The 234,692-nt window shown below is 38.6% G+C and overlaps 8 protein-coding genes across 9 annotated transcripts; 3 read left to right on the top strand and 5 right to left on the bottom strand.

Moving 5' to 3' along the window:
• Positions 1-17,686: 17,686 nt before the first annotated feature.
• Positions 17,687-28,776, top strand: nars2 (asparaginyl-tRNA synthetase 2, mitochondrial). The gene is made up of 14 exons (XM_036563236.1): positions 17,687-18,001; positions 18,107-18,216; positions 18,358-18,478; positions 19,594-19,734; positions 19,821-19,901; positions 22,061-22,164; positions 25,563-25,695; positions 26,105-26,203; positions 26,282-26,319; positions 26,671-26,737; positions 26,940-27,077; positions 27,552-27,649; positions 28,206-28,232; positions 28,329-28,776. Exons 1-14 carry the CDS (start codon positions 17,852-17,854, stop codon positions 28,471-28,473), a joined length of 1,452 nt encoding a protein of 483 aa, XP_036419129.1. The 5' UTR covers positions 17,687-17,851; the 3' UTR covers positions 28,474-28,776.
• Positions 28,777-29,121: 345 nt separating this feature from the next.
• On the top strand, positions 29,122-93,260 carry gab2 (GRB2-associated binding protein 2). 2 transcript variants are annotated; one of them, XM_036563232.1, is made up of 10 exons: positions 29,122-30,634; positions 64,649-64,949; positions 80,215-80,446; positions 85,666-86,231; positions 88,258-88,355; positions 88,496-88,781; positions 88,976-89,066; positions 89,417-89,519; positions 90,077-90,196; positions 90,420-93,260. In XM_036563232.1, the coding sequence occupies exons 1-10, from the start codon at positions 30,563-30,565 to the stop codon at positions 90,561-90,563; spliced, it is 2,013 nt and encodes a 670-aa protein (XP_036419125.1). In that variant the 5' UTR covers positions 29,122-30,562; the 3' UTR covers positions 90,564-93,260. The 2 variants fall into 2 exon arrangements, with proteins under 2 accessions (XP_036419125.1, XP_036419119.1); XM_036563226.1 differs by having other exon boundaries at positions 29,124-30,634; positions 90,074-90,196.
• A 4,427-nt stretch (positions 93,261-97,687) lies between these two features.
• On the top strand, positions 97,688-160,980 carry zmp:0000001236 (mastermind-like protein 2). The gene is made up of 5 exons (XM_036563216.1): positions 97,688-98,095; positions 145,821-147,059; positions 157,571-157,726; positions 157,950-158,055; positions 158,809-160,980. Exons 1-5 carry the CDS (start codon positions 97,688-97,690, stop codon positions 159,636-159,638), a joined length of 2,739 nt encoding a protein of 912 aa, XP_036419109.1. The 3' UTR covers positions 159,639-160,980.
• A 971-nt stretch (positions 160,981-161,951) lies between these two features.
• mindy4b (MINDY family member 4B) lies at positions 161,952-174,976 on the bottom strand. Its single transcript, XM_036555675.1, has 13 exons — positions 174,895-174,976; positions 169,927-170,033; positions 169,820-169,847; positions 168,448-168,624; positions 168,053-168,172; positions 165,206-165,303; positions 164,959-165,124; positions 164,749-164,814; positions 164,527-164,597; positions 163,773-163,845; positions 162,632-162,808; positions 162,330-162,510; positions 161,952-162,094 (listed from the first exon to the last, which is right to left on the bottom strand). Exons 2-13 carry the CDS (start codon positions 170,031-170,033, stop codon positions 161,952-161,954), a joined length of 1,407 nt encoding a protein of 468 aa, XP_036411568.1. The 5' UTR covers positions 174,895-174,976.
• A 2,526-nt stretch (positions 174,977-177,502) lies between these two features.
• On the bottom strand, positions 177,503-182,762 carry clrn1 (clarin 1). Its single transcript, XM_036555668.1, has 3 exons — positions 182,510-182,762; positions 180,221-180,400; positions 177,503-177,768 (listed from the first exon to the last, which is right to left on the bottom strand). The coding sequence occupies exons 1-3, from the start codon at positions 182,760-182,762 to the stop codon at positions 177,503-177,505; spliced, it is 699 nt and encodes a 232-aa protein (XP_036411561.1).
• Positions 182,763-194,056: 11,294 nt separating this feature from the next.
• Positions 194,057-203,303, bottom strand: gpr171 (G protein-coupled receptor 171). Its single transcript, XM_036555660.1, has 2 exons — positions 202,774-203,303; positions 194,057-196,137 (listed from the first exon to the last, which is right to left on the bottom strand). The coding sequence occupies exon 2, from the start codon at positions 195,909-195,911 to the stop codon at positions 194,862-194,864; it is 1,050 nt and encodes a 349-aa protein (XP_036411553.1). The 5' UTR covers positions 195,912-196,137; positions 202,774-203,303; the 3' UTR covers positions 194,057-194,861.
• A 789-nt stretch (positions 203,304-204,092) lies between these two features.
• Positions 204,093-210,078, bottom strand: LOC118827789 (P2Y purinoceptor 14-like). The gene is made up of 3 exons (XM_036599264.1): positions 209,984-210,078; positions 206,768-207,175; positions 204,093-205,054 (listed from the first exon to the last, which is right to left on the bottom strand). The coding sequence occupies exons 2-3, from the start codon at positions 207,169-207,171 to the stop codon at positions 204,364-204,366; spliced, it is 1,095 nt and encodes a 364-aa protein (XP_036455157.1). The 5' UTR covers positions 207,172-207,175; positions 209,984-210,078; the 3' UTR covers positions 204,093-204,363.
• A 7,689-nt stretch (positions 210,079-217,767) lies between these two features.
• Positions 217,768-225,302, bottom strand: LOC118827780 (P2Y purinoceptor 14). The gene is made up of 2 exons (XM_036599253.1): positions 224,916-225,302; positions 217,768-219,424 (listed from the first exon to the last, which is right to left on the bottom strand). The coding sequence occupies exons 1-2, from the start codon at positions 224,932-224,934 to the stop codon at positions 218,373-218,375; spliced, it is 1,071 nt and encodes a 356-aa protein (XP_036455146.1). The 5' UTR covers positions 224,935-225,302; the 3' UTR covers positions 217,768-218,372.
• Between the last annotated feature and the right edge of the window lie 9,390 nt (positions 225,303-234,692).

The following is a 234,692-nucleotide window of genomic DNA, read 5'->3' as shown; positions in this document are numbered from 1 at the left end:
TAATGTTATGCCTGAACGGTGTGTGTGTGTGTATATATATATATATATATATATATATATATATATATATATATATATACACACACAATATATACTTGTTAATACTTGTGGCCTGTACTTGTAATTTATAGAGAGGTTATTCAGAAGTATATAACTAATAGTACCTTAATAACTAAGCAGTTCACTTTTAGTATAGTTTACAGTAGGAGTTGCACAGACTAGTCTTGTTGACTGCTTGGCGATGGCACTTTAAGCTTGATGTTGACCAGTCGCTGACTGCGTGATTAGAACAATAACAACATGGAAGCCTCAGAGAAGACAGCAGGTGAGGAGCTTGGTGATTTCGGGGTGTGTATCTCCAGTTTGACTTCGTCACAGATTTTTAAAGTCGCTTTTGTGAAACATTCCCTTCTCTGTGGTTTATTCATAACATCATCAGTGGTTAATTGACGAGGACTCGACTTTGTTCACATAACTTTTAAAAAGCTGAAACTGTGCAGCCCATACTGTATTGTATAGTTGCAGTACAAAATAAATCTTAGATGTGAACTAGCTGTGTGCTCAAAGTGCTACTCTTACACCTAAAGTATGCTTAAAAGTATACTTTTATAAAAAAAAAAGTGGGCCAATTTAGTCCCAAGAAGTGTTACACTTACACGTATACTACGAGAACACTGATATTAGTGTACTTACTACATAAAGTATACTTGGTGAATATATTTGAAGTTTGTTTAATGAAATTAACTTTAAGTATAATTTTTTGTGTCTTGGTTGGGTCAAGTGTGGGTCCACCACCCAAATGTATTCAGCCAAAAACAGTTTGTGGTCATTAATGAATATTTAGCACCAACAGATGAGCTACAGTCTAACTGTACACCAGCAGGAGGCCCTTTAAGGAAGGGCTTATGATATAGTGAGAGTATAGTGTAACTCTTTGCTATGGTTGTCTAATGTACTGCATTTGTCAGTCTTAATGCTTGATTATTGTATCTGAAGTATTCCTTACCCACTTGAACTGCTATGACCTGTAGCCTGATAGCAGTATTTAGTGTAATTCTCTCTGAGATGGTGACTCTGGTAACTCTATTTTTAAAGTAATAAAACAAGAGTGCGGTAGTGCTTAGGTCAACCCAGGTCAAGCATAATACTAATTCACCACAATTTGCTGATCTTGATGCGTTGGTACAAAGCTATCTTTAAGGGAGAGGCCCTGCTGGGTCAGGAAACTCAGCCTTCATTTAGTACTGAGATGCTGCTGGCTTTCTGCTTACAGCCACCGTTCACTGTCCACTGATAAAACTTCCCCACTGGAGGAATCTGTAAGGGCTGTGTGTGTGTGTGTGTGCGCGCGTACGTGCATGTGTGTGTGTATGTGTGTGTCATCTTTTGGAGTCATCAAATGATGCTCCCATAGGCAAAGGCAAGTCTTCTCCCAGCGGCACTAAAGTAGTTAATAGCAGGCAGGTGTTCCAAATGACCTGCTTCTCTTCTGCATGCAGAGGGCAAGCTCCTTTTAATGTGAGCCCAACTCAACAAAGCGACGTGTGGAGAAAGTTAGCCCACCTTATTCAAAGTCAGTTTTCTACAAAACAGTAATTACAACCCAGTACCTTTAATGTGAGCTTTGACATTAAGTGGGTTTGGCACCTTATTGTTCACTGAGTAATGAAGTGTTTACAATTAGCTGAAGCTAAGTACACATGATTGAAACGTTCAGGTAGAGCAGTGATAATTGAGAAGTGTTGGAAAGGTAGCTAGCTACAGAATCTAAAGCAGTGTGGCACTAGTCATTAATAATTTTACATGATTATGTATAATATTTAACTACAGGGGAAGTATTTGTGTGCCGGACAGAGAGGCAGTAATGAGATAATTGGCTAATATGCTGTTTTTCACAATATGTGTATAAAATAACTCCAAATTTAAAGGGCATCTTTTTTAAAACCTTCCTGAAATTAAAAAGTTTGATGTACTATATGACACTGTGCAAAGGTCAGAGACCACCCTTCACCCGTTTCCTTTCCAAAACAGACATTAAGTTCATTTTTCAGGAGATGATTCCAAGGAAATTAGATACAAAACTGTCTACTAGCATTAGGAAATTTGAGGGATAAAATGTTAAAAACAGTTTCCAGAGTTTCCAAAACTGGAGTTCAATCATTAAGATAAAAATGGGATGCTTAACAGCCATACTAGATCTGGTAGACCACCAAAACTGACACCATCAGATAACCAGTAAAGCTTTCGTTTTTGGGAGAGAGTAGGGAAAATCCACTCTTGCTTCAGATCGGTCCATCCTTCCACTGTGAGAAGACAGCTCAACACTAGGAGTCTGAAAGGATGTGTAGCCATCAAGAAGCAATTACTGAAAAAGGAGATAGACAAAACAGAGGAAAATTTGCAAACAAAGAAGCTGCTGGTGTTCTCATAATAACAGACTGACCACCCCAGATTCCAGACCCCAATATTACTAAATGTGTGTGGGATTACTTGGATTGTGAGAAGCAGAAAATACAACCAACTTCTAAGACTGAACTTTGGAGGTGAGAAAATATCCCTGCAGATTTCTTTGAGAACGGAAGCTGTAATAAAGGCAAATGGTGGACACACTAAATACTGATAGATTTGATATTACATTTTGTTGTTGTATGATTTTCAGTTACATATGTTTTCCTTTTTTCTGACACTGGAAATGAATAACCTGCACTTTGACTTTTGACTGTATATTAAATAAATGAAAGATGGTCTCTGACTTATGTGCAATTCTTTATAAATATTTTTTTATTGTTTTCAAAACAAACTCTTTACATCCGTACAGCCCACGGAATCTAACTATCCCATGATGAAGTTATAACCACCTGTTTTAACTTCATCATGGTTATGATGTCACAACCATGAAAGCATAATTTCAAATGGCCACCCATTCAGCCTACAGCTGTTTAGTCTGTCCATCTGCAAATTTCAGTCTGAACCTGACTTTAAAGAGCGTTTGGAAAATGGTCATTTTACAATGAATTCTGGTTGCTTTTGATACATGCAATGCAAGTGTGCAAGTGGACTTTGGGGGAAAAATAACATGAGAAAAGTGTAGAATATGGACCCTTTCAAGGAGAAATTCATAACGACTCACGACCACTTTCACTCTACATACTTCAAGCCTACAACCTGTAAAACCACATCTTTTGAAGTCAGGCCTTCTCCTGAGGTTAAGGAAGAACTTGAGGCTGCCTTCCTTTCCTTCCTCCATCTGTTCCCATTTGACTAGTGATTTGAGCTTTGAGAGTTGTGTTGAGAAAACACTGACAAAAAGTGTGTGTTATTAAAATCAGCGAGGGACCGATACCTGCTGAGCCTAATGTCTTATAAAGTCATTCATTCACTGGGGGGGTCGGACGGGCTGGCAGTGTTTTCTCTGTCTGTAAACATAGAAATTGCTCGTAATCAAACACCTGGTCCTCCTGCCCACTCTCAGAGTGATGTCCTGATTCAAGGCTCTGCTTGCATTGAAGCAGCTTAAACAATGGCTTCAGCTCAGACAATGCTGAGGACTCTGAAGAAACAATGCTTAATTTTCTTCATTTTCAACAACAGTAGCTATTGCTTCATGTCTGATGCATGGCTACATTTGTTTTGACACCCCAGACTCTTCGTTCTAGGCTTTCCAGTACTTTCAGAGAATTGTAATAAAACAGAGAACACCAGAAGACAAACAATAAAACAGTACAGAAGCAGACAATACAGCAGAAGACAAGGTAGAGAGGTAATGAGAAGGTTGGATTAGGTTGGTGCTATGTTGTAGGCCAGACAGAAGAGATGGGTTGTGAGATTTGATTTAAAAATGGAGAGAGAATTAGACTGCCGGAACAGAGTTCCAGAGGCAGCAAATCTAGAAAACATTTGAACACCAAAGCTATGAAGGTTGGATAGAGGGATGATTAGTAAAGCAGCTGAGAATGAGTGGAGAGTACAGGTGGGTTTATAGGGAAGAGGAAGATCAGACAGGAAGGAGTGAGGTTGTTAGAGTTTTGTAAGTGAGCAGAGGAATTTTGAGGTGAATGAGGTACTTTACAGGAAGCCACTGGGGATCATGGAGAACAGGCGTGATATGATTATGAGTGTGATTATGAGTGTGAGTGAGAAGATGAGCAGCAGAGTTCTAGATCATCTGAAGCTTGTGAAGGGAGGAAGAGCTAATACTTGTGAAGAGAGAGTTGAAATAGTCCAAATGACTGAAGATGAAAGCACGTACAAAGGATACAGCAAGTGACTGAGTAAGGAATGTTCGAATTTTGGATTAAAAAAAGACATTTTAAAAATAGAGTTCACGTGGGTGTTGAATGAGAGAGTTGGCTCAAGGATGATACCCAGATTTCTCACCTGAGGGGAAAGGGAGACTTGCTCGAACACAGAACACAATTTCTTAAATTCTTCCATTCACTCACTTAGCTTTTTGCTTTTTCGGTAGTTCCATTGGTAAATGCTTGCATACATTACAAAGCTGTTACAACTCCAAACAGAAAACCAAACAGGTAAATAAACTGTACTTATTTGCCAAATAACATATTATAATACTATAACAGACTATATGTGACAACAATCACAAGCCAAATTGAAGTGTTGATGTTTTCATGGAACATGAACGGGTTTATTTTGAGCTGTGTTCGCAGTGCTTTGGTGTTTGTAGAGCATTTCGGGGACCAAATAAACTGGTGTTTCAAACTGTGTGTTTCTGCAGAAAGGTGTATGAAGCGTTTTGAAAACATGAATTTGGCAATGAATTGTGTGTTAATGATTGTAGCCTGGCAGAAAAAGAATAAGACTCAACAGAGTGGAGAACAGCAAAATAACTGGACAAAGCAAAACACTTTGATTCTCTTTACATTTCTCAATCTTTTGTATGTTAAGACAAGTGCATAGAAAGACAGAGAGGTGTAAACTTTTGGACCCGATTTCCAGAGGTCAAATGATTTTATACAATAATAGGGTGAGTTTTCCTGCCTCCATAACAAGGACAGGAGCAGTCACACCTGCTCTCCTGACTCACTGGGCCACCAGCTTCCTTCATGTTCTGCTTACACTCTATAAGTGAGCCTGGGTCTGAATGCTGAAGCTCAGCAGGATGCTTTCTGCTGCTAGCCTCAGCGCTAATCACTGAATCAGTGTCGAAATTGTTACTTAACCGGCCTGGATGTTCAAATCATTGCACCATTGCAAGACAGGCTGTGGGTGTAAATATTATTGGCTCGTGTTGATAAGCTTTAGAGGCACATGCTCTGCGGAACTAAGCCTCCTTGTTTACCCTGCCGCTGGCTATTCATCACAAATCAACAACTGAACGCTGGCAGAAAGCGGATAAGGCTCCTTTAACATGCAGAGGCTCTTGGCTCTTGGAAGAAAGGATGGATGCTAACTTCCAGAAGATGGAGGTGATCCGGCTGCCTGGATGCGGTGGATGTGCTGAGGGTCACAGCTGCGCCTTTGAGACACCCCGCCACATTCCCCGTGACAGGTGCGAACAATGGTAGGGCCCCGAGAAATGTCAACATGGCCGTCAGTGGGAAAGAGTGGCACAGGCCGACATTCACCACCCAGGCTGCCTTCACGCGCTCATTCATATTGACAGCATGGCTAATGCTTTTATTAGAGAAATTGTCCCCCAGGGTATATCTGGTGCCAAGACTAGACACAGTGGAGCAAAAACAGGACAATAGCCACATGCCCGTGTCACTTGGAAGCTGCCATATTTGTAACCACACTACAGGGTGGAGGAAAAAGACAGATATGCCACTATGGCTGATGACTTCATCTCCATTTCGAGAAGACAAATTTTACATTGTAATGTTCCAAGTGTTATTAAAATTCCTTAAAGAGGAATTCTAACAGTTTCTTCTAAACAAAGTCTTTCGGAGTAGTTTGATGTGAAATACTCTGAATAGTTCGCAGCAGTGGTGATGAACCAGATGTTCAAAGTGTCTAATGCCTCCCTCAAAGCTATCACACAAATTGGTTATAAATACATTGCCTGATGCCTGAGACATTGTTTTACAAGAGTTTTGAGATAAGCTTTTGGGTTAAAATGTATTTAATCTATTCATAATAGAGAGGCACATGCAGAGTGTTGTAAGGCAAAATACTATCAAAAGAAGACTGATTTTCTTGGATTTACCACTATTTACCTTTATCAACATTACATATAGTTGCTGTCCAAAAAAAAAAATCTCCATTCTTTGCAATTTTTAGTTTTCTGCGTAATTTGAGCAATGCAACTATCACTTACATTGTGTAAGAAGTTCACAATGTTTGGACCAATAGAAATGCTCCAAAACTGCTTGGAAAAAAATCTCCTTACATTGACTTACATTGTAATTAAAGAAGGTTTTTGCCTTCTTCTGTAAACTTACCATTTTGGAGATACTTGTTTTTCTTTGGACAGCAACAATATAAAAGCTCTGAAATCATGTGTAGGTTCACAGATCATTTTGGATAGCAAATAAAATGGCTATATTTGCGTAGACATTGCAACCCTAGTAGATTTCTCCAAAATGAAGTACCTCACATCAAACCACTCTGAATGATTTTGTTTGAATCTCAATGTCTGGATTTTGCTGCAATTCTCAAAAATACAACTGTTGTCTGTTGTGAAAATGCCTACCTGCTTACATGTCTCCTACAGAGGAGCTACAACAGCCTCTAGTGAGATTTATCTTGGAAGTGGAAGAAACTTTTGCTATGAAGCCAAAAATCACACCTGTGTTTGTTAGCCTGTACATCAGCAACTATGCCAACAGACGTATTTCTTTATCGCTGTTGTATGGATTGCCAATGATTGACATATTTGTGTAATTCATGCTGGATATTGTAATGAAAGTACAATGATGGACAAAATAGATACAAAATTGAGAATGCTGTCAAACTGATAAGGCTGATAGATGTAATGCTGTGGTACAGAATATTACATAACAAGACAAGTAACATTAAATGTTAGTTTTAGAGCAGAATGCCCCGTTTAAAGGCCAGAGCACACCGACTCAACAAACAGCAATAACCCTGAATGTTTGGTTGGTGTGTCATATGTGTATCTGACAGCTGGAAGTCTCCACAGTGTTCCTCTCCCATTTACACAGATTGATTTGGTTTATCAGTTCACTTTTGCTAAACACAACTGCCAACAGTAGATTCAGAATTGTGTTGCTGTCTTAAACTATTTTTTTATATATCTTTTCATTCACATAAATTCAGAAATTGGTATTAATAGGAATTTGTAACAGATGAATTTTGTAAACTACATTTTGCAACCTGAATCATCCTATCTGTGCTCCATCCACAAATGCATTCTTTTGTAGCAACTGTTGCTCAGCTGAACTAGCTGTACAGTACATTTGCAAAATCCCATTCACTGTAAAGACAAATTGTGTACAACTTTGTCAAAATTTGAGGATGTTATTAATTTTAAATAATACTTATTTTGAATAAATGTGTAAAGTCACATTGTTAGGACAGATCAGTTTAGGGGTGGGGATTTTGTGTTCTGTAAGCAAGTTAATATCTCATTTCATTGTCATTTCCAACTTTCCTAGTTTTAATTAACTACAACATAGTCCATCTCAGCAGCATAGCTTTTCAAACTTGAAACCCAACATGTAGTGACACTAAATAATGCTGCAGCAGTCTGATAGGAACAATTCCGGCTCTAATTTTTCATTCATTTAACTGGGATTTTTTCCCATGTCCAGTAAAGCTTGTTTAACCTAGCAACTGTTTTTTTAAAGAACAGTTGGTGGTTCATTGGTAAGTATGTTGTAGAATTTTTTGGTTCTTCACCATGACTCACTTTCACATGATCCCTTTTCTCAAGCAAGCTTCAATGCTGATAACTACAGTGATCTGGATCCATAATACACGTTCACACCAGCATCATCTGCACACTGAAGGAAGATTATAGACACAACAGAGCTACAGAAGCTATTGAGCTGTGTCATTACTGTATTTACGTGTCTATTTTTTGGTTTGTTTGCTTTTGTCAGACCGTGACTGTAATTTATGAAACATTACAACGCAAGGCTATCATAATGTCGTCAAATCAGGCCATTCAAAAATAAAGCAAATGACAGAGCTGAAGTTACTGGCTGCCTGCCTTTATGTTATCAAGGTTTTCTAGCAGTGCCACTGCATTTCCAGGAACTGATTCAGAAAGTGGCCTCAATTTAGCTCATTTGGCTTTAGCTCATTCACCATTTCTCACCTGTACTCTAAACACTGAAGTGTCAGTGCTTTGCACAGGTCTGCTATCTATCTAATACTGCGGTTAATGCTGTTACAATAAAACTAACATGACAGTGCAAACTGTACTGAAAAATCAGACACTTGATATGTCTCTGCAAGTTTCTTGAAAAGTTCTCAAAGTCCAAAAGAATGAACTTTTTCATCTTTTTATTTGAACAAATTTCATATGGACTGAATGAATACCATGTGCAGTCGACCAATTTTGTAAACTGAATATTCTAAACTGAATTTTGTAAACTGAATTTTAAAAAAAACTAAATTACAGAACTTTCTGGCTTAGCTCCGGGTATAGAGGACCCAGGAAAGCAAGCATTTCTTGTATGATATACTGGGGTGGAAGGCCCCCGGGGGGCATTGAACAACCAATAAAGGTCAAATTTGTCCTCTGCAGAGATGTTCGGTTGTCAGGGTTAAAACAAGTCACATGCATTTTTCATAAGCTTGGGCTGCCACGGAGAGCTTGGCAGCAGGCCAAATTGAAAATATATAAAACATAAAGTATTTTCTGCATGAATTAATATTGCCATTAATTATTTTTGACGTCTCCTTTCAGGGATGTAGTTTTCTTGGTGGGTTTCCCGATTTAAGATCAAGAGCGCATTACATCAAAGCTGGGGGATTATACGTGGCATACATCACTACGTTTTACATTTAAGGAGAGACTCAGCGATGTGGCCTACTTACTGCAGTGGCCGGGCACAAAAGCTGGATATTTCTAAAGTTCAGTGCTTCAGTCCGATTAAAATATGACACTATTAATACAGTTAGCATTTTCATATTAGGTTCAGAAGTGGTAGCCTTCTATCACTTCCTATTAAGTTCAGTTTTAATATGGATGAAAATGTATGAGATCACAGCTTTCTATTTTTATTCTGCTGCTGTTTAGTGGGCAGGACAGAGAAGGACTGTTTTAAGTGTTTCTCAATGCGGCAGCGTTACTCTAGAAATGACCTTGAATGTGACCAAATTACTTATTACAAACATACATCATTGCATATGAATATTATTATCTGTAATGGACAGTCAGTCCTTTTGTTGTAGGTCCACCTTGCTAATGTATAGTTAGAGACTATTTTGGTTGATAGACCACTCTCTAAAAGTGACAGTGATTTGTGTAAAACAGCGAAATTGCTGTATCTAATCCAGTCGTACCAACACCAAGTGAACAACTATGCCACCAATACTATGTTAGCATCAGTACTGTGCTGAGAATGATCCACCATCCAAATAATATCTACCCTAACAGGTCAGAAACTTCTGATTTGTGGTCAGAAACCAGAGTGATTAAATACAAATGTTCTGTATTTAAATTAATAAAATAAATATAGAACACCTTTAAAGTGAACATATAAGACATGTGGACCTCATAAAGTCATAAAGGGATATCAAAGTGGATCAAATAGATGAAGAGTGTATATTTTGTGTACTGTAGAATGTATAGAATCAGAGAAACCAGAGACCCAATGGTGAAGATAAAGGAATGATGATCTGATTCTGTGTATATCAGAAATTCTTTTAGACAAGAAAACTAAAAACACTTCCAGACAGCCAACAGAAGCACAAGTGGCCCTGGAGTGAAGTCACTTAGATCAGATTTCTACCCAAAACATTCACACAAACCTACTTTAGTCACATAAAGGATTAAATTAGAAGAAAGAAAGGTTCAGCTTAGGTGAAAACATGCTGAATCACGGAGGCTGAATCACACAGGCTGCTCTTGCTCCCCTCCCTAGTTGTCTCAGATTAGAGTCCCCTTGCAGAGTGCATGCTTTGTTTGTTTTATCCATTGTTGATGCTTAGATATGGAGAGTCATCTTTTGAATGAGGGGGAGTTGGGGTCACAAACACACATGGACATGCATGTGGGCGTAGTCTCGGGAGAGGCCGATTGTTATTTGAGTGTACACGGCTCGACAGCATACGCTGATGATTATACAAGCCAGAGAATGTGTCGAGCGAAACAAGTAATTACGCCCAATCCACATGAAAACAACTGACAGGTCTGATGAAGCCTTCTCTAAACAAAGACACTCAGACACCAGGGACATTACAAACCTGCCTGTGCCTGTGACTAGATTGTTTTAATTATGATAATAATAGTAAGAACCCTATTGTAAAGTGTTTTCTGTAGTATCACAGCTGAGAGAACACTTTTGCATAAATGCTATATCATATAGGTAAAGGTGGGCACAGGCAAATATATAATACAATAAATGATGATATTTGAAGACATTTCCATGATACGCAGCGAATCGTGTAAGGTTGGCGAAAAGGTTGGAACAGACAAGTCATACTTTTTTTTGGGGAGGAGAGATTTTTTTGGCCACCCACTAGCTAGGTCTCCCCAAGAGCTACCAGTCTACCAAGTGCATGGGCTATTGTCCTTGATATGTGTGTGTAGTTATGGAGGGGTGGAGCCAGGGAAGAGCAAGAGCTGAAATTAGCCATTCCAGACAAGGCCAGTCCAAAGAGTCAGAAGACCCAGTGACAGTCGCATATGTTGTCGAATTGCTGCTAATGTGATGTCATTAGATAGCTCAACACGCTTGAAGTAGAATGCTAATGGCCAATTCTACTACGTCAGCTAACAGATATCCAGGTTGGCTAGCACTGCGATGGATGGGAGGGACTTCACCCACCCAACTTGGTAGCATTGTGTGACAGGGAGGCCTAGCTTAGTGGGTCAAATCAGCAATGAATAATTGTGAGTTTAAATTGGGTAAAACTAAAAAAAACAATAATAACAATCCAATAATTGATAGAAAGTGCCGTCCTACCCACCCAGAGAGAGCAAGGCCAATTATGCTGTCTTGGTTTGCACAGAGGGCAACTCAGATGAACTTAGAATCTCCTGATGCTAGGGCTAATGCTTAGATGGTTTTGTCATTAAGAAGCCCCATGTCATATTTTAATAAGGGCTATGAAAAATAATAAGTATGATGATGGAACAAGTGGTAAAAAGATTAATGACATAAGAAAAGAATAATGGACTGACATCCAGTTTGCTACTTGCAGTTTCTGCAGTTAATATACACTGGTTGCTATAGTTTGTCATAATAGCAATAACATATCCTGGCCACCCCTACATATAGGTTTGATATGGTGACCAGTCAAATCCCTGTTTGTGAAAAACAAGCAAAGGATTTTTGAGCATTGTCCACATAACTGAAAAACCAGAATTGGACATTGTTGCCAACATGCCTGTATTACAGTTTCATCACAGTTCAGGCCCTGGTTAGCACATTTCTCTTAGAGACATATGCGCACAGAGGGTAGTTCTCAAAATAAGCCCTTGTGGAGGGCCTAAGCACTGTAATTTATAGTAAGGCTAATTAGTGAGTAGTGGGTCTTGTCTCCATAAACAGAGGTAATTACTCATGAATTTGTGTGGAGATGTCCACTGAGAGAGCAGCTGCTAAACATCTATCAGAGATGAATTAGCCTCTGCACAATGTAAACTTCTCAAACCACGTTTCAACAGCATGTGCCGTCCTATTGTCATTGTACAATAAGTATTTGCATCTGTACTACGATGTAAAATCATGTGTATGTCGCCCTACGGTGCTGCTGAGGCTATGTATCCGCACGTCTCTTTTCATAAGGACTGCATAGTGATGTGTTTTGGGTCTGTCTGAATGATGAATTCCTCAGCTGTTTTTGGACTAACCTTGCTTTTGTTTATCTAGAGGCTGCGTGCTGTCTGATTCTCACCTTCACAGCCAAGTTTCTCACTGCCAAGGGACCAATCTCATGTATGTTAATTAAGGTTTAAGCAGAAGGCTACAATAGTTTGTGAGAACATGATGGTGCTGGAAAAAAAGAGCTGTTACTATGCCGTGGTGTGACAATGTTATGGAAACCTTGTTATGGAAACCTTGCTAATCATCATCATCATCATACATATTGCTTCTGATTTCTGGCAGTAAACAGTTCTAGGGCCATATTTCACATAATTTGTGTATTGCTTTTTTTTGAAAAGAAAAAATATCTTCATATTTTCTATTCAGATGAAAATTGTTTCCATCTAATGAAGGACATGAATCAATTTGGATTTAGTAAGTGCTTCTATGTTACTGCAGGTTTGTACTTAAACACATTTGTGCTATGTGCTATTGAAAAAGCAAAACAGTGCACTGGATGATGCGTTTGTTAAGCTCATCACTAAATTTAAAATTCAGACCTGATTTGTTTGACGTAGTTGGTTCTATACCAAGTCATAAGAAGTCATCCTTTTCAAAACATACAAAAACCTCATTCATAAGGGGATACATGAATTAATTTTATGTAAGCCTAAATGACCATTAGGCCATTGATTTGATATATATATATATATATATATATATATATATATATATATATATATATATATATATATATCACTGAATATTCTGAAAGGTTTTAAAACACTCAATGTAGATTAGAGTCTGGGGGCACTCACATTGCCCTTGGTAAAAGAAATAGTCCACTGTTTTTCTCTAGGTTGTCACAGTTCCTCAGTTCAGCATCTGCCCTCATCTCTCTCTTCCCGAGTCTTGTTTTTCCTCCAGTTGTATATCAACCTAGCTCCACCCACCTGTCATGACCCTCACTTTTGTGTAGTCGGTAATCTCTACCATTAATCATTATCCCATGTTGTTTCATGTCTGTGTATGTATACCTATATGTTTCCTCTGTTTTACTGTTGTGCACCTTCTGGACCTCACGTTTGTACCCCCTTTTATAGTATCCTGTCTGTTTTCTCTGTGGATGGAGCTGATTTTCTGTAGTCTTTGTTGTAGTCTTTGGTTTTCTTTTGTTGTTGTTTTTTTTGTTCAGGTTTCATCCTTACTCTTTTGGTTTCTTTCCGCTGCTTCATACAATCTGTTAAACGTTAACTGTTTTCTTTTTTATTGCTACCATTAATATGCTTTTAACAATTAACATTAACATGTTATTGTTAACATGCCATTGACACTTACATGCTGCTATTAACATGCTATTAACATGAATATGCTGCTAATAACATGCTACTATTAACATGCTTCTATTGACATACTATTAACAGTAACATACCACAATTAACATTCAATTAATGAGGACATGCTATTAATATTAACAAGCTATTTACATGCTGCTACTAATATGCTATAAACATTAACATGCTGTTACATCACCATGCTGCTACTGACATGCTACTATTAACATGCATTAACATGAACATGCCACTATTAACCTACTATTAACAGTAATATGCTACTATTAACATTTTATTAATATGGACATGCTACTTTTAACATGCTATTAATATTAACATGCTGTTAACATTAACATGCTATTATCAACATGCTATAAACATCAACATGCTACTATTAACATGCTATTAATCTGAACAGTTAAAAGAGAGATGAATCTTGCTTTCTCTGATGCTGAAAAGCTTGCAGGGAAAGTGTGGGACATTACAGAGGGAAATCAGTATAATGGGTGGATTGAAGTCCTGCATTCTCTTATCAGTCCTCCACAAACAAAGGGAGGAATTGATATGTGGGTGCTTAGGTGTTGCTGCAAAGATATTGGCTCCTGAAGAATTTGTCTAGCTAAGCTCATGAAACTTTAAGCAATGACAATTCCATAAGATCAATAGTGAGAACAAACTCTGATACCTTTGCTCCATTCTTTTACTTTCCTCTCCACTTGTTCCCACAATTATAGCTGAATCACATTCAAAGCAATTTGTATTAAAATGCGTACACTGAGATTGGGCTGAGGAAAGAGAGAAAAAATATAATAAATGCAAGAAATGTTAATAGAACAAATAATAGCCTTTCGGATCATGTGATGTCACCAGAAGTGAGTAGTAACTAGTTACATTTACTCAGTTTACTCAGTACAGTTTGGTACAGAATTGTACTGGGTATTTTCAAATGCTAATACTTCTACTGAAGTATATTTGTGAGAAGTTTTTTTAATTAAATTTTTACATTTCAATCATTAATATTTAGTTACTAATTGTTACCAACAACATTTTTTGTATATTTTAATTTGTATGTTTATATTGGTGACATCATCTGGACTGCTTTGCAGTTGGTCACTCTGACTTTTGAGGTTTTTCATTGTATATAGACCAAGAAAGCATCAAAAAGAGAAGAACAGAGCCTAACAAGCTTCACTTTCTATGCTGATACATGCTGGATGTTCTGCTGAGGTTCTCAGTATTCAGTACTCGGTCCATTTTTGTCCTAATACTTTTGCTTCTACTTTAATCAATTTTTTCCCAAAGTAACAGTACTACGTCTACTTTTACTCAGTTCAGGCCACTATGCCCACCTCTGGTTCTCATAGTTACCGCTGAATCACATTGATTGCCATTGTAATTATTGGTTGAAAGGCCTAGAGGTTTGGTAGGTATGTACATTATCATGAGAAAATATTCCGTAAGCTCGCTTACAGATATCAGATATCTTGTGTTAAGCGATGCAGCTCATAATGCATTGCAGTGAAAGGTAGATGTCCTTTACCTTTCACAGTAACGCTCCTGATAAACGCTAGTGTCATCTGCATCTTCACCCTTGCATTCATTTTCTGTCCTAAGGCAGCACGAGTGCACCTGATTCGACTGATCAGAAACTGGAATGTGAGCTGATTTATTGACTCAGGTGTGTCAGTGCTGTGTTAGAGTAAAAAATGTGCAGTGCAGAGGCTCTTTCAGCTACAGTCTCACATAGACTCAGTACTTTCAAAATGCATTACTGTAGGCCTGTATGACTTCTGCTTATGCAGCATGTGGTACATATTGTGTATACATTTTCTCGCCCCAAGGAATAATAGTCATCATTGCCACACCATAAAGCTACCATTGTGTTCTGTAAATAGAGGGATAGCCTAGAATACATTAAAACAGCTTCATGTGGAGGATAGCTTGGCATCCCTTGGCGGACCAGATTATACACAAAGCAGCTCGCTTGGAGTTCGGCTAGTTTTTAGACATGGGGTTGAGCTCCCTGAACTCATCTCCTGAAATTACATCACTTTATTGGCCTCATCAGAGCTAAACGAGGCGTGCTGGCCAAAATCGATGCCCCTCCAGAGACGGTGTACTGCAGAGGAATTGATGATAGACCCCATGAATAAAGGGTCAATACATCTTGTATCGCTGGACAGACAGAAGGTGAGGACCCTCCTGAACTAAGAGGAGGGGTCCCGTGGCCCCCGCTGAGCTCGGGTCTTTTAAAACAAGATCCTTGTTTGTGTTGGCTAATCGTGTATTGACTGAGGCAAAGCGACAGAGGCAAATAAGGACGCCCAAAAGCTCTGCCAGACCAAACAAATACATGTACAGCCTAAGGGGTGGTGTGGACAGCAGTGTGGCCTGATATATCTTGCTGGTCATCTGAACACCAGACGTTTTATATAATAAATTGAATACACAGATGCATGACCTCTTTAGTTGGGTCACATAGCATTTATGCAGTCACTGCGTTAGAATGGCTATGTAGGCTACGATGCATCCTTCATTGCTTTGTGAAAACACTCTTCCATGCATGACTGAAGCAGTGGTTAACACTTTATTGATAATAAAGAAAGCTAGAGGGCTAGCTACCAAATCAACACCACGGTAGCTTGTCTACACCAGATTTCAGTCACTATTAGCCATTATTAGGATTAGCCTTAAGTACTCTTTTTAAGTAATGGAACATATGTGGGCTGACAAATGGCAATTATTGCTAAAATGGCTTAATAACAGAATTTGTTATCAGCAAGCATTCCCAAAGCAGTATAACACTGGCATATCTGCTGAAGAAAAAAAGCAGGGATAAATACACTCAAATTACTTGGTGGGAAGAATAACACTGGCGTTGCCAGTGGTGAGACCAAGCCCGTGGAGACACTGTACCTACATTAATAAAACATTCGTAAAGATGCTCCGCTGATAAATAAGTAATTAAATAGATTTGTCTGGTGGCTGATGCAGCAGGGAGCACGGCAAAGCTCGGATGGAGCTACTGCGCCACTCAGTGGCCCCAAATGTAACTGCAAGATCACCTCATTACTCACCATAGCGCGTTTAAAGGCTTGTGTTCCATAAACAACCGTTTATTCAAAGACAAGCTCTAGCTTTTTGTTGATAGATGTATAGGTGGATGCGCTACTCAATCTTTTCCAATAGACTTATAATAGAAATTCACAGGAGGATGAAGGACATGTGGTCGTAGCCAAGTGAAGATGTCACTAGAGCAACACATCCCTGCTTTATGAGGCGACAGTGAGAAATAAGTCTTCGACTGGTGTCTAACAGGAGCCGCTGGACACCCCGTCCAGGGACTCTCACTATAATGCTGCTCTCATCAGATTCAACCCTGAACCCATAATAGTGTGATAAACACACAAAGCATTGTGCTGACTCCAGCAGCTCTGCGCGCTGTTTAGTGTTAACAAATCTCAGCAAGTTTAAACTGGCCAGGGGAAAAATACTTACAGGCTCCTGCGCTCCTGGGTATGCTGGTAGTCATTTAGCCTTTGTGGAAATAAACAAAGGAATACATGGGATAAATAATCTAATCACAATCAAATCAAATTACCTTAGATCAGTGGTGACCAACGCTTCTCCCAGAGATCTACTTTCCTGCAGAGTTTAGTTGCAACCTGCATCTAAAACGCTGCTTCCTTACCTAACAATACTGCACCTGATCAGCCTATCAAGCACTTCTGAAGATGGTAATTAGCTGGGGCAGGTAGCAGGTGATAGGGATACACACTGCAGGAAGGTAGATCACCAGGACCAGGGCTGGTGACCGCTGCCTTATAGCTTATTTACAGTGTGTTATTTATTTATTTATTTATTTGGTATAGATGACGAAGATCCAGCTGCATCCTTTCAGCAAACATCAGCAATTAGGGCAATAGTAAATAACTGGTAAAAGATGAGGAAAAATACTATAAAATAATAATATAATAAATATAAAATAATACAATGTAAAAAACAAATCAATCAAATAATGAAAGTATAGTTAAAAAAATAAGATAGGATAATAAAGACAGAGATTATAAAACATAAAAGTTTATAATAGTTATAAAAATATGTCTTAAGCTGCTTCTTAATATTATGTAATGTGTTTCCTGTCTAATCTCAGTTGGTAAATAGTTTCATTTCGTTTGTATTTATAAGTGGTTGACTACACTTGTACTTTTGGTACATTATACACGCCTGTAGTGCTGCTTCTGAAAGAACGACTTGGTGGATGCAGCATTTAGGCACAGAAAGATAAACTAGATTCCTTCCTTATTTTTATTTAACCACTGCGGTAAACCTTGTCCAGTGACGCGCAACAACCGAATGTCTAATGAACTACATTTCCCATAATTCATAGCTCTCTCGGATAGGCTTGCCCAAAGCACGAGACAACATCCAACCAATAGCAAGGACCTTGAGGAGGAAGTTGCGTTCCATGCAGCATGAAGGTCCTAAAACCCAGAAAAGACATTTCTGGAGTTCTGTTTTGCCTGTAATCCCGACATAATAACAATGACAGCTTTCTGTTCTCAAGACGAGTAGCTGACTCCACTCTCACTGTGCGCTACAACGCTAATAAGCATGTTAACGTTACTCCGGAGAGCTGTTTCTGCATCGCGGCTCTGTCCATGTGCCGCAGGCGGAACACAACACTACTGCAGCTCTGCAAAGAAAATTAGGATCCGAGATGCACTGACCAGGCTGGACACAGGCTCCAGCATCAGAATACAGGTACGGGCAGGTAGACAGGGCTGTGTGGAGCTTTAGTCTTTTCATTAGATCAGCTGATCATTCTGTTTTTTGTAAAAACATGCACTGAATGATGGGTTTCCTCAGGGCTGGGTGCGTTCTGTAAGATCACAGAAGAACCACCTCTTTCTGCATGTGAGTGATGGAAGCTCCTTGCAACCTCTCCAAGTAGTAGCCAACTCAGACCTAAACATCAGGTAATGGTTTTTCCTACATTTTAATTATTATTTTTTTAAACTGGGCATTTCCTATATGTTCTGGTCTACCAGACCCAGTAACCTTTCTTAAGCCCCGAGGTTGAGTTTGATGTATGTATGTATGTGTCTTTCTGTGTTAAGAGGACTTACCTTTGGCTGTGCTGTTGACATTACGGGAAGCTTGGAAAAGAGCCCCAGCCAAAAGCAGAGAGTGGAGTTACAAGCCCAAAATGTTGAAGTGGTTGGGGAGTGCAGTCCTGTGGCAAGTTCCCTGTGTTGATTATTTGGAATGTAGTAACCAGTTTGGGTACTGAACTGTTTAGTCAAGTGAACCCCTATGAAAATATAATATATTATTGTACAGATGGGTGACAAATTGAAGGAAAACCAACAGAAACTGTGTTGGTAAGGTGTTGGGCCACCATCACAGCTTCAGTGTGCCTTAGATTAAAGTCTCTGGAATTGTACTGTAAGGATGGAATGCCATTCTTCCAAAAGATGTTCCCTCAATTGGTGTTTTTGTGGTGGTGGTGGTGGAGAGTGGTGTTGGTCCAAAATTCCAAAGATCTGGTCACTGCAAAGGCCATAGCATATAATTTACATAGTTTTCATACTCATTAAACCATTTAGTGACCCATTTTTCCCTGTGAGTGGGACATTGTCATCCTGGAAGAGACCCCTCTCACAAGGATAGAAATATTTCATCATGGAATATGGGTGATCAGTCAGAATAACTTTGTATTGATTGGCAGGGACCTTTCCATCTAAGAGCACAAGTGGTCCCAGACCATGCCAGCAAAATGTCCCCACAGCATGACAGAGGCAGCTCACCCCTTCATTGTAGTGGTCAAGCCTTCAGGCCTGCGCTGTTCTCTGGGTGTACATATGCATTCATCCACATGTGAAGAACATGGTGAAGGATGACGCATTTGACCATTTCACTTTCTCCATATATTTGTATATCAGTGCCAATGGTTGTTGCACCACTGAACTCTCAAATGTGAATTTGTCTTTTTAATGAAGGATTTGTGCCCTGCAGCCCTACTATAATACCCCTCTTTATGCAGTTGAGAAGTCTTTGTGGCTGAAGCTTTTGTCATCTGTGCCCAAATAATAAACTTTTTTCAAAGTGACTTGGATCTTTTTCTCTTGCCATTTTTATACATGGTAAAATGTTAATTGCTTAGTTTTATCATTTGTCTGGAAGCCTCTGCACTCCTTTTGTTTCACTGCTTATTTGTTCAGTTTTTTCCTCTAGTTTGTCACCTGGCATGACTATATTCTAAAACATAAACAGAATATGTTATATATATTTGCTGTGAGCAACATTCTGATTGCACTAAAAACAGGGAGTAATGCATGCATCTTCCTTTGCAGGACTTCCCTTTTAAGATCAAGGAACGGCATTCCCTGGAGTACATCCGACAGTTTCCTCACCTGAGGTGCCGAACCAATGCTTTCAGTTCCCTTCTTAGGATACGCAGTGAGGCCACTGCTGCCACCCACTCTTATTTTAGGGTAAAGGCACTTTTCAGTGGCTGTAGGTATTCCAGCCTCTGTTACTGTTACTTTTATACTGAATATGTTTATGCTTGTTGTTGCAGGATAATGGTTTTGTGCAAATCCACACACCTATAATTACGTCAAATGACTGTGAAGGAGCAGGAGAGCTCTTCCAGGTTGAAGTAAGTCAATTGCACTACTGCTATGCTGCTGATTTGGTTTGTTCTTAACAGTGTAATGTGAACAAACTGCCCTATATGCCCTATATATACAACATCATAGGAAAATACTTTATTATAAACATACCGATATATACAGTCTTCTGGGTCAACCATGCTGGTGTGTAGTTAGAGATTATAGGCCTGTTGCAGGCCAGTAACATCTTACAGTAATGTAATGGCTTTGTCCTGTAACTGAGTAGTGTAAACATTACAGCGATATGTTTTGCAATTGCAACATTACAGTTACTGAATAAATATGTTCCTCATGTTACATACTTATCTTTAAGAGAGGAATATTAATTATGCACAATTAGTTGAAAACATACAGTTGATGTATTATTATTCGTGTCTGTCATTGGATGCATGTGCTGCCTGTGCATGATTTGGATAATAAATATGAGCAGTGCAGTATGAGAACAGAGGGGAAAAAAACTTTCAGCCGCAGTAAACTCTATGAGCAATCTGTCAAATCATCTAATTATGCTAATATGAAACTAATAGGTGAAAAAAAAAAAAAATTCCTGTGCTTAAGAAGACAGAGAACCAACCTCACCTAAACATGTCAGACTCGATTGTCGTTCAGAGAGCAGCTCTGTATGCTTTACATTTTTAACTTAAATGATCTTATTTTGATTTTTTAACTATTTCTACTTAGTAGTTCTGAAGTGTTCATAGAGCAGCAGCTGTTCATTTTAATCAAACAGAAATGTCTGTGTGGAGGAATGAATATCAGCATTCCAGATTACTCTGATTAGCTAATTCTTTCCAAATAAAGTGCTGAGGGGAACAGTTGAGTTTTCCTTTGTACTTTCCAGTTATACAGATTTATGTCAGCTTTAAAGAGAAATGTCGAAGTAAAGCATTGAGTAATGAGGTTACAGTTTCCAGGAAGTATTGGTATAGTAATCCTATACTACATTTTGAGAGAAGTAATCAGTAATTTTTAATGGCTTACCAGACATTAGTTGTCATGCACATATTGTTAGCAAGGCAATAATATCCAGCCAACCAGCAGTTGTTTAGCCAAAACTGGCAATTGTTTAAAACCTTGAGGGTGGCTGACAAATTGTGCATGTGAATAGATGGGCTACAGTCTGTAATTGTACACATAGTGGACCTATAAGGCAAGTGGGCCTCATAGAGTAGTCAGTGAGTTTAAGTACAAGTGTCTGTTTTGATAATGTTGAATGGTGACTGTTATCGCCATAGCTAAAGAATGATTAGTTATGTAACATATTCTGAAAGTAATCAAATTGTGCACACACTGTAGACATGCCTCTTTCTGAAACCTTAAAAAACAATGATCTGTTCCATAGGTGAGAATGTTATAGTTCCAAATAAGGATGGATGGATAGATAAACAATACCTCAGAAAGGCAGAATATCAGACCAAAGTAGATACTGTCTGGAAAGAATAGTCAGAAAAGTAACCCCTTAAATTCTAAGGAACCATAGACAGTTCCAGACTTCCATTCCACAGTCTCAGATGACACAAAATACATATTAGTAGTTACTAAATAGTTCAAGTATCCCGTGAACAAAAAGTCTTATGTATATATAAGTCTAATTATAATGACCATTCAATTGTAAGAGCAAGATTAACCAGGAGAAGTTATTGTCTATAAACACTAAAACACACACATACACATTCTCTAAACCACTTATCCTTCTGGGTCGCGGTCATTGGGCGGTAGATTTGCCATTTTTAAGCACAACCAATACCCATAAAACAGTGCTTATAAAGTGTCATAATGAACAAAGAATCTGTACCCCTGATTAGAAGAAGAAAGCAATATAATCTGGTCTCAAGATCATCGTGAACAATAGTGATTACTGATGTAGGCCCTGGATGGCTTGTTGGTTCCTTCTATCTGTCCAGCTTGACAGTGATCCTGTTCTTTTTGATGAATGGTCCAATTTCTTTCAACAAATGATTTAGAAGGTGTAGAGCCGCCTTCCTAGCAGCTGCTATGCGGACAGAATGCGGCCCTATTTACTAACGGATATATCTGTTCATGTTTACTGATTCTGCATGTTGCCTGGTGTTTTTCTGATGTTATCTACACCCTTAACTTTTCCATACTCGCTGTAAAATGAACATGTTTTCTGTTCTCTTGGCAGCCTTCAGGCAACGAACACAGCTTGGATAAAGAAAATCCACATTTTTTCTCTGTGCCGGCCTATCTAACTGTCTCAGGGCAGCTGCACCTGGAAGTAATGGCAGGGTAAGGACTGTTAGACTTTAAAGCTTCACAGACCAGCTGAAGACTAGAAAAGACCTTAACAATGAAATGACTTGACATTGTTGGCCATTCAAAGCTGTTGTCCATCATGTTAGTTAAAACTACATGAGTAAGCATATAAGACTAGCATGAATAGCATTTTCTGGAAATTTTTAAAGTCATTTACCAAGGTCACAAGTCAAAATATGCAAAGTTTGCATTTCCAGTATGCCTGAATAGGCTATTACTGTATGCCTAAGATGAACTATTGCAAAACCCATTGCTGTTGCTCTACCTCACCTCGAAATTGTACATATTGCAAAAAAAAAATTCAGTTAGCTTACACCTTAAAAAAAATGGGATTTTTTTTAAAAAGGTTCTTTAGTAAACTCAGTGGTTGTGTATAGAACTGTGACAACTTTAAGAACTATTTTAATGCATAAATGGTTCTTTGCCTGGTTAAATGTTTCTTCCCTATGATAACAACCATATATATCAAATCAAATCACATTTAAAGTCACATCACATTTACACAGGTGAGTGAAAATCTTAGGTACGTAGCCCCCTTGTAGAATTTAAATACAAAAAAAATATATAAGAAGGAAAAAAAGAAGTATATATACACGGACTCTAAATATATACACATACACACAGTATACACTAGTATTGCACTATTCCCAATGTACAGTTGTGCAGTAATAAGTTATGAAATAAAACTTATTGAATGAAATAAAACTATGATATGTACTGTTGTACACATTCAGTATGTGCAGTTAGTGAGTTTGAGGTAAAAAAAATAAATGAGATGCAGGTATAGAATACTGATATAGAAATCTTCCAGATTATACAAGATATGGATAGAAGATGTACAAGATGCCAATCTATATGTGTAAGTATAGATTTGCTGGATTGAAGGTGCAGTAAGATCAGAGTGAGTCTGTTGAGATGTGGATGAGGTGTAGATTGTCCATGGAGATCATCATGATGATGATTCAGAGGTGTACTGACAGGCCTATAGACCGATACACGAGGACTACTGGCTGTTCAGCAGCCTGATGGCCCAGGGGATGAAACTGTCTCGGAACCGACTGGTTCTGGATTTTATGTTTCTGCACCTCCTCCCGCGCGACAGCTGTGAGAACAGACAGTGGCTTGGGTGGGTGGAGTCCTTCACAATCCTCCTGGTCTTCCTCAGGCAGCGGCTGGTGTATAAATCCTGGAGGTTTGGGAAGTTCGGGATATGTTATATGACTGTTTTTGTTGTTTGAAGAACCCTTTAAAAATGGTTTTGTTTAGCACTGAAAATAATTTGGCTATTGTTACAAGTCATAGAACCTTTTATATAGAATGTACTGTATAGAACCCTTTTTGCAAAGACTGAAGCTGCAAGTAAACCTACATACAGTATAATTTCTGTTATATCATTTATTGCTTACATTTTGAGATATTCACAGATAGTTGTACGTGAGGTAAACATACACTCACCCAGCAGTTTATTAGGAGTGCCTCCTTGTTTCTACATTCATTGTCCATTATATCAGCTCCACTTACCATATAGGAGCACTTTGTAGTTCCACAATTACAGACTATAGTTCATCTATTTCTCTGCATACTTTGTTGGCCACCTTTTACCCTGCCCTTCAGTGGTCAGGACCCCCACAGGACCACCGCAGACCAGGTACTATTTGAGTGGTGGATCATTTGCAGCGCTGATGTGTCTGCTCCAGCGCAACACACATTAACATGCCACTGCAACATCAATGTCACTGCAGCGCTAAGAATGATCCATGACCCAACTAATACCTGCTGTGTGGTGGTCCTGTGGGGTCCTGAACATGGGAAAAATAGGGTACAATGGGGCTAAGAACATATTAAGAAAAACAATGGACTACAGTCTGTCATTGTAGAAGTCAAACAGCTATTATTAGGAAATTTTAGGTAAAAGTCAAAAATGTCCTGGGTTGCCTGGTTTCCTAGATGTGACATGGTGTGAGAAACTGGAATGTTGATCAAGATGGAAGATAATTTCCTGGTTTTGTCTTGCCAGGTATCTCAAAAAAGATCGTCCAGGAAGTTATTGTTCTCTGTTTTAGAAAGTATGTAGTGGTTAAGGCTTTTTTTTTTGTTCAGAGACAAACAACTTGATGAAGATGAAACTGTAATTTTAGCCAAAACCTCCCTTTGATTGACATCTAGTACACTGAAAGATACAAAAACTCACACTGCCTGGACAAGGAATTTCAAAATCCCTATTCAGACTAAATCAGAATTGCCCAGGCTATGATTTTCTCTGTGGTTCCTAATGGATGAGAAAAGCTGAACAATAAATAAGTAAAACAGGAAAAATATAGATGCCTTCGAACTTTGGTGTTGGCGAAGACTTTTAAGAGTACCTTGGAAGGTAAGGAAAACAAATGAATGGATCCTAGACCAAGTGAAGCCTCACCACCTCACTTGAGGCCTAGTTAACCAAGTTGGACATATTCGGAGAAGAACAAATTGAAAAAGACCATTGTGCTTGAAAGAGTTGAAGGTAAAAGACAGAGAGGACGAGCAGCTACAAGATGGATAGATACAATCAGAGGAATCTTGAACCAGCCATTCAGAAGCCTAAAAACCCAAACAGAAGACAGGATATTGTAGAGGGACACTATCCATATGGTCGCCAGGAGTCAGAAACGACCTAATGCCGCTTAATATTAATAATAATGATAATAATAGTTCATCAGGGGAACATCTGTAATGAAATTATTACACATTTCCTCAGGGATTAACTGTTGCTTTGGGACATCAATAAAATTACCACAGGACAAGTAAAACCTTGTTTCCAAAAAAGTTATGATGCTGTGCAAAATGTAGATAAAAACAGAATGCAATAATGTGCAAATTATTTAAACCCTGTATTTAATTATAAATAGTATAAAGACAACATATCAAATGTTGAAGCTGAGACTTTTTTTTCTTTTTTGAACAACATATGCCTGTTCTGAATTTGATGCCAGCAACATGTTTCAAAAAAGTATGGAAATGGGCAACAAAAGACTGGGAAAGTTGTGAAATGCTAACATCTGGTGATTAATTGGCAACAGGTCAGCAACATGATTGGGTATAAAAAGTGCATCCTGAGAGGCTGAGTCTTTCAGAAGTAAAGATGATGAGGGGTTCACCACATTGTGAAAGACTGCACGGGCAAATATTGCAAGAATTGCTTCTGGATTAACAATATCACTGAAGAAAATAATCTTTATATTTCATATTTACAACAATAAATACATGTTGTATTTGTGTATTTAAAGTGTATTTATTAACTAAACTCAACAGTAGAGATTTAATAGTTTGCATGCTTTCACTGTTTTCTGTTCTCATTGATTCTGTTCACCTCACTTTGTTGAATATTGTAGAGCTTTTCCGGCTGTCTACACATTTGGCCCAACGTTCCGAGCAGAGAATTCCCAGAGCAGGAGGCACCTGGCTGAGTTTTATATGGTGGAGGCCGAAATCTCCTTCATCGAGTCCCTGGAGGACCTCATGAAGGTCAGCCACTGAGCCTTACTGACCTACTGAATAAACTACACCATTACACGACTTCACTATGATCTTTCTCAACTTTTAAGGAAATATGAAGCATAAAAAGGCTAACAGGGCCTTTTAAAAAAATGGAAAGCTACTTTGAACTAGTTAGCATCTCATTTGCAAAATGCTAACCGCCCTCTATCACCTTTCATCCATTATCAGAAACATTAACTTTTTGTGAAGTATTCCTTTACTGTTATTCATATGAACTGATCACCTGACTTGTTTCCGTTTTATTTTTCTATGGAAGTTTCCTGCAAATACAGACTAAAGCAAATTTACTCTGGTGTCTGTTTGGTTGTTTGCAGTCATCCTGTTTAAATATACAGTGTTGTAAATGTCCTGTGGGTTTGACTGTTCCAATTCTCAGGTCATGGAGGACCTGTTCAAGGCCAGCACAGAGCATCTGCTCTCTCAGTGTGCTGAGGACGTGGGCTTATTTCATAAATTTATCTCACCTGGTCAAAGGGTAAGGCATGACACTCCCTCAACGTGTTCTGGCTTTGAAATATGAGAAATATGATTTAACTTTGTGTCTTATCGGCAGGAAAAAGTGGACCTCATGCTGAAAAGCAGCTTTAATGTGTATGTATAGTTTTTCCTGATCATAATCATATTAATAGTCAGTTATCAGCAAATTGTTAAAGACACCATAATTTGAGGCCCGGTACTAATATTCATGAGCCTGAAGGCTTTGGTTTCCATGCAGTCATGTCAAACATGACATCCTTTCTGTTCTGTAGTGAAGAGTTCATGTCTTTGTGGGCATAAGAAATATTTAAATTACTGTAAAAAATGTGCTTTAAAATGGTTTCAGGATAATAAAATGCAGTATGACAGTTATATGACTGACCAGTGGAATGCAGGAATGCTCTTATTATGAAGTAATACATATTATTTGTTGTTAATCTTGGAAAATTTGTTTGTGTTCTATAGCATTTCTTATACAGAAGCAATTGACATTCTAAGCCGCAATTCAGAGCAATTCACCTTTAAAACAGAGGCAAGTGATTGTACAACAAAACATAAGCTGCTTTGCTTTAGAATGTTCTTCTCAGTGCTCCTGGTATGTCTGACTCTCTCTCTCTCTCTGTCTCTGTCTCTCTCTCTCTCTCTCTCTCTCTCTCTCTCTCTCTCTTTCTCTCTCTTTCTCTTTCTCTCTCTTTCTCTGCCCCACATACTCATCCTCTATTTCTCCCCAGTAGTGGGGCTGTGATCTTCAGACAGAGCATGAGAAATTCCTAGTTAAGCATTGTGGAAATGTTCCAGTTTTTGTGACTGATTATCCATATGACCTGAAGCCTTTTTACGCCAGGGACAACCAGGACCAGCCTCGGCACACGGTAAGAATGAGCATAGAGCCACATTTACTGTGGCTTCTTTGTATTGGGCAACATATGAAGAGTAGAATCTGAACAGAATCTTAAGCTGCAAGCAGTGGTAGAAAACATTTTATGCAGCCAGGTATTGACAGGTTTGGGGAAAAAACACATTTAAGAACTAAAACACTGATTGCAATGCTTGCTTGATTGCATCTGTACCTGATGTAGTCTCAAAAAAATGGAGTGAGCTGAATATCAACAGCAGTGTTTACCATGAGGTGTGAAAAATGCTTTAGTCACAAAGTTCATTTATTTATGAATAAGAATTTGTATGTGAAACCAACTGTATATGAAACATTCTTCTTGATTCCAGTGTTCTCTGAGAGTCTGAGAGGACATAGTTTTTTTTCTCGTAGTCTCTCATAGAGTGTGCCCTCCTTTTTGCTTTGCTTGACTATTTCATTCAGGCCATAATTCTGATGATTTTGTTCTCAGGCTGCTGCTGTAGACCTCTTGGTGCCGGGTGTGGGGGAACTGTGTGGCGGTTCTCTCAGAGAGGAAAGACTAGAGCTATTAAAGACTCGACTAGCACAGTAAGAGAAATGCAGGTTGTTGCGTAGGTTGATGTGGATGTTGAAGTATAGCTCTTTGCCTCCTCAATTTAAAGATGTGTTTGGGTTTGACAGTTTGGGTTTGACAGTGATGGAGAAAATAAGCTATGGCCCTTCTAACAACCAGTTCTCAACCCAGCTGAACACATATAGGAGACATTGGACTCTCATGTAAGACAGTGCCATCTTTAAAACACCAGACACCATCATTAAAACACCAACTATATGAATATCTTTTAAAAGAATGGTGTTCCCTCCCTCCGGTACAGTTCTAAAGACTCATAAAATCTGTGCCATTGTGCATTGAAGCTGTAATGGTGGTTCTGATGGCCCAACAGTTTTTTTCTCTATTTGTCACTTGTCTGTTTGTCATGTTATTATATTTAAATAGTGTAGCCAGATGACAGTAATTAGTCTTTTAAGAGTTTATTTATTGTTTTCCATGTTAGGACTCATGGGAAAACTACTTTACCACTGATCACATCCACCAATTATAATATTTCTCTCTCTACACATTTGTTTTTCCTTCTTTCCTCAGGGCTGGATTGGAGGACACATATGCATGGTAGGGATCATGATGAGGTCAAGTCACATTTCAGAGCTCAGTGTGTCCCAGCTGAACTGAATATGCAGCTAATCACATTGTCTCTCCATTTTTCAGGTACCTGCAGCTGAGGCAGTTCGGTTCAGTCCCTCATGGTGGCTTTGGGATGGGCTTCGAGAGGTACCTGCAGTGCGTTTTAGGAGTCGACAACATCAAAGACACTGTTCCGTTTGCACGCTCTTCACGCTCCTGCCTTTTATGAAGGAGCCTCATATAAAATTATTACACAGTGATGGAATGGATTTGTTATTGTTGTGTATGTCCTGGTAGAGTGACTAATGTGGCCAAATGGTGGGGCGAATCATGTCTTTTGAATAATGGCTTTTTAATGCACAGAAACAGATGGTGAGAGATGGTAAATTATTTCAGATTTCATTAAGAATTTTGTGGGTGTTTATTTTAATGAGAAAATTCTAGCTCCTTGACAAATGTTTCAATATGCAATAAATAGCCTCTCTTGTAAAATTAACTCCGACATAAATAAACAAAATATGCAAAAGTGTGAGCACTGAAACAGCCACAATCTTCAACACAAAGCACATTTCTGAATTCGACAGTGTGCTGTCAAGACAGGCTAAACATTGGCAGATTTCTATATAGATCATTTCAGTTTGCCAAACATAGTGCTTGAAGACCCTTCCTGACAGTTCACTTGAATTAGAGGTCAAGGAAAGATGCATTTAGCTCTGATCTACTGTTTACATATGAACATGCTTATTTAATTACATCTAAAAACATCAAATGTTTTAAAGTAACACCTCTGGTTTGTAAACACTTCAGAAAGTGAACTTCCCAGCACACTGTTCATGTCATTATCAAAGGTGTGGCTCTGTATTTATTTGCAAAGACAGAGGTTAGTTCCTGCCAGTAACTTTGTATTGTCTGGCTTTGGTAATGTGAACAGAACTGCCACATGCAGCCCTTCTAATTAGTGAATTCAGCTACTTTACGCTGCACCCATAGCTGACACAGCATCCAGTTGCACACACCCAGCTTCATCATTTCCATAGAAGAGCACTGCGATTAGACTGGGCCGCTATGGAGCAGCTGCACATGAGTCTGAGGTCACCATGCCCAATACCGAGCGCCAGTAAGAGGGGTAAAAAGCCCCATAAGCATTGTGGAACCGTGTGACTGTGTTCTCTGGAGTGATGAAGCAACATTCAAAACCTTTGGGATGAGTTGGAGTAGCATTTGTGATCCAGAAATGATCATCCAACATCAGTACTTGACCTCACTAATGCTCTTGTGTCTGAATGCAATCAGTTGTTTACAACAGTGCTCCAACATCTAGTGTAAAGTCTTTCCAGAAGAGTAGAGGTGGTTATTACAGCAAAGAGGGAACAAACTTTAACATCCTTGATTTCAGAAGAAACGTGTGAAGAACCTTTGGACAGAGAGTGAAGGAACATACACAGTAGCAAGTATAGTGGACATCAGTGTGTTCATTGTTAATTATTACAGCAAGAAAAACAGAGATTGTTAATAACTTGTCAATAATTTTTCATGCTAAAACCAAGGCATGAGGGTTGATTAAGTGAAGCTGCACTTCTCTACTTGACCACTAGATGGTGGCTTTTTCTAACCAACTGCCCTGTGCTCTGTGCTCACAGTTGGTTATTAGACTGTATACTATGTATTTACCTTCATTTTAATAATGTAAAAATATAAATTCTCACGTGGCTTGCATGGTTATTTTAAAACATGCTATTTTATTTTAAGACATTTGAAACATTCTAAATATAATGTTAACAATGTTTTAACCCAGTAAAGTTCATACAGAGGCATAAATGAGCAGCAGAATTAGTAATACAACACTTCGACACTGCCTTATCAACCACAAAGTCTCTGGGAATGTGCTAATGTGCTCGCAAAACATGAAACATGGTATGAAGGGGAAAAACCAGCGTGCGTTAACTTTTATTCACACCCGTATTCCGACAAACCCCGCCTCTCCGCTTGTGAGTGCGCATTATTAGCCAATTATAGCGCAAGGGGGCCTTGTCGGAATACGGGCGTGAAAGAAAACAAAAATAACGTTTGACTCTGCTTCCCACACACAGTCCAGCTCGAGTGAACCGCGCGTCTGCCGTCTTTGGCTTTCTGAAACGGAGAGTGTCACAGCGACTTTAACGGCAAGTTCAGAGGCCAAATGGCCCTCGGTCCAGTTCGCCTGGCACATTCGGGCCATCACTGAACGAGGCAGCAGATGGCTCTGTCTAAATGGCACTGCATCGTCTGAGGATACTAGTTGTGCCTGTGTGAGCCGTAGCGAGCAGTTGTAGCTGAACATGAGCGGCGGGGAGATCATCTGCCAGGGCTGGCTGAGGAAGTCTCCACCGGAGAAGAAGCTCCGAAGATATGTAAGTTTTTTTTAAACCCACTTTCTTTCGCGTTACCTCACTTTTTACCTCAGTTTCAGTCACCAAAGACTACTAGGTGTGAGAAACGCTTGGTTCAACTTTTCCTGCGCAGCCTCACCCTCTCGTACCCACCTCCAAATCTGCTGTGCGTTCTAGTGTGATTGAGATTAATTGAGGTGCAGAGTGAGGCGGCTGCAGCAGTATGTCAGAAAAGTGTGCTGGGGTTTGAGCAATAGCAGGTGCGCTCTGTTGGCTTCTGCTCTTGCTTTTCGAGCCTATTTTAAAGATCCTTTACCCAACATTGTTCTTAATTCATATTTTTCCCACTGCAGTCCACTTATAATATTTGTGAGCCATCTCCCCTGACCATTTTCTTAAACCATGACCATTCCCTGACCATTTTCTATCTTTCTTAAACTCTTAGAATTGAACAGGCTCTTTTAGTTACTGTGCTTTTAAAATCCATATGTAAATGATCTCTGTTCTGATTGGCTGCCATATAATTGTGCCTCATTTAGAAAGCAGTCTGGGCTGAAACACTCCTAATAACTTCAGCGCTAATGGGCGGGGCTAAACTGCTGTGGCTGAATAGGTGGATAAATGTCGTGTTGTTTTTTGTGACATCATGAAAAATATTAAACATGCTCTGTTTTTAGTTTGTATATATGGACTATATGGACTGGGGAATTAAGGATATGTTTTGAAGTTTTAATAATGTTTATATATGACATCAAATTAACCCCCCACCAGCGCCCACCCCAAGAAAAAAACAAACTGCATCCCTATTTTATGCGCATGGTAATGCTAGCTTTCTGTGTTATTATCTGGATTTAACTGTAGCAGTGCTGAAACTGTATGCACAATGGGGTTTAAAGATGCTATGGAGCCACCGTCTGTCTCCTAATTCTGTTTGGGACAGCTGGCCACACAACTGTTCCTGTTAAGGGAGCAGGGTCTGATCTCGTAATGCTGGTAATGAAGCAGTGAGGTGCTGTGGACCATTTTGCCTTCCCTCCTGCCATGGTGTCTGGACACTGGGGAACAATGCTTTCTGGTTTGCAAGAGGAGATTTTTTTTTTTTGCAAAAGCAAGGAAAGCTTACAGCTCCTGCTCTCATAAATACAGCTGTCCCGATGTTTATCTACAGGGTTACGTTACAGAACCTCTCCATCCTCCTGCCTAACTTTGCCATGATGTCATCGCTCTCTCTCTCTCCATTTCTTTTCTTTCTCTTGCTTGGTTGCATCGGGAAAGCCTGTATCTCCACGTCTTCACACATACTAGGTCATTTCCTCATTGTCTTCCTTATAAAGCTTCCTTGTCTTGTACGGAGCTGCTCAGGAACCGCTCATGTCAAAACAAACAGGCCAGCTGCAGTCAAGAGGAAAGCCATGTTACAGCAGCACAGAGCTAAATGCCAGCGCCGCCGATTCCTCTGACAGCCGTATGAAGCTACAGGCAGTGGAGGTACAGGGCATTCGTAAAAATACAGGACAGCGTTCTCATCCACTTAGCAAAAGACAACAGAGCAGAAAGGCAGACAGCAGACATGGGACAGAGCCTGGCAGCATCAACAACACTAATCGTCCCATCTGAAAATTCCTTCCACTTAAATGGGCTTGGATGGCTAGTGGTGGACAATGCAGGCCATTTAGTGCACAGGATTGCTGTCATCTGACATTGCTGACATCCTAATGTAGAGAGATATTTTAAGCAGCTGTGGACTTCAGCATTCCTGCATTAAGGTGTTGGAATAACAGCCCAAACCTCCAGCCTCTATGTTGCCTGCATTCTTTTTGGTGATATGCGCTATTTTATTGGGCAAATATGTAAGATCACAAGTTTTTCACTATATTCATTTTTTTGAGGTTTGATAAGTTGATGCAGACAAAAAGACAAAAAAATACATTTCAAAACTGTCAAAACTATGAATACAGTGTCTTCTGTTCAGTATTTCACATAATGCGCTGCACGGAATCCAGTAAAACAGGCCTAATTATTTATAGCATGCAGTTGGTCAGTGTTCTTTAAAAGGCCCATATCCAACATTTTTCTGTACTTTATTTTTCTCCTTGACGTCCACTTATAACTTATAACATTTGTATGTGTTTTATTTACAAAAAAAAAGTCACAATTCATTGTTACGTGACCATTTTTCAACCTCTTAATTCCTTAAATTAAACAGGCTGTTTTTTTCTTAATACACTTTTAAGACTGATCTATCCCTGTTGTCCAAAATAAAAATACCTTCATTTGTTGCAATTTTTAGTTTTCTGGATTATTTTGAGCTCAGCAGCTGTCTTTACATTGTGTGAAAATGTCATGATGTTTGGACCAATAGAAATGCTCCAAAATTGCTTTGAAAAAGATCTGTTTACATTAACTTACATCGAAAGTAAAGAATGTTTTTGCCCTCGCCTGCTAAGTTACCATTTTGGAGATACTTGTTTTCCTTTGGACAACGGCTCTCTGTAAATGAGCTCCATTCTGATTGGTTGCCCTGTAATCGGGCCTCTTTTAAAAAGCAGTTCAGGCAGAAACGCTGCCTATAACGTCAGCATGACTGGGTGTAGCTAACTCTAGGTTAAGTAGGTGGATGTATGTAAATGTTTTGATTTTGCAACATTACAAAAACAAGATTAAAAACAGGCTGCTTGTGCAGCTTAAGTCCTATTTGAGCTGGATTAGTTTTACCTGTGGACATGCTGTAATTTTAGTGATTACTGATGAGGTCAGTGATTTTAATCCAGTATAAATGTGCAATGTCAGTACTTTTTATAAGTCTGCCAAGTAAGAATTCCTCAGTGAATTACCTTCTACAATTCACCGAGCTCAGAGCTCCCTCGGTAGCAGCAGTCCTGTTTAAATCAACCTCACAATAATGCGGGTAGTGGAAAACAGCATCTTTGTTTTTCTTTTTTCTTTTTTTTTTGTTTTTGTGACTTGAGCACAAGGTAACAGATAAAATGGTGCTTAATTATTCCTTAGTACTCAAGGTCATGACAAGTTACTAAAATCCACAACATCTTTGAACACCTTTGGAAGGACATTTGTTACACAACTCGTTGTATTTTCACTGTATATGCTTATGCACCGTCTTTTCACATTGCTGCTAATGGGCGTCACTCCACACTGAAACGAGATGTGAAGTCTCCTCCCTCAGCCATTGTCACATTTTGGGTTTTTTGGCTCCATATTTGCCATTTAGCTGCATAATGTGTCGTTACTGTTCCGAAGTATGGCGCCTGTTGCACGGTGCTGACGTAAACATTTACGCGATAATGTTGCAGTCTGAAATATCTGAGGTAATATGGGGAAGTTACCAAGTCCTTCACCTGTTTCTCCAGCATTTACCCTCTCAGTGCTGTTGATTGGTATCAGCAACAATCCTTTTATGTGACTCCAGTTCGAAAACAGGTTGTCCTCTTTACCAATTCAAAGCATGGTTTCTGTGCCAGTCATACATGAAGTAAACACACACTTCTCTGAATTTCAGAAAGTATCACCTGAACCTCAGTCATGCCATGCAAAAGATATGCAAATATTCAGCACAAACACTTTTGTCAGTTAGTGCCCTGTAGCAACAATTGAAAAACGGAGGTATGCATTGTCTTGAGTCGTGAGACTGCTTGTTCACCTTGTTCATAAAAGAACCTTTTCAATTAAAATATGACACTAACAGTCAATGACAGTTGGTGCCAGTTAGCATGTGCTCACTCGCCTCATTTGCACATGGCTCGCGTTTATTGCGTTTATTGCCATTTTAGCCTTTTGCAGTAGAAGCATAAAGTTCCATTTCTCATTTTTGGAACATTGGAAGACAACAGTGTGTCAAGTACATTGTGCCGTTGATGCATTTTTTTTGCTTGTACAATGCTATTGGAAAAACTGATTTGATTAATATGGGGTTGAGATTGCGATAGTGCCCCGCCTCTTTCTTTCCAGCATCATCAGTGATCTGTGGAAACATGAAAATAGATGACTAATCCTGTGGCATCCCACACTTCAGCCTTGTCAGAGGAATTTACTCATCAGTGATGCCTCTGAAGTCATTCCTCACAGATCTGTGACCAGCAGCACCTTCAGTATGGTTTATTAGGAAGAACATGCCATGGTGTCTGGTACACCTCTAGTGACAGTAATTTTGAAAGAAGACATATTTATAGCTGTGTTTTTTATTAAGGCTTAATTCCACAAGCCACTTGCTTAGAAAGATAATCAAAGGAAATTTAATTGTATTTTTCCCCATCACACATATCCATGATATCTGATGCATATGTTTTCCTTTTAGTCTAAATTAGTGTTTCTGTCTAACAAGGTCTTATGATTTTCGAGCACATTCATGCACTGATGCAGTCATTTCACACTGCTGCTGCTCATAGCCGTTTTACATTACTAATCATCATCAAGCATGCGTAACTGCAAAGTGCATGCAGATAATGAATGCAGCTGTTCCCTATTGATGGTCAACATGCACTCTAAAACAGTATCTGTTGATTCCTTCCCTCAAAAGTGCGCTCTGTGAAGCTGTGCCATGGACAGTGCCGCTGCCACAATGACTATAATAAAACCAGAGATCGGAAGTGGAGGGACAGTTCTGGCATTTCCCACAACAGCGGCTCTCCATTTCCTCTTCCTAACGCCATTGTCGCTTTACACCCTGCCCTGTCCAGTGAAAAATCACTTTTTGTTTGGTGGTTGTTGACAAATGTGAACATAAACCACTAAAATTTTTAAAAATGAATGTGGAAAAAAAGCTTAAATTAAGTGAAATTAATGTCAAAAGTGCTATGTAGATGAAGCAAATTGTCGTAGTTTGTTATATGATAATAAACAGCTGCGCTGTTACTCAAAATCTTCTTTCATGGTATTGAAAAGTCATCATACAGTCTCAGCCATTCCCAGTAGGTCTCTATGAGAAGTCTCTAATGTGTTTCTGTACTAACAGGCAGTGAAATTGAGTGTAACCTGAGTACCCAGCAGCACTAGTGTTAGCGGCTGCCGCCCACTCTCCTGGTTCTTCTGCTGACATCACTGCACAAACACGTCTGTTTGCGTAATCCATCGCAGCATTCCAGACTGATCATATCGGGGCAAGGTGAATGCAGTGCATCTTCTTTCTGTTTGTGCTTTCATCTATAAACTCAACCTTCTAAAGTGCTGTATATAAATATGTGTATGTCAAAGTATATTGCTGGGGTTGAGAGTAGAGGTACACCGATATGGGAATGCCGATATCTGGTATTTTTCATGGACATATCTGCTGTTGCTGATACATAAACATTTAAAAAATGCAAAATCAGTCTACATCTAAAGAGATAAGCATTATAATAAAATCTAACATTTATTCCTGTAGAGTTACAACTGCAGTACAATGAAAACAGTGCAGATGTTTTAGCACAGTAGCAATAACAGCTGAGCATTACCTAAAAATGATATGTGACACTTTACCTGAACTCTGCTACGTAACACTTACAAAACCAAATGCCTTAAATACCTGGCAGATGTCCAATGCTGTCATAAACTGTCGTGACAGATGCCTTAAGCTGTCATGACATCATACATTATGTCACATGCTAGCATTTGCTAAGGATACTCTAGTTAGCTGTCAAGACATCAAATATTATGATATGACAATTACTGGTAAGGGTAACATGACACTGTTATATTACAGCACATAATCTCAGGATATCACATCTACAGTCAGACGTTTATGGCATATTTATGTCAGTGTTATGTAGCAGTGTTTAAGTTATCATCGGTTTCTAAAAAATCTTTTCGATGCTATTAATTTTTTTAAAGCAAATATCTGCCAATGCCAGTATGATTCCGATATCATGCGCCCCTAGTTTTGAATCGGAGTGTGGAAGAAGTCGTGTGAGGGTGCCAGGGCTACATGTGTTTAGGTACATGAGATGATGATTTTATTATTGTGACATTATGTGAACAACAATATAGAATTTCCCAAATTGCTAATATTAACTCAATTACAGAACCAAAAAACCTCCCAAACTAATCTGTACTAAGGATGACCTGTCGCGCATATATGCAGCAAATATCATTTGAAGCTAAAAATGTATTCTAAATGTTGTTATTTTGACAGAAAACTAGTTGTACGCTGCACTAGGGCTATTTTTACGAAATTGTGATTTGAAAGAGTGCAATTTTCAAATGCAGGAATTGCAATTTTTATCATATTCTATTTAATTCATAAGTTATAATTGAAGAGATTTAACCTAAATTCAGCATTCAAACCTCAAGCCCAAAAAATGGATTTGCTAATCTTCAAAAAAGACTTGGAGATTAATTTATAGAAAATAATAGATAATTCTAGATGATAATAATAATTGCGGTAGCAATATTCATCAGAAAAATGTTGAGCTTTTTCATTAGGGTGAATGAGATTTTTGCCAGCGTTCTATAAAGGTTGTCCAACCTGACAACAGTTGCTATGAAAGAACACACTTGTGGTTCTGTATATTTATAGATCAGTTGTAGAAAGCCTATAAACAGTTTGGCACCACAGTTTTGCTGCATTGTGCCTGCAGCAGCAAACCTCAGAAAAACAAAGGATCCTGATACATATTGTATAATGTCCTAATATTACATTTTTGTATATATTTGTGTCTGGGTGGGGGTCAGTGAGTTTCTACAGCAAGCTACAGCAGGGCTGTCCGTGGCAGCTGCCGCCTGCGCTCTTGTTTTGCTGAGGGTCGCTGGGAAGGTCTTACCCCTGGAGGTCAACAGTGAACACCTCCCAGTTCCTGCTTTGACAGACAACATTGCGCTAACACAGACGTTTTCCTTGTTCTGCTTCATCAGAGGGGCTGAGGATTTGCTCTGGTTCCTGAGACTACACAGACACAGCCCTGTATAGGAGAGCAGTGCACAAAAATCAAAGCAATTTGATTGAGCTCTTTCATACATTAAAATGCTGCTCAAACTGCTTTACAAAGAACGAGTCTAAGAGAACAATGGAAAATAAAAGAAACAAGGAAAAATAGAAAGGACATTAAAAAACAATCTAAAAGATTAACTAATGTACTACAAGATGATGCTGTTTTGCTTTTTTTAAAATCTTGTAAGGCACATATTATGTTTTATTTATTAGGCTATAAGGAAATAAACTTCCTCAAACGGGCCTCTGACTTGACACAGTTTCCCTCACCCCTCTTCAGCCAGGATATGACAGCAGACATGTTTGATCTTTATATAGCTTGTAGCCTGTCCTTCAGCGTGTCCTGCGGCTGTACCTGTTTGTGTGGCTGGCCGAAGCCGAACTGCAGCGGTAGCAGGCTCCAGACTTCCTGTGGATGGCACTTACAGGAAACACGCTGCCTCAGACTCTTCAGAGGGAGAGGAACGAGCAAAAAAATATGCTCAGGGGTCCTAGCAGTCGTATTTTTTATTCTCGCATTTGTTCATTTTGAAGCTCTGAGCTGAGGGGTCTGTAATTGTAGGAAATGAGCTCCCCATTGATGGTGGCTCTCATGATTTGGAACAGAAAGCTATGGCCTGTTTTGGACTCCCATCATCAAATTCACATTAGGAGAACGGAAACTTGAGTTCAAGACACAGCGTCAGACTCTAATTGAAAATCTCATTTGAATGGTCATTCTTCTTTTTTGTATCAGCGGCTTAAACATGGATACAGGTTGTTGTTGCATGTAAAAAATAACACAAACACAGTATTGCTTTTAGCTGTATTTGTGTTCTAGGGCCTATTTTAGAGACTAATTTACAACTGGGTGGCATTAATTTAACATGTAGGCAAGTCTCCAGAGCATGCTGTCTCCAAATTTGTTAAGTATGCTGACTTATTAGGGACTGACTGAACTATAATAAGTACACCAGGTATTTTATCATGAAGCTCACAGATTTGGAACAAACTGATACAAAAAAAGATTTGTTCCATGTTGTTGCTTTAAATGGCAGGGGGTGAATTTGATTATGTGGAGCAGATGGGTATTTGCTGTTTCACTACATTATGAGCTCATGACACTCATCTTAAGTGGGTCATGACCCGAGATGCCCCCAGCTCTTTGCACACTATATCAAAATCTGTCAGTACCATGGTGGAATCAGGGGAGGATAGTTAAAAGAATGCAGCTCCCAAGTGCTTTCAGCCTTTGTTCAGCCTTCCCCACATTAGCTCCATTTTTGGGTGAATATTTTTTCAAGATGATCATCTGGCCCTATACACGACACAGAGTTTTTCTCCTCAGATAGGGTATCAGTCTTAATCACAGCAGGACTGAGCTATGACGTCACCCTGACAGCTTTTATGCAACCTAAAGCTAAGCAAATATCACATTCATGCATGGGTCTTGGGATCTGAACTCATGCTTCAATGGCTGTTTGTGTCATAAAAGTAGTCCAGTGAGAATACTAGGAAATAGTCCTGGATATTTTGCAAGTCATACCTTTTCATTCTCCCCCAGATTCAGTCTTGTACTCAGTGAACTTCCTGGGAGCTGTGTGTGTCTTAAAAATGGAAAATGCAGTGGCTTAGTGTGTTGAAAAACCTTCTGTTCAAACTCTAAATGTCCTCATCTCGTAACCCTTAAATACATAGCAGTCTGTGACCTCATTTCACCCCCTCTGCCTTACTTTTTCAGACACATGACAAACCAAATATTAAAACAGAACAAAATGCAATACATCTTATTGTTTTTGTTATTGTAAGTAAATGTTTTGACAGTTTTAAGTACTATTCGGATGGGGTTGGTTTTACAACGAGGAGGTGGGGTAATACAATTATCATGGGTGTTTCTTGGTGATTTCAGTCTTGTCCAAATCCAACATGTTAGTTGTTTTTACAAACTACGCACTCCCATGTCAGCAAAGATTCCGGGTGTTTTACCTAGTATAAAATGACCCAAATAATCATTTCCATCTTATATTAATCTCATACGAATTGGTATGTCGGTTAATATTGCATCTTGTGGTAAAGGAGTTTCAGTAATTTTTTGTAAGCCAGTATGTATTGTGCTTCCTCAGGTAACTCATTTAAACATGTAAAATTATAGTAAAGAAAGTCGGATTTTATGTGGTGATGTTGACTATCAATATCCCAACCTACTATCACATTGCCCTCATCATACTCAACAAGACACTTAGGGTAAATTAAATTTAGATTAAATTACATATTTGGACATATTTTCGACTTGTGAGCAGCTGAACATATCACATATGGAACATTTTTGTTGTCACAGCTGTGCATAAATTGAGTAGCTGTTCCCATCTCTGTCTTTTTATACCAAAATTACACATCTCATCCAAATAGTTTATTTACATGGTCATGACAGTTTGTATGCTAGAGTGTGTTAGATAGTGTTAGATATGTGCTGGAATGCAAAAGTTTGGGTGCCCCTGGTAAAACTATATGTTTTGTTGGTTTTCTAAGTAAAATGAAGTTAACATACTCTACAGAGAGCACATTTCTGTACATTTTAATGTACATTGACTGATTGTTTGCTGAATTTAACTATTAGGGGAAAACTTAAAACAAAAATGTGGGCTGTGCAAAAGCAGGGGCACAATTTATATTTTATGTTTTATTTTTTTTCCAATGTGTCAAAAACTCAGCAAATAAATAGAAATTGTGCACTAAAAATTGCAGAGGATGTGTCAACTTATTATCACTTAGAAAATCAACAAAACATTTGACCAGGGTTGTCCATACATTTGCATATGTCTGTATGTATGAATTATGTATGCATGATGACTTCGGATTCATCATTAGTGTGAAAGATAAAGATATTTGTATCTCTCTACAGACAAGTGTAACATTCCTCTGTAATTCTAACCCAGGTGTATTCAGCCTGGTGTCTAGATTTTGTGTGTATAGGCAGCATCTGTATCATCAGATATACACCTTAAAATACTGAATATCTGCTTTGCTCCCAGAAGTCACATATTGGTGCATCCCTAGTATTATTTTATTCGATTTAGATATTCAGGGACAATGCATATTAATAAACTTTTCTGTATTTGTACCAGTTCAGACAATTTAGAGCATAAAGCATTAACAATACATACAACAGTACAAGACAACATGAAATAAAAAAGCACGATATCAGCTGATTGGAGAAACATCCAGGCATCAAACTATCAGCAGTATTTGCTTGTAGAGAAGAAAAGAAAGTCAATCTGATACAATTCTTTAAGAACTTACCTAATCAGAGTTTGAAGGTCTGAAGCATTTACTGCCTTGGAAACGTCCTCACAAATGTCACTATTCACAGTGTTTAGAAATAATTGGTTGATGCTTTGAAGATTGCTTTTATGACAAAACTTCGTATCTCCAAAATAATAACTTTACAAGAGAAGGAAATACTTTACTTTTCATGTAAGTCAATGGAACCAGACATTTTTCCCAAATCATTTTTGGCCATTTCTTTTGGCATATTTTTCATTGCTTGTTTACATAACAAACTATCTTTGTATTGTAGACAAATGCAGTTTGCTACATTTTCTCTAGAATGGACCATTTTTCTTCTAACACTCTGTATGACTTCTGTTACTTCTCAATGAGAATATAGTGTTAAAATTGTGAAAAGTTCATTTTAGGCCACCCATGTAATATGAGTTCTCTAATATTACACAGGCAGGGCATTAAAGTGAATTAGGCAGTTGAGCTAGGAGGTGCCCTGCTATTACCAAAGACCATGCATACTGAGGTCGAGCAGCGTAAGATTTGTCGGCCTGTTTTGACAGCCGAGGGCTCTATTACAGGTGATGTCATCTTGAGCCTATTATATGGTATTGGACAAGCCCAGATGTGTGTGTATGTGTGTGCGTGTGTGTGCGAGCAGGCGCATGCGCGTGAATGCATGCGCAGCAGATGACTGAGGTCACATGGTAGACAGATTGTTAAGCAGGAGGGCCTTGCTTGATTAAAAGTGCTCCATGCTGCTTCTTCATGATGAGAGGCAGAGTCTCCTTGGCTTAGCTCCATCCCTCCCCGAGCCTAACGTCCAAGACAAAGCCCTGTCTTCCTGCAGGCACTTATCACAGGCCAGTGTGAAATATTACCTTCCCAAGCAAATGACTTCAGCCTGATGATAGCTTTAAAAGGGTGTGAACAATTCTAGAGAATGGTTTGCATTTGAGTACAGTTATTATAACCATGAGGAGTTTCTCAGTAATGGAGCAAAGCAGATTATACCAAGAATATTGAGACATGCAAATATATTCTTTGTAATGCTGTTTTCAGTTAAAATGTCCATTTAGTTCAAGTTAATGTTTTCAGCATCAGAAAAAACTGAAAACTGTATTTAACAAATGATTACTCAGAAACCTGAACATCTAAATAGGCCTATAACATCATTTTTTCAGTATTGTGTTCACGTTTTATCTTTATTACAGCTTCCATTCTTCTCATGAGACTTTGAGTTTTTCAGTGAAATCTGCAGGGATATTTTTCCACACCTCTGAAGCTCAGTCATAGAAGTTGGTCTCTGAAGGGTGGTCTCTGATTTTTGAGCAGTGCTGTATATTCCTTCAAACCTGGAACAGTTATTTTCATGTACATGTTATGATTTTGTCACTTGAACGTTGAAAGTAATTCTGGGAGGAGTCTTTTGCTGTCGTATGATGGCACATTAGGCTTGCGCATGTTTCTGAACTAACACAGCACATTAGAAATTGGTGTTGTTTCTCTGTTGCAAGACCTTATTGCCTGTGTATGAGGCAAGGCCATGTTTATTGAGGGCTAGACTTGTATATTTAAGAATTAGGGACCTGTATTATAGCAAACGCAATGTTGTGCTGTATTGAACTCATTTAGATGTATTAAATAATGGTAGTGTCTCCAAGATGTGTGCTTAGTGGCTGATCTGCCCGATCTTAATTTGTGTACGTATCAGCAAATGAAAACACCGCAGGACGAACCTCATGCACTCGAGGGCTGCTGATGGGCTTAAAGTGTTTTTGGTTTCAGTATGAGCTGTCAACAGCACAGCATGCTTTACATTTGTTCTCACAGGACAACATGTCTGAGTCTATTAATGATTACTCAGTTAAACTTGACTATAAAAAAAAATCTCTAGTAATTAGTTGGCAGTTGGTGTAGTTTGTTATTGTTCATTTAAACCTATTTTTATTGTCTGACCTCTGATTACTCAATTAATCATCAAAATAATTGATGGACTACTCGATTAGTAACACAAACAGTAGTGACAGCCCTAATATATAGTGCACCAAAAAAGTGAAGGTAAATGTTATACAGCAGATTTTAATATCACCCCTACTATAAAAAAACAGCAGTTTTGAATGGTGGTGAAATTAGCCTTTAGGACATTATTTCCCAGGTGAAAAGGTATTTAGAAACATCTCTCCTCAGTGTTAGAATTACCTTTCAAGGTTAATTGCAAAACCTGAAACAGTGAAAGTCTTTCTGACCTGTCATGGGAAGGGTTCACTTGTTTCATTACGGTTTAGAGCTTTTCTATAAGACTAAGTCAGCCTGTCTGTTATTTAAATGGTAAAACATTTCCATTTCCAGTATCTTCCACACAATAAAAATGCTGATGTTTAAAAGCAGATGTTCTGAACTTGCTCATGCGTTTGTCATCAGCTGAAGACCCTGCTGAACTTGTGTTTGTAAATCCTCTCCATGTGTGAAGGAGTGAGTGAACATAGGCACCAGATGGAGGAGGCTTGAGGAAAAAACAGGCTTTGTGGTTCAGAATGTTGTGAACACATTTTCAGGGTAATTGAACAGCTTAGCTCTTGTCAAACTTAACAACAGAGAGTGAGTATGTAAAAAGCTCTTACATAGCTAGCAGACCCATAATGTTATTATATAAAGTGGCATGTTGCAATGCTGCTGCTGTTTATGCTCCATGTGAGGGTCTGTTATGACTGTTAAATCTCATAACCCACATTCCATGACAGGCTCATGTAAGGCTTTTAAGAGTACAGGATGTTGAAAGCCATTAGAAGCACATGCGGTGGCTCAGTTTGTAGCTGAAAGCAGTATTGGGTTATTTTAACTCAGAGACAGGTACAAAGCTATGTCAGATGGCTTGGTAATGCTGGTCAAGGCTATATTCTAGGTTACCTGATGAGTCTTGTCTAATGCACTCCTGCAGCGTAACATCATGTTAACTCACTGTTGATTTGTCTTTTAGAGGAATAAATTGTCACTGTCATAGCAAAACCTCATATCTCAGTAATGGAAACATGACAGGACAAGGAAAAATGTTCTTAACTTTAATGTATGTTAATGGAATGTTTTTATTTTTGGACCATTTCTTTTGGTCCATTTGTCATGAATTCTTCAACAGTGTAAAAGGCAACTGCTGTGTTCCTCTGATATGAACAAAATGAGGCTTTGATATGAAAGAGAGAAATTGCTAATCTAGCTAATGTTCATTGAAAACTAGACTAGATCAGCTTTAACGTTATATAAGTAAATCACTCAGACCTTTGAGCATAATGAATGATCTGATTTGAAGTTTCAAACCCAGGTTTCACATGTCACCTGACATCATGTAGGCTAAAGGTATCAGGACTATCAATCAGGACTATGTATATATCTATGTCTATGTATTTAGTGCGAACTGACAGCTCAGTTGGAAGCAAAATCTGTTCAGTTTTACCCCTGGACGTCACATACGTATGTTTTTTTCTGTCCATACACTAGAGCCCCTACAAAAGTATTTACAGAGATTTCAAATTAATCTGTTCTCAAAAGCTAAGTTAATTTGTTCATGTCATTCAGCTGCTGCTGAATTCTACAAAAGTGAAACCTCAGGTGGGATGAGGTAGCTAGCGAAGATTCTTTCTCTGGATAGACAAAGCACTTTTTGTAAGTCGCTCTGGATAAGAGCGTCTGCTAAATGATGTAAATGTAAATGTAAATGTTGAGGGGAAAAAATTAGGTCGTAATGCCAAAATGTGAACAATAAATGTCTCTTTCTTCCTCTTTTTCTCTCACTGTCCTTCTTTCCCAAATGATATTGGCAAATAATAATAATAAATCTTTTAATTTCTGGATGTTCATTTCAATTATTCTCAAGTATAAGACACATGAATAGGATGTGAATCAGCATTATTATGTGTAGAAGCAGCAAAGTTGCAAGTCATTCTGATTGAAGCTGAATCCAATACATGATGATGAAGAAGGTGGATTTTGAACTATTTCCAAACCTTTGCCTCGAACACAAGTTCCAAAAGAACCAAAATGTTTGAGATGCTAGAAACAAGCAAGACAGTCACTGTGTATAAGCTTTCATTCACTGTATTCCTTTACGATCTCCCTATATAAACACTCTTTTGTATAAATGTGTGCGATAGAGAGAAAGAGAGAGAGGGAGAGAGATATTGCTGTTTGATCCCGTCTCCTATCCATCAAATCACTAGCGTGTAAAAAGTCAGAATCAGTGACATTCACTCTCAGTGCCCCACTGATTTCAGTACAGTTTTAGGACAAAAACGCAGCGGCAGCACAGATGGCAGGGCTGCATAGGAAGCGGCACAAAGAGTCGTGATTAACCAAAATGCTGTGCTGTCACTCATAGCACTAGCCTGAGCAGCTTTATGAATGAACGCGAGAGCCCATTCACAGCCATGCTCCTTTTCACTTTACGAAAGTGGCTGCCTACAAAATAGGTCTGATTGGACTGAACTCTCAGCATTTGGCTGCATCATTCCAAACCGCTCATCAAGCCAAGAGAACAAGACTCCGATCCGGTGCATTTAATCCAGGCTTTCACTCACTGTCTGTCTCTCTTCCCTCTCAGAAGATTCACTCTCCATTTATTTTCTTTGCTTTGCCCTCATTGCCCCCCCGCGGTCTGATACAAAAGCCTGTTTCTGAAGGTATTCAGTGCAGTGTGTCGCAGTATGAAGTTAACTCATATTTGGCATACTCCACATGCTGCATAATCCACTATGTATGGCTGGCATGCTTGTAAAACCCCATGATAGCCTCATCATGTGAAGTCAGTTATGTGTGGGAGACACCAGAACATGTGTGTGAGACTGTGTGTGTGTGTGTGTGTGTGTGTGTGTGTGTGTGTGTGTGTGTGTGTGTGTCGGGGGTCTTCATCAAACAAGATTCTGATCTGGTGCAGTTCAAACATTTATATGAATTGTATAAAAGACTAGTCCAGCATGTGACATTGCCATATAGTCATATGCGTGGCTTGTGCATGTTCACGATCTGTGAACATTAGATTAAATCCAACAAAATACCTCTCCCTGCACTAATGTGATGCACTGTTGTAAAATGACAGGCATGCATGGTACAGTTTGGGCAGCAACACAAAACTTAATGTAGCTTTTTAAGCTTTTATTTTCTGACAGAAATCAGATTTTGAATCTGTACAAGGTGTTGAATTAGAGGCGTCTGATGGCCTGTAAGTAACATGCTCTGCATGTGGCGCAATTCAAAAGCTCACAGTGTCCTTCTTGAGGTGTATGACATCAAATTTTATGAAATATTATGGGCTAGCATGCTAATAGTGGGCTAGCATGCTAATGTGAGCATTTTTCAAACATGTTTGCATTCTTGTGTAGAGAGAGATTTTCGATATGTGTGGACGTGAAGATCAAATTATACTGTCTAAATGATCGTATCTTAGACTAGCATTTTTAGCATTTTTTATATAAACATAGTTTCTCTTTCTTTCTCTCTCTCTCTCTCCCTCTCTCTCTCACTCTCTCTCTCGCTCTCTCTGTCTCTTTCTCCCATTTCTGAGAAAATGTGGTTGCCCATTATTGTCTTTGATTTACCCACATTGGCCCCCTGCAGCCTGATACAAAAGCCTGTTTCTGAAGATATTCACTGATATTCACCCCAGCACGTGTGTGTATGTGAGAGTCTGTGTGTGTGTGTACAAGTGTTGGGGGTAGTTAGCACTTTATGTCCTCACGTCAAACAGCACACAGCTGCTGCTCTTCCCAAAGCTCTGTTTTGACTATTGGGGAAGCAGAGGGGTTTAATGGGAGCTGCAGTGGGACTCTAATGCATCCGCCTCAACGAAAACTCTCCATCCTTGCTCCCTCCACCGCTCTGTTTAATCTCTTCTCCTGTTTATTTCCTGAGCTACGTGGGATGGAGCGCTGCCATTACCAACCAGAGCAGCTCTGGATCTTCTCAAGCCAATAGGGGGATTACACATGAGAGCTGTAAAAAGAAGGGATGAAGTCAATTTGTTGGCCCACTGTTTGCCTGAATGATAACATTGCAAGGAGCGTTAATTCATTAAGAAGTATGTGTGTATATTTGTGTGTGTGTGTGTGTGTGTGTGTGTGTGTGTGTGTGTGTGTGTGTGTGTGATATATCTGAATGGGCCGTCCAGTCAGTCATACACAAATATGCTTATGAATATACACACACCATTGTCTAATCGGGGGATATTTCATAAAGCAGTATTTCTCAGTTAGCCAGATAACTTGAGCCCAAAGATGAGGACTGTCCAATGAGAATGTCCCTCAGCTCTTTTCCTATTGGACAGGCTGGACTTTTGGCTTAAGGTATCTAGCTAAACTGAGAAATCCTGCTTTGTGGAATACCCCCCTGGACTGATCTGTAAACTTATTGCCATCATTAGACTATACTCGCTCACACTGAGACAGTGCAGAGTTTATTTTAACCTCCTAATGGCATAAACTCAAGTCACCTATGTAAACACAGATAGATGACACCTGCTCTGCATGCAGGAACCAGCGCAGCAGACGCTGTCTGGACCACTTCTGCACAGCTGTGTGTTTGTGTGTGTGCTTGTATGTGTGAGAGAGGGAGAGAGAGGTCATATGCATCATTAGCTAATGTAGAACTCTATGTCTATGCCATATGTGTATATGTATGTCATGGAAAATATGTGGATCTTAAATGGACTGTGAAAACTATGACTTTTTTTTTTTCAGATTCATATTTTCTGATAGGGAACCAATATTGGCACTATATGCAACGTGATTTACTTCATTACATTCATCCATAAGCCAGAATTAAACTGATTTTTCAAAATCTTAGCAAAATGTTGAAATCTCAGCAGGTTGATTTGTAAACAGAGTCATTCAAAGTGTTTTTTTATGTGAAATGGTGCATTGCAGAGAAACATACCAATTCAGATTTCATTACAGTGGAGGATATACTTTTATGTAAGACATCAGGCAACATATTCGTAACCATTAATGTAATGGCTTTCTGTGAGTTAGCTTTTAGAGCCTAGGTATTCAAATTATGGCCCAGCCCATCCCCCTTTATTTTAAAGTGAAGGAGTTGTAAGGGGTATGGGTGAGGGTTGAAATGAAAAATAGCAGTAAGTTCTTAAAAAATTGTGAAGGGGGCCTCATGGGAAAAAGAATATGTTTTAGGGGCATTAACCACTTTGGACGTCTGGTTCCCATCATCACCACTGTGATTGAATTTTTACTTGGTAAGTTTCTCCAGAACAGCGTATTTTATATCAAACCACTCAGAATTTGTTTACAGCTGAATGACTGAATTTTTCAGAAATATTGAAGGATTGGTCAAATTCCCCTTATAACCTCTAGACCTTTGTTCAGAACAGTGTATAGCTTATTAAAAAACACTCAGGATGCTTTTTATTCTTATGTTATAAACCCTTTTAAAACTTCTTGTTAGCTGGTCTTTCTTTTTTTAATTCTTTAAACACTTTTTATTTACTGATTTAGTTTTTTTCCTCATTCTTCTATCTCATTGGTCAGTCAGTCTATTAGTTTACTTTACATATTAAGAATAGACTCTGTATTCACTCTTGTCTAAGCATATCTGGAGAGTTGCAAGAAAATGTTACGTTTCCTGGTTAACAGAGTTTTGTTTTTGCTTCATAATTTCTTGAGAACAGGAACACTAAAAATAGCCAACCCAAAAGATAATCTACATCTGTTTCTAATCTTTCACAGTTTGGTTGATAGGGAAACCACTGCTGGGAACTGAAGAAACTGCACAGCACTTTAAAGGAGTACTTTAAGAAAAAATGCTAGCATTACTAATAATAAATGAAACCATACAACCAGCAGATTTAAATTTAGCAGTAGTGGCAGTATTGCTGGTTGAGCCACTTACCAGCAAATTCTCTGAATTCTTTTGTTTAATCTGATAATAAAAGTGCAGAAAATCTGTAAAATTAAAGCTGCGCATATATATTTTTTTCTGTCATACTGTGTCATATTGTGCATGAGTTTTCTGAGCAAGCAATTTAGTGACATTTTATTGTGCTCGTTCTCTCTCTCTCTCTCTCTCTCTCTCTCTCTTTCTCTTTCTCTTTCTCTTTCTCCCTCCCCCTCTCTCCTGGAAACTGGGTGATTGTCAGTGAACTCTGCTGCTCCGTATTTTATCTGAGAGATCTGCTCATCAGGGAATTCACAGTCTAATATATAAACATGGGCTCTCATCACTGACACACATTCTATGTGACCACAGATTTGCACATAAAGCTTTTAAAGAGCCCGTATCATGCAAAACCAAATTTTCTTCACTTTTTTGAAGTAAATTAGTTTGATGTAATATGCAAACACTGTTAAAGTTTCAAAACCTACTGTTCACATCCCATTCCATACAGTCTATATAAACAATTCTACCAAATTAGTTTAAATTATTAAAAATAAAAACATTCAGACCTTATTTACAAATATTTACAAGGGTTATGTTTGATCTATTTAAACCAAATGCATAAATTGAGACAGGAATAAGATAAATATATCATTATTTATAGGGTACTTTCTATTGAGAGGTAGCTGTCCCAAACCCTAACCCCTAAATGCATGTAAAAAATAATACATTTGTTTTTTGTATTTTGGTCCATTTTTTAAAGATCTTTTTTGTTCCTTTTAAAGTGAAGTTTCAGATTTTAAGGTGAATATTTGTCTTAATCATGACGTTAATTTTTAAATAAGAGAAATGCTGTCTCATGTTTTCACTACCGAAACACAGTTCTAGTCCATAGGCAGAGCCTTATTTTAGCCCCTGCATTTCAGAACAGGAAGTGAGACTGCATCCTTGTCCCTTATGGCCACATGGTGAGTAGTTAGATCTTATTGTTTTGAAGTAATGTGTCACAAAGTCTGAAAATCAGTGTGGAACATTAAGAATTGTCACTATTGAAACACATATTTTCTGCAATTAAGTAAACTTTTTTGTGTTCTAATTAAAACTATTATGATTTTGTGTGTGTGAACTGTTCAAAGCTATGTTTGCTGTTCATTTACTGTTTTTGAGTTCTGCTCAAATTATCTTAAATTGTCACTATTGAAACAGTTACATTTGGGAAAGTTTCAGTAGTGTTGGGATTGCATTGGTAGTGGCAAAATGAAATGTTCAATCACATATTTTGATAAAGTAAATATTATTATCATATAAGGTCATTCACAACAAAAAGACTGTATTGTAGTCCAAATCTGTTAAAAATCTGAAATGAGTTTTGCACATTACTTGACTTTGCACAAGTTCAGTAGAATGATCCATATATTAAAACCAAGCTGCAACAACAGCCTGATTTGAATTCATTATTTTTTTGATGTCATGAACAAACAAAAGCCACATAAAAAAAATATTATTGGCATAGAAATAAATACATACATGTCGCATTGTCTGTTATTTGAAGACCTGTCAAAATTTAAATAAGGAAGCTGGTACTGCCATAAGAACTGTCTGAGCCAGTTAATGTTTAGATTTATATTTATCAGATGCTTACAGGCAGTGATGGGTACACGCTTGAGCAAAGAGACAGCAGATCAAATGACAATAAGCATGTTTATGATCTAGATTTTAAAAATATAAACTTTATTGTTAAACTGACTGTCCTAAAAATACATACCGGATGTAAATACAAATGTATTAAGTGTAACTGTGTGTGCAAATGCAATAAACCCCCGAAACACAAAGGTGCTAATCTAATGTGAACCTTCCATACGGATTGAACTATGCTGTACCTTCAGTGCACACTTACTCAGCACTAATAATCAGGGGAAATAAGATAGTAGAACTATGTTGCATCAAATCAAGATGCCCTGTATAGGTTATTAAATGAAATAAGCTTAATACAAAGCCAGAGGAAAAATAATTGGACCAACAAGCTCTCTGTGCTTCACCCACCACGTGGACATATGTGTACTTAAACGTTGCACAAACATGAGTGTCCATTGCTGTGTTCTCTCTGTTATATGATCCTATCCTATTTTCTGAGTGCAGTGTTCTTGAAATGGTATAATATTGGATGGTACCCTTCTTAAACTGCCTCTCTGTAATTGTACTGAATGCAGCCCAGCAGCTGTAATGACTGCTCTAAGAGTGAATCCAATGCAGCACCTATGTACAAGTGACAGAAGATGGTAAGAATTTATTATTGTTATTATTATTTTTTTTACATTTTTCTAAAAATGCCATGTCCACAGTTATTCATACCCCTTGAAATTGTCACATTCATTCCTGTATTGTTTCAAATGGTCCTGGTAATTTCTACCATGTTCTAAAGTGTTCTAATTAACTATAAATTGAGAACAGCTGATGTAGTAGATCTCTAGTCAGTAACTAGTCAATTGCAAGTCATGAATGAAACCAAAGAGCTTAGTGATGACCTCCAGTTGCACATTTATTATATTATATCCAAGTGTTTTCAAGTGCCAGTGGCCACAGTGCAAAGCATAATCAAAAAGTACAAGGAGTTCCACCCTGTAAAAAACCTTAAAGGGTGTGGTAGAAAGCCAAAAGTGACCCCTGTGCTGTCAGGAATGGTGGTGCGAGAGGCCAAGAAGAGTCCAAGGATCACCACCAAGGCCATCCTGATGAATCTCAGCAACTCTGGTACAAACATCTCAAGGCAGACCTCAAAAGGCTGGTCTCCATGGATGCCAGCCAAGGAGGACTCCACTTCTCCAAGACATACACAAAGAATTGACCTAGCCTTTGCAGTAGCTCACCTAGACAAGGAAGAAAGCTTTTAGTCATCAATTCTATGATCAAATGAGACAAAAATGGAGTTGTTTGGACACAGGGACATGGCTCTTGTTTGGTGAAAGAAAGGAAAAGCATTCGCCCCAAGAACACAGTCAAGCATGATGGTGGGAATGTGATGCTTTGGGGGTGTTTTTCAGCCAATGGGCCATGCAGCCTTGCCACAGTAAATGGCATCATGGGAAAAGAGTACTAAATTAAGATTCTGGAGGAGAACATCGGGCAGTCTGCAGAAACACTTGACCTTGGGCAGCATTGGACCTTGCAATAGGACAATGATCTAAAACATGCAGCCAAAGTTGTCAAGAAATAGTTAACAGAAAACAACGTCAACATTTTGGAGTGGCCAGCCAGAGTCCAGACCTGACTCCCATCAAGAATCTAAAGACTTGAGTGATGGCAAGGAAGCCTCCTAACCTCAAAGACCTGGAGATTGTCACAAAAGAGGAGTGGAACAAAATCCCATGCAAAAAGCTTGTTAGCAATTACAAGAACCATTTGGTTGCTGCAATGGCAAATAAAGGCTTTGCCATTAATTAGTGAGAAATGATATATTTTGGACATGGCATTTTTGTAGAAATGTATAACCATACAAAGAAATATACATTTTTTTCATTTATATCTCATTTATATTACAGTACTATATCTTACCATCTTTTGTCACTTGTTTAGGTCATTTCCAGCCAGAAGAAACCTATTGGTCAAATAAAAATTCACCGTGAATCAAATTTGGCATGGATATGAATAATTTTGGGCTTAATTGTAGGCATATATATATATATATATATATATGTTTTTTGATACATAAACCCATTATAAGTGGACAAAAATTATATACAAGAAAAATCCATATGGGCCCTGTTCCCTGCAGTGTAGTTGTTACTGGCTAGATACAGTCCAGATCTTGCAGTTACACTGGACATCTTTCACAAATCTTAATTAGAGTTAAAAACAAATTGAGGGATAAAAGTAGATTTAAAACGTTTGTTAAAATTACTAAAAGTTGTTTATATTATTTAAAATTAGGTAAACTGCAGTGAAGTTGGTGGATCGGACACAGTTTGCAAAGTACTGTGGTAACTAAATGAAGAACTCTTGAGATTAAATTTCTTGTAAAGAAGCTCTTGCTGTGACAGATAATAATAACAGCCATGCAGTCACAGTGCCTGTTGTCTGAGTTCTGTTTTGCAGTTTACTAAGCTAACCTGTTGATTGGCATTAATGTTATGTAATCAGTGCACTAGGAGTGTATCTGTCATTCACAATACCATCTCCAGCTAGTTGCCAAGTTCCTCAAGTAGCAAGCTAAGTTGTTACTGGGTAGCTTGTTATTGTATGATACCTTAACTAACTGCCCTGAGGTTGGTAGAAGCAACACAACAGGTCCTGCACAGGTGCTTTATTTACTAGCATGATAATAGTGCATTGAAAACAAGACACACAAGCCAGCTGACCTGTTTATTTCATGCATTTTGTTGGTCAGTTGACTTGTTCCAAAAAGTAGGATGCCCTGCTATTGTTATAACAGACCATGAGGGCCGGGCCACTGCACATAAGCCAAACGCATGGCGGCCAGTGCTAAACGGATGAACCTTGGCTTTACATGGTCATCAGCAGAGGTGGGTAGAGTAGCCTAAACCTGTAAACCTGTAAACATGTTTTTACTGTTGACCTGAGTACCTTTCAAAAAATCAACACAAGCAAGAGTACAAAAGAAGCAGGCCAATAACTACTTTACTGAGCACCCTGTATCACTGCAGTGAAACTTCTTAGCACATCCAGCATCTATTAGCATCGGAACTGAAGTTTGTTAGATGCTATTCTTCTCTTTTTGGAGAATTTTTTGTCTGAAATTGAATGACAAACTTCAAAAGTCAACAGTAAGACTAGTCACAAAGCAGAGGAGACCTTGTCATCATACGATGTCAGGAAATATATATATGCAATATAGGAATTCATAACACACTTCTGCATATTTTAGTACACAATTATTGTTTATTCTCTTGATTAAAATAATACAATAAAACATAAAGTGTGGCCTGTGCAAAAGTTAAGGCACATTTCATATTTTATGTTTTTTTTTTTTTTAGTGTTAAACTCTGCCAATAAATAGCACTAAAAGTAAAAGTTTGCTCTCTATATGTTAACTTATTTTCATTTAGAAAAGCAACAAAACATTTAGTTTGACTGGGGGTGTTCAAAACTTTTGCATACGACTTCCACGTCGGGTCACCAGTGAAAGGTGAAGTCGGCTTTAGATGACTTGCAGTTAAAGTAATACACATCATGAATTAAGTCATGAAGTGATTCAAAATCTGGAGCAAATTCTGAAATTACTTTGGATTTTTGATTGAGTACTCAAACTAGATCAGAAAGAATCATTATGGCCTCGAGGCCAGAGAGAGAGAGAGAGAGAGAATGAGAGAGAAATGTGATACTGTTCAGAACCACTGCTTTTGAGCTGCAGAAGGCCAGCTGCACGGCCTGTAGTTTGTTCTTAGATCATTTAGTCAAACCTTGTCCTCTCATTGTTATCCTGAACCCAAAACCTTAAAACACCCCAGACACTGCAGTGAGGACTAATCTACATACAACAGGCTTTGTTAAAAGACAGAGCTGGTAGATAAATAGGAGGGGTCTGGACACTCAGCTTAACCTCAGCTTGCAATTGTGTTTGCTCAGCTGTATGTGTGTATATGTGTGTTTGTACAAAGCAGGTAGTGTGTGGGGTGGTGGAGTGAGGTGGGGTGAGTACAACCTGAATCATGTTCCTCCCCTTAAGAGTGGTTACGGTGTTCATACACAAGCGCACTGTGAAGACTGTGCCCTTTAAGACACGCTGTTTGGTTAGCATGTTTGCTCAATCTGCATGCAAAAACACGCTGACTGATACCTATCTCTCGCTGCTTACAGTGCACGCCAGTGCTGTTCTCCATTTTTGTTGGAGGCTATAACTGTCATTCATTAATTTATACTAAATGAAGGTGAATGGCGAATGTGTCTTGTTCTTCATTTTTTTAGTTCTAGTTTCTCTGCTACACAAACTTTTCTTAGCGTGTAACAAGGGTCATGCACTAGATAATGCTGCAAAGCTAATCACTCTGTCTGAACAGTAATTGAAGAACAATGAAATCATCCATAATCTAAGAGACATATGAAAGTCATTTGACTGTCTTTCCATTCTTGGAGCACTGTAATGCTTGAACACTTATAGACTAGTTCTGCTGTGACAGAACCTCTAGAATGCATAATTACATCAAACTATCGTGGGGTAAAAAGTAACGTGTGTTATACGTAGTTGAGCAGGTTCAAATAGAATGAGCTTTTAGTCATGTTGCTATGGTAACATGAGAACATCATCTGAGATTTTTGACTTTTTTTTATTCCATGAAAATAACTTTTACTGAATTGGTGTTTGTCGGTTACTGAGTAATGTGTATATGGTCATATGCAAAAGTTTGGGCACCCCTGGTCAAATGACATTGATTTTCTAATTTAAAATAAGTTAACACATCCTCTACAGGGAACACATATCTGCATCATTAAATGCATGATTGCTTGATAAAAGTTATTATCTATATTTTATGTTTTATTATTTCCAATATTGTTAAACTCCGCAAATAAATAGAAACTGTATAGTACAATTTTCAGAAATATGCTGTATATTTATGTTTGTTCCCAGCAGAGGATGTGTTAACTCATTTTTACTTTTTTACATTTACTTACTGAAGGTGTTCAAACTTGTTTGCATATAATTTAAGTCACATATTATTTTATTTGGGTTCTTGGTGGCTGTTTTGAAGCCCCCACACAGCGGGGTTAGTTTTAATGCAGTGTTATAACTAAGCCTCCCAAAGTAAACAATGAAAGATGACCCAATAGTTTTATATATAATTTCATCAAAAATATACTGTCAGGTAAGTAAAATATATTTGCGTTGCATTGTGCTGATATTTGTTCTGCTACTTTGTGGTAAAATATGAATCTAATTTTTTACTTTTTACTAATCAAATTTTTTATGCATATTGTTTGTGTTTAGTTTTTGAAAGCTTAAATGATTCAAACATACTGTATTAAATTATTTTTGCATCATTTTACCTTTGTAGTGATTGTTACAACTAGACACTCGGTCTCAGACTAGCCCCTCATACCTGCTTACAAGGTAAAATGTAACATTTGCACTCATGCTACTTCTGGCTGAATTGTTCTCAACAGTGGGGACTCGACAAAATCTATGTTTTCATTTATAGCAGAGTTGTGTAGGTAGCTTGTATCAAAACATCTTCTTAAAAACTTTTTAAATTATTATACGTTGTGCTTTGCTCCTGCCTAGTAGTAGAAATAACAACTTTCATCTCACCTTTATAGAGATGTCTGCTTGCGATGTTGGCCTACAGTTTGCAGAAGAACTGCTCTGTATTTTTTCCACCTCTCTAGATGCCCTGAAGGAGTTCATCCCGTTGTTTGCAGCTCTTCCATCGTTGTTTGTGTTTTCCAATAATAGGACTCGTGTTGACTTATCAACATAAGAGAGTCAGAAGGCTTTGACCAGAGTAAGAACAACAACGTCTAATTTTAGAAATTGATTCCCTCAAAACAATTTTAGTCTCCTTTGTCTTCACATGGTTTCCTCAACTGAAATAGATGTTGCTGTCATCCATTGTTATTGTTTGTGTGTCAGTTTGGTTTTGTTGCGAGACTTAAACTCTGAACACTTGCAGTCAGTTAGCATTGTGTTCATTAAGTCATGTAATAATAATTGGTCCCCATAAGCTCTTTATTTGGTGTTAGCTATGTTAACAGTTTGAGATAAAGTATTTCTTCAGGAAAATGAACAAAGCAAGGATAAGGAATAGGGATTTGTGAATACGTGCTCCTAACCAGCCGTGAGAATGCATGGTCTTACCTCTTTTAAGCTCATTAGTTTCAGATTTGGCATCAGCTGACAGTTCATCCATTCTTCACATATTGCTCTGAGGAGGAGTGCTTTATCAGAGTCGAAGGCTAGAATTCATGTAATTCAATTTCACAGAGGTTAGCGCTGTCATCCTGAATATTATATCTGTTTAAGGATTATGGATGTCTTCACTGTGGGAGTAAGGTTTTCCTTGGGACTGTAAGATGGATGAGTTTTAAGGAAAGTTATATTTCAAAATGCTGATAACAACTGTGTTTAGTAGAACCTAGAGGGAAATCAGTTAGACGCGCCAGCAAGGAGTAAAAGCTTGTGACTATTAGTGAGGAGCACTGAAGCAGTTTGTTTCTAAAAATGATTATGAGAATTATGTCCTTGGGCTGAACCACTTTGTTTCTAAAAACTGAGGATCATTGTTGTAACAGAATCTATTGTGATGTCAGTTCTTCAAACTTCATCTGCTAAAACACTAACATGGCCAACAGTGAATGACTCACTTGGATCTCATCTGAATAACTGCTAACTGCTCCTTATTAGCCTTTATCCATGAAGATCAAGGGTAGCCTTTAGGCTGAGTTATGTGCTTTAAGACTGCGGAGACAAAGAAAAGAAAAAGAAAAATTCTTTCCTGACTGCCAGCAGCTTACCTCAAAGGAAAAAAATAACACCAATAGACCCTTACATGGGACGTTTCATCTCTCTGGAACACTTTGGAACCCTTTGGAATGCTTTGTCCCTCCGAGCATTGCTACCTTGACAAATGCTGAATGTCCTCTCATCAGGTTTCTTGCCCCCAGTGCCCAGTAACTCCCATGGGCGGCTAGCTAAGCCCAAGGACATGCGGGGGCAGTCAAAGCTCCATTTCAGACCTTTACTTCACTCTTCTCTCTGCCTGGCTGACTTTGATAGATGAATCTGGGGTGAGGAGGAGGATTAGCTTGTTTGTTGTCCGTTTTGTTGATCCAGACCTGGGTCTCCTGAGGGCTTTAGAGTGAGAGTGTGGACAAAGGCAAACACGGAGCTGAGCTCTGAGCTAGCTTGATTGGTCAGTCAAGAACAACACAGCTCCTGACAAATATGCTTATGCAAGAAATTCATAAGAAAGAAATTGTCATCGATGTTGTAGCAAACATAATATTTCTGAGATGTCAACTTTGTAAAAGAAGAAAAAATGCCTTATTGTAACATACCACTGCTGTCAGAACAAAACCTTGTATCTCCAAACTGATTACTTTACAGGAGAAAGAAAAAACATATTTTGCTTTTAATGTAAATCAATGGAACCAGACTTTTTTTCCAAGTCATTCTGGGCCAATTTCTTTGAGCCATTCACCATGAAATTTACATGCAATGTAAAGGGCAACAGATATTTTCAAATTATGTCAAAAACTGAAAAACAAAAATGGAGAGGTTTTGTTCTGACAACAGTGATGTTAATAAGAATTTGTTTAAAGTGAAATTTGTATCATTTCTATTTGTCCAATCATAATTATAGCTAGTCTTCTCAGAATGTTATAAAATATATACACCTACGTTTAGAAAGGTTTTCTTAATTTTTACTATTTTAAATCTATGAAATAACACATTACATCAAACTTCTTCTATTTTGGATTCTTTTACAAATAGCCCTCTTTGCCTTTGCAGTTGTGCACACCATGTCTTCGCAGTTTTACAGCTTCATAAGCAGCCACCTGAAATGCTTTTCCTAAAGGACAACCTTATTGTTACTGAAAACATCTTGTAGGGAAGGAAAATAAAAAATAAACTACATTTAATATAATGTTACATTTTTTTAAAAAATGCTCTGGAAATAATATTGTACACTGGCATCATTTGCAAGTAAGCATAAGCCAGTGGATAAAAGTGTTTAAGATAATATAAACATAAATAAATGAATAATTGTTAATATCTTATAATCTTATATCTTAGACAAACTAAGCGTCCAATGTTGATGACAGCCTGGTGGTGATGGTAGTGGTTTGTGCAGCAGGAATGACCCACAGTGGGTCATGGTAACCTCCCTCCACTGAACTGGGCTCTGCTCCAAGTCTCATTAAGTCATGTTCCAGCAGTGAGACTGCCATACACTATTTGAATGAGAGATGGAATAGTAAAGTGATTGCCTCTTTCCTCTCTCTCGCTCTCTGTTTCATTTCCTTGTTTTACAGTGAAGATCTAGATCAAAGTAAGGCCAGTGATGCGCCTGTCTGCTAAGGCTGTGTGTGTATGTGTTTGTTTGAGGGTCCTATCATGTCTGTGTGTTTGTAGTTTGCACATTGTGGCGGTTAAGAGTGGGAGTGGACGTTAGCGGGAGATGCTTTCCGAGGTGGGGCTTCGGAAGGCGCCGGGCCAGGAAACACAAACAAGGATCCACTACGGATGTGTTTAGACAACAAAGCCTGTCTGTGACTAATCTACTTAGTCTAGTTACTATTACTCAGACATGTATTGTGTGTTGTATTTTGTAGCCTAATATAAGAATGGCAGCACTTTGAGAGCTTAAAGTCCACAACTCATAAGACATTTAACACAATAACAGATTCAGTATTTCTTATCAGAATGAGCTAAATTAGGTCTATGATATGATCATAGTCAAAGTGAGTATGAAACAGCATAGCATTCTCAGTGCTGGTGACATAGAACCACTGCCTTGCTCATTTTGATGTTTTCCCTGCTCTAATATATCAGATTAAACTCATGAATGAATTAACAAGCCCTTCCTGAGTTGAAGCGGGTGTGATAGAGCTGATAGTATACTAAATTATACAGAGCTGTGGTACTCCAGGACCAGAATTGGGAATCACTGATCTAACCTAATTTGAACAGAAACTGAATAATGTTTTGGCCTTATATGCTTTGGACCAATTGTGGACAAGGATTATACTCTTAGGCTAAACTGCCAATGTGCCAATGGGTTTTTTCACCATTATAAATCTCACCTAGTCCAGGTTTAGGCTTAATCTGGGCCTGGGAAACTGACTCAGTATTATAATCCTTTATTGCACAAATCTGTTTCGAATCTTGCAACACACAAAATGATTACAGTAGTATTGTTCATGCGACAGTAATCATGTTTTTTTTTTTATTTGTGTATTTCATTAGGAATGCTATATACTGATTCAAAGCCACAGTGAAGCCAGTCCTAAATCTGAAAGGCTTTTAAGCTTTAACTGCTGTTTAATTACGGAGAGGTATTTTGCTGTCAGTGCTGCTGCAGAGCTAAAGGGAGCAGTGGTGTGGTTTTGTCAGCAGTGATGAACTGTTGCTTCACTCCCCGTCTTCGGGCCATCAGTGGCGTGCGCAGTCTCCGGTAGCTGTCATTTATCAGTCGGGCAGAAAATGAAATGAGAAGCATCTTGGCGGGCTGCTGCAGGAACGCGTAGATGCTATTACTTAGCCTCAGTTCTTCAAGTCTGTCTGTTTGGCAGCAGGTACAGAAGGAAATGCTGGATCCACTGAAAACGGTCCTTCACTTTATCTCCTCAGAATGTTTAAAAGCACTCCTATCTTACTGTTTAGAGGACAGCTGTCTTTAAAGTAATGTTCAGGTTGCACTAAACTGAAAATGTGCTTAATGGAACTGCGGCAATTAGGGGAAAAAAGTAAACCAGGCCTGTAATAGTACAGTCTAAGTTCCATTTAGGAGGTCTGCGATAGCTCACAGTGAATAATCCAGTGCAGTGTTTTGCAGATCGTCTTAAACTGTGTCTGCTGGTGTTTTATTGACTGACCTGATACACACAGTTAGTCACTCTGTCACTCTGAGTCAGAGTGTCACTCTGAAAATGTGGGTCCGTCTGTAACACTACCTTCTCCAAGAGTGGCCAGAATCTCCTAATGTCACCTTTTAATTTCACAAAATATATAGGCACATAACTGTAGATGATGTTCATTGCCCTCTGTTACTAACTTTTCAATCTTCTTTAAATGTTGTAGGAAAGTATATCAGTGCGATCATATTTGCCACATATTGTAAATGCTTGCTCGATATACCTTGTAATTTATTAAAAACACATAGATGAACCATTGATCTAAAGTGAAAAGGCCTGTCACAATGAAGAAACTTTAGCTTGCCATATAAAGAAGTTTTAAGTTTTAATTATACTTTTTGTTAACTGTATGCAACTATTTAAGTACAATCCAAAGGTGGCCAAATTGGCTGATCTTGCTTTTGAGCTGTCAATGCACAGTAGCTTCCAACTAATGACAACAGCTCAAACATTACTTACAGCTGCCCTCCTAACTAGTCTTATAGCACCAAATCAGAAGTGTTGTAGGACCCATGGTGTTTCCTGCTCTCTTATGTGCATTCATTTGCCTCCACCCAACATGTGACGTAAACAAAGGATTGTGAAAGCTAACAGCTTTAGAAAATAATCGTGATCAGCTCAAATAATTGTGATCAGGTGATTGTCAAAATTATGACAGGTCTAGATGTGGATAAAGATGATGTTGACCTGTATTGTTTTTACTAAAATTAATTGTGTCTGTTGGATTATGTGAATGTCTTGATTCATCCATACTCTCTCAGAAACATCTGTGACAGGAAGCTCACGACACAGTAAAACATTTAGCACTTGGTTAGAGGCTCATATGCATATAGCAGCCTGATCTGAGAGATCAGTATTGTGAAGGCTGATATGATGAAACACAAATGATATATTGTGCAGCTCTGTTTGGCTCTTGTTTTGTTCAGTAAGACTGTTAACCCATCTCTGCTGCTCAGAATGGTTTGATAATGGACGTATTGTGACAGCGTGGGCAGGAGAGTGGTGTGAGAACAGCGAATGAAGGGGAGATCAACAGCAGGCTTGAGAAAACACAGGATGTGCAGCGGGATCCGTTTTTCCGCTTCCTGCCGGCCGGACAGTGGGACTGAATGAAGGAAGGGGAAGAGTGTGTGTGTGTGTGTGTGTGTGTGTGTGTGTGTGTGTGTGTGTGTGTGTGGAGGGTTTAGTGGAAAGAGTGTCCTTGGTTCCCTGTTTTGGTGGCGGAGGTGGCTCTGTGTGTGTGTGCGTTGATGGAGTCCGGGGCCTGCAGGATCCTGTGTCAGGAGTGAGTGTGTGTGAGAGAGAAACAAGAGCGAGAGTAGAGAGAGAAAATGACAGAAAGAGAGCAAGAAAGAGAGAGAGACAGGACTGCGAGATGGAATAAGATGATAGTGCAAGAGAAGATGACAGAAAGAGAATGAAGAAAGAAAGAGAGAGCATGTGAGAGAGAAAACGAGAGAGGGAGAGAGACTGAACGGAAGTGGATTGCTGGCGGTGGGCCAGAAAGCTTCTCTCCATCATCTAGCCATCTATCCTTCCCTCCCTCTCCCCCTGCAGAAAACATTCCTCCCTCGCTCAGTGTCAGACACTACTCCCCACACCAAGCATCTCAAACATTCAAATATTTAAGTCTGTAAAAAAGCTTTTTTAACCTCAGGACTCTACGGCCGTTTCTGCTTCCGACAAATGCTGTTAAAGACTAGCTTTGTTATGAAGTTGAAAAAAACGGAGCTGCCCACAAATGTGTTCTTTTGCAGCAAGGTTGGACAGGCTTTACAGAACACTGACAAAAATCCCTTTCAACCTAATGAGAAGTTGTAGCACACAACTATTATTAATTACAAATTAGGCCTGTGGCTAACCGAGTTACAGTAACATTTATTCATTTACATCATGCAAAATCAGGAAAAACACTGTCCTGAATTCAGTTCTTGTATAACCAGGCATCAGGAGAAACTCAGATAAAGCCTCATTGCTCAATTCTGACTTTTTGCTTAAATCCGATCTGACTTAATATTAATTAATTTAATATTTGTGTAGGTCTGTGATTCAAATCTGTCATTAATATGAATAAACCTAATCAATAATGTCATGTGAGTGAACTACGTGCCTCATAAACGTACAAGCAAAACAAGCCTTTATCACATTTTTACATGCTGTTAGAATACATCAGGTGTAGTTTTTTTGTTAGAATGCTGGCAAATTTGTTGTTGTTTTGAACCTGTTTATTTTCATTTAATAGTCATGTTTGGTAGTGTAACATCTAAACTCATACATAAACATATTTATTGATTCGGATTCATTCAATTGAATGGGTTAAATGTTTGTCCAACTTTGCAACAGTTTGACACAAAAGAATGCGTTTGTGGGCGCGGAGCATGGATAGAGCAATTGGTCCTTCATCTCCTTTGTCTTTTAACTGAAGGTTAACAAGTGGGTGTGCCTGATAATTATATTTCTGATAATTATATTTACGGATGTCTTTTCTTCTTGATAGTAAGCTGTTGATTTGTCATGTGTGATTGGTGCATATTTTTATTTACACTAGAACTAATTACCCCCTGCACCCCCCCCCCACACACACACACATACACACACATAACTAGATCTTATCTATTACTACATCAAACATGCGTGTCTGTGTTGCTGAGCTTATGATCACTACAAACATAATCGCATTGGCTCACAGTCAGACTATAACCTCGCAGGTGTGTTTACCAGGGACGCAGTTGCCATGGTGGTGTGTGTGTCTGCGTGTGTGTCTGTGCCTGTACGTCAATTTGTAGTGTGTGTTTACCTCCTCCTCAGCTATATCTGAACAGGAAACAATATGGGGAGTAACACCTGTCTGTGATAAGCCACATGCACTCTGTAACATGCAGACACACACACACACACACACACACTTTTACAGGTTTCCTTAGAACTTAATCTAGGTTTCCATCATTGTGATCTGCACACCAACTGAAGACTTTGTTTTTTGTTTTTTTTTTAACTTCTTCAGCAATGTAATTTCTACCTTTACTAAAAAGCAGCTCCAGTCTGCATTTCTTTTTCACAGAAAGAAAGAAAGGAAAAATCAGACTGTTATAATTTAGCTGTTATCATTATTTTTTAGTTTTCATCATTTTTAATTGTTTTTAAAAGTTGATGATAATAATAAATTCAAAGAATGTAGCGACATCCCCAAAATTATAGCTGTGATCTGTTTTAAATATAAATGAGAATTTCTGTCAGGTGGTTTTAGTGTCCTCTTAATATTAACTAAATACATTTTAGTTTTCAGTTATTGTGTCAATGTTTTGTCATGTTTTACTTCTGACTCATATATAGATGTCTGCAATTTACTTTTTTAAAATACATTTTTAACTTTAACTTGTTTACATTTAACCATAAAAGCTCTTAGTAGTTGCAGTGTCCTGATCCAGTTTTTTGCTCTTGTCAAGTGTCAGCCAATACTAATCTGAGGACCTTAATGTTGAGTATTGGCCCATACAGATCCTTTAAGTACTTAAAGTTTTGGCTGGTAGAGTTCAGAGTACTTTAATGTTATGTATTAGCTGATGGTGATCCAAGTACTTTAATGCTGAGTTCTGGCCAATACCGATCCAAGTACTTTAATGCTGAGTTCTGGCCAATACCGATCCAAGTACTTTAATGTTGTTTTGGCCGATACTGATCCGAGTACTTCAATGTTGAGTATCAGCCGATACTGATCCAAGTATTTAATAGTGAGTTTGGCTGATACAGATCCGAGTACTTTAATGTTGAGTATCAGCCGATACTGATCCAAGTATTTAATAGTGAGTTTGGCTGATACAGATCCGAGTACTTCAATGTTGAGTATCAGCCGATACTGATCCAAGTATTTAATAGTGAGTTTGGCTGATACAGATCCGAGTACTTTAATGTTGCATTTTGGCCAATACCAATCTGATCCAATCTTTGTGTCTTCATAGATATTATGGCTACATAATTTTAGGTAAGACATGCAAGGCTGCCCTCTTGTTTTAAATGCGCTATATCTGCTAAAACCAGAAGTAATATGGCACATCTGGTAAAGCAGAACATTTCCATAATAGTGTCATTTTCAACTGATGGAAACTCACTTAGGATCGCATTTTACACATTCATCTGGTGGTGTTTACATCACCTCTGTCACAGTGGCGTAAGTAGAATACAAAAACAAGAAACAAAAGATCGGAGGTGGATCAAGCTTAACATACTTGTTAACTGATATGTTAAAATATGTCTGGATCATCTCCGATCCCAAACCATCAGATCATATTGGGACGTCCCTACTTTGACATATAGGTTCTGCATAGGAAGTCCTATAAAGGTGGAGTTATTACTATCAGCTATGTTGTCCTCTGATCTGTTGTTTGTGTGTTCCCCAGGCCTGGAAGAAGCGCTGGTTTATCCTCCGCAGTGGACGCATGAGTGGAGACCCAGATGTTCTGGAGTACTACAAGAGTGACCATGCCAAAAAGCCCATTCGCATCATAGATCTGCACTGCTGTGAGCAGGTGGACGCTGGTCTCACCTTCAAACGTAAAGAGTTCCAGGACAGCTTTGTGTTTGATATCAAAACAGCTGAAAGAACCTTCTACCTGGTGGCAGAGACGGAAGAGGAGATGAACCGCTGGGTTCGTTCCATCTGCCAGCTCTGCGGATTCAATCAGTCCGAGGACAACCACGGTAAGAAAAGCTTGTATGTGAATGAGATTTAAACAGACTGACTTGTAGGTTTGTATGAAAGTAGGCCAGTAACTACTTTCAACAGTGTTGGTAACTATATCACAAATGTTAAATGCTGTCTCATGTAAACTGCAATAATCTGTGTTAACTGCATACATTTACTTAAATAGTTCACCTTTAATTTATCATTACATATTTGCTGCGATTGTCAAATTGTTACTGACATGACAAAATCTTCTATGGAAAGGATTTTTTTTTCCTTAGCTTTAATAAAATTAATCTGTACATTCATATGTACATTAATTAATTTATTCCAAATAATTTTAGATGATTTCTATCGGTGCATTTGGAAAATTCCAGTAGATTCTATTAGATAATTTAAACAATTTGTATTGGTACATCATGAAATGTTAATGCAGTATAACTTTGAGGTTTTAATATGATGAGAATTACATGCAGAAATGTAGCTTTCTGTCTATGCAATCTAGTCTTCACCAGTCAGATTCACTAACGATGAAGTCATCACAGCATCCAGTAAGAATACAAGAAGTTTGTGTGTTTTTGTGGACAATGAATGCAAACAATAGATCGTGAACTGTTTTGGGAATAGCTTGGACCACAATATATGTGGAAGGGCATACAATCATGGACATGCCCACATGTGACGTATGTGATAAAATCATTATGCCTTGGGCTGTCAGGATCATGAAATTTTAGCTGGCAATTAATTGTCATATAAATAATTGTGATTAATGATTTGTATTTTTTTGTTCATTGTTTGCATCTACTAATTACAAGCATAAAGTGCCTAAAATTGCCTGATAAGCCACCTCACCTGCTAGCTGTGTTTACTTAATAGCTAACACTGGTTGTACTGTCAAATCAATACTGCGCATACACAAATATCTGCAGTTTCATGACAGTGAAAATATAAGCAAAAAACACACTCATTCTGCCAGCTAACATGCTAAAATCGTTAGAATTAGCTACAAGGCAAACAGATAAACAAACATGTTAGACAATATTTAGATGTTAGCAAGTTATACATTAGTTTTTTTGTTTGTTTTTGTTTTCATGATGTCTCAGTGAATGCCTTTACTTCTTTTTTTTAATTTACATTTGTTTGCCTCAACCCAGTGCACCCAATTCACATTTTGTTTGTTGCAGCATAATATGATTGTGAAATCTAAGGATTGTGGAAAATGCCTGCAGTCAGCTTATATAATTGCGATCATCACAAATAATTGCGATCATGTAATAATTGTGACAGGCCTAGTTATGTCATCATGTTGCTGATTCCAGTATTAGCAGCAAAGCTTTGATAGCAAGTCTGGCGCTTTAGACGAGGAGGAAAAGGTCTAGCAAATCAATCGTACGTATAAAAATTAGAAGAGAGCTTTTTTAGTATGATAAAGAGTAAAAAAGACTGAGTTTGAGGAAAAACATCTTGGAAGAAGACAAAATTGTGTCAGTTTTTTTCTTAAATCAAATGTAACTCAAAATGAGCCATTTGGTTTTTCAAGGTTCAAAATACTATTCTGACCTATAATATTGGTAATAAACAATGTGAAAAAGTGTATTATAATGAGATTTTTGCCTGTACTGCCCATATGCACATATAGCCTCATGATATATAACCCCTGATGGCATATCAGCTCTGCATTAACCTTAGAGCTGGAAGCTGCCTTCTCTGACATGCTTCAGTATGTCCCTGACCCAGAGACCAGAAAGAAGCCATAGTGGCCACTGAGATTTTATACCAAAAAGAAGACAAAACATCAAGCAATGATGTAATATCTCATTGATATGGACTTTTATATGGTCTTTTTTAGTATACTACCTCTAAGGCATGCTCATGATTAATACATGGATGAAGCATAAACTGAACAATGGACTGGAACTGTTATTTTGTGTAAAAAATTTGTTAATTAAAATTCATCCTGAATCTGCAGTGATCAGTTGGCAGTTTGAATAAAAATTAATGCATCATTTCATCATGCATTGGTCTTTTTAACAGACTTTTCTTTTTGGTAATAAGGCATATTTTGATGATAAAGTATATTTTTAGATTACTGAAGCACTGATATGAACAATATGAGGAATACAGGTTTATGTTGATATTTGATGAGTTTAAGTATATGTCCATCATATAAACATATACTGCTAACAGCCAGAACTGGTAAAAAAGAACACTTTCCTTTGATTCTTTCAACAGCAGAAAAGTGAGGGGAATTGTGCTGTTGTTCAGCAGGTCACATCTAATCTATAGATTTGTTGAGATATTAAAATAGTACAAGATTTGCATGTATTGTGGGGGTTAACAGGGACATTCCCTTCGTCCAGAGACCCATGCTAATGTTCTCTCCAAATTGATGCAAAAGTCAGATAGAATACACTGGAAGGCAATATGATATCATGGTTTATTGCATTTATTATTCCCCCCAATGCTTCTCGTCTCTGTTATTTGAGAAAGTTGGGCTGGAACAAGCCTGCTAAATGGATGCAGCATCTGAAAGGTTTATTGATTTCTCTCTCTCTCTTTTGTTTTGTTAAAGAAAGGGAGTGATTGCTGCCCATCATGGCCGGCACAATAGCAGTGCTTATATGGAAGACGGTCTTTAACGCTGCCTCTGGGAGACATAAAGGGAACTTTGTGTTGGAGCACTGTGACAGCTCACATATTTCAGCCTGCACTTTCAGATGCGGAATAAACAGAATGCATCTGAACACAGATCCTGAGTAGTTACTGGACGGTGTTCTCTGTGTTTTAGTATAATATCAATACAGGGCATTTTCTTCATCTTCAGGTAAAGCATAATGAATGAAACACAGTGGAGTGTGTTTATGCTATTGTACAAGATAGGTACTAGATAACTCCATTAACAATATACATTGGTTCTAGGGAAAAGTCTTTTCATAGCATTACTTCATATTTTTTAGCTTGTATGATTTCTCTTTACCGTGCTGTGCTGCTAATTAGCCTATATACACGCTAAGCTAAACAAAGCTTTGATTTCCTCTCATTCATTCTCTGCTAAGTTCGTCTTGTTTTGAGTAATGATGTTTTTTCCAGGATATTAAAAAAATGTTTTCGATTCTTGTGGATGAATTGCTTGTGAAAACCCAAATAATTGAGGCACGAAAGTGCTTCAGTAAGTCCTTTCCCAGACTTTAAGAAAGCCCTGAGTGTTTGTGATGGCAGCTGATAATGTGTGATTTAATACATGTGTAGGATATAGCAAATCCAGATGTTCTGAGAACACACATGCACACGCATCAAAAAATGCCATTGCGTTGCTTCATTTTGCCTTTAAATATGGGGCGTGTGATTTGTACATTTTTGCTGTATTACCTAATGTCATCACTGGGTGGAAATCTGTTGTATGGTTTATGGAATTGCATGCTTTGTACGTGCAAAAGGGTTTTAATGACAGCTGTAACTGGCAGTTTGATCATATAAAATCATACCGTACTGTGCAGTGTCAGGAAATAAATCAGAAAACATATTTAACAGAAAATTACACAGAAGTCTCAAAAACTATATAATATAAATAGCACTGAGTTGAAGGATGGATCTTTTTTTCTGATATGAAGCAAGAGTGGAGCTTGATTTTCACCTCTCTCTCAGAGGTGAAAGCTTTGAGTACTGTTTATCAGATGGTGGCAGTTTTGGTGGTCTACCCCGACTGGGACGGTTGTTATGAGTCCTATTTTCTCTGTTTCTTTTAAAAGTTTTCTGAACTGCTGTTTATTTGCTGTTGAGAGTAGAGCTTGATTTTCTTATTTTCTTTACTTTCTTTTTTTATTTAATGGCTGTTTGGACTGGAAATTAAGTAAATGAAGGGTGCTCTCCAACTTTTGCACAGTAATGCATGCTAAACAATGTTTGACATTGTTTGCAATATTAACCTCTGTAAAGTAGTTACTGCAAAAAGCAGTAAAATAAAAAACACATTATAATTCTAACAAAGCACAGTACTTGAAGTGCACAGAGAGAGTTTCCTCTGAGCATTCAGGCATATCAAAGCATTTACCTGATCTAACATGTTGCACCAAGTGTCCAACAGTTTCATCACTTGAGCTTATCATAGTGGAAGTTCATGTTGTGCAGTTATTTGCAGTTTTGTGGCATTTAAATGACTTGAGTGAGCTCTGTGTGGGTTTTACAGCATTCTGTTACTGAAAGAGCTTCAAGAGGCCATACTCTAGCTTTTTCACCTACTCATACAAACCTGGCCAAATGGCCTCCCCAGGCTAGGCACTGATTCTCTAAGTTGAAGCAGAGTCCTTTTTTTATGAGCCGCAGCCATCACTTTCTCTAGAGAATAAAACACACATAGAGCAGGACTGCAATGTAGATCAGAGCAGCTCTCTACCCTCCCTCTTCAGATGAATGCTGTGGTTGACCTCTCATTTCCCCCAGCTAGTATCAAGTTGTCAACTGTACTGTACAGCATGAAAAATGGGACAGACCAGTTTGCCTCTGAGGGACTTCACTGACAGTCACTCACACGTCTACTTATAAACTGTATGTAGGACATTTATAATAATAAACTATATAAACTGGAAAGCCTTTGAAAGATTTCATTAAAGACTTAAGACATCATATTACATGGTAAAAATGTCTGTAAATGCTTGAGAGTCCAGTAGGAGAACTGATAGTATGTGTTATCCTCATGCAAACAGACATTAATCATTGCTGATTCATTGGTACTTTGGAATTGAGTTAATCGAGTAATGGTGACAGTATTTTACTGTATTTGTTAATGTGTCTCAGAGAAATGATGAGGCCTTCCTCCTGATGTTTTTCCTTTTAGATTCAGGTGAATGTTTACAAATAGCCGTTTACTTCAAATCAAAACTGAAGTGTAACTGTATTGTAATGTCTTGGCAGCCTGATTTTGTCTGTCATACTAAGTAAACAAGGTTTGTTGTTGTCTGGATCCGTACATAGTCAGACATCTGTTGGGAAAACAAACAACAACAACTTACTCAGTAACTCGCTTGGTTTAGATGCACCTGTTTTCAAGGCTTTTGGTGTGGCTCCAGCAACCGTACATAACACTAAAAACATTTGAAAACTTTTGGCCCCACCAGTTGTGCAGCTGTGGGGGGATTCCAGGGATGACAGCGTTAATAGATGATTTTGTTTTTATTTTGAGGGCCTAGACAGTTCAGATGGAGAACAACGCTGTGACTCAAGCACAGTCAAAACAATGATTCACAGCAAAGGTTTTAAAAGTCTAACTGGACACTTAACGGTCTGCTTTTGGCTCCAGGTTTAAAGTGTGAGTTCCTGGTGGAAAGTTTGGGTTCTAGATGTTTTGCTAATAAAAAGTATATTTAATTTACTTCGTTCATGTAAAAAACGATGCACAAATTTTTATCGAGTACATTCAATGCCTTTTCATTTTATTCAGTTCAAGCCCTCTTTATGCATGTTTGCACTCTGCTACACAGTTGCTCTGTAAATGTGTGTTATATGAGGGAGGGGGCTTTTTAGGACTTCATTTTCAGGGGAGGCATGTGTGTTTGTGGTGTGTAATAGAAGCACTGTGGGGGATGGTGTATGGCAGCGGCAGCAGCAGCAGCAGGCTGGTATCGATGCTCTGATCTGTCTGTTAGACTAGCAGTGCAAGGTTAGGCTGCACAAGGAAGGGAGGGGCTGAGCTACTCCTGGGACACACACCAAGGTTATGCAAGGGCAGCCTAGACAAACCCCCCTGTACCCATTTCAAACTCACACACACTCACACAGACGCACACAATCGCAAAGTGCCCTTCACGTCCATCGATTTTTGTTGAAATAACGAGACGCCATGGTGCTGTGGGGTCAAATTGCTGATGCCACTCAGCTGTCTGCCTCGGACTGCTGCTGTTACAACATCCCAGAATACCCACACTCATCACCACAGCAGCACACGCCCTGCAGCATGGGCCAGTAAACATATATTACCTTTTCTTATCTCATGCCCTTTAGAAATACTGCCTTTATTGAAAAATTGAAGCCTTCATAAATGGCAATTTTCAGATGTTTTGGACATTGGTTCTGGCTGCTTTGAGAGTCCCTTTTTCATGCTGTCTTTAGCTTTTTTTTCTACCGTTTTAGTTTGATCTGAGACAAGAAAAAACTGTGGTAACTTTTCTGAGAAATGATCTGCAGTCTAACTGGATCATTTGTTCAAAAATAGGCCCCATAGCCCAGATATCACATTAATGACACAAATGGAATGAAAGGAAAATTGTGCTAATTGATTAGCATAAATCTAGTTCTGATTCTACCACCACAATCCTGGAAGCAAAAACTTCAAGAGGATGATGATGCTTTGTGAACAGTGAAACTAAACAGGCATTATCCAGGATGTAGTGTTGTATTTCATTATCATTACTGATAAATGTACACAGTGAAGGAAAAGGATTGTTTAGATTTTGTTTTTGTTATTTAATGTACTTCAAGTGCGTATATGTTCAATCTCAATTTACACTCATAATGTCTTTTGACTTAAAGTTTACAAATATTGTTATACAATATACAATTTTGATAATATACAAATGGAAAGTTTGTGAAACCAGTAATTTCTGGACAGGTGCACCACAAAAGATTTCCTAACATACTTTCAGACTAATGATAAGGAAAGTAAGAGAGAAGCCAGCAGTCACTCCAGAACAGTTGCAGGATGACCTGAAGTCAGTAAGAACAACAGTTACACAGCAAACAAAAAAGCAGTGAACTGCAATGTAGTCACGTCTGTTCCTACATCCCACTCAGAACGCTAAAATGAAGAACAGAGATGTGCATCTAAAACTTGCACACAAGCCTTTAGATGAATCATATTTCTTTTGGAACAATGTCTGCTGGTCAGAGGAAACAAAAATAAAAGGTTGCATGTATGATTGAACGACCTACAGTGAAGTATGGAGGTGGGAGCATCATGATATGGGGCTAATTCTCTGCAAATGGTACTGGGGCATTGCATATCATTGAAGAAAACATGAATGGAGCGATGTCCCAGGAGATATTAGAGGAGAATTTACCACATTTGCCTGATTTGAAGACAGTTTTCTAAGTGAAATGAGCCAAAATTGAACCACAATACTGCAGAAAGCTAATTACTTTCTACTATAGACTTCTTGAAGCTGAAATGGCTAACAATGGCTTTGCAACGAAGCACTAATATTATTAATTTGTGGTGTGTGAATATTTTCCCTCCCAATCAATTAAAAAAAATAAAATAAACATATGTATATATTATGGATATTTTTTTACTTTTTTGGTCATAGCTATTAGCACAAAGTCAAAAGACATTGTTTGTATATTTGGAGTGGATGCATGCAAGTTTTTTTTAAATAATAAAAGTGTCTGAATACTTGTTTCCCCTTCTCTGTAGATACAGATTATGTATCTGTGAGTAGCATTAAACATTCTATACAATAGCTTGACCCTAAAATGAGGTCTCAGAGCAACACAACACTGCACCCCAGCACCACTGAAAGACAGATTGTTTCAGACAGAAGTTTGCTATTTTCATATAACGTAAGACCTCATATTAGAGTGGACTGGTCTTTTTCATCTATGTGTGCCTGAGCAATCAGATTTGATTTCACGCACCCCCCCATACTCAGGTTTCATCAAACCCAGACCTGACTGCGAATCATCTTGGCTGAAATTGAGACAAGTTTGTAGCCAGTCCCAGTAGACCAGGGATGCCTAACCCTCTCCTGGAAGTGTGCCTTCTGAGGCCTTCAGAGATTAGTTTCAATCCTAATCTAACACAGCTGATTCAGCTAATCAAAGTCTTCAGGATCTGGATATTAAAGCAGGATCTGGATGTCTCATTACTGGCTGGAATGCCCTCCTGCAGAAGAACAGGCCTCCCTTTGCAAGCCATTTAAATGTTCTTCTACAGTGCCTCACTATGCTTTCATTTTTTGTGTCAGCTATTGTTGCTTGTGCCTTTTTCTTTGAGGTCGAATGAATCTGGTTTAATAATATTGTCTTAGTTCAGCTATGAATAGCGTTTTTTGGCTGTTTTTCTGGTGAAATAAGCAAGAAAAAATATGCCTAAATCATCTCAGCAAGGAACCACTACAGTTTTCTAATATAAGAAAGAGAAACACAGGAAGAAAACTGAAGAGCCTTGTTCAAATAATAATGAATAAGAACAAAATAGAATCTCCTTAGATCAGTGGTCACCAACCCTCCTCCTGGAGATCTGCTTCACTGTAGCATTTAGTATCTAACGTGCTGCTCTCTCCCTTACCTAACACTAATGTATTCCATCCAGCCAATCAAGGACTTCTGAAGAAGTCAGTTAGCTGGCGCAGGTGTGACAGATTGTGGTTTGAATTACAGTTCACAGGAAGTTAGATCTCCATGACCAGGGTCGGCAACCACTGCCTTAGATAATATGGTCCTGTTATACTTGTAACATCTGCTTAAGCTCTTATGTACAATAGTCCATTTTATTGTTCAGCTAAGATAATAGACGTATTGGTAAGGTAGCGTTAGGCTGAAGGAAGACTGCTCTCTGCTTTCCCTAGTTATGCTTAGCATGGCTACTCTAGTATGCTTGTGGCTACACTAGGCTGTAATACAGTTCCATTTAGAACTAATAAAGCAGGAGGAAAAATGCTACTTATGCCACTCTAATGTTCTGCTTGTGAAATACACATGGTGTCCATAACATGAGCCATTAGGCTGGACTACATGCTTTTGAGAGCATATCATGAGATCATCAGGGGTGTCCATTTGAAGCCGAGCAGTTTGTAGACTGTGGCTAAACTGTGGCTCAGCCTTATCACGCATTATTGCACTTATTCTTTTCCGGCCCTTCCTTTTCTTCTGAAAAATATGTGCATAATATATTGGTTACTTTTGCGTGAACTGTTATATTATATACACCAATTCCTCATTTCAACGTAACTGGATCCAGCTAAACTTGCTTTCAACTTAGGGATCCTGCTTAACTGGATTTCATCTTATGGCTCACTAGAGTGAGCGTCCCCATATGTTTCAGTCAAACCTGATCTGATTTGGACACATCCCCTCACATTCTCTGAAATTTTGCTTAAAAATATGTGTTCCTATGTGGCTTTAATGTATGGTTCTAAGTAAAAAGCATAATTTTTAACACTTCTGCCATACTAAATTGTTGAGGTGTAAACAAAATAACTGGGAGTGGTTTGATGTGAAATGCTTCTTTCTAGAGAAACTTAAGTCAGAATTGTTCATGGTCCTGGTGATGGGAACCAGATGTCTGAAGTGTTTAAAACTTCTAAAAGCTCCCTCACAGAAAGTTATTCCCTGAAATGGTAATGGTGATGCATCTGAGACACCTAAGACACTGTTGTACTATAGTTTTAGATAAGCTTTTGGGCTAAAATGTATATAGTTTTTTTAATATATTAATGGCAGAGAGGTATAGGCAGGGTGCTGTAAGGCAAGTTAATCCCTAAAGAAAGCCAATTTTTCAGATGTATTAAAATTTCAGCTGTATTTTAAAATTATGAACATTACATATAAAAACTCATTTTGGATAGTAAATAAATTGGCTATATTTGCATTGTTGACATAACAACCCCTGGCTGCTATCACCACCACTGTAAAGAAATCTAAGTAGGTATGTTTCTCTACATTTACAGCATTTAGCAGACACTGCAATGAACCATTTCACATCAGCCCGTTCTGAATGACTGTTTAAATCTTAAACATTAAATTATGCAGACATTTTGAGTTCCCCTTTAACTGATATGGAACCTTTACATTATGTTGAGGTTTATTAAACTTTAAAAAGATTCTGTACACTCATACAACTCATGTTAAAAAAAGAGTTTGTTCTTTGCAGTAGCATGACCTCAGTATTTCCAGCATTTCTATCAGATGCTTTGTAATATACTATCTGGCTATATATTTCTCTCTTCCACACCCTTGGCTGAGGGAGATGATGTACTTTTCCAGGTATTACTCTCACTTTTCCACTGAGAGAATGAAATGCGATCCTCCAATCATCCACAGTGAATTTTCTCTCTCTTTCTCTCTCTCTCTCTCTCCCTCTCTCTCTCCCGCTCTCTCTCCATTGCTCCTCCTTGATTGTGGATGATCAGCTATTTACTGCTTTGCAGTGGTGGCTGCTGTATGCAAAAGCAGCATCTCTGGGGAAACCTGGATATAGGCTGTAGGAGGAGCGCTAACCTCCCCTTCCTTTGGCTACGTTTCCGAACAAATGAAATCAAGCAAAACAGGGCTGATTCATTGGTCCTGACAAAGCGAGGCTTTCTCGCAGATTGATCAGTCCAAGCTGCTGAGGCTAATTGATGTTGCTGTGTGGTCGCAGGCAGTGCTCACATGATGTAGGCTGTGGAGAAGGGCGTTGTGGGTAATGTGATCAGAGGGGCGGCTCCAGGGACATGGCCCTCATCATGCTGTGTCACTCTGCTAATTACTTAGCGTTCAAAACTAGCCTCCTTGACCATCTCAGCTCAGTAGCTTACGCAAATCTGTCGGATTAGTCAGAATGTTGTTTACTCCATTCCAAAAGGCAAGAGTGCTTCAAAAATGGCACCAGTTGTAAATCTGCATAAGATTATAGCTTACCAGCTTGCATTCCTGAAAACGATAAACCTTAAAATGTTTTCATAAAAAACATCTGCAGTTTTAATTTGTTTAAATGCTGTTTTGCATCATTGAGGTGTATTGTTGTAGTAGAGATAAGCAGACCCAAAGGCAGCATAGATGACAACACATTAGGTCATAACACCGCTATTAATGTCATCCTCAGACTAGCCTCCAGAGTATCCTTGGAATGACCAGAAATGTTATTATCTACTGACGTCACTCTCATTAAGGCAAATGGAATCTCCCAACTGCAGGAACGCAAATGCCTTCTGGCATGCCATTTGGGATACACCATTATCTTTGTGCGGGTGTTAGCTGTGGGAGCATGGGGACTCAGGAGACAAAAGCAGTTTGTCCTGTCTGGCTAGAGTCTGCTATGAGAGAGGCTGTAGCCGAAGTCAATTTGTCCGACCCTGAAGGCACTGTTCCATAAGCATTGCCTCGTTTTTTTTTGTTTTTTTTTCCTGAAACTGTTAAGGGAAATTACTTTTAACTAGCCAGCTAGGAAAACTAGCCACAGGAGGAACGACAGTAGGTTCTTTACAAGGTGTTTTGATATCAGTTGTTCTCAAATGAGAGGGGTTTTCCCACAGAAATGTGCTGTTAATAAATATCAGGAGAACGTTAGCACCTGATATCAAATGCTGTGTCCATTCTCTGTTCAGAAGAATCTGTGGTATCTGTACTATTTCTTTTTTTTTCCTCCTTTTCTTTTATGCACACTAATCAGATTTAATCATTAGGTCATTCCATATTCCTATTTTTGTATAAGATATAAATCATATTATCCGCTGTCCTTGTATGACTTTCACAATGTAGAGAGGAAATGAGGTCTTGATAAAAGACCGCCTTATCCCCCTCTCCACACCGGGCCTACTAATTCTGGACTCCTGAGACCCAACAGTCTAATTTTATTAGATGATAGCAGCCTTGCCAGTGAGACAGTAGGTAATGTATCATTGGCCATAATAGGAACATTGCAGCATGGACTCAGCTGCTCTTTGACCTAGCACCTGCATGCGTTACAATACTGGCAAGTTCCAACTATTTAAATACACGGTATTGGAAATTAAATAAGGGTTTTCTTCTGGCAACAACAACTGCATTACTTCCCCCTAAGTAATGTTTAGGTATTTCTATGGTAACTTAAAGAAATTCTAATGAGCCCTGTGTCTCTTCACTTATTATTCTTACTGTTAAAGGAGTAGTTAAAAGTAATTTTGCTAATGAAAGCAAACAGCGACCACTTAGCATTATGCAAAAAACATTGTGTTAACTAGTGGCTACTGGCTTAAATGTACTTGTTAGCTTGTTTGGTGAAACTATTTCTTTACTATATATAGCTTAGCTTTTCTTTTAAATAAGAATTTCACTGAGTTTTAAAATGGTCTGCTTAATTAAATTAGCATAAAAACAAAGTCATTTACATTGTTTTGATAGTTCTAAAGAAACCAAGTCAAAATTGTTCACAGTGGTGGTGACTGGAACCAGACGTCTGAAGTGTTAAATGTTTCTAAAAGCTGCCTCATGGACTTTGTTTTATGATAGTTTTGGACTAAAAATCAAAAGTACATTAAATGGCTATATTTGTGTTGTAGACATCATGAGCCCTGGCTCCTATTACCACAGTGCAAAGAAATCTAAGTTGGTCATTTTCTCTACAATTAACCATTTCACATCAAGCCACTTTGCAAGACTTTGTTCACATGTAACCTATTGAATTATGGAGAATTTTAAACTGTGAAATTCCTTATTAAGACTTCTGTACAGTGCAGGAAACTTTTGCACAGTTCCATCAATCTACAGTCAAATCAGCCATTATTTAGATCAAGTGTTTGCTTTTTTATAAACCATTGGTTTCTCTGCCCTGTACAAATCACTTTACTGTAGTAGGCTTATTGATCACACATCCCATTAGTGTCAATGATGAGCCATCACAGCTGCTCCCTGGGCTGGGTCGCCTCATCGCTGCCATGCCGTGCCTTCTTCTATTTGGACTCAAGACTTTCAAACCTGCATGGTTCTATGGAGTTACATAATTGTTCAGCGACAGTGCCACTGTAATGCTTTGAGGTACTTTCATCTCCATATAGCTTGATGCCAACAGGCTCTGTTAGAAATGTGAAGCCTTACTTGTGTTCAGCCTTACCAGTGTATCTTCTCTCCGGGGTGGGGGAGGAGCATGGTCCCTCAGTAAATCAATACATGTATGACTGTTAGTGGGCCCTGAGCACACAGATCTGGCTGAGTGCATTCACAGGGAGCTCAGAGGCCACTGTGGAAGAGTGCTTGCTTAACTAGCCTTAGCGTATCCTCAGAACAATGGACTAATTGAAGGCTAGTACTGAACCCTTTGACACTGTGGCCTGGGCTGTTGCTCTTGTCCAAGTGGTCAGGAAAAGTGAGGAACATCTCTCTCTCTCTCTATCGCTTTCATTCTCCCTCTGCCTAAGGCAGGGATATGACCTCATTCATCCAACCGCTCCCCTTTCTGAATCATTGTCATGTCCATCACTCAGGCTTAAGCACCTATCACCTTTTCTTGAACATTTTGAATGATCTTCAGCTATTGAGCTATTGTGTCTGATTTTCAGTATTTGTATTTTTTTTAATCCAGCACTTTATAAGCCTTTACACAAGGTTGGCAGCTTGTTTACTCTTATTTTTTCATGACAAATTTGTGTTACAGTTATCGTTTAACCCATGAGCTGGAGTCTGTATAACTCTGCATGTGGCCTAGTCAACTAAGTAATGGTTAGGTACTTCTACAGTATCCATGCACGGTTTCGAAGGGTTGGCCGGAGTGGCTGGTGTCTACCATGAAATCTGATTGACCTCCCTAGATGCCACCACCAAAATTCCTACCACATCATTGGCTTCCACCTCACTGTGGGATGGGTGTTTGCGCCTCTAAGAGGAGAGTTGTTTCACTCTCCGCTGTCCAACCTCTCTCCACTCCTCCACCACTTCCCTGCTCCAATCCCTTGGTGTATATGGAGAACTCAACACAATCATTGAGTAAATCTCTCTAATAATGCAAACGTATAGGCCCCTTGAAGTAATCTAGTACATTTAAGTAATGTTTAAGTATTTCTATGGTAGCTTCAAGGAATTCTTCACAAAAATATGCTATCATGACTAATAGTGAATGAAAACTTGTCCCATTAATTTATTTATAATGATTTAATTTACTGTTCACACTGTTAAAGAAATAGTTTAAAAAAATCTAACATTGCTAAAAGAAATGAAAATGAACAACGACCACATAGAATTATGCAGCTAACCTCATGTCAATAAGTGGCTACCAGATTCTGTTCACTGTTAGCCGTGTTAGCATGTTTGGTCAAGCTATTTCTGACTCTTTATTGATAAACATATTTTAAAAGTTCTCCATAATGTATTTGTTTTGCATGATCTTTACTTGTTCTGATCTTTACGTGCTGATGATTTTCTGATGTATTTGTATTTTTTTGCATCCAGCACTTCACAATCCTTTTTACAAGGCTGGCACCCTGTTTACACTTAATTTAGTAGAAACATGTATTAAATTGATCTGTAAATGTAGTCTATACAACTCTGCATAGACCTATATGAAAAACTCAACAAGGTGCCTGGATGAAATTCTAAGTCTGCCTCCCACTGCAGTCTGTTGAAAAAGATGCAGAAGTATAAGTCTCATAGAGTAACGTAGTAAAGCTACTAGTCCGCCCACATTTTTTCTCTCTCTCTCTCTCTCTCTCTCTCTCTCACTCTCACTCTCACTCTCACTCTCACTCTCTCTCACTCTCACTCACTCTCTCTCTCTCTCTCTCTCTCTCTCTCTCTCTCTCTCTCTCTCTCTCTGCCAAGCTTGTTGAGCATGAGGAGGATGATGGTTGGTGGGAAAAAGGGGTCATATGCACTTCCTGGTTTTTGGCTCTCTGCCCAGTCTATTTTGAGTTCTGTGGCCTGAGATTTGCCTTCGCTCGGCAGACCCATGAAGGAGGAATCAGAGATGTCACCAAGAAACAACTCAAAGCAAAGGCCATGATGTTCACACAGCTCTGTGTTAAGACAGATAGGAAGTAAGCAGCACAACGCAGAGTCTGCGTGATTTTGCGCTCGTAGTTGAAGCGGCACTAAAGAGTGCTGTAAAAATTGACCTTTGACAGGAGACAAAGAGGCCTTAAGACTCCTTCTTTTGTTATCCCACCCCCCCAAAAAGACGGATTGGCCATCTCCAGTGATTGAATTTGGAGCACACACTGAAAGCTATTGAATACGAGCCGTCGACATGGATGTTACAGCTTAAAGTGCTCAATTGAATTTTCCCTGTCCTTTGACTTCATTGATTATAGTGGGAAAAGACAAGTTGGCTGCTGTTCTTCGCCTTTGTTTATGCAGACATGCAAAACAGGGCCGTATCACTTAAGGTTGATAAATACAAAATGGTGAGGTCACTGAAGTGAACAGCCTTCTATAGTGCCCAGGACATCCTGCTTCCTGCTACCTCATGATGTTTGTGATTTGTGATGCTTTTGGTTTTGGATCAACCCACCAATCAAGTCCAGTGACTCCCTCGTAGTGAAAATGAAAGTTACCTGTGAATGACGTTGTTGTGCATTGTCTCAAAGTCCTCCATCTTTTTTGTTTTTTTGTTCCATAATGCAGATGACAGGCCATCCACTACCCACATGTCCCGCTCCATGGCCGGTGACCTTAGCAGCTCTTTGGCTCCTCTGATTGGTGAACGTAAATCTTCTGCGCCCTCCCATTCCAGCCAGCCGATGCTGTTCACCTTCGACATGCCTGTACGCCACTCCCACGGCCCCCTGTCCAACAGCGCCCCCCAGGACTACCTCCTTCTTCACCAGTGCATGAGCCGGAAAAGTGAGAGTGCTCGGTAAGGATTGTGACCTCTGGAGGCACCCATGGTGGGCTTCCTGTGGTCTTCAAACACCCCATCACACTCCATAGGCCATATAGCAGGAGTAGTGTTAGATCTTGCCTGCAATCTGTGTATTTTAAAGGCACTGTGTTCACATCAACTTAATGATGTAATTGTTGGAGACACTTTTTAGACACGTCAACAACAACTTTCTTAGCCCATAAGGGATTTTCATTCTATTATGCATAAACAATGATGATGTAAAAAAAAGCCATTAGAATGCTAAAATATGTTTCTTCGTTATACTGAAACAAAAATACTACATTTAGAGCTTTTGCCTCTAAATTTCATGGCTGCAGAAGACCTTCATTATCCTCTTAGGAAGTGTTTCTTAAAAGCAGAGTTGTTCTTAACTTGAGTAAAATGACACGAGAATCCAAGCGAACATTCCTATTTGACAGTCTTACCTAAACTATCCAAAAGTGTGCAATCCTTCATCATAAATTATGAGGTATATCAAGTGGTGAGCAGACCACTTTAGGGTTCTAAAAGCACAGAATTCTGATATAAAGGAAACTACCAAGATCCACAAATACATGTTCTAATACATATATAATCAGAAGAATAGCTAAAAGAAAGTGCAGTGAACAGAAAGGTTATATAATGCTGTCCATAGGATATGATAACAGCGTTTTATTATTATCAGAGTTTCATCTGTATTTAGTGCATGGACCGTTCCATGCTTAACAGGGTTAGGGTTAGTGAGATACGTGTTCGGCCTGGGTGAGTCAGTACATCATGTGCCCACAGGGATGCAACGTGCTCTCTGACCATGGTGTGGTTTTTGTCACCATATGCAGAGATCTGCGGCAGCCCTACCAAAATACTAAGTACACTAGATTGTGGGAATCAAGTTTATGATTATTTATGACTTCATCTATATGGAAACTAAGCTGCAAAATCAGTGTATTTTGAATTAATTGTTTTGTGATATCACACAAGTCAACACATTTAGGTGTATCTGGCTATTTAGCCAAGAGGAGCTTAGCCCACCCACTCATACTGAAGTTATAAAAAGTGTTTCAGCCTAAATGAAGCACAATAGAGGTAACCAGTCAGAACAAATGTCATTAACATATCAGTCTTATCAATCTTAGCAGTATATCAGTCTGAAAAGCACAAAAATAACCTGTTTAATTCTAAGGGATAAATATACATCAATAGAGCTTGGAAAACGATACTATAAAAATTAACTGTGGAATGTTAGTATAAGAAAAATGTAGGACATGGGCCCCTTAATAACATGAAATTCAAAGACACATAGCTTCAGAAATATCCTGTGCTTACCCCTTTCTATGACTAGTTTTGGTTTATAATAGAATTACATAAGGAAAGACGTTTACCGTGTTTTGTATTCCTAGACAATGAGCCATTCCTTGAAGTGAGCTTTGAAGATTGTGAAAGTCTTTGCCTAGTTGATATGAAACCAGCCCCACCTGCTGCTGTTAACTGAGCACACCTTAGCCCCTTAAGGGTCTGAAGTCATAACCTTGTAGGCCACAACCACACCCATCATTAACCTGTGTGAAAAAAGAACTGGGTTGTGCACAGAAGAAAGCGGGCTATTCGATCTCAGGAGAAGAGACTCGCAAGGGAGAGCCCTGAGAAATGCTCTGCTCAACATTTAGTCATGTATTTTCTTATATAGTGATCTGTACCCGCACTAAAAACTGTGTAAAACATGATTTTCAGTCCCAGAGGGGTGATCACAGCCTCAGCAATTTTGTAGAATGAGCTGAAGAAAAGTTCTTTTACGGAGTTGTTCGGATTTTTCTGCTAGAACTAGCAAGTATTTTGCAGTGGTACTACACAACTACATCAGCAGGTTTTGACCAGTTAACTCCCACTGTTCTGGGTCAGATCTTGCAAAATGCAACCCTTTCAGCCATCCCAGCTGATGCAGGCTTAGATCTCTGTCACCCACTCCCACACATTTTCATCCATATTTCTTACTGATGCATCATCCATCAAGTCAGAATGAGTTTGAAGAGATGATGTCCCATTTATCATGGATTGATAAATGATCTTCAGAGAGCACTGCATGGATCAGAGGTGCATAATGAATAATGTTTGATATATTGATCCATCATTACACTGTGAAGGATTTGCTGACATAGCTGAGTTAGGGCAGGCACTTTTGTGTCAATACAGCAAACTGAAGGCAGAATATGAAAGACACTCTTACTCAGATTATGCTGTTTTGTGAAGATGATCATAATGCGCATAAAAGAATGGTATTGCTGGTTTACAGGAGTTAAAATTCCAGCGCTGAAACATTCCACTAGTCCACTGAGTAGACGTTATGTCATACTTGACGTGTTGGGATATAGATAAAAACTTCAGATTACCTATAAAGATAATGCTTGCGTAGAACATTTTTTCTTAAACAAACTCCTAAGAAAGATTTCTGAACATCCTGGCATAAGCAGTGATGTAGAGTGATGTTTGCAGAGGGATCCACATACAGGATGTGCGCAGCAGCTATCCGTATTTGATCTCATTCATCCTATTGTCTCACATTCTATTTTGAAAACTCCATTAAAAGACATGTCCTATAGACTGCTTAGAAATAAGCACGGTAGTTAAGAGGTATACTTGAAGGGGAATTCCAGCAATTTATCAAAATGTCAGCATAATTTAATTGCTGAGATCTGAAGCAAGTCATAATTAATAAGGTAATTATGCAGAAAATTTGAAAAATCAGTGGAATTCCCCTTTAAGAAAACTATTCAGAAATGCTTTTTTGGTCCTTGTAGTAAAATGATCTCTTTTGTTTGATGCTAAATGACCCTTTCTAATTTTAATTCTTCATAATAGCATTAGCATTTTTGGGTGGCCTGATGCTGTGCATTTGAACTTCCATGCTGAAAAATAAACTGGACCGTATGGTCTTGAGAATACAGCTTGTTAGGCTCATACAAGGGAGTATATGCAAACTGTGCAAGTCAAGTCCCATGGGTGTAGGCACTGCCCATTTTACTGTGGGAAACTTCATGCACCCATTATTCAGCATGGATGCAGGTTTAAACTCATTTTAAACTCTTGCCACTGGCCCACTACATCATGGCCACCATACTGCCTGCCTAATACTGAATGTCATTCTGCCTCTGAATCTGTCTCATTATGTGCTGTTTTCCCTGCTTATGATGAATTGCTCTAAAGACATCATCCATCTCAACTTAGAGTGAATATGAAAGGGAAACACTGCCCCCTGTGGCCATTTAGAATCATTACTTTATAAGGTTTTGAGTACATTCAACTAAGTGTCAGAAGTCATGTGTGTTGTTAGAGTAAGGTTGCAGTTAATTACAGGGTTTGGCACTTCTGGGCATTCTTCAAATAATTATTTCCAGGAAATTGTGTACATATATTGTTTTTTTTTGTTTTTTTTTTTTAATGCAGAACCTGTACAAAGTATGCACTGCCTTCCACAAACACACCCTGTACAGGTGCAGTCTACATTTTAAAATGACTAGATGTAGAGATGGCATGACGCTTTTTTCTTTTTCGATACCAATACAAATATTGAAAACTTAAAGGACCCATGTCATGGACAGGAAAAAAAATCCTCACTTTTTTGAAATAGAGAAGGTTGAAGTAATGTTTGAACATTGTCAAAGTTTCAAAACATACCATTACAGTCCAGAAGTAATTAACCTTTTGACCTACCTGACACAAAAGTCTGCTGCGCACATAGACGTAGATAATATCAGGATCCCATAAAATCCCTGAGAATGGGGAGCCCTCCTGTCAGTTTTTAGCTTTAAGCCAATTATGACATCTTTTTGACTTTGTTTTGTATCTTAGAATCGTGTAAAAACTTTAAATCAGGTTTTTAATCTTATCTGTCATGCAACCCATCATGCAGCAGCTTTTTGGCATATTTGCAGTTTTAGTTTAAAACCAATAAAGTGAAGTGCACAGTGCAAGTCAGTGGGAAGTGCAGAGGTGCCCACGGTATGGGCGTGGCATAAATGTGCTCTGTCTCTATGCATATAAATACATCCACCTATTCAGCCTACAGCAGTTTAGCCCTGCCCATTCTTACTAAAAAAACCTAAGAAGAGTGTTTTTTAAATGAGACATAATACAGGACAGCCAGTCAGAATGGAGGTTGTTTACAACTATCAGTCTTAAAGTAACAAAGAGAGATGAGTTATGACTTATTATATAAAGTCACTTAAATGTCAAGGAAAAAATGTGCGATATAGACCCTTTAAGTATCGGCCAATACAGATACTGATCTCAGTTTTCTTTAGTAAAAACTACTAAGCTTTAACAAGTGTTATTTTTAATTCAAGCTATTCACTTTATGGTTCTGGAAAGTAGGGGTGCTGATGGGGCTGCAGCATTCCCAGATTTGTTTAACTGTGAACTGCTAAAAAGTAATTATTAAAAAACAACCAGGGCATAGTAAAGACCTATGTGTGCTCGTTTTAGTGTAGAGTTTCTAAATCTGCAGTGGCTTTGCAGTGTTTAAATTAACGTTGCATTTTCATTACAGCGAGCCAAATCTTTTCCCTTGCCAACTGCTGGCTGCACTGGGGCTGTGTTGCTCAACATAAGCAGGAAGAAAAATGTATGTTGTAGGCTATTTCTGCACTTCTAAGCAGTCTAATATTATTTTAAATAAAAAAGTATGTTTTGAACACATTTCTTTCTAGCCATTATATCTCTGTTTGGTGTGCATTCAAATTGTTTAATCTCTGTGTGTAGCTTCACTATGGTTGCAACATAATTGTTTACTGCACCATATATCAACGATTTGATTTGTTGCCGGGTTGATGTCAGTTATACGTTTATACTGTTTGTCTTCACATGGTGATGTTCTGTATAAAGCATTTTCTCTCTTAAAATCTAAAATTAGGCTATCATGTATAAACTGCTGTACTAACACTGTACTATCCCACAAGAAAAATACACAGATAACATCACATGCCACAATCTAAATGTGGTAGACGTTTGATAGAGTTTGTCCGATATCAGATCCAACACTTTCTGCTGATATCGGCATAATACCGATACCCATCAGTACCGACATGTCATCTGCAGTTAGATGTCTTTAATCATTCTTTTTGATGAAAAAAAGATAGATTTTCTCTCTTTTTTTATTTTTTCTGTCTTTTTTGTTATCAAAAAAGTATCACTAGATGTACTCTCTGTTTCTCCACCAGGAGTGCCAGCTTCTCCCAGGCCTCACGTGGGAGCCTGCTGGTGGGCAGTGACTCAGCTGTTCAGCGCCTCACTCATGGTCTCTCGCACTGTCTGAATGGGACGGGCGCTCAGCTGCACGGTTCCTACAGTCTGCCCAAACCCAGCAAGCACCAGCAGCTAGGATCTCCCCGGGACGGCTGCTACGTTTTGCCCCGTGGCTACAGCTCAGAGGGGGCTTCTGAGCTGGAATCTGAAGAAGTCTACACCTACAAGACGCCCTGTAATGCCCTGGCCACCTCACACTTCATTGAGCAACGCCCTACAGACAACTATGACCTGCCCACCACACCTGGATCATTCTATCAGATCCCCCGCACGTTCGACAGGAATCACAATGCCTTGACGCCATCCAGTGCAGATTCAACTGGCGGCCCACCACCTAGACCGCCCAAACCCAGCCAAAGCTCAGAGACTCGCTGGGGCAGCCCTCAGTCACTGGGTGGTCAGAATGGAGAAGTGGCCAATGTTTCTGTCATTCCAAGGAGGAACACACTTCCAGCAGTGGAGAACATCAGGCTTCACAGAGGTGCTGAATTCAGGTTTTCAGTAATACAGAAAGGCAGCACTCGTGAGGCCACCTACACGAGCTTTTCTAACCCTAAACTGATGTAAACCTACATAAACTTTTATAAAGGCTCCAACACGTGTCAGTTGCCCTAAAGACTGCTTTTGTCAGTGTTAATGTCATTTCACCTCAGCAAGTTTTACGTCAACTAACACTTGTTGGAATAAACTTTTCTAAATTTCAGTATAGGTTTACATCACTTGTCATAAAAGGCTTATGTGGGTGCCTTGTATCATTACGAATGCTGCCCTTCAGTGAAGTATGACCAGCTTTTCTTATGATTTCATAAACCGCATGTCAGAAAACTTTCCACTGAAGCTCGTCACAGAAATGGTTTCCTTAAATTCAGTGAAAACTATTGATTTTTCTCACTTCATTCCACCCAGCCTCACTAAAGCATTTACTTCTTGTTATCTCAAACTTTCATTGACTGTTGCATTGTTCTGTCATGGTGGTTCTGTTCCTTTTGATTTTCCTCTCTCTTCATCTTTCTCTTTCTCTCTCTCTCTCTCTCTCTCTCTCTCTCTCCTCCCTCCCTCCCTCCCTCCCTCCTCTCTTGAAAGCTTGCATCTGATTTGAAACAAAGAGGCAATCTGGCATGGCCTGCTCTGATCTGCTGGGAGGCTAATGAAATTCAAGCCATGCAGGCAGTCCCAGAGTGGCTCGTTCCGGCCTGATAAGCAGTGAAAAAAACAGATGAGCAGGCTCCATTCTGGGCCTCTATGGTGGCTCTGCGCTCAGTCAGGCCAGGCCAGCATGTCTGGAGTAACAGGAAGTGACCTTTTGACCCTGCTGGCTCAGTCACAGTCCGTTCATGCACCTGTGCTTGGCAGCCATGTTCCCAGAAACGCTAATGTGAAGGCAATGGAGTGTATGATGAAACAGTTGCATGCATTCGTCTGCTCGGAGAACGCTTTAGTCGTTGTTCGGAAATTTATGCAGGAATGAGGGCTCTTTAATATGGCAGTCTAGGAGTCCCTCTCATATTATATGACTTTCTCATGATTATTTTCTTATGAGATTTTTAGTCGTATTGCTAAATACTTGTAAGGGGGGGTTCCCAAACAGCAGTTTGGATACCTGTTGATTTTACAGAGCATGTAATTAAACACATTCTCAAAATCACCTACTGATGCGCTTTAATTTTAATCAGTGTTCCAGTCCACACCGGCTGTGCCAGACGCGCATCTTACATCTGTCAAAATGCAAGCCTGTTTTTTTTTAAATACTTTGCCAGTGAGCCATGAACTCCATAGTGATTCAGTCAAATCACACACTCCCACTTTTTATAGAGTAGTAAATGATATTTAAAATAATAATGTATGTAAATGTGTCTTGTTGGGGTGGTAGTAGCAGAGCAGTTCCTGTACTGTATTAACAATGTGAGAAGGATACTCTACAGCAGTAAAAACTTTGTCACGATAAACCAATCTGCTGCTTGGGTTGTCACGTTCTAAACCTGCTAGAAACTGTGTAGTTAGAAAACAAAAGAAGAAAAACAGCAAAAGTGCTAATATTTCAGTTACATGGAGTCACAGACTGGCCGTTCTCAGAATCACAGTACGTACCTATTTGAGAGGATTCGTCAAACTTGTTGTGGCTCCATGGTATACCAGCCTCTTATCGCAAATTTTGGACAGAGTATTTTTCTTATTATGTGATAATTTAAAGTCCTATACATCATTTCTTTCTGAGGGATTTTTTCTCTTTTTTTTGCCTTAAAGGCCATGTAGTTTGTTGTGTGGCAAGTTAATGCCTAGCATGAAGTTATGATGCGTTCAATTAAACCAGCTATAATTGATTTACTTTTATCATTTTATATATAATAACAAAAACTGTTCTTTCTGAAGGTCTTTCCTATTAAAAAAATAAATAAACACCAATGTAACAAACGAATATTCAATAATTTAAAATTATTCAAGCCAGCCCTGGAAGGATGTTTTTTTTGGTGTAATAATGTTTATTGCTTTTTGTCACCTCCTTTCAGGATCCTCTTTTGAGACCAGCAGTCATCAACGTCCGATCTATTTCAATAACTCTGGTCAGTCAGTAGAGTCTGTCAATGATGGCTTCAGTTCCTACCTGGTAAATCACTTTTTGTTCCTATTTTTACCAGAGCAGACGTACAGTCACAGACCATTTTAATTATATCTTATCTCCAGTGTACACTCCAGTACGGTCTGTTCCTAGTGACATCAGATCCTTTCCTTTCCTTTTTTTGACAGAGAGCGAAAACTCCATTGACCCGCTCAGACAGTGGCAATTCCGATGATAACTATGTACCCATGAACCCTGGGTCCTCGTCCTCTCCCCTCAACGCTGCCCTGGCAGACAGTCCCAAGAACAACTACATTCCCATGAGTCCTGGCCCACACCACTTTGATTTCCCGGGATTCTCTGCCACGCTGCCAACCAGGAAAGGCAGCACGGCATCACTGTGCCACCGCCCAGGCCGACTGAGTGACGTCACACCACCGCCGATCAACCGCAATCTTAAACCCAACAGAAAAGGTGAGGGGAACATTTTGACCATTTCACATGTTCCCTGGTGTCCTTTCCTCTCTTTGCCTTCTGTACTTTATGAGCCATTCTGCATCTGTGCTGTATTTCAATGAAATCCTGACCAGTGTCTTTTTAGGACATAACCAAATCAATGAAATCAAAGTTTCAGCCCTGAAGTTCTTTTTGCTTGTCTTCATCCATAGCAAAGCCAACACCTCTGGACCTGAGGAATAACGGCATCATTGATGAGCTTCCTTTCAAGAGCCCTGTTACCTTGTCCTGGACCAGACCCATGTGAGTTTAAACTTCACCCTCCATTTATATTCAAAGAGTGAGTTTATGTTGATGATAAGTTTTGGAAAAACTTTATATTTTTGCTGATCACAGTCTGAAAATTCATATCAAACACTGATGCAGCGTTTGTGCTAGGAAATGTATGCAAGATGCACCTTTTACAAATCAGCCTATATTTGATTAATTGGCGGAAGTGATACAGTGTGTATTCCTGGAATTAGCAAGAAATCTATACGGAAGATTGCATCAGGCTTTGATGGGTGAATACACCATTCCTGAATGTGTCAGTGAAAAAAAACTGTACAGAAGAAAGTAAATAACTAAGCAGCCATTTATATTTTAATGTGCAGGCCTGTTATGAATTCCATCTCCTCGCAACACTGTCGACCCATCTCCACCCAGAGCATCACCAGCACCGATTCTGCAGACAGCGAGGAGAATTATGTGGCAATGGTGAGCAATCTATAGACTCAATCATGTACTAAATAACCATGCTTAATCATGTCTAATGTTGCTTATAATGAAACAAAAGTAGCAGAGGCCAGTTCATTCTGTGGTCCCCTCAGGACACATTTGCAATGCAAATTTTGATTTCTCTGCAAAAATATCTCTAAGCTGAGAATGCAAGTTTTGGGAATTTCTGCATAAATATTGGTCAAAAGCTTGGTCAGTATTTATCTAGCCCTCTGTCTGACCTCGTATCATTATTTGACAGCATCTTTTTTATCAAAAGCAAACTTCTCTTTACAAAAACAACAAGACTAAAAGTGGTAAGACCAAATGTTCAAATCAGCATTCAGTAACATTAATATTGAGAACTGGCTGAATAGGAATGTGTTTCAAATTAGAATTGTTATTTGTTATTAATAAATGCAGGCAAAAGACTTTATGGAGATAATTTGTGTTTTTATTCCTTTCTTTTCCTAATATGCTGGTCTTTAAACTGTTCTATAGTACCATGAGGTTTTATGTCTTGATTTTGAGTTTTTGCTTGTTTCTGTTTGTAGCAGAACCCAGCATCTACCTCGCCGGCAGTGAGCGGTACCAGCAGCCCTGCTCCTAGGAAATGTGGTAACGTCGATTATCTGGCTCTAGATTTCCAGCCTGGCTCCCCTGGTCCACACAGAAAGGTAGCTCAGACAAAATCTTCCCATCAGAAATAGCATTAAAGAAACTGCAAACTTTATGGCAAAATTAATTTTCTGTTTATTGTGGTCAGTATGCACTTGCACAGTGGTGCTGCTGGGATTTTATTGGTTTGTTGTTTTGATACAGTCAAGTCTGTCAGTCAAAAGCTTCTGTTCTATTGTTGTCACTTACTTCATTTTTAATCTCTTCTCAATATTCCCGCAGCCCTCCACCTCTTCAGCGACGTCAGATGAGAAAGTGGACTACGTCCAAGTGGACAAGGAGAAGACGCAGGCCCTTCAGAACACCATGCAGGAGTGGACGGACGTACGGCAGTCCGGTGAGCCGACCAAAGGCATCAAGTCCTGACAGAATGATAACATGCTAATGTGCTACTGCTGGCAGCAAGGCGACACACACTGCACGTGGGCCTCATCACCTCCTTTCCCAATAGACTGGTGTGCCATGATACTAGAGACAGACTGAGTCAAAGCAGACAGAAGAAACAGCAGAATGTTTCACATGGAATGACCTTACAAGATGGAACCCAAAGCCATAACAAACACTTGGTCTTATGAGGAAAAAAACAGCCATTAATCATCAAAGACTTGCCTTGCCTGAAAACTGGCATCTCTGCGTTATGTGATATGTGATTTCATTTGTGCAAGATAAAAAAAAAGAAAAAGAAAAAGCTGTCTGTGCTGATTGCCTCAACAAAGATGAATCCTAATTAGTGCAGTTGCATGAGAATATTTTTATTTTAGAGTGCAATATGGATCACAAAGATCATTGATTCATGGAAAGTCGTCTTTAGTGTAGTGTCATTACTATTGACAAATGGGCGTTGCAGCAAATTTAAAGAACTGTGTTCTTTTCAGAGTTGAGTGAGTTTACAATGACAACTTGCCAGTCACACTGACTTGCAATCTGACTTGTATCGATTGTGAGGAGGAAGAAAGCTGAATAAGGTTATCACTGGTTCACCAAACATGAGACTCAGCGCAAATGTTAAAACCCATTTGTGTTTAGGGTAAAGAACAAGCTTTTCCATTCATTAAACTACAGCCGAGCATTTTAGCTGAGCTGGGCATCGAGGGGTCTTCATCCATGCAGATGCCCGGTTTTAGCTTAGGTGTGCATGTTTGGTAGGGAAGACTATGAAGAGATTAAAGCTGAAACATTCCCGCTTTACTGATTCAGCAATAAATTGGAATGTTCTTGTCCTTGCCAAAAGGTGTGCTTATGGACAAAATGATCTTTGTCTCTGTATAAAATAGAATACAATATAGAAGAGACAGTTAATATTGAAGTTGTTCTTGAGGACGTGGTGCCCAGATATGCATATTTTCTCGCACCTGAATGGGCCATTTGCTAAACTGGATTCTAGGCTATACTGGTAATCACATGACATTGTGTAAGGAAAGGTCAAATAAGGACTGAATGGAAAACATGCATTAATTTGTCATTAATTACATTTACAGGTGTTCCTAAGTTCTTTTTTGTGACTGTGAGTGCACATGGTTTATTTACCGAATTCTTTCAATAAGATATTTAATGTGGATGTTACAAGTTACAAATGCATTTGTGGTATTTTCATCTTCCAGTCTACTGGTTCCTCCTGCATGGTAACTGTATTGGACCGAAAGTAAAGCCATACTGACCTACTTGTCATTCCAATCAATCACTTTTGGTGCAGCTCCATGTAAACTCTTACATCTAATGCTTTATGTCTAACCAGATTAGTAGGAGGTCAAGACTGCAAGTACCAGTAGCTCACTACTGTTCAAATATCCAAACTAACAAGCATAATTATGAAAGTCTTTAAGAACTAGGCACGATACTTCAGGTTGTTCAGTGTTGAAAATCTATTAAGTTACAGTTAAAATCTGCATATTTACAGCAAAGTTAAAGTCTGGGTCACTTGTCAGGACTTCTGTGCTACATTTCCAAGAGAATACAGAGAGCAGTGCCAATTATATGCCAATTCCTGTATTAGCGATGAATTTGTATTGACATTCTGGCCAAAAATGCTAATGTAGTTCCTGTTTTAACTGCTGTCATAAAATGCCTTGAGCTCAGGCTGGAGCGATTATATGGACAGCTACAATCACATATGACAAATGATATAGAGTGAATTCGAGCTTTTCAATCAGAAAAGAAAAAAAATACTGTCATTTCAGTCAGGTTTAATTTTTTAATGGTAGGCTGGGACCTCCAAAATATACATTTGTATTGCGTTTTAAGAACGGTTAATGTCTTGAGACATTATTTATGCCTTTGAAAAATGCCATGACATGTTCATACTATTCATAGCCATTTTCTATTTATTGTTTTCTAGCTTTTGATTATTGAACACTTCAAGTGAAGGAGGGAGACGGGGCTGATCTACAGTCACTCTGTGGTCCAGGTCCTCCCTTAGCTTGTATATGGATCAGAACCAGTTGTCAATGTGGATTATGGGACTGCCTTTTTTGTTTTTATAACACTTATGTTTTAAACTTCTGGGGATGAATTTCTGTGGTAATGTTGCACTGGCATTTCCCTCGTTGAACTGTGATTCTGCTGAATGGCTAAATGACTGAAATTGGTTGTTTCCATGCCTTTGTCTATGATGAATATGAAATGTAATGTGCTGTCCTAGGAGAGTACTCGTAAGTGAACTGAATATCTGTGTTGTGGTAGAGTGTATGCTGTAGTTTGTTGAAAGATCTGTTGTCTGAAAATGATAGAAAAAACAGTTCAATTTTTCATTTACTGAGTTCACTTTTGAGTAATGTACATTTTGTCTTATTTCTATTACTACTGTAAAGCATTTCTATCCGACTGCTTGTGAATTAATTTATTAATTTATTATGTGTTCACAGGAAGGAAACCTGTAAGAATGACAATTTGTGGCTCTACTAACATTAATTTATGCTATGTGTCTCAATTTTGTGAAGCAATATGCCAAGTAAAGCCAGTAAAATGGTCAAATGTGGTACTTTTGGGATACACAAATACATTTTGTTATTCCGTGATATTATATACTCAAAATGTTGACAAAAATAAACTGCAGTGCAAACACAAGCTTTCAGAGATTATCTTGTGATGGGGAAAATATTATATACTTCATTAGGTCTGCTTTAACTGATGTTGATGGCATCTTCACACTTAATCAGAATGAAATTTAATTGAACATTGTCAATTCCACATTAATTTGAATTTAAAGAGGAATTCCAGCCATTTTTTCACCTTTTGTGCATAATTTAGTCATTGAGATGTAAACAAATTTGTTAAGAATGGTTTGATGTGAAATGGTGCATTGTGGAGAGGCTTACTGGTTCAGATGTCTTTACAGTGGTGGTGATCGGAATGTCACAATGTTAACTACGCAAATATAGCCATTTTATTTACAATCTGAAATGTCCAGTGAACCTATGTGTCTTCTGAGTTTTTATATGTTGATAATGGTAAAATAGAGACAAAAACATGGGAAAGGTTTTCTGCTGGTACTATTTTGCCTTACAATGCCCAGTATGTACTATGGACTTTGAAAAAATACATTTTAAGCATCTTCATGCAACATATTTGTAGGCATTTCATACTGGTTTTCCAGACCTGTGTTATGCCTAATCTTGAAAAGTCAGGGTCAATTTTTGGTGCAGAATTACCACTGGAAATTCTTTTTGTTATAGGCTTAATCTGAGTCTGGGAAACCTGCCCTTCATGTTAAGTTTTCCTCAGATGTCTGGCTCCTATCCCCACCACTGTGAACAATGACTAACTGACTCATTACCCTTCTTGTTAATTGAGCTTTTCACCTCAAATAACTTCTTCAAAGTTAAAATTCTGCATTTTTTTTTTTTTGGAAATCTGTGAAATTCCCCTTTAATGACTTTATTCTAACTTGTTGCATTTGCTAACATTGTGCTGTAAAATAAGATGAGGCATTTAAAATGACAACAAAGATAACCTTGAATTTTAAGATCCCATTTAAGATCTTTCTTTTAAGATCATGTTCAATATTCATTCACTTATTAATTTAAATATGTGTGGGATTACTACAAAAACAATAGAACTGAAGGATTTTTTTTGTTTAAAATCTGGTAACACTTTCGATGTAGAATCTGGTGTAAACACACATTCCTTCTCCACGATGGTGCTGATAGCAGGGGGCCACTCCCTGTCTGAACAAGATCACTGGCACCCCACTGACCTCTTCTGGCAGCCGTGGCCATGACTCAGTCTGTCCTACAAAACATCTCCCTGTTCTCTGACTCAGGCCTTCATCATGTCAACATGTTTTCACTAGAATATGCTTTTGTTCTCTTCTGCCAGTCAGTGCTGACGAAGCTGTTACTCTGTTATGGATATGCTCAGCTGATATTTATTCAAAGCCACAGCCTTAGAAAGTGGTCAAGCAATCTGACCGTGTTTCAGACATAGAGATCAATTGACTATTGATTTCAAATACAATGACTGTATGACTAACAGAGCTCACATCGATGGAATATATTTGGTCTACAGACAGCAAAAGAAAATAGTAAACATTCACATTCTGGCAGGTGTAGAGTAAATGCTGCAGAAGCACATGATGAAAAAAAATCACCCATTTAACTAATAATCCAGAAAACTGATTTTTCAGGCCATTTCAAGTCTTGTCTTTGTTGGAGGTGGAGGTGCATATTATGAAAACTCCTTGTGTTACTCCACAAGCTATTATTTTACTTTACTACAGTTTGACGCATGACCATATTAGAATAAATGTGATTGTACTTCTGCTGATGGAATATGCCGTTGTGACCAGGGTTGGGATGTAACAAAATATGTACTCAGAATGCAGAAATTATGTATCTGTATTCTGTCCAAGTTACGTTTTGTAAAGGCAGTATTGAGAAAACAGTTACTTTTTAGGAGAAAACTTTTAGAACACTTAACCACTAAATTTAAAATAAAAATCTTTAAAAGAAACACAATCACTGCTTGATAAGTAACTGTTTTAATATCAGCACACAGCATGTAATGACGTACTCTAAAGAAGAACTCAAAAATGGCTTCTTTACAAACACTGACGTTCCTTCTAAAGCCTGAACAGACTGATAAATCACTGTGAAGAGTATTAATCTGAGCGTTAGTAAACTCTTCCGAGGGATGACTGAAGTTAGTAGTGGACATATTCTCGGGTGATACTAATAATAATAATAGTCTTTGTTTATACAACACCTTTCATACATTAAAATGTATCTCATGTCCCTTACAGTAGAAATAACAGAGAAAGAAGATTTGAAAATGTAATCAAAAGTAATAGTAAGTAGTAAATTAATCATTAAAAATTAAGGTGCATTAGATCACAGCAAAATAGTAGACAACCACTCAATCTAAAAGGCATAAACAGGGAGGGACAGTACATGTCATGGTACTGGACTTGTGCAGGCATTCTGTGAAAAGTTATATACCTATCATAAACTGAAAATCATACAGTTAATATGTATTGTAAATGTATTCTGAGTATGTATTTTTATGCATTGTAATACCTTAGTGAATACATTTAGCACAGTGTATTCTGTCATCACTAACTTTTTCGAAAGTATTTAGCCCAACTCTGATCACCGTTTTTGCTGCCATTTGGTGTCAGCAGGAGGCGCTGGAGCGCTATAATGGATCTTCATGTTGGTCAGTCACAGCACTTTTGCAGGAAGGAAAAAGTGTATGCCATCAGTTTGGAGGCTGAAGTGTAGGAACATTTATACGAACACTGCTGCTCATGTCAAATCTACGTTCCATCTACGTTAAATTAAACTGAAAACGTGACTTTAGGTGTTAACTTCTCTAACTTCTTTGACCTGGTTTTCTGAGAGGCTGTAAACCAAATTTAGGTTGGTGCTGTGAACTAAAACCAGCTCTGGTCCTGGAGGGCTGGATTAGATTTCTGCACAATTTGGTGATTTTCCTGCTCAGACACACCTGAATTAACCCGTCAGTTAACTGCCAGGTTTAGTTGGAAACATCAGAGCAGGAAATCACCAAACATGCTGGTAATGAGAGACATGTAGCATACCTTCCCACTGGTGGTCTTGTGGTGGTCATGACCACTGATGAATGGAAAAAAGGCCCCCTAAAAATGATGCAGAGAAACAGATGGAGTATAATCTAGTAAGTGGACCTGATAAAATAGACAGTAAGTGCAGATAAAAGTTCTGTCCCTAAAATATATGTGCTCTACGTGTACATATATATATTTTATGTCAGAACAAAACATTATTAGCGTTTTTCATTTTTGTACATAATTTAAAATCGCCCACTGCTGTTTACACTGCATGAAGATTTTATGTTGAATGGACCAATAGAAATGCTCCAAAATTACTTATGCTAAAATCTTGTTACCTTAACTTACACTTAAAGTGAGAAAAGTTTTTGCTTCTCCTGTAAAGTTAGTTTATTTAGAGACATTTGTTTTTTGTTTTGACAGTGGGGGTCCCGGCCAGTGATGAGCCCCTGGCCCATGGATGATGGTGGCTACAAATTATGCAGAGAAACAGATGGGCTACAAACTGTAATTGTAGCAGTAGAAAATTCACCTGTACAGTAGGTGAACTTAATAAAATGGGCAATGAGTGCAGATACAATGTACAAGTGTAATAAAGTGGACATGTTGTTTTACAATCATTTACCTTAGGATTTATACTTTTTTCAAAACTAATGAGGTCTTGGGGGCCAAGTGACCGCACAGAAGAAACAGTGCCTTGGATTTACATGATCTAAGTTTCGTGTTTTGTTCCTGTGCGCCTCCTGACGCGTTTGAGTTGTAAACTGAAAGGCTGTTGTCAGAGTAGCGCTACCGCTTCAGCGCCGCTAGAGGGCACAACGCGACAGCTGACGCCGAACAGCCAGGAATCTGACGCGCTCGCGCCCTCGCTCCAGCTGTCGAGCCCGGATGGACCTGCTCGCGCGAACAAGCAGCCTCCGAGAGAGTGCGAGAGAGTCCCGCGAGCAGCGCGCGCGCAGAGCGGACGGGGAGCGTGCGTTCTCACGCTCGAGCATTTGTCCACTTCAGTTCTTGTTCCTTTTCTGAGTAAATAGAAGAAGACGCACAGCAGCGCGTGCGCGAAAGAGAGAGGAGAGGAGACGCCGGGAGTTTGTGGGGATGCGGAGCTCGTTCTGGATCGGAATGGATTATAACTGGGCTGTGAAGACGCTCGGTAGCTGGTAGCTGCAGTAGTTGGCAGTAGTGACGGGGGCGGGGGGCACCAAACAGCAGAATCAGAATAACATCAGTGGTCCACGCTACTATGGCACTTTTCTGTTGGGACGTAGAGCTGAACAGCCGCCTGCTGCTGTAGTGTTTAAACTTGTGGCTGTTTTTGGTCGCGTTAAACTCCTAACCGCTACAGAAGTGCGAGCGTTTGACTTTGAAAGTCAGTTTTTTGAATTGATCATCCTTCGTGATGGATGCTGGTTGGAGATGTTTTGATGCGGTTTAATGGTGTGCAGAGTTTAGAGCGCTGTTGTTAGAGATGGGTGAGGCGGCTCCGGGTCACGCCGCCGCCAGGCCCGCTGCTTTCCCACTGCTGGGCGCCGGCATGGTGGGCCCCGGGCCGCCCGGAGCTTCGGGCAGGACTGCAGCGTCGGCGGCGGCGGCGGCGGTCCCCCCGCTGCACAGCGCCATAGTGGAGCGGCTGCGCGCGCGCATCGAGCTGTGCCGGCGCCATCACTCCACGTGTGAGCGGCGCTACGAGCGGGGACGCGCGGAGAGCTCGGAGCGCGAGCGGGAGAGCACCCTGCAGCTGCTGAGCCTCGTGCAGCAGGGCGGCACGGCCAGGAGGGGCAAGAGCGGCCGGGCGCTGGACCAGAGCAGGGGCAATAACGAGCACAAGGGGCAAAGCGCAGGAGAGGCGGAGAGCAAAGCCAGCACCAGGATCGCTGTGAGTTTCAATACACACACCGCTGGTTTACAGTGTTGGCCTTATAAACATCTTAGTTTATAGTAGTTTTCCCTGCTCTGTCACACCTGATCTAATTACTCAGCTTATTAACAAGCCCCCTGAGTGGAAGTGGGGTCGTACACTACAGACAAGCACATCACAGCAGTGGGAGACACATCACTGTGCCAGTATGGGTGGACCACTACCCCCCTTTAAAGGGCCCATATCATGAGACACCAACAACTTAGTTTAATTTTCATTTTTAAAGTTTCGAAACATACTGTTATCTCCCAGTCCCTACAATCCATATATGGAAACTGACCTGTTTTGAATTCACTGTTTTTGTGATGTCACAAAATCCAACACATTTCATATATCTGCCTATTCAGCCTACAGCTGATTAGCTCCACCCACTCACACTGAAGTTATAAGAAGTGTTTCGACCAGATTTCTTAATAAATGAGCTCTAGTGTGAGGCAGCCAATCAGAACAGAGCTCATTTACAGTCAATTTTAAAGAACAAAGAGAAGTTGGAAAGTGATTGTCTAAAATAAATCGTAACTGGTACATAAACTTACACGAACGTTATAAGTGGAACTAGAGAGAGAAAACTGAATACAAAGAAAATGTGGAATATGGGCTTTTTAAAAAGTGGTTCTTCAGGTGTTCTTCTGTAAAGGCAGTGGTTGTACATAGAATCATAACTGAAAGAGCCCTTTGAATGTATAAATGGTTCCCTGCCTGGTTAAACGATTCTTTTATATGATGGAAAACTAAGTCTTATGTATAATTTTTTACAGAACCATTTCCATACAGAACTGCTGTTATAAATCATTGAACTTTTTTGATATAGAACGCTATTTCCTAGAAGTGTACCACATGCACCACAGGTCAAAAACTCAAATATTTATTGTATTGAAGAGTTTTTTTTAGGTATGTTTTTCATTCCATTAAATGTTAAACGCTAACTGTCATTATCGACATAACACGATACACCCTACATCTTCACCTGATCCTTCAAAGCCCTCTTCAATGAAAAAGTATTAGCACACTAACAGTGTTTGTTACATTACTCATCAAAATATTGGTAATATTGGTGAGTCATAAATAGGTTAATTCGTAACAGTTGTTCTAATATATCTCTTGAAGTATCCCATAGATTTTAGATAGCAGTGAAGACGTCATTCACTCTTCACACACTGCTAACACTATCCTGGACAAAGTGTAAAGTCTGTTTTTTAGCATATAAGCAGAATCTGTATGAGTAGAGCTCATTCCTGAGCTCAGAAGGTCAGGGCAGGGCTTTGGCTGTGCTTTTGTTTGCTGTTTCTGTATTCCACATACTCCACACCTGTTTGACACCTCTCAAACCAAAAATTCTGTTCTAAGACTAAAATACCAAATTTTCAAAACTGAGCGTTACATTAAACATTCAGCAAATTTTGAATGACAAAACAAGATAGCAGTATAAAATCAAACATGACTCAATGTCTGCTTATTAGACCAATCCGAGAACTGTCTCAGGTGTGGTCCTAATATTCTGCTGAGAATAAGTGAATGACAGCCCTCAATCTAACCTTCCCAGCCTGCTATTTAACTGAAGGAGAACTACATACAAAAGCACAAGTGGTGGGAAATAAGCAGGCAATACATATGCGGGTCATGTTGTGGACTAAACCTAAATTGTTTGACTGGCTAAAAAGGTAAGGTTCTTATTCACTTTACTGCTGGATGTGCATCCAGAGAATGATGCAGTGGTCGATTGGACGAACGAACAGACGACAGGCAGACAGGTGAGATAGTTTGCTAGCTCAATCATACCTAGTAGGTTAGCTTTCGCTTGGTTGTTAGTTTGTTTCTCTGACTCAAACAAAAAGAGGCTGTGGGAGAACACGGTTTTGTTAAAGCTGTGTGGTTAGAACAGCCCACATCAGCCTTTTACCATTGAGGGGTTAAGTACGCATGACATACATGAACATGGTGTACCCCCAAGTGCAAATATTAACCTGCTTTGCAAGAAAACACAGATTTAGGTCCAGCGGCACTGTAAGACATATGCCTTTTGAACTCACCAATCCATTACTGCATTCTAGTCCTCATAAAAGACATAAGCACTGACCTCAGGATGTTCCAGTTCAGAAACCACAAAACTAAAAGGCCTTGTTCTGTGCCATCCATTGTCATTGTCTATTATCAAAGGTTTACCCAACTGCTTTCAAAGCACCTTCTTGAATGATTCTCTGGCCATAAAACTGTTTGAGGCACGCGTCCCTCTGCATACATGTTTACAGCCATTGAATACATTTCCTGGCTGTGTTTACTCAAAGTCAAACAGGCCTTGAAAATGCAGTTATTGGGGGCTGCCCAGTGATTAAGTGCCCTGGGCATCGGGACGATTTTGTTATTTCCTAATTTCAGGGTAGTGACAGATCTGGGAACAGAGGGAGGGGCATATGGAGCATGCTCTCACGAAAGAAGACTGACTGGTGGTTCTGTGAACAGTTGTGTTTACTCATCCAAAACCTGATAAACAGATAGGGCTCAGATAGGAGACATAGAGCAGAAGACACTTTAACTGCATTCAGCAATCCCCTTGGATTAGCCACTGGAAATGATGCCTCGCATGTCTGGCATTTCAGACACATTTGTCTTACAGTGTGGACCTGTAGCAGTTTGGCTGTATAAAGGTTTTTAAGACTTATGATCAAGAATAAAAGCGTTTGTGCTGTCTTAACATGAAAGTGAGTAGTTAGTGCTCCTGTAAAACATGATATCTTGCTATGGAATGTTTAGAAGATTGCAAAATGACTGGCTTTAATTAAGCTCAACATGGCAAGCATGAAAATAATATGAGGAAGGAGGAAATGCCTAAGTGTTTGGTGGCGTTTCTTGGCTTTGGAGTCGTATGAGAGAAAGCTGGAACTTGGCCAGACCCTGGATAAACTCTCCAGTGGTGTGAAGCAATCAGTCCAGGTCCTGAGAGGCTACCCTCAGCCCAAGCCCAGAACCAAGCTCAGGATCTCTGAGTGGATCCCAAGAATGCTCTCAAGGCTGACTTTCATCTCAACATGGAATAACATTAGTCTTAAATGGAGCACCATTCTGGCTTGGAAGAATGCCAGACTTTCTATTCTTTAAGTAACCAAGAGCAGAGGATCCTCTATCGCTGTGTTGGTGTGGTGACTGAAGTTCATTTTTCCTCTTCTCCAAGAAACACGTCAGTTGCTTGCAAAGAACCATACAGCATCTCAAATTCCTCCCTTTATTGCACCTTCTAGAGCTTCTCCTCTAAACATACTCACTTTAAAGAGGAGGGTACAAATTGAGCTGTAAAAAAAAAAGGTTTGAGTCAGAAACAAGAATAAAGCTAGAAAGTGGAAGAAAAAAGTTAGCAAAGGAACGAGAACGTGCATAAGGGGAGTTTGGTGGAAAACTCCAGCAGGATTGTTCGCGCTGCTGAAATCAAAGGCATTCCGGTCTCATCTGTGCTAGCTCTCCTAGCGGCATCTTTGTGAGGCGCCCCCTGTGTACGCCTCATGTTTTATTCACAGTCTGTGAGATGGCTGAGGCTTTGAAGAGCACTGAAACCGTTCAGCATATACATCCCCTGCTTCCATTTGCACAGCATAATGGCTCCAGCTTGAGATTGCCCCCTCAATCTGATCCAGGACCAGCTTTCCTTACAAGAAATCCTAACCTTAGTTGTTATGAGAGAGATGATTAAACTGCTCTCAGATAAGAATAAAAGGGTGATTTCTTCTAGCTCCACACAATGGAAAGCAATCAGTGGGAAGCAAGCTCTCAGAAGCGCACACTGGCCGTCTCATATGTGCTGGAGCAGCGTTGTCATCTGCTTCGTCCAACAGCATGTGGCTCGACTTGAATACCAGTCGTGTTTTGAGGGCTTAGATTTATCCCATGGACATCTGGTAGCTATCCTTGATTCAGGTCCAAGATTTTCAACTGTGCCATAGTTACCTTCGGTCCAGCTTATTGAGAATGCAAGAGGGGAAATAAACGCAAATGGCCTTGACCTCTATAACCTGCAGGCTGACATTTTGAAGTTTTGATCTGTGCATATAAATCCTGATACTTTAAAAATGTGTTAAACCATTGGCTTTTATTAGTGCATGTTTCATATTTTGTTACTCTTCATGGGACTGTACTATTGTCACTATGAGGAAATTTGTTCAACTGGATTGAGTAGGGTTGCATCTCACGTTATTAACCCTATCAAATATAATGTCAATGTATGCATGTCCATGCTGGGCATAGTAAAATATATCAGCATATGGAGCTTTCTGCTTGCTGTTGTGTGTTCTATCACTACAAAAATAAGCATCATCCTGGGTTTACTGTTGGATTTCCTGCGATAGTTTCTGAACGAGCACATTTCTGAAAGCAATACAAATCAGAGTAATGATAAAAGGTGACCAAAGTGTGAAGTGTATTCCTTTTCTTATGTTTACTTGCCACAGATTACACAGATTTTTCAAAATTTCAATATAATTCAGTTGTTAAGGTGTAAATAAAATCATTCAAAGTGTTTAAACTCATGTTTCTTTACAGTGGTAGTGATAAGAACCAGGGGTTGCAATGTCCACAATGTAAATGCCATTTTAGTGTCTATACAAAATGACCAGTGAACCCAAATGTGTTCTCTAAATTTTTAATGCAATGTTAATAAAGGTAAATTAATGGTAAATTAGGGAAAATATTTTTCTTTAAGGATTGTTTTGCCTTCATGTACAATTAGATGCAAAAGTTTGGGCCCCCTGGTCAAGTGACATATTTTGTTGAAGTGAAAATAAGGTAAAATGTCCTTTCTACAGAGAACACACTTCTGTACAGTTTAATGTACAGTTGCTGTTTATTTGCTGAATTTAACATATTGGTGAAAAAAATATAACAAAATCTGGCGTGTGCAAAAATTATAGCACATTTTGTTTTTTAAAACTTTTTTAAACTGAGCAAATAAATAGAAATTTAGCACTAAATGAGCACAAACATGACATATTTAAGTTTGTTTCCTGTAGAGGATGTGTTAACTTATTTTCACTTTAAAAAATCAACAAAACATGTAATTTGATCAAGGTGTCTGCCATGGATGAATTTAAAACGGCCAAAACTATGTTTCAGGCATCATGTAGCGTAACCATTTTGTTACTTTTAGAGGCATTAAATATTTCAGATGTCTGGTTCCTGTCGCCGCCACTGTGAACTGTGTTCTGACTGTGGAATTTTATGTAGAATGGCACACTTTATTTACATCTTAACCATATGTTTATGCAGACATTCTGCAAAGTCAGTGAATTCTCCTTTAAAAAGATGGTTTGTCATACAAATTTCTGTCTTTGTTAGATAATGCTAGTGAATATGACATCACACTGAGACCCCCTACTTGGAGAAGAATAAGTTAAATGGCAAAATTGTTCCTTTTTGTTTATGAATTAAAGGGTTAAAGTGGTGGAAAATCTGATAGGAGTGTGTTATACTGTGGTAGCCAGCCGGCCTGAGCTGTGGACAGCAGCAGGAATGTGCTGAGGTCTGGTCTTAACAATAAGCTGGAGTCACTGAACTGTTCTCTCATGCTGATAAACTGGATTCCGAAAGATACTACTGTACTAATACAGATGGTTTAGAGACCGTGTGAATGCTATCTCAGACATTGTTTTGCAATCTAATTTGAAGCACTGGGAAGTTGAAATGGCAAACATTTCAAGCTATTGAATTAGCTTAGTTTAGGAACATAGCCTCCCTTGTCTAAGATGTGGACTGTAATTTTCATGCGAAGCTGTGCATGTAAAGGGTAACAGGACTGCTCTGAATGTTTCAGTATGTCAGCTCAGGGAAGGGGGCTGCAAAGCTATCCATTCATGCTTGATGTGATTTCTTAAGTACAGACGGTACTTTGAGGTCCATCAGGTTTTTAATGCCTGACTAAATAAGATGGATTGGAGGTAAGAGTGCGAGAAAAGGGATGAAGAGTGGGAAAAGAGGGGTTGGCTGTCTATGTCCTTCGACAAGCAGGGCGCTTTGTCGGACTTAACAGAAATCCGACCCCTGTGGGAACCTTCAGGTGTGCATGTGTTCACGCATGCCTGATAGAATCTCTGAATCTCGGTCGCCTTCTTATCTCCATAACACAAACAAATAAACTGCTGTAAATCTGGGTAATAGTACATTAGCAATCCCTTGATATTCGTCACTCCTTAGTTTGATCTGGAATCATATGAAAAGTTTATAATCAATTATTTTGATGATTAATTGGGTTTTCAAGTCCAAGCAATAAAGCAGACTTCACTGAAGTATGCATAGCCTTTCAGATATTCCAAAATACTTCATTGAACAACCCTAAAGAGAGATTTTCAGTTTAAAAAGCAGTGCAATTTGTTATAGCTTTATGAGTGAACAAAATTAGCTCCAGAATATATTTATTACTCAAAAAATTCTGTATTATTATTTTCTGAATGTGACTACAGGGTTCATGTGAACATGAAAGTCATAGTGTGAACATGAAAATAAGGTGATCGCAGTTTCCAGTTTTCATTACTGTCTAGCAAGAGTGGCTGCATGTTCCAGCTGTTCCGTGATTGTAGCCCCCTTACTTTCAACTGTGCTTCCACTTTGCTTTATTTGTTTGCTGCTCATTGATTTGTCCACAGCTCTCCTGTGAGCACTGTGGAACCAAGTGTACTGAAGGCATCCTGCAGTGTGACTGATATTACTGATATTGTCGACATCAGCTCTGTGTTTTGCTTCAGACTTGATGTAAATTGTTATATCAAAAGAGCCATCAGTGAAACTTCTTGTCATTTAAAAGATATATTTGACTACAGATCCTATCATAGCATCATACTACCTGCTACCAATAGTTTTGGGGTGGAACTTGGAAAATGAGTGAACGGTGTAAAATAACTTCTGCATTAACAATGTGTCATGTGAACACATTATCATGTTAACTATAACATAATAACGTGAAACAAGTATTTGTGACAGCATTAATCATGTTATAAGTGGAAACTTGGTCATCGCTCAGTCATTTTGCAAATGTTGAGTGACAATAGACTTGTAAGGGGTGGGGGGCAGGATAATTTGAGGGACTTCTATCACACTCCACTCTCGAGAGAGGTCACAATCCTTTGCCAGGAAATGAGAAAGTGGGCTCCTGATGTCAGTGGTGGACCCCTGGGTGGGAATGCTGGGTCAGATTGGGGGCTTTCTGGCTAGATCAGAGTTCAGCACTGTTTACACTACAACTCAGGATATTTCTCGCAGCCTGGCCAAACGGATGGCCGTTCCCAGGCTCCGCGCCCTCAGTTTTACAGAGCCATGAAAAGGAGCACAAGCACTCTCTTTTTCTCCTTTTTCCTCTTCTCTCATACCCGCACTCCCTCCCTCACTCCCCTCTCCTGCTCCTCTGGGGTCAAAGTCATTTGTGTTGTGGTGATTTTCCTCTCCTTGGTACAGGCAGCAATGGAAATGCAAAGTTATGCACACTCAAACAACTTCAACGAGCAAAATCTTTTTTTTCTTCCAGGCGTGTCAGTATTACGAGGGAGTGTGAAGTTTATAGTGAGAATTTCTAGGAATTGTGTGCAAGATAGATTTGATTAGAGATTTTCAAATGAAACCTTCAACATTGAAGTCATGAGCTATTCAAGAACCTCAGTATGGACCCTGTCAGTCTTGACATCATGGAATTCCTTACATTTATATAAATTGCTTTCTACTGGGGCTGCCGTGATTACTCAGTTCAACTCAGTTGCTCAGTTAAGGAAAGTAATCAATTAAATTGCGTCTGCATTATGAATCAGCAGTGATTAGTTGGCTGTTTTCGTGATGATACTGCATTTTTAAATTCTCCTACTGATGTTGCCTACAGTAACACATAGAACCTGTTTCTGTTGTTGTCACATACTGTTGTTATTATTTATATTTATTTTTTTGGGATATTTTAATTAATACATTTTTTTTTTAGCTTTTTTTCTGATTAGGTTACTTGATTACTAATAATCTAGAGCGACAGCCGTACTTTCTACTAATGGCTTTCCATTCTGTGGAATTTATTTTTAAAGTTGTTTTTAAATTAACTTTGTTCAACTTTATTGTATGTAAATGGTAACTTTTGCTAACACCTTGTAGACACATCAGGACCACAGCAAAATGTGATATACTCATGAGGAAGTATATGAACAGTTTTGACTCTACTGTTTATAAATGATGATATGTAAACAAAGCAATTGGAGCGCATGTCATCATGTTACAGGGTTTCCTGTTTAGCACTGTAGAAGATGACCACATGCTCTCCATTCTCTATTATAGCTTTTCAGCATGCTGTCTCTGGGCTGTGCTCTCCCTTGTTTGTGTTGTTCAGTCATCAGACAAGGGCTGCTGTTCTTTGGTCCAGCTATTGAGTTTCTCAGCAGTGAGTTTGTGTCATTTGACCTCCGTTGGCTGTTCTGCTGTCCAAGGTTGACCTGTCTTTGTTTGATTATTTTTACAGTTAAAAGAGATAAGAAATATATTTCATTTACACTTGTCTGCAAAAAAAAATGCACATGAAAACCAAATTGCTGCGATCTCCACAGTGTAAAACCAAATGTATAGATAAAATTGGCTTAACATATGTTAAGCTGTACAATCTCCTAACAAAATAGATACAGATGTATGTAAAAGTTTGGGCACCCCATGTTAATGCACAGTTCCCCTATATTTGATGAACTTCAAAATTTAATAGTAATTGTGACACGTGCAAAAGTTTGGACAACCTACTAAGTCAGTACTTAGTTACACTCCCTTTTGCAGATAATCGAGTTTGTGGTAGACAGCTAGAAGTCTTTAATACATACCATGTTCAAGCTTTATCCACAGATTTTAATTATTAATGAAAAAGTAAGTTTAATGAAAAAGTAAGGGTCTGTGAGTCTCTTTCCAAATGCTTCAGCTTGCATTTCCTGAAGTAGATTGTAGTAGATTTTGAGGTATGTTTTGGATCATTGTCCTGTTGTAGAAGCTAATCTCTATTCAGCTTCAGTATCATGACAGACTGTATCACATTTGCTTCCAGAATTTGCTGATATTTGGTGGAATCTGTTCTTCTGTCTACCCATGCATTGTGTCTTGTGCCACTGGTTGCCACACAACCCCAAAGCATAATAGATTCACCCCATGCTTAAAAGGTGGCAAGGTGTTCTTTTCATCAAATGCTGCTCCTTTTTTTCTCCAAAGATACTGTTGGTGATTGGGGCAGAAGAGTTTCATTTTTACTTAATCAGTCCTCAATACTTGTTTCCAAAATTCCTCTAACTTGTCCTAGATGTTGTTTTACACACTCCTATCAGATACTAGTTTTGTGATAAAGTCACAGGTCACCACTACTTCTGTGTTAGCTAAACCTTCCTGATGGTGCTTTGCAGTCATGTGAAGGTTTTGCTTTGCTTTTCTGGCCAGCATACAAGCAGTTTTATCTGAGAGTTTTCTTATTCTTGCAGATTTTGCCTTGATTTCCACAGCTCACCTTAGCTGCCATTTCTTAATGACATTTTGGACAGTGGAAATTGCAATCTGAATGTGCTTTGAAATCTTTTTACATGCCTCCCTTGCTTTGTAGACATCAGTTAGCTTCATTCATTCTTAGCCAGCTGTTTGTTGAGTGTTAGCACAAGGATTAAGGAGTCAGAGAATTTGCTACACTCTGTAATTATTGACTCACCTAGCCAGTCCAAATGAGTCAATAAAGGCCTTATGAGTTAATTAAGTCAAATATGTTACAACTGGAAAGGTCTCCAAATTTTTGTGTAGGTCACAATTAGTATTTCATTCTTTTCTTTTTTAAAAAAAGTGTGTACTTTGTGTGTACTTTTTTCATGTCAAAACCAACAAAATGTATAATTTGGCCATGGGTGCCCAAATATTTGCACACAGCTGTAACAAGGGTAAATAATAGATTGACCATGAGATCAACTGAGATCCACAGTTGAAACCTGGTTAGTGTGTAGTAAATGTGGATGATAAGCAGATGAAAAGAATGGGCCAATGACCAAAGTGTCTGTTTGGTTAGATATAGGTTCAATATGAGTACAGTGCAGATACAGAAGAACATGAAGTGGGTCTTCTGACAGTACACAAGACTGGCTAGAGAGGACAAGGACTAAGATCCAAAGAGCTAGAGAACGAACAGCAGAGGTACCATGGTAGGATCCTGTGCCAATGTTATATCAAAGCAGAAATGCAATATCAACAAATACGAGTGACTACATCTGAGTAGAGGGACAAAATCTTTTTAGTTCACTGCAACTCTCTATGTACAACCAAATACTCGAGTCAAGATTCTCTTAAAAAGCTTATTTCTCTGTTTGGCCTTTAGACAACACAGCAGTACTTATTCTTTGACTAATTAAAGTAGGAGAAAGTTACTCATCATTTAATTATTAATTAGTGTCTATCGTTTGGCTGTTATGTACAGAGAATGCTTTGTTTAAAAATAACTGCACCTTCTGGCAACATACAAGAAAACTGGAAGTGGTCCTAGAACAAAACCTTGTGGCACACCATAGTTTACATCTGTAATCTTAGAGAATTCTTTTTTTACATTTAATAACACGCAGTTAACCATTTAGGATCTTGACCATAAGTGTCCCAGTGCCCTGACACCAACAAGATTTTCTTGCCTATTTACTATAATGTTGTGGTCTAAGGTGTCAGATGGTGCCGCACTGAGGTCAAGTAGCTCGAGCAAAAAGATGTAGCCTGATCTGGGGCTAGTAGTACAATCATGTCTGTAAGTGATTAAGTAAGTAAGTACACCCTATGAAATGTGGACACAACAGTATTTAATCTTCAGTTAAACAGTATGTATAGATAAGCCTTGTATAATATAACAACAATAATGGAAAAAAAATAATGGAAATTTGACTTTGCAGTCATTTATTTTAGAAAAACTAAGTGAGATATCATGTTTGTAAGTGAGTACAACCCTGGCCTCCATAACTGGTACTGCCCTCTTTTGCAGAAGCAACTTTATGTAGGCATTTTCTATAACTGTCCACCAGTTTCTGACATCCATTGGGATTTTTTTTTTGCCCATTCCCTTACACACAATTATTTCAACTACATGTACAGCTTGTTTCAAAGCCCCCCACAGCATTTGGGGGGCTTTGAAACAATGGGATTCAGATCTGGGCTTTGACTAGGCCATACCACAACCATCCATTTCTTCCTTTTAGCCATTCCTTGGTGAATTTACTTGTATGTTTGGGATCTTTTTCCTGTTGGAAAGGCTACTTCTTCAGCTTCGGCTTTTTAACAGATGGTCTCTCCTTCTCTTCATGCACTCTGCTGTATGAAAAAGAGTTCATAGTCAATTCTGTGATTGCAAGTTGTCCAGGCCCTAAAGCAGCACGGCGACATTTTCACCACCATGCTTTACAGTTGGTATGAGGTTCTTCTGATCAAACGCAGTCTTTGATTTTCACAAATATGACTTCTGGTGCTGTGGCCAAACAACTGTGTCTTTGACGGCAGCCTGGCCTGGACAGGACGTGTAGATGATCTTCCAGACAATGGAATAATCGATTTCCAATATTTTAGACATCTTCTTAAACCCCTTCCCAGACTCACAGGTATCTACGTCTTTCTTTCTGAAGGCCTCAGGTAGCTCTTCTGATCTAGGTGTGATGAAACCACACACTCTTATAACAAAGAGCAAACCAAACCATATACATGAGGTTTAAATAAGACAAGTTCCTCCAAAATATTCTCTAATGATGTTCCAATCGTTAGCGTCTGATCGGGTGCGTATGGTTTCAATTCGACATGGTTGAAGTAGTGATGTATGTAGGGATGTACTTAATTTTTCCACATAAGAAAATTGCAATATTGTGTATTTCAATTATATAAAGGAAGGCAAAATGTTCATTCTAAGTGCCACTTGTTAAATTTTATCACCTTTATCTATCAACACTGTTTAAATAAAAGCTTGATATCTGTATCTCCAAATATGTTGAAAAAGTGTAAAGTTTTCATGTGTTTCCACTGTAACTTATGCCATCTCTGAACTGTGATAAAGCCTAAATCCTGACTATTTAAAGCATACATATTCGAAGAATGAGCTTAGATGCTGAGCTAGAGCTTTCTCTAGGATCTTATAAGTAAAGAGAACGTTTAAAATTGTCCTACAGTTGAATAACTCACAGGGATCAGTGTTAGGTTTCTGAATCAAAGGTTTGATAGGCACTCATTTAAGCATACAGCCAGGTTTTAAAAAAGAGTTTATTATTAGCAGAAGTCTGTGCAAAGTATAATTCTGGTTGCATTGCTTGGAGCAAATTAATTAAGTATTAAATCAAGTATACAAATAGATGACTTTGGTGATGTGGATCAGCTAAATTAAATCAGTCCGTTGAATTGGGGAAAAGAAACAACCACTCCACTGATCCAGTTGTACTGATCTCTGTTCTTGCATTGGTTGTGTTAGGTATCTGAGATTAAGGAAATATCCTGGACTAACATGATCACTATTTATCATTGCTCAGGCAACCAACTACCTTGCCTAATTTGAATTGTTCTTAAACATATTCTTTTGTTGTGTGTATGTTACAGTCATTTATGTACACATGTATTTTGTAAGTGCGTTTAGGAAGCTTGCTTTCTGTTTAGGCTAGTTTCTTCACTCTTGTGTTCAATGAGAATGTTTTCTAATAATATTTTTGCATTTTTAGTAAATTCATGCATCACTGAGCAAAGGGGTTATGTGCTCACTAAGATGCACAAATCTACCAGTATGATCAGCAAATCAGTGCAAGAATTAGGACAAGACTAGTGAAAGGACTGGGCCTCCTGTGCTTTTGAACAGAGAGCTATTTTTTTGCGTTTTGGCTTGATATTTATTTATTTCATGACAGAGAGAGAAGCTGATGCCTTCTTGTAGAGGAAAGGGGTGACTGTGAGGTCAGCTTTGTTATGACAGACATGCTTCTCTATTTGGGTACCCTATCAAAGCAGTCAGTTCTGTGTTTCACTGCACTGTAATGTAGGATGAGAAGTGCGAGTGTTTGTTTTTACACTTCCCTATATGCTGTTTTTTGTTTTGGAAGTCACATCTCTATGCTTATTTGTTTTTGAAAGCAGTCTTCACAGTTTACATTCATATGCCATTCAAAGTCTATCGGTCTGCCTGTCTGTCTACATAGTTTTGTATCACATTCTTACATGTATTGATTCAGACAAAGCAGCAGGGATGGTGGTCACAGTGCACTGTAAAACCTGCATTGTTGAGTTGAAATGGAAAATGATTGCACTGACTCATCCTTCAGTCGTTTTTTATTTTATTTGTGTATCCTACACTTAACCTTTAGAAGACATGGTTTATTTCCACATTAATTATTTCTTACCTGTGGCTCAATAAAACTAACAGAAATTGTGTTGAATAAGGAGATTCAATCAGTACTATGTTTGTGTTTGTAATTTACTCGGAAATTGGCATTTAAAACTCGAATTACCTGAATTCACCATTAGTATATTTAAATTCATTACATATATACAAGACTGTCACTCAACTTCTGCAATGGGACACTGCAATGGGAAACAGAGAAGACCTAATGATTTGAAAAAAAAAATACATTTGTAGAATAACAGTTATCATGCTTGTTGTATTTAAATCTGCAAGTATTGTAATATTGCTGGAATTTCATTGCTAACCTTTGGTTAGAAACAAAAGGTTGTTGAAATGCCCAAAGGGAAAATGCCCAATCAGGACTTTTGTCTCTGTGGTGTCTAGATAGATACAGCTAAGCTAGCTCTCCCATTGGTTAGGACTTCAGAAGCTGAACAGAAGGCATAATCCATCAGATTAGCTATCAGCATAAGTAAGAAGTGAGAAGAATCAATTGATCATGTCTTGATTTCCAATGGGTAGGACCAGTGTTTTGAAAAAAAGACATTAGGCCTCTTGGAAGTCCTAAATACATCTAAGAATTAGGAAAAGAACAAGGACTGTGAATATGAGTGGTAGCCTGACTAAAGAGTTTCAATGAAATGTTATATAATAATGTAAAGTAGCAGCAGTGGCAGCTCTAAGCTTTTGATCTTACGTGGTAGAATGTACATGAATATATCTGTTACAGGCTTCACACAAAACATGGAATGTCTTTTACAAATATCTTTGTTTAATCTAGAATTGTCAAAAATATTAATGTGAATCACTGTCAGGTTAGTGCTAACATGCTACTAGAGTCCCTTACGGATGCTAGCATAAATTAGCATTTTCGTAGAGGTGTTTCTCTTCCTTGTTTTTGACATTTCTGGTCCAAACTGAAGACTCAGCACTAACAGTCACAGTTGGCCACTGAACCTCTGTGGGTTAATAGAGCCAATTCAAAAGCCAAGTACAACTCCCACAAATAATTTAAGTGACCTCAGCAAATCAGACTTTGCAGTGTGATGGTTCGTGTTTGGCTTACATAGAGTTGTTAATGACTTATTCACACCTGGTCTACTGTCATGAAAGACATGCTGGGGTTTGTGCCTTACACAGCGTTAACGTATAGTGTTAGCATATAGTGGTAGCACTCCAAACTCTATATAACAGATTTTTGAATGGAATCTTATTAATGCTGGTGTGGAATATAAGCAGTCCTGATGATACAGATGGATTACTATGTAGACATGCTTATATTTAACACTAGGTGCAGCACAAGGGCACTGTGAACTATGCAAGGGCACTGTGAACTATGCCCTTAGGAAAAAGCAAAAAAAGGGAAACGTTCCAGGTGGAAAGAAAATTATAGCTAGCTTGGACAAGGGCCAGTTAGCACTAGAGTTGGCCCCTTTGAACATAACAAACCATTAAATCCATCACATTAAATGCTACCAGTAGTCTCAAACCTGTGTTTAGCTCAAGTGTAAATATGATGTTTTGATGCCACAACTATTTCGGAGATATTCTTCTCTACCTACCACTAAAGCTTCAGAGGAGCAGGAAATTTTACATCTTATCATAAGTTGGGGATGTACCTTATTCAGTGGTCCAATGACACATTACAGCTGATGCTAGAATGCACAGGTGCCTGACAGGTTAGAATATCTCTCAGGTATACTGGATACTACAAATAGATTTGAACCTACAACCTGCTGTATGCTAAAAAAGTGGATATTATGTAAAAGTGTTGTTTTTGTGTCTAGCAATACAGTGATTATTGACAAGTTGTAGAATCATTCCCTTTTTAGAAAACCTGAGAGATAAGAATATGTCAGATACCTATATGTTCTAGTATCTGCTGAATTGTGTCACTTGACTAAATACTAAATCACAAACCACCACAAACAAATATGTTGGTTTTTGTGATGTCACACTGATGCTACATGGAGCATTTCAGCCCAGACTGCTTTTTGAATAAGGCACAGGACAGCCAGTCAGGACAGAGGTCATTTTCATGTGCAGTGCTTCTTAAAAGTTTGTGAACCCTTTATCATTTCACGAATTTCTGCATTGTTATGACCTATAATATGATAAGATCTTCATTTAACTCATAACAGTAGATAAAGAGAACCCAATTAAGCAAATAACGTGAAAAAGTGTGTAATTTTTATTCATTTATTGAACAAAGTGATCCAACATTAAATGTCTTTGTTGGCAAAAGTATGTGAACCTCTGCTTTCAGTAACTGGTGTGACCTCCTTGAACAGCAATGACTTCAACCACAAGGTTCCTGTAACTGCTCAACCCTGCATATTGACGCAGGAATATTGGCCCATTTCTCCTCACGGAGCTGCTTCATTTCTGTTATGTTGGTGGGCTTTCTTGCATGAACACAACACCTTAGGTTCTGCCTCAACATCTATTAGATGAAGGTCTGGACTTTCATTTCCAAAATGCAACATTTCTTCTGCTTTAATCATTCTTTGTAGACAGGCATTTTTAGGGATATTGTCTCTCCTCTGGACTGAGGTTCAGTTCATGGATGGATATCCTAACATTCTCTTGTAGAATTTCTTGATACAGTTCAGAATTCATAGCTCCATTACATAATGGCAAGCTCTCCTGGTTTAATAGCAGCCTCAAACCATAATACTGCCACCGCCGTGTTTCAAAGTTGGGATGACGTTCTAATGCTGGAATGTAGCGTTGAGTTTTGCCAATTTTCAGCCTAATGAGCACTGGCAAATGTTTTTCTGAGGTCCTCAGGAATCTCCTTAGACATAACATGCACAAACAAATGAGTGTTTTACAGGCCAGACTTTGATGGTGAAGTCTCAGTGTGGTCAGCCACACTCACACCTGATTGTCATCCAATTGATTGAACCTCCTGACCCTAATTACGAAACTAACAATTCTAGAGATTCACATACTTTTGCCAACAAAGACAATTAATGTTTGATCGCTTTGTTCAATAAATGAAAGAAAACATACATAATTCTTTGTGATCTCTGTTTTACCGGGTTCTGTTTATCTTTTGTTATGAGTTAAATTAAGTTCTGATCGTATTTTAGGTCATATTTATGTAAAAATTCAGAAAATGATAAAGGGTTCACAAACTTTCAAGCAGCACTGTATCTGTCTTAAAGACCCAGTGACAAAAAAAAGGTTTTTTAATGCTAAGAAAGAAGAGAGAGATAAAAGTGGCCATAATTCAGTAAATGAAATAAGACTGTGTGGGTTTATGTACAAAACAAACAAAATAAGTGAACTTCAAGTATGTTTATAGTTGTCAGGTCTGGAAAAAAAGAAGAACAAAAAAAGAAACTTCGCTAATTCGTCCATACAGCATGTCACTGAAATTGCACAACTGATTTCTTGGCTTTAAAACCACATTCATCAGTGTTCATCATCTGACCACTCTTGTCACAGGGCCAGTATGAATGTCTTACTAGTTCAAAGTGAGACATACCCTTTTTTTTCCCCTACACGAGTCTGTGAACACAAGTGGTCTTGTTCAGGGAACTGAGGAAGTCAGGAGGTGGTGGGAAGAACGAGAAGAGCGTGTAAGAGAGGGAGAAAGAGAGAGAGAGAAAAAAAAAGACAGAGGGGGAGAGAGTAGAACGTAAAGAGACGTAGCAAGAGGAGTTTGAAGCAATTTTTCACCCTGAAGTGTTAAAGTTTCAGTAGTAAGCAGCTGGCAGTGTCAAACATGATAAACTAATCCCTTCTAATTTTTATTCATTGTTTGCCATATAAGAATTTGTAGACATTATTTTATACTATAAAGGAAAATATTCTTTTAACACAAACTATAAATCCAGACTTCTCATAACTGCATAACTTACATATTAGTTTCAAAGTAGTTACTGCACAATTCATAGATGTTGTTGTGATTAATAACTGACTAATTAGACTGCAGCCTAACTCTAGACTTATTAGTTGTGCTTGCCTGTACTTTTCAAATGTAATTATGTAAATACATGCAGAATTACATAGTAAGTTATGCAGTGAATTGCATTTGATTTACATTCTGTATCAACAGGGTCAAGTGGGCATGACTGTACACATGAGAATAACACGTCATCCAATTCAAATCTTAATAAAAATCTCTTCTTCCAGTTCCGAACACAAATGTGGCACCTTTTCCACTTTTCAATGAGATATAAGTAAGAAGTGATTAGTGTCAAGTTTCTCGATGCTTTCGTTTTGCGCCTGCAACTGCAACTTCTTAGGGTTTGAGGGTTACAGGCACAGACCTTATGGAAGCGATGAGGGAGGCAGACAGAGGAAGGAGAGGCAGAGTGAGAGATAGGTGAGGACTAGCAGCTGGAATGCTGTGTGTGTGTGTTGTGAGGTGACATTGTGGGCTCCTGGCAGGCCTGAGCTCTGGCGCCTGCTGCCCTCAGCCTCCCTCTCTCACCCACGCTACACAGACCCTCTGCTGTTCCACCTCTCTCTCTCTCTCTCTCTCTCTCTCTCTCTCTCTCTCTTTTTCTCCCCTTCATCCTGTAACCTCACCACAGATGAACTATGGGAGCCACTTAGGCTTTTGTGGCATTCAGGTCCATATTTCCTACTGCTAAATAGTGTGTCAGAAGTTAAAGAGCAATGGATTGGTGTGAGCTGTATTACGAAAAAAATGAGTAACTTGCAGCAAAGTAAGCCTTAAAGCAGTAGTTCAGCCCAAAATCAAATATGCACAATGTTTGCCTTACCTTAAATGTCGTCAATCAGTAAATGTATTTCTTGGATATTTTCTTCCTTAGTTTTGCACTAGAAGCTAATGCAGCTAACAAGTAGTAGAAAATTATACCTACCTGTTAGCATTGTGCAAACTGCATGCCTAAATCATCACTCACTTTTCTCAAACCACGTCAAGGTATCAGGTAATCTCAAATAGATTGTTATAATCTATTTTTATGTTTCTATATTATAAATGCTTATGAGGTTTCTGACACTGTATGACACACTGTTATCTATAAAAACTGACAAAAGCATATGATATAGATAAACTGCCTCTGGAAGCAACATCAGCACAAGAACTGTTAGTCAGAAGCCTCATGGATTGGGTTTTCATTGCCAAGCAGCCACATAAAAGCCTAAGATCAACATGCGCAATACCAAGCTTCAGCTGGAGAGGTGTAAAGCTCTGGATCAGTTGAAATACAATTTCTGGAGTGATGAATCACACTTCACCATGTGGCAGTGTAATAGATGAATCTTGATTTGGTGGTTGCAGGAGAATGTCACTTGCCCAAATGCAAAGTTTGGCTGAGGAGGAATAATTGTGCTGTTTTACTACATAGGCTGGGCCCCTTATTTTCTGTGAAAGGAAACCTTAATGCTGCAGAATACAGTGACATTGTAGAGAATTCTGTGGCAACAGTTTGAGGAGTGCCCTGTCCTATTGCAGCAAGACAGTGCACAAAGATGGTATATTATGAAATACTTTACCGAGATTTATGTGAAAGGACTTGACTGTCCTGCACAGAGCCCTGATCTCAGCCTCATCCAATACTTCTGGAATGAACTGGAACGCTGACTGCCAGGCAGGCCTTATTACACATCATCAGTAACTGGCCTCACCAATGCTGTTGTGGCTGAATAGAAGTGAATCCTTGCAGCCATGTTCCGAAATCTAGTGGAAAGCCTTCCCAGAAGACAACAGCAACTCCATATTAATAGACATGGTTTTAGATTTAAATGTTAAACAAACACATATGGATGTGATGTTTAGTTGTCCACATGCTTTTGTCAAGGAACAGTAATTGTAAAGCCTGTTTTTTTCTGTACTTTTGTCTATTTTTATAAATTTTATAGAACTGTATGTTGTGCAGTGTAAATTAGATTTTTGGCTGAACCTGCTTTAAATGCGTCTATGCTTCTCCAACCATTTGTAAGTATCTCAGGTTGCTGGAGACCCAGCACTGATATATATAACACATTCATCAACAAAGACCCAGGATAACATAAAACTGTCAAAACATTCTATTGACTGTGACAAAATAATAAAATAAAACATATTTTGCTGTATTTTGGTCTGAAACTTCTCTGAAAAAAGCTAGCTGAGCTAGCGGGAGGAAACGAGGTCACGGGTCGATACTCAAGTTATGTCTTTAAAGATTCTAAATGCATGCACTAGAATTTAGTAACACCATGTTTTTGGACTTTGCTCTGCATCACCCAGTACGTGTCATCCAAGTCACCCAGCACTTCTCACAAGGTTTGTTGAGGTACACTGTGTATCAGTCCCAGCACAGCAGTTTGCCTTGGGAGAACAGCAGCAGGCAGTGCATTCTGTGATAAACGAGTGTGTTCTTCCTGCGCCCTCAGCTCAAGCCCCAGCGTCAGGTTGACTTGTTGACTCATCAAAAAGAAGAACTTGTTCTGTCTAGTAGCTGTCAGACCTGTAACGGATGGGGGGCTGGAGCCAGGAGTCTGCAGCAGCTCACTGAGACTGCACTACTGCGGTTTGCCTGAACTGGTGTGAATATTCTCCTCAGCAAGCTGAGCACTAGCTGAATGAATCGTGAGAATCTGAATCAGACCTTAGTGGTCAAGTATGTTTTAACATACAAGGAATTTGCCTTCAGGTCACACAGAAACTTGCAGCACTCAGAGGCCTACAATTGAAATGATGTGAACTTAAAGGGATCATTTTCTTGACAATGTTTGTGGGCATTAAACCAAAAACCAAATCATAATCATAGCCAAAATTAATTTTCTAACCACTTTTCGTCCTTAAAATTCAGCACAGGTTGGTTCTTGTGCCTTCAAAACGGATATATGCAAACAATCCCTGTTCTGATTGGTCACCCTGTATTGTGCCTCATCCAAAAAGCAGTCCAGTCTGAAACACTCCTTATAATTAAAATGTGAGTGGTTGGGCTGTGCTGCTGTAGGCTTAATGGGTGGATATATAAATGCATTGTTTTTGTGACATCACAAAACAGTCATTTCAAAATGGGCTGTTTCAGCTTGATTTCCATATCCGAGCTGTATGGATTGGGGACTGAATACTACATGAAACGTACATACACTGTTTACATACTACATCAAACTCTGTTATGTCTAAAAAAGTGAAGATAATTAATTTTTTCATGAAATTGGCCCTTTAAGCTTGATATGTGCTGATATGTGCTCCCATTCAAACAGTGAATAATTGTAATGTTGCATTCCTTTCATAACTGTTGTAAGGGTCTGTGTATATTTGGGTGTGTGTGTATTAGTGTGAACGAGTGAAAAGGGAACATTCCTTTCTCACTCCCACTCCAGCTCTCCCCCTCAGCTCGTTGCTGCCACCCCACCCCCTGTTTCCTTCCTGTTCTTATTTTAGCATCTATTGGATGTTTTTTTCCCCACATCCGGCAACAAAGAGAGGCTTGTGCCATATCCTAACTACACGCTCTTCCGTGGCAAGGCTACAGGGGCATGATCAAATATTTTCATAAAACAACTGAACGTTCCTCTGCTTGCACTCTCTCACTCCAACCTGTTTTATGCTGTAGGGCTGAGACGGCTCTCTGTATTAGGCTATACCCTTGGTATTATCCTTTTTAATGGGATTTTCTAAGTTAACAATGTCTCTCATGTTTATCTTTCCAAATGTTGTTTTTAAGCAGTAATGGCCATTTAAACACTGTGGTCAGGAGCTCAGGCAAAAAATCAATATTTAATCTTTAGAGATTGGCACAGGCCGGGATTGTTCATGGGGTTTCGTAAATATTTAATGCTTGCAACTGCAAAGACAATTAAAACTGCAAACCTTCCCTTTAACCAGATGCATATTTGTTGTATTCTGAGTATTTTCTTGAATCAAGTAATTCAAATTTATACTGTAGCCCTTTTATACCAGCAATGAAGCTATCAATTAAAAAGCAGGAATATATTCACTGACTTAACAGGATTTAGACAATTTTGCTGCTACTTCTTGTCAAGGTGTAACTGTATGTGTTTATTTGGAGTCACATTAGCTGATCTTAAGTGTTGTTTTTTGCTTATTGAATTGTGTCACTAAACAATATTGGATACTAAAACCAAAAATCAATGAGACAGTAATTAAGAAGAAATATAGCATTGACAAGGTCACCAGCTATCATGTATCCTTCAGTTTGTGCTAGGAATGGACATTTTAACCAATTTTTTTTTTTTTGTATCTCTGACGTCCACCTGTAATAGTATCCATCAACCAGTCTTTAGTCTTTAAAGGGCCCTTAACCTACATATTTCATTTTTACATGACCAATATTTCATTTTTACATAGACCTCTTTTTAGTCCCTTAGAATTAAGCAGTCTGTGTTTGTTACTGTGCCTTTAAGACTAGTATATGAAATTGACGTCTTGGCTCTAATCGGCTGCCCTTTACTGTGCCTCACTGCAAAAGCAATTCTGGCTGGAACACTCATAACTTTCATGTGAAAGGGCGTGAATAAACTGCTTTAGGCTAAGTAAGTGAATTTATATGGACATGTGTTGGTTTTCATGACATCACAAAAACAACTAATTTAAAATGGGCAACAACATAATCACGTTGTCGCTGTCCAAAATCCATTTTTGATTTTTACTTTTCTACATCATTTAAGTTTTACATTGTGTGAAAATTTCATCATTAATGGACCAATAGAAATGCTCCAAAATAGCTTTGAAATCTGAAAACTTACATTAAAAGTAAAGAAGGCTGTTTTCTTCCTCTGTAAAACTGCCATTTATTTGGACAGCGATGATATATGGCCTGGAGAGTGAACTATATGTTTTGAAGTATTAACAATATTTATATGCAACATGAAACTCTTTTATTTTTAAAAATATGGGTTTTTCATAACATTTTAGCCCGATTTTAACCACAATGTGCCCCTTCCGACAAATTTTCACAACCTGACTTTCCGGGATAGGACCTTGACCAGAAGTGAATGACAGCACGGATGATCTGGTAGCGTGACAGGAGAAACAGGTCACTCTTTAGCCCTCTGATCGAGCTCTGAAGTGTTTGGAGGCCCTCCAATATGTTCAAACAAGTTTGATTTTTACGTCTCAAACGTTGACCAGTCCTGCAGTGTGAGATGATAAGTAATGTAACTGAATTAGTGATTCAGGCAACAGCCATTAAGAGAACTAGAGGGGGAGAAAAAAGCAAAGAGATATACTTGCCCTCTGCCACGTGAGCAGTGAACCACGGAGGAGGTGCTTACTGATTTCAAATATTCTTTACAATTCCAAAGGTGATACCTTTTTTTATATACTTTTCACTACACTTTTTGTGAATGCAGGTCCAGTTCAATTTGCTTGTGTCACATGATAACAAGGGAAATCTGGGGTCTTCAGTACTTTTCATAGCTGAAACCCATTATGTGTGCTCACAACAAATTAACGAGATTTTGTTAAAGACAGTTAAGTGTGTGCTGCTTTCAATTTTGAAATGTGTTAGGATTATGAAAGTTGTGTAGTGTATGCCCAGCTTTGGAATTACACAGGCTGTTTTTTGTTGTTGTGGCTTTAAGACTGATATATTTAAATGATCTGTATTGCATTCAAAAAGCAGTCCAGGCTGAAACTCTATCCTTGCTCCTTAAGTGAATGAATGGGCTTTACTGCTATAAGCTCAGTAAGCATTTTTCCATAGTATGAGCCATTTCAACAAATTCAAATATTAAAGATAAAACATATTATAATGGTTATAAATAAAAAAAAAAAAAAAACATAAACATTGAAGGTTTAAGATTTGTTTATTGTGTGGAGTGTGCGGTGAGGTGATATAGTGATGTGTTTTGCCCTACCAGTTAACCTGAAAATGATAACTTGCACAACTTACACTGTACAGATTTGTTATGTTTTTGCTTAAAATATTTTTATAAATATACTATATGACTAAAAGTGTGTGGACACCTGACCATCACATCTATATGACCTTGTTGGACATCCCATTCCAAAACCATGGACCAAGGCAGTTCTAGCAGGGAATAAATATCATGAAATTACTTGAGACAAAGGTGCCATCCTAAGACAGTGCCACATTTGCGATCAAGTACACATGGATCCAAATAGCCACCTAAACGACCTCAGTCATCTTAAAACGTCCTCTTAATCTGAAAAGCTTCATAAAAGCACACCCTGGCCTCCACTTACCAATGTTACCATAGTAATGTCTGATTTTGAGTGATCAAGGATTATTACTACCGTATTTTTATACTATTCAAGCTTAATTACGTAATTTCATCATAAACTACTTATATTCAATTTTTTCTTTAACGACAGGTCTGTGTTTCAGATTATTTTGTATTTGTTTCAGTGACAAGCAGTCATAAAATTGACAAAATCTATTTACAATTTTACATCGTAATAAAAATATCTGATCTTCACACAAATGTTTATCAATTGAAAACTCATTATCCACAATTCTCACAGAATCTTTGGTTGGTTTACTGTCCACCAATTCCAATGCATGTTCATTCACAATAGTTTGATTTAAAATGCTTCTTCTAGAGACACTTGCTGAGTAAGAATTGTTTTCATTGGAGTTGATAGTAACCAGACTCTAAAATCTACCTCACAAAAAGAATTAACACAAAAACATATATATTTTAATCCATTCTTGGTGGAGACGTGCATGCAGGTCTCTGTAAGGCAAAATAGTCCCCTAAGAACTTTATTTTTCAGATTTCCCACTGTTTTACCATTATGATCATTACATATAAAACATAAGACATGCAGGTTAAGTAGCCATTTTGGATACTAAGCATTTTGTATTGTCGACATCATGACCCCTGGTTCCTGTCATTAGCATTGTAAAGAAATGTGAGTTGGTAAGTTTCTCTACAATGCACCCTTCTTACATTAAATCATTGACTTTGTTGACATCTCAACATTTGAATTATACAGAAAATGAGTAGAATTCTCCTTTAATATTAAATCACACTGATTTTGCTTATGCTCACAGTAACTGCGACTTTTAAGAGTTAAGAAACATGGCCAGCGTGCAGGAAATATAATAAACAAGTGGGAAAAGTTTTATGGGCAGCCGTAGACTCAACCATCATACTGAACACTGCCTTCAGTAGGATCACATGCTCTCTGTCTCTGTCTCTCTCTATCTCTTTCTCTCTGGTTCACATGAAGCCCACACGCAACCGCCCGTCCGCCTGCCGGGAAGGGAGGGGAGGCAGCTCCACATGCACAAACACGCTCTGATAAACTACTGCAACCTTGAACTCTCAGTGCCACTGTCAGAACCTCCCTTGGCACAGTGTAAACACAGCTGTACAAAACCGACAAACACCACTAATAGTTAGCGTGCACTAATAGAGTGGTATAAACCCAGGAATACAGTACTCACGACATGTTTTTCCTATTAAAAAGCCCTTTTGTAACTGTCGTGCCCACAAGGCTGCATACAGTACATTTCATTGTATTTGTGTCATTCCATTACTCCACAGGTGAAGCATTCTGACTGTCATTAAGCCACACTCTAGGTTTGTCAAAGATAAATAAATCCAAATAATTTTGAAAGTCACAACAATGACAGGCCACAAATATTAAATCGCTCAGAAACACCCAACTTTTTCAGTTGTTCGGCTTGCTTGATGCTGGTAAACGTCAATAGGTTGATGGATGATGGGGTTAGAAGTTGTTTTGTATGTGCGGCTCTTATTTTCCCATGTTCTTGGCTGGATTCGGTGGGACCTCCACCGCGGCCTGCGCATGTGGCTGCCAATATTGGTCTACAGCCCTTATTCGGAATGTAAGAAGTGTGTGGGAGTTGACTAGGGTTCAGTTCCTACTGCTCCCTCGCTTTCTCCTCATTGTGAAATCATCTCATAATGCGCTCCTTTGTTAAAGCCGTGTCTTATTCAGAATGAGCCTATATAGCATGTATTGTAGGCATTGTTGTGCCTCTCCTGAAGTCAGTGAATAGGATTTAGTTGCTGTTGTGTTGGGAGAGAAGCCAAAGGGGAGCTGAGAGCTGACTCCACTGTAAACTTTGAGTATTATGAGAGTAAGCATTTTTAACTGTGTTGGGAACAAGCTTTGGAGAGGGTTTTTTATGGCTGAAAATTGCTCAGAGCTAACTCTACTCATGAGGTGTATGTGTACGTAAAAGCTTTCCCTTTAAAATTATACATAAAACATGCAGACCAGACTTGAACGCTCATCTCTTTCCTGCAGTTTGTTGTGTCTTTTTTGTCGAAACAAGTTTTAGGAGCTCTCAAGACATAAACAACAGAGCCTGAGCCAAGTATTAACCCCCATGAGTGCTGTTCCCACAGGACACTAACCGCATACAGATTTGCATGGAGCATTACAGCAAGTGTGCAATTACAGGCACATTAGCTGAATCACCTTAGCTGAGATGGGCTAAAATATATCAAACCACATCCTTCACATATCCCATAACATCATTACAGCAGTATGGTCTCTGGTCCTGTCATGAAACTCAACAATAATAAATAATAAACTGTTTATATACATCCTGCACTGATAAAAAAGGAAAAAAATGACGATCAAGCCAACTCATTGTAGAGTCCTCAGTTCAATTATATAGAAGCACATTTTATGCTTCCAACTGTGCTTTGCTGAACTGTTGCTAGGTGACAAATTTTACAGAACTTTGACAACAACCCCTTTCAACCTAATGAGAGATGGTACCACACAAGAAGTAAGTAGCCATGTGGAAAATAACCATGATAAAGTGTTAGGTTTTTTTTTTTAGCTTTTTGTCTGGTAATTTTGGTCCATAACACTGCAGCAGAGGTGTAAATAAACACAGTGGCATTCTGCGAATTGAGACTTTATCTGTTAAACAACAGAATGTAATAAGAATGTTATAAGAAGATAATACAAACATAATAATAGTACTATTTAGTGAAGGTTGTGATTGTTGTATGATGTCACCTTTATCTCCTTTCTGCAGCCCTCTTAGTGGCCATTCAACTCGTTAGAAACCCACCATGCAAAATCGTCAAAATCGACAAAATCAAGATTTTAATAAAAAATATTACAGTTCAACTGAGGGATCTCCAAAACAGCCTGGAATTGCATTTAATGGCTACTGTGAAAAGAGATTTATTTGCCCACAATAGTGTAATTAATGTAGTAAGATGGAACAGAATTGCAAATGTCATGCAAACTATACTATTAAGGAATTTGTGGCTTCTTAGCTTAACCTGATGCCTTCTTCCGCTAAGTCATTTTGCCTGATGAAGGAGAGCTGAGACGTGTAAGGATGTCCTAAAATGTACTCCATAAAATAGGCAGCTTTTGGCATAGGCATGAGATCTGCCTGCTACACCAAGCACATTTACCCAGAACAGCTGCGTTTCTAGAACTACCTTGTCTATGTTAGATAGAATAAATGATGTATTAATGTAGGAAATCACATCAGCCAAATGTTTAAAAGTTAAATTATTTTCGTCTGTGGGAATACTAGTTTCTTGCTTTGCTTTTCATGAAATCATTACCAATACACTGATGATGCTTTTAAAACCAGCAGTTAACAAGTTTATAACAGTCACTGGGGACTGTTACCATGGTAACTTGTAAAGTAAATTACTGCTGTTGGAACAAAACCTTCTGTCTCCAAAACAGTAACTTTACAGAAGAAGGAAGAAACATACTTTACTATTATGGAAGTCAAAGGAACCAGACCTTTTTCCAAGTCATTCTGGGCCATTTCTTTTGGTCCATTCATCATGAAATTTACGTACAATATAAAGGGCAGTGGGCATTTAAAATTATGTCAAAAACTGAAAAATGACAAAAATGGAGATGCAAGGTTTTCTTCTGACAGCAGTCAAATATGATGTATATGTAAATTATTGGACTTAGGCTGCTACAATGTTTCTTTAGATTCACTGCATAACTACCAAGATGTACGATGTTGTTGTAGCTAATTGAAACTACGTAGACTGGAAACAATGCATTTACCACCAAGCTAACCTGTTTACACAAAGCTACATCGGAACTATCCTTGCAATATGACTTATTACATGCATACAAAATGGCATCTAAAATTAATAAATGTAAGTGTTTTAAACAGCAATTTCCCATTAAGTGGAATTTTGCCAACATTCAGTAAACCTTGTCCAACCACTCAACAGCAACAAAAGAATGCATTTGTGGGCAGAGCATGGACTGGTCAGTTAAGACTTCTTTTTTGGACTGCAGTTATCTTTATTATTTGTTATGCTTTCTCTTATCATACCATAAAACAGTTAACAACCTGATTTTGGCACAAGTGCTACTAAATCAGTTCCAAACAGCAGACTGAGTTTAACTGTGTTTCATAAGAGTGTAAATGGTGTATATTCACTGTCTTACAACTTTGGACTGTAGCATGGTTAAATCTGACTATATGACACAGCTGCACTCTTGGAAGAGAGCCAGATGTTGGTGAAACTAGAGAGAGAGTGAGCGAGCACAGGAAGCAGCTCGGCATGCCATAGGAGTCGTCTTTGAAAACAGGAAAGCAGCTTCCCTGCTTATGGGCTTTTTCCCGTGGCAGGGAGTTGGGGGCAGTGGGCTTTTGACGTTTGCTGGGAAAAGGTGATTTTTTTTTTCACTGTAGGACTGGAAATGACCATGTATGGGCATACAGAGTAGCGGAACTGCTGCTCAGTTATTAAATGAAATAGCAAAGCATAATGGCTAAATCTGTGTTGGTCACTAAGTATGGGAGAAATTACAGATTGCTGGGTTAACAACAAGCTAATCTGGGTCACTGTATAACAGAATCAGTATATAACAGTTGCGGTAAGCTGACCCAGCATTGCTGGACTATAATAAGAGTATAACCCAATAAGATGGATTATAAGAGTTACCCTAATATGTGGTTATTTTGACCCAGCAGTGGGTTATTTTTATCTCTTTTTTTTTGGGTTCATTTTTTTTTATTTATTTGTTTATAATTTTAATTTTTACATATATGTTATTTTCTTTTTCTCAATAAAATCAATGTAAAATTATCAAAGTAGTACTCAGTAAAGAGAAACTATTAAAATAATTATCAATAAAATATGTATTAATATTTAAACTTATAAGTTGCTAAATATATTCTGGCATGTTTGTTTCAACCTGTAAAGAAAAGATGGTAAATGTTACAAAAAACACATATATTAAGAGAACTCTTACAGTCTAATCAAGGTTAGCTGTGTGAAACAGTTTGTAGGCTAATGTTAAAATATATTACGTTGATGACATTTAATGTCTACTTAAAAATGACCTAGAGATATCATCAGATATCATAAAATGGGCTACAACTACCGGTGACCATCCAGTAAAACAACAGAAAAAATTATAGCGAGCTAACATTAGCTAATCCTACCAGTCCCATATCACAAACTTTGTAATGTAGATTTTTCTTTTTTGGTTTCACACAATAGAAAGTAGTAAAGACAAATTTTATGGAGGTTTATTTGGTGATTCCAAATCTAGCAAGAATAGTGAGGTATTAGTTTTTCACTCACGGGTGTTTTGTATTGCATTGCATTGTTGATATTGTGAAGAGCATTTGGGATACATACAATAAACAGTTGTAGCCTAGTATATGTAGTCGATATGATAGAACACCGAAGTAACAAACACCAGCATTTCTTCGCTAAGTATGCAAAGTTAGCTGTGCTGTAAAATAAAAGGTAAAACGAAAGGTACTGTAAACATCCAGAAGTAATAAACAGCTCAATATCTAAACTCGAATATCTGGTGATTACATTACTTACCTAGATTTTTTTCATAAATGCATATGGAATTAATGCGAGAGAATCTGAGATTTCCTAGTTGGCTTCTGAACAATGATCTGCCTAGTTTTTTTTTTTCTTTTTTTATAACAAACAGCATGCAATGTGCAGTTTGATACTTAGAAGCTAAAGTACAAAGTTGAACAATATAAAAACAGAATCGCAGGTCATAGTATTCTACTTTGAGTTTGAAAAAATTGGCAGTGCTACTACATGAAGTATCATTTAGAAGCCAAAAATGGTGAGCTCAGGAAATTGATATGCTCAATGAGAAGAGCTGGACTGGCAGTCATTACTGATGAGAAGCCTTTTAAACCTCTGTTCTTACTGGTGCTCATTAAACCAGCAGCTGGGCTACCCAAAAACTACCTAAAATCTGTCCAGCTCTCTGGAAATAACCCAACAAAACTCAACACTGTGGAAAAACCTAAAAAACCGTGTATGGGTAGAAAAAACAACCCAACAGCTTTTAGAGTGAATCATTTTGCCTGCCTCTGTTGATCACTTTATGATCACCACTTTTTGGGTTTGACATACTTTTTCCCTTATAAATTAAAACCTTTCTCAATTTACTCCTTAAATGGCCAGGACCCGCCAGTGGGCCCAACGTTTTATTACATGCTTTTATAAAGTAAGAATAGCTCAATCAGTTTGCACTGAAGTCCCTGTATTTACTGAATGATATGTCTCTATATGTAATAAGGCTGTGATTTTAAAGGGTTAATATCGAGTATTGTAAGATTATCATTATAGTTATATAGACGCAAATAAATGAGAATGTTCTGTGTTTTTTATTGGTTCATTGTAGTTGTAACTAGCAGCTGCAGCCCTCCTTTGTATGAATGGTTTATAGGGAAGGTAATAAAGAGTTTTCAGTTCTGTGTTGAGAGACTATTTCACTGCAGTGACCCCTGCTGGTTTCCCACATGGAAGGAGTTAGGGGTTTAATTCAGTAATCTGCTACATGCTCTACCAGCATGCTGGTAAAAATATGATTTGCATTTCCCCTCCCACACTCTCAAGCTGTCTCAGCTAGGAGAACTCTTGTTTTTCTGCCTCGAACAGGCACATGAGTGTGTCAGGAACACACGCATATACTCATACACATGCAGACGAACACACTTCACACAGCTACTTCACACTGATACGTGTGTAGTGTTTTACGTAAGCCCACGTTTAATTTCATGTTCACATGTTTGTGAGAGTGGAGTTTGCTGTGATTAATGCAGGGGGAAGGGATTAGGCCCTGCTCTCAAAGCCTGCTTAGATGCCTTCAGGAAAATATCTCTATTAGAGTGAAACCTGTTCAGCACTTTGTAAGCCAGTTCAACTTGTGTCTGATCAACCCAAAAACATCAGCTCAGAGCCTGTGGAATAGTGGGAGGTCTTTCTTTTCTTTCTTCCCCCCTTGCCTTTTCAGCTAATCCTGTTCTTCACCATGAATGAACGAGAAAGGAAAGAGAGAGGGGGGAGAGATGGAAAAGGTGAAATACAGGAGGGAGAGAGAGAAAGCTGGCGGGTGAGAATAAAGAGGAATTTAGAGAGGTGTCGAGAGAATGAAACATAGGGAGAGACAGAGAGATGTAGAAAGAGTCATAAAGAGAGAAAAATGTGCAGGGATGTAGACACAGCTGTGGAGAGAGAGACATAGAGAGATGTAGAGAGTCAGAATGAGACAGACTTGTCGAGAGACAAACGGATGTACAGAGAGAGACAATTCAAAAAATGTGGTGATTTAGTGCTTCTGTCAATCACTATGTAGACAGGAAGACAAGAACAGAAACAGAGAGATGTGGATGACAAGACACAGGGAAAGAGACATAGTGAGACAGAAAACCTAGAGAAGGACATAGATAGAGATGTACATAAAGAGACAGAAAGATAGAGAGATATAGATGGACATAGGGAGAAGGACAAAGAGAGAAATGTAGACAGAGAGACAGACATAGAAAGAGATGTAGATAGAGAGACAGAGTGAAAGAGAGAGATATAGATATAGGGAGAGAGAATAAGATAGAGAAACAAACAGAAATGGATAGACATGGAGGGAGACAAACACAGAGATGTAGAGATAAAGAGAAAGAAATGCAGAAGCAAATTATAAAGGGAGAGAGAGAGAAAAAGATGTAGAGAGACAGGGAGAGAGATGCAGATTGAGAGACAAAAGGAGAGAGCTGTATATAGAGACAGAGAGAGAGAAAAGCAGACAGATTTACAAAGAGATGCAGATAGAGAGCTATAGGAAGAGAGATATATAGAGAGAGATTTAGAGATAAGTATAGAGAGAGAAACATGGCAGGACAGAGACAGACAGGTAAAGGTTGTCTCTGAGAAAATGGCGACTGTTGTCTGTGAAAGCAAACAATGAAACGAAACACCGGGGCAGCGCGAGAGCAGGAACTGCCCACTAAACCTGGAGAACACTACTCTTTTGTGGTAGCCATTGTAAAGGAGATACCATGGGGCTTTTGTTTACGAAGGTGCTGTCCAGCAGTTCCCCCACATTAGAGAGCATTTAGAAGCCAATGGAGCGCTGAATTTCAGATACACCACACCAGTTCCTTTCCTCTTTGAAGACTCTGAGCCTAAGACCAAATCCTGAAGGGTGTCAGTCAATGACCTCTGAATGATTTAATTTTTTGATTGTTTGAGTTGATTCAGTGTGTCATGATATGTGAGCTTTCACCATGATTTGACTTAATTCAACTGAAATTCAATTATGACCAAATAATTATTGCATGGTTTATTTAATATCATCCAAATAAATTGTAATCAGTTTGAGCATTCCAAAATTGACACAGTTGAATTGCCAATACATTTTTACACTCTAATTAACTGCAGTTACATCTCTGGATAAAGTGACTGAGCAGTTAGAGATGAATAAAGGTTAATGAGGCAATACGAAGATCACTTTTGCAGCTATTTCGCTTTTATGTCAACACTTCCATTGAATACTGTTTCTTTTGGGGCAGGAATGAATCAGCTAAGCGATAGGTGCTTTGAACATATTTATCCAGCAGCAGCCGAGACCCGCAGTGGGGGTTGCGCTGTGTTGTTGGGTTTGCCATGAGGGGATTTCACATTGACTGTCTGTGTGGTTGAGAATGACATGTGGATTGAGGATGACAGCAGTGTCATATTCAGAGGCTGTAGGAGAAGCACAGAGACGGTCATGCAAAGTGACAGTCTGTCAGAGCTAGGTTGATGGACTCTTCTATGACTAGCGTCTGTAGCCGGTGCCCTAGACAGGCCTAGGTCAGTCAGCATGCAACTTCTCTCAGATTTACTTTCTCTCAGATTTGTTCTGTGTGTGCTCCAGAAGATGAGAACTTGTTTCATGTCCTAGAGCTCCTCGACAAGGTCCTTAGACCCAGCCTTCATTCAGCTTCCTCTCAGCAGGGCACATTTGACCTTGCTTGGTCTTGCATCTGATGTTATTGATTTCATCAGTTGATCTGACCAGCCGTTTGACCTTCATGGCAACATATAAGATTATTGTGCTAATCAGATAAACAACTGTCTTGCTTTTTACAATACTTTTCTTTCTCCATATTCTCTGAGGTGGTCATTGTTTTCTAACTGACCGGAGAGATTATTCAGTCAAAGCCTTTCTTTTTTTTCAACAGTCTTAAACAACAGTATTATTTTTGTGTTCAGATGGTAATCAGCAATTTTGTGTTTAAAAGGATGGATCAATCATGAATTAATATGGTCTATTTATATTGGCCGATGGCCAGTTTTTGAGCTTTTGTTAAGACAGTACTTTACACTAGCCAAATACACAGATGAGCCAAGACATTATGACCACTCACAGTAGTAACACTGATTATCTTACAACAACAGTGCATGTCAAGGTCCGGGATAAATTTGATGGTAAGCAAACAGTCGGTTCTCACAGTGGACGTGTTGAATGCAGAAGAAACAGTGGTCCAAAGATGGTCAAACCGTGAACAGGCAACAGGGTGTCAGGCGCCCAAGGCTCATCAATACATGAGGGCAACAGAGGCCTTCTGTGGCACAAGTCACAGACTTTTTTTTGCCAAAGACCAGTCATAGTGTCAATGCTAACCCATGTCCATCATTAAATGTTGGTACTGGAACTTGGAACAGTTGAAGAAGGTCATCTGGGCTGATGAGTTTTTCTTTTGAAGCACACAGATGGCTGGGTACATGTGTACCGTTTACCTGGGAAAGTAATGGCACCAGGATGCACTGGAAGAAAACGACAAGCCGTTGGAGGAATGTGATGCTCTGAGTAATGTTCTGCTGGGAAACCTTGGGTTCTGGCATTCATGTGGACGTCAATTTGACATGTGGGCATCTACCTAAACACTGTTGTGAAGCAGCAGGGCACCACTTCAGGGCAATGGTATTCCTCGATGGAAGTGCCCTCGTTTAGTAGGATACTGTGCCCTGCCACGCTGCACATGCCAGGTAGCGAAGGGCACCTTCACATGTCTTGTAGAGTCCATGCCTCGATGGGTTGGAACTGTTTTTTGTGGCAGACAGGGCCCAACAGCATGTTGGGCAGGTAGTCATGTAGTCAATTCTTAAATGGAAAATCAGTTGCCTATTAAAATAACATGAATCAAATACATTGAGAGTCAACTAGCTATTTAGCACAATAAGTCATGCATAATTATTCTACGATATTTGGAAAATGTGTAGCATAATCATTCCACGAGATGCACATGCTAACTTGAAAGTTTTTCATCTCAAGAAATCAGTTTTTGTCCTCCATAGTTTCAATTACGTATTGCTTGTACCCAAAATTAGTTTTTCTTACCTCAGTAAGCATTTTATATTTTTGTGCAAATAACAATGATCCATCACACTGAACTTGTAAATGTGACAGCATGAAATGTTTCAGGCTAAACTCACTGTCTTGCTGCCTGTTATCAAACTTAAATCTTTCAACATAATTTTTTAGCAACAGTTAAAACAGTTAACAGTTAAAATTACATGACTTTTCTATGAATACTGCAAAAAAAAATTATAACACTCTTATCTATGTCTATTTGGTGTAAAGGGGTGGATATGTTATGCTTGACAAACGTCAAAAAAGAAGAGAAAACAATGAATTGTCAATGTTGAATAAAAGCAAAACTTACCAGGTTTTGATCTTAGCTCCACTAAAGATTTAAATGATGTCACTTCGTCTTTATTATGTAATTTAAGTTGGTGTGACTTGGTGAAAAGTAAAACCTAAGGACAGAAGAATGGTTATTTTTATTTAAAATAATGCTTTAAATATATTTAATATATGTATTATTAATGTGGAAACAGATATACACGTGAGCGTGGCAAAGGTTTGATATAACTACAATACTGATTTAGAAATAATTGAGTTGAGTACCTGTCATCGACTGTTATGGACTCCAGTGACACTCTTCATGAAATTACCCAGTAGAAGCAATCAAATGCAGTGTGGATAATTTACTTATCATTTACTTTATTTAATCAGTGCTCACATTATATGCATCATAAAATTACACAGCAACACACTAGCATTGCCAGAAGCATTGACCATACTGTCAGGAGATCATGAGTTCGATCCCAGTGACGCCACAGACGTCCTTGGCTAAACATAATTGGCCTCGCACTCTCTGGGTGGGTAAGATGGCCCACATTCACCACCCCAGCACATTGCTAGCCAACACATGTGTCTGTTAAGCCCTGTTCACACTTGGTACTTACATCTGCCTTGAGTGATCTGACCATAAGTGGAATTTAATGTAATTTCTGTGCGAGTGGCGCTCCTGTTCTTGTTCGTATAAAGGTAAGGGCCTTTGCAGTGGTTTAGATTGCATGAGTTGCTATTACAACTTGGACACAAATGAGAGGAGCCACCAAAATAAACTGCTGTAAAGACATAGGCAGTTTATCGCCGATGTCAAAGACTCATCAAGATGCTTTATTGTTCATACTACAAAGGTTATGTGGTCATATGCATCTCTGACCACCTCCAAAGCGCCTCCATGACGCACTGTACCCCATTCATATTTAGTGCTGTCTACTTATGATCGAATCACCCAGGCTGCATGTTAACCAGGTGTAGATGAAGCCATAGCCTCTGTATCAGAATTGACAGTTAGCACTCTCCTCCAAGCACATTGAGCTGTCCATTGATGTGTCTTAGAGGATGCATTTATAGTATGAAACACCTCCTCGAGAACATTAAAGGACTGTCTGATTGGCTGTGTGATCACAGCAGGGACGAAATCAGCTGCTTTGAGTAGCTTTTGTCTTAATCTCCTCGTCCATTTGTTTATAATTTGTGTTAGCAGTCCGTGCAGTCTAAAAGTTTGTAACAGTCTGTACATGTATGTGAACAAGGACTCACGGTGCATTTTTGTCCGACAACAAATGGAGACTGACGTAAATGTGCACATTACCCTTCCTTCAGTCACAGATTCCAATTACAAGTGGTCACTTTTAAGAAACAAGGAAATGCCAAGTGTGAATAGCTCGCTGTCCACTTGTGATCAGACAAATGGCCATGGATGTTAATACCAGATGTGAATAAGGCCTTAGAGATTGAGATGGAAGGAATTCACCCACACGCTTGCAAGAATCATTGCAAAGGAAATGGATAGTTTTTGCGCAGTGGAGAATTTTGTCAACATGCTTGACCATTAGCAGGCACTGCAGGAGAAGTATTAAACACTAACAAAATCTAAAACAGTGATTTATAAAAGACCCAAATTAAGCCTATAGACTACAGATTTTCTTTTTCATTTTTGAAAAAAATACATGGAAATTACATTTTATGTCTGTGAAAAGGGCTTAAAAATTAATATTGAACTCTAATTTTGTAAGCTCCTATTATGTATGGATTCTAAAGCTCAGGTTACATGTATACAAATTCTTGTATCAGGTCAAACCATTATAAAGTTATTTACTACATTTCTGGGAAACTTCTTTTGTGCAGTTAATACAGTTTTGTACTGTCTTTGTTCAAAAACATCTGATCCGACTCATGAAGGGCTTCATCATTTGCTTATGAGGTCAACCAGGACTGTTAATGCAGGAAAAAACATTAAACTGTGCAGTGCAAGGTTATTCCGGGACTGCTGCTCAAAACCAACATTGTACACCATCCCCTGAAACCATCACATTCCTACTGAGGGCTGATCTGCATTAAGAACAGTTCTCTTTTTTTATTTAGTGAGGCCCTCGGATCCACACATACTTCCTTCTCTTTATCTTCTCTCCTTAGACTCTACATGGTTGTTCAGCCGTGCTTGGAACAAAGGAGGCTGAGGACACACACACACACACACACACACACAGTGGTCTTGTTTGCTCCCGGCTCAGTGAATACGTTGAGCTAAGCTATGAATTCAGGTCCAGTTGGAGAGGGGCTTGGTATTGTCAGAGTGGGCTCATCTCTCTGCTGAGAGAAGGAAGTTACAGTTTAATAATGTGCACCCCACAGTAAACATAATGGATGCTTGGCGTCTTCAAAGCGCTTCTCTCTCTCTCCCTCCACCCTCTATCTCTCTCTCTCTCTCTATATATATATATATCTCTCTATCTCTATATGTCTCTCTGTCTTTCTCCCCCTCTCTCTCTCTTCATTCTCTCTGTCCTTCTCTCTCCCTTTCTCATTTTCCTTTCTCTTGCTGTTTTCTCTTTTTCTCTCGATCTCCCTCTCCTCTCTTCCTCTTTTTATCTTCTTCTCTTCTCCTTTTTCTATCCCAACTCTTCCATCTCTTCTCTCTTTTACGCTTTCTCTTCTCTCTCTTTATCTCCTCATCCTCATCTCTCTCTCTTTCTGTCTGTCTTTCTATCTGTCTCACTCTATCCATCTCTCACCCCTTTTCTTTCCCTCTCTCTCTCTCTCCCCCTGTATCTCCCCCTCTCCCCTCTTCCTCTTTTCTCTTTCACTCTATCTCCTCATCCTCGTCTCTGTGTCTCTTTGTCTTTTTCTTTGCCTCTATTATTCTTCCTTTTTCTATTTTGTCTCTCTTCTATCTTTCTTCTCTCCTTTCTTTCAGTCTTTCATCTTTCTCCTCTCTTTCACTCGTTTTCTCATTCTGTCTTTCTCTCTCTCTCCCCTTCCTCCCCCGTCTCTTTACCACTCTTACACTTTCTCTTTCTGTCTCTCTCTGTTTCTCTCTCCCCTTTTTTCTCCCCCCCCGGTCTTTCTGCCTTTCTCAGTCTCACTTTCTGTATCTCTATCCTTATCTCTCTTTCTTTCTCTTTCTCGCTCTGTCACTTCTCTCTGTCATCTCTCTCTCTTTCTCTCTGATATCTCTCTCTCTAATTTCTCGCACCTCTCTCTTTCTGATCTCTCTCTCTCTCTCGTCTCTCTCTCGTTCTCTCCCTCCCTCTCTCTTCATTCCCCTTAGGGTTCCCATGATAGAGCTAGTTGTACCTTCTCTCTTCTGTTTTTTTTCATATGCTGCTGATCTTTCTATTCTGTTCCTCATCTCTTTCTCTCTGCTCCCTAGGGAGCTGCTTCAGACTCCAGGAGAGAGAAGGAGAGGAAGAGGGAAGGAGAGAGAAAGAGAAAGAGAGATAAGGGAGAGTGATGAGGATGATGGTGCCTATGCTCCTGCCATGAGCTGCAGCGCACTTTGCTTTTATTAAAAAGTGCAGATCGCTTTTATTAACAGTACACATGCAGGCTCAACTGTCTATCTCTCTCTCTCTCTCTCACACACACACACACACACACACACACACACACACACACACAGGCACAAGCAGAGACTGGAGACAATGAGACACACAAGAACACTGAGACACTTTCACTACTCACTGCTCTCAACTCAGCAAATATGTCTCAGCTTGATGCCTGTGGTTTCTGACTGTAAAACTGGAACACATATGCCACCTATATTAAAAATTACACAATTGTCCTAAATCTGGACAGACTGTCTTGCTAAGCCCAGCTTAGCAGCTGTTTTCATTTCATATTTTCCCAGCACAGTCTGAGAGATGAATTATAGGTGTATTGGGTTTGATAGAGTCTGTGTTGTTTGTTCATGTGGGAGCAATAAAATAATGAAAAGCTCAGCAAAATGAGTCGTTTCCTCTATTGATGCCAAGGCAACCTAAGCTACATGGAAACAGGCTTGTTTATGACTCGCAATCACCAAAGAGTTCTACTTTCCTTGCTCTCAGTGGTTCAGTGGCAGTTTAGCTTGATCTTATTTCGACTGCTCTGTGACAGATGACCCTCTGTAAGAGGCTTTCTATACAAATGTAACACGCCTTTCGTGTTTCCTGCTAAAACCGCATACTCAACTGAGATTAATGCGTGCAAGCTAACATGCGTTGTTATTAGCTTGTTCAACGCGGCTAATGCCAGCAGCAGCTTTTGTTTACAGTTCATTTTTACAGTTTTCTCACTTATTTTGGAAGATGGCAGAGTATGCATAAAATGTCGTAGAGCCATATCAATTTGAACCAAAATACACAAATGAGTTGCAGCGGCTTGAAGAAGAGAAAGCAAAAAAGGGAGAGAGAGAATGAACTCGCCGGCGCTGAAGCAGAACAACTCAGGGTGAATAGAAATTGCTGGTGTCAACAACCAACTATGTGTTACTCTGCTTACCAGTTTATGGGGTAGGATAGCGAGGTAGACAGTCTGTTGTCATCTAACGGTCAACACTGATATGTCTAGGGTGGCTGTAACAACGACTAATTTATTAATTCACAAATGTTTCTTACCTTGATTCCAGTTTCTGTGGTGGAAAATACAACAGAAGCCACAGCAGTTTTCTTTAGCAGCCAGCATTTGTAGAAATCCGCTTTGCATTTTTTTCACTGCTCTTTTTTTCATCCTGGTACGGTGCAGTTTACAGCCACTCTGAACAGTTAACCAGCAAGGAGCAGCTGCGATCTATCACAGCTCCTCTGATGAATAACATACGGATGTCTGGTTTCTACAATGGTGAAAAATTCGGACTCAGTAAATTTCTCTAGAAAGGCACATTTCACGCCGAACTATGCTGATTTTGTTTAAATCTAAACCTTTGAATAATTACGTAATTTTCCAAAATCGGTGGAGTTTCCCATTAACTTTCCATCCTTACAGCTGTGTCCGACAGGTATAAACAGAGAATAACAGGCAGTGGTAAATGGACAAGAGGAGATGTAAAGATTCCTGTCTTTTCCTGAATTTGAAAGCAAGGTAGTGTAAGTAAGTAAGCAAGTAAAGTTTATTTATATAGTGCTTTTTACAGCAGGTGTTGTCACAAAGCAGCTTTACGAGGAAATCAGCATTACAGAAAGAAATCCGGGTCCAAGCCCCCATGAGCAAGCCAGTGGCGACAGTGGCAAGGAAAAACTCCCTAGGAACAGGAAGAAACCTTGAGAGGAACCAAGACTCAGAAGGGGAACCCATCCTCCTCTGGTCGACAGTGCATTGCTTCTAAATAAACAGATTTTTAAGAGTACAGTTTCTCCTGTTATACTAGCAGCATATGAAAAGGTAAAGCTAATGTTTTGATAGCTAGCTGATTTGTCTTTTTTGGCCCTCTGCCCACCCAAAAAGACAAAAAGTTTGGGCACCCCTGCTATATTGCAGTGCTCCAAAAAAGTGCTCCCTTTTTTAGCTACATATTATCAGATTAACTAGGACACTGTTACTGAGCTGCTAGTGAGCAGTGAGGGCTGAAAAAGAAGGGGTAAGAACCCCTAGCTCTGAAAACAGTTCATACCTCTCCGGGAGGTGGCCATGCTGAGATAAAATGGACAGTGCATTTGCAACTTTCTTCACACAAAAAATCATGCACAACTGCCACAAAAAAAGAAAGCATTTAAACAAAATAAAAACATGTTTAAAATGCTGACTTGCTTGCTTACCTACTAAGACAAAAATCAGTTTGCTTCCAGTTTTGTAAATCTTTCAAATTCCCATTTGAATATTCCATAAATGTTATTGGAGACAAAAAATGCATAATTCAACTGGAAGAGCTCTTCACAGACAGAAATTGCTACATTGAAGAGGGAATACGTTGAATATGCTTTGTGAGACAGACTCTGGTAACTGACAATGCATTCTCTTAGGGCTGCAACTTAGTTGACAAGTTAAATAGTCATTGACAGCAATAATTACTTAAACATTATGACAAATGGAAGATCATTAGAATGCATAAATAATTGAAGCTGTTCCAAAATAATTGTCATTTGTGTGCTTACAAAACCTGCACAGATGCACATTTCGGTGAGAGATACTGAGCAAAGGAGAACAAAAAACAATGTTTATTGTATCAGCATGTGTGAGGACAAAAGCCATCAGCACAATGTGTTTTTACCCTGTTTATCAGTGTGTGCTAAATGTTCTCTCTTTCCATTCAGAGGCTGAATGTAATTAGTTCACATAGAAAGAGGTTCTATGAGGCTCGGGGCTAAGAGCTCTAGGTTTTCACTCCGATTGAAATTCCACCTCATGGCACCCGTGCAACCGCACAAATATTATGTCTCCCTAGGAACACAATAGTGGTATTTATTTCTTTATTTTTGAGTGTGTTGTTTTCTAGGTTGGGTTTTCTGAGAGAAGGCCTCTATTCTCACAGGAGTGGATTACAACATTTCTGAAGAGTCTTCGCTGCAGATTAAAGGGACCAGGAGTCGTTCACGCACCTATACATACACATGTATTCACATGCACACATACTCGTGTGCACGGAAAGATAGGTGCTTTGTTTTGTCAAAGAGAACCCTCTCATCCCAATCTGAGATCCATGGGCCCAGTTGAAAATAGCACACGTTTATGTACATAGGTTTGTTGTCATATCAAAATCTCCTGTCTTAATGGCAGCTGTTTTTACATCGTGTGAACGTTTCATGATGAATGGACCAATAGAAACATTCCAAAATAATTCCACTTTTTGGTCCACAGCTGAGACAGTGGAACAACTAAACAAAATGGAATTAGAAAATAACAGAATACAGTTCGGCAAAAAAGGTAGGCTGTGAAACACTTTACAGCCTGACTGGAACAAAAAACAATATTCAGGCTCATGTAGTAAACACTCAAAAGGTTGAGCTGAACAGTTCCATGGCTACATCTGGAACAAAAAAGGCTCTTTTTGGCAGAAGAAATTGCCAATATGAAAGCATTTTGGATACAGTGTTCAGGCATAAAATCTTGTTACACTAATGTGCATCACAGTTAAGAATGTATATTTCTTTCTTATATGAAGTTTCCATTTTAGAGATGCAAGGTTTTGTTCCTGCAGTAACAATACACAGTTCATGCACAAATAAACATGGACTGGACTGATCTTGGCGAGCACTTCGCCCTTTGGACAGAAACAAAAGCTGAGTTCAAATGTACTGCTAGATCAGATCTTATTAGATAGCCCTTTTCTTTGGTGTATTGTGATGTCTAATGACATGTTGTTGTTGCCGATGTTGTTGTGAGCAGCTGAGGGGCCCCAAGCACAAAATGATGAAATGTCTTGTGGTAGACTGTTGTTGTCAAGATTGGTGTCTAGTAAGTAGAGGCACAGAGAGTTGCTGAATGCTCTGAGAAATTCCATCATTCAGTGTTTCAAAGATGATGTTGGAAAACCCGATCACTGGCTGCCACAGATCTTACACATTGTCTTCGGCTGATTTGAGATTTGATGTCTTAGAAGTGCTTTACATTGTTCTCACACTCAGCAAATCATTTAGTGACTTCTCATGTCATTTTGATGGAGCTATACAATTAGGTCATTCCCTTCATCCAGTATTATGATAATGTGGTTACAGCCAACTATTTATAGCATAAAGAATAATGTGCAGAACCAGAATCATCCTGTGTGTGAAGGAAGTGTATTTTCATATATCATTCAAAATATAGTGTCAAGTGTGTAATAAATGACAAATAGAAATGTTAAAATGGCACTATTACAGATATTTTATATTCATATGTTCAAGTATTTCAGTATATTGACATGTCTGTGATATTGGTGTATGAATGTAAAATTAAAATGTAATAAAATGTAACTGAGTAAAAATTCCTTTAGTCACTAATATACTTGAGTAGAAGTATTATGATTTGAATGTTCAGGTACATGTACTTGAGTAAAGGTGACTGGTTACTTCCTCTCTGTTCAATATAGATTTATAACAGGATTGGATCAAATTCATTCTTTTTTTCCCTTCAATATTCAGTCCAACATTTTCTGCTGATATCTGCAGATTTGGCTCATCTCTAGTTACAGTGTCCAGTCTAATATCATGGTTTTCCAAGAAAAGGTATGCATTGCAACATGTGTGATTTTTATCAAATCAGAGAAGCTAAGCATTCATATTCAAGCAAAAGGACACAAGAGGGAGTGAAGACCCCCATCAAACACTGTACCAAAAGTGCTTTAATACTGACAATTCCTTCTGCCAAAAAGAGTAGAAGCCTTTTCCTTACAGTCATGAAACTGTCATAACATGAGGTTCAGCTCAGCTTTTTTCAATATTTGCCAGATGAAACCTGAATGTTGTTTTGTTCCAGTCAGTCTGTAACTCATTCCAGTCCATTTGCCGGATTGTATTCTGTTTGTTTCTGGCTGCTTCCAGTTTGTTTTGTTGTTTTTCCCGTCACAGCTGCCGAATGAAAAGCTCAGGGACAATAACAGGTTCAGAATTGAATGTAGTCCTGCTGTCCGACTCTTCAAAATCTGACCAAATGGGCATCAGGTCAAATATAATATAATGGAAGTTGTCTTTTGTATCCATATTCTGTTTTTAAGTGTTAAAGTATACTCTTAAAAGTGATAGTTCTTCTTTAGTAAAGACAGTAGTCTCTATATAGAACCATGAAAACTCAAAGAACAATTTGCATGCTTAAAGAGTTCTTTGCATTGTGAAATCGTTCTTCAAATTGATGGAGACCGTGTTGCATATGCTTCTATATAGAACCCTTTTGAGCCAAGCATGGCATCGTAGCAATAGAAGAATGTTTTTGATGCTATATAGAACCTTTTTCAAAAAGGTTCTGTTCAGAATCACATAGAACACATTCTCCATCAAGCATGCACATGGTTCTTTGTGTGTTCATGGTTCTACACAGAACCATTGTCTTTACTGAAGAACCCTGGATGAACCATCTTTTTAAAGAGTAAAATACAGTAATGGTGAGCTGCAGCGTAAAGAGAGTCATTACTTATCAAACGGTCCTCAGTCTCAAATAACAATATAGGTAGCTCACTTCTCAACCAATCAGATTTTGTTGTTATAACTAACTGTTGTAGAATCTGAAACAGCTGACCAAACTCCATACAAATCTTACACACAGTATAATCCTTGAATCTTAAATATGGATTTACATGTCAGGTTTAATGTCAAATCCCTTTTTCCTGAGTGAGACTTGCTGCATTATTCGATTTTTAAGGCACAGACACCCATCTACGTGTTAAGAGCCATTTCCTCTCCTCTTCACCAGGAGTCACTTTCACAGTGATCCTGAGCTTCTGAGCTCATTAAAGCTTAATCTGAAAATCTATTTTCAGATCACTTGTAGATCCGTCAGGAGGATTTCCCATGAATAGAGGCCACTGTTTCTGCATGACCTCTCTGCCAAAATGAACACACTGGAATTATTTCATATGTGGTTAGCACGCCAGTGAAGCGCGATTTCTCCAGCTTTAGCAGACGCTGTCATTGCTCCTTCAGATAGGCTGTTCTGAAGTGTCTGTCCTTCTACATATTTGTGTCTTTCCATATAAATATTTGATATGTGTTCATGGTTACTTTAAAATGTGAGAAGTATGGGCTGTGGCACTCTGTGGTACTGTCAGAGCAATTAAAGACCATTCAGTTCAGTGCTTCTTGCTGTTGCGGGAAAGGCTTGCCTCAGCATTTCCAGTGTATTTCTGATACACCCACAATTAGTGGTGTCAAGAGCCTCAGTACTGGGTTTGCCTTGGATTTGATCTGCTGCGCTTCATAAATGATGTACTGGTACCGCTGGTGTGCTGTACAGATAAATGAAGGGCTGGTAGTAATGTAGTGCTGGGGTTTTTACACATCAATGTCACTGCTAGGTTGAGGGTTCATGGTCTGAAACGGACCATATATGAGAGGCCACAGGTGGTATAGTGTTTAACTGCACCAGCAAGGTGGCACTACAAGGTGGGGGTTTCTATTAAAGTGTCCAGTGAGTAGGCAGTGAAATTAAAAGGTCATTCCAGTGTAAAACTGCAGGATAATATGTTATTTGTCATGTTATGTAGTATCCTGTAGTCCAGTATTGTATCCCTCAGCCTTATTGGTTCGACAGAAGTCACAATTTTGTTTTCATACAATTATTTGTATATATTACCAAACATTGAGTAAATAGGTCATACAGCCATTGGGAATTCCTACAGCTTCCATTTAAACTCATTTGAAGCCCAGTAGCCATAGTATAGGAAAATAATTCACTGTTTACCAATAGGACTACTATTTTATTTATTTAACCATCTTTCAGGAAACGGGGCTGAGGAAATAGTAACTGATTTTTTTTTTAGTCAAACATTTTAGTCAATCATTGATCAAAAATCCTTAGTAGAATACAACTCTAGTTAATGGCATTTATATGAGAAATTAGTCATTTGCAAAGTACACTATATGGCCAAAAGTATGTGGACACTTGACCATCACACCTATATAGTTTGTTGGACATCTCATTTTAAAACCATGGACGTTACTTTGGGCTCCCTCCACCTTTTATGGTTATAATAGCCTCCACTCTTCTGGGAAGGCTTTCCAGAAGATTTTGGAGTGTGTGTGTGGGAATTTGTGTCAGTTCAGTTAAAAGAGCATCCGCAGGGTCAAGCTCTGTTGTTGGCCAAGAAGACTTGGCTCACAATTGACATTCCAATTCATCCCAAAGTTGTTCAGTGGGATTAAGGTCAGGGCTCTGGGCAGGCCACTAGAGTTCCTCCACACCAAACTCACCAAAACCACATTTATGGGCATTGCTTTGTGCACAGGGGCACAGTCATGCTGGAACAGGAGAGGGCCTTCCTCAAACTGTTGCCACAAAGTTGGATGCATATAATTGTCTAAAATATCTTTGTACACTTTGTATAGCATTAATATTACTCTTCACTGGAACTAAGGGGCCAAACCCAAACCCTGACAAACAGTCCTAGACCATTATTCCACCTCCACTAAACTTTACTGTTGGCATTTTGCATTCCGGTAGTGTTCTCCTGGCAAAAAGATTTGTCTATCAGACTGCCAGATAAAAAAGTGTGATTTTATCACTCCAGAGAACGTTTCCACTGCATGAGTCCAGTGGCGCTACACTTTACACTACTCCAGCCAACGCTTGGCATTACTCGCAGTGATCTTAGGCTTGTGTGTAGCTGTTTGACCAAATAAACCCTTTTCATGAAGTTCCCATTGCAAAACACTGTGCTGATGTTGCTTCCTGAGGCAGTTTGGCACTCTGTAGTGAAAGATGCAATAGATAATAGGTGATTTTTACTCACTGTGCTTCAGCACTCGGTGGCCCTGTTCTGTGAGTTTGCGTGGTCTACCACTACATGGCTGAGCTGACTTCACAAATTAACTTGTGGCAAAGGTGGCATCCTATGATAGTGCTGTGTTTATAGTCACTGAGCCATAGACCCACTTTCAGTACACTTGATTTTATACACCTGTTAGCAACAAATGTGTCTAGGAGATTTAATCATTACTTTTCAAATATGGAGCATTCTGAATATTAAATGTATTATAGCTTTATTCTCTACACTGTGCAGCATCTACACCCATGTTCATCATTCTGGACACATCTGGAATGTATTAATTTTTAAAATAACTTTCTGCTAATTATTTGAAAGCTATTAAATCACACAGGACTAACATAGTGAATTTGTGTTAAACATTTATCTGAAACCAAATTGGTTTATTGAAATCATTATTGGTGTCATTAATTCCAAACTGTTGAACAGTACATAGAGCTAAATATGTGACTCGCTTCTTATGGTATTATATTTGTGCAGTTAATTTTTTGGTAAGTTTGTATGATACAGGCGCCATTGCAGACCTTATTTGCATCTTTCATGTACATATGAATGAATCACTGAGTGAATCCACAACATATGTCCATTCTAAACTGTCCTTACATACAAGCCTTTACAAGCAGCTTTATTCATTGCTTTGAACCTGTTTAGACACTATTTTTACTATTAGTCATCCTTAACCTGATGAGTCAGACAGTGGGAAGGTGATTAGGCATTGATGCAAGCATGTCATTCACAGTAAACAGCACAGGCAAGCAGAGAGAGAGAGAGAGAGAGAATGGTGCTCACTCCCAACCCTGAAGGCATGAATCATCCCACCACTGTGAAATATTTCCTGTAAATGTAAAAGCCTCCCATTTGCCACTACAGTGTGAACTGTGCCTCTGTTGCCCCATCCCTGCACAAATATTAACGTTGCATCCAACACATTATCTCTCCCTGGGTAATAATGTCAGGCTGCATTTCAATAATTACGCTTTTCCATGTGTGGGCAAAATTGCAGCTGGACCGAAATAATGCTGGTCGGTTCATTTTCCTGTTTCTAGAGTATTTCTAGCACATTCTCGATTTCCACAGCAACGAAGTTCTTCGGCTCACGAATAGATAGAACTAGAAGTTACTCTGTTTGTGTCCTCGACTGCAATTTCAAATGCTTCCGTACTTAAATGGGACTTATGAGTCATTGTTCTGGTCTCATTTACATAAATTAAAACACGAGAGACAAAGAGAACAGTCTCGCACACAAAGGAGTATGCTGCTATCTTTACAGTGAGCCAACAGGGGGAAATATAATTCATGCAAATGAGCCAAACAGATAAAGGCTTTCTTTGTCTAGCTGCTCTGTCTATCTGATGGCTAAATTTATCTGCTCAGCTAATGCAGGGGTTTCGAATCTGATTTTCTGTTGTTGTTAATGTTAAATCTCACTTCTTCCAGTGTGGTTTTGACAGTAAATGATACCTGTGAGCAGCCTTCTTGTAAAAAAGAGCACATTCAATTAATCACATTTGCCTGCACTTGACTAAAGTAAGTCTATATGTAACAAAAAGTAAGAGGTAATCTCCTGCATGGCACATGTGTATTGTTGCTCTATATGATCTAACCTACCAGCAGGTAGTAGCTTCTCTTTTCCAGGCTTGAAGAGAATTTATAAACGTAATCATAAAAGAGAAGATTAATAATTCTCTGCTTCTGCTTCTCATCTGAAATGGTCAAGTGAACAAGGCTAAGAAGCCTGGCAGCAAATTACAAAATTGGATCAATTTACATAAAGATAATGTGTTCTTGGGCCACGTTTTTTTTCATACACTAATATTTAGAACTCTCATCATAATTTTAATTGGTTTGCAACATCAAAGAGTGTTTTGATAAGAGTTCATTAATTAGATAGAGAAGGTCTTGTTACATTATGTGCACTTTTCTACACGCATCAGAAAATGGGCTCGCTTTGGCCTAAGTGGAGGGAACCAGACCAAAGGCTTTTTGAAGAATTCTCCTCTGCTGTGCTATTCCACTTTAATTGCCGGTCATTCCTTATATAAGTGTTTAAACATCTTTGTAGCAGGTCATTTATTCAAAAACAAGTTCAACAAAAACCCTCTTAACCCTTTATTCCTTTCCTTTACAGCTTCAGGGTACACTCAGAAGAAAGATTGAAGGACAGCCTCCTGGATATACTGCTAAGCAGAACGGCCTCTCCTGTGTGGGCACGGGCGCAGCACCAGACTTTAAGCGTCTTCGTATGGAGACCGGCTCTCTTCGCCCCGGGCATTGTGCGATGACCTCAGGGCAGTCTCCAAGCTTAGCAGGGTCTGTAGCTCTGAGTCACACACTTCGACGGAAGGACCCTTTCATGATGCCCCACGATGTAGGAAGTGATCTGTTCAACATGACTCTCAGAGAGATGAAGAAAGAGCCCATCGATGTTCAGCCCTGCAGCCAGTCATCAGCAGATCCTATGATGGTGTTCGACTTCAAAGAAGAGGGTGGTGGACAGATTGACCCTGAACTTCAGGATCTGTTTGATGAGCTTACCAAGTCAGTGCCACCACTCAATGACCTGGAACTGGAAAAGATGCTGAAGCAAGATGATGACTTTGGTTTAGATCTGGGTCGCCCCAGCTCAGCAGGCGCAGCCCATCCCTGCCCACACTTAGATAAACCGATCAAAACGAAGTACTCGCCTGATTATGGCCAGGCTTCAGGAAGCTCTCCACAACTTAGGCCAGCATCTGCTGGACCTTCGTTCACTGCTTTATCAACATCTCCCATTGGGCAAATGACCCATAGTCATGTATCATCAGGAACGCCTTCTAGAGGTCTGCCCCCCTGGCCTGAGATGTCCCACGCTGAGCAGCTAAAGCAAATGGCAGCCAACCAACAACAACCCAGCTCTCTCCTCCACCACCAGCAACAGCAGAGCCAAGCTGGAGGGGTTAGAAACTGGTCCTCTGCCATAGGAGGGCACCCCAATTCCAGCTGCTTTGGTCAGGAACCAGTCGCCAGCTCTGGTTCCCTCAGCCAGCCAAGAATCAGCCCTCAGAGTGCGGGTCAAAGCAAAGGAATGCCCAACTGCCTCTTCAAGCCTGGTGGATACAATCCAACAAATCCCACAGACATGAAGGTTCTCAGCAGTAAACCCATGCTGCATTTTACCCCTAAAACAGCATCATCCACAACTAGCCAGCAAATGCCCCACATGGCCGGGTCACAGAGCAAACTGACCACTCAACAGCAATCGTCTACAGGAGGTCAGAGAATGCAGTTTCAGTTGTCATCATCATGTCTACAGCCCAAACCTCTGAGCCAGAGGCCTCCTCTCAACCAGCACGGTCTAGGAATTAATCTGAAAATGACTCAAAGACAGGTAAAAAAGTCTAATTTGTCTTTATAGTTTAAAACTTATAATAGACTTAAATGTTTACTGATGTGAAATAGCTCATTTCTACTAGGCTGCAGGTGATATGGAAAAAATAACATCATGATACTTGATACATGATATCCATTACTATATTTAGTTTTTCTGAGGTTTTATTATTTGGAAAAAAACTTATTAAAGTATTAAAAACCATGAATACAATGAATTGTATGTTTCACGTACCACACTGCACAAAATCCAGTTAAACATGGCTAATTATGCTCTCTTTGTAACAGTGTCAGTGTTCTTAAAGTACTGACTATTTCTATGATATGCTCAGAAAGGCATATTGTGACTTAACAAGGCATAATTTATTATCATAATGATGAATATCACATCGTCTACCCAGCTAATAACTCTGTGAGAAGAACATGTGGATGCCCCATGATAGCAGTCCAAAAAAATAAAAAAGAAGCTGAATTTGTTCATATTGTTGGCAATGTGTAATGAGCACCACACTTAAGAGGTAGCTAACAAGTACATTTTTTGAACGCAGTAAGTGCATTCAGGCCTTTGGGCTATCTGGCCCTTTTTTTTGTTTATTTTTGTAGGTTGTCTCAAGGGACACAGCAAACATGAATAAGTAACTAAGTAAATAAAATGTATTTACAAAGCACCTTTAAAACAACTTATGTTGACCAAAGTTCTGTACAAAGAATCATCACATTGAACACATGAAACAGCACAATAAATACACATAAGACAATTCAAAAGAAAAACAACACACAAAAATAAGAGATGATCATATGAGTTAAAGAAAGTAAAAAACAGACACTGAAACACTTAGTATTACCACTATCTCTCACTGGTATGGTTTTAGCCCTTATTTAAAACTGAGATTAAAAGGGCTTGGCGAATAGCAGGTAGAAGTCTGTTCCGCAGTCTCAAAGCAATATCTCTAAATATTAATATAGAGATAATATAATAATATAGATCACTAATGTTAATTGAAGATTGTATAACATTTGTCAGTTGTATTTCAAGTAATATCAGCTTGGGAGTAGATAATTATTTCCAGTATCCAGAGTAGCTTCTGTTGAGGTTCTAAGAGGTAGCACATGCACTGATTCAACACAAACCATGTGTGTTATTCAATTAACCTGTAACATTTATGCAGAGAGAACAAGATTTTTGGCTGCATATTCTGGAATTCCAGTTCAGCTCTTTCTGCACTCTCGGCCAGCTTCCTCTGTTATCTGTTAGCATCCTGCCTATTGGCTGTAACTCTGAGCGGCTTCACTGTGTTGTTCGCCTGTTGTTCCTGTCGTGATTGTTGTTTGTATGTCAGCGTTCGCAAGGCATCTTGAATATGTATATCCCCTCAAAGCGATTTGATGAGGGCCTTGGCTTGCTAGAGTGTGGTGGATTAACATGCAAGACTTCTAATTTCTCCGCCTGTCACAGTCGCTCAGCGCCAGGGCATAGATGTGCACAGCGGGATTTGCTAATTGGAGGTTGTTAGCTGCAAGGGACAAGTTGTGGAAAATGACAGTAATCTGCTTAGCCTGGTGCCGGAGGTTGAACCACTGATTTGTTATGATTGGAGAGCTTTAGAACATCCCCCTTTTCAGTTTAGTACAAACAGTATCTCTCGCCTGGCTTTGTGTGAAACGATAACATGAACCACACAAGAGGGGCTCTCGTAACCCATTTTCAAAAGCAGATCTCAGTGTACAGGACACAGAGACGACAGAAGCTCGTAAAAACTTTTTCGTTCACATGCTTTCCATACCATTCCTTTCAGTATCTGGTAAATTACTTTGATTGCTGTTACTAATGCTTTTAAATAACCCTCATCGAATATTTCTCTTTGCAGTTTAAGACTGTTTTCAGTCATGTGTACGTTTATTTTAGTAGTGTTTATCAGCTGATAAATTAGGCCTTATATTGCCTAGACAACAAAAATTCTTCCATGCATTCAGACTCAAACCATCGCTGGCGAAAACAAAACTTTGTGTCTCAATTTTTTACCTTTTTATACTACCATTTACATTATTTTGAATTTTTAGGTAGAACAGACCAACAGAAATGGTCTGGAACAGTGGTCACCAACGCTCCTTCTACCTTTCTGCAAGTTTCACCTCCAGCCTCAATCTAACACCTCGTTCAGCAAATCAAAGACAATAATTAGATGAATCAGATGAGGTCAGTTAGTATTGCATCTAAAGTTTGCTGGAAGGTAGATCTCCAAAAAGCAGCATTGGTAACTACCTGGTAGTCATGACGGTATAAAATGACATAGAATAAAATCTTGATACATTACTGACATTGAAGGTTAAGAGTGTTTTTTCCTTTCTACTGTAAAGTGACTTTTTTGGAGATGAGGTTTTGCTCGGACAATGATTAAATATTTCTATAAGTGTAGCCAATAGAATTAGGTACACATAGGAGCCATCAAACTTCTTATGGGTTCTTATTGCTCGTTACTTCAGCATTTCAGCAATGATGTATTTGTTTTGTAGTTTATATGTCAAATGAGCGACTAGAACAGTAGAGGAAAATCATTTAAAATAAATACAGCTACAATAAATACTGCAGTGGTTTACAACCATTTATTAAAACAAAAAGGATCTCAAAATAAGACTGACACAATTTTAAAGGAATAGTCGATTCATTCACTATAAATGAATTAAAGTCCCTCCATCGCTACACTGAAAAATCAATCATTGTACTTGAGTAGTAACTCTGTTTTAAAAGTCACCCCATGCATGTACACACACATCACCAGTGTTCTTATGTTTCACTTTTTGTTCATGCTAGATGTCCAGTCTCTTAAATGCGTAATGAACTTCACTCCCTCAAAGAGCTGATTAGATTAATATGTTGAATAAAGTAATTATAGAGATTACACTCTTTTGACCTGTGTTTAGATTTGAGTGAGTTTCCTCAGTTTCTGCTAGAGTCTAATATTCTTGTTTCTTTTAGCTCTTTTTTTAGTAATTTTGTAAAACCTGAAAGTTTGTTAACAAAAAATCTGTCATTTGTAAATAGCATATTATATAATTTATAATGAGGGGAAAACAAGTATTCAGATACTTGTTTTGTGTTGTTGAATATACTTTCAGTGCATATGCTCACTTTAAATTTACCCAGATAATGTCTTTTAACCTTGTGCTTAAAAAAAAAGTATTGATAAAAATTGTTAGTGAAGAAAGTATTGACACAACATCACTCTCAGTACAATTGGTTCAATAATATGCAAGTGGAAAGTTCATGGAACCACAACTAATCATCCTCAAATAGGTGCACCACGCAAGATTTCACAGCATGCTCTCTGACTTAAGAAAGGTAAGACAGAAGCCAGCAGCCACTCGAAAGTAGTTGCAGGATGACCTAAACGCAGCAGGAACAACAGTTACATGAAGAATAATAAGCAACAAACTGCGCTGCAGTCATCTCTGTTCCTCCCACACAAAACTCCTCTGCTAAAACCACACAGTGATAAGTATCTTAAATTTGCACATGAATCTTTTAAACAAATCAGAACCTATTTGAAACAATGTACTCTAGTCACATGAAACAAAATAAAACTGAGCTTGTCGTGTTTAGAGAAAGAAAGGTGGTGTGTATGATCCCAAGAACACCATACCCACAGTGAAGTACAGAGGTGGTAGCATTGTATGGAGCTGCTTCTCTGCAAATAGTATGGAGGCATTACATGTCATCAAAGGAAACATGAATGGAAAGATGTATCGATTTGGGAGATATTAAATGAGAATTTAGTCCCATTGGCCAAGAAACCAATGTGGGGAGAAGATGGATTGGACTATGACACCAAACATGCACACGTATAGATGCAAGCTTTCTAAAAACAAAGGTGAAGGTGCTTGCTTTGGTCTAGCCAATCTCCTGACTTGACTCCCATTTGAAATTGCCCTCAGAGGGACCCTCATAACTTGGGAATTAAAGGCTGTTTGCCATGAGGAATGGGCCAAAATTAAACACAATGCTGCAGAAAACTAATTACTTACAAAGTCAAAAGATGTTATGTACATTTGAAGTTGATATATGCACTTGAAGTATTTTAAACAACAAAAGGTGTCTGAATACTTCTTTCTGCTCACTGCACATATGAGATGCAGTCATACTCTACCCACGCTCTTTTTATGCCAAAAACCGTTTAGAAACCCTTGCTTTTAAGAGTGTGGTTATGTAAATTTGGCAGCATAAGGACGATTCTTTTTAAGTTCCTCACTTAAAGTGGGTCCCAAATATTTCCACAGAAATAAGAAACAGTAATGAATTTAAGTGAGGAAAATGTAGCTGATAGCAGAAACAATACAGCAATGATGGGGTTAAGCATGTTGAAGTGAAAACAAAGACGCAGCTTCTGCTACAATGGGGAGAAAAATGGGAGCGCCGAGACTCTTCCCACAGTCAACTGAATTAGTAATGCCATGGAAATAAAGGTCCCGAAATGGTGCCACGATCCCTGCGGAACCCTCACGAGCAGTGCTGAACTTCCTCCCATCGGGAGCAGCTCACAGAATGCCTCTAAAGAGACCAAGATGTGGGCTCTGTTTCTTGTTTTCTTGTTCTCACAGCCTAGTGATCGGTCGTCAACTTAAGCATGTCAAAACTGAGATCCATATTTTCTGTGGTATTCAGGCCTATCATGGAAATCGAATGGAAATCTTTTTAGTCCTGAGGGAAAGCAGTGTGTTCACTCTCTTCTTGGGAAACTGCATTGACAGCGTGATATATTGCATAGAGAGTCCTGCTTGCCCTAAAAACTTCAATGAGTTTTTAAGGCAAAATGTCTGATACTTTTGATTAAAGTTGCGTTATGCTGACTAGTCAATATCTGAATGAGCGATTCTTGTGCTAGTGGGTTCAGACGGGAGAGGAGTAGCTGCCAGTGTGAAATGTGTGATAAAAAGCCATGGCCCTGGGTGAGCTTCAGCGGCACCTTTTAATGGATTAAACTGGCATGGCACTAATCAGACTGAATTTGTCCAAATCTAATGACTTGAAATTAACTGACACCAAAATGTTTAAAGTACCAATCAGTGCACACCAATTCAGATTTAAAGACAAGTGGGAGAAGTGACATCTAGTCTCCTTTACAATTTGAAAAGACAGAATAAGCTGAGCTTAATTATCTGAAAGGGCACTCGTCTTAAGATGAGAACTAGGGCTGCTGCTCACAAAGAATCTCAGAGTAGCAGTGCTGATCTAGCATTCTCTCCGCTTTATCTCGGCCGCAAAAACAGAACCCTCCATCAGCACTCTTGCTCTGTGAATACTGGTCTGGATCATCGGCGTGGAACGGCTTCCGGAGTTGTGAAATACTTGGGCGTAAATGTAAATTTTAGGGATGTCACTACTGATTCTATTAGCAGAAGTAATATACCTATTATTTGAGTTTCAAAACAGGCAGAACAATAAACATGGGATTAACTAAACAATAACAAATCATGCATAGCCTTTCAAAGACTCCAAAATACTTGTGATTTTTTAGCAAGTAATCAAGCTTTACTGAGTATTTGTGAGAATTGTGACAGTCTTAGTACATCTTTAGTGCAAAATTTATATTTCTTTTGTTTGCTTTAGGAACAGTCAAAGCTTAAATCCTTTCAAGTTTATTTTCAGTTTACAGGCCAGACTATCACAGTTCACAGCTTTGTCATTTTGTAGTTTTCCCCTTCATTTTCACCCTCACCCTTCTGGATTCTCATCTCAGTGAGAATGGGTGGGGGGGGTGCCAGGTTGTTGGAGTTGCACAGCGAGGCGAGGGCTTGTTTCCTGGGAAAGCGATCCGGGGCCAAGTCCAGATGCCGAGCTTTTCCCTGGGGAGGGCAGCCCTGCCTCCAAACTGCAGGAAGTATTGTGAGAGAGAGAGAGAGCAGCAAGGCTTGGGCCTGGAGCCCTGTCAGCTGCTTGTAATGCGGGGCAGAATGGAAGCCTAAATCACAGCCCTGTTTTATGGAGTCCACGGCCACATGTGGTATTCATTTAACGACACGCTGAAGAGCGAAGAGTGGAGCAGAGATGGAAAACAGCTTTATGACACATCAGGATGACAAAAGAGTGGATTAACGGAACTCGCACTCCTTCTCACTCCCCCATACCACAAATATACTTGCCATGGAAGCCTATTCCAGTGTAACATAAACACCTTCTGGCCAAACCTTCTGACTAGGGTCATGGTTTCTCACAGTGCCTTTAACATGGTGTAATACAAAGCAGTGTATGACCTTTTATTTGCTTAATGTATATCGATGAGTCAGAAAATAACCAGTTCCAGAGCTGTGTGGCCTGAGCATTATGCAACATATGATGTTGTTTAGAATATTTTATGGATTAGCTCACCAAATACTTTCTAGAAATATAGCACAGAAAAATCTCACGTATTTGGTGACCTAATCCATATCATATTATAAACAACCTCATCGCATTCTTTTACAGTCAATCATGTAGATACAGTGGGGTCCAAAAGTCTGAGACCACATTAAAAGCTGGGATTTGATGAAGTGGTTTAGAATGTGTTATAGATTAGGTCACCAAATACTTTCTAGAAATATAATCTGTAAGAGCAGATGTTTTTTTCTAGAAAAATCTCAAGTATTTGGTGACCTAATCCATATTATATTTTAAACAACCTCATCACTTTCTTTTTACAGTTGATCATGTAGATACAGTGGGGTCCAAAAGTCTGAGACCACATTAAAAAATTGCTAATTTTTTTCATGTAAACATGAAAATAAACAACAGAAAGTTTTAGGAGTTAGAAATTTGGACTCCACTATACTGTACAAGTGAAAAAAGAACTGTGATATTTTTTGGTCACTGTTCAAATTTAGGCAAATTAATGAAATTGACCTATTAAGGCCTTTGTACAAAAAGGTCAGATTATTATTATTATCATTATTATCATTAATAATAATAATTGTTATGCTGACAATACAATTTGTACCAAAAATGTTGAATTAGGAGAATTTCACTAGTGCTCTCAGACTTTGACTCCACTGTGCTCCACTGTTATACTAATATACTGGTATTAAACAGATGACCTACAAAATATACTGTAGTAATATTTCACTGCAAGTTTCTGTAATAAAAAACTCTATCTGCATGTTCTATGAGAAGTTAATCTGAACTCGCAGCAGGGAGACAGCACTCTTTACTTGCCCTCTAATTAATTACTGGACTTCCCAGAGCTGATCCATCTCAGCATGTGACCTCAGCTAGTTCCTCAGCTCAGCTCCTCTATGGAGCCGTCTGCGTCTCTGTAGATAGTGTTGCTTGTGAATAGTGCCTATCGCTGCAAAGCACTCTCTCACACACCCTCTTCCCTCATCATGGTCTGTCAAAGCGGGGAATTCCTCCCGTGGCAGAGGAGGGCCTTTCAGTGCTTTCGTTCTGGGACCTCCAGAGTGGGGCTTTGGAAGCAGTTTCTCATTTAGACATCTGTTCTCACAGTAATGGCCCTTCGCTGCGCTGCAGTTGAATCCATTTTGCCCTGGGAAATGTTTTGTGTCAACACAGTGATTGACAGTATATACACAATGTGTGTTTGACTGAATGGGATAACGTACTTGAACAGAGTTTGCTCAGGGAAAGGCCTACAGATTTTCAAAAGCTCTTGCTTGAGTCTCACCTCTCAGACACTTACACTTCTTTGCATGGTTGTAATGAGGAGACCTGAGTGGAATTTTAGTGCTAGGACATCACACATATGGATTGACTTGTACTTTATTAGGTACACCTACCTTTTATCTGCATTCATTGTCTATTTTAGCAGGTCCACTTACCATACACTACTGTGTAAAACTATAATACCAATTTTTTCAGTGTTTAGTGTGCTCACCCTTTGCCTTTATTACAATGTACATTCTTTTCAGGAGACTTGCTTTCAGTTTTTTTCAAAGTAATCTGCAGGGATATTTTTCCACACCTCCATAGTTCAGTCCTAGAAGTTGGTTGCATTTTTTGCTTCTAATGATCCAAGTAATCTCAAACACATTTGGTAATGTTAAGGTCAGGACTCTGAGGTGGTCAACCCATTGTTCTGAGCCTCTTTGTTTGATTTGAGAATTTTCCTTTTCTCAGTAATCGCTTATTGAAAGCTACACATCCTTTCAGACTGATAGTGTTGAGTTGTCTTGTCACAGCGGAAGGATAGATGGAAACACCTGTGGATTTTTTCAAATCTTAAGTCCAGTCTTGAAAAGTAGATCTTATAATCTCTTTAGAAATATCTCCTGAAAAATGACTAACTTGTGCTTAATGCCTGTTTTGCATTGAGAGTGCTCTTTTGCATAGTACTGTATGTGCACTTACAGATTGTAATCTGTTTCTCTGCATGATCTGTTAGCTTTTCTTTACCCACTTCATCAGTGGTCAAGACCCCCACAGGACCACCCCTGAGCAAGTATTATTTAGATAGTGGATTATTCTTAGCACTGCAGTGACACTGCCATGGTAGTGGCATGTTAATGAGTGCTAATGTTGCACGAATGTAAGGGGATTAGACACAACAGTGCTACTGGAGTTTTTAAACACTGTGTCCACTTACTGTCCACTCTTTTATACACATTTACCTTTTTGGTCCACCTTGTAGATGTAAAGTCAGAGACGACAGCTGATCTGTTGCTGCGCAGTTTGTGTTAGTTATGCTCTGACCCTTCATCAGTGCTCACTCTCTGCTCATAGGACACTGTTGTGGTGGACTATTCTCAGTCCAGCAGTGGCACTGAGGTGTTTAAAAATCCAGAAACACTGCTGTATCCACTGTCAGTGTCACTGCAATGTGGAGAATGATCAACCATGCAAATAACACCTGCTCTGTGGTGGTCTTACACTGATAAATGGGGTACAGAAAGACTAACAAATTATGCAGAGAGAAAAGATATGGTAAGTAAGTGGAGCTGATAAAATGGCCAGTGAGGGTCACAATAAAGAATAATTCGCTGGTGAGTCTTTGCAGACTGAAAGACTACTAGTACATGATGCCAAAAGTGTATAGGCCAGAGAGGATTATGGAACCTCAAAACAAATTGTACTGCATCTTTTTACTCAGTGTGGTTATTATAATTGTGTAAAAAAGTCTCTTTGTAGTACTCAGTTATTCTGAATCACATATGTTCAGTTTGATTGTATGAGTAAAAATTACGAGTGACTGTTTCTTCTTTTGTCTAGACACCCAAACAAAACTATAAACAGGTCTTCACCACCTTTCCAGGACCTCTAAGAGACTTCTATCTCACTACAGTTATCACTGATGTGGGCCACTTTTTTTTTTTTAATGAAACTTCAGTTGCATTAAAGTAAAGGATTACTAGGCTGGGGTGATGTTCTGAAAGAGAAACTGATGCTGTTCTGAAAAGTGCTTGTGTGCTGATCTGTATAAGGCAGGAGGCAATAGGGGATCCAGCTGCAGTTGGCAGTATTGGTATTCAGAGCAGGTTCAGGGGGCAATATCAGTAACTGGTGAAGAGAAAATAGAAAATCTTAGACACCTAAATAGCAAAGGGGACCAATTTCTGCAATTTATGACTATAGTAAATGGTTTCTCTATACTTACATCAAGCAAAGAAAAGCCTTTCTTAGCCTTTGCTGAAATAAAGAGCTCCTTTCAGGTTGTCATCTTGACTCTAAACCATCTGTGTAATGAATTATTAGTTCATGAATGAATGGAATGATTTTAAGTACAGTTCTTGAACAAGCATGAATCAGGCAATAGGTTATACTTGTGCAAAGGAACCACTTGTATTAACTTGACATATTTCATTGTCTGCATTAAGAGTTTGTTTCAGAAAGATAAAAAGGCACAAAAGCCTTTAAGATCCACCTATCATTGTGTGGTTCCACACTGTGGCTGAGAATGTCTGTCATTTGCTGGAAGCAATTGGGTTGTGCCCCATAGGAGCTGGATGACAGGAGAAATGCTACAGGGCTTCAACATAGCTATCAGTCTTACAGTAATCCCTACCCTGTTACAGCATGAAAAAATGAGGATCTCACTGGCAGCTATTGTTGTATTCAGAGCCAATTTGGCAAAATACTTAAAACAATATAATGTAAGTCTGCAGAAATTGCATACATGCTAATGTCTATATGTATTTAGTTGCTCTGGATTCCTACCATAGACACCTCTAGTTGTTAGTAGTTGTTAGTGGTAGTTTGCATTCTTAATTTGTGATAACTTGTTGATGATTCGTGTTATAAAGACATTACGAAAATAAAGGAGTAATATTAAAGTATGTGAAAATTTTATGACACCATTCACATCAAGTCATACGGACATGAGCAGTCTGACATGTCGGAAGAATTGATGAAGTTTGCCATCTAGTGGACTCCCTATACAATCACAGTGTCCACTTATGTTGTTAAGAAATCATCCTATACCATAAAGAAGATACTGTAGATTGTTCATTTAAATTTAACTATTTTTAGTTTAATATGACTGTATATTACTGTGTATTCTAAAGTAATTCTAATGTTCTTCTGTCCAACAGGCAATGGCACCAGGACCACGTTTATCAGCAAATGGTTGTCTGGCTGGTATTGGGCAACCCCAACAGCAGCGGCCACCTGCTCCCAACACTCAGCAGAAAAATACAGGCAAAAGCCAGAGACAACTGAGCCAACCTCAGCACCACACCAACGATACAGTAAATAACTCCAGCAAACTAACCAGCACAGCAGCACAAAAATAAATACAACCTTTTTGGTACCACTTATAAGATGGCACAGATTTGCTATACCAAAAATGAATGCTGTTTTTAAAAGATCAATAAGTTGGTTAGATTTTTAGATTAGGGGTTTAAAACCGGGACGTAGTGAACTTTATGTTGTACTCCAACTGTTAATTTTCTCTTCCATTTTTTGTTTCAGGAGAAATTCAGCACACAAGATCAGTTTAACCGGCATTTGACAAGGCCTCCACCTGACTACAAACAACCACAAGGTGTAGCTGGAGTACATTCAACCCTTTATCCAGGTAAAGATCTGATTTTACCTTTGTCTATACAGTGACTTTAAAACCTAACTAATAGATAATAACCAATAACGCAAAATATCCAGTTATCTTCAATTTTGTACATGTTTGATTTACAGATGAATATTTTCAAGCCTGCCTTTTTCAAGTCTTTTTTTTTTTTGCAGCGAGGTACAAGCAGAGAAAGAAAAGACAACCCATTCAGATTTATCACCATTTCACCATAATCAGCATTACATAGATTATAAAACATGCATCTACAAAATAGTAACGTTAGAGGAGAAGGCATAAATAACTTTGAATGTAAGTTAATGTAAATAGATTTTATTGCAAGTAATTTTGGAGCATTTCTATTGGTCCATTCCTCATGATTTTTTCTCACAATGTAAAGGACAGCTGTTCAAGTGACGCAGAAAAAAATTGAGATGCATGTTTTTTGTTTGTTTTCTTGACAGCACTGATATGAACATTTTAGATTCATTGGTCATTTTTTGATGGTAAATAAAATGGCTTTATTTGTGTTGTAGACATCTGGTGTATGGTTCCTGTTAACACCACTGTAACAAAATCTCAGTTTCTCATTCAACCACTCTGTGTTTACCTCTTAATAACTGTACTATGCAGAAATGTTTCACAGATCCATGGAATTGGAAAAGAATATCTATTATCTATAAATTCACATATATTGCTTGTAAGATTTTTAGCTGATTTAAGATTTTCAGTGACCATTTCAAAATCACACTCTTCTATGTGCAGGTCTGGCATCTTCTCCACTGACCAATAACGGCTCTGATCAGAGTGACATTCCGTCCCTCTCATGCCATTTACCCAACGGCCAAGGAGCGAAAATGGTGCCCAATTCTGGAGACAGAAGGTTCCATACTAGATCAGACCCTGCAGAAGTCCAAACATGTGCAAGCCAACTGCACCAGCAAGCTAACAACCAGGTCCAAATTGGAATGCATCAGAACAAACCACAGTTCCAGGGAGCGAACACCCAGGTTGTTACTTTTCCATCAGGTGTTGTCCCAACTACGCAACACGTAAGGACCAGTTCAGCAAGCCAAGACGCTATCCTTGGCCAAGGACTGGTTGGACTGACCACAACCGCAAGTAGGGAGACTGGCTTGAGTTGGGTAAGTGCTACAAAACAAAATGGCGGACTTCAAGGACTAGATGTAAAGAGACAAACTGATGGTCACTTCCCAACAAGGCCTATTGGTCCACCAAATCAGGTGGCACCTCATTCTGGACTAATCACCTTAAACCCTGCCATTAGGGGCTCTGCACCCAGACCTACCCAGCCACACATAACCCCGCTTCCTGGGGTTAGCAGCCTGAACCAGTCCTCTCCAGAACAGCAGGGGTGCATAAGCACGTTCATAAGCACGGCGCAAAGCCCAGGAACTTACCAGAACAGCCGGGTAGGCCGGCTGACGTTTGATTTCCTGCAGGATGGGGATAACACGGTACCAGGGATCAATGCAGACTCAGACTTCATTGATTCTTTGCTCAAGTCGGGTTCAGGCAATGATGACTGGATGAAAGACATTAACCTAGAAGAGATTCTGGGTGGTCACTCATGAGCAGACTTAGTAGCACAGGTGAGAAAACTGACGTCACTATTTTGCTATTTCACTATGACGTTTAGTAAATGAGGTTTTTTGAAAAGCCTGAAGTAAGGGACTGACTTTGTAAATATGAGATTTCATAAAGCTATTATTCTGGTTAACTATCCTATTATTCTGCCGTATTTGTATTTATGTGGACAACTGATGTATTACAGGTGTCATTATCCTTAGACTTAGCTTTTATCATGTTATCTAGTTCTACTGTCACAGTATTTATGGTCTTGATAGTATGTTATGTAGCTACACTTTGTAAACCCTTGCAATTCAATGAGCACTGTAGAGTCCTGTCAATACTAGAGGATGGGGAGCTATACAAAGGTGACAAATCAGCCATTTTGTATCATATCCTCTTTGTGATCGTCAGCATTGCTGTAGTGTGGCACAATGCAGCAAGCTGGCTACTTGCTCTGTTGCTTTTAGGGCTCCATCCTTGTGACATACTTACTGTACATTTTGAATGTGTAAACTTCATCGGAAGAGAGGTGCCAGGCATTGGAAAAAGATTTGCGATCACTGATTTATGAGACATAGGTCTCACAGCAAGCATACAATATGATGGTGTACTGGTAAGCTACAGTACTGTGTGAAAGAAATAGACTAGGACTTTGTTTATTTAATATTCCAGTGAAAACAGCTATTAAGTACAAGTTATTACTTTTCCAGGAGCTATATCTAGGGAGATTAGATATAAGATAATCCACTTGCATGACGAAAGGGGGTAGTCAAATGAAAATAAATGAGGAAAAAAAAATGTTTTGACTGGAAATTAAATAAATGAAGGGCTGACCTTTTGCTCAGCACTGTACTGTCTGTGATAATTTCCCATACTATAAGACCTTTGTGCAAGTCTAAATTAGTATGTGTTAAAGCCCTATTGGGAAGTGCCAAAATTGCACCAGGATTTTCTCTGGGCTGATATCAAAGTCAACTTTAATATACATTTGTTCACTTTCAAATATTAAAAAAAAGACAAAAAGACTTATTTAGTGAAATACAGATTCATATCTAGATTGATGATATAGCCTAACATTACGTTAAACCTTTTATCTCACATTCAGACTTTAACATTTTACAGAATTAATTGGCCTGTGCTCAGTTAATTGTTAAAATGGTCTTGAACTTGGTTTGAAAGGACCTCTTGCTAATATTGTATTTATAAATCTGTTTATTTTGCCTTATTTTTTCTATGACTAGCCTTTTCTATAATGTTCTATAAAGCTGTAATAAATGTGTATATCTCTCGATGTCAAGTTAGCCTTTGGATACTGATAATTACAATAAACTATAGTTATGCAAATTTACTGTCGTTTTTGTTTATAAAAATTCATTTGCAGTACAGTAAACCTGTGATGAGTGTTAGCCAGCACTTCTTTCTTACGAGAGACAAATATCATTTGATATAATGACCAAGATAAGGTATGGTTTTAATTCGATGACTAAAACGGTAATGCAATTCTTGGTCAGGAAAATATGATCTATATGCACCAAGAACAACAAAGAAGGCCATCCACTGTGGGCAGGAATACATAACTTTAAAAATGACACAAAAATTAATCCAGAATACATCGCTGTTTTGAAGAAAAATTGCATCAATTATGATGTGTAGTTAACTTTAGATAACATCTTTAGTCTCCACAAGCTATTGGTATTTTGCTTGGCAAACTGTTTTGGCCAGTTGAGTTAACTGTTATTTGTTTTTTGAATGAGGAAAACACCTTTGTTTGAATGTAAAAGTAAGTAATAAGCTGAACGACACAAATGTCTTCTATTCCATATATAGTGGAAGGATTTTTTTAGTGTTCAGATAATATACAAACTTTAGCTGTCATAAGTCAAGATATATCCTTACTTATTAAATTATATTATTATATCCATCTTAAGAAAAAGACTGCAAATTAAGAAAAAAAAGTCTTTGGTAGGCTCCATACATTTATCAGTCAACACAATCCTGATGAAATTTTTCCTTTGATATTTCAGGGCATGTATACAAATGTAAACAAAAAAAAATAAGTATGGCAGAAATACATCATGACTGCTTCTAAACTGTATACATACATAAAAAAATCAGGCTTACTTCAGATCCAGCTCATGAATTTTAACATCAGTGTAACTCCTGGAGAAAGAACAATGCTAAGAACTTAATATCAAACATGTTTTTTTCTATTTGTATGTTATAAAATACAAATGTAGATTTTACTATAGTTTAAAAACATACCATTTTGAGATTAAAGTCATGCTATCACAAATCTTTGAATTGTTCAAACCTCTTCAGAAATATGGTACTGTGCCATTCCAGTCAATTGCAGCTCCCTCCCATTTGGTCCTGATGGTCATCTCCAGTGAGGGGAACCTCCTTTCTAGATCTCCTTGATTGTCTCCACTTCCAGCCTCCCAGTGGTGGGAGTGTGTGTCTGAAACATGACATTTAGAAATCAAAGAGTAAAATCAAGTCCTTTTTACTACCTTGTGGTCAAATTCACTGAATTTCTGCTGACCAATCTACTCCAACTAAATCTAGAATCTAGACATTTGATCCAACAATGTAAAACGCGATCCGGTTTTAGCTCTGCAGGTTTGCATCAGGCGCTGCTCAAAAGACCAAGCTATGCTAATAATAAAAGTGTGTAACAGGTACAGTAACATTACCTATTGTGAGCATTGCAGTACTGCATTGAGTTGGTTGGCCATTGTAAAAGTAGAGGTGGAAGAGATGCTCCATTTTCCAATCAGAGAGCAGAGATCGGGTGGGACTAAACAGAACGCTGTAGGTGCCATTGATGTTGCAAACCCAAATCGGCAGTTTGGGGGTCTTTAGCATACTTCCTACCTGAAGCAGCAGAGTAGCAGATAAGCAGAATTACTGTTTCTGATCATGGAACCCTGCAAATCTTATCTGATACAAATGCTGACTGTATGGACTATGCTGACAGCATGGCTATGTGCTATACCGTAGGAAGCTTTGCATGTTCTGCCTGCTCTCGGCTCCAGTGCAGGTATCCCACGTCACTGCGGGCCAAAACTCCATGAAGAGGTTGTGCTAATGGGCTGCCATCTTCATCATATAACAACGTCCCATTGAAGACATTAGGACTGGCACGACCAGTCAACAGAAGGTTCAAAAGAGCCTAATGAACACAGTTGCAATGACACTGACATGATGGAAGGGGGAAAACACACATAATAAAGAAACTACTACTAAATCCTGCAAGCCTGCAATTAGGTCATACTGGTATCAGAGCATGTGAGCGGTGCGGAGTGGGAGTGGGGAGACATGATTTTAGCATGGAGCGGGTTTGTAGAAATTCGGAGAATTGGTGTACTCTTGCGCTATAAAATCGCTCCAGTATAGCTCCCTCCTGCTCCATCAAGCCAGGCAGTCCCTTTATCCACACTGACTGTATGATGAGTGATGCAGCAGAGACTCTACAGCTTGTACACGAAGCCATTCAAACACAGTTTCTGCGCTGCAGAGCTGTTCAGCAGACCTACATATTGGAAATTCATCGATCACAACAAAGTTCTACAGACATTACACACAGTTAGTCTAGTGTCATACGTTTTTCTGCACGAATGACAGTGAGGGTCGTGTTAAAAGCATGTGCATTTGTTTATTCTCGGCAGTCTTCTAGCTTGTGATTGGGCTGTTGCTTCAACCTCCAAAAAAGCCTGAGTAGCACAGAACGTTTAACTAGTTTTCGCTTCATAACGGTCATAAATTATTCATGATTATTCATAACTCATGAAACAAAGTGTGCAGTGTCTTGTCCATACATTCAAGACATAAAATAAATACCATAAGAATGGATCATATGGAAAGGACATGGAGCAAGGTTCCTCTGACATGAGAGCGAGGAGCGAGTGAGGTGCGGGAAATAGAAAAATTAGAGCGGAGCTGGAGCAGAGTGATCACAGAAATGCTCTGAGCGATAAGCGGAAATGTCCGCCGCTTCACTCCACTCACATGCTCTGATTGGTATATTTTGAAATAAAACTACAAGTTGTTTTTATGAAAAATGCAGTATATCTAAATATAACACACATGTACCATGTGCTGTACTTATATAGTCACTTTTCCCCATAGACACCTACCTGGCGACAACCAAAGTTGCCCAAACCCAAGTGTAAGAGATGAGTAGTGGTGAAATCCAGGTCTTCTTGTAACCTTAAAGCATAATTAGGGGGACTGATTTAAGTAACATATTGTTGCTATCCAAAAGAAAACATGTATCTCCATTTTTGTTATTATTTTTCTACATCATTAGAACACAGCAGCTGTCCTTTACACTGTGTGAAAATTTCATGACAAACAGACCAACAGAAATGGAACTGGAATAAAAACTCTTTACATTAACTTATGCTAACAGTTGATAATGTGTTAATAATTTCTTTGGACAGCAATGATATGCTGAACAAGCTTATAAGTTTCTTGTGTTTTACTACACTTATTAATACTCTCCATGACCTGCTACTAACATTCACCTTTTGAACCATATTGTGTATTACATTACGCTACACTAGACGAAATACAAACTAAGCCGGCTTAACTTGAGCAAGTTATGCTACATGTTCATTTAGCTTTCATACACAATGTGCACGAATGCAGTCATTCTCAACACTACTGCTAAAAGCCAATCAAATGTAGGCCTATGCATTTGTAGACGCTGGGGCGAAGCATGTGGCTGATGTTGGAAATATGTAATTATCACTTGCATGTTAAGAGTTACAGGTCAGATACCCCTGTTCTTTGGTGTTTTCAGGTATTACTTTCTCAGTGTAGATTTAAATGGCAGCTGGGTAAACCGCTCATTTATTTCCTGAATAAACAGTTAAACTATGGACTTACCTAACGATGGACCTGGAGAAGATCAAGCTATACAGAAAGAGAATGACCCCATGGCTTCCTTCCTCATTGAACTTGATGGGAAATAAGGTATATTTATTAATTAATATTGACAGCAAACAAGTAAAGTACTGAACTACTGAACGTGTAAAGTTATATTGCAAAAAAAAAAAATGGAATGAGCAAAACTACAAAATCCAAAACACAGCACTAATAAATACTCACACACTGAATATGTTCATAAATGAATTTCCTTGTATCTTCCTTCTTTTTGAAGGTAAAAAGTTGCAACTGAAATTACCTATGCAAATGAATTTACATCTATGCAACTCATTTACAGTACAACTCACTCACAACATGGTTTGGTTTTATGTGACTTACAGACCATATGTTGTTTGAGAGATGTGATATTGGACACTGCATGGTAAACAGTACCTTCTCTGTGAAGTTGTCCAGTTTGTAGTCCAGGTGGGGGGTAAAACAGCGCTCAGGTGTAACCAAGGAGACGGTGGCAGTACGCTCCTCACCAGCTGTCCACAAAATGTCAGCCAAAGCAGTGGCCAATGCCCTCTCCTGCTCCTTCTCCCCCACCTCCCCCAAACTGAGTGACAGAGCAGAAGATAACAGTGATTAAGGTTATTCATTTGTTTCACTGCACATTTGTGATATTTTCAATGATCACCTTTCCATCGTGCAGCACTCTGAGTCTACTGGCCGTGTGAAGAGCAGGTATTTGATAATGTGAGCCTGAACTGCCATCTGTACAGCACGGGCTCCCCCCTAAAAGAAAATGACTCAACTTTAATGTGTATTGTTAAACAGAGTTCAGTCAGTTTGGCATGTTTACTTTCCTGACATTGCCCAGCTAATTTGTTGTGCACACTCAACATGCATTCATAAGTTATTGTGGTGGCTACAAACAGGGCAACAAAGTACAAAACTTTGCCTGTAAAGCAGATCAAAAGTCACAACAAATATGCTGACAAATGAAGACTGTGTGCTGCTTTACTAAAAAGAACCTAAATTAAATGAGAAGGTGGGCTGTGTGGTAGCAGAATCGCTCTGAGAGGGTGGATGAAGAATATGGCTGCATCCAAAATAATATGGCAAAATTCAACATTGAGAATTAGCTTAGTGTGTCTGAAACAGGAGTATTCATCAGAGAGTAGTCAAAAAGTACATTATATCTCTCTTGTCCAGCCTCTGTATTGCCCTTTATAGTGTCCCTTGCTGAAACATTCAGAATTCAGCTTAAAATGACAGTTAAGGATATTAATTTGTTTCACTGCATAACTCAGATACATTTTTGAATGCAACAAGTAGATGTGCTGATATGCAATTATAAGGTATACAGTGATATTTAATACAAAATAGGTTCACTGCATTTTAGAATTTCGCCAGAGAATTTTTACACATAGTAGCCCTGGTGCCCACTACACTGTCACATTGTAATCCCATGCTTTTAGTGTTTCATTGGTCTGGGCACTTTTACAGGTCACTGTAAAGGTTGCAATGCAATCCTTTCATACTATCCAAAGCACCATGTGTCATCCACCCAGCCTATCTAGGGGAAAACAAAGACATGATGGCCAAAAAAAATTCCAGAAATGAATGAAGAATGCTGTCCCCTCATACAAAAAGCCATCATCAGGGAAGTTTTTTTTTTTTTCCAAAGAGAGAAATCCCCAAAATGTACAACCACCACCTTGTATTGCTATTAAAAAATATTAAAACCTTACATGAATGTACATGTAATTATCACAATATTACATTTTTATATCGACACATGCCTAGCAACAAGATGTAAAAATCAAGTTTAAAGCATTTGCATGCTTGTGTGAGATGTGTAACATAATTAAATAGTAAAAATATTATTAAAAAAAAAAACAGAACCTGGCCAAAGAAAACAGTACACAGGCAGAAGAAAAGGCAACTTTTCAGGGGTGTAGCACGAAGAAGACAATTCTTAAATGGTAGAGACAGCATCACACTGAAAACTCTCTACCAGTTAAGATGATCTTAACACAAAGATGCTTTTGGGAAACTGGCTTACTGGAATTAGCTTAGTGTGTCTGAAACAGGACTATTCATCAGAGAGTAGTCAAAAAGTACATTGTAGTAGCTCTTTTGCCCACTACACTGTCACATTGTGATCCCATGCTTTTGTTAATATTTGTACAGCTCTTTTAGTGTGTCATTGGTCTGGGCACTTTTACAGGTCACTGTAAAGGTTGCAATGCAATCCTTTCATACTATCCACTATCATTTGAAGTGCACAGACAGACATTTGGACACAGACAAAGAAAACTATTTGACTGAAGAAACATCATTTACAGGAGAATTTGGTCCAAGACCCAAATGTTACTGCTGACCCCAGAAAAGTTTTGCCATAAATGATTCTTGACATAATGGATTTTCCCTGTAATGTTATGCAAATGTACTAACTGAACAAATGGAAAATAACTCTAGGTACCTCAAGGATGCCACTGATCTGTAAGTAAGTCTTACAGTAATGTTTTAAGTTCATTCAAAAATAACAAAGGTGATTAGTGACATTAACACGCCAAGAAAGATTTGGTCAGATTACGCTGATCAAGATAAGCTGAGAGACAATCACAATAGGAAAGAAGAGAGGAGCGTGGTGCAACACAACCTCTCTTCTCTTATGCACCATGTTTAGCAGTATGCCAAGAACAGGTCAATCTGACTGATTACTGGAACATGTGCATGTGTCTGACATATGACCTTATATCTTACTCTGACATTAGATCTTCCATCTCAGTTTATATTGTATAAGAAGCAAAGACATTCTGAAAGTCATACTGCAACATGTCCTCGATGAAGAAAGTTGCATTCTCTATTTTAATGAGTGTTTAACACAAGATGTTTGAACAAATACAGAAAGATAGAGGCAATAATACATAATTACTGTTTATTAGCTGAATTTAGCAACAAAAAAAATACATTGTGGTCTGTGTAAAAGGAATATTTTATATTTCAGGGTTTTTTTCCAATTTGTTCAATTCTGCTCTGAAATTTTGTAGAAACATGTCATATTTAAGTTTGCTTCATTTACAGAATGTGTTAACTCTTTATCACTTAGAAAATCAACAACCAGGTGTGTCCAAACCTTTGCATACAACTAAGTCATCAATGATACGAAACAGATCCATCTGAGAGATTAATGCAATGTTTAAGGTCAAAATTGAAAGTGGGGAGTCATGTATCTGCATAATCTCTCACAATCTCCTCCCTGGATATATGATTTTAGGCTCACAAGATGACACCTAAGATGCAAGATGCATCAACTCAGAAAGCTCTTTCTTTTAGTGCTGTGTGCACAGGGTACAAACTGTTTCTTCCTGTTTTGTCACTTCATGTTCGCTTGTGTTTCTTGTAAAAATCGAGTACTAGGTCATGGCCATGACCTAAGACATCAAAACATGATTGCATGATCGCATTACTAAATCTCAATAAGACGACAGTTTAAGATGACAATACAGAGACAGTTTTATAATGAATGACTCACTCTTTCTGCCTCCAGAGCGTAAGACAGATTTGAGTGGGGCTCCCGGAACTTGAAGAAAGATTTCTTCCACTCATAGTTGAAGATGTGGAACGTGTTTCCAAACAAGATCTTTCTCAGACTCTACATGAGAAACAAAATCAAACATTACAAAATTAGTAACTGCATTCTTGACTTGCCTCTCACTGCTAACTAAACTAATACCCCACTACTGCTCTAGTTAGCTCTGAGTTTCTCCAAAGCACGCCCCCTTGCACAGTCCACCAGACTGAAGTCTAATTATTAAATGATAAGTCTATACTCTCCTTTGTCTGAGGCATACGCTCTAGAAGCACATCTGACGCAGAGGGAGGCAGGCCCACTAGGGTCAAGTGACAGGCTCGTTTTCCATAACTCACCATGGCGAGTTCAGGCGACACAGGGTGCCCACCCAGACTCGGGGAGACAACAAGAGAGTGGGGGATGGAGTAAGGCACCATCAGCGGGTTAACGTAGCCTGTGGGTGTCTGGGCTGAGGTTGAAGACCTAGAAACATCCTCAGTCTCTTCCTCAGCTTTAATCCTTTCAGGTGCTCTCTATAGGAGTTAGAGACAGAGGCAGAGGGAGTGTTAATTGTTACCACTGTAATGACCTTTGTAATACTGCGATCAGAGAAGCCTGAAACATGTATATGGTGCCACAAGCATGTCACATACTGCACAGCACTAAATTCAATTCAAATAAATAAGACTTATTGTCATCTCTTTGTAATAAAACCTGTTGTTTTTCAGTGTGCTTTAAGTACTGATATCCACGGTATGCTCAGATGGTTCCGCAATGGTTCCATTTCCCAGACTAAGATTAAGCCTAAATAGGATTTTCAATGGTAAAACACTATTTACATTGTAGTTTAGTCCAAGGTTAGGCTTAATCCTCATCCATGAAACTAGCCCAACATGTAGCAACATAACCACAATACACTTTTCCACAAGTGTAGTCGTACTATATGTTCAACTTCATTAAACATATTTAGTCTCAAAAGATCTAGTTCAGCCTTCTTCTCTGGATTCTTAATTTCTGCTCTCACTCCTCTTTTCTCGGTCTCTCTAATACTAGCGCAGTCATTCATGGCTGACTTCCACAAACAATGGTATTAAGTCCAAAAACAATCCCAGACCACAGAGAGGGTCTCAGCTTCACGACACCAAATAAAAATTTTTAGGTGATCACTCACATCCTGGCTTCTCTTCACCTCCTCTTGAAGAAGCTCTATGTAACTGAGCCTGGAAGGCTGTAGAGTCCTAATGGTCTGTAATAGCTGCTTATAGTCCGCCATTGCTACATGCACTTGGTGATCGCACGGACCTTCACTCTCACACATAGTTCCGGTACTTGGTCCAGTGAGACAGTGGAAAAACAAGGTAAAGGGAGTATAAAAAGAAATGATGCTGATGAGGCGGAGCAGGAATTACCACCCCTCTTGCTGCGTCCCGGGGTTTAAAGGATATCAGGTTGGTGGCAAGCATCACAGCCACACACATACACAGGCTTCACACACACATATCACTTTGACTGGACAGAAATGACATAGAGTTACCTGAGCCCACTCTGTCTGAAGGATCAGTTATCGTATTGTCAGGCTTAACCACATAAAGACAAGGTTTGACCAAGAGTTATTTGATATCAGAGCAAAAGCTGTGCTTCTCTCTACACTGACTCCTTCATACTAAAACAGTTGCATAACTGGCAGGTAAAAGGAAAGACAAATAGAAACTGAAAACTTAAACTTACCTTGGCAAAACAGCCTTGTAATTCCAACCTGCAAAAATAAACACATGGTGTGAGGAGGCCAGTAAGACAGGCTGAACAGTTTAAAAACATCCCACACTTCTTCTCACCCTTGTGTGTTGAAAATTTCTCTCCATTTATCAAGCTCTGCTATTTGGCTGAGGATGTCGTCCAGCTCCGTGTTGACTTGTGTAGCACTCTGAAGGCTGCCTTCCATCTGCAGGTGACACAAACACACACACATACACACACCTCTGGTAGGTGACACACTACTTAAAGGGCCCATATCATGAAAAACTGAATTTTCCTCACTTTTGAAATAAAGAGTTTGATGTATCATGTAAACAATGCAAAAGTTTTAAATTGTACCAGTCAAACCAGCAAAAACAGGCAATTTTCAATTATTTTGTTTGAATATATTTCAAGTCATTTTAGTGATGTCACATTTACATTTCCACTAAAACTGCCCAGCAGCCATTCAAAAAATATATTTATATATTGGCACATCCTGCCACTGGCCATGCTGCTATAGGACAGGAGGTGTGGCCATGCAAAGCGACCAAGCAAAGAGGGCCTCGGTTAGCACCATGCTCATGGTAAGAGAGACATATATTATGGATATTATGGATTGTTGTTAGCTTAACAAATGCATCAGTGTTGGCTGTGCTATTCTGTACTGGGCTGTGGGGTAGCCAGTGTTGGCGCCTACTGTAAAGTTTATGGTTTATATTTAAAGTGTATGGCTAGGCATGACCTGCCTGCTTCCCGACCATGTTAGTGGCAATTCGGCAGTTCTCCCTTGCTGCCTGTTCAATAAAAGAGCATTTGCCTTTAAAGCACAATCTTTCCTACATCTTCAGCAACTCAAAGGGAAAAGGCAGACAAGACCGAACCTAGCCAAGCCCGCAGAAGAAGAAGCTTGGTAGTGGAGCCCAGCTGGAGGACGGCAAAAGAGATGGCAGCAAGGACGCCTGGACGACAGACGGCGACGGGGACCTTATGACGGAGCAGTGTAGCGGCAGAGCTCAGTGAGATGGTCCAGCAGGCATGTCCGGCATCCAAAAGGAGCCCGGCACAGGAGTTACTGCTGGGGCACTTCCTGTGCGCTCATGAGCAGCACCACTGCCAGCATCGACGGCACGGTGAGCTGACGCCACGCTAGGGGAGAAGGATGCAGCGCTCAGTCTTTCTGATGTGGAGGACACAGCCCCGAGCAGCAGCGCTCCCTAGCTGCCTGTTCAGTAAAAGAGCATTCACCTTTAAAGCTCAATGTTTCCCGTGTTGTCTTCCTCGCTGCTGCTACAATAGAAAATCACTCTACACGACGAAGTAAAAACTGCCTCTTTAATTCTAAGGGATAAAGTGAGGCTGAAAAATAGTAAGATAAAAATTAATTTTGAGTGTTTTTGGGAAACACAAATGTTAAGTGGACCGCAACGACGGCGGATTGGAGAGGTCGGCCGGTGCAGTGCGTTCAGAAGGTGCCCCAGCCTTAACTCCACATGTGCCAGATCCTCAAACGCAGACAAGACTGCCGGCCGTGCGTGCCTGCCCGAAGTATCACCGGAGAGCCTTTGGACGACGCATGCACGAAAATATACATCAACCCAGAGCCGGTTTAAGAGGAGCCTGCCCACTCCTTATTTTCCCGGTTATATCAAAAGACTGCGAAATGCCAGAGGGCGCCCGCGAGCGAATTCAGTGAATGGGAGAAAATGGAGCTCATCGGCTAAAAACGAAAAGTTAAAAAAGTTTCTAATCACTTGCCCAGACCTTTCCTTTAATTTTAGAAAGTAGAAGGATGTATTTCACTAAAACAGCAAAGAAAACTTATCCATATGTTTCCTTTTTTTTCTGGGCAGCAGAACACTGGCATTACTGCTACTGAGTGCCGATTAGTTGGCGAGAGGAGCTGTTCAGCAGTGGCTGTTCGCGCTCACAGACATCAAGGGTGTACATGTGGCGCTGTTTTAAACTGCTATAATTTGAAAGCTCTTAAAAATATAACAGTGGTGTTAAAATGTTTTATGCTATTCAGTGTTCAGGAAATGACTGTATTCTTTTACATTAAAAATGTTTAAGCATTTATAAACTATGATTTTGCTCAAATGCTCCATATTAACCCATTCATTTTGGACTCGAGAGCGCCCTCTAGCGTTTGAGAAACCCGGAAGACATTACAGTGTGGTAAGTTCTCTGCATGAACCAACCCGATTTGGACTACACATGCGCGATATCTTTGATGCGCATGCGTAGTCCAAATCGAGTTTCTGGTTCAAGTCGGGGAGTGACCATGCTGCTCCGCCCAGGATCAAATAAAATACAAGGGAAAAGTAGGATATGAGTTCTTTAAGAGGTGGCGGGAACCCATGTAAGCGGAAAAGCGCGTGCAAGCACAAGGTCTAAATTACCCTCGCTGAATGGTTTCAGTGAGGCAGAAGGAGACACTTAAGCGTGCTTTCATCTGAGAAAAAGAAAAGGCAGGCAAGCTTAAAGTACATTACCTATCACTCGGCCATGGTCATGGTCATGTATAGTGAGGTTTAACACGGCTGAGCTCTCCCGGAGATAAATAATTCACAATAATGCAGCCAGTTAAACTGCCCTCGCTGGGTTCGCCTACTGCTCCTGAGCTCTGTATCTACAAACTGGACAGTGACTCGCCTGTTGGTAAATAAAAACACCTCAATAAAAGCGCATGATAACATTAAAGGTAAGTTTAACTTAAAATGTGTCCCCTTGAAGGACTTGGCCAACAACAAAAGCTAAACTGTATGTCAAAGTCTGGTATTCCAGTTTGCAGATGAAGTGGACCAAATGCAACGCTCTAGGGCGCCATCTTCTGGGTCTTTTAAGTACCTGCCGTAACCAAAGGCGAAGAAAACCGAGCAGTTCCTTCGAGCCGCGGGCGAATTTTGTTCAAAGTTCATTCGCATGTGATTAATTAATGAATTAAGCATCATAGTGTTGGCCTTGGTCTATATTTTCATACGAGTTTGTGAACATACAGCTCTTATAACGTTCTCTTTTCTTGCAGTACGCTTTTCAGCTTTGCATCTATTTAATGTTTTACTAGCGTCACTTACGTCACTGGCTACTTTTAATTTTTTTTTCGTGCACTCCGATTGGCCCGTTGAAATTTCCCTCTGATTGGCACCCTCCTACGATATGTTTTTTAACATTATTATTATTATTATTATTATTATTATTATTATTATGCAGTTACAACAGTTACACCACACATCCCTACAAGTAATTGGGCAAATTAATAAACAGCAGAAAAAGTGTAATTTAAACAATACACAAAGTGAAACACAATAAAATATACAAACGTCACCAAACTATTGTAATAGCAACATCATAATTATAAGCAGATATTTAGGGATTCAGAATATGCAATGCTCCAGATAGTTGTTCTTTTTTTGCTTGTCATTTTAAGGGCTGTAATCCAATGCTCCATTTCTGTTCTTAACACCGTCCTGTGGTTTAGCTGGTTAGTGCAATTTTCCTTCTACTGACGACATAAAGTGTGAAAGTTTGGATTCAAAAAGAGCACAAAATCACAAAACGCTGTACGTGTATTCATTTAATACACAAGACAAGCGGATCAGTGTCAGTTCCCCTCTGTCTTCTCCTGTCACGAGATTGTCTCCAGGAACGTGGAGCTCATCTATAGGCCTTGTTGATCAGAAAAGAGTCCTTTGTCTCTGGATAAGCCCTCTGCAGGGTCACTTTGATGCATGTGGAAAGTTCAAAGTTGCAGTCAAAAGTTTCACTCATATCGGTATCAAGAACAGAAACCGTGTAAACTGTAAGTGGATGAGTCAGAATCAGACTGACTTTAACATTTAGAACCACTTTTATAAAGAATCTGAGTCAGAATTTGTCCCAGAATTTATGTCAGATCCGGGATACAGATTAATAAACTGGATCACATCTGTTCAGGTTCTGAATCACGTATTTTGAAACTGAATAACGGAATCACTCAGAATCAAAGTCAGACCAAGAATCAATTTATATCTCAAAATCATATGTGGGGTGCTGGGTGACGTCAACTTCCTCTTCCACAGTGAGGCTTTTATATCTTTAAAAAGACGTCATAGTTGGCTGGTTCTGCGACGCATGTAGCAGGTTACGTGCATGTTATTCCCCTCTATAAACGCTAGAGGGTTGCCAGCATCGCAACAGATGGTTTTTGAACCAATATCAAACCAAACCAGTAGCAAACGTCAGTAGATCACTGTGTAAACGAGAAAAGCTGAAATAACAAGCGGGCCATAGAAATACTGAGATATATTCAAGAGCGCTGTTTCAGAAACACAACTAGTTTATAGAGACACTGTATTATATGAGCTCAACTTTAGCTGCTGCTAACTCTTCTTCAGAGCAATCAGAAATAGTTGAGGACGCCTGGGATGAAAAATGTTAATATTCCAGTAAGTCTTCACTGTTAGAGCTCTCACAGATCGTGAGACTGTTACTGAGACATCTCGAAGGCTACAAGTGAACAGAGGTTGCAAGCTTGGTAGCTTTTGAAACTGCCTTTTAGAGAGACTATATTAGAGTTCTGAAAAAGCTTTGGAAATCATAGAAGAGCCTTTTTAATTCATTACGGTATCAATAGCTATATGATTTTATTTTTTACACTTTAATGCAAAGGTAACTTAATTATAGCATGTAAGTGTTTAAAATTACTTAAAATGCAGATTTTAATATAAAACATTTTAACAAAATACATTATTTGGAACTGGAAATACTGGAAATAAAAGAGCATTTTATATAAATTATTTAAATTAGAAGAAATGTGACTTAGCTTAAGATTTTCTTGTTTCCGTCAGTTTTAAAAGAAAGATTCACATTTCATGTATCCTGAATTCAGTTGAGTGACCCAGAACTTAATCCTGGTGCTCTATGTTATACATTTTGCCAATATAACTGAGATCACCTGCACACTCACCAGCTGCCATTACAATCTACATATTTCTTCTGTCTCCAAAACAGGAATTACATAAAGTTGATTGAATCTAAAGCACTGCAAAAAATCATTTAATAACTCAGTGAAAGTTTTACAAGCCTACCTTGTATTTTCCTTTTCATGTAGTGAGACTGGTGCAGAAGTTAGTTAGAAGTTATGGAAGCTCAGATGACTTTTCTCTAAATCCATTCCATACCAAAAATTCAAGCCTCTCAACAAAGCAGAACAAAATCCTCTATTTATATGTTCATGTCACTACGTATTCATGAGGCAGGTGGAAGTGGTGACGTCCTTACTGAATGTCAGACTTCTTTCTTCTGCCAGTGGGTGGAGTACTTTGTTTACAGTAGTTTCAAGTTTATGGTAACAATGCAGGAGCTTGATTAGGTTATCTTTAGTGAGAAGAACTGTTTTTTGAAAAATCAATTATGTATAAAGTTAAAAAAGCAAACTTACATTTCATTTTTGTTCTGTTGTTGTGTTTATTTTGCTCTTGAGCTATTCAGAGCAGTCTGTTCTTGGATTTAAATGATTAGATGCCGTAATCAAACTGCTTCAGCTTTTAGGCCATGTCATGGGTCTGTAACACATAATGCCTTTGAATAACAGCAGAACATCCACTATAACATCCACTATAACATGCAGTATAAGGGCACACAGAGATTTTCTGTTGCGTCATTTTTTGTAACACTCCAGCACTTTCAATTTGAAATAATATACCTACACTTTCAGAAATAAAGGTATGAAACTGTTACTAGGGCAGTGCCCCTCCTGTCACTGGGGTGGTACCCTCAAGGGTACATCTCAGTACCTTTAGTCAGGGAATATAACTGTACCATAATCCACTGAACGTATGTTTTCTAAGTTGCATTGACTCCACACACCCCGTCTCGTCTCCAGGCTTTTATTTTATTGTTCTGTTTTAAACATTAGGTGATGAAAACGTGCAAATATGTAATTTTCACTTGGAAAAACTTCTTTAAGGTTCACAATTAGACCTTACAACCACTGTTGTACCTTTGAGGGAACATTTACATTGTTTGTACCTTGATGAATGAAAAATGTACCTGCACAGAACCTCTGTATACCAGCATTAAAGCCTTAATTTAAAATAATTTTCTACATTTCAGATGATCTGAAAATTATAGTATAGTGTTGTATTTAGACAGACATGCACTATATTTAGTACCTTTATTTTTAGTAATATCATATTTGCATCTTTGTGAAATGTTTTTCTATTTTCTAGATAAAGACAGAAATAATTTGTAGAATATCATTGCGGTCCAATGAGAAACATATACCTCCAACATCTTAACTTTTCAGGAGAGGGCAAAAATGTTCCTTACTTTTAATGTAAATTAATATGAAGAGGTTTTATTCCAAGTGAATTTGGAACATTTTTATTGGTCCATTCATCATAAAATAGACTATTTAAAATTACATAGAAAAGTAATACATTAAAGTTTCACATAAATGTTGAAATAAGTAAATAACAAACCTTTTCACTCAGTGTGACATTTCCACATGTCTACATAGCATTTAGACACCACAACATCAGTATATCAAGAAAAAACTCATTTTATTTGAAAATCACAGATTTGAGTTGTACGTGCTTTTGCAGCATTAAAACAACAAAACAACAAAAATAGTGTTAAATGTTAAAGGATGAAGTTCATCATTTCATAGATGCAGTACAACACAGAGTAAGGACTAAATCTTAAACAAGCAGTTTTACTCGAACACAAAAACTCCTTTCAAGCCTCATTCAGTAATCAGTTCACCTGCAAGGCCAGTTTTCAGCACATTTGCAGAAAACATTCACCCACCAAAATTTACTATATACAGGTACATAATTTTCCTTTTACAGAAGCAGATCTAGACACTGGTCAGTTATTGAACTGTTTCAGCAGTTTCTGATTGGGACTTTAATCACTAATATCTTACAATACAATTGTGTCCCTATTGGTCACATCTATACATTAAAACGGTTAACTTATACAGACACACTATTAAAGTATCACGTACATTTGAAGTATTTTAATTATTATTCAAATTTGACATTCTTTTTGTACCCTCCATGTTTATTGTTCGTGCTCCATTAACCAATATAAATAAGTATAATTCACATTAAAGGCTAATATCAAAGGTTCTCGTAATTTGAAGTACATTTGCTATTCATAACAGTCATGATCCATGGCACATTGTGGTTGGACATCTAAACAAGAGCATATCCAAGATAAACAGTTACCCAATACAGTTAACCACTGTGCATTAGGGTAGTGTTACAAAGCATGTGAATGCTAAACATAATACAACGAAAGATATAGTTTCCTTACAGAAGAAACAGAGCTGAGCAAACCAATTTCTGCATTTCATCAATTCATTTAAAATACTGAGCCTTAACTGCAGTGGCAGTGAACAGAATACGCAATCAGGAGTGTGGCTGAAAGACTGGGTGCCTCCACTAGCCACCCTGCAGCGCGATAGATAAGACAGCTCTCTCAGACACAGCCAGGACTCTAACTCCAAGGCCTATGCCTCTTCTGAAAGTGAAAGGATGAAGCTTAAGAGGCTCAGATGTGCCTTGCCTATTCATCAGTAAACAAACCACAACAACGGATGTTGCAAGATGCAAGGCTGCTATTGAGAAGCGCTAATAGCCACGATAGGATGTCGTGCCGGGTGGCAGAGCTGGTGAACAATAGGACTGGTCAGTACATGAGATCAGCTGCGCCCGTGGTGGCATCAGACTCTTTGGCCCCCTGGAAAGGAAACTGGACCCCCGCCAGGCGGATCAGTAAGATGTTAAGGCAGTGCACAAGAAAGACCAAGAATATGAGCCAGAAGGAGCGGTCAAACTTCTCACTGCGTGTCTTGTAGACGAAGCTGCCCTCTTTGTAGTTAGCAATGCTCTCAGACAGGCGGTGCAGTTTGACTTCTGCTGCATAGAGGATCAGGACCAGACAGCTGCACAGACCTGCACAACGGGACAAAGTATGTCACATAACTAAAAATAATAGTAGCATAGTAGTCATTTTACAACTTGATTTTTTTTAAAAAAAATTTCTATTAACTCCAGTTATATAACAAAATAAAGAAGAAACAAACTGTAATCTTTTAGTTTATTGACAGGAACATCATTCATCCTGAAATTTAAAGCCCACAGAACTTTTTCACAAATCTCCATTCTCTTAAGTGGTCCTTTAAATTTGGTCTTTATTAGTTATAACATAGAGCGAATTATAACTTTTGCAAACATGTAATTTAGCAGCACTTCGGTGCATTGCTGGCATCCAGGAGAAGCTCATTTAAAAATACCAGTAAATATGAACAGAACTGAAGCAAAAAATATCATTACAGTTTTTTTGCAATTGCTAACAAGCATTTTCAGTGATGAGATATTTTTCAAAATTCTTCATATATTTACCAACACTCTGTTTGGACCAAATCATTAACAATTTTCTTGCTTGGCTGAGAACAGAATGCATTCAGTGACCACAATGTCAGTCAGTAAAACTGTGCATCAGTTTGTAGCTCAATTTGCAAACGCTTACATACAATGTTACACTGAATACCAGAAACTAACACAAATAAAGTGGCAGTCAACTTGCTCAGTCACAAACACTATATCAGATGACATTCAAAGCCCTAAAATAAAAAAAAACGTGTAAATTATGTGCAAATATGCCAATCACGGTTGATTCCTGAGCTGTCAGTCCTGGAGTTATTTTGTTCACAATGGACAGTCCATTATGGGGCCAGAAAACAATAAGCAAGTGCTTATTTGTACATATTTAAGCAAGAGAGGACATTAAGTGTGATGTAAATGAGAACATGTGGCCAATTAATCTGAGGCTTTTTCTTTGCTAGATAATATGAAGTACTGGGCTTTTTAGTTTCTATTACTTCATTTGTTCCTGTACAATAAAGATACACCATTTTGTAATGACTCTCTGATGTAATGATTTTTTATATTCACTCTGAAAAAAATGGTTTGTCAGTTTAACCTGAAAAAAAAAAACTAAAAAAATGTTAGTTTAGATGAACATAATCAATATTTGTTTGTTGGTTTAATAACTCCTGTTACTGGTTAATTAAGTACTTTGTTATTGTGATATCACTGATTTGTCTGATACTGTATAACTAATACCTGAACTCTGCACTAAACTCTGAACTATTTTCTAAAACATGCTCTGTTTGTTCCTCTTTGCCACTATAACCCATAGGCTGAACTGCAGAGTGCTGTAAATAATAGTCTTAATTCTCGCTTCGCGTCTTAATGGGACCAATTACACTGACAGGTTAAACTGCCCATTAAAATGGCACTGTCCATCAGTATGTAACAACAGAGTCATCTGACACTGGTGATGGGCTGACCAGTTGGCACAAATACATTTATTTCCATGCCTTTATTTATTTATTAGGCAAACTAATCCCAACCCTTCTCCTAAGAGTTACATAAAAACAATTTCAGTGTGTTGATCAGTAAATTATAGAGGCTCAGATTCACAGTGCAGAGCTTCAAAAGAACCTTCAGGGATTACATGTGTGTGGGCTTGGAAAAAGAACGAATAGAAAGACAACAATAAAAAAATAGACAAATCTATGCCTCCTTTTGACCGATAACAAATGGCCATTAGTCAAATCGTTAACTGACGCCTAAAATCAAGAACATGACCCATCAAAACATCAATAATAAAGGTTTGAAGCTATTGTAAAATACTTGATATATGCACTCTTCATGTGAATTGTGTCAATGCACTGAGACATGAATGAATTGTGGAATGAAGCACTGATAGGTGGTGTCAGGCATTAATGTGTAAACGATCTGAAACCATATTAAACATACCCTACATAAGAACGTGGATTTGCTTAAACAAAGTGACCAACAACTATACTCATGGACAAAATAGTAGTCACATTTCTAAGTGCTTGCAGACGTTTGCCTACATTATGGTACATGTTTGTAGCTATTCTATCATTCTCATAAGAAGTGGTACCAAAAGCACTATTTTTAGCTGTGCGTCATATTTTAGGTGGCCTATCTAGTGTAATCAACTGCCCATAGCACCTTTCAAATGGGAACTGTTGTTATTGGAAATTAATTTTAAAAAATAAATGAACAGTTTTTAACCAACAACACTGATTGATCAACTGTTTTTTTGTTAGTTATTTACATTCCTTGTTCAGATACAGGAGTATCTGTGTGTATGTGTGTTTGTTTTAGCACATTTTCAGGCCAAAAATGTCCCTACATTGGTTGAAAGCTAGAGGAAAAACAAGCCTAACATAGAATATCAGAGTCAACAAAGATTGTAAAGCTTTTATAAAAACGTTTAATGTTTTAAATCTGGAACAGCAAAACCTTTTTTTTGGTACTGAGGTTACCTATTTCCTGACGCTATAAAAGCAAGTGTGTTTGTACTTACAGCTGATCATGTTCCACAGATAGAGGCCCAGCGGCCCATGCAGGGTCTCGTACGGATTACCAAAGGCATTGTACGTGAAGAAGGCACAACATATGGAAGAGAAGAGGATGAGCACAGCACAGAAGAAAATCACGCTCACGTGAAGACTGGCTGGGATCACATCCACCAGGTCAGGAAAAACTACAGGAAGAACAAGATAAGATAAAAGATTAGAAGTCCCCAAAGGGAAATTCAGTCATACCAGATTAGCATAATGTATACAACAGTGTACAGGGACTGTATAACAGTATGTGCACGATGCACTCAGAAGATGTAAAAATAAAAAGTAGTCATGTAAGTAACACCACCTCCCACTTTCCTCAAGCTGTGTTTAATCTATACCTGTGCAGTTCCAGAGAGCTTTATGATGCTTTTTTCAGGAGCTTCATTGAAACTGAATTAATCAATAAATATTTCAGTAATACTTATTATGGATGAGTGATGAAGTTATAGAACTACTCATCCTTTAGATTTGTTTTAAAAAACTGAATAAATACAAGCAATTTCTGAAAAGAGCCTACAGTTCAGTCTTTATGTAAAGGTTTCATTTCTGGGGTTAAAAAGATGAGATCAGACAAAAGGCCTGTGACATAAGCAAGCACAAAGCTTCAGTTTACTCAAACGTTTTCAATCAAAAGCATAAATCTTTGCATGGTCTGTGGAGATGCAGCAGGAGCACAGTGCTGCCTGTGGCTCTGTGGAGCGGAATGCCCCCTGTCTGGGTCACATCCAGAGCTCATTAGTGAAGAATGCTCTGTTATCACATCACTTGTTCATAGTGGCACACTGCAGAGGGAGATTTGGGGATTTGGAGCATCCAGTGCATCTCAATTAAGCCAAAGCATCCCACTGGCTCCCAAAACGATCCAATTTATTGCACTTCATAAATCTGAAGCTTGTGTGTGTCCAGTATTCCCACAGGAGCCATTTCGTTACATTTGAGCGCTTTACTTGCTACACTCAGAGAAAGACAATGGCAAGTAATGTGCAGATGTAGAAAACCATGTATGTGTAATGTGGGCTCAGCTGTGTTTTTCTCATAGTGGTGTCTTTTAAAGGGAAATTCCATTAATTTTTCAAAATTTCTGCATAATTAAATAGATAAGATGCAAACAGAGTCATTCAGAATGGTTTGATGAGAAATGTGCCATTCTAGAGAAGTTTACTGAGAGACAACTGTTTGCAGTGGTGGTGATAGGAACCAGACATCTCAAGAGAGTTATTACACAAAACAGTTACAAATAAGCTGGCTGATGCCTGAAACATTGTTATACCCCTGAGATAAGGTTTTGGCCTAAAACCTATTTTTAACCCCTCAAATGGCCAGGGCCTGCCAGCAGGCCCAACGTTTTATGACACACTTCTATAACCTGTGAATAGCTCAACCAGTTTGCATTGTAGTTATTGAATAATAACCCTTAGTAAGTAATAAGCCTAGGATTTTAAGGGCTTAAAATGCATTCATGCAGAAAGGCACATGCAAGGCATTGAAAGGCAAAGGAGTCCCCAAATTTTTGTTTTCAGATTTATGACATATAAAAACTCAGAAGACATGGGTAAGTTAATTGGTCATGTTGGATAGTAAATAAAACAGCAATATTTGCATTGTAAACATTGCACACCCTGGTTCCTATCACCACCACTGTAAAGAAATCTGAGTCAGTAAGTTTCTCCACAATGCACCATTTTAACCAAAACACTCTGAATTAGTTGGTTTACAAATAAATGATTGAATTATGCAGAAATAAATCAGTGGAATTACCTTTTAGCATCATCTCAGGCTGCGCTTCCTAGTGAATAAAAAAAAAATCATAGAAACCATTAAGAGTTTTTATTGGTTCCTGGTGGTGTGCAATAGTTAGTAATGGTATTTGTGTTTTTCTGATAGGTTGATAAAGAATTCTAATGGTTTAAAAGGTGTTCTGGGACTGATCAGATGCATTTGATTGTTTGCTAATGGGATCTAAAGGTGTCATACAGGAAACTAGTGGTCTCTGATGTTAACCATGAAGCCAGTTTCTATTAGAAACCAAAACCATCAGCTTTTCACCCAAATGTTTCTAATGGTCTTTTTTTTAGCAGAGATGTAAACTGTTATTTGGAAAGTTGTTTATGTTAATTATCTGTGTAATTTATTGCGTGTTTGTTGTTCTTTACTATTTCAAATGTGTTTAATTGAACATATTTTAAATAGTTTAGAGCCACGTCACCTTTTTAAGTTAAAACACCTTTTTTTTACATTGTACTCACAGGAGAAGGAGAGTGGTCTCCCTCCCAGGCCGCACTGCTTCAGCCTCTGGCCGTGGAAGAGCCCGTAGCTCACGGTGCCCATAAATTTATCCAGCTCGGAGCCGGTGGCGTTCACCAGCTGGGCGCCGGTTTGGCACAGCACGCTGGCATTCACCCACCAGCGGGTTCCCATCGCCGCCGCCACGAGCAGCACCGTGCCGAAACTCAGCGCTCCACCAAGCGAGAACACGACCTTCTTCTGCCGGCTGGGCATGATGATGTCCAAACAGGCGGACAACGCAGCGGATCTCTCACAAAAACAGCATCATAGAGAACTCACTATTAACAGAGAGTAGAGCAGCACCGCTTAATGAAAAGTTTCCCATGGCAAAAGTAATCAATTGAGTAAAACACAGCTTGTCTGACGCCTCAGGGTGAAGTGTTTATCGATACGGTTTGGTGTGTCATGTCATCTCCGGGTAAAGTTACAGCGCTCAGTTTCTCCGCTCCGCGTCTCCAGGGCTACCGCTTCAATGGAGTTTTTTTCACACCTGTATTCCGACAAACGCCTTCTGCGCAGCGGTTGGGACCTCGCGTCTTGCGTTGTGATTGGCTCGAAATCTGTAATGTCCTGTGCTGTGACTGGCTACAAGCATCTCGCATCTCACACGTCCTAAGCTGTGATTGGCTAGAAGCATCTCGAGTCCTGCGTTATGATTGGTGTAGACTCGTGTTTTATGATGTGATTGGCTAATAACCCAGTTAGAAACACTCCGGCTGTCTAAATTCTGCAGGAACACAGGTGGGAAAAGCGTCATCCTGATCAATGCTACAGTGAAATGAGACAGCTGCTGGTCCTGTGACCTTATAAACCTGATTAATTGAGCGATGGAGCCGGGTGGGGGGGGGTCGCTCCCCAACTCATTTCAGTGGTATATTAGAATCATAAATGTCAAGTTTATGTGGTGAGTGAATTAGGTTACAGCCTATCACAAGTACTCGTCAATGCAGAAAGAAAAGTCCAGGGGGTGGAGTTGGATTAAAATCCCCGTCTTTCCAGCGCTTCCATTGGTACAGGGGTGGAGTCAGACCAGATCCAGCCCCGCCCACGCAGTCAGAAGTTGCTTGTATTTTCCGTGTCACTATAGACTTAAAGGGGAACTCCACCGATTTTCCAAAATTACTCATTAAATGGTTTAGATGTAAACAAAATAATTCAGAGTGGTTCAGTGGGAAATGTGCTTTTCTATAGAAATTTACAGAGTCGGAATAGTTCACCATTATAGTACTAGGAACCAGACGTCCAAAGCATTTAATGGCTCTATCCCATTAAGGTATTACACAAACACTGGTTATAAATGCGTTGCTTGACACCTGAGACTTGTGATAGTTATAAAGTTTTGGCATAAAACGTATTTTTAGTATAAACTATTACTCCGTGATCACTCACGTGTTTCCCCGCATTCCTAACCGAGATCAAGGTGCGCAAGCTAACACGCTTTTTTCTAGCCTGGAGCCACAGCCAGCAGCAGCTTTTGTTTACAGTTTATTTCTACGGTTTTCATACCCATTTTGGAAGATCCAGGAGGTGTGTTTCCAAAATGTCGTAGCCCCAAATCGATTTGAACCAGAATACACAAATTGCAGTGGCTTTAAGAAGAGAGAGCCAAAAGGGGGAGAGAGAGAGAGATAGACCAACCGGCGCTGAGGCAGAAGAACCTAGGATGAATGGAAATTGTTGGTCTCAACAACAAACCACTTGTTACTCTGCAGTTTATGAGGTATGATATAGAGGCAGATAGCTAGTTATTTCACTGTGTGGCCTACTTTAGACAGTCTGTAAGCTGACAGGCAACACTAATATATGTGCGGTGGCTAACAACAACTAATCTGTTTCACTCACAAATGTTTTCTTACCTTGATTCCAGTTTCTGTGGTGTAAAATACAACAGAGGGAGCAGCAGTTTTGTTTAGCAGTCGGCATTTGAAGAAATCCGCTTTGCATTTTCCCACTTTTCTTGAGTAGTCTTCGTTGTTTGACTTTCATGTTTGTGTGTAGCTTTAAAACAATTAGCCACAACTTCAGGATTTCTGGTACACAGCTCCTCTGATGAATAACGTTACTCGCATAAGTTCTGAGTTTTGCTAACGCTGTGCGACGCAAAAGCCGCCAACCCAAACAACAGAAAAGGCATGCAGGGTGGAGAGGTAGATGCAGGGCGCTGTAGTAGAAAAATAGTATCCAAAGAAAGCGTAGTTTTTTCAGATTTAGCAGTATTTTACCATTATCAGCATGGCATATAAAAACTTATAAGACACATGCAAGTTCACTGGTCATTTTGGATGGCAGATAAAATGGTAATACTTGTCGTGTAGACATAACGATATCTGGTTCCTAGTACTGTAATGGTGAACAATTTTGGTAAATTTCTCTGGAAAGGCGCATTTCACACCAAACCACTCTGAATGATTTTGTTTACATGTAAATTGCATGTGATTAAGTTATTTTGCAAAATCGGTGGAGTTCCCCTGTAAAGTAAACTTGATATCAAAACTAACCCTTTACCTTGTTACCTAATGTGTCTGGATATATTTAGCACAGTTCAACATATTATATAATTATATCTCAGAATTACCGTTAAAAACGATAAAATTTTCATAATCATAATCTTGACTATGTCTGTTAATGCAACTCATTATACATCCAGTAAGGGGTAACAATGTATTAAAAAGCCCATTATGTGGAAATTTCCTCCCTTTTTTAAATAAGAGTTTAATGTAGTATGTAATAAAAATATACTGTTAAAGAAAATAGTGCCTTCTATAGGTCGTCATTTTTAAGCAGTAAGGTCTTGGCTGTCTTAACGGCCCTGTCTGCTTCCCCGGAAAACTGTGGACCATTCCTAGAGAAAATGGCATTCAATGCTGTGATTACTCCTTTGGCTGTGGTGACAGGGATTCTTTCCATTTCAGTCCACCTTCAGTGACAGTCTATTGCTAGAAGGTAGAATGTGCTTCTCAGGACAAAGAGATCTACCCCTGCCAGGGCCGCTTGGGTAAAGCTGATGGTATCAAGGCTTCTGAGTGTTTAGGCTGAGTTTTAAATAGATGTCACACTGCAAAACTGCTTTAGCAATTTCCAGTAAACTACAACTACCCAAGCCCAACCATCACGCTGACTGCTGTCTTCTAGACTTTGCATTTGGATATACCCATGTGTCCCTCATGCAAACAGGCTCGCATTTTGGGGCAACTGTCATCTGCCCTTTCATTAAGAGCCCAAAGTATAGTTCACCCTGATAGATCCAGCAGGGCTTTATCTTTTGAGGCAGCTCTTCTGTCTGCATATGGTTGCTGTTCAGCAATCTTGTTCCAACTTTGATTTAGATGCTGGCAAACACTGATGTACTGCATTTACCAACACCTGTTCTTTAACCTCGAGCTCTCTTCCTTGGACTGTCTGTGCACAACTGAAGCTCTGGACAATGCATTGGCTGTGACAAATAACTTCCCTGGGATATAGACTATGTGTTGATCAAATCTCAACAATCTAAGGTGAAATCTCTGGATTCTAGGGGGGCAGGTAAGCTAGTGCTTTACTTCCTAATAGAGCCAACAATGGTTTGTGGTCTGTCTCTATAGTAAAGTGAAAGCCAAGCAGATGTGAACTGAGTCGTTCACAGGCCCATGTTACTGCCAAGACATCCTTCTCTACCTGTGCATTTCAATGTTCTGTTGGACATGAAAGCCTCAGGGCATCGATCACTGTCATCTTGAATTAGAGTAAGCACTGCTCCTAGTCAAAATCCAAATGCATCAGCAAACACATTTGTCTTGGCATTAGTCTTATATTGTACTAGTCCTCTGTCTAATGCCAGGTCAGCCTTCATTTTTTCCAAACTCTGCCTGCTGCAAATTTTGCCATGCCTATTCGCTCTCTTTAGCCAGTAGATCATGCAGTGATCTTGGAGTGTCTGTGAAAGGGGGGCAAATTCTACCCACGTATGTGGCCATGCCCACAAACAATTGTACGTTTTGCGTATGGGCATTACCACAGTCGCCCTGACTTTTTCTGCATCTAGTCCTATTCTAGCAGCACTTTGTGGCCTACTCTGACTCTGTCTGTGCAATGAACACTTCTCGTTCAGAGTTACAAATAGTGCATCATTTTTTTGAAACTGCATCAGTTTTTCAGCCAATCATATATGGCATATGTTGATGGCAGCCCTCTCTGTCTCTCCAGAACTGGAGCTATCCCAGGGGTGTGTTTAGGGACTGGCTATTGGGCTTTAGCCTTGGGTCTCTTTTTACTGCAAAAATATTGAATGGTCTCTTTTTACTGCAAAAATATTGAATATGCATATAAATATGGGCTCTCAATCTGTACTGATTCTCTTGTTTTAAACGTATCCCAGCCTAAGCTGCTAGACCTAGTGACTTTTGAGACCCTTTTTATGAATTTATTTCTAAAAAGCAAAGAACAACAAATCTTGCAAGGGGGAAGCAAAAAAAATAAAAATAAAAAAAATGTATTGAGTGTTCCATAGTTTACTATAGCTTCACTAACCATGGTAGGGCTACTGTATGTTTTTCTGACATGGTTTACAAAGTTACTTAGTAACAATTTTTATCAGTAGGCCTTCACCATAGTTTATTACAAGAGTACAACAGTACAACGGTTACCATGATCAAAATACATGACATTGGAACTGTCCCCTCTTTTTATTTAATAGATAAAAACATTGGATATTTAATGATGTACTGAAATAGTGTGTAAATAGCCTATGGCCACCTGTAGCCCCAGGGCCCATGAGCAGGTTACAACAATGCCCCTGACCTCATTTAACCACATAACAATTTGTAACGCCTCAATAGCTGGTAGACCTAGGAGGGGTCAAACAAGTCCACAATGAAGATAGACTGAGCAACTGCCATTTCTGCTTTTCAGCTCACAAGTTCTGTCCCATCACTGGTAACAGTTTGTTACTAGGGCCATAAATGTTGCAGTCAAAGACCCATCAGTGCTGTATTCATATAGTATGGTGGGAGTAACTGTGACTGCAGCACCTGCAATTTTTTTGAGTAAAATTACATCCCGATTTAGTACTATGTCTGTGTTCCACCTAGAGCTGTGCCTTTTTACCCCCAAAAAAGGCCATCCTGCTCAATGTCCTCCTCCCCCAAAACTTCATGCATTGACTGTTTGAAATGACAAACTGCAGCATAATGGCCTCTTTTATGGCATTTCCTGCACTCTGAGTAATTAGCTGGACATTCTCTCCAATTACGAAGAGGTATTCTCCCACATTTGAGACCTTCCGACAAAAAAACAACATATATGAGATTTTCTTAATCGCAAATAAAGCATAGTTTGGCTTTTTAATGTGAAAGTCAGTGCAAAGCAAAATAGAAGACAAAGTAACTGATAGTCCTAAAAAATGGAATGGAGAATAAATGTTTTTTTTCCCTTTGGGGGTTCATTTGTAGAACTTTTTCATGTTTATGTTTTTGTGTATATTTTTGTTAGTTTGTTTTTCTGTTTTGTTTTTGTTCATAAGTGTCTTGTTGCTTTCTGAGTTTTTTTGAGACAACATGAGCCTTGTTTCTTTCCTCTGTCTATGGGCATCTGCTTTACAGAAAAGCATGCTGCTGTTTTTCTGTTTCACTCTGTTTCACTTGACTAATAGCTTTGCATATCATTTAATGTGGGTCTAACTGGAGTTTTTCCTATCAGGGTCATATCTCTTATTCCTACGATGAAGCAGTCGTGTACAAATTTCTCTCTCAATTTTTCAAAATTGCAGTGTTCTGCGAGTTCATGAACAGCTGTCCTGAAGCTATCTGCACTCCTCTGGCTCTTGTGCTCAATTGAGAGGCACTCAAAGTATCGTCTACTTCTTTGCCCATAAATACATCAGAGTGTTCACCTGGAATTTGTCCTATCTCAAAGTATCTGAACCATCTTGGTCAGTTTCTACTGTCAAACAATCAAACATGTCAAACATGTCTGGAGCGCTGACATCAAAACTGTCTCAGCCCCAGTCCAGACCCCATTAGCTCTCATTACCTGAATATACATAACTAAACTTTAACTGAAAAGCAAATAAATAAGGAATTATTGATCCTGATAAAGGACTGTTAAAATACTATTGGCCTATTTTTCATTTATACTGCACCGTGCATGAGTCAATAGTTCAATTCTTAGTCCAGGAAGAAATGCCACTGCTGTGCAGTGAGAGTCCTTGGACAAGACCCCTAATGATACATTCACATAACATTGTAAACCACTGTGGATAAGAGCATCTGCTAAATATATTCATAAATAGTGCAAGAGCTAGCAGAAACATCTGCAATTTGAGATAGCAGAGCAGGGGATAGCCCAACACGTTTTTTCCAAAATTATTTAAAATATATGGGGTCCAAAAGTCTGAGACCACTAGGGAAAAGATGTCTATTTAGCCTTGTTTTCTAACGTAATACAAGGATTTTGATTACAAATGATATTTTCAGCATAATAATTGGAAAGTGGAATCTTTGAATTATTCACATGAATATTAGAATTTCTTAGTATTAGATTCAGTATGCGCCTCTTATGCTTTCATTTCACGCATATTTTTTTCAAAGAACGTATGCAAATTTTTAAATGTTTTTTTTTAAAAAACCATATCACCTATATTAAAAAAGTAACAGAACTGTCCACATATGTGGACACCATGCATGACAATGTGCATTCAAGCTTGCACTGACTCCACCAGTTTGTGCAAAAGCCTCCGTTGAGTAGATAAAATTCCCCTGAGAGCTGTCTGATCACATACTTCAGTTGGAGAGATATGACTAAAAAAATCTGACCTTTTTGTTGGCCTTTACAAAAAAGGCCTACAAAGGCCTTTTACGTGCTCAGTGTCACACATTTGCTCAAATGTGAACAGTGACCTAGAAATAGTACAGAATCAAAGTCTTTCACAATTCTAAAATGTTCTATTATTTATTTCCAGATTTAAATGAAAAAAAAAGATTTTCAGTGTGGTTTCAGACATGTGGACTACACTGTATTTGAAAGCTTAATAATCTACACATCATACATTACAAATAAATCATAGGTCTACATGGGTGCATCTGATAAATCCCTAAATCTATTTAAGGATATTCATGCTAGCACTTGTACAGTGCTAGTGGCAAAAATATTAGCTAGACAGAAGATTAGTTTGCAGGCAATGATTCAGATTGAAGATGGCTCTTAATATATTCTGTGGTTCAGCATTATTCTGTGTATCTTTGCTTTTGAGATGTTTTTAAAAATTAATTCTTAATAAACAAATTAACAATGCAAAGTTCTTATTACTGTGACAACAAATATCTATAAAATTCTTAATACCATTATTCATCCTGTAAAATACACAGCTAAATAATTTTATACCAATGTAGATTAGAAACAAGTAGCCCATAAAGCAGTTTTCATCATTCTTAACATCAATGTGAATCATAAATAATTTTCCTTCCGTATCATGACGTAAGAGGTTGTTACACAACAGAGGCATGCGCATGAGCTTGATGATTCATCTCAAGTGTGTAAGCATGGTCTTAATTAGCTGTGAGGTCATCAAGGTCTGGACCTCAGTAGTTTCAAAAAAGTTTTTCACGCATCTCTTTTCATGAGATTATCAGCACCAATCTGATCATGTGGTCGCCTATGCTGGGCAGAGCCACCACAGGCCTCGCCAGTCAAATGGGAACAGAATATTTATCATGCCACATTTTTTGTATAATTAAATTTGATATGTTTTCTGTCAGTACCGTTACTGTATTGTGGCCAATTAAAATCTGGCAAGCTCTAAATGATTTGCTCAGCCCTCCAGTCACTACTTAGCAACTGTTTCTATCCACCATTGCTTCAACCCTTCAGTTTATTACCAGCGCTCATCATCTTCGAAAGAAGTCTTCAGTAGTTCAAGATGCTACACTGCCCAAGGTAACAGACTGACTTTGCCTTTTTGAGATTTTCAGGTATGCAGCACACATACTATAGGCTAACAGATGATACTTTGAAAAAAAGTTTTGAGGGTAATTAACAGACTATGCTTGTAAAATACAAACCTCATAAATCTTTTTTTTATTTGGACCACTCATAATGTTGCTAGCTAAATCAGCATGATCAGCTAAATCAGCATAGTTCCAGATGCTCAGTTTGCTCTACAGGCTCAATAATTGGCAATGCTAGCAATTGGAAGAAAAATTAAAGCTGTGTTATTACCTACTCACATCATATTACATGAGAAATGAGAATGTTCACTGTAGACTAACATTGATGGAATAGTATTATATAATATAATTAAGAAATCCGCATGTACATTTGACTGTATTTTGTCTCATTAACTGTATGAGTAGCTACCTTTCCTGTTAGCTGGGGTTTGAGACAGCCTTTTATAACTAATGTTTAATGTGTGATTTTTTCAGTAATCAGTGAGGGCAGAGATGTAAAAAAGGCAGACAGGGAGGGAGGGAGGGAGGGAGAGAGAGAGGGCGAGAGAAAGGTAAAAGAAATAAAATCAATGTGAAACTATCACCTGATTTAGTGTAGGTTTCAACATGTATTTTAAGCAGAAACCATGAAAATAAATAGTTACATGATTAATTTCAAATCATAATTTACTTAACACAATTGTTTTCCAAACTCTCTTTATCACTTAAACAGTCTATTGTTCCTGCTGTGTCTTAAATGGGCAGGGCTGAACTGCAGTTGGCTAAATAGGCATGTATGTACTTGATTTTGTATACCTTTAGCAATGAGTGTGGCTGAAACTCGTGAACACAACCTCCCTGGGGCACTACAGTTCTGCAAAGGGGCTCTTTCACTTCTACCTGATCCGTGAGCCATGTAAACCATTTGGAGTTGCCCTACAGTCACACCTGACACCCCAGTGCTCCCACTACAATCCTTCCACCTTTCAGACAGTTTGCTCTATCTGTCAGTCTACAATAAGTAGACCTATAATGCTATTTTTTTTTTCAGCTGCATCAGGCCCATCCAAACTGGCTCCTCCAGTTTTCCTCTTATACATTTTCAAATATAAATATTTATATTATGACTTGGCTGAATACTTGATGGTTATTATTTACTGAGAGATATGCATCCATATTGCAGAGTGCTCTCAGCTATTCACCATTTTTAATTCAATATTTAATCAACAGCCAATCCATTGCTTTCCATTTTGCATTAGTCCAAAGTAGTAGCTAAACCTTGACTTAGAAGCTAGATAATCATTCTCTCAATTTTAAAGTGATGTGCACCTATGAGGAGTGTGCCATAGCGCCCATTTATTGTCTGGACTGGTCTCCACAGAGGCTGCTGCTGCAAAGCATGAGTTTCATTTTGTGCATGCCCATATGAACACGTAAGTGTAACACTTCACACGATTTAGTTATCTTTTCCGGGCTGCAGTTTGTAAACATTACTGCCTGTTGGTGTTCATCAAACATAAGTAATAGTTTTATTTCACTCTCACTTTTGTCACAAAGTTTCAAGTTTCTTTTTTTCATGACCAGATGGATAGATTTCCACCGATTTTTCAAAATTTCTACATAATCATTCAGATCTGAAGTCATTCAGAGTGTTTTGGTGTGAAATGGTTAATTGTAGAGATATCTACACACTCTTTACAGACAAAACTGTCACTGGCATCAAACAACATATTTGTAACCATTTCTTATAATAACTTTCTGAGAGGGAGCCTTTAGAGGCATTAAACTCTTCAGACCTCTCACACTTACACTTTGGTGAAAAATAGTGACTCAAGTTTCACCAGATCAGAGTGTTTCACACCAAATCAATCTGACTGACTTTATTTTCTTACTTACATCTTAATTATGCAGAATTTGTTGAAAAATCTGTGGATTTCTCCTTTAAATTACTGTAGTTAGCCACGTTATGAGATCATGTTTCGCATTTTAAGTTTTAATGTTAAAGATGACCCATTTTCATGTATGACTTAGAGGAAACATCAAACTGTGCATACTGCATTATCAAAAACCACTAAAGCTGACAGAATAATAGAATCAAATATTAAGTTAAAAAAATCTGTCTAATTGCATTGCCACAACCAGGCTTAGTCATCATAGCATTATACTATTTTAGGAAAGCCCAACACGATCAAACACAGCATCAAGTGAGACAACTGTGGTGCTGAGTGTTTGGGAGGTACCATACGGTTAAAGGTATGAATACAACGACAGTCATACTGTGTGCTGATGAACTAGAGAAGGAAATTTTATAAAGCTGTGTTACTACAAACAATGATTTAGCCTACTACAACTTCTAAATGCTCCCTTCATTTAAAAGAAAAGGTAAATACGTTCAGTTTATTAATTGGGAAAGCCCATGGTATAGCTAAAATAACCCTCTGGCATTTTTGACCCATTGAATTACGTCTAGACACAGAGTGGTGAGAAATAGCCAGTGGGTGTTAACACATAACATACCATCTGAGGCATAAATGAGGATGACTCACAGACAAGTCTTTGATCGGGTCAACTGTCTGTTTTTAGGTTGCTCACAGTTCTCTTTTTTGCCACGTTTTACTGGAAATAAATAAGCGATGGCAAGATGACTAAAATCAGAGAGAAGCAAAGGACAGATAAACATTATGATAAGACAGAGTGTAATAGTACATGAGTGCCTATATCTACAGTTCAATCTTAGATGTAGATCTGATTAAATAAAAGGCCTCAGTAAAACCAAGCACACAGGATATAACTCTAACCATAAATCAAGAGCGTTTTCCTGTAGCATCTATTCAGTGCTTCGACTTTTTGCAGACTGGAGACCTCAGTTGTTTTACCTTTTTAAGCAGCCAGAGTTAATTAAGTGTAGGTATATTAAAGTGATTAGAGGTCATATATAGATGCTGTATATCTGTATACAGGCAGCAGTAGTGTTAGAGGCAGAATGAATTTGAGTATGTTTTTATGCATAAGCATTATGTGAAGGTAAACATTCCACTTTGTGGTTGATTTAAGAACAGCAAGTCAGATTCAACATTTTAATGTATTACTCAACATCATGATCATATATTATTAATATACAATACTTATAATATAATAATACTGCAAAAATCACCACCCTTTACTTCTTTAATTACAGTCAAAACAGCCATTAAGTACAAGTTAGTCGTTTTCAGTGCCTGAGGGGAAAAACAGAATAGTACACAAAGGCTTTAGCAACTAAACACAACATTATGTTTTCAGGATTTAGTGTGTCCACTTTTTACTTTTATTACAAATTCCATTCCTCGCCAGAGATATGCTTTTAGTTTTTCAAAGAAATCTGCAGGGATATTTTTCCACATCTCCAAAGTTCAGTCTTAGAAGTTGGTTGAATTTTCTGCTGCTCACTGTCCAAGTAATCCCAAACCTACTTGGTGATGTTGGGGCCTGGACTTTGGAGAGGTCAGTTCATTGTTCTTAGAACACCAGCAGCTTCTATGTTTAATTTGCAAATGTTCTTCTTCCTTTTTTGGCTACTTCCTTTTCTTCTTGAACAGCTACACATCCTTTCAGACGTATAGTATGGAGTTGTCTTTTCACAGTGGAAGGATGGACAGAAACACTGAAGCAAAAGTGGAGCTTGATTTTCTCCTCTCTCTCAAAGATGAAAGCTTTAAACACCGTTCCTCTGATTTTGATAGTTTTGCACAGATTGCACAGTTGTTAGGAGTCCCATTTTCTTTATATCATTTATTCCTTTTTGAACTCCTGTTTTGAAAATATCTTCTGAAAAAATGAATAGCTTGTATGTAATCCCTGTTTTGACTGGACATTAGATAAAAGTGGTAACTAACTTTTTACACTGAACCACATATTAGCCCAAACATTTCAGAAAGCTACAAATTTATTAACTTAAAAATAAAATCAACTTATATTTAAAGTAGGTTGGACTGGAGATGACAGAATAACAAAACTTTCCTTCTGTTAGTTACATATATAATTACATAAATACAATGATTTCCATTAAATGTGAAAATGTACAAACACCAACACAGTTCACTTCTTTATCTTCATCCTTGTAAATGTATACTAAGCTATACTTGGGGGAGAAAATTGCACATTATTGCATGTTCATGCTATTTGGTCATCATATAATGAGATGTTTACAGTTTTTTTTTGCCTTTTCATGTCTATATGAACATTCTCTGTGTCTTACATTCCCAGATCCATGCAGTGCAATGCTTGAATTCAAATTGTTTGCATGTTTGTATTAAAGTACCACAGCATGCAGCACAGTACCAAATACAATGTAAGACTTGGTATGTGTGGCTTCCTGTTTCAAACTTCTTTCTTTCTTTTTGTCTTGCTCTCTGCTGCAGGAGAAAAAAGTTTTTTACACTGTTGTCACTGGTTGCAGCTGTTGCTCTTGGTCTGGGTCGGATGTGGCATTTCTGTCTGATATGGTCCTTTTAGAGAAAACCTGAGTGATCTGGTTTCTGAATGAGCGGCAGAAAAAAAAGTAGAGCACCGGGTCAAAGCACAGGTTCAAGATGGCCAGAAGCAAAGTGGACTCTTTGGCTAAGAAAAGATGTTTCCTCACACTGCAGTCAGTGATCACCTGATTCTGTGTGAACGTGTAAGGCATTCGCACGGCATGGTATGGTACAAAGCACACCACATAAGCCACTGTCACCATGGTAATGTTGACAGTGGCTTGGTGAGCGCTGGCCTGTTCCTTGGGGTCTCCCCCACGTCTGCCCCAAAACTGCTTAAGCACCAAGCCATTGGACAGAAGCACGGCTGCTGAGGCGTTCAGGAAGATCGCCATGCCCAGAAAGGCAGAGAGGGTGTGCCAGTGCTTGCCAATCTCCTGTTTTAAGTCAGCACAGGTTAATGAATTACTGTCTGGAATTTTGTCCTTGATCGGGATGGCCATATTTGGAACATTAATGAAGAGCACCAAGAGCCAAACCACAACTGACATCATCGCAGCAAAGCCCACCTCCTGTAGACGGAACATTTTGGAGCTATGGGTGATCTGGAGGTAGCGGTGGACACTGACGAAGGCTAGGAAGATGATGGAGGCATACATGTTGATGTAGATGAGTGGCGAACTGACTTGACAATGAAAAATGGTCAGTCTCTGAGACTGCACCCCCAGGTCTTTGGCAATCTTGAATGGTAATGCCAGTGTGAGCAGGAAGTCAGAGGTCAGAAGGTTGATAAGGTAGACATTTATGCACTTCTTAGAGTTCTTACTGTATATGAAGGCCCACAGTGCCACCAGGCTGCCAGCTAAGCCTATTAGGAAAATGAGGATGTAGATTGAAGCAAAGGGTATCATCTTGTCATTGACCACACATTCCTCCTTCATCTTCTCTATGGGGGTTGCGGATTGGTTGTCTACCATCTTTGCAAAGACGCTGGATGTAGTTCCCACCATTGAGTGCGTTTAGATTAATGTGGCTCCAGCACGAAGAATCAAAGGTCCTGAAGAATGTAGTATTGTTCCGCTTGTGAACTTGATAGAGTGAGTCTGAGTGAATGTGACTTTCTTACTTCACAAAGGAGTGAATAGACACCAGAAAGGAAGTGGTCAATGTGTTTTCCTTTTTTCTTGACTCAGACAAACCATGTCTCTGATCTGGTGATAAGTCAGAAAGGAATCCCTGTAAAGAAAGAGATAGCAAATATTTAACAAACAACAAATACTCGCATTAGACATACATGCTTACACTTTTACTGTGCAAAAGTCTAAGCAAACTGTTTAGTTCATTATCTTTATTATCTTCATCCTTGTAAAACTATGTATTTTTGAGAGTAAGTATGTTTTTGCTTCTAAAACATACTTTAACATTAGAATCAATTCAAGAAAACATTAATGCAGTAAAAATAACAAGAATTTCTTGTTTTCAAAAATGTAGTTGAAATGCTGTGAGCTGGTTAGAAGAACATAGGCTTAGTTCTAGATTTGTCCTCAATGCCTCCAGCCATCACATAGGTTTGTTCAAATACACCACAGAACACATGACTTAACTTAATGAGGCATTGATTAGCCAAACCAGGGTATGGCACCTGCAAATAATGCAGATGCTCAAGCAGAGGTTTGTAAACACCTTGACAAACATAAAATAACCACTTATCACCACTTTGTACTTGTATATATTGTAATATTATTGTAATATTAAACATTTTTTTCTGAGCAAGTGAACACTTTGTGCTTTGCAACACCAGTAGTGTTTTAAGTATTATCTTTTGCACAGTACACACACACACACACACACACACACACACACATATATATATATATATATATATATATATATATATATATATATATATATCAAAAACACTCCATATATCTATTTCACATAACACATTTTTGAAAAGAGTGGTGATGTATAATGGAAATTGTTTTTATTTCAGTAAAAAAACTCACACAGTGATGTTTCTTGTATGCAAAGATAATACCAAAGTCCTTTTTTCCACCTTAGACAGACTAGTTAACCCTAACTTTTTGCCAGTGTGTTTCATGGTGATCTTCTAAAACTTGCGAAAAGTTTAAGCAAAATAAAATAGCCTTGATAAGACAAAGCATAGCTCAGCCAACTAAAACAAGTTCCTGTAACTTTCCTGATAAGCCTCCTACACCAGTAATGACATCTTTCTCTGTTATCAGTTATCAGGAACTTACAACTCTTCATAACAAATTAAGTTCGTTCACATGTGATCTTGACTCTGTTCCTGCTTCTGGTTTTTTGATTGTGTCCAAAGTGATGTTTTAACTATTGTAAACTGTTCTCTGTCAACAGGTACTTTAGCAGACACTTTCAAAACTGCCTTGATGAAGCCTCTACACTCTAAAAAGTGATGCATTAAATAACAACACACATTACTTGTGTTACCTGTTTTAACACTTCTTGTGTCATATTGTTTTCTGATTTAACATATTTTGTGCTAAAAGTAATGCAATGTGTCGTCTCCAGCTGAACACACTCTTGTCTAGTTAGTGATAGAATGTGTTGTTTTTTAACACACCTGTTTTAAGAGTGTACTAGAAAAGAGTAGCATGGATCTTTCCATACAAAATAATTTTAGACCAATTTCAAACCTTCCCTTTTTAAATAAAGTCTTAGAAAAGGTTGTTTTCAAGCAATTAAATGTGTATCTAATATCAAACAAGTTATATGAAAAGTTTTAATCAGGTTTTTGTTCTAACTATAGTACTCACACGCATTGGTTCATATTGTTAATGACCTCAGACTCAGAACATTCTAATCCACCATCTTGAATGCTGGGTCAGCTTATTGGTACAGTTTTAAAATGGTTTAGATCATATTTATAGAATAGGCAGTTCTAGGGAAATCGTTCATCAAAAAACATTTCCTGTGGAGTCCCATAAGGTTCAGTTTTAGGGCCTTTGCTTTTCTCTTTGTGCATATTACCTTTAGGAGATGTCATTATAAAATATTAGATAAATTTCATAGCTATGCTGATGACACACAATTATACATTTCCATGTATGAGAAGCTCAGTTCTTTAGCTTTGTATACCAAAACTGAAGTATGAAACCTGGATTTAATCTTAGACTCTGAGCTGTTATATCCTGCATGTAAACAGTCACTAAAGTAACTTTGTATCATTTGAGAAATATTGCTAAAGTACAGGCGTTTGTGTCTCAGAACAACACAGAGAAACAAATGCTTTTCTTGCTGGGCTTCCTAAGAAAACAATCCACAATCGTCTACAACACATACAAAATGCAGTAGCACAGATCCTAACAAATACCAAAAAACAGAGCTCATATCACGCCTGTTTTCAAAGAACTGCACTGGCTGCCTGTATTTTTCAGGATAGATTTTAAAATTCTGCTAATAAGGCTCTAAATGACATAGCACCCACTTACAGCACAGAATGTCTGTCTTGTTCCACCACGTGACCTTAGATCTGCAGATACTGGCCTTCTGCGAAGACTTTCCTTAAAATCTTTCTGTTGTTATGCTTCTAAACTGTGGAACTTAATTCTACCTTTTATTAGATGGCCAAACTCAGTATTTACTTTTAAAATATTTCAAAATGTATCTTTTACAGGGATTTCTTAGCATTTAATTCTACATCTCTTGGTATTTTTTCCGCAATATAGTGATATATATATTAGAATTCAGCGGACACATTATCACTAAACACAAACAATATAGCTGCCCCTGCCACTGTGCACTGTGAGGTGATATTCAGAGTTCTGAATTTCTCCACAATTTCCTCATTTGTCATTTGACCTACAAACTTTGTCCCAGAACTCAACAGGATTTTTATGTACATTTTAGCAAACAGCATTCTGTTTGCCAGGGGATTGCAACTTCTGCTGAACCCTCAGAAGTCATGTTTTTGTACTCTCTTTACTTCTCTTTGTGGTGGTTTTTGACATCTGTGTTCTGGGTAATGTTCTTGATCTGTTCAGTTTTTTACTGTTATTCACTACTGTGCTTTTCTGTGGTCTGCCAGCTTGTTTACCATTGCTGTGCATCAGTGTGTTCTTCTTTCTGAAAGTACTGGTTCAGTAACAAATCAGAATTACACGATTTTACCCTTACTCCAAACACAGACATGTTTTGTATCCTTGTTTCTTTAGTTTTGTCCTGGGACTGCGAGGCTAGCATAGGTAAACAGTAATAGACAAAGGCTTCTATTGTGTGTGTTATGGCGATGTTCATATTACAAGCCTATTTGCTCAATTCCAATTTTTTGCTCAGAGACGATCTTGATGGTTCATATTGTATGGTAAAAAAAAAGTTCCAATCTGACCATTCTCACTGAGCCCGTTTACATCCTGCATTAACGTGTTTTGTGTCTGGATCATGTCTGTATAAACTTTGGCTGGATTCCTGGATTACACTTTTTACTAAAACGCCTCCCCAGTGTGGCCAGATGAGAGCCGGGAACCACGTAAACCATAAAACCATTCCCACAAAAAAATATGGATTTTGACACACTTGATATTTGTTTGTCTCAGATTTCAGTTAATTTCTCAAGCCTCATGATGGCTTGCGGTATTAGCATCGATACTTCTTTGTTCCTCATGTTCAGAAACAACAAAAACAGGCTCCAGATCCAAATACCACAACTACAATCAACTGCCTTGAGCATAAACCAGTAATACAACAGCTGAACTTTGATCCCTTGAAATTAGGGAATTATGTACAAAATGGTTGTGATTCTTATGTGGTTCATCCAATATAGCAATCAATAAAACTATCATTGCATAATTTGTCAGTAAAATTATCTCAATAAAAATGCCAACCAGCCATAATACTGACAACATGTATACATGCCACTCAACTGCAAGTTGTATATATACGTCATTTAGATTTTTAGCTCTGTGCTTTGTAGAGTGTACTCTAAAAACACAAAACCAGAGTTTTTAATTTAAGAGGTGAAGACCAGCTCATACAGTCAGTAACAACCTATATTTAGAGTTCTAAATAGTTCATCAATCCTTCATCAATCACACTTTATTATCAACAAAAATGTGCTGTATTAGTCAACTTTAATTTCTCATGCTTCAAACTGCATTTAAGACCAAAAACAAGCATGGATAGATAGACAGACCTTGTTGATTGTCAGGGGGAAATTTAACTGGGCTACACATTTAAAAATGATGGTTCTTCAACGGTCCTTTAGTGAAGAATATGGTTTTCTATAGAACATTTTTGAAAAGAGCACCAAAAAAAATGTTTCTATTATTACAAGCTTGACATTGTAACAAAAGAAGAACTCCTTTTGGTGCTAAATAGAACCCTTTAAAAAGAGGTTCTCTATAGAAATATATTGAACACATTCTTCATCAATTTGAAGAATGTTTTCACAATGCAAAGAGCGCTTTAATCATGCAGAGGGTTCTTTGAGTGTTCATGGGTCTGTGTAGAACTATTTTCTGTACTAAGGAATCCTTAAAGAACCATCATTTCTAAGTGTGTACTTAGATACATGGTAAAATCCCTGGTGTTGAATTAACTCATGCTCATTTTTGTCCAGTTGTACTTGAATCAACCCTCACAGTGTTACTTTAACACTGGACTTTGCTCTATAAAGTAAAACATCCATCCAGTGAATCAAGCAAATAGGCTCAAAGTATTCACAAAATACTTTCTGGTGTAAGACTTTTCATGATCAGAAGAGATCTACTTCATATTTTGGAAAATACTGTACTGAAAATACTTTATTGGTTAATATGTAATTACGTGGTTGCCCGAAGTCCCACTTTTACTTCCATATGGATGTGAGAGCAAAATAAAAAAAGAAGTTCATAAAGACTTCAGAAAAGAGAAAAGTATCCGAACATATCTCAGTCAGCGGACTGCAAGTTTATCACACACTAACAGTGTATTGTTCATTTATTTGACAGACTACTTTTCATGCAGTTGAGTGAAATCCGAACATGTTCCGATCACTAAAACGCCTGTTAATGCAAGATGTAAACAGGCCCATTAGGGTTGCAGGGCCGCAAATCAGATATGCATCCATTTAGGACCACACAGGAAAATCGCTCAGCAGCTCTGAAGGGCCTCTGATTTGAAAAGTTTAGATTTGCATGACTACACAGCTCTGAAAAACTCAGTGTCACATTAAGACAAAAAAAATTCTGATTTCTGCTACCAGCCTGGTAATGTGAACATAGCCTGTAAATAAGGAAGTAAACTTATGTCTTGGCTGATTAACCATATTTAGAACAAAGAAAAAAGCAGTGTTTGAAAATCCATTTTTTTTAAATGTACCAAACAGTGGATTGTGACACACTTAATGTTTGTTTGTCTCAGGTTGAATTATTCTGATTTTTCAAGCCTTGTGATGGTCTGCGGTATCAGCATCGATACTTCTTTGTTCCTCATGTACAGAAACAACAAAAACAGCCTCCAGATCTAAATACCATGACTAGAACCTTGTGAACTTGAAATTAGGGGATTGTGTACAAAATGGTTGTGATTCTTATATAGTTCATCCTGTACAGAAACACACTGAATTAAACCTCGTGTTGTGGGATTGAACCTGATATTTCATTGTTTCTTTTCAAATCCATTGTGCTGGAGTATAAAACAAAACTGTAAATGAATAAGCTTTAAAGGAAAACAACCAGTAAAACTTTTATTGCATATTTGTCAGTAGAATTATCTTAATAAACATGCAAACTAGCAACAGTCCTGGCAAAATTCATGGGTGCCACTCAAATGCTACACAAAGTTGTATATACAAGACATTTTGATGTTTAGCTTTGTGCTATTTAGAGTTATTCTAAAAACACAAAACCAGGGTTTTTTACTTTAAGAGGCGAAGACCAGCTCATGCAGTCACTAACAACCTATGTTTGGAATTCTAAATAGTTCAGTTTAGACTCTCACTGAAGCCCTTATTTCTCATTAACCTCATGTTATTATCAAAGTATCTGTGCTGTGTTAAACAGTTTGCTTCTCATACTTCACCCTGCATTTAAAACTTGTGTCCAAAAACAAGCGTGGATAGATAGACAGACCTCGTTGACTGTCAGGGGGAAATTTAACAGGGCTATGTAGATACATGGTAAATTCCCCGGTGTCGAATTAATCCTTACAGTGTTGTGTTAAGTTGGACTTAAAAGAACACTGTTAGGGTTAATTTAACACTGGATTTCCTGTGTAAGATAAAATATCCAGTCAGGAAATCAACCAAATATACACAAAATTCTTTCCGGTGTAAGAATTGTCTAGATCAGAAGAGACCTACTTCATATTTTGGAAAATACCGTACTGAAAACACTTTATTGGCTAATATGCAGTTGTGTGGTTGCCCAAAGTCCCAATTTTACTTTCCATATGGATGTGAGAGCAAGGCAAAAAAGAAGTTTATAAAAGCTTCAGAAAAGAGAAAAATATCCAAACATGTCTCTGTCAACAGACAGCATGTTAATCACACAGTGCTCCAGGATTAACAGTGTATTGTTTGTTTGACAGATCCTTTTTTTAAAGGTTAGAGAAGAACAGGATGTTCTACAGCCTACACATGTATGTGATTCAGAGCTGTAGTCCATGAGTCTGTTCCCTGAAGCCACTTTTACTTCCCAAATCTCACATGAATCTACCAATGAACCTCATCACAACCTGGATGTACCCATGGATACCATGTTTTTTTTTCCCTTTTTTTTTTTAAGAAACCAAACTCAGAAACTAGATCTCAAAGTTTCAAAGCAACCTGAAAATAAAGTCTTTAAAGCAACAGGAAGCAACACAGACACATGTGCTTTTCAGACTAAGTACGCTTTTCAGAAAAAGACTCACCGCATCTTCAGCTGTTAGCTGGTGCTTATAAGCACATCATCTTCTCAAATGAAGGGCTGTAGATGTAAATGAAGTTCTTTCAGGCCCATTCAACTGACCTACACTGAGAGGCGACTACCGTTACGATCCCTCCAGTAACTGTACAGACTGATTTAATCTTCTCTTTGCGACTCTAATGACATTCTACGAAGTGAAAGAGGGCGTCAGTCACTTCTTCCCCAGTGAGGTGCTGTGACGTTGCGGAAAACTAAACTTTCCAGACTGTCTATCAGTAGGAAAGCCACAAACCACCAAGCTTTTAAAACCAAGAATACAAATCAACTCATGTTACTAGGGCTAATGTTGAGAAAAAAGATCATGCCTCTCTGCTTTGCCATTTTATGTCAGTGAGAATAAAGCCTGCTCTGTTTTGCGGGAGCCCCAGGTGGTGGCTTATCAGGGGAGGAAGTTGCTGCTATAAAACCGAAATTGCGGAAGCTGTAACAGTACTGTTTGGGGAAAACACCTCAGTCATTGGTTTATTTCCCTTCAAGCCCTGAGTGTCGTCATAATCTGATTATTCATATTTCTTGCAATGAAGCCACTGTCGGTAAAGGGTTTTCTTTTTTTTTTACGATGCAATGAAAGCTCTTGACAAATGTCAATAGACACTTTTAAATGTATATAGATGCATATAGAACATTATTATACTTTATTTGACTGATATTTACAAAGTGCATTTCAATATGTATTATACAACAGTTAGTTCCAACAGTACAATCTGATTGGTTAAGAAGCCTTTTTTCACAAATAATTCTGTATAATTTTTTCACTATAATTCTGCTTAGCACCAGTTGCGACTTAATACATTTCTACTTTAGCAAGTACAAAAGCAGAAAATGGATACACTGGATAACTAAAACTATCATTTAAAAGATAATATTTGATCTACAGCCCATATGACAGCTTCTGACAATATCTGACAGTATATAATTCCAAACTTGTCGCTGCGATATTATGCTCCCTCTCATGTTCGATTACTTAACTAATAGCAGACATGACAAAAAGGAATTATAAAAATGTATCTCATTCCGTCATTATCCATCCATCCATCCATCATCTAAACCGCTTATCCTTCTGGGTCGCGGTGGGGTGCTGGAGCCTATCCCAGCTGTCATTGGGCGGAAGGCAGGATACACCCTGGACAGGTCGCCAGTCCATCGCAGGGCAGACAGACAGACATACACAGTCACACACACACTCACACCTAGGGGCAATTTAGCACGTCCAATTGGCCTGACTGCATGTATTTGGACTGTGGGAGGAAACCGGAGTACCCGGAGGAAACCCACGCAGACACGGGGAGAACATGCAAACTCTACACAGAAACTACCCTGGCCACCCAGCCGGCAATTGAACCCAGGCCCTTCTTGCTGTTAGGCGACAGCGCTACCCACTGCGTCACCGTGCCGCCCCTTTCTGAAAGTATGATTTATGAAATTGAAATTGTAAATAATGCTTTGGTAGAATATCTTTGTGACTATTGCTGAATACCATCCAATTTTTAACATATGAATCAATACGTCACCAGTCCATGCAGATACAGTTTGTTTAAATGATACTTTGACGTCTCAGTGTAGAGACCCTTGAATCTGAGTTGCTTTGTCTTCTCATATCTCCTGGAACTTGACTCAGCTTCCAGCTAGATGTAGTTTGACGGTTTCTGATGCCAAGTTGGGCTCTGAAGGCCTTGCAGAAGATAAAATATATCAGCGGGTCCAGGCAAGCATTGAGCACTGAAATCAGAACTGTAAGTTCCTTCACAATATAAAATGCCTGAGCTGTAGCGCAGTGCTTTAGCAGGGGCTTCAGGAAAGCATAAGGCAGCCTCACTAAGTGATAAGGCACAAAGCACACACAGAAGACCACCACTAGCACTAACATATTGCGCTTTGACTTGTTGAGCTTACGGTTGGAAGGCTTGGCCTGGACTTTTTGGGTTTGTTGGAGCCTACGCACGGTTCCCCAGTACAACAGGACCAAGGACACCAAAACGATCACAAAGATGATTGCAGAAATGCTATGAATGATCTTATAAAGCATGTTGACCTTATAGCTGTGTAAGGCCTCACAGCCAATGACATTTGGATTTGGGTCAACAGTCCAAGATGTACAGAGGAAGACGATAAGATAAACAGATGCCATTCCTGATAAGGAAGCCCATGTCGCAATGGAGATGTAGCGTGCAGCACGGGCTGTCTGCAGAGCATGAGTCTCCACTGGACGGACGATCTTCAGATACCTAATGAAAGAAAGACAGTGGTATTAATTAATCACTTTGTTTGAGTTTATTAAGTACAGCTACTGTCACTCATTGGCCATTTAATCAGGTACAAAAAAATTCATGAGGAATGACTAACAAAGTGTTGTTACATTCATTTACTGTGAAAGCTAAAGCTGCACTATGTAAATTTTTTCATTAAAATTGAAAGAAGTAGCATCAGAAGATTTTTTTTTTTAAATATGGTGTGCTGCTGCAAGTCACCCTGTAAATCCTGAAATAGTGATTTAAAAGTCAGAGGCAGTTCAAACTTTGCAGGAGTTTTTTGGATCACACATAATTACATATCACTGTCACACACTTGGGCTCAAAAGAAAGGTCCAGCCCAATGTTAGATCTCAAATACAAAGTCAACATTATACCAATGAAGATATGATGACAACAGTAGGAAATTCACTTACATCATCAGAAGACATCTTTCACCAAGATTTGACTGTGTTCTATCTGAATGCTTTTTCACCGTGCTTGCTATCATCAGATTCATCCACTCATGGAAGGGGTCCGAAGCACAACGGACATTACAAAATGTTCTTCTGCACATTGCATGCAATTTCCCATTTCTACCAGAGAGGCCTCCAAATCCCCTTTACATAGTGTAGCTTTAAGAATGTTTTTTTCCTTATTACATTTTGTTTAGACACATTTTGGGAGATTCAAGGTTTTGTTCTGATAGTGATGATATGAGGGTACACTGTGTAGGTCTACAGTTACTAACTGGAGCCTTTCTGTTGCTGTGCAGTTTGTCAGCCACCATCTAGACCATTTGTCAATAGAGAGAGGCCACCATCAGAGCGATGCTGTCTAGATATTAGTTGGGTGGTGGACCACTGTCAGCACAGCAGTGACGCTGACATGAGGCCGTTGTGTTAGAGGTTGTTGCACGGATATGAGTATTATTCTGCAGACTATTTTCAACTACTGCTGGGCTGAGAATAGACCAGAAACACGAAATAATACTGGTGCTGCAGTCAGAATCTGACCACTGATGAAGGGCTAGAGGACGACTGACAAAAGGTACAGAAAAAGATGACCTAACCTTTCTAACTGTATGGTTACAAGGTGTAACAACAAGGTCTAATAAAGTGGCCAGTAAGTGTATTATTTACCCTTTAAACTCCAAGGGACTTGAAGCAGGTCTAGACATCCATTCTATTCTCATAAGATACCTGAAATGTTACTGAATAATTCATAAAAGTTACTCAGTTAAGTAATCAGCTTTGAGTAATAACTGAATAACAAACTTACACTCTTAGAAAAAAAGGGTTTTATAGTGCCAAAAAGGGTTCTTTTGATTTGTAACAATTGTAGAACCCTTTTTTGCACTATATAGAACCATTTTCAAAAGATTCTTTAAAGGACCATATATGACAAGTAGTAAATCATCGTGAAGAACCATTTTAACCATGGACAGAATCATGTAAGCATTCAAATCGTTCTTGAGTTGTCATAGTTCTATATATAACCATTGCTTTTACTGAAGAACCCTCAAAGAACACCCTTTTTTAAGTTTAAGGGGGTAAAGAAAATAACAGATAGCCCCACCAATCATCTCAAATTGCAGTAAATATGAGAATGTTCTCAGATGTTTGACATAAGCGAGCATGACCTATATTTGATAAGCCACAGAAACTGCTTTGCGGCACCCACTTGCACAAACTCTTCCTTTTACGGTACCTGTTTGCAGCAATGTAATCCATGAAGAGAATGCTGGCATACATGTTGAAGTAGAAAGCTGTAGCACCAAAATTGCAGTAAATACGCCTCATAGTTAGAGACTTGCTGGCATAGTTGGCTATGCGTAAAGGCAAACAGAGGCAGAGGAAGAAGTCAGCTGCAGCCAGGTTCTTCAGGTAGACAGTGACGCTGGACTGGAGCCGTTGAGAAGAGCAGAAGTACACTCGCATGGTGATGGCGTTCAGTGCCAAACTAACCATACACACTAGGCAGTAGGCAAAAATGAAGAAAGGATGGGCTGGCACCTCTGTCCGGACACAGGGTGATGATGTCACATTTGTTGTGTTTAACATCAAGGTGAAAGTCAAAGCAGTGGTCAGACTGGTGGCTGCCATTGTGGACATCCAGCTACATGCATGAAAGACACACAGAAATCAAAGTAAAGCAAACAATCCTCTAACCTGCACTTACACTATCAACTCAGTGTCAACTCAATATTATTATTTAAATAAACTTAGTGGAAATGGTGTAGTGTAGATTGGGAGTGAATGTAAAATTTATATTTTCAAGCTTCTTTAAGCAGAACTGTTCAGGTGTGTTTTGTTTTTTAAGTTGTGTATTCACTGAAATTCGCGTGACTGGACATGACTCACCAACTTGGTCTTCTCCTCGCTGTACTGACTGTATGGGAAAGGAAGTACTGAAACCTGTACAGTCTGTTCAGCAATAGTGCAAAAGGGTGTTTTTGCCAGCTTACATGCTGCTGTGAGATTTTAACATATTGCACCATTGGTCTGTATGATCATTACAATGTCTTCTTTGGAACATTGAAAACAGCAATCAGGACATCTTGGGATTGATTGATTGATTTATTGATAGTTTGACTGATTGATCATTTTTGTGTTTTTTAAGTTTCATGTTTTTTATTGTTTCTCGTGACTGACTGCATGACAAAAGAAAATCATGCAAGTTAAATTTCCCTAAAAAGCCCTATCTCTAAAACATATCTTGTTTGTCCCTTTAATGACTGTGCTGACCTAAGCACGACCTACTTAAAGGCTCTAACAAAGGGTTCCGTTAGCCGCATCCGTCCTTTTAAATTAAAGGCAGCTTCATGCAGCCTGTCACATATTTACAATTTTTGTAACTTGAAGTTTTTTTTTCATTTTTCTGGGATAAATATTTACATTTAATGAGTAGGTTTGCTTTACCCATATGAACCTGCAGATGGTCACCTAACCTAACATAAGCTATTTTAATCAGCTTAGGCTGATGCTTAAATTTCTGAAAGCAAAATGGATGAATGTTATATTATAAGCAGGCATGGCTGTAATTTGGCTCTCATTTATTCTCATTTAGACCAATAATTGTTAAATCTGCTTTTGTCTTCTTTTCAGTGAGCTCTGTTTCAGTTTAACAAAATAAGCATCAGAAAATATATGCTAATGCCCACTGACCTGCTTGTCCACATGCATCGAACGCCACAAGCAGGTTTCATGTGAGGTTATCATACTTTAGTATGCTGCGTGTCTGACCCAGCTGATGACTGGGCTGTTTCTGTGTGCTCAGTGGTATCAAGTTTGAGGACAAGATGTTACCGACCACACAGACTACTTAACTGACCTTTGCACTATTGTTAGAGGAGAAATAATCTGAAGAGTTAATAGTGGTTAGCCTGCCATGTAAATTTTGCAGATTTGTTCAAATAATGTTTTTGAGATCTGTTGATCTTAATAAAAGTCCAATGCAAATCTGATTTAGAAGAGAGGGTAGGTGTTTTGTGTTTGAAAGAGAAAGAAGATTAATAGTCGTATTTTTAATTTCTTGAAAGAAATATTGTGTATGACATGAAATATTTAGTTATTGACAGACTACTAGGTGCTAAAGTCTGGCAGTCTGTATGAGTGACACAGAGAAACTCATAAGCTCATGCATTTGTTACAAGCAGAAGTTTACTGTCATGCTCTTCTTACAGAACTTCCTAAGAAAACAATGCATAATCGTCTACAACTTGTACACAATGCAGCACAGATCCTAACAAAAACAAGAAACAGAGTTCATATCACTATAGTTTTGAAATAACTGCATCGCCTCTTTCTTTTAGCACAGATTTTAAAGTTCTGCTATTAGTTTTTAAGGCTGTAATTGACCTAGCACCAGCCTACATCACAGATCGCATGTCTGTTTTTGTACCAGCACGTGACCTTAGATCTGCAGATACTGACCTTCTGCAAATGCCTTCCGTAAAATACAGTAAATGTGGAGAGGCGTCTTTCAGTTATTATGCTTCTTAACTTTGAATCTCAATTTCACTTTTTATTAGACAGTCAAAAAAAAAAAGGAAATGTATTTCTTTAAAATTCTATGTCTGTTTGTTATTTATCTCTTTAATTTGATCTGTCATTGTCTTATATGATTTTCAATGATATTCATAGTTTCTTCTATTACTGTTAAGCTTTATCATCTGTCTGTAAAGCACTTTGAGCTGCCACCACTATGAAAATTGTTCTGTAGATAAAGATATTATTATTAAATAATACTAAATAATAAATAATATTACTATTAAATAATAATTATTATTATTGATAGGAGAATTAGTAGAATAACTGCTAATAAAACAGTGACTAAGATGCGCTTAAACAAGTATATATGTTATGTAGTTAATATTCAAACACTTTTCTCCATAGTTTACTTTACAACATTAGATAAAATATAAGATGAAAAGAAGTTATCTAGTTAAAAATTCATACTTAAAAAATTTTAAAAACTTTTTCTTGCATTTTTTCAATCACCTTGCCAGCGGTCCCCAGGTAAATTAAGATTTAGACCCCGACCCCTGCTCTAGCATAATCCAGTGGAGCCCAATGTTGGAGAAAAGGTAGTAAGTTAAGCATAAAGTAAACATGCACAGTCAGTTAGAGAATCAGAGTTGGTTACAGACCACATATACATGATTTGTTCAGTTTAGATTTCCACTGAAATCCATCTCTTAACCAGTTTTTATTATCAAAATATCTTACTAATTTACAGCCTCTTTCAGGACATCCAAATTGTGCCTCAGAATTCATTTCCTGGATTTTGTACATGTAACTTTATCATATCAGGACCAAACATGTTACAAAATAGCAATACATTGGCTGTTTAAAAAGGTTCCCTTGTAGTTTTAATCTAAGATGCTCTAATGCCAAACAGCATGACAATATAAGTTTGACTTACCCAGTTACAGTCACTGAAGTGTGCAGCAATGCTTAGATGTAATAGTCATATATTCAGACCTACTTCCTCCTACACTCACACGAGGAAGAAACTGGGTTTCTGTGTGTGTTTGTGGAGAGCAAAAAAAAAAATTTGTTCATGAGAACGATATCAGTGGGGCAGACAAACTGTGTTGTAGGTAGGGTGTCATATATTCTTAGCTGTCATATGTCATTTGCAAGTCAAAAAGTCAGAAAGTAATAGAGCTGTTTACCTTTACCTTTCTACTGACCAGAAGTGAAGCACACACTGAAGGGTCTGGATCTTTCTTAACGAATATGTATATTCTCAGTAGGTAACAGCAGCTGGCCTTATAGCATACAACTACATTTTGATAATGGAGAATCAAGACTATGAATATCAGAAGCCAGTTTAAGCCCAGAATGGGTAAAAGGTTCCACCCACACCAGGGCTACTGTATTAACAAAATGCAAATGTAAGTTAATAGGAAGAGTACACAGAACAACGACAGGACACATATAGCTGACAAGCTGTACCCTGTAAAGTACACATACAGAGTTTTGTATTCTTCTCTTGGTTGGGTTTTTCCATTAACTTCTGCATAACTTCAGTTTAAAGGGGAATTCTACATTTTCCAAGATTTCTACATAAATCATTAAATGCAAATAAAGTCATTCAGAGTGGTTCTAAAAAACTTATCTAGTCAGAATTGTTCACCATGGTGGTGATAGGAACTGAAGAGTTTAACCCTTGTGTGGTGTTTAGGTCCGTGGGACCCATTTTCAGTGTTTACCAAAAGGAAAAATGATGCAATTTCTTATTATTTCAACCTCAGATTCCTTGGCCTTCGGTCAATTTCTGTGAAGAACATATAAAATAACACATTTTCAATGACTTCACACTGTAAACCCCCTACACATTTATATTACATGTGGTGTTCAGGTGAACCCACAGGGAATAAAAGTGTGGAGGTGCTGTGTCCCTTCACTCTGTTCTCCTCCTACATGGCCTGTGTGTGTGTGTGTGTCTGTGTGTATATGTGTTTGTATATGTGTGTGTGTGTTTGAGGGTGGACAACATAGACAGGCAGCTGACTGGCTACAGCTGCTTCAGGAGAACCATACTTTGGCTACATGTGATATTTTAAACATATGGTATTTTTACATAAATTGTTATGGCTGTATTGATTAAAAAAAAAAATAATAATGCGGTGGGTCTACCAGACCACTGAGTAACGAAAACATCAACACCACACAAGAGTTAATTCCTCTGCAAGCTCCCTTACACGCAATAATTATGTGAAATCATTATAAATACACTGCCTGATGTCTGAGATATTGTCTTATTTTTTAGATAAAATATTTGTCTTAAAATGTATTATTAATTTTTAATTCATTCATGGCAGAGAGGTACATGCAGGGCACTGTAAGACATAATAGTCCCCCAAGAAATATGAGTGAATATGTTTCTCTATAATGAAGTGTGAATGACATCTCAATGACTGAATTATGCAGAATGTTTGAGATATCCATGGGATTCCCTTTCAGTTTTGCTGTGCTATCAATCCCAAACTTAACCTCAGAAACCAAATGCAAATTTTTTGTACAAAGCAACACAAATAAATCAATTATGTTCCTCATAAGGAACAGATTTCCATGTACAATGTTATATCACAACATCATGTTTTTTTCAAAGAAACATTGGGTCCCTGAAAAGAGCTAAATACATACACGCACACACACACACACACACACACACACACACACACACACACACACACATACACACACACACACACACACACACACACTATTATTTTGCATATGATGTTGGTTGTGACTTTATGATGCAAAGAGAAACGAGGTACATGAGCAACTTAATAAGGGCTGTTTACTAGGAGAAGAGCTATAAAAAGCTGCTTTTACTGCTTTTATGTTCTTCTGAACGTCATTTACACAGCTGTAAACTATGCTGGACAAGTATGACATAGAAGTATGTAAACATTATAACTAAGAGCCTGAAAGTGGTGTAATGGTGAGAGCCATACTGTCACTATACTGCCCCCTTGTGGAATCTCTTCACCAATTCAACACCACTCAGTAGTACTGGGAATTAGCTTGACTGCATGAGCAGTTATGCAGTCGGACGCAAGGGGTCAGCATTGTAATACTTATTAACTAATGGACTTGCTTTCCATGAAAACAAGATAGCCTACAAGAATTCCACATGTTAATATATATTACAAAGAATAGCACTGCTCAGGCATTGTTGTATGACTTAGCAGAACTTTTTAGAGCATCCAGAATCTATCAACATGTCACTAAAGTTCATTAGTCAGTGTTCTTCTCTTTTTGTATCCTAAAATAAAATGATAAACCTCAAAATGAGCTGCGTGAGCAGTCACAAAGCAGAACATAACGAATTTAAACACAGAAAGGGAATCAGTAACTACAAGCCCATTTTCAAAAAAAGCTAATACAGTATGTAAAACACCATTAACCACATTTAGCAGTGATTAGTAAATTGCGTGACCTGTGCTAAATTGAAAGTGGTCAAAAAACACAAAAAAACACTATGTAAGTTTGTGGACCCCTTTTATTAGTGAATTCAGCTGCACAAAGGTGCACTTGCTGTTGGCACAGGAGTTCAAATGCACACGCAGCTTGTATGGTCTCCATAGAAAAACAGTGACAATAGTACAGGATGTTTTGGAGAGGCCGCACACGAGGCTAAGGTCACCGTGTCCAATGCCAAGTGTAGGCTAGAAGGGTATGAAGCCTGCCAGCATTGAGCTGTAGAGCAGTGAAACTAGCCAATACCTTTGGGATGAGCTGGAGTGGCGTTTGTGATCCAGAACAAAACATCCAGCATCAATACCTGATCTTACCAGTGCTCCTGCTGCCAAATGCAGTCAAATCCTCACAGCAATGTCCAATGTACATTTAGTGTAATGCTTTCCCCAAAGGGTAAAGACAGTTACTGCAGCAGAGGGGGACAAGCTCCTTTTTAATGCTCTTGATTCTGGAAGAAATATTGGATTAATACCTGCAACAAATCCAAAAGGACAGGAGCGTATTTACCGCTGCGTTACGTCACCTCAGTTTCAAAGTTTTATTTGTCACACACATAGTCATACACGGTACAACTAGCAGTGAAATGCTTGGATAACTGCCCGCTCACAATAAGGTAATAATAAGCAATAAGGTAATAAGAAACAGCAGTCAAATAGAAGAACAATATTGTAGAAAATATATAACAAAATATCCATCTATGAAATATACATTATAAACACAGCGAAGATATGAAATGTACACATGGCATTGTTGGAAGTAAAGTGCAAGGTGGACAATGTGCAAAGTGAAAGAGCAGACACAGTGAAGACAAACTGATGCAGTTTTTAAAGCATACTTTATTGCAGTTCTTCTGTTACACAAGTCTTCAGCTCTATAGATCATTTGATCAACTGATTTAAGTACAGCTCAAATTAGATTTATAAATCACTGCTTTCTGTTTTCATATACATTTTCCTATTGTCCCAACTTTTTGGCAACTGGGTTTGTAAGTATTAATGTCATTAACATCAGACTTCAGTACTCCATGCTTGAGTAAAAGTGTTATCATTGCATAATATTCAGAAAAAAAGGAAAATCTCTCATTTTAGGAACATGGAACTGAGTAAATAAAAGCTGTTACTGCCATCTCTATTTAAATGTTATATTTTGATGGTATCTCCTGTAAAACTGAATGTTTGCTAGGGAGCTTTTCAGTGCTCTGCAGTGAACAGTCCAATAACAGGTAGCTATAGAGATCAACAATGAGTAAGTCTATGTGTTGGCTTCTGTGGTTTTTCAGTCAATTAAGTGTTTATCTGAGTTTGGCTTCTCCTTTCTGAGAAGTAGCACTGCATACTGGCACAGAAAGTAGCATACACAGCACTGCTGTCCTTCCATGTGCTGCCAGCATCACGACTGACCTAACCACTCAAAAAGTCTTGCATCTGTTCTCAATTTCCTCTTTCTGTCTCTCTTTTTCATTTCAGTTAATTTCAGTTTAGTTATATAGCAGTTTCAACATCAGCCGTTCAGTCACAAAGCAACAGTCTACAGTTACAGAGCATTACGTTACAATTGATAGTGAGTTCAAATTTCATAATTGTGACAGGCCTTCACACAAGCTCAGCTGGGCTGTAAATCAGGGCCCCCAACTCCAATGGCCCCCCAGGCTCAAACTCAAATGTGACAAAAATAGATCAATAAAAAATGAGGGAAATAATCAAAACTGTCAAAATTAAACTAAATATCTTGATTTGCCTGAAAACATATCAATCAGTATAGTATTTCCATTGTATGATTATTGCACTAATTATTATTTTTTTGTTTACTACCCTTAGTATTTCTTGTATAATGCCTTAGTTACTAAAGCTAGTTGAGATCGATTAATTTGCATAAGTTCTACAGATTGAAGAATGCTTTGCCCAAAAAGCTTCTCAGCATTTGTTGGTTCAGTTAATTAATTTGTATTTTTCAAATTCTTCATTTGTTCTCTTCACATAATAATGTTATTTTTTGTGTTATAGTATATTATCATACTAAATGTTAAGTTTTGATGCATTTTACAACTTTTTGTTATTCTTACTATGGTGGTGTTTGTACTGAGGTTATTTATATTATGCTATTTGGGGTAAATAAATGAAAGGTTAACCTAACAAGGCTGATTAAAGTTAACATAACTCATTTAAGAATTAGCATAACTCAAAAGAGAAGAGCCAGCTCAGCTGAAACTATTTGTAATGGTTGGGCTGTTTGAGCTAACCTTACTTGCTGAAGATGTGTGTATTACTGAAAAACATGAAGTAGGAATAGATATAACTCAAGTATAAAACTATTTAAGATTGAATCCGGTTAAGCAACTTTACATAATTTTTCGAAGCAATAAATTTGCAGGATTTTTTTAAGTAAAGTCAACTTACTTAAGCTTACAGTGTAGAGGCAGTATACAATGGGCTCGCACCATGACACCTATTTCAGGCTCTCAGTTGTAAAGTTTATATATTTATATATTGTACATGTCCAGCATGTTTCACAGTTGTCCTGTGTAAATGAAGCTCAGAAAAAACATAAAAGCAGTAAAAGCAGCATTTAATAGCCCTACTCCAAGTAAACAGCCCTTGTTAAGTTGCTCACCTACCCCGTTTCTCTTGGTATCATAAAGGCAGAATAAACATCATATACAAAATAATGACCAAATGTAAAACAAAAATGTCTGCATGTGTGTGTGTGTGTGTGTGTGTGTGTGTGTGTATTTGTGTGTGTGTGCATTTACCTCTTTTCAGGGACCAGACATTTATATGAAAAACATGATGTTGTACATGGAAATGTGTTGCTCCCCATGAGGAAAATACTTAATTTTTATAATTTGTTTAGCTTTGTACTTACACAAGCATTCTCTTTAAGGTAAGTTACCCTTTATTAATCCCACAATGGGGAAATTCACTGCCGCATTTAACCCATCTGTGCAGTGAAACACCCACATACACACTAGCGAAAGCACACTTGCCCAGAGCAGCAGGCAGCCCTATCCACAGCACCCGGGGAGCAGTTGGGGGTTAGTTGCCTTGCTCAAGGGCATTTCAGTCATGTCCTGTAGGTTCAGGGGATCAACCTAGTGACCCTCCAGTCACAAGGCTGGTTCCCTAACCTCCAGCCCACGACTGCCCCCTTTAGTAGCTGAAAACAACAGCGTGATGTTATAGATCATGAATGAGGGAGGCGACACACAACACATGCACAACAATACACAATAATGACGTGAAGCTTGGAGGCACCCACAATAAGACTGCTTGAAAGTTTTATTAAAAAAATCATTCTTGAAAACATGTTCTACTTTTTTCTATGACCATATTATGATACACCAAAATTATCGTGTGTATTCCAGACCTATTAGTTTGTTAGAATAAGGTGATAAAAGCTTATTAACTGCTTGCTGACTTGCTGGGTTATAAACAAACCATAAATAAAACACAATTTGGGACAGTATGTGAAATGCTAATAAAAACTGAAAACAGTGATTAGTAAATTCAGTTTGACCTGTATTAAATTGAAAACCAGGACAAAAGCACAATACTTAATGCTTTATATTATGAACCTTTTTTTAAAATGTTATTTATTTATTTATCTTGGAACTATACACTTACTCCAATTTTGATGTCTGCAACATGTTTTAAAAAAGTTGGGACAGGAGCATGTTGACCTCTGTGTTACATCACCTTTCTTTTTAACAACACTTAATCATTTGGGGACAGAAAATACCAATTGTTCCAGTTCTTTAACTGGTATTATATACAACCTTCATTGTCATATTTGCAGGCAGGGCACCTGCACTCTCTACAGTGCAGCCATGCTGTTGTAATATGTACAAAATGTGGCTTGGAGTCATGTTGAAAAAGATGTTGTCTAGAAGGCAGCATATATGAAATGTGACATATGTGACAATATAAGTGCAAATTGTGTTTATATCTTTTTTCATGGTGCCTTCACAGATGTGCAAGTTACCCATGCCATGACAGAGCCCATCTTTTGAACTTTATGCTGGTAACAATCTGGATGGCCCTTTTCTTCCTTTGTCCTAGGAACAAAACATCCATTTTTTCCATAAACAATCTGAAAGGTGGACTTCTCAGACAACAATACATGTTTCCCACTGTGTATCAGCCAGTTTCAGATAAGCTCAAGCCCAGGGAAGTCTGCAGAGTTTTTAAACCCTGTTGACATATGGATTATGCTGTGCATAGTACAGTCTTAACTTGCATTTGTGGATGCAGCAATGAACGGTGTTTATTATCAATGATTTGTGAAAGTATTCCCAAGCTGGTGCGGTGATGTGATGACAGCCATCACAGAAGCCTACTGGTTTTTAATGCAGTGCCTTCAGAGGGATTGAATTTCATTTGAATTCGGTTGCAGTTTTTGGTTTTGCCGTTTACACACAAATTTCTCTGGATTGCTTGAATCTGTAGAGGATGAGGCAACCTTAACTCATGCTTGCTTATAAAGGACTAACCCTTTCCTGGATGCTCCTTTATACCTAAGATTAGTCTTAATTTGCCCTTGTCCCAACACATTTTGGAACATGTTGCAGGCATCCATTATAGAAAAAGGATATATTTATAGAAACCAATGATGTTGATAAAGTAAAGCATTTTTTTTACTGTATTTTTCATATCGTGTCATTTTTTTGGAATTGAACTTTGTAAATGTACTGCATATTTGATTAGGTAATTTGACTGACTACAGTCACAGAGATACTGATTGATTACTAGTAGGCAGCAATGTGTTATAGAATTGTTTTTTCCTAAATTGAGAGTTGATTTGTTTACAGCCATGCTTGTGTGTGAGTCCCGTATAGAAAAAAAACCTGGTCATTTGTTTATATGTAATATTTACAACATTTACACAAATACATTTCCTTCCAAAACATATTCCAAACACTAAAGTAGATAAAGCAAAAACATTTTTTGTCAATTTTCATACATTTTCAAATGTATTTGTCAAATTGTAATTTGTCATTTAGCATGTACATTTCTTTTTTGTGGGTGTATGAGAAGCAGAGGAAGAGCACAGAAGGAAAAATAGTTCCTATTCTACAAATTTGTTTAGTGCAGTATTTTTGCATTTTTTCAGCATATATGACACCTTCAGTTTTATAAAAAAAAAGATAAGATTAGATTATTTCACAGCTTGAAGACACATATCAATATTTTCAGATGTGGAACATTTTTAAAAAATAAACAGCAGGATCAGAAGTAGCAGCACTGAAAGCATCATTCTGATGTTACCCCAGAAAGAAATGGATGAGGTAACTTCCAGCTAGAGCTACAGGTAAGTGAAAATTGTTTGTTTTTGTGTCACTGATTGCTTATGATAGCTGGCAAGCTTGCTAAGTGGACCCAGGGCAGGGCAATATAATGTTATTATATGCGTTATTTAAGCTTCTATTTACAATGTCAAATGAGGGGTTCAAACATAGCCCATTGTACACATTTAATCACTGTCCTAAACTGAAGTTAGACAGATCCATCACTGCTTTAAATGACATTTGTTACTGTATAGCTACTAGCTAAGGTAGTTAAAACTTACCAAGCTAGCATATTTGTTAATAAGTAACAAATTTTAACTTGACAAGCAGACTTGATATTTCTAGTGCAGACATCTTGAGGGCCTTGTGACACAATCCAGTACAACACTCTCCTGCCATTAGGATAAGCCATGATGTAGGTTGAATGGATTTTGGGTGTTGTAGGATGAATGGGTTTTTCTTTAAAGCTTGTACAACCTCACAACACTACAAAATAACACATTTGTGGGCAGAGTATGCATAAATCAGTTCTCTTCTACAAATTACTGACGCTAAGTCCATTGGTAACAGAGGGCCTCCTGTTCTCACCGTCTGCAGTAGACAGCTTACGCAGCAGTGACTCTCTGAATGTCCTGCACATGAGGAAGTAGATGACGGGGTCCAGACACACGTTGAGGGCTGACAGGAAAAGCGTGGCCTCCTTGGCTTGGAAGAGCTGGAAGCGTGTTTGCATGCTAAACTTGATGCCTGACAGCTGACTCAGCGTGTAGGGCACACGGAACACGTGGTAGGGCACAAAGCAGAGAAAAAACACGGCCAGAAGGCTGAAGATGCTGCGGTTGGATTTGCGGCCTGCCTCGCTGCCGTCCCGGAGCACTCTCCGGTAGGAGCGGTACACATGCTGAGCGATGGAGGTGTAGCAGTAGGCCATGAGCACGAGGGTCAACCAGAAAATGGCCACAATTAGGTGGGCAGAGACTCCATGCCAGCGGCGACCAAGCGCACTTTTTAGCTCCATGCATGAGCAGCCCTCAGCCGCGGGGCGATTTGTCAGCAGGGTGTTGGGTAGCATACAAAGCAGCAGCAAGGCCCAGACTAGGAAGGCCAATACTCTGGCCATGGGCACACGCTGCAGGAGGGAAGAGGCATTGAAAGAGCAAAGGCAAAATGAAGAGGAAGTGGAGGAAGCACGGACAATTTTGACATAGCGCTCCAAACTAATGAGGCTCATGAACACTATGCCCGTGTACATGCTGAGGTAGAAGAGCACGGCTGTGTAGCGGCACACAACCACCTTCATCTGCCAGCCGCCAATACCCAGGTCGCTGGCCACGCGCCACGGGAAGGAGAGCAGCATCAGGAGATCGGCCACCACCATGTTCTTCAGGTAGACCATAAGGCCAGACGTGCTGGGCAGCCGGAAGAAGATCCATGCAGCCAGGCCATTTAAAACCAGCCCACCTGCACAGATCAGAGCATAGAGCACGGGAAGGACTTGCTGCGTAAACACACTACTGAAGTCTGTCCTGTTCCCAGCTGATTGGCTTCCACAGCCAGAGGTGTGGGTAACATTGCTGTAGTTCATACCTGAAGAACACCATTGAAATAATTAATGACAACAATATATAGAACCATGAATACTCAAAAAAAAAACTTTGCATAATTAAATGGTTCTTTGCATCATGAAAGGGTTCTTTAGATTGATGGAGAATGTGTTGTAGATGATTCTATTTAGAACTCTTTTTAAAAAGGGTTCTATATGGCATCACAAAGGGTTCCACTATAGTTACAAGCACGCTATTTTGATTATATACAGAGCCCTTTTTGCTAAAATTGTAGTACTAAAGCCTGTCTGATGTAAACATCTACAAAGTGCACCTATTTGGTAGATGTTTCTGTATAAAAGGCCAGTAAGTGGAGGCAGAATGTACCTTATAAACTGGCAACTAGTGTATGTATAATGTACTTTTCCCGGCAGCAACCGTGCCTGGCATGATTCTCAAAATGAAATAAAGCATCACAAAATGTATATAAGTAAGCACTGTCATGGAGTACATCAAAAAAATTAAGTATCACTGCACTGAGACTGGAATCTTCACCATACAGTCAGCCCCATAATTATAGCCCCATTATTAGGAACCTTGATAAAGATGGGTAAAAATATCTTTCAGTTGTGGTTAATTTCACAATGAAAATATGAGAAAAAATAATAATTGTCACTCCTAGAAACTCTTATGAACAAAACTTAACCAAAGCATGTTCCCATGTGTATTGTGTACTGGAGATATGCATACTTAAACTGGGGTATAAATCGAGGTGACATAGACATATGCAAAAAAAATTAGTTGAACATGCACTGACCTTGAACTTTAAAACCACGGGAGTTCAAATGTATTTTACCCCACACACAGTAAGGATGTTGTTTAAAGAGCCTAACATTTCTTCATGAATCACGTTAAAGATTTGGTAACATTTTATGGTCACCAAGTCTATAAAACTGCAAATAGATACCACCTCCATGCCAACAAACCTACTGGAAGACCACAAGAAGGTTTTTCTTTAATAAAAAAGTTCTATAAAAAGAAAGATGGTTACACAGAAAAGAATCTAATCCCCCTGTAAAGTATGGTGGATGTAATGCTTTGGGCTGTTTTTCCTAAAAAGGTCCTGAGAAACTTGTTGGATACACAGCATCATGGACTCCATTAAGTACCAGAAGATTTTAATGAAAATCTTGCTGCACCTGCCAAAAAGCTAAAACTGGGTCATGGTTAAATCTTGCAGCAGGACAATGATCCAAAAATATATCCAAATCCACAAAAAATGGTTCAATGAGCGCAGGATTAAGCTTTTGACATGGTAACCCCAGTCTAAACTAAAAACTAAACTAAATTCCATTGAAAACCCAGGGGATGAGCTGAAGAAGAAAAAAAAAACTCCCATGACACTGGAGGATCTGGAGAGATTCTGCATTCAGGAATGGTCTTAGAGTACTCGTCAGTCTCAGTATAGTACTGTAGGAGAAGACTCCTTGCTGTTCTGTAGGCAAAGGGAAATTGCAAGAACTACTAAATGCAGGTGTGACAATAATCATTTTTTGATTCAGACTTTTGTTTTCTTAGACTCAATTTCCTTAAATAAAAAGTTATTTTTTCTCATGATTTCAACATGACATTAACTACAGAGAAATTTTTTCATGACTTTTTTGCCCATCCTTACCAAGGGTGCCAATAGTTGTGGACTTGGCGGTACTTGGTTTATTTTTAGATGTTGAAGACAGCGCTGTTCTTTTGCACCTTAAAACTGCGCAGCGGAAGTGAAACTGTTCTCATTCAGCCATGTAGCGCCTGCTGAATGACGGATGAAAAACAAAGAAACAAAAGTCCAGTCCTGGCTTAATGCTGTATGTGTGTAATGTATACTACAAACAAAAACTAGCAAAGGATTTAATCTGCGCTCACAGTACATCTTACTCCTTGTATTTGTTCACATTTATTTACCTCTCAGTGCATGAAATGGGGAACTTTCTTACTAAGATTTCTCAGGGAAGGAAACTGGTGATCGATAAGGAAACAGAAACACACTGTCAAAGGCAAAGCTTACATCCTTATGACAGGCTTTATGTGAGGTTAAAGTTCTTGTACAGAAATTGAAGTAATATTATTTTTAAATTTGTCAGTTGGTTTATAGAGAAAATAGCTGTGGATTCCAATTAGAAACTTCTGAACCTCTGAATGTCACCAGAAATATCAGGCAGTTTGGCAGTGAAATTTTGCACATTTTGAGAAAACAATATGGTTACATGATTTGCATGATTGAAACTTTATTTTCTCTTTTGGAAAATGGCCAGTGGGATCTAAATCGGCCTTAACCCAGCATGCATAGTATGTAGGTCACCAAAAAAACATTACCCCCATGACCGGGTTTTAAATGTTTGCTGATCTATATTGGTAGATAACGTGTTTTAAATTGGAATTTGTTGATATCAGCAGAAAGTACTGGATTAAATATCAGAGAAAAAAGCCTGAAATGCCACACATTCATGTGTATGACATGTTAGCTTTAAATTTCTTTCTGTGGGGATGTAGAGTATTTGAGTAGTTTGAGCATGATGCCCTACTTTTAGATGCTAAGTGAATAGATTCAGTTCCAAATAGCTCATTTTAAAGCTTATTTTAAAAAAATGTAACAGTATTGGCTGAAATTTAAAGATTAATATTGGTATCCTCTCAGAAAAGAAGAAAGTAAAATTGTGCCTTGTCAACTAAAAATATTTTCCAGCAATGATATAATGATGATGTAATGCTCACAGTAACCTGTTTACAATAATCACTCCCAAGTCCTTTTACGATGCTCTGTTGAAGCAGATACGTGCATTATGTGAAAGCAAGCCTGCATACTTCCCTTAAACCATAGCGTCAGTATGATGAATTGTTGCAACTTGCCCCAAACTGAGCAGTGCCACAATGTGGGGAAGTCACATGGAACACTGTAAAGTTTTAAGTGCGGTATTGAACCAAACTGCCCACTCATTTCCTGTACAATCATAGCCAAACAAACAATGAAATAAAGACCTGTTTTAATGTTGTCTAAGGAGTGCTTCAAAGCCCTTGAACATTTTAATGACACACACAAATCATACTCGCTGGTCAGGGTTGCCACCTCAGCCCTGTAAAGTGACTGGATACTCAATCAGTGGTTGATTCTTTTCCTTCAGCAATGCTCATAATGCCTAATGTAGGTCTAATGTAAATAGATGTCAGTTCAGCTACACCATCTTAAAAATGGCTCTATAAGGGTTCTTTAGTGAAAGCACTGGTTATATAGAGAACCACCTCAAAGAACCATTTAAATGTGTAAATAGTTCTTTGCTTGGTTAAATGGTTCTTCTCTAAAGAACCTTTGAAAAATGTTCTGAATAGCACCAACATTCTGTTGTTAGAACATTCATAGAATATTTTTGTAACCCATTTTGCTAATAGTGTGGAACCTAATCTTCTCAGTTATCACATTGCAGTGCTTCATGCCTAAACAAGCCATAATACACCTTTCTGAAACAATTGTCCTGGTGTTGAGGTTAATCTGAACTAATTAAACATATTTGTTGTATACAAATGGTTTGATAGAAAAAATGGCAGTTCATAAGAAATGCTAACATAAGAAAATGCCTAGTTTTTTTCCTGGACGTACAACTAAAATCAAGGACGATCCTGGAAAATCCTGGATGAGTGGCAACCATAATGTATTAGCACAACATACAGTATCTTAGTACAGTATGAAGTATGAAGAAAGAAATGAATCAATCAATACAAGGTAGGTACTCAGTCTAAGCTTCTAGAATGGTAACGTGAATTGGCATCCTTGGGTTGCAAGCTATCTTTGGGATTAACTTATGCCAGCAGGCCAGTACTAAACTTTTCAGTCACTACTTGGGATGAACAATTCACCAACAAAGCGTCTTTTTTTTAATGCTTCTTTTTTGCATGATTCTCTCATTCTCTGTTCAAAAGCTTCAGCTGACAGTGAATCAAACCATAACTTTGAGGTAGTTTGATAGTTGATTCATTGAAATGGACGGTTCCAGAGAACTGATTAGCAAAGCTGAATCAAACTTCTCATCACTAAGCACTACAGCAGTTTCTTCTAAACTTGCTCCAAACAGGTTACACTGTGGTTCACCTCAGTTGTTTTTTTTTAACCAGTGAAAACCCCCTCACCTCCCCAAACATCATTTAGTGAAGCTACTTTCTCAGTGCAGCTTCAGTCGAGTGTGTCATATTGGCAATCCCAGGTGAATCATGACCTACGTCAACCATTAATCTCCTTTAAAATGATGCTTTGCAATGGTTTGATTTGTTTTGTCTCATACGCAAGATTTCGAGTAATGATTTAGACACATATATGTTTTTTTTGTTTTGTTTGTTTGTTTTTTTAATTTACCCCACATTCTTTAAAAAATAGTCTGGACTATGTTTTGTCATAGACTCCTTCAAGAACAGAGCACAGTGTTTTTAGCAGCTCATTTGTGTGCCTGTTTGCAAAGAGAACATTTTTTTTACGTTAGTGATTCAGTAAAGTCAGTACACTTCAAAGATTCAAAGGCCAAAAATATCAGGCTGTCCGAGCACTGCACACCAATACTGTCAGGTTAAGCTACAAAGCCTCGGATGCAACGTGAAGAAACACAACACTGAATACATGCAGCATGTTAACTGTGGTTGACTAGCGGAGCACTGATCTTAATGCGAGTGCTGTGTCAACATATAGACTAAAGCCACAAACACGAAAAACAGTACAGGAAATACATAAAAGGTCAGAAATAACTAAATGTCAGTTTTGGTTTCAGATCTTATGTGTCTGTGGCTTAAGAGATAGATAGATAGATAGATAGATAGATAGATAGATAGATTCCGTTCTTCTTCGTGCATGTAAAATTTATAGGCGTCATTTGTCACAGAGGTTGCATTTTCAGTTGACATAACATCTTTGCCAGGTGACGTTTTGACTTTAGATTGTGTCGTGACACTTTTTGTGATGGAATGACATAACCGTTGTTAGTGCTGATAATATAAGACTGCTGGGCGTTGGACATTTCCTGCTTCAATTTACTATTTGCAAGATTTGATCTATGTCATATCCCCAGCATTACATTGCTTATACACTAAGCCATAAAGGCAGTTGCCAGAAAAAATATCAATAGACAACACCTATCGAAATAAGCCTTTATAAATGTTTATGTAGGTTTACGTCAGTTGTCATGACACGTCACTTATGAGCGCTCCAGTAAAATGTTACCATAACATTTCACAATAAAATTATACATACAAATAATGAATACTAGTGAGTGAAAACAACTTTTGCAACCTTTAATTAATTAACACCTTGATTCTGTGTTTCATGTGAAATGTGAAAGGATCAAATGCACCAAGAGGTCTCTCAAACCATATTTACCCCCTATTCTCACAACACTACAAAGAACCAAAACTTCATCCTGACACAAGACAGCATATTACCATAAGAAATGATTCAATAATCTCAGAATGAAAAGTAAGCTTAGTCATCAGAAATCAGCACTAACCTTGAGAGCTGTGAGTCATTCAGGACTCCAGACGTTAAAGGTAAAGTTAATAGGTCAGAGTGATGAGGTTAAGAGATTGTCACTCTTGCCAGTTCTCTGAAAGAAAAATGTATCAGACAGGATGCAGAAGGACAGGATGGCTGCTGTGTCTTCTTTGTGGGTTGGACTCTTTGGTAGCAAACAGCACTGAACATGATGATGTTTGCATTGATGCTAACTTACAGGAACAGTCTCTGTGCTCTCTGTTATAGTTCTCCTTCCTCCTCCACAATCCCTGGTGTGAGGTTTTCTGTCCTACACAACAACATAAACACACTTGTTTCTCTCCACGCCAGCTGCTCTGCTATGTTTTCTGTCTTCACTTAGTTTTTAACTATTCCCAGTGGTGCTCCCTTTCTCTCTCTCTCTCTCTTACTCTCTCTCTCTCTCTCTCTCTCTCTCTCTCTCTCTCTCTCCTGTGGAGCTCAGTGGGAGCCTTTGCGGAGGAGGTTCACTACAAGCAGAATTAGAATGGGAAGTTGTGTCTGTCAGGCATGTTTAGCCTATTTCCTCCTCCCAGTGCACCATCTGACTACACTCTTAATTATAAGTCGTGTTCTATGGTATCATATTTGATTATGAAAGGTGAAGTGCTGGTGTCCTCCAAAAGGGCTTTTAACCCCTTAAATTCCAAGACTTATTACATACAAATAATATACAATTACTGAACAAAAAATGAAGAAAAAAGTCTATATTCATAGGCATAAACGAACAAATGTTTAAAAAATGAAACTGAAGTAGAAAAAAGTATTCACGCACCACAGATTGATACTATTAGTACTTTGTTGCAAAGCCACTGTTTACAATTACAGCTTTGAGATGTCTATGGTAAGAAGTAATTAGCTTTTTGCGGCATAGTGGTTCAATTTTGACCCATTCCTCTTGGCAAACCACCTTTATTTCCACTACGTTACAAGTATTCCCCTGTTGGAATCGCAATTCAAAAGCCGCCATAAATGTTCAATGGGATTCAAATCAGGAGATTGGCTAGGTCATCCAAGCACCTTCACCTTTTTGAGTTATTTTGGCTGTACATTTGGAGTCATTGTCACATTGTCACAGTACACCGCTCCATTCATGTTTTCTTTCGCTAATGTGTAATGCCCCATTACCATTTAGAGAGAAGCAGCCCTATATTGCAATGCTCCCACTTCTGTAATTCACTGTGGGTGTGGTGTGATGTTCTTTCTCCAAACATGACAAGCAAAATTATTTCCAAAGAGTTTTGTTTTTGCTTTGTCTGACCAGAGGACATTGTTCCAAAAAGTCAAAAGAAATTTCGGCCCAATCCCATTTCACCCCTTGCCCCTACTACTTAGCCCTTAGCCCTCCATTTTGCGCATTCATGCCTAGGGGTAGGGTGTCCCATAGGGTTAGAGTGAAGTGTTAGGTCTACATGGCCCTCCAAACATGGCCCTTTTTCAGAGGCACACTCCAAACAAAGTGTTATGAGAAAAAAAGAAAAACCGGCAAGACGGCTGCACAAGCGATCAAAGAAACCCACAAATGTGAGTATTTTCTCAAATAAAAAATTATAATAACCATTGTATTGTGTTAGTTTAGTGTTGTTTCAATGTATTATGCTCCTTTTTGTCATAAAAAGCATAAAAATTCGCTAATAATTTGCTGATGTCTCTGTAGCTAGCTAGCTAAATTTCCCATTCCACCTTAAATAGTCTAGTAGTACAAACACTTGAGGCACCAGAATGTAACTGCTGCTCTACATAACTGTCACATCCCCCCTCTTTGAAGGCATATGATGCCCTAAATTTAACTACAGACCAGCAGCGAGGTGGCTAAACTTTACCCTCCTCTGCTGTCACTGCAGATTTGCAGGGTCACCTACAGAGCACCGCTAGTAGCCTGTTAATAAAGTCATGGTCGTCTTTATTTGTGCGTTGTCCCATTTTGTAGGGGAAGATTTCAATCACTACCCCTTGTAAATCAGTACCAAAGGGCAAGGTGACACTTGAAAACAAGGGGTAGGGGTAAAATAAGAAATGGGATTCGGCCTTCATGTGTACATTTAAAGTGATTATGTACATGGAGGGATATTAAGTAACAAAAACAAAAGTGTCAAAAGGATACATGTTTCTCCTCACTGTGGCATTTTATGATCAGCTGTTTCATTGAGAGTCATCACAGTGGAGCGACTAGTTAGAATCAGTATTACATCAACAAGTGGACTCAACACTGTAAAGCAACACTGTTATATTGGATGAAATGAACAGTTATAACATTGAAAGAAAAGTTATAATGTTGGAATAGAACTATGAATGATGTATGTGACCTGCACTGAATTTTATTTTGCAAATATAGTGAACAATGATCAAGAACAGCCCTTGTTATAGGATTTCAGATCTAAGCCACTAGATGGCAATACTAGGCTTGAATTAATTTTAGAAGAACATGCAGGTCCACCTTTTCACTTAAAGAAACACCAGGGGGTGGGAGTTGGGGGTCTGACCCCAAATTAAGACATTAACCACTGTAAATACATAAAGATAAAAGATGTGTATTTATACACATAAATACACAGTAATTTTGATAGAAAACAGCGCACCGATGGCCACCTGGCTCGAGTGGCCCTGTACATTTACTGACTGCCTTACCAGCTTCTGGTGGTGCTCATGTTGGCATTATCCAGTAGAGGCTAATTTGTTCTTGTAGAATGTGTGTTCATAAGACAATGCACATTTCTACTTCTGACCAGAAGGTGCCACATCTTGGAAATCCATTGTTCTACATATAACTAGTCATTATAGACTTATCATGTCCTTATCATTGATGACTGGATAGCTTCCGTGTCCCACCTGAACAGATCCTCAGCCCAGTTCTCCTCCTCATTCTCAACTGATGTAGATGACAACGTAGAAGGCCACCATATCAAGTACACCACAATTCTAGGTGTGGGTAGAAATGTGAACTCTTTTAAGGATGTGTTTCTCTCGTAGCTAGGAGATTTTTAGAAATACACTTATCTCTCCCTGTTTGATGTAAATTAATATATCAACTAGAGCAGCAGCTCTCAAACTGGGGGATGCAGGGAGGCGATAAAGGGGCCATGGAAAATCTCAGAAGTTGTATCTACACTTAGTAATTTTTTAATTTTGTAAGTTGATTAAGCCTGATCATATCTAAAAAGTGGTGGTTGTTCAAAACTAATAGAAAATTATTAATATTAAAAAAAATTGTATAACAATTAACGGAAAAAAATATTAAAAACTTATGGTGGGGGTGCAGTGGCTCTTACTTTCCACAGTGAGGGCCTTACACTAAAAATGTTTGAGAACTGCTGAACTGCAACAGTAAGCCAGGAGTATGTGATATGACAAAAATATAAAATCACAATAAATGTCATTGTATTTTGTTTTTCTGAAGTTTGATAAGCAACAGTAATGCCACATTTAAAGAGTTAAATATATAAATAATTGTACTCTTCATAATGAAACATGTAGTGCTCTTTAAGCGCTTACAATATCCACAATATGCTCAGAAAAGCATATTGTGACATAACTTATCATGATAATAATAATGATATTGCCCTACAACATGCTACCTTCACTGTAAAAATAAAATACATCTATATTAAAAAAAATTCTGAACAATAATTACAATAAACAATTCTTAATTAACTGTAGGCCATAGTTGCCCAATGTAATGGTCAAAGATTATAATACATTGTTCAAACAGGGTTCAGCCAATTAGAGTTTAGAACTGAAACTATCCATTTTTATAAATAAAAAGTTGAAAACCAAAGGCTTGATAATCACAACTGGTCTGACATGCTCATAAAGCAGGAGTGACTCTCTTAAGCATGGCTAGTCCAGGATGGCCGTAGTCTTCATGCAAGTGTCATGTCAGATATTGTAGCACTTCCCTGTGTGAGAAAAAGAAGAATTTCCTGTCTATCATCACACTGAGGCTCTGAGAGGCACTTCACTTTTGCAAAGATGAGGAATGACCACTCAGTGGTCATCTTAATGCTCTGGCTGCTATCCATCTCACATGAAAACATCTCTAGACAACAGCTCTGTGTGTTTTCCCATGACTGTGATGACCCCAAGCTTTTCCTGTTTTAGAGCAGAATCTATGTACTCTGTACTCTGTACATAGATTCTTGTTCTTCTATCTCTCTCTCTCTCTCTCTCTCTCTCTCTCTCTCTCTCTCTCTCTCGCTAACATTTCCTTGAATGAAGAGATAATATTGGTGATATTTTACTGAAACTACACAGAGTTTTCTTTTTGATTGCTTTCCTTTCAAGGCCTTAGGACGACCATCTCTTATGCTCTTTAAAAAATACATTTAAATGTCTCTTTGCACACATTTGAACCAGGTGCAAGTAATTAATTCTCTGGATGAGCATTAGCATTAGAATAAATACAAATAAACAAATAAAAAAATCAATGATCAAATTGTTCTTTTGTGCCTCTTGTGTGTTAGCTTAGCCACTTCCAAACCATCCTTGAGGAATGTAAGTAATTTCTCCACTAAAAAATTACAATAACCATTGTATTGTGTTAGTTTAATGTTGTTTCAATGTATTATGGTCCTTCTTTTTCTTCATAACAAGCATAAACAATTTTCCTAATAATATGCTGATGTTCCAGTAGCTAGCTAGCTAAATTTCCCACTCCACCTTAAATAGTCCAGCAGTACTAACACCTGAGACACCAGAATGTAACTACTGCTCCACTTAAGGTGGAATGGGAAAATTCAAATGAGAAGCTGCCAAACAGCCGACTTCAGCTTCATATCACCAAAGAAATAGTTAAATGGTATAATAACTAGTTATATTAATTTCTGCATAGACAAGCTATTTCAAAATTTACACAAACAATAAACCATGGGCCTGTAAAAATTTAAGTATTATTTAAATTCAAAGGAAAATTAGTTTTTGTTGGGGCATCTTCAAATGGAATTAAAATAGGACATTGGGCATATGATCAAGAAAGCACAGATAGATAGACAGAAAGATAAGCTTGAGAGGGGGCTGAAGAGAAGCTTGGAAAGGACTGAACAAAACAGGTAGGAAACAGAAATCAGCCGCACAGCGTCATGAACCTTGTTCAAATTCTTTGTGTGGTTTGGTCTGGGGCCTTTAATACAGTTTAGTCACAGCTTCTTTCAAAGTGCTTGCGTAGCATGAATGTCAGTAGAACTTGAGTGAACAGCCCCAGCGAGTACGTGTAGAATCCACATCTTTTCTGATTACCTTGTCCTGAATACCAGTGTACCACAGGGCTGTGTTTTGTTCCCTTTGTTGTTCTCTATATATGCAAATTAACTGCACTGTTACAGTAGTGATCTCTGTCTTACTGCAGATGTTAGGGCTTTATTTCCTGACAGCAGGATGTAGACAATCTGCTTTACTGTCAATATATCAACAGTCTTGTCTCCTGGTTTGATGACAGCTGTCTGGAGTGAGCTGTGCATAGAAGACAAAATGAAAGAGGGGAGCTCAAGTCCTGTACATAAGCCAGTCAAAATAAAGGGTCACGGAGTGGAGCAAGTCACTTATTTAAATACTTAGTAACAGAAACTGATAATGAGATTAGGTTTCAGGACAATGTAAATGATATATATAAGTAAACAAGACAGTGCTTTGCTCTTCTCAGGACATTAAGGAGCTTTAACACTAGTACACTTTGATCATGGTGTGTAGATCATTAATTGAAAGTGTCCTGACATTTAATACGGTCAAACAGAAAAATAAGCTGTCATGGGTTGCAAACCAGACTAGTAAGGTCATAAGAGATAAACAGCCTTAACTGATGGACATGTTTTTTCAGTGTAGGAAACAAATTTATACCAATCCAACTCACCCTCCTCACTCAGCCTCTCTGCCATCAGCCCGAAGACTGAAAGCCTCCTATGTCTGGGAAAAATGGTTACAAAAAATCTCTTATTCCATCAGCTGTGACAATGCTTTAAATATCTGGGTTTAAATGAATTTCTTAGAGAATGAATTCCCCTGTGTGCATTTGTCTATCTGTGGTATATTGATTATTTTGTGAATGTGTATTGTGATTTTTGTTCCCTTCTCTTCTTGTATCTTTATAATATTTATATTTTTGTTTTTTGTGTGTGCTGTGGTGTTTCTGTATGCCAGTGCTGAAGAGAAAATTCCATTTTATGTAAATAAAATGCACAATAAATTATTCTATTTTATTCTATTCTATTCTAAATGTGTAGTTACATTTCAAAATATACATATTTTAGATTTTCTGTGCATGTACAATGCAAAACATAGTAAATACGTGTGTTCAATGGTATGTCTTTTTAATTATAGGCCTGGTAAAATTAAATTATTGCTACAGAGTTGCTTTATTTTACAGTTGTTGTGTAAAAACACAGGAGATTGCTGTATTTTAATTACAGCTTATTACTGTAAGTGTACAGCTACATTACAGTAAGAGAACACAGTATTAACTGTTAGTATTAATACGGCACTGTAAATTACTGTGTGAACATTTATTTATTTTTTTAACAGCGCAGTATTGTGATTGATTTAAAAATCTTATTTACAACTTCACCATGAATGGGAGGGGCTAAACTGCTGTAGTCTGTATATGGGGAGATATGTAAATGTGTTGGTTTTGGTGACATCACAAGGACAATTTATACAGCTTAATGTCCATATACAGACCAGGGAGTGAATGGTATGTTTTGTTCTATATAAAACAGTTTTATTTAAACAAAAAATTAGGGAAATTCAAGGTTTTCCATGGTGTGGCAAACAATTAAGATAAATACTTAACATGCCACAAGCTGGTGACTCCTCGTGAATCCAAGCTAAGGCCTGAAAGTCTACTTTTAGCTATATTTATGTTTGTTTATATTTATTTAAATGTTATATGATGAGCTAGAGACAAAAACACACTTACAGCTGGAAGTTTTAAACAATTTTCATGGCTGCCACAGTCATGTGCTATAGTAAGCAAAGACAGTGTTTTGATGAGAGCCAAGCAACAAATGCACCACTGCTGCTCATTTACAAGATCAAAGCCCACCTCCCTGATCTTATAAGCAGCAGGAAGTGTCAGAAACGTGTGTATTGTTCAACATATTCACTCCACTTCCCATTGCAATCACAGCGTGAACCAAGTAAATCCAAAAATAGATCCTTTACTGACTTTTACTGAGTTTTTGGGAAAGACTCAAACTTCTGGATGAAAATTTTATGGAAAAACCTAGAAAAAGCGAGCAATAAAGTCATTTGCAAAAGTTTAAACACCACCGATTAAATTACATGTTTTGTTGATTTTCTAAATGAAAATAAGAAGTAGTGGAAAACACATCCACCACAGAGAACACACTTAAATATGGCATCGAAATCAGCTTGTCAGATATTTTTATCAATATAATCAAGTAAATTAGTTTAACCCCTTAAAAGTCTAGGCTTATTACATGATAAAGCTTATTCAGTAACAACAGGGACTACAATGCAAGCTGTCTGAGCTATTCCCAGGTTATTGAAGTGTGGGTCCTCCGATGGGCCTTGGCCATTTAAGGGGTTAATTCAAAATAGAATTAAAATTAAATTCAAACTATTAAAATTCGAGGCTGAAATGAAGGACCTCCAAATAGACTGAAATACCATTTTATGGCTGCTGTAAAAAAGTAAAAAAGGGATTAAGCTGACAGTCTTTTTAAAATTTTAAAAAGATGTAAAAAGTAAAGTTTGAGACAAGTGTAGCGTCATGAGAGGAGTATGTGAGCGTGTGTGTTCACTTCAAATAACGGACATTCAGGGAAGGGAAGAGAGGAGAAACATGACAAGGAAGCCCTTGGGAAAACAAGAGGGAAAACAAACTAAAAAAAAAAAGAAAGGAAGTAGAAAGAACTAATCAAAGAGACTAAATTTATGAACTGCATCCTGACAATACAGCCCTCAGGGATTCACCTCCTTCAAACAACTGGACTGACCCTTTCTCCAAAGGATTATAGTGTTAGCAACATGGTGCTCATTCAAGATCAACAGATTCTTTTTTGAACTTCAGTTTGGAGCTATTTATAAATTCATTTTTAATAGGTCAGTACTGATCACAGCTAGACTGCCTGAACAACACAACACGCTCCGTAACTGCACTCATTTGAAAAATACTGCTATTAAACGCTATTACATATCTGGTTTATTGAGTGAAACAAACAAAAAATGAACAAAGAATCTAAAATATATTCACTTATATTAGGAAGTAGAAGAAAGTATTTCTTACTGTTCCAGTGTCCAGTGTTTTCAGTATTAAAGGGCCTCTATCCTACATTTTAAAGTTTTATGTTATTTAATTGAGGTCCATTGTCCTGTGGGCAGCATCCTGTGACCGCCAGAGGATGACCAACACAAACTGTGCAGCAACACATAAGTTACTTTCTCTGATTTTACATCTACAAGGTGGATCAACAAGGTAGGTGTGTCTAAGAGTGAACAGTGGGTGGAAAAAGTAGAGATGCATCGATACCGATACTGGTTCAATACTGCACCAGTTTACTTACGCTCATCAAAATGCACCGATACCAACGTTCTGAAACCTGTTGTGACGCAATCCGAGTGTCGCTGCCATGCTAATGAACAAACGCAGAGAAGGAGGTTCTGCTCACACAGAGAAGAGTGACGACGAGAAGAGTTAAAACTCCGTCATAGCCGGACACAAAGTCATCGGTCATTTAAAACATTCCGCCTTGGCAGATTCTCGCAAGGAATCCTCATTACAGCAAGGTCAGCTACGTGGATAAAAACATTGACGTTTGCTACCACAATCTGTCTATGCTGAATTTTTTCCTGTTTGACTGAATAGAATAACAAGGTATAAAAGTTAATATGGTGATTTTTTTGTAAAATAGGCTGTAGTGAGACCTTATTGTCCTACCGTGTACATCACCATTTGCTTTTAGCTTCAGTGCACAGTGTGAGCAGCGCTGCTGTATCAGTTTATCAGTGTTTCTGCTCAGTACTCTGTGCCCAGTGTGTTATTTTGAATGAAACACCTTTAGTTGAAATTGTTCATAGACACAGCTATCTGTGTTTTATGTGGCACGGACCGAGTGTTTTCATACAGTGTGAGTATATTGTGGTGTCGGCGTAGAAGAAGACACAGGAAACAAAGCTCTTCAAATGAGTTCTCTTTTATTTACACACAGCAGGAAAAGCCCACTCTTACCCACTACTGCCCAACTCCATCCAAGGTAGCGTTAAATAATATAGCATAGCTAGCTAATGCACTTTATTTAAAATCAGATAGATTTGAATGATGTAGAAAGATAGAAAGTAACCTTAACTCAAATATAAAGTTATTTAAGCTCTAAACTGTTAAGTGGCTTTATTTAATGGCTATATGTTTGCATGTTGAAAATGGGTTGTTTATGCAGCTTAGTTTCCACACATGGACTGTATGGACTGAGGGGGTAATTGTATGTTCTGACACTTTTAACTTTGGGCCCTTTAATTGAGTTCAAATCATTTTAGTGATATGACACATCTCTCATCATTTGTTAAAAATTTCTTCACTTATCATTCATAACATGATTCATTCATAACATAACCTTTGTCAGTAATAAATGTTATTATTTGTATAATAACACACCAAATTTTAAAGGTTAGGGAAGGAGGTAAGTACACAGAACAGAAGACACAAGATCAAACATACTGACCACAATTTAAAACTTTAGATGCCCTGGCTTTATTCACGTTTATGCAAAAAATAAATACAATATACAAAAGGAAGGCAAGTCATTCA

Source organism: Colossoma macropomum, unplaced genomic scaffold (genome assembly GCF_904425465.1).
Source record: "Colossoma macropomum unplaced genomic scaffold, Colossoma_macropomum, whole genome shotgun sequence".
In the NCBI taxonomy this organism is placed as follows: domain Eukaryota; kingdom Metazoa; phylum Chordata; class Actinopteri; order Characiformes; family Serrasalmidae; genus Colossoma; species Colossoma macropomum.
The sequence above is the reverse complement of the archived record's forward strand: the minus strand, read 5'-3'. Positions and strand labels throughout refer to the sequence as shown.

Bases quoted from the DNA above. Each gene is read 5' to 3' on its own strand.
- LOC118827789 (XM_036599264.1), bottom strand. From the start codon at position 207,171: ATGTCCACAATGGCAGCCACCAGTCTGACCACTGCTTTGACTTTCACC. The intron at 205,055-206,767 runs GTACCGTAAAAG...TTCTTTCATTAG, and splicing joins GATTACATTGCTGCAAACAG to GTATCTGAAGATCGTCCGTC.
- gpr171 (XM_036555660.1), bottom strand. From the start codon at position 195,911: ATGGTGGGAACTACATCCAGCGTCTTTGCAAAGATGGTAGACAACCAA.
- nars2 (XM_036563236.1), top strand. From the start codon at position 17,852: ATGTTAACGTTACTCCGGAGAGCTGTTTCTGCATCGCGGCTCTGTCCA. The intron at 19,902-22,060 runs GTAAGTCAATTG...TTCTCTTGGCAG, and splicing joins GAGAGCTCTTCCAGGTTGAA to CCTTCAGGCAACGAACACAG. The intron at 26,320-26,670 runs GTATGTATAGTT...TGTGTTCTATAG, and splicing joins CTGAAAAGCAGCTTTAATGT to CATTTCTTATACAGAAGCAA.
- gab2 (XM_036563226.1), top strand. From the start codon at position 30,563: ATGAGCGGCGGGGAGATCATCTGCCAGGGCTGGCTGAGGAAGTCTCCA. The intron at 88,356-88,495 runs GTAAATCACTTT...TTTTTTTGACAG, and splicing joins ATGGCTTCAGTTCCTACCTG to AGAGCGAAAACTCCATTGAC. The intron at 90,197-90,419 runs GTAGCTCAGACA...ATATTCCCGCAG, and splicing joins CCCCTGGTCCACACAGAAAG to CCCTCCACCTCTTCAGCGAC.
- zmp:0000001236 (XM_036563216.1), top strand. From the start codon at position 97,688: ATGGGTGAGGCGGCTCCGGGTCACGCCGCCGCCAGGCCCGCTGCTTTC. The intron at 98,096-145,820 runs GTGAGTTTCAAT...TTTCCTTTACAG, and splicing joins AAGCCAGCACCAGGATCGCT to CTTCAGGGTACACTCAGAAG. The intron at 157,727-157,949 runs GTAAATAACTCC...TTTTTGTTTCAG, and splicing joins AGCACCACACCAACGATACA to GAGAAATTCAGCACACAAGA.
- clrn1 (XM_036555668.1), bottom strand. From the start codon at position 182,762: ATGCCCAGCCGGCAGAAGAAGGTCGTGTTCTCGCTTGGTGGAGCGCTG. The intron at 180,401-182,509 runs GTGAGTACAATG...TTCTTCCTGTAG, and splicing joins GAGACCACTCTCCTTCTCCT to TTTTTCCTGACCTGGTGGAT. The intron at 177,769-180,220 runs GTAAGTACAAAC...CCCGTTGTGCAG, and splicing joins TCTGTGGAACATGATCAGCT to GTCTGTGCAGCTGTCTGGTC.
- mindy4b (XM_036555675.1), bottom strand. From the start codon at position 170,033: ATGGAAGGCAGCCTTCAGAGTGCTACACAAGTCAACACGGAGCTGGAC. The intron at 165,304-168,052 runs GTGAGTCATTCA...ATTTTCTTTTAG, and splicing joins ACGCTCTGGAGGCAGAAAGA to GGGGGAGCCCGTGCTGTACA. The intron at 162,095-162,329 runs GTAATGTTACTG...GTCATGTTTCAG, and splicing joins TACTGCAATGCTCACAATAG to ACACACACTCCCACCACTGG.